Source organism: Hippichthys cyanospilos, chromosome 16 (genome assembly GCF_059441005.1).
Source record: "Hippichthys cyanospilos isolate Australia breed blue-spotted pipefish chromosome 16, RoL_Hcya_1.0, whole genome shotgun sequence".
Taxonomy (NCBI): domain Eukaryota; kingdom Metazoa; phylum Chordata; class Actinopteri; order Syngnathiformes; family Syngnathidae; genus Hippichthys; species Hippichthys cyanospilos.
In genome coordinates, this window is record NC_142384.1 from 11,464,936 (window position 1) to 11,708,728 (window position 243,793).

The following is a 243,793-nucleotide window of genomic DNA, read 5'->3' on the forward strand; positions in this document are numbered from 1 at the left end:
AGACATAGTGGAGGTGGACAAAGGACAGAGGAGAGTAGGGGTTGATACGAAGAACGAACATGACAAACATGAGAAGTATCAAGGTTTGAGAGAAGCTGGTTGCGTGGTCCCCGTGGTAATGGGGCGCACTTGGGGAAGTAACCCCCAAGCTGGGTGAGTGGCTCCAGCGAAACCCAGATAAACTTTCAGCCAACACATTTGACTTGTGGTTGGCACACCTGCCTCAAAGTCCTTGAATGAGCTCCTAAGTTTGAATCTTGCTCCAGGAAAATCTACTTTAAGATTTTTTTCTATCCCTGCACAGCTGCACACGGAAGGATATTAATTTTCATAGGAGGATTCTTGAGATTTAAGGACGTGGGTTCTTCATCCATTTAGCATCAAGAGGGACGGCGTAGGTGAACATATTACGGCTGCCATTGCGGGCTCTTATATTGTTGTTTTATTATCTCCCGCTTCCATTTGGACTTGGAAGATGATTAAAAGTCTTCCAGCTTTCAGAGCATAAACCCTTAACGGATAATACATCTGACATATGAAAGAATTGGCCCTGCGTGATTGCATTCGTGCTCATTTTTTTTTTTTTTTTTTTTTTCATTTTGAGAGGCTCCGGCTTTAAAGCAAAGTGGAATTAATTTGTTGCGTGCGCATGCGAGGCAGCTGAGCGTCACTTGACCGGCCCAACATGCATAGCGAATACAGAGCGGCGGGCCCGCTCAATATGCCGTCCTTCATCCTTCATTTCTCCCTGCTTTCCATTCACTAGTGGTATATATTTCACGGCTGCACTTTCGCCTTACCTTCCTTCGCTTTCTCATCATCCTGCTTTCTTATTTACAGCGAGGGCCAGCGGGAGAGGCCAGAAAAGGCCACCTTCTTACAAAATGCTTCGAGTTTAATATCCTCCGCTCGCGAGCCGCAAACCAGCATTCGGCACTTAATCGCTGGCTCCGTGTGTAAATAGCACGGGCCCAGTCTCATCTTTAATTTATTACCAAGCCCGCAGAACCCCTTGGTGTGGAACAGTATTGGTTGGGCTTGAAGGCCAGCAGATGCTTTCTTGTCACAAAATGCAACAAAGGGGACTTGCCGACATTAGGTCAAAAAAATATTATATCCCAGAGTTGCACATTAGGCATGGGCCGATATTAGATTCTGAGTTTTATATCCATGAGCAAAAACATCATGGTATCATATCATGGTATCATCATGATATTTAGAAATCTCTAATAAGTTTAATTAATACAAATGAATGAATGGATAATTATAAACATGAGCTTTCTCGTTGTTTGTTAATTGTTCCTAGCAAGTCGCAGTGCCACCTTATTATCCATGTGTGTCAAGAAGGTAAAAACAAAAATAAAATTGCGATTGCTAAGAAGTGGCTTGCTGAGTCAACTCTGCAAGCACTAGAGATAGCGTATCACTAGTCTTATGGCCGTATTGCACTGCATTTGCAAAAATGTCCACAGTGAGGTATACTAGACTTAAAAAAAAAAAAACTGAAGTAATATATATTTTCAAAATAACTACAAAAATCACCACCTGTAACCTTTAAAATTATACATAACGTAAGTTTGACTAACATGAGCATGAATGTGCTGAATGAATGTTTTTGATAAAAAATGACCACTTGCTTTTTTGAAGTTGCATTTTGAGAGCCGTCTATTACTGTAATTCTCCGGTGCAAGTCGAGTTATTTCTCCTAATTTTCAAACCCCATAATATTAATTCAAATGCTAAATAAGTACTATCATGTCATTTACAGGAATTAAAATGATTCTATATAGCTCTAATTTATTTATATGTCACCTGACATTGATATCCCCACAACGTACGTAGTCACATTTTCTGTCTCTCTGGAGACTAAAACTTTTAAAAGTGTCTGGATGTCGATAAACTCTGAGTGTATGTGGTTATTTTTGTCATGTTTATCATACGCTTTCAAAGACAATTGGCGACTGATGACCAGTGCTTCAAATCACAGTATGAATTTTCTTTTGGACACGCGCCATCACCACGAGTGTTTCACAAGTGTCTTTCACCAAGTCCTTCATTATAATCAACCACAGACTCCGCCACCGTCGCCACTTCCACTGTTGCTTGTTTTATCATGCGCCTCACGTCATCAGCCTGTAACGGATTCCCACTGGAGCAGTGAGGCGCAACTCCACGGCGACCGCCAGCGTTCAACCTACTTTCTCGCTTTACGGCACTTAGTGGATTATACGTACTGGTTAGTAATAAAACATGTTTTAAAAAAGATGGAATCAATAATATAACACCCAACTTGCTGTTTCAATATACACTGCTAACATGATCCAAAGTACAAAGCAAGAGAACCTTTCTTGGGAATTTTTTTTGGACTTCATACAAAATGTTGGGCACAATGATTTTCAGGTCACCAGTTGCTAGGCAGAACAAACAAACCCAAGACAGGGAAAGAAAAAAAAAAAAAAAACCGCCTCAAAACATAGGACCAAGTAACAAAACGTTCTAATCTAATGCAAACTAAAAATAACTCAAATAATTCTCACGTCACTGTAATATGCTTGTAATCTTGACAAATCCCTTACCTATTTTTTTAGTTTTTGGGTGCCTAATTTAGTTGGCTTGAACGAAAATACTATAGATGTTTATTAGAGTATTTACTTTGTTGCATTAATTTTCTTGCTGAATCACTTTGTTTGGCTTTCATTTTTACCTGGCGAAAGGTGAACAAGAGCCTTAAATGTTCAGGGAAACGGTTCACTAATTAGTGCTAGAGAGATATTTTTATTTACCCCCTATGGAGACATAACTGCACCTCCACGGCCTCCACCTTCTACCCCCTGGTGGGGCGGCTGCAACAGAGAGAAAAATAAAAAATAAATCAGAGAAAGTTGAAGACAATCCTCACGAGGTGCGAAATTGGAGAATAAACAAAAGACGGAAAGGGGAAAGAGAGGAATGCGGGAAAACACAGGAAGTAAAAACAAAACAAGCGCCGTGGTGTCACATTGAGCTTTTGATAGATTTTTTTTTTTGTTTGTTTCTCCTCACTGTGTATGTGTTGTGTGTACGTGTGTGTCTGCGTGTGACACGCTCAATAAAGAAGATGTGCAATCTGGCTGGGCTTAGGTGTGATGAGAATTCCCGATGACTTTTGAGGAAGGCTTCGGGAAAAGAAGGATGCATGGCGGCTAACTGCGATTTCATGGAGTCACTGGCTTAAGCGAGGGGACTGGCTGTCCTCACTGTGGCCTTTTGCCGCCTGTGTATGTGTGTGTGCGTGTTCTCCATTGATGAGAATGGGTCGGGCAAAGCTTGCTGAAGGGCGAGCCACCTCATACATCTCGTTCCAAATCCTGCACACGGTGGCGAAATGAGGGATTTGGTGGCCCACTCCCACCATGCCTTAAATGTAAGCCACCATCACACGCATTGAAATTTCTCTACGCTTGCTGGCGGGCTTGACCGTCAGTTTGACCCCGTGGAATCATCGAGAGACCTTGTGCGCCACCATCCACTCTTGCGCCACTGACCGGTTTGGACGGACTGGCATAGAAAAATATCAAATCAATGTATTTAATACAGTTTGCAACACCGTCGTCGTGCGCACCTTTCTCTCTCGTGAGCTTACTCTCGTCTACGATAGTGTGACTGAGTTGAACATTTTAAAGTTAAACATTAGAGTTTTGGAGGCACTAAAGTTCACCGAACGCCACAAAACTATTCAGTCGCATCTTACAGTGTGCGTGATTCTGCAACTGAGTTGTTAGGATTTGCTTACTGTCCGCAACTCGATGGGCTCCGATTCCAAAGTGTCAAATTGCAGGTGTATTATGAAAATATGCAGTAGCACAGATGACCAACAAAAATGCCAGTGAATAGCAGATGGATGGATGGATGGTGGGATGGATGGGTCCATGGATGGATTAAAATGAACTGTAGCAAGAAACAGAAGCATCAAAATTAGCAGCCAAGACTTGTCGTCCAAACAGCAGGAAGGCGGTTGCCAAAGATGAAAAGTGTGAAGTAGAGGAGTCTGATTAATCAGGGACGGCTAAAGCCTAATTCAACCCCCAATCAATTAGCTCAAGGCCCATTATCTCGTCAACACACCACCTGGAGAGCGCCGGAGCCACTCGCTAGGTGCGGACAGTTGCGGGATGCTCCACATACTCTATTGTGCACATTCAGATGGAAATATATGCCTATAAGGAAGGTTCATATTCAAATGTGTGTGTAGGTGGAAGGAATGAAGAGCCTTCGGGCTTCCCTTTACATTTACAAGCAGACTACGGATTAAAGCGGCGGTGCAACCCAATTACACCTCGCCAGACCCGCGCCGCCGTCAAAAGAGTAAGAAATAAGACAGCAGAATGAAGATGAAGGAGGCTTGAGGGAGCTCAGCCGCTGAGAAAAGGCTGCCGCCGACAGACGGAGAAAGGACGGCGAAGGAGAGATCGTCTCGGAGGTGCGAGGGTGCGCAGGGTGGCGGTGGGAGGGGTGAGGTGCTTGCACGGATGGATGCGACGTAAACGAAGGTGTTAAGAACAGAAAGCGAGCAGGGGGAAATTGGATTTATCAGAGGCGAGAGGAATGCAATGTCAGACACCTCCCGGGGGGGAAAAGGCAGAGACGCTTCGGTGACGACGTGCCGCGACTCCGAGGGGCGCTACTGCGCGGAAACCTTGGTGCGAGAGGGAAAGAAAGCACGCCAAGGTCGAGGCCGACAAGTCAAGAAAACACTTCGGTTTACTAATAGAGGGCAACCTACAGCATTGTTTGCCTCTAATTGCTCAGTGTTGCCAACACGCCGGCGACAATAACTCAGGCGAGTGTTTTCTCACTCGCGCAATGTTGACACAATCCCACCAAGACGAGTGGATTTCATTACATTTTCATGGCGGCTCCTTGAAAACGTCAAACTTTGATGTTTAGAGCATAGGCATAAATGCTTCACAGTTAGACATCGCACGTCTGTTTTGGATACTTGAATTTCTTGTGAATCAGTGAAACTGGTGTCAGGGACATTCGTTTTGCCCTCTAGAGGGCGCTACAGACAGAATTTATACAAAATGGCCAAGATCTTGTTCATTTTTCGCATAAATCAAGTGACTGTTTTGTCTTCTCTGAATAAATATGTCGGCACAACTTGATAGCAGGGCTGTAGTCATGGTCACTTTTATCGAGTCCAAGTCAAAAAGGGCCACGTGCAAGTCAAGTTTGAGCCAAAATGGTTCCGTCAAAGACAAGTGCGGGTCCACAAGTTTGAAGTCTCAGTCCAAGTCCAGATGAGATCAAGAGTTAATTGATTGGTAATATCAAATTTTATAACCCTGCTGTTGGCTTCAAAACAATTAAACTAGACGAATAGATGAAAATATTATTTCAATCCGAGATGTTTCCAGGTCAAATGATGAAGATTTAAAGTCACAGTTACAGTCCGTGTGGAGTCAAGTCCAACTCTGGACTCGCCTATAACAGTCTTGATTGATAGGCCATTTTCTTTCTAGATTTTGAGATGTTTGAGTCAAAAAACTACAAGCAAAAGTGCAGGTCCACGAGGTATGAGTCCAAGTCCAAGTTCAGATGAGCACACGATTTAACAGCAGTTCTTGAGGCTTGGTAATACCAAATTTTATAACTGGGCCATTTGCTGGAAGGAATAAAGATAATTCAGCTTGGACAAGTCAATAAAAAATATTTTGCTAGTCCAATGGCCGAGTACGAGACAATTCAGTCAAATGATGAGGAGTCAGAGTCAAGTCAGAGACAAATGTTAAACTTTGTAGAGTCCAGATTCTAGAATGACTCTGGAATTGCCTACAACAGCCCTGATTGATGTCAGGGCCAATTTTTAAACAAAAGCTTAAAAATTAAATGGTCAACTTCTTGTCCAATTTTTAGCATGAATCCCTGTGACATTTTAGTGTATTCTGTCAGAGTTCGCACGCCTACACAACCTCATATGGATATCAGGGCTGTTGTAAATTCCAGCTTGATCGAATCCAAGTCAAGTTTAAGTCACAAAAGTCCGAGTCAAAGTCAAGTCGGGATCCACGAGATTTATAAGTGCTTCAGGTACCGCAAACATTGAAAAAAACGGTTTTACAAAATCATGACTATTTCTGGCTAATCATCCAAACATTTTCTGTACAGGCACAGCAATGGACATCACGATACTTTTGATGGTTCAGTCCAACATGAAGTAAATATTCTATGAGGCCAACCGGGTCAAAGACTAAATAAATAAGGCATGCACTTTTGCTCGGTCTCAGCTAACCGCTACTCCAAAGTCCAGAGGGTGAATTTTAATCGGGCGAGGACGTGCATAGTGCTTAATGAGGCTTTCATTCACCGCGATGTTTAGAGCGGCTTGGGGCATTGTCAATGCAGATAAATTCTGCTTGGATCCAAACGTTGAAGGTCTTTCAAATAAGGGTAAAACATCGACAATTGTTCTTTTTTTTTTTTTTTGCAAGCAGGTTACGGTTCACACGGCCGTTCATTAGCCGAATGCGCTCGTAAGTTGTTAGGAATAAAAATCAGCCGATAAAAAGAACTTCAATCGGAAAAAAAAAAAATCACTTGTTCACATCATTGAGAACTGCTGTGGCAGGGAAAGATCAAGTTGTCACAATACCATGCTTCTGGGAGGAACTTCACCATAAAGAAGTTCCTTGCCTGTTTGCGTCACACTTGCTATAGTGCACTTTATTTTGAAGCAATTTTGAAGCATTTCCTGCTGGCTTCTTGGAACATTTCCTGTTTTACAAAAATAGAGAAGATTGGCAGCGAGCAGGCTAATCGCCAGTCCTTTTTGTTTCCTCCCTTTTTCAGAAGTGACCTTTTCACATCACCTGGAATCCAGCATCCTCATTCCCCTCCTCCTCACGTCTGTTAATGAGCAACGTCCCAACGCGAGTCCATCACAGAGACTCATTACAGGAAGGCCCGACAGGCTGCGTTTTAATAAACAGAGCAAGACGGCGAGCAACACGTAAACATGCTCAACCTTGAGAAGGCCAAATTATTTTGGCCTAAATAAATCAAGAGTTCACAGAGCGTAACCTCCAAGCTGGAAAAATAACGACGGATTAAAAAAACAGCATGGTCCAAAATTCGTTCGGTATTATCAGGACGTTTTCATTGTGTTTTATGCATAGACTTTTCCCTGTTTATTTCCCAAGTACTCCGACAAATTCTAAAAATAAAATATGAAACGAATTAAATAAACTTGTGTTCTAAAAGTAAGAGTATGCTTTAATTTCTGGTCAGATATGTAAATTGTGCTCTCTCATAGATTTCATTTTCTTCTCCAAGGATGACTTTTTGCTAAAGATCAAAAGTTTTTTTTCATGAATTATGACATCTTGTTAAATTACTATTACTGTTGTAATGTTGCAACAATACAATGATTTGAAGTTTCAATGCCTCATTTTTTTTTTTGACACAACTGAATGTTAATGACTATCTGATGACGCCATGTAGCTCCTCCCATTTAACTCCTGGACGTCCTCTCCTTCCCGCCCGTCATTTGCGTAAACATCCTCCTTACCCTTACATGGGTAGCCATCTTTGGACCCGTCCAATTTGTTTGAAATGGAGGTCTTCTAAAATGCTTTGCTGATCATCTTACTTGGGATATTATCCCAAGCTTTCTTTACCTAAGTGACAACTGTCATTAGATCAGAGCGTGGAACACAAAGGATTGAAGGAGACAAGCCGTCTTTTCCTTTTCATTATGCGTCAAAGTCCGCCGAAAAAAAATTATTCACACAGCCGCGTTGACAGTTAGGCAGCTTGGGGTTGAAAATGAAGAAAAAAAAAAAACTCGACTTGTACTCTGAGAAATACGGTATATATTTACGTGATTGCATAATAGATAACAGTGCGTGCACCCGGCCCATGCGCGCGGTGTCCTGTGGTCGCACGGTGCGCAATAAGTCGCGCTTCATTAAAGCTAAATTTCACCCGCACCGCGTTTACAAGCGCGGACTCGGGTTGAACCGCCGGGGAAATACAATTCCATTCCATTTGGAGGTTATCTTAATATACGAGCTTGTCTCTGCCACACTGCACGGCAGTTACGAGGCGGCCAAACACCCGCAGCATGGCAATATCACTCGGGCGCCTTTGCAGCACACAAAGCAATTAGCAGACTGACTGTGTGTGCATGTGCATGCGTATGTGAGTCTTTTCCCTCCACTAATATCAGCATCCAATGTTATTAGCACACAGTTCACTGTGGATTACTGTTTGTTTGTTTGTGCCTCGCTCTCCTAATCGCCTTGACAATCCTCAAGCAAAGGGATGAAGGGCCACAAAATGGCGTCATCCAGCAGCTTCCGTATCGCCTCGAAATCAGTCGGGATTTTTTCAAAACCTACGACTCACTCGCTTGTGACGAATGGAGTCCGATCGGGACCGATCTCTCCGCGTAGGCTCGCTATCTGTCGCCGCCTCTTTGACGCCCGATCGCTCTTCACGCCGCTATCCATCCGCCCCCGGGGCCCGAGCACCCTTCACCTGTCAAAGACGAGAGGATGACTGGGGTGAGCGTGACGGATGTGTGGGCCACGTATCAGTAATAGTCTCTCACTCCGAGGATGACAAATAGACTTGAAATTGCAACATTTAGTAAGTCTTGAGAGCTGGGATAATCGCTACAATGTGTGGAAAGGGACATTGGAACGCAAGTAAAAGAATCAACAAAGTACGTACAACTGTCTTGTCCGTACATACTTTAAGGAGCATTATTTGTTCAGTGAATAAGGCAACTTAGTTTGCCTGTGTAATGTTATCGTCACTCCTGCGTTTACTTAACCCTTAACCAAAACATTTTAATCATCTTGCCCAATTGAAATGCTACTAATCCATTCTATTGACATTGTGCTTTTACTGTTGTGTGCCTTGGCCACAAGGGAGGCAGTATATTACAGACATGAAACGCATAGATTTGAATATTTCTATTTTTGTATGTCTACATGTGTTGCTACATTGTTTGTGTTAAAATACCCCATCTTTAAAAAAGAACCCTACTGTGGCCTTTCCTGTAAAGTATCATGCTTTTAATATGCTCATATTGTCTTTGAGCATTGAACTGTCAGTCTACAACTGTTGCTGCACCATTTGTATTCAAATAACCCGCTTTGAGACTGAACCTTCCCATGACATTTTAAAAATCCAAAGTATTATAAGACAAAGTATTTAAAGTAACGTGCTTTCAGACAATTTTTTGGTTGTATTTCTTGCAGTACGACCAATCAGGGTCATAAAGTCTCCTGGTTAATTGACCACACGCTTGACCACACTTGATTCAAAGAATTTGACCTTGTACACCACTACACATTCTATTAGCAGTGAAGCAGGAGTCTTTGGCCTTTATCAACAGAAAAATGCTAACCCTATCCAAAAAGAGTGTGACATAGCCTTCAACCTTTTTGAATCTCATCAGTTCATTCTTCTTAATTATGTTTTAACAACAAAGAGACAAAGCCTACTCATTTGTGTCCACTGTAGTGGACATTAGTTTTGTTTTTTTTTGTCAATGTTTTTCGACTTATTTGAGCTACACTAGTGTGCTCGGTAGAGATATTCAGCCCTTTCCAATGATGCCTCATGTGTTTGGGCAGGATGGCTATAAATGATGTTTTGCTGAGATGAAAATGGACACAACATTGGACACAAACGAATTGGCTGGGTCTAAGGAAGATTAAAAAAAAAAAAAAAAACTTGTATTTGACGTAATTCTTTATAATGCAGACAAATACCGATGAAAATCATTTTTGGTGCAAGAAAAAAAAGGTTAAAGTCTATAAATAATGGGATAAATGAAGATGAGCATTATTTTGCAACTGACTAAAAAAAAAAAAAAAAAAAATCAAAACTGAGATTTTGACACCCCCCCCCCCCCCCCCCCCCCCAAAAAAAAAGCCCTTCTTTCTCCTTCTCTTCCTTCTCCATGAGACAGGGGGCTCGTCACGCCGCCAGCCCAGTGCCTCAAGTGAATGATGGGGGAGGTGAGGGAAGGAGGAGGGAAGCAGCGACAGGCTTGTACAGCATGCAAAACAAGGCCAGTGCGCGCATACACACACACACACGCGTGCGCGCACAAATGTCTACACAAAGACTCACGCGTCGTCAAATTCACATTCTGTCTAGTGTGTGAGGAAGGTCAGACAGAGAGACAATTTGACTAAAGTTAACAAAGCATTGGACCAGTTACAATGCTGCATCATCCATAATATACTGTACAATGTGGTCTTATATAATATTGAATAGGAATCACAGAATAACTGATATTTCAATATTTTTCACCTAATATTTATCATCATGCACTCATGGAGTGATAACCATTATTTTGGGAAATGTTATCCATCGCACATCAAAATCAACTAAGGGTATTAAACACAGTCGTATTAAATGTATTTTCTTAAAATTTTACAAATAAGGGCAGTTTATAATTAATAAATTGGGAATCATACCATGATATTTCATAGTGGTGCATATATTTTTTCAGGCTTACTATAGAGCGCAGTGGTGGAGTGAGGGCCTTCCTTGAACATGATCAAAAGTACTGAACTGCATTTAAAACTTCATAAAAATGTATTTAATAGCACGTGCCTTGATTGCTCGGTTTACACTTGTTTGCGGGTTAGCATTATCACTTTAATTTGTCCGATCGGATTTGAGCTTCTGTGTTGCCGGTGTGAAACTTCCAAGGCTCTTGGACTTATGGCTTATGGCTTGGCTTATTTATGTTATTTTTTTTATTTTATTTTGGAGTTTCAACCAAACGTCAGCACCTCTGCGTTCCCTACAATATCCAAACAATACTGACAGTACTGCACATTGATGTGGAGATACATCCCATACAATTTAAACCTAACGCACAAAGAGACATCTTTGGAAAGGTCCATCTGCGCTCTCCACCAAGGCTTGCTCATTGCGACCAGCTGGCCGAGCCGCTATTGACTTGACATGCACGATAACACTAAACAAAACGCGCAGCAACAAATCGGATGGCGTGTGATTCATCACTGTCACACGGTCGTGTGACATCATTGACAAAAGTATTGAGCATTCTGCTGGCAATATAGCAAGAAAAAAACTGCAGTTGCTTTTGCGAACTTCTTTTTGGAAGACATTTAAAATGAGCGCAATTGTAATTCACTTACTTGCTGCGGTTATTGCAGTGGAACTGATTGTCATTCTGTACTGCAAGATTCGGTATCGACCCCATACAAAGTAAACGCAAGGGCTGGTGTCATCAATACTAATATTTTATATGCTATGAATTTTGTGCATTTTATTACCATTTCTTTTAATTATTAGCTTGTCTTTTTTTTTAACCTTTGCATTATTCTTTTTCAAATGATCTAAAGATCAAAGCATTTCACATGACGGAGAAAGCATCCAAACAAGACATTAGGGAGCTGAAATTTCACACAGACAACATGAAATTTCAACATTAGTTGTCCCACTACCCCTGTACTATCCCCTGGATAAAATACTGCTATATTGATGTGGAAGAAATTGACCGAAAAATACTGCACAAGGGTTAAATAAACATAATTCATCATTAACAAAGAAAAATATTGAAAAATTGTCTTACAAAAACTGTAAAATTTCTCTCATATGATCACACAAGAGTCATTTTTCTCCAAATCACCCCGAAGCCTATCAATATGCATAACAAATGAATCTAGCTTTTGAAAGAGAGCTTTCTAAGCTTTGGGAAAAAAAGCAAAAAGAACTGACTCCACATAAATAACCGCCTCTTAGACTATTTGATGAAAGCGCATATCAATACCAATACGAAATCAATATTTGCATGGATCCGCCAGTAACTACTCCGCCGCTTTTGCATAGTGCATTATTTGAGTAACTTGCTGATGCGTCAGCCTTGCAGCGGTGGTCTTTTCAGCATCCGCCAAGCGACCCCCGAGGCGCCATCCTGACGCCCTCGGGTGCTGGACTGCGCGCGGGCAAGCTGGCCTTTAGTGACATTTGTCGTGTTTATCCAGTGTAAGCAAACAACAGTGCTTGTGTATGTGCGTGCCTTTTGACCTCCATTCAGCGGGAGGAATGAGGAAAAGCAGGCTTCTTGGAAAGAGCCTCCTTCAAGGCCAAACATGGCTTCGTATGAAGAGGTCTGGAATTTTTCCGAACATGCAACGAACCCCAGCCTCGCTGTGGTTGCTATTCACAAAATTCCCTATTCTTTTTTTTTTTCTTCTTCTCCTCACACATAATCTTAATCCTCTAAGAAAACTACTGCAGATTTACTGAAGCTTTTCTCCATTGGCAGAGAACAGGAGGAAGTGTAATGAAACCCTCTCAAAATCCAAACTCAAAACACACCTGGATCATTCCAGAATTGGAGGACAATTTTTGCACGTTATATTCTCGGCATATACATTTTTTTCATGGCGCGTAGCTGACATATAATATTCAGCCAATTGAGTTCTGTAGTGATAACTATGACCTATGGATGGCAGTGTTGTCATACACATAGCACATATATTACCTACATACAATTCAAAGTAAGGAATGGAAATGAATCTTTCATATGATAGCACCCATGTTTACATAAAAATAGCACAGTATTCTGTCGGCCTTGAAGGATGAGTGAAAATACAAAATATGTATACTGGCACTCTAGTGGTTCTGTTAACGCTTGGCACTGAAAGCGTTCATCCTTGTGCAGTATTTCGATCATTTTTTTTGGTCATTTTCTTCCACATCATTCGCCAAACATTTTCGCCAAGGGATGCCACAGTCCTGGTAGTGTGATAACTTAAATGGACTTGCCATGTTGACTTGCCTGTTGTCACCATCTGGGTGAAATTTCAGCTCCCTAGTCTCTTCTTTCAATGCTTTCTCTGAAGTAAAAATCAAAAGGATTGGACAAAATACCGCAACAAGGTTAAACTAGTTTGGGCTTATCAATTAGGGTGTAATTATTTGGCGGGGGGGGGGGGGGGCAATTTCCTGCTATTTGCGACAGTGCTCATTCCCTCTCCCCCACTTACAGTATTCGTCCTCCAACAATGATTGTCTTTGTTGATCTCGTCGATCGTCTGGATGACGCGTTCGCCGGGGCCGCCGATTCCCCCGTGGCCAATTTCGCCGCCGCAAATTAAACTGTCATAACGGCCATAACGACAATTAATGAGCGGGATCAGGCGCTGGAATCTGCATGGGCGAGCACCTTCGGGCTCTCAAGCAGAGAACGGGAGCGTGTGATTTTGATGATCAATCCAGCCTTTTTCTAACGCAGCGTGACTGCGGTGAGCGCAGCCGCCGCACGGCAACAAAGACGCGTACGTTAGGTTCAAAGACATTACGTTTTCTTTGATGTTTACAAAACGATTGCGCAGTCGGGAGACTGAAATCGTATTCTTTGTTGACAAAAAAATGTAGTTAGGTTCATGGGAAATGTAAAATTGGGTTAGAGTTATAACTTGTGCATATTTGTTTGAGCAAAGACTCACTCCACACAACACTGCATTTATCTTTGATTAGATTCTTTTAGTGTCTTTGATTTCAACAAAAAAAAGTACTTTAGGTTTGTGAAAGATTCAATTTGTATTACATGTTTGGTCAATGATATCTTGGGAAAAAGTTTGGTCAATAAAAATTGTCAGCTTATGAAACACATGCACTGCAAAAAAGTCATTTTTTTAAGAAAGTAAAGGCTTACAATAAGACATTTTTTTCATCTAAAAAGGAAAATATCTCGCGTGGCAAAAAGTTCTTATGTAGCATTTTCTTATAAAGATTTCTTTGCTCAAAACCTTTATATTTTTTCTCATAAGATAAAAAAGAATGATCGTCAGCTTAAGAACATTAAATTATTATTGTTTTAATAAAATCATGAGAATGATTTTTGGGTTTGTTTAAAACTACAGTTTTGCCATTTATTTAGTTTTTTTTTTTTTTACTTCCAATTATGACTAATTTAGTAAAATGGACCTCGTAAGCGTGAATTTTCAGGAAAACTGAGTTTTCACGTTGACATTATACAGTTTGTATGTATCCACTAACTCAAAGGCTGTGGGCTCCATTGTTTATTTTTCCGGCACTTTTGCAGTGTGTTGAAATGAAGATTTCATTTAATTTCCCCCCCAAAATCCTTAGTTTTCTTGAAAACACAACCTTGTCTTTGATGTTGGCAAAAGCGTGGCCATTGATTTTAGCCTGCCCCTAAAAGATGAAAACGGTCCTTTTCCTTCTAGTTAAGCCGTACGACACCAGCGCCGACAGTAACAAGTTGCACGTTAACCGGAATGGTGATTAACGCGAGGTGTACTGTACTGCTAAATGGTCCGATAGAACACGGCGAAGAAGCGCTCTGATCTAGGGATTTAATTAAATTTCCTCAGGAGACAAAAATGGCTCCCACTGAAAATTAATGACTTCCTTTTATGGCACAGCGTGCGTGTGTGGGAGAAGAAGTTTGCCCAAGTGAGTCCTTGTGAAGACGAATGATATCAGTGCGTGTCATAACTCACCACTGGATGAAGTCCACTTTGTGCGAGTGACAACTTTTGGTAGGAAGTGGCATCTGCGTAAGTTCCGAGTCTCATGACTTTTTAAGCCACTCCAAAGCCGCTGCGGAAAAGAAAAAGAATTAACTTACTGAAGTTGAAGCAAGTCACGTGATATCATTTCTTGATATCTACATTATAAGCACCGTTGTCTCTGTTTGTTATTTATTGCTATTTTTTCCTATTTATTGCTCAATTATGGAATGTTGTCTGCTGCTCAGGGAAGTAAAAATAATAAGAATTTCATTCTATGGCACAATATGACAATAAATCTCTTGATTTAAGTTATAGCAAAGCTCAACACTGCCATATTCACCTGTAAATGCGACCGACTTTACAGTGTGCGCCGGTGAAAATTTCATTTACTCGCACAGCAGGAGAACATGTTTTAATTAGTGTTCCGTGTCGGTGTGACAACATTCATTGATTTATCGATTTGATGCACACCTTGAAAAAAAAAGTACCGAGGATAGAAAATGTAACAACTTGACGTCACAGGCCCAAGGCGTGCTAAGAAAGCAAATTATAAAATAAACACACCAGATAACGCATGGACGTCAACGTGATATCAGAAGTAGACTTTTATTTTGGGTGACCTTTGCGGCCGTGGAGCGGCTATCTTGATGGTCCTCGCGGCTCAGATTTCATTGCCATCACATCACAGAGCTAACAACATTAACACGCTGCCATTAAAATTCATATTTAATCGCTGGTTAACCCTTTACTGGGCACAGCGGCCACTTTCGACCCACAGTCTAAACAGGCAAAATGGCCGAAAGCCTTCAGAACAGTCATTGCTTAAATTCTAACGTAGTCCTAAATTTCTCTAAAATCCTGAAAATTCTTGCCTGTTTAGGACTTAAAAATAGAAAAACTTTTGCCTACTAAAGGCCGTTTTTGCCTGTTTAGACCATTCATCCATCCATTTTTTGGCAACTTTGAAAAGTTAGTTGCCTAAAGACATTCCAATATAGTTAAGAGCTGAGGTTTAGATATTTAATTCTGACGCCAATGTAAATGAATATCGCCTCCAAATTTCAGATATTGACATTCCTGCCTACGAATATATGCCATTAGTATCAGCCCTGGAAAAAAAAACAACATAATTGGTCTATTTCAATGAGTAATTGACAATGTAAGAAACAGCGAGAATTTTACATAATTATCATGGATGTGCCAAACCATTTGTAATTACGTGAAAATTTAACAAGCTGTGAAATGTATTAAAATAAGCTGCAATACCCAAGCAGACTTTATGTGAAATAAACATTTTTTGCTCAATCTCATTAAATGGCGCACATGAATGCTCGCCAGCTCCGGCCAGCGGGTTGTCGGCCATTTTGTCCAGGTTGGGGGGCGTCGCCGGTGTCACGGACATCTGCCTAGATGTCAATCGCCCGAACAAAACTCACACCCGCAAACCTGAACCTCAAAGTCAGGACTGACAGACACTTAAAGAGCAACAACTTCAATTTCAGACAGTCCCTGAAGGTTGCACCTGCTCACCATTGACAAAGGGTCATGCCAGTACAGTACTGTGAAACGTTTATGCACGGCCGTCAACTTGTTCAGGGACGCGCCAAGGGGCGGGCTGGCCAACACTCGCGACACGTCGCCCGGCCACAACGACATTCTATTACATTTATTTGATTTTTTCCAGATGAGTGGCATGAGAACGAATCCCGCCGAGTCGGCTTTATCTGCACTAACCTGCAAGTCTCCCCGGCGAGCGCCTGGCGGGCACAACAAAAGCGCTAAAGCAATTATGACGGCGCTTTATCGTCTCCACGGTGACCGGCGGCGGGTCGGCCGCGGTGCACGGGCGGCTTAGCGCGCGTAAACACGCCGACATAATGGCGGCCGAGTCTGAGGAGTTGTTGCGTCCTTTTGCAGATAACACAGTGGCTTTGCGTTTGTCGCTGTGGACGCCAAACAATGCAAAACAAATATGGAGATTATTTGGGAAGATAAGTGGGAGTTTAGTTCAGTTTTCTTGTATCAACTATGAGGTTGTGAAGTCTGCCAGCAGCCAAACATTTTTTTTTTCCATTTTTACAGCAGATGGAAGATGACGAGGGGCGGTAAATACTCAGACCACAAAATCTTAAAAGCCTCATTGAGTAGTACAACAAAGGGGAAAGTATATGTTAGCATCTAAATAGTCTTTTATGTTTACAAGAAAATGGATGCATGGATGGATGGACTACATTTTCTTTGATGTTAAACTATGGTTTTTGGAGACCAAAAAGCCTGTGATCTTTACTAAAACGTACGCTGTTTGAAGTCCTAATTTGTCCTCGATGTTTATTAAAACATGTTGTTTGAAGACTATGTTTTCTTTACTGTTTTCAGAATGGTTATGTTTGTTTTTTTTAATAAAACAGCAAGATTACTTTTGTCAAAATTAGATGTTTGAAAATGTGCATTCATTTACTACATGTACGAATCTACAATTCAGATAATACTTAAATGATGGAAAGCTCAGAATATGAGGGTGTTTGCTAGGTATATTGAAATTTCTCTGCATGTGAAAACTGTTTATCATACAAGCCTAAAATTTAAACAATGTCTCTAAGCAATTACTTGATTATTAAAGTAGTTGTCTGTTAACTCATTCAGTGCCACGGATGAGAATTCTCATCTTTTAAAATAAAAACGACAATGATAAATCATAAAATTCTGGTCAAATAAGTTGTTTGTTTTTTTTATGGAGAAGAGTTGACACTTGCTTACTTAATATAAGCCAATTGAGCACTGTACTGATAACTGTGACCTATGGATGGCAGTGTTTCCACACTTACAACACAGCTGTTAGTTATATGCAAGCGTCACTGAAGAATGGAAGTCAATCTTTCATTGGCAGCACCAATATTTACGTAGACATAGCACACAATAGTCTGTTGGCCTTGAAAGTTGAGTGAAAATGCTAAATTTACTGGCCTGGACTCTCCTTTTCCAATCCCGCTTGCCACGGAAAAAGTAAATTTGATGATTTTAGTTGGTGATTAACTGATTCTTTTTGACAGCTCTTAGATGAACTTGGATGAATTAAAAACAGGTGAATTTTGCCGCTTAAACCATACTCCACAAATTCAATATAAATATGAGCACAAGCGATAACGGTTAAAACATATAGCTGGAATTAAAATTTGGAAATAGACTTCCCCTTTAATGATAATTAACCTTAGCTTCCTCAGCGACTTTAAAATTGTCTTCAATGTTCACAAAATCACGTATAGTCTTAAATTCAGTGAGGAGTCTAAATTAATTTGCCTCCTCTAAAATAGAGCCTTGAAAAAAAATGCCTCCCTTTCCCTGTAGTCGCATAAAAAGTAGGTCCTCGGGCCACAAACGCATACTACGTCCTTTTGTTTGGTCACGTTACACAACCGCAAAGCTTTTACATTTTATGTCGGCTGTTGCCTTCAGGAAGCGCCTGAAATCTTTAATGAAGGAGGTGGCGTCACACCACTACGAAACGGCATGGCAATAGTGTCTCATAAATGGCAACAATAAAGCCGGTTGTAGCTACAGAGCGGGCCTCGATTAGACAGCGGCTTTATGAGCTCATTATTTCAACCGATCGCTGCCGAAGACCGATCAGCCGTCTATCTGCTTCCTCGCCGTCATATTGGGACACGGCTGGCCGGGCTCCTTGTCTGTCTTTCTGACGAAGACGCCCACTTAAACAGCAATTAAGATGCATTTCCCGGGCCCGCCGTGTTATAATTTCCCCATTTGAGCCGCGCGGGCATCAATATTCCGCTGACGTGACGGCTATATCTCCCATCAGATTGAGGTGCGTGCCTGTGTGTTTGAAAGGAAAGAGGCCCTAAGTGTCAAACGCACACACACGCAGTTACATGCAAAATAGGATTTTCTACAGTCCCTGAAGGCAACAACTGACTTGGATGGATAGATGAATGAATGACACTACCTAAAGAGAAAGGAAATAAGGACCGATTGCTCATTTTTTAGGAAACCTATGATTTCACTGTCTCGAAAGCAGCGGTTCTCAAAGTGGGGTCTGCGGACCCCCCGGGGGTCCTTGGCCTGACTGCAGGGGTCCGTCAAATAATTTGGAACTGATTGAGTTTATCTTTTAACAGTTACAGACTTGTGCCTCGTTTGACTTAGTCTTTGTTTATGGGCGCCGTCTCTGGCCGTTGTCGATGTGCATTGATTGAGTGCATTGATAGAGCGCCCTCTGTCTGCCTAGATAGAAGCCATTGTAACATCTAGGAAAAAATATACATTTGTTCAATTTACTTTAAATTAAAATATTAAAATATGCCTGACAGCAAAGCTAATGCTGTTATTGACTGAATAATTAGCAGCAATCTTTTCAGCGGAAATTGACCTGGTTTGTGGTAAGGAGGCATGCAATTTGCAATTTTTATTTTGTAAATATTTCAGTAGAGCTGTAAAGTCACAAATGTGCTTTTGCAATGGGGGAAATTGGAAAATTTGCTTTCTAAAAGGGGTCCATGACTAGTCTAAAAACCCTTTCTTGAAAGGCATCACCTGACTTGACAGGAATGATGTAATATTGCTGCTTACTGTAGTTCCAAAAAGGAGGAGAAAAAGAATGAACAGAAAGAGAGCACGTTCAACATTGGGATTATTTAGCGTGGTCAAAGCTATGTGAACTTTCAATTTACTGTCTCTTTAGTCCCTCGCCGTTGCTTCCCAGGATTGTTTATCTGTCCGTGGGGAAAGTTCTGGGTAAGAGAAGGAAGTAGGGAGGATGGACGAGAGTATTTGAGGCTTGTTATTTCGGCGGCTAACAGGACAATGAATTCAGCCGGTTTATTGAATGCGTGCATTTATAGCACGAACGCCCGCACACACACTGAGGAAGCTATTCCACCTCACAGTACAGCTTTGTGTGTGCATGCCATACTTATCATAATTCTCATAATTCTTGTGGATTGTTGTATCAATGCCCATCTTAAATACTTATTAGTATTAATACATTTAATGTTATTGTTATACCGCCACATTAGTACATCCAGCACATCACTTATTATTATTATTATTATTATTATTATTATTATCCATTTTCTATACCACTTATCATCACAAGTGCCGTAAATGTGTTTGCACCGATACCAGCGGACTATTTTTGAGTGATAAAGTACACAAAAAACTATTTGCCAGCCATAAAGGAGAAGGCCAAGCCCAGATTTGAACTAATGACCTTTGAACTGTATGGCAGATATGCAACACAGTTGGCCATCATTGCCGTGTTTGTGATCAAGCTTTTCCTATTATTTTTGTGTACTTCAAATATTTTTTTTAATTATTATTATCATTAATATTATATTATTATCAATAAAAGCCATAGTAGTATCAGTAGTAGTAACCGTAGTAGTCGCACATTCAGTTTGAATGAAGATGAGGATGATGGTGATGGTGACGACCAGTTTGAATTATTGTATATACGATAAATAATACTATTCCAAATTGCATGCCCTAAGGTCACATATGAGTAAGCACTTATCAATTAGAGTAAATGAATGATTATTTGATCTCTAATTCCCAGTTTTCCTAACTAGTGTCTTGTTAAAGTCTGTAATGTTATGATAAGCAATATCAGCAGATCTATGTGGTGCAGCTCTACCCTGGTGAGCTCATACTGCAGCAACCAAGAGGAGTGGTGGGGGTGAGTGGAAACGGGGGGGCTCAAAAAAGAGGAGCATCAGACAGAATAGCAACATGAAAAAGCCTTGGCAGAGGTAATAATGTCACACGGTGGGAAACCTGGTAAAAAAAAAAATTCAATACAAATCGTAAAGTTTTTTTCTGTTAGTGTTATAGAGGGTGTGCCCTAAAATGAAAAAAATATCAATTCTTATAAGAATTGGGATTCTTATTTACTAAAATTCAGAATCAACTCTCTCAATATCGCTACTGTAACTAAAAATAAATCAATCTGCTCTTTGTCAGGACAGCAGGTTCTAAAAAGTCAAGCTCGCAACCTTTCGCTCCACTGCTAACAAATGAAGTTTGACCGTCACAGACCTGGTGATTGTATAAGCCCTACAAGTGGCTTTTCCCAAGGCTATCGCGGGTCCCAATCGCTCTGAAGACGTGATAAATATTTCTGCCGCCTTTTGCAAAACAGATCAACAAGAACAGGAAGTCGTGTCATTTTATTCTGCCTCCTCACACCGCGACTCTCCTCCCTCAAATGGACTTTTCTCTCTTGCACACACATGAATTAAATGCGCTTACTAGGAACAAATATTAATAAAGCAAATGGTCCGTAATCAACAGAACACAAAACTTCAGCATATCCACAAAATAAAATAGCGCAAAACAAAACAAAGTTTGGAAACTCCAAATACACAAAAACATATTACTCAAAAACATGCAAATAAAAATACTGTCTAAATAACAATGTATATTACAATTAAAACTAATAATGCTCCTGATATGCTCGCAGTTACGCACGTTTCATGCTTTGCCCATACTCTCAATTAAACTGTTCACTTGAAAACGTTTATTTCATAACATGTTTGTGATAAACGTACTGAGAAATATTCAGCATTTTCATTCGTGCAACAGTTGTTTACATATTTTGGTACAGCAATTTCCTGTGAAATGACAAAATATCTTGTTCTACCATTTAAAAAAAACAAAAAAACATGCACTTTTTGTTTAATCTTATCTTGCACTATGGGATTTTTAAAATGTATAGCTTTCTTCAAAAAGTAGCGCAGTTGTCCAAGTGGCATTTTTGTTGCCAACAAATCAAAATTAATAAATGGAAAAGCTGAAATATTTTTTAACTGAATCAAAATATCGAGAGAGCCAAAATGCATTGTTACATCCCAAAATGTTGAGATGACATTGATCAAAACTAGAGATGAGAATTGAGAATTTTTTTGAGAATTTTTTAAGCTAGCAATAGTTTTCCTTTCTTCCAGCTAAATTCTTTGCCACGACATGCAGCGACAAAGGGAAGCAAAGCACATCGTCATCTGTGAAACTTTCACCGGGCCAAACTCTTGCTGGTTTGTTGTTTTCCACGTGCGTCACTCCCGTTAGCGTGTTAGCACGTTAGCGATATGCCACATGGCGAGTGGGAAGAGGACATCAGCGGGGCGCTTCCGCCACTTTCTAGACTCTCCATCCTTATTGTCACTTATCATTCTCTGCATGATATACAAAACATGCATTGTGTATTATGATTCTGCATAAAACACCAACACACTATGGCAACAGACACTCAATAAAGCAAAAAAAGTGTGTGCGTATGTGCGAGTGTATGTGTGTGTCATCTTCCCCACTGTCTTCACCACCTGCTCCAGACAATATCAACTCGACTCATTTTTCTCACCGCAGGACACACACACACACACACACACACACATGCACACGCACGCACACACACGCACACGCACACAAACACCTTGCTTGGCTAACTAAGTGGAGTGCAGTTGAATTGTTCTTTACAAAGTAACAATGCACTGCCATTGATGTTTCGACTGTGTGGCTTATTTGGATCAATGGAGCTTATTTGCAAGGCATCAGCTACTAGTCGCTGATGAAGCAAAGAATGCAAAGATGATATAATGGTGCATTGAGACAATCTGACTCATTTGGATGGATGGATGGATGGATGGATGGATGGATGGATGGAGTAACAATGATGGAACGATGAATGGATGCATGGTGTCGTCATGGTGGGTCATAGTGAGTAATTTGAAGGAAGATAGAGGACGCAAAAGATGCAGGGAAACGGAGAAATACGTAGGCTAAAAAAGTGGTTTATTAAAGAATTAATGGAGGAACAACCAGTGAACAAAAATGGACAAAGTCGCAACAAAATAACTACAAACTAAAATCAATTTACGGGAAATAGCAGGGCGACAGAAACGGGTTGACTGGGAACAATGCGGAACACGGACAAATGACTAAAACAAAACTGGGGTTTAAATACACAGACTAATTATGGAAACACGCAAAAGCTGAATGGGAACAAGAGGAAGGGGAAAGCGATTGGCTGACACAGGGGGCGGGAACACGCAGACAACAGGTGGATAATATACTAATGAGACTGACATGAGGAAAACATAACATGAACCCAAACTAAGTGAACAGAAACCCCACAAAAACCGAAAACTCATACCCAACAAAAAACAAATAACCCAAACAGACATGACTGTCATATGGATGGATGGATGGATGGATGGATGGATGGATGGATGGATGGATGGATGGATGGATGGATGGATGGATGGATGGATGGATGGATGCAATGATGGATGGATGGATGCAATGATGGATGGATGGATGGATGGATGCAATGATGGAAGAATGTGAATGGAAGAATGAATGGATGGATGATATCAAGGATGAAAAGATGGTCTCACAGGAAGCTGTGAATGGTGTTAGGATGAAGACAAGCAAATGTAATGTCCCATACTGAACGTGTATCTAGGCTTCGACCCTAACACTCTAAAACGACAACCAAAAAGACCTAAAAGACAAAGAAAAACTTAAAGCATCAGACTCAACAGCGCATCCATCCATCCGGCACACAAAAAGAGTGAAGGGGAAGCACAATGGAGAGAAGTGCGAGGCAAGCAGGAAATTGAATGTCAAGGACTCTTGTTTGCTCCTGACGGAGGAGCTGGGAGTGTTTGCCTGAAGGCGACCCGCAGACAAAAGGGAGGATGATAAAAACTGGAAAAGGGGGAAGATGAATGGATAATAAATACAGACGATGCGACAGAGAATACCAGACACATTCTCATGTCACATTTTGACTTTTGTCAAGCCAGCAGCATTCACAGTCATCCCTCCTTCTACATTAGTGTGTGTGTGTGTGTGTGAGAGGTATCTACATCTGGCTCTATTAGTCACACTCCAGAAGAATGCAAGGTTGACGGATGGACATAGACAGAGCTCCTCACAAACACACACAATCTACAATTCAGGATTTAAAACACATTAATACTAAATTAGAAGGTGCTTGTAAACTATTGAAAGGTTCTGTACTTCCAGTCACATTTTAAGCTTATATCATCTCATTTCATTGCATCATTTTATCCCCAAGTCGTTCCATATTCATATCACATCCTGATTACCGAATTTTTTTTCCATACTCATCTTTTGCCTTCTCATGCACTCGTGTTCCTGAAAGAAAAGTGCTAATGATGTATGTTTTTCCTCCAACAAATGGCAATTAGCTGAAGTTTGATGATAATCACGATGATGCTGATGATGACGAGCACATCCAACCTGAGGTAAATCACAAGCATAATGAAGAATTATGGGCTCTCTATCACGGCAATCACGCTTTTGTTGTGCTAATTAAATTCAGCGGGATGAGTGCAGACCGGAGCCTGCCGGTTACTGGGCGGGATAAAAAGATGGATCGACGGTAAAGCTCTCTCGCAAGTCCCTCCAGGCACTTGCAGATTGGCTTTTTTTTTTTGCATGATTTATTGTATTGCATCAATCTTTTTTCCATCTGTTTGTGCGTTTGTTTATGGATGCCGTTGTGTTTAGCCACGCGTGGGTTTACTTGTGGAAGCGGAAAGGAAAAACAAGTTCAAGTAAACTAATTAGGGAGATCTCATACTTACAAAACACACTCAAATAATAATAAACGTCCGTTTGGAAATTGAGGTTTTCCCGGAGCAACATTAGCAATACCTAACCGTGAATAATATTGCCATGCGGCTGCAAGGTACAGCTTGGCGAATCCATACTAGTGCCCAGTGAACATAAAAATTAAACATTTCGGATTTATGCCATAGCCATACGGCTGTAAAATCCAACTTGTCATATTCAAACTAGAGTCATTCAACAGAAAAGTCAAGCTTGATACATGTGCCATGTGTCTGGAAAATAAAGCTTCTGACATTTATTAGCATGCCACGTAGGCAGAAAGTCTAACTTTGCACATTACAGTACTCGTTTTTCGCCGTTGATGGGGACCGGAACAACTCCTGTCGTCATTGGCCGATGGTCACACCTGGAGCCAATCACGTGTCTTGCAGGACACAAACATGCTTTCGGGAGGGAGATGAGCGCTCCTGCAAGACACGTGATTGGCTCCCGGCACCACCATTGACCAATGAGGGCAGAAGTTGTCATCTACTCCAACCCCAACTCTTACTCTTAGGAAGACCAAGGAAGCAGTGCCGGTCTCAATCATAAAACGCACACGCTGTTGGATAGAGCCAAGGGAGAGGAGAAAAGACCTTCACTGGACCGTTGGAAATCTCTTACAGAGATTTCTTTTGTAATTAATTGGAATTTCATATGGAAACTCTCATTTTTATCATGTTTGGTCATCTATAGCTTTGACTTTAATTCGACTTCCAGGTGCCGCGAATATAACTGCGGCTCTCCGTGAGACTACAGCCAAATGGATGTTGAGATATAGCAGTACAGTTACTGTATAAGGTCTAATAATTTAAGATTTACAGTAAGTAAATGTGTACTGCAGTAGCTGGATGTCCGAGGAGTGTCCGTGGCAAGTGCATTTATAGTTAGTAGATTTATGTTATATAAAGCGTGTACCATTTATAACACAAAGTTTAACTCGCTGCAAAGGTGAGAAAATGTAGCAAAAGTGTAGCTATGTGCCACTAGTATAAATCCGTTAAGTTATACTTTGCAGCCACGTGGAAAAAGTAAGAACGTAAAAAGTTAACAGATTGCTAGAAAAAAGTTCTTGATTTTGTTGGTACCCAAAGTTCGTCATTGCAAGATCGCTATGCATTTTCAGTTCCGTTAAACGGTGTCACACTGTCAGTCATCACTTTTATTTTGACTTCTCGCCTTTTGCTGCTACAGAGCGAGGAGGCTGCTGGGGGATTTCCCGTAATGCACCTGACCCCCCCTCCACCACTCGCCATCTGCTCACGTTCATCCTCCATCCATCTTAGTTACTTACTCTGCATCTTCTGTGCTAGGAGCAGGTGCTCCTGCTAGACTCACTTCTATTATTCACTTGCTTTTCTATTAACGCTTTCGCATTTGGTTATACTCGCTTATCATCAAACACTCTTTACTCAAAGCAGATGGCCCCGCAGCTCGAGTTTTCGGCGTTCTTTTTGATCCCAAATTCTCGCTGTCCTGAAGCTTTGAGATGCTAGCTGGGTGAGGGAAGGAGAAGCGGCATGACAATGGAATTAATCCGACAAGTTAGATTTTGCAGACGCGTGGCATTGGCAGGAAGTGAGTTGGACTTTGCAGATGCATGGGACCAGTATAATTCTGACAAGTTGGGAGTTTGCAACTGCATAGCACTATTATTTAAAAAAAATGGACTATTTAGCAAAGTAAGTGACAATTTAAATCTTGCAGATGCATAAATCTGCATGAATCTGACAAGTTGCAGTTAGCACCAGCATGTATAAAACGAGTTTGAATTTGCAATTGCAGGACACTAGTTTGGCTCAGCCAAGCTGGATTTTGCTGCCACATAGCATAAAAACAAATAAATAAATAACCACATCATAAGTACAAATCTGATGAATTGGAAATTACGGCCAGGACTGCATCAACATTCAGATTTTAGAGCCACACAGAACTAGTATGAACCTGCCATGATGTATTTAATGATGACTGATTAGAAGCTGAGCGTAATTAAAGTCAAATCTCATTTCTTCCCGTCACAGATAAACAAACTCTGAGTCCCAAAGGCTGAGAAAAGAGATATTAAAATAGTCGCAGCACACGCACTCCTTGGAGGACAATAAATAATCATTAAGAAAAGATTAATTCATTACCGACACACTGCGCTTTCCTTTGTGTTGCACCTAATAAAGAGTTAAACATAGCCAATTATTTTATTTTTTATGATGATTATTATTATTATTATTATTATGCATTCAATACTGACAACAATGAATTTTGTTGGTCTTATCCACGGTCAAGTTTGATGATGATTTGGCGTCTTGCAAGCTATTTAAGCTTTTAATGTGCATTTGCTTGTTTTGCTGCTGTCACAAAATCACAGCTTCTGTTTTTAGACATTCAGAGAGGATTACTAATGAAAACCAAGGCCGCACTTAAACTTTTTTTTGGAACTTTCTCCAGTGTGAAGTGTTTCTCTACGATAGAGTAAATTAAGTTAAGTCAGGAATTATCTTTTCTGTGTTTGCCTTCCAGCATGCAGCTAACCTCTACTGTGAGGTGACAGTTTTGCTATCTCTGCAGGAACACCCGTAGGGATGCAGTTGCATCTTGGGAAATCTCAGCCAGTTTGAGTCCCTGCGCTTTGCCTGCTGGGCAGAGAGACGTAGAAGAGGTCGCGTAGTCGCATAGGACTCCGGGGAACAGAAGTACAGAGAAGCTCATCTGTCAGTTATCACTGGAAATTACTGGCGGAAATTAAATGAGTGGTACGAAAAGTAAGAATTTGATTTAGGAAACTAGCGAATTTTTAGCCGCGTGGCACGTGGAACAAATTGGCTGATTTGGCTCCAAATGGAACTGCATGGCACAAGGATGAAACAAGTAGGAAGGCGCTTATAGCCACATGGCACAAATATAAAGTTGACGTGATGGCTGTTGCACACGCAAATATGACAAGGCTGAATTTAAAGTACAGCGGGACTTCAAGTTGGACTTTGTAGCCACATGGTGCTAGTAAGAATCTGACATGTTAAAAGCCGCGCAGCACTGACATGAATCAAGTACGACATGGCACCTTTCAGAAATTCGGAAGGGTTGACTGACCAAGTGCCCAACTCTGTTAATTGGATAAATTGGACTTTACAGCGATAATGCACTAGCATAAATTCTATAGTATGACTCCAACAAATGCCACTGAAGTCGCATGGCGCTAGTAAGAATCAACAGCTGCATGATACTGATATAAAGTCAACAAACTGGACTTGGCAGTAACTTGGCAGTATAAATATGACTGGATGAAATTTGTAGCTGAATGACACCAGAAGGAATCTGCCCAATTGGCACAAATATGAATCCAACAAGATGGACTCTACAGCCACATGGCGCTAGACTCATTCCTACAAGTTGGACTTTTTAAGCAGCATGGAAATAGTATGTATCTGACTAATAGTATTACAACTACATAGTACTCCTAAGAATCTACCGGTGGACACGGTACTGTTTAAAAAAATAATAATAAATCAACAACATGGATTTTGCAGCCACATGGTATTAGTACGTACCCAAAAAGTTGGACTTTGTAGTCACATGGCGCGAGTACAAATCTGATAAGGTGGGCTTAGTTCGATGGATTTTCTTATCGGTGAAGCCTGTGGTATTCGTTCTAAATCTATAAATAGAGTCCTTTGCTTGCGTTTTGAGAAGCTTCCAAGTGAATCTGATGTTTCTCCCTGGATAGCAGATTACGAGCACATTGGCATTGATTCGATTCTACCACACCCTCCCTTGCAAATATCCTAAAAGAAGACTTTATCTTCAACAGATTTACACATAAAACACCCGAGTGGTGAAAAACTGTTTCGGGCTATCGTTAAAGATTCGTACTGTCTTTTTGATTGGTTAATCTCCCCAACATCGACGCGGTTCATCATACTGCACGGCTAGTGCTTTTCTTCATGGCGCTCACCAAACACTCACTCTCCGCGCACCCTCGCCACCTCCCGGGGAGACGCCAGCGTTCATCTGTTTCCTCCATCCTCTCGCTGGTAAGCACTTTGGAAGCTGACAGCGGCCATCCTTCACCAGGCTTCACCATATGCTGCATGGCTGTCACCCAGGAGCCGTGCGCACCAGCTCCAGATGCTCTCCCATGCACGCTAGATGCACCGGCACAATAACACAATCGTGCAGACATTTACATAGCACCAGTAATAGTCTGAAGAGCTGGACTTTGCAGCCGCATAGCACTAAAGGTGGCTGGAATAGGCAAAAACGGTATTTATGCAAAAGTAGTGCTTTGGAAATAAGACTCACGGGCTAGTAAAAAAGTAGTAGTAGGTGCTGAGAGCAGCCTTATTTATAGTACTAGTAGAATCTCTTGCTTACATGCGTGGTTTCCATGTTCTCCCCATGCCCAGGTATATTGGAAAGACTGAATTGTTCTTAGGTGTGATTTTCAGTGGAAATTTGACCAATTTAGGGTGTACCCCACCTACTGCACAAAGTGGAGTATGTATTTACGTGGATGGTATGAAGCAAACAAGTTTGGCTTTACAGCCACATGGCACTAGTTTATATTTAACAAGACGTTAAAGACACATAGCACAATTAGGAGTAAGCCAGTTAGGCAGGTTTCGATTAGGAACCCAGAAGAAGGACATTTGTACGGTTTTGGCCGGCAACACCGGCCCTTTTCAGATGCAAGGCACTACTCTGAATGTGACAAGCCTGACTTAGCAGCTCCCTGGAACTAGCATTGATCTCACAAGTTGAACTTTGCAACCACATGGCAGTTGCGTGAATCCGATTAAGTGATACTATGTAGTCACGCAGTCATAAGTCTGTATCTGGGGACAAAAACGGAGTCCTCGTGTAGTATGCGAGTGAAGAGGAGGCAGTAACAGAGAGAAGGGGGGACTTGAGGGGCACTGAGACAGGCAGACAGCTGAGCGAGCAGCCAGTTGAAGTCAGAAGTGGGCGGCAGCGGGAGATGAAAGCGATTTGGGTTTGAATGGGAGATGAAGGGAGGCAGAAGAGAGGAAGTGGAGGAGATGACAGAGGATGGAGGAGGACGGAGGGAGGGGGGAGGGTGGGAGATGGGGGGGCTCTCAGATGCAGGACGGGACCATCTGGACAAGATCGGCGCCAGGTCTCCCACAGTAAACACTAGGCCTCCGACAGACTTTTCCGAGCGGAGCGTCAGCAAACTGGATGCACGATGCGCTTGTGGTGGTCACACTCGTTTTGTGTAACCTTGGTGTCATATGGGCTCAGTTGGCGTCATCTGCGGTGAATTAAGTAGACTTGTCATGTATTAAAATTGATGAAAACTTAACTACAGTGACAATGACATTTGCCGTGTGCGTGCTCCGCATGCTGGATTTTTCAGGGAGTAGATAAACTATGCAGATGACCAGCACGGCTTTGCCGAGAAAAGAAATCGGTTCCAGGCATGCGGCTGCAAAACGAAACCTTTTGTAACCTGAAATTCCAATTTGTTACAATTATACCAGTGCTATATTTACACTTGTGCAAAGTCCATCTTGTCACATGTTGAGTCCACTGTTGTGTCAATTTTGTCCTAACAAGACAAAGTTCAGTGCATCCCTCCCAGACATATGAGACATCATCGATAAGTCCTCTAATGTAGAGGTCCACAAAAGCCGGTCCATGGACCAACTGGTAACGGGCTGCATGGGCCGTACCTGAAATAATGAACTATTTCCATTTTATATATCATCAGAGTCTGAAAGCTTGTCTGAATAAAATAACCAACTATTTAATACCAGTGCCATGCGACTACAAAGTCAAAGCTGCCCGATTCACATTAGTGCCATGCTGCAGGAAAGCTCAGTTTTCAAATGGCAGCGGCAGTAACGCCCAACTCAGACTAAGACAAAAAACAACCTTTCACCCAAAGTGATTCGAGTGCCATGTCGGATTCATATTAGTGCCATGCCCTAATCTATTTTTAAATATGTACAAAAACCATCCAAGTGTTCTCATCAACACAATAGATATTTACAGGCGAGGGGGTGGACCCCCAGGAGTCACTGCCATGTCTCTCACCACCCATTTCCGCCAGCTCATCCTCAAATCCACGTCCCGATGAGACACGCCTCCGCAAAACACACACACGCACAGGCGCACACACACATATGTTTATGCATACACACACAGAGGTTAGAAGCAGTTGGAAGGAAAAAAAATGGAGAATTTCAAGTCACGTTCCTCCCGCCGGCTTCATTAGGATTGTTTTAAACAGCTTTTCAAACATTTATGGCCGCCCGCGTGGTGAACCAGGCATTAACATGGCTGCCGGCCCTTCACCTCGGTAACGAGACAAAGAGGCCGTCTGACCTCTGCCGCCCCCTGTGTTACCGCCGGCAAACAGCAGGGGAATGTCCAACGAAGAGGATTAGAAGGAAAACGCAAGTGAGCGGAATAACAATCGGGCGCTCGGTGAGACCTTACAGTAGGATGATGATGATTATGACGATGATGGACGTCTTGAGGACAGACGGAAAGGATGGAACATGAGGGCACACCTTTACAGGCATTACCAAGACATGTTATCGGACAAAACGCTGCCATCGATTGATACGTACGCATGTATGCATTTGTAGACACAACACGTGAAGTAATGTAATAGCAAAAGTGTGCACACCCCCATAACTGAAATGTAACTGTGTTCCCAATCACATTTTGATTTCATGTTGAACTTGCAAACAGCACTAATTAAAGTGCTCTTGTTGAAGGTCAACCTTTTGATGTTTTAGTAGGCTCTCCCTGCCATATTTTCACTATTAGGCAGCAGAATGAAGGTTTTGAGGTAACTGAAATCATCGTACCATAACACACTTTACCAGGTTTGCTTTGGAGATTTAAATACAGTACTGTGTATAAACACATACACAGGGAAAACATGCATAAGTCAAACAGGAAGCCCCCCCCTTCACACACACACACAAATTTGGGCCTAAAAAATGAAAAAGCACATTTGAGTAAGCATGGTTTGTTAAAATGTGATCAGTAGAAGCAAAAGTAACAATATAGAGCCAGCCTATATGGAGCACTTAAGCACTGCTAGCTAGCAGTGAATTCATGCTATAATGGAGCCAAAACAACCCGTAAACACCGGCAACACGTGTCATATGTCAATGTCAGTGTATTTAGCCACTTTTTAGCGCCCTGAATTGCCGATGGAATGTGATTCCAGAAAATTGATTTGTTGTTAGTATCAGGAGTCGAGAGCAACACTTGCAGCAGAGAGACTAGTCAAGTAGTTACACCACAACATCAGGACAAACTACTTCAAAATACACGTAAATGTCACACTCCTTTTTCTGCACTGTGGTACTCAAGGGCTTCCTTCAGCCCTACCTAGAATAATCAGTACTGCAAGGCAGAAAGTCTAACCACTACACCATTATGCTGGTTCATTGAAATCAATCACTATTGATGACAACTCTAATTGGCAGAGGACGCTTTACCCCAAAAAGTTTGCTGTGAGTCACGGCTGTGGAAACAGGAAGTGGAGCCCGCAGGGAGCTTTTACCACTTCACAGGAAAGAAATAAAACACAAGTGCTCTCTCACTTCCTCTCTCCCTCTGTTTGTCTCTCATTCTCAGAGAGGAAGAAGTGAGGAATTGGCGGGATAAAAGCAAGCCCAATTATCAGGCCTTCATGGAGTGCCAATTATTCCTTACAGCACAACAACATGCTATGCAAGTGTCAAAAACGTAATCTATTATACAGTACTAGCTACTGTCTACCACACCGCTTTTGACCTTGTTGAAATATTAGACTTTAACTCTTCCAGTGCCATGGACGAGAAATCTCATCTATTAAAATAGTATTAACAATAAATAATACAATTCTCAAATACATGTTTTTTTATGGAGGGTAGCTGACACCTTCCCTAATATAAGCCAACCGAGCACTGCACTGATAAATGTGACCATTGAATAGCAGTGTTTCCACACATACAACATAGGTATTACCTACAAGAAATGGAAGTCAATCTTTCATATGATGTCACCAATATTTACAAAAAAAGTTAATGGTGTGACATCAAAATTTGCGGACAAACTTATTGGGTTTGGCTTCTTGAGACTTTATTTTTTGACGCATGGCATCTAGCACATGTCATGATGCAAATTCAAATTGGCTTCTATGTTTCTTTTTTTTTTTTTTTTTAAATCTAAAGGGTAGCTGAGTTTGAATTATGTATTTTACGGTGAGTCATTACAAAACGTGGGTAGCAAGTGGAGAAAATTGTTGGAAAAGTACATATTTGAAGGACCTTTCAAATGACTTGAAAATGGCCATATGAAACCAAAATGACAGACTTCCTGTACCTTTTATCATTCCACTGAAAAAATAAGCGAACATTTTTTTTCCAGCCATTTAAAAAAAAGCTAAATATTCAAAATTCCTGCTGGTTCCACACACACATACACGACGAGGGAATTTGTAGGCGCATCTCAGTGTGAGCAGCGTCAAAATCTCCCGCAAGGCTGCAAGCTCACAGGCGGCCAAAGAGGAGGATTGACGGCGGAGTGCAGTACAAATGTCCTTATTCCGGGAGGTCCTCCGTGTAATCCCCTTGCTGGCAGGCTGACAAGCAAAAGCAGTGCGCACACACACACACACACACACACACGCACACACACACACCTACACACGCGAATGTGCGCTTTGTTCATTGTTAGCGGTTCATTTACATGGCAGGGAACGGCAAAAAGGAAAAAAAAAGAAAAAGGAAAAACCAAGAAAGGAATCCAGGCAAAGTCAAGCAGGTTTGAAAAGTCATAACTCGACGCTGCCCCCTGTGGTCTGGGGGATACAATGTTATCACAAGCTAAACCGCATCTACTCTTTCAGGCATGTTAGCAGAGGAACACAACTTATTTTTTTGCTGGTCTGCTGGGCAAAATTGTGTGCCGTATTCAGAAATATTTAAATCCCCCAAAACTTTCTTTATAATAATATATTCTATGTTCCTCCAATATTCTAAACATGGCATTTTGGGTGTTTGTGGATTATGAATTATGCAGCAAAATCTAACCATCAGGGGGCGGCCATTTTGCCACTTGATGTGGTCTGGAAACAACATAATATTTGTTGAACGGTTTTCAGAGTTCGGTCGTGTGACCTTCGCAAGTTGAGCTTGACTGGTCATTACTAGAGCTCTGAGCTACCGTGTTAATCACAATTCTGTGTTTAGACTAGTTAGGCGGCACAATACATATTATAGTGAACCAAATGTTGGGCTTGACTTTTGTGACTTTTCTCAAAATGATTAATGATGAAATGTTGCAGCTTTGTTTTAATTTTAAAAGAGTCAGTACTTACATATTAGGACAACCAAAACAATTTTATCAACTTAAATATGATAATATGACCTCATTTTGTAAAACTACTTCTAATCTTTTGATGGACAAGAAAAATGGAAATTACAGCACAAATTTTGATCTCTAAAAATATGAAATTGCTATCCCATCTTATGTACTTTTTTTAGATGCAAAACAGGCAGCTTTTTCATCCTTAAATAATATAGAGGTCAGAAAGGGAAAAAGGAAAAAAATGATTTGAGTTCGGGATCCCTGCAGCCAAAAAGTTTGAAAACCCCTGCTCGAAAACCACTTTGAAAAGGCACTTGAAAGGCAGCGATGGAGACATAAGCTGCGCCAATGTGAAGTTGACTGTGACTCGACGGGGCAAGAGAAGGCTTGCCAAAATGAGGAGCCTTCGCCAGGCTAACCGGAGACTCAGGTAGAACTTTGACAGCAAGGAAGAGGACGCGTCATTTACTCAGCGCTCTTCTGTCACACTGACGTGTGTGCGTGTGTGTGCGTGCGTGCATGTGTATGCTCTATGCACTGAATGTGCCTGCGTATATATGTGCATGCATGTATGTATATGTGTATGCATGTGTGCAGTTATGTATACAGGCGCGTTAGTGCATGCATGTAGTGTATATGTTTGTGGGTATGAGTGTATATTTAGCGTACCTACAATACAAAAACCTCTTGAATCTTGAATGTACGTTGGGCATCTACGAGTTTGTATACAGTAAGTGTGTATGTACCGTGCTGTATGCACGCATGTGTGTACATGAGTATGCAGGTATCCGGTTTTGAATACAAGCGTGTGTTTGTGCATGCATGTAGTGTATGTTTGTAAGTATGAGAGTGTATTTAGATTACCAACAAGATGTATAATGGACATCTGTGAGTGTTTACAGTAAGTGTTTATGCACTGTATGCACACGTGTGTGCATGTGTTCAAACTGATGTATGATGTTCATGTGTTTATGTGTTGTATTGTATATGTATGTATGTGTATTTGCGCATGTGTACATAGGTCTACCCATGTGTTTGTTTCTGTGTCTGTAGGTTTTAAAATGTGTCAAATTTTTGTATGGACGTGTTAAAGTGTGTATGTGTATTTTGCCAGTATGTGCATATGTGTATGTATATTAATTGCATATGCATATAGTGTGCAATGTGTGAATTTGTGCATATGTGAATGTGTGTGTGTGTAAATATGTATGAATGAATGTGTATTTGTTTGTGTCTGTGCAGGGATTTGTGTGTATGAGTTCATGTGAACATTTATGCGCATGACAGGACGTGTACATGTGTATATGTGAGCGTGTGTGTGTCTGATGCATACCTTAATATGTATGCTTGAACAGGTATGCAAATATTAGTGATGTGCACATGTATGAGTGTTTACGTGTGATCTCCAGCATGGCATGAGGAAGCGACGCTGTTGGCAGAGAGTCAAGCACTGGATCGGAAATGTCAGCGCTCACTCTGGCAGTGAGTCGGGCCAAGATAGCAGGAGTGCAACCACGCCGTCAGAATACCAACAAGAGCCTGACGTGAGAGAGTTGTGGGATGTGGGGGGTCTTTTTGGGGGGAGGGGGAGCATTACGTGCAAAAAAACAAAAAAAACAAAAAAAAAAAAACAATGGGATCTACTTAAAAGTACCAAGCGTTTTTCTGTTGTTAATGTTGCAACTGATGCGTTCAATGTGGCATGGCATGTTTTTCATAGTCTCGCCCAGTCCAGTATCATGGCTAAGTGACGATAGTGAGGGATTCAGAAAATACTTTGATCATGTGAGCACAGTTTCACGAAACTCATCCCCTGAATGGCGCTTATCCTTATATCTGTAAATGCTGTATTTTGACTTCAATGAATATGCTTCAAGTAAGCCATTTTATTCCATGCATTATACACACACACACACACACACACACACTATAGAAAACAACGGATAGATGGACGTATGAATAGATGGACGAATATACTGACTCCAGTATTTACAGCTACAACCGTGTAGTCATGTAGCATCGACGCAAGTACAGAATCAATCCAGAGTGGAGATTTGCAGGTCTATAAGTTACACTTTGATGCTCCCGAGGCAGACGAATGAGCTTTCTCACCCTTCCAACGAAGCAGTGAAGGTGGCGAGCGAAAGTGAGAAAAACGAGGCCCGCGCTGCCAATTTTTAGGGAGGGGATTGGGTTAGTAGTCAAGGGGGGTCGTTTTTACAGACAGCGGGAGCGCCGCCAGTGCGTCGAAAGCCAGCCGAGCATCCATATTCCAGTCGGAGGCGCACAGTTGCCAGAGGGTCGTCACAAGACGAGCTTCTGGCTTCCTGTCACACATCTGGCTGTCATCCCTCTCATACTTTGAAGCAAACTCGCGGCTCTCATCCACACCCCCCTCTTCCAACACCAGTACCCCCAAAAAAGCGATTGATGCGACGGTCCAATTAGCAATGTGTGCTAGCTCGGCGTCGCTCTCTCGCCTTCTCTCAGACCTAATAAGTATTGAAGATGAAACTCTATGTCAGCACAAAAATGGCTATTGACAGTCTTTCCGCTAGCGTCAATAGCATCTGATTATGTCAAGACCGGACTGTAGTGTTAATTAGCCTAATCACTTCTTCTTGTTAAGAGCCCTCTGGACCACGCCTCAAATATGATTTTTCCACGTTGCCCCTGAAGTGGCTTGTGGAAGAAGGGTGTGCTATACGAAAAATCGTGTGTCGGGCGATGACTTTCCATCACTTGTGTGCGACTCGTCACACCTGAGAAGGAGGGGAAGCAGCGCATTAAAGCGGGAAGAGAAATGATATGGCGCTGCTCAGAGTATGCAAGGACGTTTCTATGTGTACGTGTAATTGGGCGGGTGTGGGGTACGGAGTTCCTTGAACCTCTGCTGGAATCTATCTCCATTAGCATGGAGCTAGCGTCACAAGATTCAAACTGCAGTGAGTTGATACACACATATACAGAAACACAGTTCATTAGCTTGCCACTACAAAGCTGCCATTGCTATACAACCATTACTGCATTATTTCACTTCTTCAATGTGCTCTGTATTTCCACGATTGTGTGGATTTGTATGGGAGTGAAGTATGTCATGTTTACAGCATGGAGAAGTTCAGTAAGGTGTAGTACTAAGCAGGGAAGGATAGTGTAATGGAATGCCGTGTACGGAGATTATTTGACGACTGATCAGTTTTCAATTACAAAATGATCGTTTCAAGAGCTACTTTGATTTAAAATTGCTCAAATTCTAGGGATTTCAACAAGTCTACACCAAATAGTGAATGGAAATTAATGTGAATGTAAAGAAGTAAATGTAGTTATCCACATAAGAATAGTTATCTTTTCCTAGAATTTTTCCACCTACTTTCATCAAAACAAACACAAACGCCCCCCTGTTACTTCCAATGACATAATTCAAGTTGGCAAGCAAAGATTTTTTCCAAATCAGATCAACCGATTGATCGACAAAGTAATCAACAGATTAACCATCAATGAAATAATCTAGTAGCAGTTCATAGATTTGTAAGTCGAGGTGACAACGAATGACAACGAAATTGGAGGTACAATTGATCAACCATCGATAAATCAATGGATTAATCGATCAATTAATCAATTAAGATATTAGATAATGAGTTTTTCCTGTTATTTTTTTTTAGCTAAAATAGTCCAAATCCTCAGAATTTCATCTTGTGAAATATTTTCAGATGTCTGTCGTTTTATTTGCTGACAGTCCCTGCACACTCATATTCAGCTCCAGCTGCGCATAGAGATCAATGTGGTCTATTCAGCTAAGAGTACGGTTTAAATATTTTACAAATGTTTTTGTCATTGTAGCTAGTGGTCTGTGTTGCCGTTGAGGGATAGAGCCATCACTGGTGTTCAAACAACATTTTGACAGCGAGGTATTGATCACGAAAATTAATTGACCACTGTCTTTCCAACTTGTGTTAGCAAATTGAGGGTACAGATTACTAAACTGTGGGAACGGATCAGTAAACTGAGGGAACGGATCAGTAAACTGACTTCAATCAAAAAAGTGCAGTCCATAAGGGCACATTTCTTTCAATTACAGCCTTCATCCACATTTTATAGCAAAGCGCTTTTCGGTGGAAGCATAAATTCAGACTTCCATATGTCATCGCTGGATCTTACTCCTCATCCTCCTCCTCTTAATCTCTCGAGACCAAAAACGACTGACAGCGTGAACCGAAACGTCTGCCACGGTGAGCGTGACGGGCATACGTACTGGTAGCACAGCCAGCCAGCGTTTCTTAATTAAGACACTTTGTTTTTATTTGTCCTCCTCTTTCCTTTCCCACAGTCCTAAATGAAATTGGATTCTAAATGATCCATAACCAATAGAGCAATCTTTACTAAAAGCGGCTAAGACTCGCCGCCAGTCGAGTACGGGGCCCGACGTCCCACCGCCGCCAGCCCCAAGGGGATTGTGGGAAGATTGGAGCGACGCGGCGCGGGCCATTTATGGCTGAGAGCCCCTCGAGACGTGAGCGGCGAGAAGATGAAGGAAATGAGATCCTCTTCATTTCACTCGGAGAGCCCGGGCTCTCCCTCGCTCGTTTAGCGGAGGCGAAGCGCGCGCAAATGGCCGAGCGGGGAAGTCAAACATCGCCAATGTCTGTTTATTGCGCGCCCGCCCCCTCCTCCGCATTACACTATCAACGCCGACGGCATAGTTCATCACCGGAGCCGGTGAGATGAGACGGACCGTCGTGGTATCAGGTTGGTTAGCGTGAGGAAATTATTTCTTCCTGTCCGCAAACTGCACCGGCTCGCACCTCCCTAAATATAAAAGTATTTATTAAACGCCACTTTCTCCTCCTCTTAGAGAAAAGTCTGACTTAATTGCATTAATGATGCTTAGAAAATTATGCACAGTTTGAAGATAAAACATTGCCGGTAATGTTTACAGAAAGTAACTATGAAATTGTCTTTTCAATTGCGTTGGGGTCATCAAAGACACTAAATTGCCATGAATGTCAGATTAAATTGTCTTGATGTGTCTGCTCGATGCATATGTTTGGGTCATCAAACATTGTCATTGATATTAGAAATGATATGAAATCAATCAGATTCAAAGTGAGTGTTCGGGTCCTCAAAGATGATAAATTGCTGATGACAAATCACAAGGGGCTTCTCCTACTGCCATCTTTATAATTGCATTGCAATGCTGGGGTCATTAAAGACAGTTAGTTGGCTTTGATATTAAAACATTTTTTATATGTTTACAATTGAACATGTTAGGATCCTCAAAGACAATTTCCATTTAGCCTTGACAAATAATAGAAAAAGTGTCTTGAAGATTACTATTGTATATAATGCAGTCTTCAAAGACCGCAGTTAAATTCGTTTGTTTTAGTATATAATTGTGTATGTTGGGGTAATCAAAGACACAAATCTGCCGAATGATAACAAATCACAAAATATTAGATTAAAAAAAGTGTCTGTTTGACGCATATGATTGGATCCTCAAAGTTTTCAATTTGTCATTGATGGTAGAGCTCACGTTTGATTTGTAAGATTCAAGTTGCATGTTAGGGTCATCAAAGACCGTAAATTGCTAATGTTGACCAATCACAAGGATTAATTCTATCAGATATATGGTAGGGTCAATGAAGACAAGTCATCCTTGATAACAAAATCTCAAAATGTCAAATTTGTTTATAATTGAGTATGATAGCGTCATCAAAAACACAAAATTTTCATTAGTGCATCTTTGTCAGACTAAAAATTGTCTCGATGGTTATGATTGCATTTTTTGCAATCAAAGACCACATTGTCTTATGGCGTATGTAATTGTGTATGTTAGGTTCATCAAAGACACCAAATTGTCATTGACGTTACAAATCATATGGGTCTGTCAAATTATATTTACAACAGGTTTGGGTCGTCAAAGAACCAAGGTTGACTTTAATGTTTAAAAATTACGTACCTGAGGTTTGTCAAAGACCAAATTGCAAAAACACACTAACATTTTTGTGTAGTCTGCTCGCCGCCTGAAATTTGTCTTTGATGTTGACTACATTTTCTCCTTAAGCGTTGCTGTTGAGTTTGTTAGGAGAAAATTATTTCCTGCTTTCCGACGCCAACCGCCCCCCCACCCTTTTTAAATACATTTATTAAACACCTCCTCCTCCTCCGAAAAAAAAGCCTGATAGCCGGCGAGAAGTCACATCTGCTCTTCGCTAATTCAATTCCACACAAGTTTGCTTTCCTCCCGCTCGCTACATAACCTAATTAAAAGCAAAGCGCAAGAATTTGGGGAGAGGTGCCCTCATTTCACATTCATCAAGCGGACGGAGAGCGCCTGGAAAAAAAAAAAAACGGTTGAGATAGTTTTTTTTTAATTAAAACGAAAATTCCACACACAAGCATTACATGAATTGATATATTTACAGCCAGCGAGCCCATATGGCAATCAACAGCTCACATTATTAGACACACTCGCAGGGGTATTAGGCACGCGCCTCGCCTCCAATATTTACAAAGTTCAGGACTCAGGTGGGATGGCACTTTTTCCATTTTGAAACTTTGACAAATACTACGCAGCTCTGTTTCAGGTACAATCGAGCAGCAGGAATAATATTTAAACAGACAAATAGGAACATGCATAGATTAGAAACTAGAGTCGTAAAGTACGGGAAAATGTGAAAATCTTGAAGAAGTTGTTGTATTTCTGCAATTAAACTTAAAAGTTGAATGGCAATAAAATGCCAAAATAAAACAACCTTTACCTGGGATCATCTGCACCCCTGATGCATGATGTCGATTAGCATGCGTTCTACTTGCAATTTTGAAATTTATTATTGGACAGTACTGTTAGCTAACCCTTAGCTAGCTAGCTTAATATCAACAACAGTACGATACTGCGCAGAGGAAAATCACTGCGAAGTCTTAGTTGTTCAAAAGGTAGGCGGGGAAAAGGGAGGCTAAGACATTAAAAGCGCTTAAATGCAAACAACTATTTGAGAAGCACTGGACGAAGCTAATTTTGATATGTCGATTAGCATGCGTTCGACTTGCAATTTTGAAATGTATTAATGGACAGTACTGTTAGCTAACCCTTAGCTAGCTAGCTAAATATCAACAACAGTACGATACTGCGCAGAAGAAAATCACTGCGAAGTCTTAGTTGTTCAAAAGGTAGGCGGGGGAAACGGAGGCTAAGACATTAAAAGCGCTTAAATGCAAACTTCGATATAATGCAAGTACAACCAAAATCCTCCTAACTCAAGCACTGAATCAGACTAAAAATCACCATGATTTCTCAACAATGACATATGGACGTAGAGATCGCCTAAAAGAAAAAAAGTCAAAATGATAGCGTTCGTTCTGGGCTAGTATCTTGTAACAGGCCATTCAAAATCAATAAGTCCCACACCACAATGATCAGTGAAAGCAGCCAAGAAAAGAACCAGCAACGTGTCAAAATCAATAGGTTGTCTTCCTCATGACCAGCAGAGGTGTGATTGTTTTAGTAAACAAGCAGCTATCTTGTGATGACCTATGATGATAGACTTCACAGGCAGGTGAGAAAAACCAAAGGAGAGATCTGTCTTTCTATATTTATAGTCGACATTTATTATATATATACTGTATATATTTTTTTTTCCTTTTTATATTTACCTAAGTGCTGTTTACTTCAAACCGGCCTTTCATCTTAATAAAGGTGCACAACAAACGCACAAACAAAGAAAAAAAAAAAAAAAGAACGCAACAACAGAGGGAACAATTTCACGGGGCAGAGCGTGAGATGAAAAACATAGTGAACGACATCAGCTTTTTACACGCCGTCACTCTTTACAGTCACGACGTGAAGGCTATAAACAAACGACCTTGAACACTGACAAAACTGTTCCAGTTCATCAAAACAAAAATGTAGGCCTGTGCTAACACAATACAGTACTGCAAAAATAAACACATCCAACCTTGGGGTCTCCAAAGGACTTGCAGGCATGTTAACAAATTTTAATGACCTTAAAAAAACAAAATGGTGAGCCATACTGAAGGGATTATGACCCTTTAAGGCCACTGTATGCTTGTTGGTTGCGGCATTTTGCTTTTATCAATAAAAATCTAAAAAATGTCTTTCTTTCAAACTTTCAAATTACTTTTAGGGGGGGAACCAATTGAGACCTTTCAAGGCTACCATAACTCATGTTTTATTTGTAGAACACATCCATAGATTCTTGGGAATGGACAGGTCTTGCTCTACCCCAGTGGTTCTCAAATGAAGGTAGGTGAGATTTTAATAGAGTTTTCCACAGGTATCTTCAAATGTAATTTAATGCCGTGACAAGGAACAGTACCGTACGTTTTTACTTTCAAAATAAGAACAAATTAACTGGAACATGAAGCGAGTTATTTCTAAATTATGTTTTAGTGACACCTTTTACAACAATTTGTATGCCTTTATTTTGTCAAGTCTTCTCTGATAAAAGACAGAAATAAAACAGTTGATGTGACATGATCTTTTTTCTGGAATTGCTGAATAAAATACTGCTAGAGGTACCACTACAAAAGCAGTTCCAACGTTTAATAATCTCACACGTGAAAGGTATAACAATTTATTGTAGTTTTTTTTTTTTTAATCCAAAAATGCATTGCACTGGTTTGATGGTATTTAGCTGAAAAAAATAATACAATCAATCAATACAAATGAATAAATAAACATAAATAAACAAATTAATCAGATTAATTTTCTGCACGAGTCTTGTACAAGGTAAGCAATTATTTTCGAATCCATCCTAACATTAACATTAGCTTTATTAGATAGAGAATAGGAACCAGAAAAGCCATTATGTTTTTAGGGTTGTGTGGAGAAATGATTTTCTTGTAGTTTTTTTTGTAGATATGTTGAAAAACATATTCGCTAATCAAAACAAGCTGTTTTTAATAATAATAATGTCAAACTGCCAATCCCAACGCGGCCCAGGAAATGACGCGCTATAATCTAAGGTCATTGTACTTTTTCATGCAGCTGAAACCACGGGTGCATCAAATTGTTATTCTGTGAACAATTATCTTTTGTATGTCATGTCAGCTATTTGTCCATTCACACGCGCGCGCGTGCACGCACGCACACGCGGGCGCACGCAACAGTCAGCGATGTTTCTCTAAGCCTACATCCTTGAAATACTTTCATAGCAACAATTGCAAACCCCCTTGTTATTTTTGCCTCATTTGGTATCCTTGACAACGCCGGCGGCTTCCTGGAAGCGAAAATCTGGTTGGAACAAACACAGACACACATTACCTACACGCGTTCACGCACACACTCAGGCATTTCAAAGCTGCCTAAATCTCTCATGTTCTGCAGCCTTTCAGTCATCACAAGGTCTCGGGTTGCGACTTCCTTCCTTCTCAAACTGCACATTCCGCACTTCCACTTGGCTGCCTAATTAGTGGCCTGAGAGAGCGAACGAAAACTTCCCGGACCGGAAAAAAAAAAGTGAAATGATACAGAGCGCGGCCAAAGAGCGAGTGAGACCTCTGTCTTTATTAGAAGATCTGGGGAAAGGAGCGCGAGGCGCGCCGCTTCACTGGTGGCATTTGCGCCCGGTCCGACAATCAAATACGAATCAGAGCAGCAGCGCTGATTTGCAATTAAAATGATCTGAGCCTTTCCCTCTCTCTTAATTAGAGCCTGCAGCAATGACACGTCGTCAGCGTACGGGGAGAAAGAGTTTAGGAAAGGGCGGGCACTTTCAAAACAATCCTGGATGGCGATTGGGCATCACGCTGGAGGACGTGGCATATCTGTGTGTCTTAAGCGATAAATACGCGGAATTGTGATGATTTTCACCACTTTTGGGAGTCGATTGGATGAAACGACCGATCGAATAGTCATGACGCTTGTCTTGCGTTTCTTGGCTCTTACAAGATGGCCCTCAAAACACAAGTTCAAGTTTAGTGGGTTTCGTTGTGCAAACGTGTGGTTCAACAATAATAGGACAAGTGATACGGTATCACTGGTGCTTGCAGAGTCCGCTGTTTGTAACACGCAAACAAACAAGCAACAATATCATCTCCAGAGTCACCTTCGACCACGACAGAATAACAAGCAGAGATGACGTCAACTGGAGTCGCACTTTTGAGCTAGACGGCAAACGCGGATGTGAATCAAACAAATCTGTCACGCTTTCCCTCCGGCTCTTCTGTGATCAGTGTAAAATGTGGCCAGTTTGTGAGGGTTCCATTAAAAGCAGACAAGAGCGTTGCACGGGAGGCACTTGAGAATTAGTAAGCCTGACCCCCATTGTGGAATAAAAAAAAGCATCATCCTTCCACGTATGAGCTGCTTGGCATGATGACAATGAATAACAAACAACGAGTCACAAGTGCAGCGTCAAAAAAAAAAAGTGGCAAAAATGATAACACTGATGAGAGAGGGAGCCTAGTTAATTCCGATTGGGGCCCCAACCAACCCTAGAATTACCTCTGCATACATTGTATTTGCTTGAAGTTTAAAAAACACGGCACTCAGACGTTAACACATACCACGCACCTTTACAGCTGATAAGCATCATTTAATGGACCAATCATGTCGGTACGTATTCCAACCTGACCCGCCAGTTGCAGTCAATTTGCCGCAACAGTGGTGACAAGCACCCTGTCATTAGCTCTGCAAGGTTCACGTCGGTGTTATGCAATGTCTCACAAAAAAAAAACGAAATAAATAAAAGGTACGTGTCAGGAAGAGGAACACCTCCCTCCCCCAACCGCCTCACACCTGGCTGATCCACTTAATTGATGCCACTTCACATCAATCGGGACGGACGCCAGGGGAGAGAGAAGAACGCTCTGGGAATTAGCTCGGGTTGATTACGGCCGTGCGCGCCTTATAGGAAGTGACCCCAAAGTGGATGATGTCATCGACTGCAGTCACTTTCCATTCTGGAGGAGACGCTTTGATATTTACCAGCACAAAGTGAAAGCGCCAGGGCTTAGAGATGGCCTTCCCCTGAGAATTTAGTAGTCTCCCTTTTTGGACAAAATACCAGAAATGTATGCTCTACAAGTGGACTTTCTACACGCAACAATGCAGACCTAATATATATATATATTTCACGAACAAATGTTTGTCAATATGATCCCTATTCACAAAGATCCGAATCACATACGAACACTCAAATCAAGTCCATTGAGGGAGTTTAACGAGGCCTCGGTTTGAAGGTAATACCTCCTCTTTGTCACGAGTCAGCTGGCATTTTAACATTGCGCCGCTCCCGTTCTGCTATACGCTTACTTGCAGCGGCAAACAGATGCAACAGCTGCTGGGCCATATGCGACAAGCCTTTTAGATCCTTACTCCTTAATTATGCCCTCCCGCGGGCACAATATTGACATTTCAGCTCTTTTGAGCGCGCGCGCCCAAGAACGTCGCTTGTTGCCGGGAGACTCGTAACGGCGACGACGGGTTACATCGCAGCGCATTAAGTGTGTTTACAGACGAGGAGCTAACTCATAAGTTGCGCCGGCCATGTCTGTTTTTATTATTTTGGGTTTTATTAGTGCAGTTACAATCCCTTCGAGACTCAACGCGTAACTTTAATCGCCGCACTTTATGATATATGGATTCACATGATCACAAACGGAGGAGGCCAGGTGGGATACATTTACCTAAAATGGCTCCTTTAAACAGCAAAATGGGTGACTTTATATTCATCATCAAGATTTTTTTTTTTTTTTCAAAATAATTCAGTGAGGCTAGGCATTATGGCCAAACTTTTTTTTTTTTTTTTGGTCGTTCAGAACGATTACAAATTTAATCAAGTTAATAAATTGTGCACGGATAATATGGTAGTTTTTTTTGTTTTGTTTTTTAATAGGGACGCTGATTTTTGGCAAAGAGAAAAAAGACTGCTTACTGATCAGCTGATTTTGAAAATATATAAAATATTAGTTTCCTCACCTTGCATTTTAATGACTGCCAATTACATGCAAATTCCACGATTCGTGTTTGTGCAAATTCTGTGATCCTTTACAAAAGTCAATGGTAATTATATTGTAAAAAGATTAAAAAAAATAAAGTGATAAAGACTGAATCTTGTAAAATATGTTTGTGTTTGTAGTTGATTGGTGTCATATTTATGCTTAATTATTGTTGCACCGTGTATTTTATTTTATTTTTTTTTTAACAAACTGAATTTGGGTTATGTATAAAGGGGTGACATCCAGGTCAATTCTTTGCACAACTTTCTTGCATTGCTCACCTAATCCTCGCTTATATAATATATATAATTCTGAATGACTGGTCCACAAAATGGCCTCAACAACAAATTTCATGATACGAATTTAAGGATATATGATTATGCTACAGAAACATATCACCCTATTGGCCGATTATTTTTGGCCAATATAATGGGCCAATTGAATTGGCCGGTCGATTAATTGGTCGGACCGTTGCGATAAAGCCAACAATTCCAACTTTCGACACGGGTCCCGGAGACGTTTTTGTGCGCTGTCATGACATGTTGAGCTATTTGCGAACATGCCAACGGTGTTGCGGACTCATCAATTCAACAGGTACATCTCATATTATGACCCCTTGGAATGAAAATGGCTGTCTTCCCGTTTAATTGCAAAGACCCCCAAAACAGTGAAATTCGAACGAAAACTGGTGAATCGGCAAATATAACGAGGGCCTGAAAAAAGGCCACTCGCCCGTCGCAAAGAAATGTTGCGAGTAAATGATGAAGCGCTTCACACTGCGCGCCCTTTACAGGGTTAAGGAGTGATTACCACGGCCAATTAGACAAAAGGTGGGCACACACCAAGGCGAGCCGCCTGCAAATGGCAGGAGAGGTGGCGGCGAGGAGCCTCGGGTTTGATAATGCCACCGAGCGAGGAAGATGAGCGGGTGAGTTATGGGTAGAAGGCAAGTCGGGGGTCACTTCAGCCTCCGATGCTCCCAGATTCACTGCGGCGACGCTTAATGTCACCGCGCCGTGTGTGAGAGTGTGTGTGTGCGCGTGTGGGTGGAGGTGTTTATAGTACAGTTTTATCAGCCTGGCATTTTCTGCTCTGAGACGTAAGCAGAAGAAGAAGCCATCTGATGACCTCACAGAGACTGACGAACATGTATGACCTTAACAGGAAGTAGAAAACTTTGCAGGATAACAGACAATGTTTTTAGCTCACAGTTGAAAAGAAGTGAAGATATTTCCTGTTCCAAATAGAGTCTCTTTCAGATAAATTCTTATCTTTTTTTTTCCTCCTCCTTGAAAGCAAACAATTTTTCTCATGGTAAAAAGTTTATCGTCAAACCTTCAAAAGTAAGTAACTTATTGATTTTTTTCCCCTATGAAAACATGCTATTTCTTTGACTTGAAATTGTATATATTTTAATGAGTTATGTTTTTTTACAAAACCAGGCTTATGTGAAAGAGAGTAATTTTGATTTATTGATGAAAAAACACTATTTTGACATGTCCATTTTGAGATTTCTAAGTGTATGATTATAAGTGATTAGTAAGTGATGCGCACCACTGTAATATGAACGTGCCAAAACTTTAAACGCGTTTTTCTCAAAACTAGAGATTTCAACTTGGAAAGCATCAAGTTTTGAGCACCTCCATATATTATACAGTATTCTTTTTTTTTCATGAAAAAAATAAAAACGCGAAGCACCAAGGTCGCAAAGGATGAAGCGCAAAGCAGCGAGGGATTAATGTACATCATTTGAAAATGAAATTAGTGTAGAATTTTAATAGATTAATAATTTTATGGGAGACGAGTGGTCTTCTGAAAATGCATCACGTTATTAAACGTTTTGGGTTGCCGGCCCCTTGTACTGAATATACACTTTTTTTTTCTTTTATTGAAAAAAGAAAACAACTCCAAAAGTAATTGAACTTTTTCATACTGAAAAAAATCCTAAAAATTCAAATATATTTCTTGATATTAGCTCCAGTTTTTATTCGCAACTCCTCTCAAAAATATTTTATCTTGAAATATGACTTTTCTTGAATATAAACTTTTATTGGAAATCAAAATAATACCAGAATATATTTTTTTTTCTTGATAAATATCCTTAAAATTGAGGAAATGTACTTTTTGTGAAAATATTAGCTCACGTAACAATTTTATTAAAAAAAAATACTAATGTCTCAAAAACCTATTCCTTTATCAGAAACGTGTTCATAAAAATAACTTATTTTCTCAAAATAGTTTCTTCAAAAACAACTGTAGTATATTTCTTCATATTTAAAAAATGTGGCAAAAACATGGGATCCTATTTTTTTCGTTGAAAAAAAAATAATCTCAGTCGGGTTTCATCCCTTTCGTCAGTGTTCCCATAATACTCCTTCATACATAACCCATAAGAATTAGAAATGAAGTGTTAATATTCTGCGTTTGGAAGCAATGTACACAATTAAAAGGAGCGTTCTCAAAAAGAACACTCCCTTGCAGAAGGCTATTAATCACCCTGGGAATATACTTCCACATTTTTTAATTGCGCATAATTAGCGAATCCGGGCGGACTTTCCTTTTGCGCAATGAATCATTAGTTACTTGAGCACCACAAACCGCGCTTGGTTTCTTATAGGCTGTTTTGCTGGTTTTTGCTCCACTTTGACACTTTTCGCAGCGAGATGCCTCATTTGCGACCTGGCGTGTATAATGTGTTGCCATGTACAGCCCGTGTTAGAAAATATGCAAAAGGAGAGCGGGAAAAGAAGCTTTTAGCAATTTAATGGGGACCGCTTAAAAACTCCCAGGTAGGTAAAGCTGCGCGTGCGCGCGCATGCAAAGTGGTAATTGGGAAGCGGAGTGACGTCGGGGCACAAGCGGGAGTCGCCTCTGTCGTACAGGAGTGCAAGCAGTGGAGAGAAGTGAACTTATTAGCGCGGCTGGGTTCTCCCGGCATATCTTTTTCTCTGTCCTCCCGCCGCTGAAAAGAGCAACGGGCTAGCGGGCGCCGTGTGCAGCGAGCGCTCCTTGTACTCCCAATAGGCGCTGTCAGTGTAAGAGCGTGAAAGGCCTTTGAGATTTTTTTTTTTTTTTTTTTAATTTGCGAGTGTCGCCCATCTGTGCTCTACCTGTTTGTAAAATTTCCTAGTCAGAGTCTTCCAGTTCAATTTCAGTCATTGCTCCTTAAGACTTTTCTATGTGTCTTGTCATGATAGAAATGTCCTCCAGATAGTATGTTGATCAGTAAAATTGTTGTTGAGGATTTTCTTTTTTGTTTTGGTAACTTGAAAAGCACGGAACGAATCAGTGCCGATGTGTTGTGTATTGGAAAGTCTAATTAGAATTTTCCCATTTGACTTAAATGCGTCATAGCGGTTTGTGCACACTATTGCCGGCTAATGAGTATGACAAACTATTAAGTAGGCACGAGCCAGTAATCATTTGACAGTTTACCGTGTTGTTAAAAAGTCAAACTTTCAACAACCGCTAAAACTAGCTATCACTAGTAATGAGCATTTTTTTTTGGAGGGGGGGATTGTAACGATGAGAGCCTTTAAACAGAGCAGAATATGATTCGCTGCAAGTAGAGTTGACTCAACAAGCCGCGTCTTTAACCCTTGTGGCATTGTTCTACAAATTATGGAAATTCCTTAGATTTCTTTTATGATATCATAAAAAAATCAATGGGGAAAAAAAAAACACCGGGGAGCTGAAAATTCCAGCAAAAGATTAAAACGTGTAAAATTTTAAAATGCAATGATTCCTATACTTCTATGTGATTGCAGCTGGACGTGCGAGATTTTGTGTACGAAACTAATCATTGTCCACGTTTTGGACCATATAAAACCATTATAATTTGCAATTTTTGAGATGCATTTTAACAGGATATATTACATGGATTTTCCTGCCCGTTTTGCAACATTCTATTGAGCAGCGGTCAAACTGTCAACACAGAAAATTCTTTGTTGACTTGTGTTTCACCTCAAGACAGTAGGTGGCGGTAGACACCAGTTAATGCCTATGTCTCAAAAGTGTCATCATCCTGTCACAGACTAGTTGTCTAGTTGTTCTTCAACCTGCTGCCAACTAAAGGTGTTGACTGACACACACATGCACATCCACTTTTGCGTGAGGAGAGGCGTCAAGGGGGAGCTAAAGACAAACTTTGTTGTCGCGACGACGTGCTAATTAGCGAGTGCCACGCTCCCATGCTCAACGTGTTTGAAATCCGTTGGATGGAGATAATTGAGCTGGAGATGTGTTCGGCGTCAATGTCACGCTGAAGGACGCGCATATTCTCACGCGCACAATCGCTCTCACACACACGTGCTGTTAGTAGATTGGAGATTAAGGTATGTTTGCTTGCTCTATTAGGATCAAGTTGGAACAACTGGGCATCGTCAAATAGCGTGTGTGCGCGTGTGTTTTAAAGCGTCAATAATTGCTTTGAGCCGGTGAGTAAATGCTGTGAGCTCTTCAAACTCGTCAGAATGTTTCGACTTTCTTTCTATTTGTGTGTGCGGAGTGTAAATTTCCAAATTGATTTCAGCGTGTGGCATGAAAATCGATTTGGCCGGCTGGGCTACATCGCGAGGCCTCTCTCCCGAGACTCAAAACAAGGTCGTTCAATTTGCATTTTAATTATAAAGTACGACGTTGCGCAGAGCGCGGCGTCAAAACAGATCCGCGCTCGCCTTTGTTGCCTCCAGCTCTCCTCGCTATGGACATGTGGCCTTTACCTAAAACTCAAGTCATGCATCCTGTTTATGTTATTAGTTTCGAGCTTGGTTTTCATCTACAGTCAGAAAAAATGAAAGTTAGATTAAATGAGTTACAAGTTTCCTTTTAAGCATCCCACGGAAATCTGGAAAAACCGAGCCATTGATTCCAGTTTCACGCAGACAAATAATTGGGTGAATTATCGCAGTGGTTCACCTTTCTTCTGTGATGTACCCCAGAAAGAGTAGTGCACCTGAAAACACGACTGTTGTTCATATAACAGGAACATACCTGCTTTTATACATTTATGACAGCTCTGCCTATTCATATAGCAGAAGAAAAAAAAAATACTTCACCCATAAAGGGGAAAAAAACGTTTTTGTTCTTTTATTACGATGCGTTCGGATGCGATGCTTGCACGGAAGTGACAGCTGAAAAGAAAGTGAAGCATACTGGCAGCTTACTGATCTGCTGTCAGTTTGGTCCTGATCCTGCCGCGGGTCACCCTCACATCTTCCTCTGTCACCTTTACTTTTCTTCTTCTCCTCGCGTCAAACATTATTTGTCTGTGTCTTTTTACGCTCCCCGTCTTTACAGCTGGATTAGTCTCTCGTCAAGCAAACGCACAACAAAAACAAAAGCAACTTTGATTCCTGTCATTTTGCATCTGCTCAACTGATTTTTACTCCTTGTCATGATGGATCTCACCAGTTCTTGTCAGGATATAGGTATTCACAAAGCCCTAATGCTCCGCCCCCTTTGAGCCTTGTCTTTGATTGGTCTGTTTCTGAGGTTCTTTCTCTCAGCTGCATGACTTCTAGTACTGTATGTGGATTTTTTTTTTTGACCAATCAGATTTCAACCTTTATGCAGTGTCAAATCAAAATCACGTGTTGTAGACAAGTGAATCTCAACCTTTTTTTTCTGAGATGTACCCCCTGTGAAATGTGTCTAGCCAAGTCCCCCTGGATGCATTTTCACTTTTTTTTCTCTTGTAAGAGTCCCAGATACTTAAGTATCAATTTGATAAAGTATTTAGAAATTATTGTCCATGTACTTAAGCACAGATTCAATACTTAAGTACATGGGATTTAATGTCCGGAATCTTACAAAACATGAAAAATACGTTCGTGGCATTGCTAAGCATTTTTGTGTTAAAAAAAAAAAAAAGACCTAAAACATGCCATCAATGTCTGATTTCTTCATTCAACCTTCGTTTGTATTGGTCCACAAAAAAAGTAATAAACATCAAGTGCCATCTTTTGGAAAGATATCGGTTATCAAAAAAAAAAATTAATAAATATTTGTTAAATATTTGTTAAAATAATCAACATAAAGTGTCAAACCTGTTTTCAAAAATATAAATATATATTTGTCCACAGAATATTCAATACTATTAACTTGACAAGTAACGAGAGGCGGCACGTGACAAGTTGGGAGAAACCATTCAAGTATGGAGGAGAATCTGGCTTTTTAAAACAATGCAACTGAATAACCTACTGATATCAAATTCGTTTCATGAACTATTATTTTCCTGAAACACTTATTTAATTCAATAATATTTTTTAAATTATTTTTGCATCGTGTGTGTTGTTTAATTCATTTACTTATTTGATTTTAATTTTATTTAATAACAGGTACTAAGTGCAACAGGGATGATAGCGCATCGTATCTAAGGTTTGGCTTGTTCTTCTCTTCCAACTTCGAGTTTTAATCAAGTGTCAGTATGTATCTGTATGAATTCAAAGCCCTTCACCAAGCTCACTCTCAACCCTTCATTAAAATGTGCACGGACTGAGCACGCCCAGAAGAAGCCTTACCTACATCAAAGTCCCTGGCACATCTGTTCCGCCGGCTGACTCCGCCATGGGGCCAGCTGGACTCTGCGTTCGATCTTTCCCGCGCGTCGGCCGCCGAGCCTTCTTGGCGAGTTGAGAGCGAGCGGGGGTGAACCACACGGCAAGTTTGCATCTGTTTGGCGAGGGAAAAGAACTGTTTTGGATGAGGAACGAGACCGCCGCCGCTTATCCGTACACCCGTCTTCTATATCGCTTAACCGGACCGGGGTCGCGGGGGTGCTGGATTCTGTCCAGCTGATTTGAGGCAATCATCTGCCAATAGCAGGACAAATATAGACAAACGAGCTTTCGCGCTCACGTTCACGCCTACGGACAATCTTCAGTTAACCTAACATGAATGTTTGTTGAATGTGGGATGGAGCCAGTTTTTTTCTTTAACTTGCAAGCAATAAATTCAGAAGTCAGCTCAAACTCAATTTTACCTCACAACAAGCAGAAGTTTGTCAGATAAAGCCACTTGTGTTGTTCGAACACCAAGGAATGAATGGTGGAACACAAATGATGCGTCAACACATGTAGACAGGTATTTTTTTCCATTCCATCAAACTCATTTTAGCTCAGGTTTAGCTCAGAGTTGGCCGAACTGGTCAAAATCATGGGACATAACTTAAAACAATGGGCGTTTATTATATTATAACAATCATAGGTCGAACTTTACGTAGGCTTTTTTTGCTTGGCCTGGTCCCGATTACCTACGCATAGTAGCAGTCAACTGCAAATATATTGAGGAAAATTTCATAATAAAAATGTACTTTTCAGACCCATATTTATCTCTCTCTCTCTATATATATATATATATATATATATATATATATATATTACCTACACTACATGAAATGAATGGAAAAATTATATCTATCTATTCCTTTTTTCTTATGTATTTATATTTACGTATTTTCCTCACATTGCAAATAATTTGGGGTTTCCTGTGAAAACTGGAACATGTGAACTCATTCAGTGCCTCAACAAGGTTGTGACTTTCATTTATATAAATTTCATTTATATATAATATATATACACACACACACACACACAGTATATAATTTTTTTTAGGTTCTCAGGAGGCAGCTTGCTGAATGTGTTTATGCAAAATCAGCACCGATCATGAATTTAATGCAGGTATTGACTAGGCCTCACTGACACCTACACACACACACACTGAGCGCAGGCTAGCTGACGAGCTTTTTCTGACATTTCTGGCATCTGATTGGCATTTCTCCACCATGTGCGTGTAAACATGCGTAAGTTTAGAAATGACATTTATTCACTCTCAGAGGGGAGCGCTGGTTGGGAATACAAAGTGTGTGTCTGTGTGTGGGTGTGTCCTTGTTTTTTGACACATGGTGGGGACCAAATCCCAGGTTTTACTGTCTTTGTGGGGACCTGTTGGACCTGTGGGGACCATTTTGGTGGACCCCACTGGTTCGGACCTGATTTTGAGGGTCGAGCTTTTTGAGTTAAGGTTTGAATTGTATTTTAGTTGAAGTTGTGTAAGGGTTAGGCATTTGGTTGTGATGGTTAAAGTTAGGTTAAGGGTTAAGAATTGCTTCATGTCAATTGCATGTCCCCACTATCACTGACAAATAAGTGCGTACATGTGTGTGTATGTGTTTGTGCATACACGAGTGAGAATGTGTGTACGTGTGTGTTTTCATCACACAAGCACACTGCATGGATCTCCATTTTGAGCGTTATGGCCTGCTTTTAAAATAAATGACTACTTTACGCCTTTTAATACGAGCATTTCGGAGACGCTGGGCCGAATGGAAAGCTTCGGGACCGTCTTGTTTTAGTGCGCTTTGCACATATTTGGGCGCAGCTCCGACGAGAAAGGGAATTGGGCTTAAATGATTTTGACGCTTCGATCGTCGCCGCGGGTCCGCTCGGGCAGAGAGTTTTACGGCGAGATCTCTGCGGGCCTTTAATGCAGCACATTAACCTCACATGCGCACTAACACTCACACACACACACGCGTGCAGACTTGCGAGGTAACACAGAAGCATTAAGGATTATTTCCAGGCTACGTTTTCTGTTCATGTAAAGTCCATCGTGTTTATATTCACTCTGCTAGACCAAAATTATGATTAGTGGATTAAACATCAAAGAGAAATTTGGGTCATCTTTCCTTTCAAAAAATTCATGACCTCAGTCATTAGTTTCATGATTAAAATTAACTCCATTGCAATTTAGGTAATGACCATTCGTCTGGAGTACATGGTCCGAAATTGGCCAAAATGCAATGAAAATGGCAGACTACCTGTGTCTTTTCAGGCATAGCTGTGTTTTTATTTTTTTAACGGATCTATCTCAAACACGTCTACCAAGTTTCATGTTGGTGAATTCAATTGGCACCAAAGGCTGAAATTTTCAAATATTCATAACCTTAGCCACAAAGCTCAGAATAGTTTAAAGTCAAAAACTCAAATCTATTGCAATTTGGTACCCTCTATTTAGTATATATGCACATATTTGGTAGCATTCAGTACTGTAAATTTCGGACTTTAAGACTATCAAAAATTAACTGTGCACCTTATGGTGAGTTATTTGTGGATGCTAAATGGAAGTTTGGTTTGTTTCCCTTGAGTTTCATGGTGCGCCCTATATATGGAAATTTTCACAAATACACACGTTCATTGAGACCGTGAGTTATAATCTGTTTTTTCCCCCCAAAAATTAAGTAGACGGACAAAACATGTTGAACAAGTGATTCTTTGAAATGCTCAAAATGACCCTAAATTGAGCACGTGAAACCATGTATCATGCTGAACACGCACACCAAATTTCATATTGCTTAGAGAGAAATTTTCGGGGCAGAGTTTTCAAAACCCGGTGTAGATTTCCATCCGTATGAACGAGCATTTGACTGCAGAACCTCCCTGCAACGGTAGTTTATCTGATCCACAAATCAATTTCAAGCGGGTGCGAGATTAAAAGGCCAGACGTGATTTCGGATTATTTGCATGCTGACGACAAACAACTGACATTTCCTTATAATCTCGCCTCCATCCCGGTAGACACGCAAACGTATTCGGTTCAAGCGAAAAAGGGGGCGACACGGGAGGAAGCAATCACATCAGCTCCTCCACACGGTGACATTTACTCTCTAATTTCTCCATCTTTTACGACTATCATTCACTGACACTCTATTGCTCTTTTTCCGCAGCTTCCCTCTTGTAAATCCTCCCTCGGCCTCCATCTTTGTCTCCTGCAGCCATTGTGCCTGGAGAGCCATCAATCTTCCCCGGTGAGTGCCAAGGCCAAGGTAGATTACTACTAGCTCCTCTCACTCCTGCGCACACTCTAAAGATGGGTAGACAGTAGATATACAGTAGGGTGCATATGCATATGCAGCAGTTATTTGGACGTATTAAAAATAGACAAAGTACATTTGACAGCTTTCTGCAGCTTTATCATTTTTGTGCCTTGATTTCTGACTTCATAGATGCTTGGCTCAACACATATCTGAAATCATCTGCTGAAATGAATTAGCAGGCCAATTGATGACAATTAAATAGAAGTAAACAGATGCTGTCAGCTGTTCTGATTGGATTTCTTTTTCATCCAGACGACCAAGAATATTTGATGTGATGACTGTTACATTGTGAAGAATATATGATACACATATATGATGAGAATGTTACATTGACTGTCTACATGTGTTGCTGCACTGTTTGTGTTCAAATTTTTGTTGCTGAGAAATTTAAATGACTATGTTAGCATTAGACTTAAGATAGCTGACTAAAAATTAAGCCATGTGGTGTTTTTTGTAATACATAACACACAATCCTTTGTTCTGCCTTTAGTTGGAATATTTTCGGTTTGTTTTCTTTTGGCAATTTTCTTGTTCCAACTCAAATTCCCTCTATAGTTTGGTAAATTCTGTATTAGCGCTGTTGAAATGGTAAATTTCAGCACTGTGAGGTTGAAAAATTATTCTATATTCAAATCAGTCACTCTAATTTGACAATCTTAATCGCAAACATGAAAGTTTGATTTTTCTTTCCATAATTGTTGTGTTTGTCTCCTTAAGACCTCCACCAACATTTGAACCATCGCTTTATCAAAAGATCAAAGGATTGGAGAGAATACCACACAAGGGTTAAAGCGGATTTCATCAAGATGAACCAACATCATATACTCCATACAAATCAAAACCTAATCTGATGACATCCTTATGACTAGAATATCTCTGTGTTTTTCAATATTGCGTTTACATTTCCTGGATGTGACCAGGAGTGAGACAAAGGTTTGATAACACTGCTTCTGAAAGCCTTGCCAAGAAAAAGAATATCAGCCTCATTGGAAATGGTAGAAAAGTGTTAGAAAGTTGAACCCAAACTTAAACTGCGTATGTATGCGTGCACTGAAGCGTTAACACTCACAAAAGGTTAAAAAGAAAAAAAAATTCAGGGCTGTGACCTTGCAGACCAAAGGGGATTTTAACGAGCCTCCTTGCAGCTCTTGGTGCTACAGCGACAGTCTTTTACACACTTGCACACATGCCAAGGCTAACGGCATTTGTGCCAAACAGGAAAATATTGGGAAAAAAAAGCAAAACTATTGTTTCCTTCTATTTTCACCAGTGCAAATAATGTGTGCAGCAGTGTGAATGTGTGTTCTCTGAGACATCGCATACCTTCTACATGTTGTCAATGCAATTAATGAAAGGAATCTTAACACATAAATCACTGGCTGTAATATTAAAATAATTGTTGGAAAAAAAAGGCATGTATGGTGTGTCATCTCAAATGACTTAGGACTGAAACTGAATTATTTGTATCGCAAATTAATTAGATTTCTTTCACAGGTTGTCGAAAGACATCATATTCCTCCGGCTATCGATACCTATAATGTAAATCCAAAATAAGTCCGGTATATTTCTACCAGAAGAAGCTAATGTAATAACTTCATGTAAATGTAAATTGTGTATTTCAGGCTTTTCATGCAATAGGAATTGGATGTGCCGTCTGCATTGTGGATGTCTTGGGCTTATTTACTTGTTTACAAGCAGCGATTGTCACAGTGGAACAAACATGAGTTTTGAAACGTGGGGACATTTGAGGACTTGGGTGAACGTTTGGGGACAAGCAAGGACACTTGAGCTTTCCGTGTTGCTACTCTGTGTAAAAGGTACAGACAAGAATAGGGACCTATGGGAACATTCGAAGATAAGCAGGGAGAATAGGTGACATTCGAGCACGTCATTCTTTCAATGATTTTTTACGTTTTGCCATTCAATGTGAATAGTATAGACACCAGGAGGACATATAAGGACATTTGGGTGTATTTGAGTGCAAAGACATTTTTCTGCGTCACACAAGTTTTTTGTACGGCTTTTTTACTTATAGCTCAGGAACAGGGGACCTTTGGACATTTAACATTAGGTGAGGACTTTGGGGGACATCAATACCAGCTTATAAGCGAGACAGAATAGTGCCTGTGTGAATTGTATTGGATTGTGTTGTTCCCATGTGAATCCATGATGGAATTCCAAAAAAACAGTCCCTTCTCCTAAATTCTGCAAAATAAGATTTTGTTATTAGTGTGCTTTCATGTGCTGAAGACATTCTGCAGACAAATGTTAAAAGACTTTTATATTTAGAGAGAGTGGACATTTGTGGACAATGGAGGTTTAGGCACATTAAAATCCATTTAAAAACATTGTCGATATTCTCGTTAGGTGTGACCTGAGAGGTTTTGAATTTGAAGACAAACGTGGACCATGGGGGACACTGCTGCCATTGGGGAAGGTTTGATGTTGAGGACATTTTGGATAATTGGAATACATGAAGACATGCATGACAGGCATTAGTGGACAATGGAAGCATTTAGGGACGAAGCCATTTGGGGATATCAAATGAGAGGTACCTGTGATACCTGTGACCTGTGGACTCTGCCCAAAGACAGCTGGGGTAGGCGCAGAAATGTGGGACAGAGGTTGTTAAGGACATTTGAGGTCACCTGGTATCATAAAGACACTGAAGGGCATTTAAGCATGCAAAACAATACGCGTGGACGCAAAGTGGCATCCCTCCAGCGGCCGTGTGTATGCGGTTCTTTCTAAAGGTCAAAGATTGTCCAGAGGAAACCAAAGCAGGGCGCACTCAAGGGAATCAATATGCGGTTGTTCACGGGCCCAACGCCAAAACCATTTCATGTTCCAACTTGGATGCTCGCTTTGTGACAAAACTTCAATTTCACAAGCGTATGAACTATCGATTTTGCAGGCGCACCTTCATTGTCCTCTGCCTGCTCCCCCCACCCCCCCTTCTCGCAGGAAAAGTTGTTTTCTGATTGGAATGTGGGGGAATGGAGCAGTCCTCGCTTGTGAATTTTAGATTTTGTCAAAGTCGAGCCAGAGCGCAAAAGACAAAGCTTCACATTTTGGCGCCCAGTCAGAGGAGCCGCCGTGATGCGCTTAACTAAGCCTCTTTCGAGTCGCATTGTCTGGACTTTAATTGTTGGTCAATCAGGATTACGCAAAACAATACGCAACAATACGGAGTCATTTTCCATGGGGCGAGGAAGAAACAAATCTGTTTTGTTGCAGACCTACAAAAAAAGTAGAAATCCACAAAGTTGTTGAAATTTTACTATGGCAAGAATGATACAGTCCAAGCCCAAAGTCTTTATGTTTGTTCATGACGTCTGAAGGTGGACCTTGTGGCGTGACGAAGAAAAAGGATTTGGATCGCTACAAAAGTGATCATTTGGATCAAATTGTCATCTTAAACGTAACATTTTTTTCATTGAACTACTGCTGCGATTAACAATTATTTTAGCTCTTAGTATACCAGGAACACACTTTTAGCCTAACATACCTGGACTCTTAAACGTAAATATATGTCTTTGGGAGTGAATTAGTTAATAAACTAACTGACCATTATTTCGCCTATTCAGTGAATCGAGAGAAATAACATGTCATATTCAGTTATTAGTTTGATGCATAACATGAGAAGAAAAAAGAAGAAAAAAGAAGAAAAAAGTCTGGTCTGCAAGGTATTATTTTGATTCAAACCAAAGTTTACAAGATTTGCTTGCATGGAGGATTACAGAAGTAGAAGAATATTTACTGGTGATACGAATTTGAACCCTTGATTTGGATACTGACCATTTCTTTCACATTACTCTCTTAGAATTTAAGCCAAGAGATGGCATACTTTTGGCAGTGTGCTAAATTAGTGGTTTTGCCTTGTTGAAATTTGACATTATGTCACCGTGTGGGTGAAATTTCAGCTCCCTGGTGACTTCTTTTATGCTTTCCCTTTGATGTGAAATTCCTTTGGTGTAACGATGAAAGGGTTGAACAAAATACCGCGCAGGAGTTGAATTAAACTAGATCTAAAAATAAAATGACTGATTACTTTGATAATCAATAAGTTGTCATTTAATCAAACAGCTCTACGTCAAACTCTGAAAATATGAGCAAAAAAATTCAAATGTTATAATTCATGACATCTTGTCTCTGACGACAGCTCAACCTTGGTGGAGTTCAGCCAAAAAAAAACTATTTCTGTATTTAAAGCTCCGGAATGTATTACTGAATTACATCATCGTTTTTTTCTGAACAGATGGGCAAAGAAACTAAAAATATGACAGTTCATGATAAATTTTCTCTTGTGCCTTCGTGGAGGTCTACTGCAATATAAGAAAAAAGACAGGTCTATTTTTTGTATACAAAGCGCTGGAATGAATACGTCCTTCATCCACCATAAACAGATGGGGAAAATAGCTAAAAATATGTCAGTGACATTATAAATATATATATATAAATAAATAACAATTTAGAACCGCCTTTTGTACTTGCTGTGGACTCAAAATGACATCACCTACGCTCAAGGCTTGGATAACGACCAATCATGACACCGGTTGGTTATGTCACGTTCATAAGATGAATTGTGATTGATTGATCTGAGCTTTCAGCACTGCGACATCATTTTCATTGGACAGCAATAAAAAACAATGTTTTGAAAGTGATTATTGTCTGAAAAACATTTAATTATGAAATTAACTTGTTCAATTCCAAAGAAGGACTTTTCCTTTGGTACGAGTCCAAACATTCAATCCCAGGTCCAAGCATTAGGCCAAAGGGGTTTCTAAAAACTATATTAAATAAACTTGAATTAAAAATAGTTGGTATTAAAGGAGTTAATTGTAGGCAAATTATGACCTTTTTATGCCCAAAACTTGCTAAATAAGTAGCCTATCCCTTTAAATGCCACAATGAAGTTTTTAGTACGTATTGTAAACCATCCACCAGAGCACACTGCCATTTTTTGCAAAATCTTAATTGCATGATTTCACTCATTTTAACATCTTTGATTTTGAAAATGACAAATGAAATCGATTTAATGCCGGGACATAGTAAAATCAGTCACTTTTTAAGAATCTGCCAAGAACATACATCTTCTTCTTAGTATTTAAAAACTGAACACTGGGTCATCTCATACTTTATGCTTTTACTTTATCAGCGATCCCAGAACGTATGAAGTTATTCCAAAAGCCATCACATTTCCATGATGAATGACGTTTCTCTCAAATGCCAAATCAGACCGTATCTCTCCACCGTGACGGCGAGTCCACTCGATAATCTCGCCATTAAGATGGCCAGCCGCTAACCCTCTGTTTAAATGGCAGATAATATCAGCACAATTGCGCGTGACTTTTGAGCTGACACCAAATTCATATTTGGCCAGGCAGTTGTGATCACTGGTCCAAAATGAGCGGGCTCCAAATGCGCCTCGGCTCCCCTTCCTGATTACTCGTGCTCTTAAAGGACTCGCTTACATCTGTGTCACTGCTCCTCCGCCTGCTCAAAAATTATTGGCTATCAGAACGCTGCAGAACTCTTAAGCCACACACACACACATTACGTTACAAAGAAAACACATTTCGGCATCCCGAAGTGAAAGAGCCATTAGCGCTGCCGCCTCTGGTCCTGTTTCATATCTCATTCTCTCACAATTGCCGCGCAAACTACTGTAGATCTTGTTGCCTTCCTTTATATGCTATACTACATATTCATCTACTGTAGATTTTAGGATCGCGTCATGTCAGTCACGAAGCCTCCACAAGAGTTTATAGGTGCAATTAAATAGCTAATTCTGATTTTCTAAGGGGACGATAAAGGCCTTGTCGATACGTAACCAAACCCAAATAATTCTCCTCTCTGTGTTTGTAAAAAAAAAATTCCCTTCACATAGCTTTATTAAAAAACAAAAAAACAAGCTGCTACACAAACCAGCATAGTGAGGTTTTATTCATTTACAAGTATGCCAAGCCACTAGGTGGCAGTCATTTTAGAAAAGATTTGTGATTTCTACAAGAATTTGGCAAATCTCCACTTTGGTCGGAGTTTTTGCGAACTTCGATTATAAAGAAAAAAGGAGCATATAGCACATATCGTAAGCGGGCCTGCTGGAGCCTAGCTCATATGTCTTTGGTCAGTGGGCGGGGGTACATCCCGAAAAGGTTCCAGCCAATCGCAAAGCATACAGAAACAAACGACAATTCACACTCACAAATACACCTTAGGCCTTGTCAATGCATAAACAGGACAATTTAAACCCGCATATCTCCCTCATGTAAAAAACCTCCGTTCACATAGCTTGCGCGCTGCTACGCGAACCTCACACAGGAAGGCCAAAGACACAATCAAATGCACGGATGTGAATATGCTAAGCGTTATACCAGGAAAAGATAAATTAGTTAAGCACAAAACATGGTCTGAAGATTAGTCAGGTTCATCACTTTTTTTGTTTACTTTGCTAAGTCGGCTGATTGGTCGGTAGAGTTAGGGGGATTAGTTTGTGGACTAGGTTTGCAAAAATTGGCAGATGAATGGAACCAAAGAATCGAGCCGGCTGGTATCCATTTGCCACTAATAGCAAAGGTCAACAGCCTAACCCACAATGACAATAATCTATTTTACTCCATCTACTCTATTTTACTCTATTCTATCCTGGCCAAAACTCTGTACTTAAACCGTTGAGGTTTAATACATATTACTTATTAGGTTATCCATATGACAAATATGTTTTGTAAAGTTATCTTGGTGTCCAGGTATTGACTGTTTGGGGCACTTTCACTGTATCGTTTACATGCGGCAGTGACCCAAAGGACCGGTCGACTGGAGTGGAGCTCACGAGCGGCGGGAAAAAGTCAGCGGGTTATTGCCACCAATTTGGAGCTCTGACTGGCGACAGCTTTACGACACCTGAGCGGCCTCCGCGACTCGCCGCCTGTCACATTCTATTAGCTCGCCCCGCTTCCATTGGTTCACCGCCGATTCCCCGGCGGCTTCGCCCGGCGCCTCCTCCCGTAAATAAAGCAAATGGCCGCGTCGCGTAGTAAATGAAGACTGGAGACTGCGTGGGCATGTGGGCGCTTGTGTGTAAAAACATCGCTCCGGATAATTTAACCTACAGGGGCGAGACCAACTCGCCCGGCTTGGCTCGTCCTTCATCAGCCGCCGACTTTAAGTTTGACTTATGCTGTGACGCCAGTGTAAACCCTTCAATGTAAATGCTTCAACATGCGCGAGCGCGCGCACACAAGTATGCCTACGTTACAAAAGAAAAGGTTGCGTCTTTCTGCAGCTGCCAAGAGGCGGCAGAAGAAAAGGCCATCAGTCTAATTACTGTTTTCAACATCTGTTCCTTTTTCTTAAGCTCAGGTGCTTTTCTCACATCCACACAGCCAGCATTCAAAAGGTTACAACAGGGTAGTTTCCTCATCAATTTTTCATTAATATCAATTTGAAAAATAAAAAAAAAGGATCCAGGGTTTCATTTTAGATTTATTGCTGGCTATTAATATAAAGCTCAGGAAAAGGTTACGTTTCGACGCAGTTGGTTCGTCAGTTGGTGGCAAGTGTACTGTTTAGGTAGATACGCTGATAAGCTAGGTAGCTAGGTTGAGTAGGTAGCGAGTCCGGAAGTAGGGATGAAACATGTCTGCAAATAATTTGAGTACATCAGTGAAAATGCCTCAGGTCATTCATAATTAGTGGAAATGTATTATTTGGTGGGGTGGTAGTTAGGTATTTATTAGAAAGATTGTTTGTCAGTTGGTTGTTAGGTTTTGCTAGAAAAGTCTGTTGATAAGTGAGCAGTAAGTTTTATTAGGTAGATTGGTTGGGCGGTTGTTGTTGGTGGCAAGGTGGGGTAGAGAGGTAGATTGTTAGGTTTTATTTTTTTTTCTCGTCATGGTGAGAACATGTAAGTTTGGACATACTGTAACGTTCACTGTACTTTCACAGGGCTGGTACTGAAATACAACCACTGCGCATGATGACTTTAATTACAAGAGAAGAATTTTGGGGGCTTTGGCAGAGGTCTTTGTTCTTTCGAGTGACATTGTACTTCTGTGTATTCTTTCTCAGGTAGTCATCTTGAGAGTGAGATTGTTTGCTTGACGGTCACTTCCACAAGGAGACGTGTGTGCAGCTGTTGGTGGCAATCACACCATTGTTCTCTGAAATTAACTCCATCAAGCTTTGTTTGCTGTATGTGTGTGTGTGTGTGTGTGTGTGTACATAAATGTCACGTGGTGATTTGCATTCTAGCTCCTGCTGCTTTCTTGTAAATTAAAGTCAATGGCCAAAAGAGCAAAGTGAACATTGCAGAGCAAAATAACTGGGCTAACTCCCATTTCCAAGATGGCTGTGCCAATGAAACCAGGTTTCACCTTCTGAAAAGAAAAAGTAAACACTGCAGACTTTTAGGTTGGGTGCCAGTCCCAGAGTCATTAAATGCAATGCTATCTTTAATTGATGCTTGGAATCACGAATTCTCAGTCAACGCCACCTTTAATATTTTAAGATATGTTCTATGGACCGCCTCTAATCAGAACACAACATTTTGATTAAAATTGTTGTTTGTATAATATGATTTTAGCAGCGCGATTCACCTATTATTAATATCAGTGGGAGCCATTATGCCACTTGCTGTCGACTGAAAATGGCATCACAGTGGCCCGGGAAACTTTTTCTGCGTAGGGTCATGTGATATTTGTAAGCTTAATTGTGATTGGTGGTCATCTGAGTCTGAGCAAGTGTGATGTCATTTTCACATGACAGGAAGTGGCAAGATGGCCGCCACTGAAAATGTCATAAAAAAGGTAGATTGTGTGTTTTTGTGTTAAAATGTTGAGAATCCCCCAAGCTACAGCACCACCTGCAGGCAGGAGGTGTAAATTACAGTAGTCCTTGAAACGAAAACCTGCCATCATCAAGTGCTGGAGAAGAAGAGGTGCGCCGTTTGAATGGGGTGCCAGCATCTTAATTGGGCTGCGAGCGGAAAGCAGGTTTGTTTGTTTATTTGCGTGGCAGATGTGTCGGCATCAAGTCGCTGCATGTGGGACGCTGCCTATGTCGGCTGTCTTGGCAAATTCCACCAGAGAAGAAGACTAATGTGATTTTCACCCCCCTCTCACTCCTCCGCCCCCCTTTTGAAGATGGAGATCATCCGACGCGAACAAAAACACTTGGGGGATGAAGCGAGGTTTGGCTGTGATGCTCGTCCAAAAGTTGCCCTGGTGGGATCTTTCATTTAAGGCGAACGGAACGGGGAGGAAAAAAGGCAGAGGAGGAAATCTGGCAGCTGAAGAAAGGAACAAACTTGTTGTGACACCTGGATTGTTTTCTTCCGCGCCGCCTTTCATCTCCACGCGCAACAATATTCACGAGATGGACATTTTTTTCCTCCCTATTACACACTCAGATAGTCTCATATTGTCTTGACTTGGCCGCGGCCGACAAGCGCTGGGACGTTTGGGAAGGCGATCCGCGCTTTGGCTCGCCACTCCAACGCAATTATCAAATAAGTAAGCATGTGTGGCTCTACCCGGAGAAAAAACACAGAAAGTTTAATTAAACCTGCAAAGTTCCACGCACGCACACACTCGCTTGCGTGTTGCTGAGCGTTAGATAACATTTCTGCTTCTAGTTCAAATGTGAATTTATATTTTTTTTGTTTATTTTAAGTTGTTGGCGTTTCATTTCATTTATAAACATTAATACTGGCAATATGGCGAATCACGAATTAGATATTTATGCAAATGTAATCAGATTAGGGGGTGGGTGCGCATCAGTACAGGACGGACAGTTTTGTCAATAACTTGCATGATTTCAAGATATGTGAACTTTTGCAATGATGGCGGCTGATACAAGTACCAGCTGCTCACTTGGGACAGTTTTACAATCATGAAATATAAATTACAAATGACCATGTTGTCTGCACTAAAAGGCAGAACGAATTATAAGGCACTCCTTCAATGAATGGCCTATTTTAAAAGCGTTCTCATATTTATGGCACACTACATTATAAGACGCATAGAATAGAAGCTACAGCAGTAGCTGGGAATGCGGTATGCATCCACTACATGGAGCTGTGTTAAAGGGATAACTCAGTAAAACTTTTCAATACGAAATTAAGAAAAAAGATGATTTGTGGAAAGTGGAAAAAAAATGGAAAAAAAATCGATTACATTAAAAGACTGTTTAGATAATTGCATCTATTATATGTAAAATAACATGTTTTCACTTATATAGTTAAATTTTTGTAGTTATATTTTAATATTATTGTTTTTATTTCTTGTAAGTTATAAGTTAAGTTTATTGTAAGCGTGCGAGAAAAAAAAAGCATTCTAAGTACATTCAGGTGTTTTTTTTTCTCTCTTACATTTACAATACGAGCAGTGCATCAGCTGTCACATAGTTTTTATTGTTAAGGCAAAAACATCGTCATCATGTTTGTGCTATCGTGAAGAGGCTAGCTTTGTATTGTTTTTAATGTCGATCGTGGCCTGCGCGTATCACCTGCAGCGGGCAGGTGACGCGGCGCTGGGTGCGGTGATGTTTTTAATTAGCCGCAGCCTTCGGAAAAGCTGATGAGGGACTATTGAATTTGCACTTCAATTAGAGTGCTTATCAAGTGTAGATTACACAAGGCTCACACTCAATTACTACACTGGCTGCACCACACGTGGGGGGAGGGGGGGGCGGATTTAGCTGGGGAAGGCGGTGGCTGTAGCCATTACAGCGGGCGTTTGTTTATGATCGGTTAGTGAGTATAATCACCAATGTCAACATTACGCACAGTCGGTCCCATTGAGTACCAGAATTTAGAAAGCATAGTGTATTGAAAAATTGCGCCCTGAGGTACAAGCGTATTTATTCTTTCTTCAGAAACCCCTGATTTTTATTTTGGAGATTAAGAAGAAAAGGAACACTTGATAATATTGTTAAAAAAAACAATCTAATATAATATTTTTTGCATCAATCCAATGGACAATGTGTCGCATTTGTTATTTTATTTGATATTTATTTAAATTTAGCTCATCTTGCTATTAGTTTAGTTTTATTTATTAGTGCTTTCCCTTGACATTTACGGAGGACGTACCAGTGCTCCAACAAGGACACGTGACAGCTTTCTGCTAATTCGCAGCGTCTGATGCGAGTGTTTTGAAGCCTCCTTCAGAACTTTTACAGAAGAAAAAGAAATAGAAGAAAAGACAACAATGTATAAATTCTCTGATGGATTACCGCAGCGATGGCTGAATGTCGAGAGTGGATTTGTCTGCGAGGCGCCGATAAAAAGACCGCTCACTTCCTTCATCGAGTCAAGGACTTCGGAGTTGACGCACCACCAAGATGGCGGAAAGTGAATGAATAGGACCGAAAGCATTGTCCATAATCAATTGACAAAAATTCTTCCTTTTACAAACAGTGCCCGGATGAGCACTGCATTTACAAGTGCTAGTGATCAGTAGTCTTGTGCAAAATAGCTTGCTGATCGTTTCAGTTGCAGAAAATGGAACACGTCACCAGGATTCAAGTTAGCATTAGGATATAGCTTTGTCATGATTAGTTCATGAAGAATCCCTCAATTGCCCAAAGAGTTGGGGTTCACTGTATTTCACTGTATTTAATTACTTAGTTTATCTTTATATGTAACCAATACAAAATGTATTTTATGAACACATGGGAAAGATCATTAAGAACTGTATTCATTTTATGCCATTTAAGAAATAATGCTATATTGGAATATGTAGGGGACCAAAAGGAGTTGTTTTACTTATTTATTTTATAAACTTATTTTTGAGCGATATATTTACAGTTGACCAACGCTTTTCACGGGGAACTGGGACCTAGAAAGCACATAGAAACATAAAATTGACACAAATTGTTTTTAAGTTGTATACCGTGATTTTATCAGTCCGGCCCACTTGAGAGATTAAGCACTGTGATGTAATTTTTAGTCGACAGCAAGTGGCTGTAAAGGACAAAATGGCCGCCCCTGGGATGGATAAAAACAAGTGTATATTTCCCCTTAATCATGTTCCACAAACGCATTATTAATTAGGATGCCATGGTTAGACCTACTATAGAACACATTATTGTAAGGACAATTTTTGACCTAATAATCTTTAACGGCCAGTGAGATAATAACACTTGTTACAATTAGGTTTCTTCCACTGATGGTATCTATTTAAATGGTGTTATTTTTTTGTTAACTTCAGTGATTTAGGCCCTCAATAACTAATTTGCACCATGTGTTTTTTGAAGGGATGACTAATCACTTTCGAGCCTTCACATGAACATCAGCTGTCGAGGTTTTAGTGACTTCCTGCCATAAACTCTTATTCACACATGTTGAGCTCTCTAGAAATGGTAGCTACCAAAGAACAAAATCCTCACAAAGGCAAAACACAAACAACGTCCTCCTTTTGACTGTGTGTGCTTAGATCATCTCCTCCTTGCTACATGCTTCTCTGCCTTCTATTACTCTCACTGTCTCACTGTATCCGTACCGTCAACAAAGAACATCCAGGCCTCCCACAGGACCCGAAGGCATCGCTCTCTTCCGACCGCGCTCACATAATCACTTCAGACCTGCCGGTTTAGTCCGACATCTCCCCCAGAGATCCCAGCAGCAAACCAAGAAGAAAAAACGTAGGAAATGGACTACTATCGTCACTTACACGTTGGAGAGGATCTGGGTAAGAGAAAGTTGTGTTTTGATGACATCACTGGACCCCCCCCACCAAATAAAACTAAGGTGTATTGTTGATCCCGCAACACATTCATTTGAAATATACTTTGCATATATCACTGATCGCTTGTCAAATTATGAGGATGGAGGCTATCACCGATTTTGATTAAAATGCCAAATATCATCAGATCAAGCTCAAGCCTATCAGATCAGTATATAGCGGTGCTCTCGGACATCAGCTAGTCCCCCAAAAATCACAAGACTAGCCAGCAGACCTGTTCTGCAATTAGCTGACAAGTGATAGGAAATGGTGATTTTCTAAGAATTTTGCTTACAAATACACATATTACAAATTGCATGTACATGTTTTCTACAGGTGTTTATTACTGTGAGAAATAACTAACATGGTCAATGTCTTCACGTAAAACTATATAACATTAACCTACCATAATGACATAATTTTGAACTTTTTTTTTTTTAAAGCTGTCAGCTTCTCAACAAAAACATTTTTGCATCAAATCCGCCCCTCTATTATTGGGTCACGGGCTGCAGATGTGCCCTTAGCAAGCCGGTAATTTGTTATGGGTAAAGTGGCATTGGCTTGCCAGGAGTGCACTTTGTTTTCCTGGGCTCTGGCGGCGGAGAGAAAAAAAAGAAAAGGAAAAAAAAATTAATATCTTAATTAACAAGGAAGCAGAACGCAAGCGGCGCTGGCTTTGGCCCGCTGTCAGAGGTTGAGCTCACTTTGACTGACTTGGGGAAGCCGACGCAGCCTCCAGCGCGACTCCGGCGGGGAACATTTGCATAGTAAAGGCTGGCGTCGGAGCTCAAGGGCTCTCACAGCCATCTAATTACGCTCAAAGTGTGTGAAATATACACAACAATGCACAATGGCGCACTAGCACACAATAGGGATCCACACAGGGCTTAACATTTATTGTTTTTCTCGGGGAAATATACCCTTAAACAAAGTTATTTTATTCACTTTTGACTGGTTTAACAGGGCAGGATTCATCACGGCCTTTGGATTTGACGTATACTGAAATAATAATATTCAGATGGAGAGATGGGTGAAATCTTGCCACTTTTACTTTGATTGACAACGTATTTTTTTAACTTCCGAATTTGACAGCACAGTTAACCGCAACACTGAATATAAAGGGAAAAATAATCACCAATAGAAAGAGCTTTCTAAATCAAAAATAATCAAGCTATGAGTGCTCTGGGTCGTAAAAGTAGCATAAACATGCTAGCCGCGTTAGCCGCGATTGATTTGAAATGAACTGTCCAGTGATAGTTGCTCATTACAACTCAATTACTGTTTATTGATTATTAGTACAATGTGGATTCTGTCGTTTCATGTTGACGAGGTTTCACTTTGCCATAAAGAAGCAGCCTAATCATGTTAGCCACGGTAGTTAGCTGCAGTGGCTAACTTACAGACTTTTTAAATCGCGATATATTGGCATTGCGGTTTTCGTCCATGTCTAATGACCGATTAGATTCGGCTAACCCGCAGCAGTCACGGATTGATCATTCACCATTTTGAGGTCTCATTTTATTAGCGATTGTTTTTTTCTATTTGGTATCCCGATTCACAACACTTGTCTGCGGGAAGTCAAATAAAGCGTTATTATTCATTATTTTTACTTTGCATGGACTAACACGACGAATCAGAATGCCAATCATCCCTTTAGTCGAACACACGTGTCCTTTAGAAGAAGCAAGGCAACCTTTCTGACAGCTGGCAAACAAAGTGGTCTACGTGTCAAACCGAAGCCGGGCAGCCAGCCAGCCAGCCAGCCAGACAGACAGACAGACTGATGCTGTCTGTCTTTCAAGGCTTGGTTGTGCTTGGCTGGTGAAATATGAGCACTCCAAGGAGAGACAAGGACACGCGGGGGCAACACGGCCGCAAGCCGACGCTCTTATTTGTCATTTTGCTTCATCTCCGCCTGGCCGCTGTAAACATCTTTCAATAAAACGAGCGGTCGCCGGCGCAGTTATCCGTCCTCCTGACGCGGGCGGGACGCGGCGACCCGGCACCACAGGTCCTAGCATTTCTCTTCCACCCGCCGCTCATTAGGGAAGGCAGGCTTTTAAAAAGCACACAAAAACAAACTCTGCAGCGGCCATTAAAGTGGCACATGGACTTTTTAATTAAGTCTCATAACGTGATGGAGGGCGGCAAAGTCGCTCCCGTCCCATTTATTGTGGTTTCAGAGGCTTTAACGGGCCCGTTCACACCATTAAAGCGCCGCAACAGAAACACCTGATGTCTCAACAGCATCATGCGTCATCGTCCGCTGGCTTTGTGTTCTTTTGTTCCATCGTGACAAAGAACCAGAATGCCTTGAACCAGAAGGCGCGGACTGGAATTCATTTTGTGGCGAATTAAAACAGAAATGAATACGAGACTCTATTGACCTAATGTAGGTCAGAAAGAGAACTATTTTCAAATGAACTGGAAAAAGCAAAGAACTCGAATCTCCTTTCTGTTGGTGCGCTTTTTGTTCCCGGTTGTGTAAAATTAGCTATTTTTGACAAAATGCTCCAAATGAGTCACATGACATGTGTAAACAACCGGAATGAATCTCATTTCAATTTGATTATGTTCACTTTGATTACTTATGTATTATTGATGCCACATTACATGTTCTGTCGTGACTTATTTACTGTAGGAGGGAAAACTCAAAAGTTTAAAGTAGACCTATGCAAATTTGCAATGGTTTGTTGAGGGAGATGTCCATGTCAGCCATTTGTTGGGTGACAAAACAAAAAAAAAGAAAGAAAAAAAGACTAGTTCACTACAGGAAATTAAATAAGCAATTTATTCCCACCAGGAACTATTTATAACAAATTTAGTTATTTCGTAGTTAATCAATCTGGTGACCAGAGGTTGCGTTATTGCTAATGCTAAATGTTAGCTTCAATTACAGAAGGTCAATGCACTTTCTTTTTTTTTTTTGCTTGGTCCTGGTGTTGTGCCAATGTAGTAAAATTTGTATCCACTGCACCAGCAACTTGAATTGACATGCAACGGTTCTGATCTCGGTGTTTCAAATGAAAAATAAAATATTTCCATGCAGCCCCTGCAATGTACTCGCGGACTAGTAGTTGCTGTTTGGTGCACTGAATGAGTATTTCTAATGATGTTTGAGATGTCCTACTATGGGAGGTCTATGAACACATCGCCTGAAAACTGCATGAGCGAGTACAGCTTTCGTTTTTGAATTGAAAAAAATACCCGCTCTTCACTCGCCTACATATTTTTTTGAAAAAGAAAAAAAAAAGTACATATTTTAATTTATAATTCATATTATAAAACCTCAAAAATCTTGGAATAAAGAGTTTCGGAGGATGTTTCTTGCTTTAACGAACCAAAGAAATCAAGGGGAAAAAAAGACGTGGTAGTCAGATTTTTTTATACCAAGCAGGAAGGAAAAAAATATATATATATGGAACCACAGTGAAAATGTCCATTCCCAAAACGAACACTTGCGTCAGATTAGATCTCCTTGTTAGTCTGCAATTAAACAGGAGTGATCACACCTTGGAGAGCTGTTGCACTATGTGGGCCAACATGAACCATGGCTCCAACACAATAGGTGTCAACTGGAGCAAAAGAGGATGCTCAAACTTCTTAAAAGAGGTCAATCATCACACAGTGTTGCAAAAGATATGTTGAAAATATGAACCAAGTAAAAACAACATGGGAAGTTAGTTCAAGTGGAGCATCCTGCTCCACCAAGGAAGACAAAGCATCAGGACAGAAAACTCAAAACTGAAAGCAGCAAGCGCACAGGAAAACAAATGAGGTATAAACGAGAGGAAACTGGAGTCAACATCTGTGACCGAACTGGAAATTACCGCCTAAGAGAAATTTACATAAAGGAAAGCTAAACGAATGCCATTAACACCTGAACAGGAAAAAACAAGGTTACAAAGGAACCGTGTGGACTGTTGATGACTGGGGGAAAGTCATATCGGATGACAAATCGCAAATCTGCATCGGCCGAGGTGACGATGCTAGAATTTTGGTTTGGTGCTGTTACAATGAGATCTATGAAGACAACCGCCTGAAGAAAACATCTGGCGCTGCATGTCAGGTAAAGATACTGGGAGGATGGCTGCACAGGTTTAAGTTGACATTTTGCACACTTTTCTGATCAATTGGAGCGTTTGGGAATGGTGAAATAATTTTTCAGGATGACAATGCATCTTGCCATAGAGAAAAAACTGTTGAGAGGATTTCTCAAAGAGAGACACGTAAGGTTAATATCATGGCTTGCAAATTGTCCATGACAAGTCTCCAACCTGCAAAACTGATCTGGCAAAAGCAATCCGAGAAAGTTGGAGCCAGATTGATGACTAGTACTGTTTGTGACTCATTCAGTCCGTGCCTGCCTGATTGCCAGCTGTTTGAAAAGCCAATGGTGGTGTTTTAAGTGTTTTTTTAATTTGTTTTTTATTTCAAGATTCCGTATTTTTCATCCTCTGATTGATTATGCATTTTTTTTCTTCTGCTTGATCATAAAAAAAAGGAAATGTCAATGACTACCACGTTTTTTGTTTGTTTGTTTTTTATCTTGAAAGTTGCTCTTTGTCATGTTGTGTGGTCTGTTTTTTTTTTCTTGATTTCTTTTGGTGTTTCAAAAGCCAGAAAGTTGAGCATTTTTAAGAGTCTTTACTTTTGTGTCATGGGTGTGATCTGCTTTTTTTCCACTGCAAAATTAAACAGCTGTAACATCCTCTGAGACCGCTGATTCCATCATCTCTGCCAGGGGGTTCTTTTTGATTATCAGATACAATCAAATATCAGAATCCTCATATCAGAGCTTGATTTCACACTAAATGTGCATGGCAGGTACTGTAATTTTCACAATCCTTCCACTCCTGGCAAAAGGCCTCTTGAAGCATCCTTGCGGTGGACTCTGGAGTCTCACATTTTGGGTCCCTTTGGCTCAGCCTGGCTCGCCTCTCATCACTTCTTAAACGCCTCCTTCCATCTCCATATTCCATTCTGCTTTCCATCTGTTTATTTATCTCGCATCCTCTCTTCCGCCTCTGAGGGGGGGGACTGTTGCCAGCCCCGCTAGCCCGCTCGTGGATTTGCATATGCAAATGAGAGCCAACGTGACCGCTAGATCTGCAATTAAGGCAAACAGCTGACAATCAACGCGAGCCCATCTTAGCGGAGTCTTTTTCTCATGCGGGTTTACTGTACGCGGCTGAAGCGGTGAGCGTAGTCCTGGACTGCAAGCCTCGTCTTTGATGAGCCAGGCACTGACTTACTTTTTATGCGGTAAAGAACTTATTAACAATTGATTAACATACTTTACAAAGAAGCGGGCCACCATTAATAAGCCACAAATATTACTGGCTGAAACCGACATTAACATTTTATATCAGGGAAGGGCAAAAAAATGGCCCGTGCACTATTTATATCATCAGGAATCTGATTCAATTTTGCAGAATTCATTTTGACGCTTTTTTCCCCTAAAATAGCTTACTGGTAATTCACAGTTTGGTTTCTTTATATTTAAACGTATGCGTCCCACTAAAACAATTGTTGATTACGACTGCTGTTAATTATTTTAAAGGTGAATCTTTGTGGTTTTTTGCTTCATCATAGTTACAAAACACATAATTTAATTGCCACCCTTTATTTATTTTCTCCAACTGACAGAAGAAAAATAAGTTATCCATGTTATATTATTATTTTTATATTTGGTTACATGTCATAAATAGCCTCAAATAATTATTTTCCAATGCAAAAGAAGAACTAAATAAATCACAACATATTTACTGTTGAGTTGCTGAAATATTAAAAATTTAAAGAATTTTAGGTGTCTAGGCAAGTATCAAAAATATTGAACAAGTCATTTCATTATTAATAAGCTTTCAATGTATAATTTTTGAAAATAGTAATGTCAGGACAGCATGAGATATTGGTAAATTAATGGTTCATATATTTCAATATTATGGATTCAATAACTGATTAGAAATCATTACAACCCAATTTTTAAGATAAGAATGATCTCTTCCATGCATTTTACATACATAATTTATGTTTTCTCTAAAGAATACTGTTAGTCAAAAAAAGACGGTGAATCGATAGGCCACATAATTCAGCAGTAAAAAGTTAATATTTTGTCTCCAATTAATTTGGTGAATAAACCATTTTTCATGCTCAAATACCTTTAAAATTAAAATTATCCACTTGCTGTCGACTAAAAAATGGCATCGCCTGTCATTTTGGCTGAAAACATTTTGAAAAAGGAACTTCACGTGAACATTTAACAATATCTTTAGTATTGCTTTTTCTTTAAAAAAAATAAAAATAAATAATAAATGTCAGCATTTCCAAGCATGAAAACATCTCACTGGATGTTTTTCAAACGGTCTGGACGACCCAAGCTGTGAGTTACTTTTTATGCATTAAAGAGCTTATTAACAATCAAAGCACTGGGAGCTCATCTACATACTCTACAAAGAAGCGGGCCTTCTTTAATAAGCTACTGAGGTCAGAAGCCACGACCGACATTGAGATTCTATACCATCAAACGTGGAGTTAACGACATGCATGCCTGGGTTTTTTTTTTTTTTTTTGTGCCAGAACCTCTCACTTTTACGTGTTCTGAGCCAACGCGTAATTAGCATTCCTTCTGAGTCACCTGTCAAGTCCACAAATCATTTGGAATTCAGTCCCGGATTCATCTCCAAATGTCTGTTTGGGGACCTTGGCTAGGGGAGGACCCAGGACCACCGCTGGAGGGATGCTTGGGGGTGGGGGAGGAGTGGGGGATGAGTGGGGGGGGGGGGGGGGGGGGGTTCTGTCACGGCGCACTGGTTGCCTTCCTTCATGTTTAATCCTAGTTTGTTTAAATGTTCTAAATCATTCGTGATGAGCTAAACTTTGGATAACCCCTTTTTGGACACTTGGGAACACGAAAAAAAAAAAACGAAGCAAAAAAATTACACAGCATTCAATCCTCAAACTGTTTCCTTAACGCTAGTTTTTCCCCTTACACTTTTTCAACATCAAACAACATCGTGTCTGAGTACTGAGCGGGGAACATTCTTGGATGTTATTCGCAACAACAACAAAAAATGCTAATCCAAACGTTTTGAAAGAGCGGTCGGCATTGCTTTTGCAGGTCATGCAGTGATGTTTGAGAAGTCGGTGTATGTCCTTGAGGTTGTGAACAGAAAAAAGAAAAAAGACTGACTTTGTGTGTCTAGGTTAACAAAACAAAAAAGAAAACAAACAAAAAAACATTTTGAGGCTTTTTGGAAACCGCTAAATAGAAATGGTAGATGACTTACCTTAGTGGTCAATATTGTTCCAGATATAGTATTTGCATCCAGGGATGAAGACTTTAGAGACCTGGTGCTCCTGGTCTTCAACTACAGCAGCAAAACCTGGACATGAACCTAGAAGGACAGACATGATTCAATTGGTATAAGTTGAAAAGAATTTGCCACTAGCTAGCGTCGTTTGTGCCATGTTTTCTTAACTAGTGCCACTGGATTGCAAAGAAAATTGGAAACAGATTTCTGTTCACATGGCACAAGTTCAACAGAATTCAATCCAGTCTTAAAGTGGGTCAAAATTGAGTGTAACTAGTGGCCCAACAAAAATGATTTTCTGTCTTTCACATTCTGATCCATGTGATGAAACTCTCCTTTCTTTTAAGGTTGACAAACTTGAATCTGGTTCTTAGGTGCATTTGTGTGTTTTTTCCACATTCTGATTCTTTTTAGAAAGAATCCCCCCCCCCCCCCCCACACACACACACATACTCATATCTTTGAAGTGAAACAGTTTCAATCAATATTGAGACCTGAATCAAAACCACTTCTGAAGCCAATTTGACCAAGTCACTTTAAAACTGCATATAGTCATTAAATGAAAAGACTGCTAGTGAGAAAAGCATTCACATTCTGATGCCCTAATATGAAACCTCAGCGCTGAAGCAAACCAGATTGAAGCCAGTTTCGGACCTGTTGACTGTCAGTCAGTCCTAAACTTCAACGACGTTAATCGTGAGCATGTGTTTGCCGGCTTAAAAATGACACTGCCTTCATCTCAATGAGCATTCTTCATCTCAGCACTCCCGCTGTTGCTGATGAGCCTCAATCTCCACGTGTCTCATTATATCAATCAGTGACACACACACGCTATGCAGCCTATTCCCACCTCATGCATAAACATGCGAACTGGGGAGCGCTTTTTCTGGCTACTATTTATTGTGCTGCATGTTTAACCACGTGAACAGTGAAAATAAAGTTGGACCGTAACAGTCTGAACAGATAACACAAGGCTCACTTGCTATTTAGGACCGGAAAATAGCATAGCATTTTTCAGGGCCTAAGTGGTGGACCTATGGGCGGGGCCTGATCGGCGCCGCGCTATGAACGCTCGGTGAATTGATCAACTGCGTGTATTATTTCAAATGAAGGCATCTTTGCTGGTTCTTGATGACTGTAATCATCTATGCGGGCCATTGCATAGCTTCATAAAAAGAACCGCCTAGCTTAACGCTGACATCTCCATTCTGGCAAAGATCAAAGACCTGAAAGACACAGGAATGTGTGTGCAGAGTTGTTTTTTTTGTTTTTTTTAATGTTCTTTGTCGGCAGATCGGGCCCTTTAGAACGCCTACAAAGACCTGTTCCCTGACAAAATCGATAATCCAATATGTTCCGTCAGCGGTAACAGATGATCCGAGGAGATAGGCGGCAGCGCTTCCATCAGGAAGGCCAAAGCGCCGTCCGATCTGGCGGGACTGCCAATAAGAAACGAGCAGATGGATGAAGGCAATAAGCAGCAATGTCTTTGGATCTAATAAGAGGTGAAAGGACAATTTTCTGACATTTGTCTCCTTCCGTTTGAGTAACATACAAAAGGTGAACATTTGTACTCATATTAAAATGACGTACTTATGTTGACCTTTTTTTTGTTTGTTTCCTCATTGCGTGCCACGCTCATTAATACGGAACAATGATAGAGAAAAATTTTCCAGCAGTGTAAAAGGGGCTTCTGATATTAACTCACAAGGAGAAACCGTTTCACAATGACAATTATGAGTTGCTCTTTGTAAATACCAAGTTCCTTTGCAGGCAGTGCGAAACGGGCTTCTGATCATACAGTACTTTGTTTTTTTACACAGAACATGGAAATCTGAAAAAGTTGGAAGGTGATAACCAGGGTTGACACAAGTGCCCAATTAAGTCGAGTACCTCTGTTAAAAAAAGAAAATGCTCCAGGGATTTTTTTTTTCTTGCCCTGGATACCCATTTATTAGGCATTGTCTACACGTAACCAGGGCTATTTAAACCCGCATGTTCTTCCCCACCTCTTTGTGTGTTTGGGAAAAAAAAAAAAAAAAAAAAAAGAGAAAACCTGCCCACATGGATTTGTTTATTGAGGATAAAAAATAAATAAAAAATGCTTCTACATGAATTCGCACAGTGCAGTTTCATTCATTTCCAAACGGGCCACTAGGCGGCAGTAGTGTCGCCAAAATTCTGTCCAATGAGAAAGAACCTATGTGTTCGATATAGAGATGACTGGTGATGAGGCAAATCTCCAGTTTATCCTTGCTACACGCAAACTCTGAGCCAGAGGGTTTAGCAAATCTCCGCTTTTTGAGACCATCGGTTTTGATGGGGAAAAAAAAAAAAAAAAAAAACACGCCCGGGCACGTTAGACAAACTTGCAGAGCGAAGACATTTACCAGCTGTTTGCAAGAACCCTGACTTGAGGATTTTACCTTGGTGTACATGTCAGAAAAAATAATGAATGTCAAGCCAATTGCAGCAATATTTGTAAACAACAGTAAAACATGTCAAAACGGTGAGAAGGCCAACTTCAGAATAATCTTAGTTACCACAATATATAGACACAAATTCCTTGATGCGCTTTTATTCTGAAATTTCTTCCAGCAGCGTCAACAACCTGACACTGACGTTCCATAGGGCACCCGTTGTGGTGTCTACCAGTCGACCTCCGTTTTAGCTTCGTCGAGGGGGGCAGAAATTTACCCAAACAACTTGCGTCATTTCCAATTTCGTCTTTTCTAGGCAACGACGGGGTTGGAACGATGTGTTTTGCACACTCCAGGTTGTTTTTTGCATCTTATTTACTGCAAGCCGCTTGAGTGCGGCCAGCGGCGCATGATCGCTCGTGCTCGCGGCCTAATCGCGCACCCTCTCTGGCCAAGCGGCTAATTGACTCGAAAATGGATCAGAATGGTTCAAAAAAAAAGTGAGCGGGACAATGGCGTCCGCTCTGATGAGGCCGCATGTTGCCAATTAGGGCCACTGGCACTCGTCTGAAGTGTGGGCGAGCGGGCGGGCGGGGTGGGAGCATTAGGCCAACCAGAGGGCTTTTTGTCCTCGCCGTGACATCATTACGAGCGTGTTCGCTCACATTAATGCCGCTTTGTGTCAGCGCCCTTTCCGTGATGAACAACACGCTTTGACTGGCCCTAATGAAAAGCTCTAATAACATGCAAATGAGCTCATGAGCAGGAACAACTACAACAAACTTTCCTCTGTGATGTTGTAATTGGACTGCTACCACAAGTTGACTTCATTCTACTTTTTAGATTTTTTTTTTAATGAAATATGAAAGCTTTTTATTGATAGATTTTTTTATAATTTTACACTGGTTTTCTAATTCTTATCTTACCACAGTTTTTTTTTTCTATAAAACAATGATTTAGTCTCCTAACATTAGGATTGCTTTGTCCTAAAATACTATCCTTAGAAATTAAAGTTGAGCTTTTGAAAATGAAGTATTGTTGTAATATTGGAATTTATTAAAATAAGTATTGCTGTAATATTGGAAATATTCTTAGAAATTAATGCACATTTTAGCTTGAGCTCTGAAAAATATGGCTTTTCTTCTTCGATTAATATTTACAAAAACTTGTAATTTTACTATTTTTCTTCTAAAAAAAAATTTCCCCCCACAACATAACAAAAATTCAGGTATTTCTCCAATATGACATCATGCTCATACTACCATTTCTTTTTTTAAATGGCACTCTTGATATTATGTTTTTAAAAAAAACATAACTTGACTGTCTTTATTCTGATATTGACTTTAGAAATAAAAAAATAGAACTGGCAATTTATCCTCTTGTAAACTATTCTCAAATCACTGCAATTTCTTTGAAATAACGACTATTTTTATACAACATTTACATTTTTTTTCTGAAACTGATCTCACTATCCATACATTATTCCTGGAAGAAAATCAAATGTTTCAGTATTTAATCTTGTTTTTTTCCTCTGATAAAATCTGACAACTGTGGAATTTTTACTCTATTAAAAAAAGAACATTTAGCCGTGTTTAAAACAATTAAAAATCTGCTTGTTTTTCTTATTTGTTGCAATATTATTTGTTGTTTTAAATATGACTATTCTATATAACATTTAACATGACATTTGACCGCTTTATTCCATGAATAGAAAGATTCAAAAATGAAAACTGCAAATAAACTTTCCCAGTTGGCCCATGTCACACGACAAACAATTACACTCTCGTGGAACAACACAACATCACGTAATGAGAGGAGCGGGCCATCGGAACGGAAATATTCCCCGCAAATTTGTTTTCCGCCTGCATATTAGCTGCGGGGCGGCATTTAGCCTGCTGGGCCTCATCTCGCCTCTGAGCGGACGTCGGCGTCCATCCGTCGGCTGTCATTAGACCTAATAGACGCGCCGCGCTCGGGCTCGACTCAGTTATGAGATGCATTAAGGCCGCAATGAGCCCGCGCGTTCTCCGCGACGTCTTCAAAGCGCGCGGCGAAGACTTGTTTTGCACGCAATCTATATTTAAATGTCTCTGATTGCGTGGCCTGCCTCTGCAATAAGGTGTAATGAAGCAGGCGCCTGGCTACATAAGGAAAATGAGACTGTGTGTGCTACATTACACAACGCTAAATTGCAAACATGGGATGGAAATTAGAAGCTCTGATTGTTTTGTTCACATCCTACATTAATCATAATCAATGCTAGGATGTATGAGTGGTAGTTGACATGTGACAGATGCGAGGATGCCGAATAAAGAGGAACTATTAAGAATTATTGAAATATAGAGTCGAGGTGTCAAAACAAGTGGCGTTTTTGGCATGTGCGACATATTGCACATAGGGAGTGTCCATAATCAATAGACAAAAATTCGTACTTTTACAAACGACGCCTAAATGAGCGCTGCGACTTACGAGCGAAAGTGACCCGATGCCACGCTTGTGTGAAAAACTTTGCTGATCGCATCAGTGACAGAAAGTAGAACACTACGTTCGTGTTAGCATTAGCATCTAGCTTCATAGTACTCCCATTCGGGGCAGGAAAAAATATTTTAATCGTCCCCAAAGTAATTCACAAGACCAAGACATTAAACTTTGGTTCTATTATAAATCATCATTTTTGTATTTCTTTTTATGTATGTGGGTACCACAGTTTTTTTAAATATGAAAAGTATTTATAATCTGCATATTCAAAACAAATATTAATACAGTACACGCATTTACTTGAATCTTAAATTATTAAACCTTAAACAGTAACTGTACTGTTTTCCCTTCCGGTTCCCATTTCTTTGGCTGTAGTCTAACGGAGAGCCGCGGTTATATTTACGACGCCGCAAAGTCTAATCAAAATGAAGCCTGTAACAATTCGATCTTACACTTGAAATTCCAATTTATTACAAAAGAAATCGAGGTAAGAGACTCACAACGCCCTGCAGTTACGGCATTCGTTTCTCCCTTCAAGCGTGTATGACTTTAAGGAAGCACAGCTCTCGGACACGCCTATAAGACATGTGATTGGCTCCTGCCTCGATCGTGGGAGTTGGGGGGGGAGTGGTCTTCAGGTGGCAGAAGTTTGGGGGAAAAAATTACACCGACAGACTGACAATTACAATTTCGTCTGGCTTGGAAAAATTGGCAAACGATGAAGGAAAAGGGGCGAGGCTTTGACAAATGTCACACCAGGAAAAAAAACATGTATGTTGCCCACCTCTGATAATTACTTAAGCGCTCAATTCATTTAATACCATCCAATTACATACATAGTCATGGAAACACTTGAAGAAACAAAGAAAGAAATATAAAGAAATACCTGGGATTGGATGTAAACATGTCTGTACAATTATCTATTGATGCCAACGTTTTTCTTGAATTATCTATTAGTTCACCTGATCTGACTCAAGATTTACTTCTAGTTGAAAAACTAACTACTTTTGTTCCCAAAATAGATTTGTTTTTTAATAGAAACACGAACATTCGGTTTACATTGATTACAGTGGCGCTATGTGGACAAAAGTGGTCATTTTTTGCCTAAAGGAAGGCTACATATTTCTCAGGACCAGCGCATAGCATCATGGAATTCTGATTTCTTGTTTGCCTGGATTTGGACTGAATTTGTTCCCAGTGGCTGTGAGGGAATAGCAATGACGTCATGAATTTAATTGCGTCTAAATGCGATAAGTCAGTATAAAAGAGCCAACTATCAAGCTGACGGCCACTTATTGCAGTGAAATTAGCGTGGTCATTTTGATACGAACATCAGAAGCTACTTACTCGTCCTCCAGGAGAAGAACCAGAGCAGCGTCAGTTTGAAGTTTCTCCTCATCTTTGAGCTCACGTCAGGATTATTCATAGCCTCCCTTTTTCTCATTTTTTTCATCTTCTCAGACAAAACTTTATGCATCTTGTTGTTTTTGCAGCTTCTTTCATGACAGAGGTGATCGGAGGCAGACGTTCAAATCGATGGAGCCGAGGAAAATCAGGTCAAAAAAGTTACAACCCTGCCACAGTTTGGCCTTGGTCACAGGTGCATCTACTCGAAGAGCCGATTAACGAGCTCCTTTGACAGCCGGTTCTGTAGAAGCAATTGTGGCTAAAGTCAAAGACTGGCTTGGATTTTACTTTCTGGATCTGGTTTTCATAAAAAGAGTTCTAAAAGGCTTGAAAGTTCCTTAGTGTTGCCTTATGCATTTTTTGGCTTTAAAATAAAATTATAAAACAAATGGGAAAGTCTTTGTTCATTTCGGATGAAAAGTTGTTTGTCCAAACGTGAAAACAATTGATTTATTGGTAAAAGTGGTTTGCATTGAAGATTTGACGCATCCCACAACGCACCTGCTGCGTGACTGATGATTAAATATAATAAATTAATAATAGTAATACTACTCCACAATTTCATGCTGTGAACTGCTTGTAAGCTTTTCATTGTTTCCCCGGTTGACTCCATCTTGGATCCCCTGCTGTGTCATTGTTTGTTTAGGAGGATGAAACGCTGCGTTTAGTGAATCTTTGTTGTTGTCTTTCTTGATAGACAAAGCTAACAGGAAACAAAGGAAGTGATCGACATATTGATGGCAGCAACAGCTGGTGGGCGGAAGAAAAGGCTCATGATGAGAGTCCAGATGTCTGGTGATCCTTAGAACCTCTGTGGTGATGCACATCTTTGATATCAAGGCCAGCTCAAATGGAAGAAACTTTTTTCCTGAAGTAACTGATCATGCAGCTTTTCCGGACCTTTTAAGCATTTGCAAGGGCTGACCAGTAGGTGGCAGTGTTTGGAATTGCATTCCTGCAATTTTCAGATTATTTCATTGTTTATTGTATTGTATGTCATATTATAAATCAACACAGATGGAATAAAACTGGTTTTTGTTGAGACTGACATAAAAATTGAGATTAAGACTTCTTTTTTTTTTTTTAATGGACTGAGCTGCACCAAGACTCTACGCCATGTCAGCCGGTTCCAGGCCGCTTCTTTTTTGATCCAAAAAGCTCCACTTTGTTTACAACAGCTTCACAACACTCTGCTGCCCCCTTGTGGAAGTTAGTCACGCAGGGAATGAAAAAGAGGATGCTCGTCTTCATCTGCGTTTTTAATTGAGGCGACGAAGGGTTGTGTGTCCAGGGACAGCGTCGTAACCCCGAAGCGTCCTGAGTCCACAGCCCTGTGACCTACACCAGCACTTCTTCGATCAATGCAATCCCGGCGAGATCATTAGGAATCCTTTAAGGAGTCGGACACCCACTCCAGTTTTCTCCACTGGACCTCCTATTAACCTCCCGCTCATTTAGCCGTAACGATCCAACAGGCGCTCGTTAAAAGTAGCTCCCAAAAAAAAAAAGCCAGTTAGGCTTGAAAATGCTGGCGCCGGTAAATGTTCCCTACACACCTCATTGAAGGCCTTCGCAGTTATATTTTCCGAGCCTGAATAAATTCCATCACCTGAGTCGGTCGCCATTGCTGCTTATTCGTTAAGCGCATCACTGAATTACGAGCTCCCAAGGGCGCCCTTACGCTTTTGTTCTGGGCGACAGTCAACTTTGCGGCGGCGATGTCTTCAAAAAGAAATCCTTTCGAGTGTGAAGCAGTGCTCCTCATTCAGCCACAGAAGAGGTCTCGCGGTGTCCTCTGATGAACCCCGAAGAGAACATTTCGCACCTCTAATGTTCATGAAAAAGGCGGCATTCGTCAAGCGTGACCTCTATTCAACAAGTATCAAAGGAATTCCAGAATATTTTTGGGCATAGTTTTTGTATACTTCTCCATTTTCTTCTGAATTTTTATAACAGACGATATTGCGAGTAAAAGTTTGTTCAACACAGTGTCGTTTAGAACTTTAAGAACTACCTGAGATAAAGGTATTCATTCAAGCTTTCTAATTAATTCAGGTTTTTCTCATTTACATTCTAATTTATTTCTAATTCAAATAGTAGGCCACACAGGGGTGTCCATACTTTCTCAGGAAACAGAACTTTGCTTTTGCTGTGGGAAGTGTAATTGCGCACCCACAGCACCAGGTGGCGCTTGCATTGTCAAAGTCTGGGAGTTATACATGTTTGAAATGGCTGTCAAAAAAAATCAGCAATGTTTTGTACCTTTTATATGTTGTATTGGTGCTCCTGTGTTAATGTTCCATATCAATTTACATTTACTAGTTGCTCTTGATTTAGAAAAAAAAAATGCATCAATCGGTTCAGTTGGTCAAATGTTACTACTTAAATAAGTATTGACATTTTAATCTAACACTTTGATTCACTTTAGGTTAGTTGTTATGTATTTCAGACTAACCTGTAACCTCTATGAACCCTATACGTGTGGAAAGTTGATTTGTATAGCTTTTTCTTTTAATGTTTAATCTTAAAAATTATAACATTTTAAGTGTATTTATACCATTTTTTCATAAATAATGATAGTCACCACAGTGAGCATGAGTGTGTGTCGGAATCTATTTTCCTAAATAAAGATGAAAAACAAATGATCCTTATAACACTTCTTGTATTTTGTTCATATAGTAACATTTTCGTAAACAAATAGTCATAGAATTCTCATCACTGTTGACTTCTAGGGCTTCTGGACCACTTGATGGCGCCATAGAGCAAATGAAATACCACAAAGCTCAGCAAAGCTTCATTGCTTCATGAAACTTCATTTGGCCATTACTTTTCAATTCATTCTCCTGTTTTCTGAGGTTGCCATGATGTCATTTGTTTTTCATATATTTTGTTTACTGCCTGGTGGCAAACTGATCGTTTAAAAAAGTACGCACCGAACCTCTACACATGTAGAGAACAAAGATGAAATATCCGTTCTTGCTATTGCGGTTAAATATAAAACAAGCAAAAAGAACCTTAGCGTTTGAATTGTTTTGTTTGGTTACTCAACCGAAGTGTCGCTAATCAGCTGTTGGCAGCCACGCGAGTGGCGAGAGGGTGGTAGTGGGTGTACGCGAGTGGTACGCGGGGGATGGGGAGGTGGTCTCTCCCCGCGGCGGCGCCCCGGGTCGAAAGCAGGTTTGAAGTTTAATGATGCCAGCTGCCAACTCCGCCAGGCTGCGAGCGCTAACGAGCTGGCACCGTTGGCAGACTGGGCCGCGGCGGCCGCACCTGGAAATGTAACGCGCTTTTTGTGAGAGGGTGGGGCTGAGAGGGGCACTGGTGTGTTGGGGGGATTTGGAGACCTCGCCACCAAGAGGCCCATGTCTTCTCTTTGAAGAGTTGCGAATTTCCATATTTCATTACACGCCGCTGACTGACAAGGCCCAGCCAGATGTTCTATTTTCAGCTATTTAAATTCTGACCTGCTTTCCAGCGGTGGAAGAAAACGAATGTTTGTTTTCTTTTCATACTGTGTTCGAGGTGCCAGAAATATGAAGCCTATCTCGGTTGACGTGGCAAACTGCAGATTACGACCTGGTTTGTTCCCCAGTCAATCACAGGTCACAGACAGGCCGTCAAAATGGCCACCTAAAATCAAAATGGACTATTGAGATGTTTTGTTATGGTTTTTTTCTACTTATGATTGAAACGCAGTTTTATGTTTTATAAGTTTTATGACTGGAAAATTGATGAAAATTTTAGAAGTTTCAGTTTAACAGATTAATTGGTTTGGAAAACAAAGGTCAGCCACACCCTAAATTGGACACTGATTGACTGTGTTTGAAATGATCTGGTAGGCTCCTGTCATTGGTGGGAGGGCAGAAGGTAGAGATCAAAATGGAAAAGCCTGTGAGAATTGTCAGTAAATTGAACTTAAAATATAAAAACTACACCCAACCACACCTTTGATTAAAGTAGAATGATCATTATTATTTTAATAACATTGTCAGAACTAATTCATTTATAGTTAGAGCACTGCTTCTCAAATAGTGAGGGCTGTGTGGGGCAATTGCAATCAAATATATATAAAATAAATAAATAAATAAATATGTAATTTTAGGCACTTTGATGCGCTTGGTTTTTTTCTGCTTTAGACTAAGCTATAACCCATAAAAAAGGCTGTAAAACAATAATTAACAGTTGTTGAAAGTTGTTTTATATTGTTTTTTTTTTTCTTTTGTTTTTGTTAAAATACAATTTTCATCGATAATAATGTTATTTATAGTTAGCGCGCCAAGCGGGGGCGAAAAGTTTGGACTCGTCCTTACGACTATCATAAAATCTATTAATTACCCAACCAGCTAAGGTGAAAATGTTACATGCGTGATAAACAATATTCTACTCCTGGTTTGGATCAAATGGCCGAGAAAAAAAAAAAACTTTCATCAAAAAAGTTGTCATGTCAAGACGAAGGTTAATCTGTTACTTTTTTGTTCTTCACCCGCTTCATCTCCCGGTGAAGATGTACCCTCTGCCACATAAAACACACAACACCAACCATCTGCGCTTTTGCCCGAGGACACCGTTCATGCAGCACTGATTGTCCCCGGGATCAAACCCGCGGCCTCGGCACGTCTCGTCCCCACACGCTACATAAAACACCACCGCGTCGCTCGGCTTCAGCGTCCCTGAGATGTCGGTGATTCATCCCGGGCGCTTTCTTTCTAAACAGTTGCTAAACGGCGCCGTGGAAGCGCCATCCCTCATGAGGAAAATATGATGACCGCCGTGACCTTTTACTGCGCGCCGTGTGCAAAATGGCACTTTGTCATCCTGCGCGACAAAGCGCGAGGATCAATAAGAGTTTGTGGGGATAACTTTGACAAACTCCTCTGGTCCCCTCGCGCTCTTTGAGTTTTTTTCTTTGTCTCGCCTGCAGAAGACACTCTGGCTAAAATGTTTTTTTGTAAATTGAACAGCTTTCCCTATTGTTGTTAAGCAGAAACGTTTTTAGTGAACCGCCCCTTTCAATGCAAAGGCAATTATATTCCTGGAAAACTGCCGCTGACCTGTGTGGTAAAGTATTAGGTGAGCTGAGGGGTTACCATGGCAACTCATTCAATCTCGTCAAAGAGAGGGAAATAAGTGACAAGCAACATAATTAAGAGGCACTTTATTTGCTCAGCACAAAAACACTAGGATTTTTTTTTAAACCGATTTCTGAACTGATTTTGAAAATCATGTCAATTTTCCAAGGTGAGTGCCAGAAACAAGTAGCACTCAAGCTTATTAGAGATTTCTAAAAGAGATACGTCCATATGGAAATAGAAGCGATAGGAAAAAAAGTCACCCCAAAACAGCGACTTTGAGACAAAATGGGACGACTTTGTCTTTTAGGACATCATTGCATTTTGAGCATTTTTGCTTGAGAAATGTCCACCAACTTTCATGTTATTAAATGTAATATTGCTGTTTTTTTTTTTTTAAGTATGAGTTTTTACTAGTTATTAAGCCAGTGAAAGGGAAAAAAAATATTGACATGATTCCCTTTTTTAATCGCAGAATTCTGAATTTAAAGTTAAAGAATAAAGTCAGGATTACAAGATATATATATATATATATATATATATATATATATATATTTTTTTTTTTTTTTTAAGGTTGACAGGATTCTAATGTTTTATCCCGGAATTTGGACTTTGAACCCTGATTTTAGTCAGAATAAAGTCTGGATTCTGAAGAATAAAGTAAAAAAAAAAAAAAAAAAAAAAAAGAGATTGACAATATCCTGAATGTATCTCATGATTTTGACTTTTAAGTGAAACCTGAGGGGAAAAAAATGAATTCTAAGACTAGACGAAATTGTGACCTCAAAGTCATAATTCTGGGATAAAAGTTTAGATTCCAGTCTGCCTTTGCTTTCCTTCACTGGTCCCAATAATCTTCCACAAAAAAAAAAAAAGTCCGCTAATGTCAGAATTCTCCTTTTTAAAGTCTGACTCTTGGAAGAAGTAAGAATTCTGAGTTAAGTGAGAATTGTGAAGAATAATGTCAATATTTTGAATTGAAGTGGGAATCCTGAGAATAAAGTGGGAGTCCTGAGATAAAAGTGAAAATCTGACAACTTTTTTTTTTCCTCCCCAGTGATCCTAATCCTGTTCCATAGTTTTGTTTTGTTTTTAAAGATTCCAGCCAGGTAATGGTCTTGACTTTTCTGCAGGTTTACTCAAGGTGGATGAGCCTTTTTGGTGACTCACCATTAAAAAGCACTTATGCAAGATAAAGGCTTCTACATCGCACACAGGCCATTCTCAAAAGCGCGCCAAGAAGGTGCTGGCGGATTTAGCGGAGCGCTTCTCTTCAAACACAAAAGGTCTTCTTGACATTTTGCACGCGCACGTTGGCTGTTCATCCTTGTCGCCTTTCTCGCACGCGGCGACGCCTCCGACACAGCGACATGTTGACATTTACAAACTTATCCGAGTGAAGAATAAAAGCTAGAGCATTCTTTCTTGCACTTAATTGTTACTGCTTAAAAAAAAAATTCACATGCAAACCATTGCTGGCGTGCTTGGTGACATAATTTTCCTCGAGTGCTCTCCCTGCGGATTTATGACCCCGTTCCACTGATAAGCTTCTGGATGGTTGCCAAATGAAGTGAGCGGGATAAAAGGTGAAATGAGGGGAAGGGATGATGAAATTCAGCAAACAAAAAACAAACATGGCGGAACATGCTGCAAAAGGCCAAAGCAAAAATAACCCCAATAAAAAGAAACAGATTCTTTTCTCTTGTCGGGAGGAGAAAAGACTCCTTTCATTTTATTGACACACCCAAAACTGAAGACAAGGGATGTTGCAAATTAAAGGGGACGCGATGAGGAAGCTTAAATATGAATCACTGCGGGGGTTTAGCCTGTGGCATCCCCATGCGTCCAACAGTGTGCTTGTGCGTTTGGTCCGGCAGACAAGAGACGCTTTAGAAGTCGGGCCCTTGCTTCTTCAGTTTGCTGTAGTCCATGTTGACTGTGAAAAACTGGAGAGCACAACGGAGAAGAAAGGTGGCTCAAAAGCTCTCATGCTCCCTGTCATGAATTGTCAAGGGCGGGGCTACAGTTGCTCTGCTCATGTTGGGGGCAGTAATGTTCACAAAAAAGCATTTCAATGCAGAAGTTAAAAATTATTGGATCCGTAGCAAATTTCATCCTTGGTCTGTGTCACGCAATTGCACATGCTCTTCTATGAAGCAGTTAACCATCATCAAAATGAAAGGTGCCTTGTAATATGATAAAACAACTTGACATTATGTTGCAAACATCACACTGATTTCTAAGTGGTAAAATTAGACAAAACAACTTCAAATAGTCTGCAATTAATCACTGAACAACCAATGAGAACAATTGTCCTGAATTGTATGATGCATTGTATGATGCATTATGTATATAATTTCAAACAAACCTTGTATTGGTCAGTTGGGGCCATCTTATTCCAGGGCTCAGGGTTGTTCTTGCGATCCCAGCTGCAAACAACACATTAAATAATATTAAAAAAATAATAATAAAATAACATAATAAAATAAATATTACAAGTCAACACAGCCTCCAACGTCTATTCTGTGCTGTGGCACAATTTTTCCATTTTCATTGTCAAATTGTCACAATTAGTATTAACTATTTGCATGGCACTTTTCCGAGGCGCTTTACTGTGCAATAAAATCTGTCAACGAGGTCTTTGAGGAGAAATACTGTCACCTACTGGCACTTTTTAGGCACAGCCGAAATTTAGTAAGCGTGTAATAATGAAATAATTTATACTAAATTTGAATAAAATCAATGTGTTCTATGCAATTGTACTGCACGAATCAAATGTTATTAGTTTTGCATTGTTACCGCTCATGCACAACACTTGTGGAGTTTGATCGATGAGGCTAACTGAGCTGAGGTCTCGAGAAGTTGGCTAACTTCATTTGCTATCTATTTTTCTTGGCAAGGCTTCTTTTGTTCCTCGAAAGTCTGAAAGGGCAACTGGAGTTATTATTAGAGATAGCAGATATAAGTTTTATTCCTTCTAATTTGCTGAGCATATTTACCAGACATCCGGGTTCCTGAGGCCCAGACGAGCCAGGTACAGCAAGGACATGGCTGTACCACCGCCGATGAAGAAAAAGAGTGGAATCAACTGCAAGGATCAAGAAAGCAGCATGAGAAAAAAAAAAAGTTTTGCACTGACAACACAACCATAGACACACCAATTTTACATTTTTTTCAATGATTTAATACTGAAAATCATATAAAAAATAACCTTATAAGATCAATTAAAACTAGTGTAAATGTAAATATTACGCCTATATATAATAATGCACCTTGCAGTTGCATTTCAGTCGTTTATTTCAAACACATACATTCAATTCCTAACGTCAAGAAAAGGCGTCTTTTAAAGATCAACGTGTTATTGTATTTGTTTATTTAATTTATAATGCATCAGAATCGCAGAATCAGTTTATAGTGCTCCATGCCTAGTGGTTAAGCAGCTGCTATTTACGACCTAGCACCTACTTGTCTGCCTTATCTGGTTGTACGCCGTCTGACCCAATATGACTCAAAAGCATCCCCAAAGAGACGTTTAACACTTCTAATGTATCACGAGTTTATGCATGTTATGGAATAATAGCAGGTAAAGTTGTGTTTATTTACGTTTGACAAAAAGTTTGTCGAAGAAGTTCAGCGCGTGTCAATAGCTAGCGTTGCTAAGCTAACAAGAAAAATCCACAGAATTCCCATGCAAACATTGCGACATCGCTGTTTTTCTCAAAGGAAAAAAAATAGTTTACTCACAGCCGGGTGGGTCCTAAGTTGCTTTCGGACGGTGGCCAACATCCTGACAGGTAGTTCGGTGTGTTTTCTCCCAATTTGTACACAAATAGAGGATTTATTAGTCTGGCCAAAACCAGCCTTGTTTAATCCGTCAATTTCAGTAAGAGAAACGCACAGCACCAAAATAGGAGGTCAATGAGATTGCCTGATGAAAACTAACAAAAAACGCGAGTTTATTAATTATTTGACTTTGAAAAGTTTAACATGATCTACAAAATAACAAAAACAAAAAGGTAGGCATCCCGAACGATTCAACGCGTAATTTCTAATTTCATTATTAAATTCATATTTAAGAGCTGGCAAAACTAAAACGTCCATAAGGTTGTCTGTTCTATTATTTTGTTTGTTTAAAGTAAGTTATTTATGATTTTTTTTTCACGTAAAGACGAACGCACAAACGTGTAGCCCAAACGTCTCTGGTGACGTTTTAATACCCTCTTGAACCGTAAAGTCTCTTTAATTCATCAGTACACTGAAGTAGTAGCAGCGTTATCCTAATGATGGGCGTGGCCACTAGAGTATCTGCTGTACTTGCAAAGTGGAATTAGGAGTCGCTGTTTGACACCACTGAAGAGGAACACGCCAGAAAATCCGCGAAATTTTCATTTTCAGGCATCATGATATGTGTTCCCTGTTAACACAATCTGAATGAAAGAGAAAGTTAGTAAAAAAAAAAAAAGGTGTCTCTTTCCCTTTAATGCAAGTGATTGGTAACTTCACTGCAAAAATAACATTCAACCAAAAACAAAAAAAAAGTGTAATAAATGACACGTTATTTGGCAATTTATCAGCCAAGAACACGTGAATCATTTTACAAATAATATGTGACTTTTTGGTAAATTCATGATTTTAAAGGCTGGAATTGTTTGTGCTTGATGAATGTGTTAAAACAGAAGACTTTGAGATAATTAGAAATGAGGTCACAGAAGTTGCAGCCTGTATGAGAAGTAAGGTTCCGCCTTGCAGATTGTGTCAAGTTGTCTCAGTGTGTCGTCTTCTTGGGTCCTTTGCCAAATTTAGCATCCAATCCAAGGCCTGAAAGGTCGACAGCACAGGCGTGATAAGGAGCCGAGTAAACATAAAAAAATATAGAGGTTCCTCCACTAAACTGCAAATTCTTTCTTACCAAGAAACACCAGGATGGTGCCCAACCACTGCATGTTACTCAATTGATTCCCAAAGAGAAGGACGGAGCCCAGGATAGTGAAGAACTTCCTTGTGGTGGTGACAATGGAGCAGGTCAGGGGGCCAAAGTAAACCACCGTCATGAAGATGAACGTCTGCCATCAAACAGGAAACCATGTCATGTTTTTTTAATTTGCCCTGCTTGCTTTTAATCAATATGTTACTATGGCACACCTGGCCTAATGCGCTGGTCAATCCAAAGAGCAGAATGTTGTACAAGATGCTCGGATACCGTTCAGTAAAGCTCAGGAACTCCCACACCTCACCGGTCCACAGCACAGCTGCACACAACATGCAAATTCTGTATTTAACTTTTATTTTGTCCAGCTTGAGAACATAAAGATGATAAAATGTGACTTGAAATGTCATTTTCAAATATGTTTGCATTTTTAAAAGGTGTAATTCTTAATATTATCAAGAAGAGCCTCAAAAATTGCTTGCAGATACAGAAAGATAAAGAGCTGGCTGAATAGACGCTGTGTCAATGGCGCCACCCAGTGGTGCAGAGAAAAACTGCATACAGTAAGATGGCTGAAAATGATCAAACTGATGTTGAAGGGGAATTTGAGGAAAAAAAACAATCAAGCGTTGGTTTAAGATGGTCACAGAAGGCAAAGCATGACTTGATCAAATAGTTTATATTATTTTGCTGTTCGTAATATTCCTAATGTGACTTACCCAGTCCCAGGAGCACGGTGGACCACAAGTTGATGTTGAGCATCATATGGTTGGCGCTGGTTTGGAAGCGGGACCTCATGTGGTCCTGGGCCACACCTGTCAAGCCATCCAGCGTCAGAGACACCAACTGTAGCAAACAGGATAATAACAAAAAATGTTAAAGCTTAAGGCTTGATTTGGTTTTATATTTGCCCACATAGTGGTAGACTTTTCATTTTCCATTTCATTTACTTCAAAAACAAAGTTATTTTTTTCATGATAGGTAGTCATTTTTTTTAAACTGGTGCAAATACTCACCAAGAGGATCTCCCCAAAGCCGAATGTGTGATCATCCGCTACCGCTTTGCTCTTATTGGGCTTGTAGAGAAAGAGCGCCACACCACTCACGATGAGAAGCACGCACAAGTACTTGGCCATGGGGTAGCGCTTCCTCAGGATGGTCACCCCCAAGATCATCACTGCCGTCATAAACAGCCACTATTTCAACAGGGAAAACTCTAGGCGGACATTAAGGTGCACAAGTGCACTGCAAACACGGCATGTACACTCATGCTTAGATGAGATAAATATGTTTACTTTGTGTGCAACATGTCAGCGCCACCGTTCAAAAGCACAACATTATAAACTGCAATGCATAAAATACTCAAATTTGCCAGCTAGTCACTTGTTGCTAGACAGAACTAATAGAGCACAATTATGATTTCTCCATAGGCCAATGGGGGAAGAAAATACAGGTAAGACATTTGCACTTGTTCCTAACTTGTTGCTCGCCGGCATGACTAATTTCTCACTCACCTGGGATTGGCTTGCAAGATTTTCCCAGCACCTAAAAAAACAGGGTATTGTTTTAGTGAACTATGCACAATTTATTAGCTTTGGTTCTCAAACATTAGAGGGATTTCTGACTGACCTGTGTGGGGTAGTTGACATACTGTAGGGCAGAGTTACTGGACACCATGGCTCCCACATAGGAGAGGGAACACAGGCCATACAACCAGCTCTTGGTGAAGTCCTGCTTAGGACCTTCAAAAAACTGAATCACTAGGGAGGAAAAGGAAAAATAAATTAAGAACACTCCCATTGGAAGGAATCATTTGGATTTAACAATTCATTTGAGCCTCAAGTATAAAGATAAAGTTGGAAACATTGGTAAGCAATCACTCCCATGTGGGATAACATTGTGAAGCGGAATGAAATTCAAACCATATTTTATTCATTATTTACTGTTACAAACTTTAAATGTAGAATGTGCAAAAATATTCACTCCCTTTGAGTTAGTATTTTGTAGAAACACCTTCTGCCAGGTTGGTTATGTCTCTACATGTTTTGCACATCCTTGATTCCTTAGACAGAAATATTTGCCCAGTCCTCCTTACAAAACAGCTCAAGTTCTTTAAACTTTCAACAGATTGTCTATCCGATTAGGTGAACCTCTGCCCCAGTCTCACAATTTTAGCAGACCCCCATAAATTCTTTTAGCCTGGATTGCCCAGTATTTGACTCCATCCATTTTCCCATCAACTCTCACGATCTTCTTAATCCCTGCTGAAGAAAAGCCGCCTCGGGCCACGATGCCACCACCACCACGTTTCACAGTGACGTAGGCGCACACAGGGTGATGCGTAGTGTTACCCTTATGTCAAGCACAATGTTTTGCATCCAGCCCAGAAAGGTCAATTTTGGTTCCATCTGACCAGAGGACCTTATTCCACATATATTCTGTGTCACCCATGTGGCTTTTGGCAAACTTCAAACGGGCCTTTTTAAGGCTTTTTTTTCCCCCCAGAAGTGGCTTTCATCTTGCCACGCTTCCATAAAGGAAAGATTTGTGCAGAATGCAACTAATAGCTGTCCGATGGCTAGATTGAAATGTGGTAAAATGTCTTAAAGTTATAAGGGGGCGAATACTTTTGCAATGTATTTCCGATCCATCATCTTACATCTCGCATCATAAGTGTTGGACCTCGGAGCTCAAAATACTTACATATCCTGGCAAACAGAGCATTGATGATGCACTGGATGAACACCAATGTCCTAGCAAATCGAAACTTCTCCTTTTGGTCTCCATGGCCATAATCACCTCTTGTGCTGCAACGAAAATATGAATACAATAGTTATATATTTCATATGGTGTGAGGCCGTGAAGCGTTCGGGTTCAACCAATTTATTGTTAGATAAACATCGTGCACTAGTAGTCGTCGTCATGTTTTAGTAACTAGATATTGCCCCACAACCCCCCCACCACCACTTGGGCAACAGCATTCCATCAGTGTCGTGGCCCACTTCCATTTGATGCTGTAATAATCACCATTTAATATATCACACAGACAGCAGACTGCAATTGGAAACCTTTAAGTAAATTTAGTAATACATTGTAATATTTGCATACAAATCTCAATCAAAATGTTTCGGATAAAAATGACTTCAAAATGATTCCGGAGGGATATCATTCATATTATTTGATTACATAACTGAGAGCCTGAGGAGAAATTAAGATTTGACAGTAGCGCAAATGTTAACTATCAACGAAGTAATCTAACCATCTGTTATCTGACCGGAAATAAAGTCCAAGTTACTCACATGGTTTCTTGTAGAATTCCATAATAGAAATAACAAACGAACACGCCAAGGAAACAGATGATGAAGCGCAACCGCATGTTGTCCCATAGCGATGGGCCCTTGGACGCGCCTTTGCCCGAAGCCATGCCGTCCGCCACCAGTCCGGGTATGGAAACCGACACCGCCGCGCTCCCGGTCCCCCCGACAACGACGTCCCGCTCCACTATAGCCGCGGTCGCGAGCCCGACTGGGTGCTCAGTTTGTTTTGTTTTCACTTTTGCGCGGCAGGTATCATTATTGTCATTTATTGTTTTTTATTTGCGCTATCTAAAATAGATCTAATCCGCTGCAGTGGAATGTTGTTGTGATGAGGTAATTACAGGTTTCATTAAATCGCGTCTGGGGTTTTGCTTTGGTGAAAGGACCTCTAAAACGGTGTCCGTAAATGTGCCTGAATTTGTCGGTTTTCTTTTGTGGTTTACTATGGTATCTCAGCTAATATTTCTTTTTGTGCATACGCAAAACCAATCAAGACGAGGTTTCTATAGGTGCTAGTTGTGTCTGAAACCTTACCACAAATGTGTATCAAGGCAATGCAAAAGTCAGGCAGTCTTTTTTAAAAGGTCTTTTTCATAGAAATGTCGCACGTATTTCAGACGTCACAATATGTGGACTTACGGCATTGGTCCAGACTCGATTGACACTTTCTTTGTGGCCAATCAGAAGCGGCTCCGCCAGAGACAGGCGGTACCTCGACATTTAAACCCCCCCCAAATCCACGTGTCGCATGAAAATAAATCGGATGAATAGGAACTTGTATTTTAAATATGCAAGAAGAAAGAAAGGGGAAAAGATACTTTCTTTTTTCATCAAAATCAGTCAGTTTAATCCACTTACTGAACAATTGTGCTCATGAAATCATAACCTAGCAGAATGTAATCAAGGCAATTTGAGGGCATTTTCTCTATGAAAAATGTGACAAAATATTTCCTTTTTTGCTAGGTTTTGTTTAATGATCACACTTATCTAAAACATCTTCACTCAAGAAGGGTTCAATGAATGCGTAAATGAAACTGGTAGGGGTTCCGTTTCTCCAACACTGTTAACAACCACTGGTAGCATGGGCATAGTTTGTTGAAAGGGAAACAAGTCGTACATAAATAGAATTTAACAATCTGCATTTGCAATGATTCGATTCGAAAGAAACCCTTTGTTGGCAATTAAAGCTTCCCTATTTTAATGTTGTACACAGCATACACCTAGAAATGAGTTGGTTTCTCCTGCTGAATAGAAATTGCATCACCAGTGTTTGAAGAAGGCTACAAAAATATTCTTACATCTTCTCAATGACGAATTGGTAGAAAAGTAGCCAGTCCAAAATGAGAGGCTGGATGATAATACAGTAGCAAACTCACAAAACATTTTGGTATTCTTTCCAGTCGTCCATGATCAAGGCTACAGTGACGAGGCAATAAACCATCAGGTAAACTCAGAGAGGCGCAATCTAGCGAGGTGCTCATCACCCTCACTGCATGCCAAACTGCCTAGTGGGAGAAGCCTGGCCCGGGCAGCCGGTGACGGGCGAAACTGACAGGCCGCGGAAGAGCAGGTCCATGGAGGGCAGGAGGGGTTTGAGGAGGCTAACTGGGCAGAAGGCAGAGCCCCCGTGCGGGGTGAAATTCACCTTGTTCAGGTCGGGACAGGACGGCTGGAGGTGGACAGGCTCGTCCGGACCGGCAGACCTGCGGAGAAAGATATGTCACTTAGTAGACTAGTTTAGGATTTGAATGACAAAACGAGATTTTGTAAACTGCTCTTAAACAGTTTGACGTCCAACCATCATCATCTTCCGTTATTAGAAGACATTTTAACCCTCATGTTATGTTTGGCAGCAAGAAACAGCAAAAAAGTCCCGGGGTCACTTTGACCAGGGGCCTGTTTGATTTTGAAAATGTGGCAGAAATGCATCAAATCTAAATTCAATATTCTGTTTAACTAGTTAGTTAATGTCTCAGAAGCTATCATTTCTCTGAGTCAATATGACTCGAAGATGTGTGTGTGTGTGTGTGTGTGTGTTTTGTGCGTGCATTTGTGTAATCCTAACAACATGTGAGTCCTGTAAATTTCCTCAGGAATCGCAGTAATATTTGTGGCTCATTTTAACCCCTAACCCTAAGCCTGATTAAAACAAATGTCAGAAATTTTGAAATGTATAAAAATATATATTAAATGTTGTTCATATATATTAAATGTAATTCAAATGGTTCAGTTCGACCGACAACATAACAGGAGGGCTGATGTAAAACTCATTGATTTTTGCATTTTGCATAAAAATTACGCCACTAATGACAATGAGCACCCACATAAAACTTAACCACACAAAGGCTTAATGACATTTTGAACATAGAAATCACTATAACACAATTCAGCAATCTGTTGCTTCACGTTTCAAAAAACGTTCTCTTAATTTGAAAACAACATTAAAAAACATTGAGGTAGATTTGCCAATACCTCCAGAAAGCCGATTAAAATCTCACATACACCCTGAAGTGCCTTCATGTACCTCCAGGGTTACTCGTACCTCCATTTGAGAACCGTTGTTTTATTACACAAAAAAAAAGGGAAACTTACATAGTGTCCTGGCACACTTGAAGTGGCTCACAGCCTTCCGGCGGCTGTCGCTGGAAGGTGAAGCTTTGGTCAGGACATGGCAACTGCGGTGACGAGGAGGAAGACGAGCACGGTGGCAATGAAGGAGAATCCGCAGCGTATGAAGGGAAAAGTGTGGAAGGAGACGGACAAAAGACCTCACAGGTAGTTGACTCTGTTACATTGACAAAAACGCAGGTTATTACTTCTGAAACTATGAACATAAACCTTTGAGAGCAAGCGTCTGACCCGGTGGGCCCGAAGGGGAGAAGAGCGAAGGGTTCATCGGACAGGGAGAAGTGGAAGGAGAAAGCAAGGACGGATCCAAGGGACACGGCGACTGAGAAGGAGACAGCAGGGAAAGATCCAAGGGCCCCGGTGACGACTCGCTCTGGGAGCCACTGCTGCACCTTTGGACCGGATCGGGAGCCCTGTGTCCATCCGGGATGTCCAAAAGCTGCAACCCAAAGCCACACATTTATGATTTCTTGTTAGTGCAAGAATCCCCATTTTTATCACAACGGATCGGATCAAAACCTCATGTTGGTCCTCGTGCTTCTCTGACACAAAGACCTCCTCCAGCTCCAAGTTGAGGCCCTCGACGCTACGCCGTAGACGTGAGGCCAGTCGGCTAAGTGGCACAAGAGGCGGCGTCTGGAACAGTGACAAAAAATAGCAGCACTTAACAGTTTTATCAAATCAAGTTTCAACCTTTTTTTTTTCAGATCTATCCTATCATTCCACCCCCCACTGTTGACAAATTTTTCAGATACATGTCTATTACAATCTTCAAACAATAAAGAGCATCAAAAAAGGTCACTCTAAATCAGTTCCATAACAACACTACGTTTCAAAATCTTCTTTTGACATGATTAACAGATCTGAATCTAGACAATAGCACCAGTTGCTAAATCACTCACTAGTCTTCCAAAAGATTCAAGTCCAAGATGTGACCCCACAAATGTTGAGTCCTCCCACCATAAATGTTAAAAGATCCATCAAAATAATTGGCCTCCCCAAAAAAAGCATAACAATTGCCGATTGATGCCACAAGATGGCACAAGACAAATTTATTAGAGTAAATTTTACTAAAAAAAAAAATAAATAAATAAAAAACTACATTTGTTTTCACTAAACAATTTAAATTCCAGAGTAAAATTTAAGTTTGTGTACACTAAATTACACTAAATTAAAGTCTGAATTTTATTTTTGTTTAATTAATAAAAAAAATATAATAAAAATACATTGAAATAATAAATAAATAAATGAAATGCTCTAAAAACATATTTGGCCTGAGTGCAAAAACAAAAAAACGGAGGCTAAGAAAAAAAAATCTGACTATACTCGAGAACACTCAATCTAGCTTTCATTTCAAGGAAGACATCAGCAGTCATACCTGGGTGACTCCTGCAGCGTGGCCTGCTGTCAGCAGATGATGCTGCAGTTCGAACCCCGTTGTGGGGGGAGCGGCATGGCGAGATCGCTTCTGCAGCTGCTGCCTCAGCTTGGCCACCTGGGGGCAGTGTGAGGAATAAGAGGGGCATAATAAGAGCAACGATGTTGATGTTGAAGAAATTATGAAGACGCTTGCCTCCTTTAGGTGCTCAGCACTGCCCCACGATGCTGATCGCTTGTGACCACCCAAACTTCTCCTGGCCTGCGTCTCCTCCGCCCAACAAGTTGGCGTCTGAATCCATGATTGCAAGACAAGGAAAAATGTCAGAAAAACTAATATGCATTATATTTTACAGCACTTTTACTTCATTGCACAAGCATGAAGATGTTTTTCTGCATGGTTGCTCCAAGCCAGATCTGTACTTGTGTTTTCCCCGCATGCAAACATCCTCATCTTTTTTTTGCTTCCAATAAGTATGACAAACAAACCAAACAGGTGTGTGTGGTCCACCTGCCAGGATGCACCTGCACAGAAGAACACTAGAGGAACCACTCAACAGAACCACTTCCTCTCAAGATACAGTAGCGACAACATCAGCGGCACCTCTATGAATAGGCACACCCATGCAAGCATTGGCATTCAGCACCTCACACACACACACACACACACACACACACACACACACACACACACAAAGACACACACACACACACACTACCGTTTTCTTCACATGAACTCTAGATCTTCTCGCAGAGGCTCTGCTGTCCATCACTGACCGCCAAGTTCCAACTCTCCTGGTTCAGATGAGACCCTATGGGACCCTAGCTGACTATCCCGTTCCAATCAGCGTCCCGCTCTCACTTTTGCGCCGTCACATCACACAAAAGAGAAAAGGGCTGCCGCGGTCCTCGCTGTAGCGTCCGGCGGCTAAATACGTCTGAATGAGTCATGCTGTGACTTGGCTGGATAAAGTTACAGCCGTCACCTCCACACCTCGCATCCTCTGCCAGTAGGGGATCATGGGAAATGCAGCTATAAAAAGACCACCAAAATGGCACTACCACATCATACGCAGTTACTGAGTGTTATGACAAGAGTACTTTTTATCAAAATGCACAGAATGGGATGTGGACCCGGCAAAAGGTAACATCAGAAATCCCTTTTACAGAGCTCATTAAAAACTCATTTATTTCATTTCTTTTTTTTTTAAATTCAGTACGAACACCACCAACATAAAGCATAACAGAATAAAAACACTTCAGTAAATGTTTCGCTTGTGGAGGGAGCGTCAGAAGCCTTCTTCCTACCCGATAAAAGCCGAAACGTTTACACCAAACATACGGCCCACGAAGTTCAACCCGGCCCGTGAGATGTTTTTTGGATTATGAAATCAGAGAAGAAGAGCTTTGTGATACCACATACATTACGGTAGCTGGCATGTTTTCAAGTGTTGGAAAAGGCGGAAGAGGGACATCATGATGAGGAGAGAGGCTGAATTTATCTTATGTGTTCTATAATATCTATTTTATGAGGAATGAAAAATGATAATATTTATTTCATGTAAATTAAGGGGGATAAATAAAAGGGAGGAAAAGGAAGTTACTTTACTTCATTCAGCTTTATCTTTATTTAATTATTTTTTACTTTGCAAAAATACATTTACAGTTGACCCCCACTTTTTGCGATGAATTTGTAGCAGTCCAGCAGGCATAGCAAAAATCAACATGTAATTGCCACTAATTGTTTTTAAATAGCCTGATTTTACCTGCCGGAGAATACATTTTTCCTTATGTGGCCCCTGAGCTACATCGATTGACCCCCCCTGGTTTACATCCTCTGAAGTAGTATTAAAATCCAAACTTTTTCCACGTAGCTTTTTAGCACAAGGCGCATTTCTCTCGACAAGCATCCGAGTCTCGCATAATGATAAAATAATCAAGTCTGAAGATGCAGCTTGCAAGGAAGGCGAGTGAAGGGTGAAATCGGGGCAACAATAAATTGTATGATGGGATGCCACGAGGCTTGGGGGTGGTTGGGCAGCAGACGCTGACTGGTGTGTGCGTGCCTGCTTGGAGGGGGATGGGGTGTGCGTATAATGAGGTCAGGAGGGGTCTGCCGCTCCTCACAATGGAGACTGAGGGGGTTCGCTCGCCTTTAAACTGTGTCAGGAGCCCAGAAACCTTGGAGGAGCTTGCTGAAGTTCCTCGGGTTTGGGCGACAAGAGGGGGGGGGGGGGGGGGGGGGGGGGGGGTGCTTTGTGCACCATTTTTTTTTCTGTGCACCATTTTGATGCATGCTTGAGTTTGAAACAAAAAAAGAGGATTTTCACATGGTTGGAATGAGTGTGTAAAACAATAACTGCAACCCAAACACCTCACAAAGTGAGTTAGTTATCATAACATCGTTAGTGTATATTTTCAAACAAAAAGGGAAAACTTCCTGTCTCTTTTCAGGCTCAAGACTTTTTTGTGTGTCAATTTGCTAAGACAAACTGCCTGACTTCGTAAAATTGCTTTCAGGAAAATTGCATGTCAGAAATTGCCAAAATGAGTATGAAATATCTACTTTAAATTAAATGGCATACTTTTTGTGTACTTTCAGGCCTGACTTCTTTTCGTGGGTCTACTATAGCTATATATATATATATATATATATATATATATATATATATATATATATATATATATATATATATATATATATATATATATATATATATATATATATATATATATATATATATATATATATATATATATATATATATATATATAAACCCGCATACCAAGTTTCACATTGCTAAGTAAAACTGGCAACAGCGGTTGATTTTTCAAAGGTTTTGTTTTACTGGAGGTCAGAGATGGCCGAAATTAGCATAAATTGCCCATTTTAAAAAGAAAACTGCAGACTCGCATGCTTTCGGGCCTGACCTTGATTTTTTGGGGGGCTCTTCTCATGATAAACATACCCACAGAATTGCAAATTGTTGAATTAAACTGTCTTCAGGGGCTGAACGTTTGAAATATTTTCAGACTTTTGGTAAATCAGAAAGAGCATAACAAAAACAAAATAATAACAGACTTCCTGTATGTTTCCTGGCCTAACCTCTTGAGACCTTTTGGTGGGTTTACCTACAATAAAAAAAATGTCACAGAAATGGCCAAAATGAGGATAAAATGTACACTTAAAAAAAGGGCAGACATCATGATTCTTGAGGCTTTTTGTGAGTCTATTAAAATCAGGCATGCCTATATTTTTCAAAATTGTTTCTCTTCACATGGCCTAGCAGAATTGGCAAACCTTGAACTGACCTTAAAATGGCTACCATATTTCTAGCCAAACAACAAATTAACTATATCCATACAGGTTTAAGACTTTTTGATGATTTTAGTCAGGATAGACATACCGACCAAATTTCAATTTGCTAGGTGAGACTGGCTCAAGGTGAATTTTAATGTTTCATGTTGAGTCAAAAATACTAATATAACATTTAATTTTTAATTGACTATATTCATTATATTTCTGCAAGGAGAAATTCTACGATTATTCTGCTGTATATACAGTATCTTTGTGCTGCACACCACACATAACTCGATCACGCATATGCAGGCATGCAAGGAGAGATATGAGAGTGATAGGGGCTAAGGAGTGCTGAATTTTCTTGAGCCGGGCAGAGGGGCTCGAACCTTACTCAGGATGGAGACTAGCATTTCTCCAACAAATAGTTGACATTTAATTTTTGTTGTTTGTTTTCCCTTTAGTTTGTCTTGACAAATATGAAAATTGGCATAAAATGGTCGCTTCAAGGCAAAACGATAGGTTTCCTGTGTCTCCTCTGAGGTGATTACTTGTGATTTTTTTTTTTTTTTGTGGCTCATGACAAACAGGTCGACAAAAAATGACTCTTAGTAGCGCTCACCTGCGTGGCCTTGTCGCTGACACGGGTCCCCGCCGGGCCCTCTTTGGGCTCTTTGGGCCACTGCCCTTGCAGGTAAGGCGCAAGAATGGCATCCAGGGAGAGGGTCCGCCGCATGGTGGGCTTGGGTGGACGGGCTGAGATTCGCTCTGCTTTTGTGGGGGGAGGTGGGAAACAAAAAAGCCATGAAAAGACTCGGGCAAAGCCTTATTTGCTAAATTGATCCCAGGCGTTGGGAGACACATGCACATTTGTGAAGCTAGACAACCCACAAGGAGGCACACACAAAACGGAGCAATTTTGACTGTCGTGATTGAATAAACCGAGGTCGACAATATTTTCAGTACATTACAGTACATACATGTGTAAACAAGTGTATTCTCAACCAGTAGTCATCCAACCACCAGGGGGCAACCATAATGTTAGGTATTGATCACGCGCCTAATCGTTAAACCATCTCAATATCCGAAAAATGTGAGAATTGCACAGTGAAACACAATACCAGTATGTCGTTCCATTGAAATGGATAGTATTGCAAAACAAACATTTTTTAGCGGAATAAAAACATGGGCTTTATATCACGATGTTCATATTTCGCATGGGAAGGACACCAAAGATGTTTTAAAGTCAAGATTCCGCTGTAATGATACCGATATCACGACAAGGTGATTTCGAGAAACTGGATAAAAAACAAGGGAATGGCAAAGGATGCTATCACGATAATTTCGGATAGTATCGTGATTCCGAAATTGTACGATACCAAATAGTGAGTCAGTCATAGTTTACGTGACATGTAATGTCATTTTAATGATATTAATTGTATTCCAATACAAAGAGTGTGTATATTTGATGAAACCCTTTTTGATATGAGGCTATCTATGAATCATCTTTCAATAATATAGATAGTATCACAATAAAGCTGTCCCAACATTTTAACATTAAAACACCATTTGCCGAAAAGGTGGCATTTAATACCACGTAAAAAGCCCAACATTAGAAATAAACAATATCAATATAACATCACCAACTGCTCTATGAACGTACCTGAACATGAATGATGATTTCGGTTTAATATCATAATTGCTACGTATCATTATTGAAACACTTTGTCATTAGTTACTTTCTTTGTTGACTCCCCTTCCCAATATTTTTTGATCATATAAGTAATTACAGTTAAACATAATCGTGCTTATTTATGACGAGATGAGGTCGCGTGCGCGCGCGTGTTTACCCGTCTTGATGAGCAGCTGGTAGGGCACCGTGGCCCGGAGGGGTAGCACCGACCCGTTGGAGTTGTTGCAGCCGCGAGGAGCTGCTCCACCTCGGCCCGACATCCCTTAGGTCCGGTTCGAAGGAACTCACACGCACGTACACACACGGACACGCGCACGCGCCTCCAATTCACGCGCACTGATGCTTCCCAAGTGCCATGGTGGCCTACTGTCAGATGTTTACTTTTTCTTCTTGTGGTGTGGCGTCTTCTGCTTGCGCTCAACATAAGTGACATGAAGTCAGAACACCATGCAAAAGTTTTGGGTCGTCTGGCATCTGGTTGGTCGGTGCAGGAAAAGCGAGCTCCTATTGGTCGTCATCCACACCCCCTAAAAAGTTAGAGGAGGGCCTACCCACTTTTTTCAACATTTTATGTGCGTGTGCAGACAAGTTGGATAATATAAAGATATAGCAATAAAATGGTGGCAGACTATCAAAAAGTATGACGGTCAAAGTTTGGGGATTTCCTCATTTAAAAAAAGCGAATTCCCCTCAATATACTGCATAAAAAATACTTTAAAGCATGGAAAAAATATTAAAATTGTTTCAGGAATAAGAAAATAAAACAATAAAATAAAAAATATATCTTGTGTGCAATTGACTGTTGAACAGTACAGGGGCTAATATTTGATAATTTTTAAAAATATTGCAATTATCTATTTTGCAAATAAGAGCTCAGTTACGTATATTATGTATGTTCTTAGCTGTGTTTTGTGTGAAAGGCTGTTTTTTCACTATGTTTGTACCTAATAAATTGGCTTGGCTTGGCTTGGGTGAGTATTTTTACTGATTGCCGTTAGATGGAGCTAAAGTCAAGTTGCTGGCTCCCAGTGAAACGATTAATGTCTATAAATCATGCACGCAACATCATGTAAAAGGCAGTTTATTGCAACAGAAAACAATAGTAATAATCAGAATCCCAGGCTTCAAGCGTACAAAGAAGGAAATAGGAGGTGTTGCATCACATCCAATGCTGCGTGTTTGTTTTGGTTTTACAGTATTAACTGTGGATCGTGTTTTTGTCATGTCCCATAAAACAACAAAACAGCTGCGGGAGAGAAAAAGAATATGGGAGGATAATAATGACCAGAATTTCTGCTGTACATTCACAGAGACATTGGCGGTTGGTCTGAGTGGGAGGGTGGGGCGGGCGGGTTGGGCGGGGGTCTCCTAGCTGGGGGAAAGCGCGGGGCTGGGCTCGGCGCTGATGTTGACCAGACACTCGCTGGACTTGAGGCTGGTCAGTGACTTGGAGCTCGGCAGCGATGCAAGAGAACCACAAAGGCCCAACATGGACGGCGTGTTGTCCTTTCCTGAAACAGCCCCCACAGTAGTACAATTGATAAAGTCATTTTAGAGACGCGTATCCAGATGAGCTTCTCTGAACTTTTAACTCTCGTTTTCTCCCCCACCCTTGCCTCCTAAAAGCATCTGCTTTTGGCCTTGATAGATGACTCCAGAAGAACACACTTAAATACTATTTGCTGCACACCAAACGCACAATGGTCTTCAAAAAGTTCCTCGTTCCAAAGGGTAGTCAAACCACCAGAAACCTATAATTTTGACTGCAGATTCCACCTCCAAAATTTTTTGGACCACTCTAAAGTACTACTCCACTGAGTAGTGTTTGTGTTTTTGTGTGGTGATTTAGCCTTGAGCAAAATTGAGACAATAGTTCTAGCAGTGTAAACAAACAATTGGCCCTCCAAAAATGCATTCCAATGGGCGTTAATTATATACGTATTTTCCATGCTTGCAGGATCTGTCCCTGTCCCCCGAAAATATTTTTTTTTCATTTTGTTGCAGCATGAGACATTTTTATTTTCAGTTTTAATTTCATGATCAATCCTTTGGAATTGGGGCTAAGTGGGCGATCCACGCCCACCACTGCCATCTAGTGGACTGGAGTGAACTGCATCATGCGATTTGCAGATCAGGTGGATGTCACAATCATGTTACCTGCCGAGGTCCAGGCGGCATCTCCGTTCTGCCTCTCGTCAGTCCTCTGAGAGTCCGAGTTGAGGCTTATCTCGGCGGAAAGTTGCTCCAAACTGTGGAAACTCCTCCTGTAGAAACCGCATTTTAGATGTGTCGGATTAACAAATTAACTGCGATCAATTAGATACAGTCATAGTTAAAACATACTTTTTTCAATCTAATTTTTAATCTGACTCTATACTTTCTGATTACCTGCGGAATAGTTTGACGTCGCCCTGACGGTTGGTGATAGCAGCCCACTGGTTGATGAGAGGGATGGAAAGGTTCTTTCCCAGGTGGGAAGAGTCACAGGGCATGAGGGAAGAGCTTAAAGAGAGACAGATGATAATTATCATTCATTATTGATCATATTGGGTAAACAAGCAATACCGTGATAACAATTGGCTTAGTCACTGACCTAATGCAAGTAGATTTAAACAACCAAAAGTGAAAATTAACAATTTAATCTGCATTATCTGCATCTGTTTGTACCTTCAAAATGATTTGGTGACTCACACGCCCACTGAGCATCAATGCAAGCAATCTTTAAAGCCTTAATGTGGCCCTCCCCCCAAAATACTCTATCTGCACCTTTATCTAAATCTGTTATAAAATACAATCTATACAATAAAAAAAAAGAAATATATTGCTTTGGAAAATAAACGACAGGGATTCTCACAGCTGAGCCTGCAGCTCCAGCACGACGGCCTCCAGCTCCTTTTTCTCCCGTTGAGTCTGCAAGGTCAACTCGTCCACTTTGGCCCTCAGACGCTTGTTGTCCGTCTCCACGTTCTTCAGCTGAGACTCGCGAAGACGGACCAGCTCCTCCAAGTAGCCCTGAAGATTAATTGAATTGAGGCTTCAACTTCTAAGAAAATTCTGTCAATAACAACATTCAGTATCTATTATTTCAGTATTCAGGCTCATATTGTTAACCAAAATGTATGTAGAGTGTTCCCTCACTACACTATGGTTCAGTTATTGCGGCATCACTCTACCATGGATTTTCATTTATGACCATAGACCAAAGATTTCATCACTATTTTTCTTGCAATTTGTCTCCCCTTTAAGTCAGACAAGTCAAAACTTTGCAAATGTTTTTATAAAAAAAAAACAACTTCTGCTACATGGATTTTCATTTATAACCATCTATTGCAGGTTTACCTCACTCTTTCTCTTGATATTGCCAAAAATATATGCATTTTTTTAATAAAAGAAATGAACAAAAACGGAATAAAAAAATTGAATCACAGTTTTCAGTTTCTGCTGAAATTTTTGAGAACGTAGCCCACACGATAATTTCAGGGAACGCTGTACATGAAGTTAACAACCCCTCACTGAAATGCAGTTCAGTATTCTCGTATTTGCATTCACATTTTTTTTGTGGAAGGTAATCATTAGCTATTGACTGAAAATAACCCTTATTCACAACTCAGCAGATTTTTGCGCATGAATATATTATCCGGTATTACCCTAACGCATCATATTGTTTTTTATTACCTTCTGGGCATATACGATCTTAAATCGCTGTTCCATCTTGCGACATTTGTTGCTCCAGCTCTCCTCATCAGTGACCAGAGGGATGTAAGGATGCTCGGGCACACTTTCTTCGCTGTTGCTGCTGTCAACGCTGCGCCGGTCCTCATCGTCGCTCAGGCAGTCGTAGCTGAGGAGGGCCAGTACGTGTCGGTGGCGTATGCTACTAATGCTAAGACTATAAAAAGCAAAAAGGCTTACCTCTGAGTGAACTTTAAGTAGGGAGTGTAGTCGATCACCGCCGGGGATTTGCCGTCCAACGTTTCTCCCTTCAGGCAGAAACTACACAAACAAAATGTAATTTTTTGTGTATTACTTCATTTTGTTTGTAAATGTGTTCTCTACCGAGGAAATGATTTGAAACTAAAACTCACCTGAAGTCAATAGCGCTCAGTCCAATGAGCATGCCGGTCAGCACCGTGGCCTCCTCCCTCAGCATGATGGCGCCATCGTCATAGAATCTCCTGTCAACACACACACACACAAAAAAAGTAGTCTTTGAACAAACAAAATGCTAGCATTTCCTAGAGCTAGCTGGGCCATATGGCCAAAAAATAAAATCTCCCTTTTTTTAATCGATTTTGAGGGAAGAAATCAACCAAATAGGATTTATTTAAAGGTTTGAGTGAAAACAAATGCCGCGAAGAATATTCGGACAAAATAATGAATACAGCTTGAAAATCAGTTTTAACATAACCTTAACATTCATAGCTTGTGTAAAACTTCCTTTAAGGGGTAGTCCATTTACTTAGCCATTGTAGCAATAACGTTATATTTTCTATAATCATTAAGAGTCCAGAAATTCAATCCCCTTTAAATGGCACAATTAAGCAGTTAGTAATCAAGCATTCTGCCAAATTTAGCAAAATATTGATTTCACACTTTAGCTAATTTTATGATCTTCCATTTTTTTTTAAATTAATTTAATTAATTCAATTCATTGCTCAGCCGTACTTGGAACTCGTGATTAAATTAAAAAATAATAATACTATAAAAAATGTTATTGTTTCTTTTGCAGTGAGCAGCTGTGGTTTTCCATTATTTTTGTTCCTAAAACACCGCTTTAGACTATCTGGTGATTCTGGTGTCCCTCATTGAAGTGAACTTGTTGCGTCGCTTCCCCATTTGGTCCGAATGCATGTAGAATGTCATAACTCAAAAGAAATAATAAATATTTGACCTAGACTTTGTTCTAGATCTGGTGAATCACTGTCTACCTAGTTTTTGTCTTAATGACTAATAAACTGTAACAATCAAACGCAAACGTAAGTCTTACCTGGTCGTTCTGGTGTCCCGCAAGGCAGTAGACACGTATTCGGATAAACGTTTCTCCATTAACGCCACTCGAATCCATGCCCGGCCCTGGAAGAAAGACAAAAAAAAGATGTCCGACACAGAATCACACGCACACATGCTGAGGGATCCTTGCCTTGGCTCGGGACGTGCTGATATTCTCTATGTTCTCGATGCTAGCGATGCAATTGTTCTGCACCTTAGTACAGGCCAGCCGGATGTACTCCCAGAAGCTGCGCTGTCCATCTGAGCTGAACCAACTACCTGAGCCTGATGAGGGGAAATGACAATGTGCACTTTATACGATAGTAAAATGTATGTACATATTATAGTTTCCCTATATTAACTTTAGCAGTATTTTGTCTAATCATTTGACCTTTACATCAAGGGCATTTCCAATTAAAGGGAAAGTAGGGAAGCTAGGGAGCTGAAATTTCACCCAGATGGTGATAACATGTAAAGTTCAACATGCCATGACCACTTAGTGATCACACTATGAGGATCACACACTATTATTGGCATTCTTTGATGTTGCTGGCAACAAAACGGATGAGTTATGCCAGCCTAAAACCATAATGTAAAATATTCTACCAGAATCTACAGAAAACAAAATTAGAAAAGCCATGGGAACATGCTTAGTGAAAAGGCAAACTGGCATTAACTTGTAACTAGCTCTTTAGGTTTAACCCTTGTGCAGTATTTTGACAATTTTTGGGTCATTTTCTTAAAACTCATTCTTGCAGTATTTTATCCAAGAGAAGGCGCACACTGGTAGTGTAATAAAGTGGTCGTGCCTTGTTGAACTTTGACTTGTTGTCACCATCTGGGTGAAATTTCAGCTCCCTTCAGCACTTCAATACAAGGTGGACAGAAGAGGACTACAGGAAAAGGAATTTTTTTTTTTCTCTCTGAGGGTGCTTTTTGTTACCTTTAAAGCGGTGGCTGAGGATATGTTCCAAAATGGCAGCAAAGTTGATGAACTCTTCAGCCGAGTCGTCAATGGGCTCCGCCGTGTACTTTTCCAGGAGAGTCTTTACCGAGAACCTAAAAATGAACAGAAGGTCTTCTTTAGTTTGGTACTGTACCCAGCGGACAAATGTACTACTGTATGTGAACATAGCGATGAGGCGGCGGTGGCTTTTTTGTTGGAGGGGGGGAACCACGCCATCTTATCCCTGAGGTCACCCCAATTGTCTTGTGTGCCACACAAAGCACCCCTTCAGCGTTATCATGACAAGAATACAATTACCCCCTGTCCTTGCAGCCTTTGTGCACACACTGAGCTTCCAGGTCCTTTTGTGCCCCGCGTGTCAAAAAAAAAAAAAAAAAAGATCAAATCCTTCCCTCCCCTTGATCGCAGCTATTTAGGGCTGCTGCAGATTTAGTTAACCTCCGGATCGAAAGGGTCCCGATAAAGGTCGACGGCCATGCCGCGCATACGCTAGGAGCTGCCGGCCACCCGCTTCCGGGGCGATGGGCAACACCAGCATCACCGAGGGCAAGACCGCCCTGGCCGTGGGAAGCACCTCCATCGCTAGGGGGAAGACCACCGTCGCCATGGGGAACTCCTCCATCTTCCGTGGAGTGACTACCACCTCCATGGGAGACTCTACAATCCAGAGGCAGAAGACCACCGTGGCACTTGGACGGGCCAGCTTCAGCCGAGGGACCACCACCACCTCTTTCCGCAAAGCGCTCATGCCCAAGCGCAGGAACACCTAGATGGAGCGGACCCTGGGAGCCAGCACTGAAAAGAAGAGGTCCAAAACACACTCTGAAAGCGAGTGGAAGACCAGCTATTCATCCAGCAGGACCTCCTTTAGCAAAGGCAAAATTTCCCTGCTGAGCACCAAGTACGCTATCTCCTGGGGCCAATTTTCCATCTCCTGGAGCAGGAGTACACTAACATTGGGGAAGAGCGGAGTAGCGGTAGGCAAGACCTCAGTCACGCGGGGTGAGACCACCAGCTCTATTACCACGGTGACCTTCACCCACGGGACCAAGAGTGCATCTGTGGTCAGGACCACCCTCAGCAGGGGCGACAAGACCCACAGCCATGTCTACTGGAATTACCATCCATGAATCCAGCACATAACAACAACAACAACAACAAACAAACAGTCTCTTTGAATCCAGTTTTTACTCACAACGAAAGAAAAAGACAGACGTGCCACTTTGGTCCATTTCTGTCAGGTCAGTCGTGGTGCTTGGTTTGAGGGTGTGGTGAGGTATGATGGTACAGCAGCAAGTTGAAAAAAAATGGGTGTAATCAATGAGATGTTTAAGCGTATGTGAGGGATGTGTGAAAAGCCAAGAGGGCACTTTAATCAACAACTCTTATGTACAGTTTTGTGTTAATTGCTGAGATCGAGTTTTGATCCGCAACGCTGTGTATAACGTGTGTTAACTGCTTCTTGCCTATGTGACACCTACAAAATCTGTAATGACTTGCAAATGGATAATAAAATCCATTTCGATGAACTGCGAGATGGACATTTCGAGGTGTCTGCGTTATTTCAAACATTTATACTTGGGACAATGGTGCAGAACAAAGTGATGTCACGTAGGATTTTACCCCCCCACCACTCTCAACAATGTCCCCGGTGTCGTGGAGTCCACGGGACAATTGCGCAACTGTCCTGAGTGGCAGCCCCAGCCCCTCACCCTCTCGATAGGCAGTCTCCAACCTACGGGCTGCCTCTGTCCATTCACAGCGACTCCCGGGTGGTATGCGGCCTTCCCGAGCCCACGTCCAGCAGCTCAACGAAGGCTTTATGCCGACCGAGGGTCTCTCGGTATTCTGGTGGGCTCGGGATCGTTGCTGGCGTTACTGCTGCGTTTGAGGGCTTGCAAAGCGGGCGTTTGAGCTGCGTGAGCTTGCCATGCTAAACGTGGAGTGAGACCCAACGGCTGAATCCAATTCTGGGTCCGGACGACGAACTCGGCCTCAATGGGCAACACCAGCTTCACCGAGGGCAAGACCGCCTTGACGTTGGGCAACACCAGTATCAAGAGGGGCAAGAGCAAGCTGGCCCTGGGCAACTCGTCCATTTCACGGGGCAAGAGCACCACCTCGCTGGGTTCCTCAACCATTACCAGCGGCAAGACCAAGATCTCCTTGGGCGGTGCCTCCTTCAGCCGGGGAACCACAACCACGTCTTTCCGGAAAGCCATATTCCCCAAACGCAAGACGCTCTAGACAAGGAGGGGAAACCTTGTTCCAAGCTAGGGGGACGGAAGCAAAACGCCATGAACAGCTGCAAAGGAAATTCTTCAACCGGGAACAAAATCTGGATTAAATTTTTTGAGGGGGCTTTGGCTGTGTTCTGGACCAAATTGAATATGTCAAACAGGTGAGTGGTGTCTTATTTCTAATGAGGGAAAGAGCTTACAGAGCTAACCATGGCCCCTGTCAGCATCAAGTTTGGAACCAAAAAAAGGTTGTTTAAACGTTATGTTTTTGCAAACTATATTGAGCCAAAAGACCTTACATCTTACTTTTAAAAAACCTTATGTCGCACAACCAAGCAGAAGCAGAGTGGGCAATCCAGGTCCAGAAAGTACAAACCCTGCCACAGTTTAGCTTTAGCCACAGATGTGCCTTCTCAACCGGCAATTAAATTATTTAGTTTACCCCCTGGTGGAGTAGAAGCACCTGTGGCCAAAGCCAAACTATAGCAGTTTTTGTACTTTCTGGACCTGGATTTCTCACCTCTGAACAAAAGTGTCACAAAATTCATTCATTCATTTCATTCCATGACAGGTCATCATGGCTCAGGGAGTATTATTTTATTATTTCTTTTTAGTTAGAACGTGTAAAACTACATCTACCCCTTGGTGGTCCTTGGACCCAGTTTGGGAAGGATCAAAATATTTAAATAAGGCCTACTATGTGTAAGTGAATGGGGGGGGGGAGGCCTAGGATTCTAAATAACCTTGTTGATCAGATTTCCCTTTTATCAGAGTCCAAATGAAACCTGCTGGTATGGACTAGCAACATGTTCTTGGTACCATTCGACACAGAAAAACAACAGCTTGTCCTTCTGAAAAGCTTCTTTTGTGTTCAGCCCCTCAACATACACAACCCACTCTCACTATGCTTGGAGCAGCGCCCGGCCCACTCACGGCTTGCTTTAAATGCCCTCTTGTTCTCTCCGCCGCGCCCTTCAAACTGTACATTAAAACCTCTGAGGTCAAACACAATTTGTGCTGGAAACTTTGTCGAAGAACTATTCTCCTTTATTTCAGCAGTAACTGGCCTTGTCTTTAGAGGTGCAACGGCAAAGTCGTGGTTTGGTACGTTTCTTGGATTCAATGTCATCATCAGCTTTTTCTCACAGGGGTTGCAGTGAGACAGGGTTATACCCTGGATACATCGCCAGGAGACCACAAGACACATACACATAGAGAAAGAAGCATTTACATTCACACTTAGCTAGAACAGCCAGTTCAACTGAGAACTTCATGGACATGACACAGACATTCAAACAACTTATTGTGCTGCAGAGAATAGATGTAATGACATTTGCAAACACTTCTTTTTTCACTAACTAGAAAGTGAGCTGAGCTATCTTCTTTGTAAAGTTGTAGAATTCAGTTGAAACAAGATAATCACAGTATACCTCTACTTCTGGTTGCAACTGTTGCTTAGTGAATACTAAGTATGGCATTAAAAGAGTGACAAATCATATAATAATTTGAAGGCAGTTAAATTCAAGGTCTTGCTGTACTCTAATTGTACTGTACTGTTTTGATACAAACCAAGACCAATCTTGTAATTCCTTTCAGACTCCCAAATACAAACTCCCCTGATCCACTCTTTCTCTCTCTCCATTTCTTCTCTATTTTTCAGTTGCATTTGCAACAGACGATGCTGAAGCAGGGCCCGCCGGTCATGTGGACGGTCTGAGGAGACGTCCAAGAAAATTAATGGCTGATGAATAATTCAAGAACTTTGGGTCAAAGCCAAAATCGAAAGTCTAACTCCGGTCGGGTGTGTCTTCCGTCCCCTTTCTCCCACGTTATAGAGTGTATTGGCAAGTGTTTGGCTGTTGGTGGACGTGCGGAAAGAACAAACAGGCAAGCCGGTCAGGAGGAATGTTGGAAAATGTGTTGGATAAAAAAGAATGAAAAACCTTTAGGGAACGCTAATGCGATAAATCATACAGATATCGGGCCAAAACAATTTCAGACATGCATATTCCTAAGTGGGAGCGATGAAGGAGGAGAAGTTTCTAGTGTATTAAATCAGACACTGGAGTGAGACAAAATCAGGTCACATCCATTTCAGAGACATTTTTTTTCAATAGATGACCTCTGAAAGTCAGAGCAGAGGATTTGGACATCACATGTGGTTTAGCGTCATATAGCATCGAAGCAGACGATTGCTCCATTTATATATTCCCCCCAAGTTAGCACCCAATCGTTCACCCTCAATACTCAGGCAAGCGCTGCAATTGTTAGAAAAACAACCAAGACCAAAATGTGAATCCCTTGCACCAATTATAGCAAACACCCAACTATTTGAGATGCACCATTAAAATCAGCTATTGGTATTTTTGTACTCCTTCTTCAACACAATAAGATGCCACTGGGTGCCCCCAAAGCATTCACTATTAGGAAAGTAGTACAGCATTTAGTATTTTTCAGGTTGTGAAGGTCTTATTTTGAGGTATAGTGTACTCAAGTCTTAAACTATTAATGTAGGTAATTTTCAACATTGCTTGGCGGTTTTTGCTATTTTGGGTGGATCTTTTTCTCCTCCAATACTCAGGAAGGCACACATCTCTGTAGAACATCTGTTAAACATTCAAAAAGAAACCCTGCTGTAAATTCCTGTTATTTTTCACAAATTGTCTTGTGATAGGGTTGTATATTTCGGAATTTTTCTACATTTTAATGTCTGATGGCCAAATTATTTTCCCCGCAGTCCCCTCTTTGGTCTCACTGCTGTCATTTGTTTCCTAGGTTCACAAAGTCCCTTGCCGCCGCCGCCAACATAAACAAAGCGTCCAAAACGTCTTGTTAAAAGTTGCATAAACAGCCCCCTGACCGGTTGCTAATAGCAACAGCAGCAGAGTCCACTGACAGTGTGCATCAATTCTTCTTTGAAAGGCTTTGCCGCTCTCAGTGCTTCCTATTTTTTTCCCCAAGATGTCATCACATCGCGGCCTCTGATGTCCCCCATAACAACTTCATGCTTTAGGTGTGGTCTGTTTTTGTCTTCAATTCTATGCAAATAGTCTAAATAGGCTGTGGTTTAACTCATTAAATCCCAAACGTTTTTCTAAGAGTCCAGGTACTCATGAGGGTCTTCTCCGCGCACTCCAGTCTCCTCCCACATTCCAAAAATATGCATGGTAGATGTATTGGACATTCCATATTGCCCTTTGATGTGACTGTGTGTGTGAATGGTCTTTTGTCTCTGTGTGCCCTAAGATTGGCTGCCGGAAGACAGCTGAGCAGGCGACCCTAGTGAGGAAAATTGGCTTAATGAAATGGATAGGAAGTAATTACATTGGTATTTAAAATACTTGAGAGTAATTAGTTACTGTATAACCTAATTCCTTTAGTACCAGCCTTTTTTTTTTTACTCCCAAAAAAGGACATCAAAATATGTCTTTTGGATTGAATGAGTTAACAATAAGGGAACATGGTGATGCTACACCAAAAATGTTCATTTCAATTGAGGACGTTCACAGAACAAATGATTTAAAATGATAGTAAGATTATGTTTAAGGGTTCAAGGTTCTAGGGATAGTGAGTAGTGGTCTGTTATGTACCGGTATTTCTTGCATAATCTCTGTAGCTAACAAACGGATACAAAAACATAACCTCGCCATGGGAGGTAAAGTTTAAGCAAAATTTCATGAAACTAGTGTTTAAAGCAAAACAAATAGAAAAGAAGAAGTTGACCCTCAGTGTTTCCTTAACATTGCCCCTTTTGTGTATAATACCACTATTCATTCCACTCTTAAACTGGCAGGCACCACAATATGGGAATCCCGGTGCATTACCTTAATCACTAATATCCGCTTAGCTAGTACGGCAGCGAGTAGGCCGCGTCCCCACTTTGACCAGCTGATGGGAAACCTCCGTCGCCCCTGTCAGCCACCACCCAACATGTGACAACTACTTGAATGTCCTCCATGTGCGAGGAGGAAGCGGGACTCATGACTGCCGTTCAATACAAAGTGGAAAGAGAAAAAGAGTGTCAGCAATATTGATGCAAATGTGCATGTACTTGCTTTGTTGTTATGTCTCATCCTTGTGAGCTGTTGTCATTATGGTTTTTGAGATTATAAAAAAAAGCACTCTAACAGAATAGAACAGTCCCACGTCTTTTTTGTGAGCTCGCTAATCTTCCAATAGAGGTCGATTTTCTTCTTTTTTTGCGCCCTGTGACTGTGTGCTTTGCTGTTTGTGATGTTAAAAAAAAAACAGGAAAGTTGGATTACTGGAATAAAAACTCATGATTATGTGTCTATTTTTGACTTTGTCTTTGTTGTTCTTGTGGAGGATATATTTATTTTTAACACTACTTGTTAGAATCGATTGTGAGAATAAGGTGGTTGAAACAGTCGATTTCCGCTCTTTGGAATGGCACAAGAAAAGAAAAAATACATAACTGATGCCTGTTGAAATTAATTGGATAGAAAAAAAATCTAATCAAATATTTTACTTAAATTTAATTCAAGGAGAAGTATTACATATTGTTTAGCAATATTTGAACTAGGATATACCAAATGTATTTATTGTTTTATTTAGATGGCTGGCATTAAACGTTTTTAAAAAAAATACATTACCAGTTACTCACTATTTGAATAGTTTCATTATTTTCATACTCAAATAACTATCTGGGTTATTTGTTTTGACATTCACTTCAAAGGCCCATACTATGATATTTTAAACATTTCACTGTAAAATGTATGCATATAAATCATATTTGGCACATTGATGATTTTATATTTCAATAAATAAAAGTTTTATGGCGCCGATATTTCTAACCAGGAAGTGAAATGTCTTGTTTACTGAAGCCGAGCTTCACGCCGCGTGGCTGCTTAGCTCCCCTTGTCAACGTCATTGAATGCCGGCCAGCCACAAATTATCCATCCAACTTTTCGCTCACGAGGATCGTGGGTTGCTGGAGACTACTCCAGCCGAGTGAATTAAGGACCCAAAACAGGCGTTTTGCTTACATTAAAATGCAAAGCAGTGTTAATAGGCTGCGCTCACTAAGAGCAAATCGGTCCCATGTGAAAAGGTCAATAAAAAGAGCTTGCTATCATCACCAGGCCTCTCAAAAGTCATGTTTTATCTGCTCGGGCGGGGCCGGTGCTCAAAGCGCAGAATAAGCAAGTGATGCTTAGAAATGCATCAATGAAGAGAAATAAGTCAACACTTTGGCGGTGTTTAGGGTGAGGAATTAATGTTATAACATGGTTAAAATCTCCATAAAGTTAAACTCCAATTATACTACCCCTTTAGTATGCAAACAGTTTTAAATGTTCCTTCTTTAGCCTAATAATCCCAACATTTTGCTTGTCCAACTCAAGTAAATTCAAATTATTTCTTACACGTCTACATTGTCCTGCCAGTCCTCCAGAGGATGCCTGACAACTGTGTGACGTCATGGCTGCAAAGCAGGTCTCTTAAAATACGCCGAGTGGTAGAGTTGCTCCGTTTGTGGCAGTCGTGTAACGTGAGGGAGGCATGGGCGACAAACCGCCATGACCTTTCATTGTCATGATGATCATGATGACAATATATAGGACATCTCAATGGGGATAGGGGAGGGAGGAGAGTTTTTATGCCCTTGTCCCATGAAAGCAGTTGACATCACTATGATGTAAGATCTTTAAATTTCTTTATATGTTCAAAGACTGCTAATCATGAATATATAGATATGATTCAGCAGTTAAAATTAAAGGAAGGGGGGGGGGCATTGAGTATTATTTGAGAGATTAAAGCAAATGTATGAACCTCATTAATAGCCATAATTTACAGGTAAATTGTGTCAAATTATTCAATATGACATGGTGACATGGGATATTTTATATAACAAAAATAAGAGCGACATAAAATATTTTGGTGCAGTAGGTGCCACTGGACACTTAGTACTTTTCAATTATTTTATAGCTACAACTAAATCTGGTCGTTATTGCGTAGTGCATGGGCATTATGGGGGGGAAAAGATGATCCTGGATGCATGTCGTGATATACCTGCAAACCGTGATGAGGTTCTTTCTTTCCACACCGACGCTCCGGGCGGACGCCTTCTTCGACGTCAGCCCCATTGCCATCGCTGTGTGCATACAGCCTGGCTCCATTGGTCCATTCAGCAGCGGCGGCGCCGGGAGTTGCCTGCACTCCCCACCGGCCCCCGCCTTCCTTTCGCCAGGCCCTGCGTCCGACGCACTACCGCTGTCCTGTGAGGAAAGTCGGCTGCAGATGCTGCGGAGTGCGGATGCTGCTGCTGCTGAGGCTGGAGGTCGAAACCATGAAAGGCAAAAGGTTTAAATATACCAGTTCCGGCTTTGTACTTCAAAATAAAACCCACATTACAATACTTTTTAACTTCTTCATAGCCAAATTAAAATCAGATACAATTCATATAGTTTCATTTACCCCGATGAATCGTGCTTTTACCACCGCTAGAATCCATGACGGTACTTCATAAGCGAACTTGCTATGGCTGTATGTTTGTGTTTTCTTTCACGTCACGCAAAAGACGCCTTTACGTCGGTTATGGACAACATGGTAACCCCAGCCGAAAATGTTGGATAAGTTAATCTTAGTGTAATTCGTTTTCTTTTGTTTACGCCTTAAAATCGTATGTTTATTGACGTGACAATACTTCCGGGTTTGCGGAGGGTATGAAACGAAATAAAAAAAAGCTCAATGTGTTAATTTCCGGTTTTACGCGATGACGTAATAGGTACCTTCTACATACTTTAATAATAAAAATGAAACGTAGCACCAACTAAAAATTGAGTTGAATAGAATTAGACGGATTTTTTAAAGTTATGCCAGTTGATTAATAACATTTTCACAGACGTAATTCCTTGACAATACCTCCAGGTCTGTAGAGGGTGCTGAATTGAAAGAGTTCTGCATTTGTTTACAAACTGAGTGGACAAGATGGCGGAGGCGGACAAGTCAAAAGAAGGCTCCTGCACATTCTTGTTCAAAAAATCCGCAAAGAAATTTTCTGGACGAAAAAGAAAGGCCAGCGAGAGCGATAAAGGTATTGGCTTTTATTTAAATAATATTTTACGCTTACGAATAAGTGTGATGTTAATGTGCATTATTTTCTCGTTACGTTCTCATGTTCAGATGGAAATAGTGATGAAGAACTCAGCTCCGTGGTCCGAAGGGATAAGAAAGAGAGACGAGTAAACCCGATGATTCAAAAGGTAACATGATATTTTAAAATATTACTTCCAAGTATTGGCAATCGTATGTTTGTGTTTTCCTATTTAATCTGCAGAGAATGCATTCACAAACTTCTTTGATTTAACAAATCAGCAAACACTAATCCCAGATTGTAGCTTTATATGTCCTTTGTGTCCAGTCCAAGAAAGTGGAGAAAGAGGCTGTGTCTTCCAGTGAAAGCGATGATGACAAGGAGGACAAGAAGATAACAATTTCCTACAAGTCCACACGCTCAGCTGTGAGTTAGCATAACAAAAAATGAACGTACTATCACGTGCAACGGCATCATCTCATTTATATGCACTGTGTACTTGCAAAAAGAAACCAGAGGGCCCAGAAGACATGGGCGCCACAGCAACATACCAATTGGACACAGAGCGTGACAAGGATGCTCAGGCCATCTTTGAGAGGAGCCAGAAAATCCAAGAGGTAAGCCACATGTCAAAATGTGCAGACATTGACTTGTGTCATTCAGTTGTTGAATCAAACATCAAATCCTGACAACATTCCTCATACTTGCTGCTGAATAAACCCTTGTTTTTGTCCTTTACAGGAGCAGACAGGAAAGGACGATGATAAGATTTACCGGGGCATCAATAATTACAAGAAATTCATCAAACCCAAAGATACAACCATGGGAAATGCGTCCTCTGGCATGGTTCGGTAAGTAACCATGAAAAACTCATTTTTCACCACAATTTGATTTCCATGACCCATCCTATTTGGGGAATAGAAAAAATAAAAATATTTGCTCAGCACTACCACTAATCAACTCCTGCTCATTTGTGGACGAACTAACAGGAAAGGCCCAATCCGAGCCCCAGAGCACCTGCGTGCCACGGTCAGGTGGGACTACCAGCCAGACATCTGCAAGGACTACAAGGAAACCGGATTCTGTGGCTTTGGAGGTCAATATAAGATAATAGAAACATCGATCAAGTAATTAGCTAAGCTAGTTACACCTTCCGGTTCTTATGTCAGACAGCTGCAAGTTTCTCCACGACCGATCCGACTACAAGCACGGCTGGCAGATCGAGAGAGAACTGGAGGAGGGTAGATACGGCGCCAATGGTGAGCTTGAGATAAACCGGTTTCAACAGCGCATTTCACGTTTATCAATATAAAGGATCACAATTTACGTTACACTTCTGATAAGGTTTTTTTTAAATTTAATTCTCATCCAACATTTTACTCTAGATGAGGAAAACTATGAGGTGAGCAGCGACGAAGAGGATTTGCCATTCAAATGTTTCATCTGCAGGGATTCCTATAAGAATCCCATCGTCACAAAGTAGGTAGCTTTTGATTTGAATCATTTTAGTGTTGTCTATTGCAAATTAACATTTAACGCCCGTTAGGTGCCGGCATTACTTCTGCGAGGCCTGCGCCCTTCAGCACTACCGCAAGTCCAAGCGCTGCTATGTATGCAACACTCAGACCAATGGCGTCTTCAACCCTGCCAAGGGTGAGCCCCTCATTGTTCCTGTTCCAACTATTTGGCCCTAAAATGGAATTTTATTTAACCCACAAGTAGCAGATTTTCCTTTTTAATCGATCAATTCTCCTCTTTGCTTCTATGAAAGGCTCTCTTCCACAATCTGGAAACAGATTTTGAACCATTCCATCAAAGATAATGTGAATAGTAAAAAAAAGACATTTGCATTTTGCAAATACCTACTTTTATCACTGATCAACAGTTTTGCACATTTGTTATTTTTACATTTTACCAACCAAACCACCACCTAAATCATAACGTTTTTTAAACTAAAAAGATGGATATTAAAATGCATTTTTCAAATCCAATTGACAAATGCACAGATTATTAAAAATATTCAAAAACAAATGCTTCCTCTTGGAAAAATGCCACTTTCCTCCAAACATACAGTGGATTCTTGAGATAAGAGTTTATACGCTCCAGGCTTATGCTTGTACATTGAAACACTTGTATCTCAAATCATCTTCAATCTGCCTTCCATTGTGCTATTTACTTGTAATATACAAATTGTATAAATGATGCTTAATAGAGTAAAAAAAGAAATCAATGGATAACCTACCAGATCCTCATATTTCATCTTTCTTTCAGACTTGCTGGCCAAGATAGAGAAACGCAAAGCCGCCACCGACCTGCCGCCATCCGACGAAGATGATGACTGACATCACTTATCCCCCGATTGTTTCTATGTACATTGTGAATAAATTTGTATTTTTAACAAGTGGCAACATCACTTTTATTGTAAAACTTGTAACATTCAAGCAGGAGCCAGTGAAGGAACATGCAATCGTGAGTGATGAGTGCGAGGTAGAGCATCTTCTTGTACAAAGCCTGAGGCGTCAAAAGGATGTGAAATGGCGAGCGGCTCGTCACCTCCAAGAAAAACAACGTCAATTTATTTACACTTGGACACAACTCGTCCCATTCCGACGGCGTCAGAAGTCCCAGTCGTCCACGTCCAGGTGGCTGAGGCCCGACTCTAGGCTGGCCAGTCTGGACGGCGAGGGCTGTGGTTGGGAGCTCTCGCTCCTGCCGATAGGCGACGCTGGCCTCAGGAGCTCAGGCAGCGCTTCGGACGGACGCCGCTTGATCTGAGAGATCCACATACACAATTACTGTTCATAAAGGGTGCGGCAAAACTAGGTATTTCAAAAACGTTTTTTGTAAATTGACATTTTAAGTAATTTTCCTGGAATCTTTCGCCACTTTATGCCCCCTTACAGCCTTCCTTAATTCATTAAAGCCAATGTTTCTGCCTTTCATTTCCTCTCCTAATTTTAGTCATTAAATATAAATCAAGTAAAATAACATTGTCACAATGTTCTAGGTATTTAACTGTCTAAAAACAACATTTAGATGAGTTTGGTCATGTGATGTTTGCAAGCTGAGCTGTAATTGGTTGTTACCTGAGCATTGAGCAACTGTGATGTTCAATCAAATGCAAGTGTCACTTAACGTGATCCACGAACATATTGAAAAGAAATTTAACCTTAACCTTTAAAGGGCCTGTATCATGGAAATTCAATACAATGATAATTTATCTTGATACTTTTTGTAATGTCACTATGGACAAAGATGATCATACTGCCTCTACATTGCCCCTGTACCACCCGTGCAAGAGTAAATACACGGCCGCCTTATTCGAGGAGACGTTCACGTCATTTACTTTCGTTTATTTCGGGCTTGGAGAAGAGCTTTTGCAACAAGTTGGCCAACTAAACAGCAACATGTCATTTATTAGCTATAGCTGTAGAAAATGTCCAACTGACAAAAATGTGTGGATGGGAGCACACAGCTGATGAATGGATGGATGTTTCATAGCCGGATGGCTATTGAACGACCAGCAGCCACACGGTAAAAGGCGCAATGTTTCATTCTCTGATTAGAAATGTCAGGATGACGCCCCCCACATATTTAAAAAAAAATTAAATAGGCAATGCGACAACGATTTGATTTTACATTTAAAGTTTAAAATATGATGATATGGGCCCTTTAACTACTCCTGCCGCTTGAACCTGCGCATCCACCTTTCTTCCATGACGTTCTACCTTCCTTCATTACACCATTGTTGGCTTATGAATCTATAGCGTTCCCAGTGGGCTACACAACAGGATAAATTCATGTCATACATACCTGCTTGAAGAAGGGGTGACCTATGAGAGTGGAGGCAGAGGGTCTAAATAAAACATTTAAAAAGAGAAAACAATTACTAAAGAGATTTTTTTATTCCGTTTCACAAATCCCATTGACTCTACCTCTTGTCAGGGTCTCTCTGAAGACACAACTCGACAAAGGCGTGAAAGTGCGGAGAGAAGGTGCGGTTGTACGGGTGCCCAGATGAGGAGGACGACGCTGGTTCGCCATTAGAATGGCGGACCCCGCCGACACTGCCGCCTCCTCCCGGCCCCTCACAGATGCCAGAATCTGCGCCGGAGCGTGAAGGCTTCATGGAGAGCTCCTCTGGCGGGATGGTGGTGGTGTCCAGCAAACATGGCACAGTTCCGTTTAGCTTCTCCAGCAGCATCTGTGCAATGTAAAAGTGAGTTGCAGTCATGTGTGAAATGTCCAAAATCAGGTGGCTGGCGTCTCTTCTTACTTGCGTAGCCGGCATGTCCTTGAATGGGACATGTCCATTCGCTAGCTCACATGCTGTGATGCCCAGGCTGTAAATGTCTGAACGAAAGTCGTAGCCTTGCAGGTTCTGGAAGGGAAAACATACAAAGAAATATACACAGAGAACAAGGTAGCTTTAATTGGCAGTTACCTGTTCCCTCAAAGTGTCATTTTTATTTGACCGCAAGTGACAAAATGAGTATCCTCATTCAGAACACCATGTCAGGATTTTTTTTAACTTAACTTCCCCTTAAATGAACATTAAACATCAATACTTGTTAGAAAGCAAACTATATGGCAACCTTCAAATAGAGTAATGTCGATATACCTGTTGCAGCACTTCAGGGCTAAGCCAAGGCAGCACCTTGACGCTGTTCTGCGGGAAGTCGTGCACCACCTTGGCCCGCAGGCCGTGTCGGATCAAGCTGAAGATGCTGCGAAGGCCAGACACGCGCACCTGCCCGTCAGCTGCAATCAGCACGTGGCTGGCCTTCACACTCCTGCAAACGACAAAAAAATGTAAGTGCATGGAACATATATTGCAGTTTATGTCTGGTGAAAAAAAGCTTTATTGCCTTACAGTATTGCCTTATAAATTGCACTCATGACTGTAGAATTTGGTGGTGCATAAATTATTATCACCAGTAAAAATTGCTGCCACTACAACTTTCCTTCATGTGATCAATACATTGTCTGTCCTTCTGATCAAGTACCTATGCACATATCCCATTTGGTGGATGTACTCCAGCGCTTTGAGGACACCTAGTAAGATATATGCGATGGCGAGCTCACTCATACCGTCAGGAAAATATGTACTGACAAGCTCTCTGGCCGAGCCTAGCAGGAAAAAAAAAAAAAAAAAATGTTAGTATATAGAACGTGATATGGAACGTAAACTGTAACTATTATCTACACAGGGTCAGCTCACCATACGCCATGAAGGGGGTGATGACCCACAGCTCATTCTCGGCAATGAAGACACTTTTATAGGGCAAAATGCTGGGGTGGTGAAATAACTTGGACACATGCAGCTCCGCCTGTGGGAGCAACATTAAAATGTTATAAACGCCAAGAGAAAAAGATATCACATTTTGGGGCGTGGGATTTTCAAATTGATGCGGACCTGCAGGTAGGCGACCATGTCGTTGGTACACGACTCCAGGTCAATGCGTCTTATGGCCACGTGCTCTCCGGTGGGTGTGTACTGGGCCCGGTTGACTGTCATCAGGTTGTCCAGGCCTTGACCTATTAAAAAGAAAATCGTTGATCACTCAAATACTCCCCAGTGATCAGCTCCACCGCGGACAGGCAAAATAAATGAAGAGATTGGCCTACCGATAACAGCAAGCAGCTGGTAGGCGCTGCTGTCGGGGAGGAAGCTGCCCATGGTGTCTTGAGCCCGTGGAAGGGACGTCACACTTTCCCTGCTGTCCTCATGGGCCTGGACAAAGATCAAAGAAAGGAAGTTGAATTATTTGACACGGACTAAGACTTTTATATGATAATTATATTATCATTCACATGTTTTAGTAATTCGAGGGGAAGAATGCTTAACAAATACATAACTTATTCTCATTTAATCAAAAATGTCTGTAAAGGGTTGGAGTATTTCTAAAATTCTTGGTCCATTTCACATTGGTCAACGTCTGCAGTAGGAGTGAGTGTGTTTTAAAATACAAGATCCACTGCTTCTAATAAGTCATATAACTGTACATTTCTTCAATGAAGTAAAGCTAAAAGGTGAACCCCTGTTTGATGCATGGGTAATGTTCCAGACCTATGACGAAAAAGTAGAGACTCTATATGACTTTCAAGACATTTCAACATATTAAAACAGACTTTTAAACACATTCTAAACATATTTGAATACACAGAAAAAATGCAGGGGTAAAATATATAAAGAATACATTGCTTTGTAAAGCCTGTTTACATGAATGTGCCTAAGATGCGGCGATAGATGTCATTGGGTCCTTACTGTCATTTACTATTATCCAAGTCTTAAACAATTGTTCATCTGCATTCTTACGTGAGGGAGGCATTACAGTAACTAAGAATATTACTTTAAAAAAAAATTATATATATATATATATATATATATATATATATATATATATATATATATAAATAAAAATATTGTGTTCTGCTGAAGCATCCAGATTTAATTCCATATAAGGACAGGTGTTTTAGAGAGTGCAGAGTACAACTGCATTGGCGTGTGCTCAGTGTGTGACTGACAGGTGAAAAAACACAATTATGTTGGTCTCCTCATTAGCAAGCTGTCAAATAATAGAATAACACATACTTATAAAATCATATTGTAAAGCATTAAAATATGAGAATGCGTCAGGCTCTGCTGCTCTGTCACTGTTTCCAAGTTGACACAAAGAACACATTTGAGTTAAAATGCTGGTGGGGAGACGGGAAGAATGAAAATCCAAAGCGACATTTGTCAAAGTGGCGGTAGCATCGGATGGGCGGGTGGGCGTCGCCATGCATTGTCGCAGCAGAGCACGCCATCCAACTTCCAACAGCCGCAAAACAGGAGCCAACACCCGGGACAAACATGCGGCCTATATAATCTCAAAACAAGCAGACATTTTGTGATGCTTTGAGGGACAGCTCTTGTATCGGATTTCATTGAAAGGGAAGTCTATCTTTTTCTTTAACAAATATTTTAAATATGATAAATATTTTATCATAAAATGAGCAATCAACCTGCATGACCCAGCTGTTCCATGAAGGGGATATAAAAAGTCAAGACATCACTGATCATATGCCATGTTTTCATGATACTAAAACAGATGAATTGTTTCAAAACGTATTCTTTCTATTTCTAATATTGTAACTCAACGGGAAAAGAAAACATTTTAAAGAGAGTGGTGAGGCTTGCATTCAGATTGAACATTATTCAACATTATGTAAACACAGATCAATATTGGAAACTAGGTTTGGATAAGTAAGTACCGATATCAAGTACCGGTACTCGCACTTTTACCAATACAAGATAGAAATGACAAAACTATCTAAAGTACTAGTGGTATCGGTACATGGTATCAGTGACAACTCAAGAGTAGCTCCATTCTGTTTCCAGACAGGCTGCTTGAGGAGGCAGTGCATCTCAGTGAGGGCACACTTTAATCTTGACTCATGACAAATACACTTAAATGATTCCATAAAACAGATTCAACGGGCACCCCTATAAGAATGTCTAGAGTCAATGCCAGATCAATCAGATTGCATGTGAGCAACTGGTGTGAGCGTTCTACTGTAAGTTGATTAAATTACAAGCATCTAGCCAAATGTGGAGACTAAGGGAGTGATTGCTCATGCATACTGAATAATTGTGAAGACACCTGTAGTTTGTGAACTTCTGCACACCTGTGTGCGCACACGCGCGCATGCATGCACGCGCAAAACAGGCACAGGTGGCGTGGATATTCGGTGACAGGACACTTACTTCCCCGTGAGAGAGTTCCTGAGATTGCTCTGGGGTAGAAAGACCATGTCAGTGACATGAAGACATCAACACACACAACCACCGTCTTGACTGGTTTAGGTCAACATGAACAGTTTAAATTAAACCATAAACTACACTAGTTAAAGGGACAATAGTAAAAGCTAAGAAACAACTCTACCGCACGTAATACAAAAACTTCAACTTATTACCAGAATTTCACTAAAACTGACAATTTAAGTGGACCTAAGAGTTAATGTTGCTTATATAATGTTTAAATGGGAAGTTTGAGTAGATTATTCTGAAAAACGCCCACTCTAATGTCATATAAGATTTCGGCAATCGAACTATCTTGTTAGACAGGTGAGCACAGATCAGCATCAAGAGCTGAAACCCCTAGTGAGGTAATCCTGCAGGTAAAATCACCATGAGTTACATGCCGTTAATACAAGTTTCATAGTGACAATACAGAAACATATTTTTAGCCTAATTGATCCAAATATAACCAAACATGTGGTCAACTTGTATCCCATCAATTGCATTCAACATTAGAGGCTAAATTACACAAAATCTGCAGGTTCAGTGTGACATCAATATTGCATCCCGATGCCCTCGTCTGACCATGCACGATGACCGTACCTGGCCAAAAAGTTACAAATATGTACAGTACCTCATAGTGAAAGTCAAACGTCCGAGGTACAAAACAGACCTTCCACAAAATATTTATGTAGAAAGACGTCTTTCTTGTTCCCTGGATCCTGATCAGTTATCATACAAAGATGACAGTATATTGTCTTCTGCTTTTAAGAGTTGGGCCTCACCTCCAAATAACTCCGAATCCCGCAGACTCTCCGCACTCAATTTTTCTGACACCCAACGCTGACAGAGATTATAATTCAAGGACAAACAGGGAGAAAAAAGCAAAGACGATTCAACCACAGGAATCACATCTGCAACGAATGATGATGATGATTCACAAGGACAGCTTGTATGTTGCTCAAATAAATTAATAGACTAAACCAGATTATTTTGTGTAAGATAAATAGTAATGGTAAATGGGTGGATTGGACTTACAAGAAAAGACATTGATCCCTTTGATTCATCGAATGTTGTGACCAAGTCCTGGCAATACCTGTGAAAGCACGTGTAATCGTGTTTATAAATGTATCGGATGTGAAGCTTTAACCGTTTAAATCGCAACACGGTAGATATAAACGAGTCATCATAGCTGCTCAGTTGTCATGGTGAAGTGCGCAGGCTACTTATGCTAATACCCATTGAACTGACGTTAGATAAACTCGCCGGCAACTGTTCACTGGTACAAAATTCCACACTATATGGCAAATCTAAAGTGCTAACTTACCGTTTAAACCGTACGATGTTTGTACTGACAAAACTTGGACTAAAATCTTACTTTAACATAATTAAAAGAGCTTGCCATCCTTAGAGCATCGGTAATAGCTAACTGGTGATGGTGTCGCGCATTTTATACGTCATTTCTCGGGACTCGGAGGGGGGATTGCAGGGCGCAGATCGATGATGTAAACTGTTCTTCCGTTGTAAGAAAACAATTTAACGGCGCTTTTAGGAACATCGCCCAACAGGTAAAGTAAAAATATTTTGGCATGTGTGCTCGGTAAAAAGTTTTATTTTTGGAAATGCAAATTTCGTGTTAGCGCCACTTGCATGGAGAAGCCTGACTACACTCATTAACGGCCTCAGTTCGTGGCCTGTAAAGCAAGCTAATGCTAATGCTAAGTTGTCGTAATACTCCGCTTCTTACAATTATTTTGTTTGAAAAAAAATGTCCGCGGTACTCTTACTTGTCTCGTTTGGATGGCGCATGTTTTTGTTTCGGGTGTTCAGTTTTACATATTAAGAGGAACCTTTTTCAAGAAAGCATTACATCTTAATTGTAATGCTTGATTGTGCACGTAAATGACGACGCTGAAGTCTCAGGAGAGCGCCCGTGAAGGCATCTTCAACGTCGTCGCAAACGTATAATCTTTTGATGGAGTTGTAATTACTTGAGGTGCAATCCGAAATATTTCTCCAGAACGCCCCTGTAGCAAAGAAGGCTGATGTATATGAATCATTCATTCGGGGTTACACGCTGGACATTTCATTAGGTCGCCCTAGGTCAGGGGTGTCTAAATCCGGTCCTCAAGGGCTGGTGTCCTGCATGTTTCAGCAGAATCCTGGTAACGATCCTGATCTTTTGAATCTGGTGTGTCGGGAAAAGAACCCTTGACAACATGCAGGACAGCGGCCCCCCACAGTTTCGACACCCTTGCCCTAGGTTGTCAAAATGGCGTCCTTTTAAAACATTTACAAATATAACAATGCTCAGGTTTGATTTACACGTTAACAGAAATGTATTAAAGTGTAATTTAACTGAAAAAAATCACGGGGATTCAAGGACATCTGTTGATGTTCATGTTAGTGCAAACTGAATAAATTAGGCAATTTAAGGGATTTTTTTCCCCCCTCTGCAGAGCCATGAATTGGAACAAAGGTGGTCCCGGTGTGAAGCGTGGCTTTGGCTTTGGGGGCTTTTCCCTCGCTGGCGGAAAGAAAGAGGAACCAACACTCACTAAGAAATCTCATGGGTCGTTCGGGAGCTCAAGTGGCAGTGGATACGGGAAGGGTCAACTTCCCTCTTTCTACAAAATCGGTACCAAAAGAGGCAATTTCGACGAGGAGAATTCGTGAGTTTTCACTCCAAAGTAGCAGAAGACACACATAAAAACTTGGATCCGAATAAAATTGCTAAGCTTTTTCCAACAAGGTACTTTGAGGACGATGAAGAGGAGTCCAGTAGCAACGCAGACCTCCCGTACATCCCGGCAGAGAACTCGCCCACGCGGCTGCAGATGAAGTCCGGCGGCGGTTCGGACAGTGATGATGATGATCCCCTTGACGCCTTTATGGCTGTAGTTGAGGTAAGCGTCAAGATCTATTCATTTTCATTCTGTGTGTGCTGGTTGGATAATCAATTTTATTCATCTGAATTAATGAATCATGAGTTGATGTTGGCATGACATAATGAACAATAATTTTCCAACAAATACAATGCAATTTGTAGTATTACTCAAGAATAAAGTCTTTGTCATTTCCTTTCTTTTCTGGGAGTTAAAAATCATCGACTGGGTTTTAGTGAAGACAAGATCTGCTTTTTATTCTAAAACCATATCGGCCAGCCCTATTTTGTCCTGTCTAACTGAGAAATATATTCTCTCCTAGAACCAAGCGGCAAAGGATATAAGGAAAATCGAGGAAAAGTCGGCCAAGTAAGACTATCTTGAGTTTTCTATGACATTTATGGTGTTTTAATTGCGTGCTTTAGCAAGAAGGAAAATGCCCACAACTCAAATAGAATGTTGTGTTGAGCAGCACAAAAAAGTGACATGCCAGCATTTCCTTTGGTTTTTTTCTGCCATCTATAGTATGGAAGAGCATTAGGGCCACACTGAAAATAATAGCATTCATTTAAGTTTTTAGAATTTATTCAAAAATTAACAAAAAGTTGTAAATTTTGAACTTATTATTTTTGACTGTGACCCCATGAAGAAATTTACGACCTAATTCTCGGATCATAACTTTCTTGTAACATTATAACTATTTATATAAAATACTGCCTTGTTTGGAGTATCAGTGACATTTAGCAACACTACAGTATAATAACTCAAAATATTTGACATAATGCTTGTAAAATTTGGATTGTGTTTTTACATCTCAATTCTCATTACAACACTACATTTTTCTGTCTATACAGTAAGTGATAACATTAGAGATTTTAGTTGTCAATCGATATAATCCGATAATATTTTTTGTCTGCTATCGAACGGATATCCAATATTAATATAGAATCAGGACACCCTTAGTTTCAACTGACTTGTCATAGTCGCAACTTAATTGTCATAAAATTAAAGAATAAACAGTTTAATCAATATACATTTTATTATAACATTACCATATGATACTCATAACCTTGTTTCTTTTTTGTCCATTTTTTCTTTTAAGCGTTACAACATTTTTCCATAAATGCAACATTAATTTTCATAATCCACTAATTTCCAGCGTGGCCCTAAGACTCCTTTTGTACAGTAGTTAGCATGCAGTCAGGTAAGCACAGCCAGCCACGAGCTCACACAGGTGTGTTGGGGGTCTGTTTTGGGTGTATGAACGAGCCGCAGGGAAGTTTTTTTTTCTCCACTTGTCATTTCAGGGGTATTCGTGATGACATTGAAGAAGAAGATGAACAAGTGAGTAGCGAGACCTTCACAATACTTGAACCATTTGATTGCATCTCTTTGTCGAGAAAACACCTCCCCTCCCCATTTGGTATACAGGCACCATATAGGTTGTTTTGAATATTCTTCATGTTTCTTCTTCTTTTTTGTTTGTTTTGTGCAGACAACAAAGCATGTTAAGTGTTGATTTAGCTCAGAAGAATCAGTGCAATATATTAACAGAGTTCCGTTCTAGACATGCGTTGTTGTGCTTTCTGCAGGAGGCCTACTTCCGCTACATGGCCGAGAACCCCACCGCTGGCCTGACACAGGAGGAGGAGGAGGAACTTGTGGACTACGACAGTGATGGCAACCCTATTGCCCCCGTCACCAAGAAAATCATTATGCCCCTGCCTCCTATTGACCACTCAGAGGTACGGCACACTAAAGTTTTATTTAAGATTGTACTGTGATACGTGGTAAGTATTAACCTAAATGTAATAATTACATAATTTTTATGAAAATAAAACTGCTGCCTCTCCATAGATTGATTACCCACCATTTGAGAAAAACTTCTACAATGAGCATGAGGAGCTGAGCAGCCTGACCGGAACTCAGGTGGTAGAACTACGGCAAAAGCTCAACTTGCGGGTAAGTCTGAATTCATGACTGGTCATAAACTGCAAATGTCGTTTCTAGAAGTGGTAATCCTGATTTTTAATGTCTTCAGGTATCTGGCGCCGCACCGCCTAAACCATGTACCAGCTTTGCCCACTTCAGCTTTGACGAGCAGCTGATGCATCAGATCCGCAAGTCCGAATATACTCAGCCTACTCCCATCCAGTGTCAGGTATAGACTCAAATGTACAGTGGACCCCCGCCATACAAAATGAATCCATTCTGGAGTTGGGAGCGAAAGGCGAAATCGTCATATGGCAGGCAATCGAAACCTATAGTTATTAGCTAATGCGTATAAAACCCCTGGTAAAAAAGATCAAAATTGTATATACATATTAAAGAAGAGTAACAAAATAGTATATTAAGTGCTACTTAAATATAATATATGTATATAATTAAATAACATCCTCAAGAAGAGTATTTAAGGAAAAATTAGATTTACCTTTGGAGTGACGTGACTTGAGCTAGTTATGGCCATATTCCCTAGCGAGGTTAGCCTAGCCTTCTTTGTATTTCTTGATTATCTCCCAGCTTAATTTCCATACTAATCATCTTCTTACTTCTCCCTTTAAAATCATTAGCAATCTTGGGACCCATGGCCAACCAATTAAACTTTGAATTAAGCACTAAAATGCACAATAAATATGATATTGTAAGCACTCACACAAGATCAAGTCTTTAGGATATTGGCATCTTCGTGACGCCGTGACGCCAACTAATAGCAGATCAGCATCTTAGTGACGCCGACCAAAACCAGACAAAATGCCGTGAAGAGGGAACAAAAAACGTTGAATTCCACTTCGTAATGTGAAAAAAAACATATCCTGTGGGTTCACTGTATGTCATGATGGAAAAATTTGTTGGATCCATCATTTTCTGGGTTTGTCTGTAGGGTGTACCAATTGCTCTGTCGGGACGTGACATGATCGGTATTGCAAAAACTGGCAGTGGCAAAACGGCGGCATTTATCTGGCCCATGTTGGTGCACATCATGGACCAGAAGGAGCTGGAGCCAGGGGATGGGCCCATCGGCGTCATCGTGTGCCCCACCAGAGAACTCTGTCAGCAGGTACGGCAGGGTTAGGGTTTTACATTCAGTTTGCAACTCTGAAATAAAGCTGCAAATTAGGATTTCAAGTTCAAGCTCATATCATTTGATTCAATTTGTCTGACCCTAACCTTATCAGGCATATGTTAGGATTTCAAGACAGGGTTAGCAAATCAAGCAAAGGTTAGGGTTTCAACCCAAGTTTTGTTCTGCAGATAAGGGGTTTAAACCAGGTTTAGGGTTTCAAGTAATAATTGGGTTTTTAACTTCCTTTTGTAGATCCACGCTGAATGCAAGCGCTTTGGCAAAGCTTACGCTCTGCGCTCAGTGGCAGTGTACGGAGGAGGCAGCATGTGGGAGCAGGCCAAAGCTCTACAGGAAGGTGCCGAGATTGTGGTGTGCACACCGGTAAAAGAATACAACCCTCGCTCAAACCGCTACACTAAACAAAGTGCAACAAATTGATATGATGTGTGTTTTTTCGTAGGGTCGTTTGATCGACCACGTTAAAAAGAAAGCCACGTCCCTGCAGAGAGTGACGTACCTTGTTTTTGATGAGGCAGACCGCATGTTTGATATGGGCTTTGGTGAGTTTGAATTATAATACAAATTGCATTAACTCATTCTCTGCCATTGCCCTCTATAGACATGGGTCCATTTCAAATGGGTTGTCAGTGAATTATTAAAAAAAAAAAAAAAAAAAAGGTAAACCCAAAAGCCATGTTTTTTTTTTGTTTGTTTTTTTTTATTCCCAGAGTATCAAGTTCGATCCATTGCCAGCCACGTGCGTCCAGAAAGACAGAGTAAGTGCTTTTTATTACTCACTCATGATTAATTTTTTCTGCAAGCGTAATGAATACAATTCCCGCCACAGCACTTCTGTTCAGCGCCACGTTCCGGAAAAAGATTGAGAGGCTGGCCAGGGACATCCTGATGGATCCTATCCGCGTGGTGCAGGGAGACATCGGAGAGGTGCCTCATCATCGCCATCTATTCATAATCAGAATATTTATCTTTATTAAATTGATTTATTATACTTATTGCAGCAGGGTTGGGGTTTGGATTCCTAATGTGTGATCAATGGATCAAAGGTTGTTTTTTTTTTTTCTCTTTCTCTTTTAGGCTAATGAGGACATTACGCAAGTGGTGGAAATATTGCCTAGTGGCGCAGACAAGTGGAACTGGCTGACGCGGCGCCTGGTGGAGTTCACATCCAGTGGTTCGGTGCTGATCTTCGTCACCAAGAAGGCCAATTCAGAGGAGCTGGCCACTAACCTGACGCAGGAGGGATATAGCCTGGGCTTGCTGCATGGTGACATGGACCAGAGTGAGAGGAACAAGGTCATCAGTGACTTCAAGAAGAAAAACCTGCCCGTCCTGGTGGCCACCGACGTTGCTGGTGAGTTGGTTACATTGAGAAAAGTAAAATGACGAAATTGTTGCTTTGGTGCAATCTTGCGGCAACAGGGTCAAGGAACTATTAGTTCACCTTACCGCCACCTAGTGGACTAAAGTGTATCGCTTTTGCCTTTGTTTTCTTTTTCCCTGTTCAGTTAGGCAGGCATCATTTGTTTTTGTTTTTTTTTTTTTTATATAATACTTGACCAAACACAGCCTTTCATTATTTCCCTTTCCAGCCCGCGGTCTGGACATCCCATCCATCCGCACGGTGGTCAACTACGATGTGGCGCGAGACATTGACACGCACACGCACCGCATTGGCAGGACCGGTAGAGCTGGCGAGAAGGGCGTGGCTTACACCTTACTGACCAGCAAGGACACCTCCTTTGCTGGGGACCTGGTGCGCAACTTAGAGGGCGCCAATCAGAGCGTCTCTAAAGATCTGATGGATTTGGCGCTACAGGTAAACCACAAGTAATGGCTTATTTCAAATATTTCTGGCCAAACATTTTGTTACCATGATGTATTTGAAATCAAACTCTGGGTAGGGTTTTTTTTTCTAAATGAAGAAAAAATAATCATTGGTGAGTAAATTTGTTTTACAAAAAAAGAACTCTAAACTTTATTTTTATGACTGCTTACATTGAAGCTAATGCATAGGACTACTTTTGGACCTAACTTAATGGTTTTACAGTGTGCTCCTTTTTTTATTTTAGAATCCGTGGTTTAGGAAGTCCAGATTCAAAGGTGGTCAAGGAAAGAAGCTGAACATTGGTGGAGGAGGACTCGGTTACAAAGAAAGACCGGGATTGGGCGCTGATCCTGTGAGTTTTTATGTATTGTTTTTCCAACTATAATTCACTCAGCAGTATGAGTCACACAATTTGAAAAATGCATCATGAAGAAACAAACACATATAGTCCACTCCATAGGGTTTAAGTTACATTTTTGGGGGGTTAGATTAGAGACGGGACTTTCTCCACAAGCCATCATCCCGTAATTGTTGGTGTGTTCGGCATTTGTTGATTTTGCAGGATCGTAGCAGCACTAGCAGTGTGGTGTCTTCCTTGTCCAGCATGGAGGGTTTCAACAAGCCCAGCAGTGGGGCCATGGGTGACCGCATATCTGCCATGAGACAAGCCTTCCAGGTGCAGTGAATCTTTTTCATTTATGCTGTCGAACATGTTTTTTTTTTTGTTTTTGTTTTTTTAAATCCTAATAGAGGCCTTTGAGTGTATGTTTAACTCATTCTGCCAGCCCAGTAAAAATGGGTCTTTGTCACATCTAATCTGAATTGCAGAACTGCTATGACAATGGCTAGCATTTTTATGATGGATAACCGGTTTTAAACTAAAGTCAAGGAAATATGGTGGCAATCATCAGGAATGATTGCATCTGTCCAGCAGGCCTTGAGTTTGACACATGTGCATGTGAGACTTCTCCTTCTGCACACACAATTTGTCATTGATTTGATCTTGCTAGGCGCAGTACAAGAGTCACTTTGTGGCTGCATCTGGCAACCCACCCAAGCTCAGCACCAAGTCAAATAGCTCATCTGGCTGGACCAGCGCCGGCAGCTTGAGTTCGGTTCCCACAGAGTCACCCACCGGCGCAGAGCGAGCCCAGGCCGTCGCCGCCTCCTTTGCCATGCCGAGGTTCGCCAGCGCGGGCACCCTAAGCACCGTGTCCGCCGCACAGAGCAGTGTCCCCACACCTTCACGTGAACGCGGCGAACGTGACCGAGAAAGGGACCGTGGCGGACACCACAGCGAGAGCCGTAACGGGGATGAACGTAGACGAGATAAGGAGGAAAGGAGGAGCGAGAGGGACAAAGGAGATGACAGCTTTGCCGTACCTGAGCCGCCCAAACGTAGAAAGAGCAGGTGGGACAACTAAGGGTGAAATTGTTGCAAAAAAAATGAATCCATTGTCAGGAACCCTTCATGACCGCTTTTTCAGCAGCATCAGCAATAGTATGGAACCCCTGACATGACATGGAAAAGGGGAAAATGTTTAACTGTGGCCACCATTCAGCTCTGAAAATAAATACACTGAACTGTTGTGAGCGTTATGACTATGTTTCCTTTTCTGCAAATAAATTCTCTAAATGATAATACTAGTTTCAAATTTCGGAGGTACTGTATGTTGTGAGTAGTGTATAGAAGTGAACAAATGAAAATGGTAAAAAAGAAAAAACAATTTGGGATAACTTTCATGGCCGTCATGGCAGGGAATAAACAAAATAGCAAGTGGCAGAAACTGAAAATGTTGCAGCGAGCTCATTTTTCGGAGCTGTACAAAATCAACAGTATGGTCCCATGTTTTATCTCTATTGTTCCCAGAATATTTTCCCCCATGCCATGCATTATTCAGGTTAGTTTCTGTTGGGTTCCCCCTGCTTACAAACTGGACTGTTGTGTTTTCTTCATTTTTGTAAGCTAACTTTTTTTCCTCTTTGTTGAGGAGAAAAACTGATATCAAATATGTTGTTCTTTTTCTTGTATTTGAGTCGTAGTGAAGAATGTGCCTTCCCTGGCATGAGTCTCTTCTGTATGCTTTTCATTTGTCTGTGTTCATTCACACAAGAATATAAAGTTTTGATTATTAAAAACATTTGAGAGCATTCCCCTACCTTTTTATGGCTATTCTTTGATTTGCGTAACCACAAATAATTTTGACTCCAGTGTACCCACTCCTTTGCGCTCACCCAGTGACCCATATGAGTTCAATTGTAATTAGATGGTTTAACATATTGTAGCTATTGCTTGTAAAAATTAATCTCTAATAATCCTGGTGAAGTAGAAGTTAGACAAATATGACTATTAAATTAACTATGAAATGAAAGAAAATTGTGGCGCTTTGGGATAGTTAAATGTGTTTAAAGGCCACATTTGTTACTCAAATCCCACATTTCCATTAGTCTTCATGCCTACAAAAATAGGTTTGATAGAACTGTTTCAGTCTGAAATATTTTTTTTTTTATAAGTTATGATAGTACAGTACACCAATACATGATTAAATATTGGTCATTTTTAGAAAAGATGGGAATATTATTGTAGTCAGTCTTGTGTTACCGCACCATACGTGTTTAAAGATCGATTATTCGAATCCCAAACCCTGCTACCTATCACAAGGCACAGCATTACGGTGTGTTTGCCAAAACCAGGAAAGTCGAATGTTTCGGATGAGTTTGACATCATCAATTTCAGCAGCCATAGAAAAAAAACGATCGAAATCAGTAAAGACTTTAATATAAAGTATATGTATAAAGGTGCACGAAGACATATTATGTATGATTATGAGAAATAAATATTACCATGCATTTTGAGTTATAAGGCAACTAAAGCCATATGACGTTTGAGTTGTCGGATTTCCATCAACGCCTCTTATGGGGAATTCAGCCAATCGCGTGCGACGTCCTGCTAGTGGAGAGAGGGTGAATAAAGGCTGGCTATTGAACGCCGAGAGAGGAAGACCGACTCACACTTTCAACCGGCATCGCCCTACACAAAAAGCCACCGGGTGCCGAATCGAGACCACACTTACCGGTGAGAGCCTCCACTGCAAGACGCCCAGATGGTGAGTGCTCGGCCCGGCCCGCACACGGCGCTCGCTCCCCTCCCTCGCCTCGCTGCCTTTATGCTCGGCAGAGGTGAGGCGATGATGTCCGAGTCGGGAGGGGGAGATGCTCGATGCTAACCGTTTATTTTGCAAAATTAAAAAAAATATCTTTCCTCAGACAGTTACAAACGTTAAAAGATGTACAAAACGATTAATTTTGATTCCATCATTGACGTTGGCTAATTTGGCGGCTAATTAAAAAAAAAAAAAACATCCTCAAAGGCGATTTTTAACCTCCTATAAATTGTGCATTTATTCTCAATATTCGTATAAATAAGACGAATCGTCTTCTCCCTGTCAACACTGTTTAGGAAATGACATTGTGTCGTCTCCAATGTATCCAGTGTTTGTTGTAATACCAGTTTCACACACAATGTAAGCAGATGTGTTGTAACAATCTGACCCGCTTGTCTTTACATTGCACAACGTAAACAAAACGGCGCAGTGCAATACACGACTTAACAACATCAACCACACTTGCACTGGCTCCAACAAGTGCTGAAGATTGATTGACACTTTGTCATTTAATTATACACTAATTATTGTGGTTGTGCGTATGAGTGTGGTTCAACTGGAACGCTTGTTTCCAGTAATTTGATCAGAAACATAAGTCCGCGCTGTTGTGAACTTCCTCTTGTGCTTGAAAATCAATGCACAATTTAAATTATTCAAATAAAAAAAATACACCATGCTCACCATGTATTCCAATTATCAACTGTATTGTACGCAGATGCTTCAAACGCGTTTTGCTAGTTAAACTTGGTTAGCTTTGACCAGCCAATCGGAGGACACGAAAATGTTGACCATTTTGAAATCTGACTGGCTACAGAAACAGTCCTATTGTTAATACCTTGTGGACCAGTGATTCTGAAGGACCTGGCCAAAGTCGATTGACATAGCAGCAGACGGGGGAATATGAATATATAAGAAACATTTTGGATTTTCTTCATAAAATCAAATATTTATTTAATCAGGTATAAAAAAGACTCCTTTAGATTTCAAGACACCAAAATGCTTTCATCAAATGCTTAAAACACAGATTAAATACAATTTCATGCGAGCAACAGAAAAACAAGTGGGATAACATTTTGAGTTCAGCTTATGAAAAATGCCAGTAAACACAAGTGTCACTTTGGTATTTGTGTTGAGTTGAAGTATTTCCAGCATTAGCAATGAAGTTGAAAATTGAACTGTCCAATGGGTGTGCCATGCTTGTGGCTTCATGCTCTAAAAGACCCGAGGCATTAATTGCGTTATTGAGCGAAGGTTGTTTATACTGTTATGTATGTTTTTTTAAATTTTTGCTTTGTTTCTGTTTTTAATACTTTTGCAGTCATTACACAAGCTTAAAAGTTTTCTTTATGGGGTGTCGTGTTTCGAATTTTGAGGGAAATCACTTTTTTCCAGTCGATGGCTAAAAAAAACATTGTGGACAAATTGAGGAGATAGGAGTTATATCACACATATGGTGACAGTGGCAGGTCACTTGTCTATGTATGGCGTTTTTTTTTTTTTCTTTCTTGGTTAGAGAGCGAATGGCATACATTGTGTCACTGTACACAGACAATTAAGGGAAAAGACACACGGATTTGTAAAGCGTGCTGTGGGTGCCATATGTTGCTATTTGATCTACTACATAGCTGCAGGCAAATGAGGGGAAGGACGTTGAATGACAAAAAGCTACATACGTGCTCTCACATCTGTCATGTGTGAACAAGTCAAGATGTGCTGTGATTCAGCAAGTTAAGATACAAATTATTATTCTTTATTTAAATTAATGTCAACCCCCATTTTTTTTTTTTTTTACAATATGTTCTATGTAGCCCCACTATTCTAAACATGCTCATTCTCATGCAACCAATCACACCTAGGGACAATTTAGTCAGTTCAGTTACCCTGCCATGCATGTTTTTGGAGTGTGGGAGGAAGCTGGAGAGGCCACACAGGCCCGGGGAGAACATGCAAACTCCACACAGGAAGGCCGGTGCCAGGCGGATTTGAACTCTGGGCCTGAACTGTTTGGCGGACATGCCAGCACTGTTTCACCATGCTGCCCATGTATTATAATAGATTGTATTATAATTTTTGCTTGGTGAAAAATAATTACAAATAAAGATCAAATACAGTAATACATTTCCACTGAATTATGAATGACATTTATACATTTTTCTTAACATTTTTTTAACTTGTTTAAACTGTCTGCGACCCTTCCGAGGATAAGCGGCTATAGAAAATGGATGGCTGGATGGATTTAAACGGTGCTTAGCAGCACGCTACTTTCCTCCTCCAAATCCCTCCTCTTTAAATTTGGTCTATGGAATAAATTTTCTCGTTGATAAAGTACATTTAAGCCAGCGTCGTTTGTTAAATTAAAGAATTAAAGAATTATTCTGTTTCAGTTGTGAAATATTCCTGCACGTGTTAAACACGAGCCGCTTTTCAGAGGCCAGATGGTAGCTTCAACAATCGCATCGCTGTTTTGTCCTCAATTGTCATAAAATGTTTTAATCAGGAGTACAGTAGGTTTGCATAACTATTATCTTCAGTGTAAAAATAGCCTCGCGCGTCAACAGAGCTGCACGCTTGGCTGAAGTTCTATCTGAACTTTGGCAGGCTCCCCAGACAGGAAGTTGCTTCTGCAAAAAAAATGCCGCATCACTCTTCTGGGGACATGCAGGATGTTGTGAAGTAGTAAAGGGGAAGAAGGAGAGAAGATGTGAATTTACTGCAAGACTGTTAAATGACCCGTCAGAGGAATGCAACTATACATTTAACATTTTTTGTGGCTGTGTTTTTAGCTTCATACCATTGGCGCTGTTGTTTCTACGTGTTGCCGCATAGCTGACTGGGCCTGTACATGTTGAGGCTGTGATGGAATTCCACAGTCAAACACAGGCTGCATGTCTTCTTCTGCAGTCACCTTTCCATTAATTGTACTGACATGCGCAGACAATACACCAATACCCTGGCAAATCAAATTTGTTACCTTTAAGCCCTTCACTGCCATTGAAGACTATAAGTTAGATATGAATAAGTTAACTCATTCACTGCCAGTTGAATACATGAAAAAGAAGTTTTAACTAAGCCAAATGAAATGAAATGAAAATGACATCACCTGTGCTCAAGGTACGGGGGTAACTGATAATCATGGCTGTTGGGCAATAATTGTCCTTTAATTATAGACAGCTTTTCAAAAAGTCTTACTTTTAATCAGTGAAATTTGACCGATGTCATGTTTAAAATGTAAAATGTTTTGTATTTGATTAACATGGCTTATATTCCCGACAGCTTTAGTTCTTTTATTTATTTGAACAGCCTTGAATATGCCCTTATAGGGTTAGGGTTATTTTGTAATTTGTTTTGGGATGGCATTAATAATAGTCATTTAAAGTAAAAAAAAAATCTAAGCTTAGCATTTATTATTGCAAAGTTCTTAAAAAAGTAATTAAAAGTCTTCCATTAGAAGTTGCATCATTAAGGTAAATTATATGACTATCCTGCAGGCAGAAAAATTAAAAATGGCCAATCAAGCCAAAACATGTTCATCTGAATGAAAAATCCTGAAGAGTGCTGTCATTCCACTCCAGTCCTGTACATGGCAGTAATGTGCATTCTACAGAGTGGCTGCCAGCCTGCTATGAAAGTGTTCCTTGTTCTATGGGACAAAAAGCTGCTTTATTTCTATTCACCCTCCCCTCAATGGCGTCCACCAGCGGCTGCTTTGTGGTCCCTAATTTATTGGCTGAGCCAGCACCGTAGCCGAGACTGTAGCCCAAGGAAGAGGCTTGTCGTAACCACTTCCTGCAATGTTTCTACGCCTTGCATGTGCATATAAGGAAACACAATCTAGCACGCTGACTCCTACCAAATAAGGCGCGTTGTCACTTGAAGGCAAATGTTTCTTTCTACAGGCTACATATTAGCATTCCAACTGCTAGTATGCTAACATCTTATCACTTAATTAATTAGAATTATCCCCTTGAATATACTGGAAAGGGTGTAGATTTTTTCTAAATCTGACTTGCTCATGTCAAGTATGTTTCCTTTCTATATGATATCAACTGATAGCAAGTTCAAATTTGATCACTTCTCAGTAGAATTATTACCTAAATATAGGGCAAAGAGGTAAAAGCTTATTTGGCACTTTATCTTCTCAGATTCCTGTCTTGCTAACATTTAGGATCTGGCACACCAGTCTTAGAAATGTACATATTTTTTATATTTGTGCTGTGGATTTTTCTCTTCTGCAAACCCAAATGCAGGCGCCTGTTCTTTTAACACAGCTCTTGGCTTTTCTGCATGGAATTCTGTGTGAATGTGCCTCTTGTTAAACCATCCTGTTAGCGACGACGTAGCATGTAGCATGCGTTTGTGCTATTTGCCACTACTTAACCTCGTCTGGCTTTTCTTTGGCTGAACCTTCCCCAAAGTGCAGTGACGTAACACCTAAGACCTCATTAGCTAGACTGCAGTTGTACTCTAGAGGTAAGGTGTCACTTGCCAAGTGAGTGAAATCTATACACCCTTTCACGCGGCCTGTCAAAGCCGACGTTTTTCCCTCGTGATTGTTATGTCTAAAAGGAGTGAGAACAGCGGAAACAAAGTCACTGTGCACGTTTCACCACTTTATAAATACATCGCATGTCCTTTAGGTCTAGTTGCATCAATGGTTTCCTGTGCGTATCACATGACTATCAGAGACGGGAGGGCAATGACGGGTTAGCCAAGTTATTAAAAGTAATAAGGACATCATGGGAAGATATTTGTGCTTGAACTGATGTGTGTCTTTTCGATTCCTTTGCAGGAAAACAGAAACACTGAGGAGAAACCAGTCCAGCGGTCCAAGGTAAACAAGTTTAGTGTGACCTTTTTTGTACTGAAACCCCCCAATTGAGTAAACTGAAAATGACTGTGGGGTGAGATTGGGTTCATTCTACTCAGTGTTCTACTAGTGCTCACAGCCAAGGCTGCGTGGACTAAATGAGGTTACGTAATAAAACCAATTTAATCAAACAAGTTAAGGCCGGCGGGTATTTACTCTTGTCCCACTTTGATTCTCCTTGGCCTCCGAGGACAAGCACAACCTGCTCCATGGTATCAAATAAACATGTCATCTTTAGACTTTGTGAAGCAGCATGTGACACATTACCCAAGGTTATTTTGGAGTGCTCTGTTCTTAGTATCTAAACAATTGTGTTTCTGGTTCATTTCTTGCAAGAGAAAGATCGTTCGGACCAGCGTTCGCTCCACTGCATAACATCCTCATGTGGTTCTGTGTCCTCAGTCGTTCAGCTTCAAGACACAAAGGGAGGTGTGCTCGTCCTGCGAGAAGACAGTCTACCCCATGGAGCGGCTTGTGGCTGACAACCAGGTCTTTCACTCCACGTGCTTCTGCTGCAAGCACTGCAACACCAAGCTCAGGTAGCTACATGCCAGAATGATATATTCATACCACCTTTTAATACTATTTTTTTTTTAACCCCGCAAAAAAACTGATTTTGGTTTTACCCCACCCACCTTTTTTAAAGAATGTACCCCCTGTGAAGTATTTCTTTTTCAGCTATGTACCCCTTGAACTAATTGTCTCTTATGACAGTGCATCCATATAAAACGTAACAAAATACAGGTATACCAAGTTTTGCAAAGGAATCAATATAACATAATTTAACAATGATTGATTCATGTTACATTTGATTTGTTCTTATTTTGAAAATAAAAAAAATGCCGCGTACATATACTGTAACACGTGTTGATGAAACATGAATACTTTTGCAAACCTTTTCATTTAAACAGTTCTGTGCCATCCATGGCTGCTTTTTTAAACATTCAAACTGCATTTGTTGTGGTATTGCTAGGCATTTATTTTAGCAACTATAAAAGACTGTAATGGCATCTACATTATTTCAGGCAATAAGACAATTAGTTCCAATTAACTTGTTCTTAATTTAAAAAGAATGGTTGTTATAGAACCCTGTTAAAATTTCACATTCTGACTGAAGTGCCTTCATGCACCTTCAAGATTACCCTGATTTTTAAACCGAATCTCAAAGATGTTTACAACATATTCACATTAGCTACCAACCTTTCATCCGACAAATTTGCTTGGTTTGATTTAATACTGCACACAGCACAGCATGTAAGTTTTTATTTTTACAGTCAACTGAGACTGGCATCAAACAGCTTGAAGTACGCAAACTTGTCCTTATTTTGTTTTGGGTTTTTTGGGCGGGGAGAATGTTTGCGATCTATTACAGGAAAGGTTGAATAGATCCCATCTGCTTCATCTCGATGCTTACTTCTAGGGACCCATCATTAGGGAAAAAGGATGGGATGCATCCTATACTAAGGGACTGGTTGTGATTGGTCTTTCTTCTACCCGCAGCCTGGGAAGCTTTGCCGCTCTGCAAGGTGAATTCTACTGCAAGCCTCACTTCAAGCAGCTGTTCAAGAGCAAAGGCAATTATGATGAGGGCTTTGGACGCAAGCAGCACAAAGAGCGCTGGGCTGCCAAGGAGACAGAAAACATAACCAAGACCGCGTGAAAACAGACAAAAAAAATGGTGACATCATCACCTTATAGACCCCTCCCCCCCAATTGGCCATAACTAAAACCTCAGTTTTGTTCTTCAGTTTTTATTCCCAGCAAGTTGATTGTGACCAAAAGTCGTCTTGGCTATTGCGAGGGACAAATGTTACCGTGCTGTAAATTGTTTTATTCCTTATTATTGTTATGAATGATTTGCACCCATTAAAATCACGTCAGCAGGCACACGCTTTTGTACACACTCAGGTTAACTATCCCAGGCTCTTTATTGGCAGTGTCACCCAAGGATTTTATACAAAAATATTTCAATAACAAACTACAGCAGTCCCGAGCGCCTGACAGGGATCAAACAGGGTACTGTAATGTTACCTCGTGCTTCATTCTCATTCTTTTTTGGAGTGTGGACTGTCTTACTTGCATGTGGTTGGTACGAGCGGTTCCCGACAGCCTTATTTTAACCACTGGATCGGCCTTTTTTTAAATGTCGGAATTATCTTTCAATTAATTTCCAAGCACTTGGATTGCTTGTTTGTGAATTTACCTGTACATAGCGCTGTTTTGTGTGTGTGTGATTTATGAATACCCCCCCCTCCCCCACTTGCTACCAGTTGCCCCGTCACCAAAAACATCCCAAGCATTTGTGACATGTCATTTAAATCATAATCATGTGAGAATCCTTTCTATTTACCTTTCTAGTGTTTGCCATTTACAAAAGAAAAATCACACAGCACACCACCGAACTCACAAAGTTTAAGGTGGTATTGTAAGAGCATTTAATGATAGATAAAACAAAGATGCTGCCCTAACCCGTTGGTACATGGACCTATTCCTTCATGAAGTGGTGCCCCATCCCTAGAAAGAGTAGTGCATGCTGCATGTGTGACAGCTAGTGCTGAGCGCCCCCTGCTGGTGACACGCTGGCTCGTCCGACGAAGAATAGTTTAAGATTTTTTTTAATGCCTTTTTAGTCAAAGTTGCCTCCATTTTCGGTCTTGATTCTGATTGACCGACAATTAAACAGGATTTTAATGTGTGTTTTTCTTAATTCATTTTAGGGAGTTGGCTGACACTTGAATGACTCGGTTGGTTTTATTACTGTGAATCGAGCATGCCGTGACCAGTAAAACAAATTGATAGTTGCATTTTTCAATAGAAGCCTTGAACCATGACTACATGTCCTGATCATGCCTTTTCCAAAAGCAGACTACTCCACATTTCCACTCAACCAGCAGGCCCACTCACACCTCCACAAAATAATGTATAATACTTCTAACTCTGCTGTTACATATGTATGTTTGTGATAACTTTTTAATCATTGAATGCTTTAAAATCAATTATTGTACTGTAAGTGGAAAATGTTGTCTTATTTTGTCTGTTGGTTGTCACTTGCCAAGGTACAACATCTGTGAACGTCAGTCTGGTCAGGTGATTAGTGACAACAGTTTTAAAAGTTTGTTTTTCCTTGTGAACTCATCTTTTGAAATATATGCCTCTTTTTGACAATGTGATTTTTTTTTATGTGACATACACTTGACCTGTGGTGTGAGGAGGCCTTACAAGCAACCCCCCCAAAACAGTTTTTATTCCATTTAAAACGCCCCTCATTCTATGCCTCTTTTTTGCATTTGTCATGTTTCTTTTTACATGCTTTTTGAGAAAAAAATAAATAAAAAATTCTGTTGATTTTATTCATTTGACACGTTTTAATAACTTCACAATAGGCTACAATGGAAGGTTTGTGCTTTTGAAATTGCAAATTTATTCAATATTTTGCGCTGATCGATCATTAAATGTGTACCAGTTATTTGGAATCATTTTTTTAATTGACATTCTTTTAAAACATGAGCAGAATACAGTACAGTACAGTACAGTACACATAAACGGATAAGATTTTACAACCGAAATCAATCGATTTTATTTACGAGTGTCAGTGAATGCATCAAAGTCTGGGCGTCACAGTTGCTCCGCCCAAGCAGCGTTGCATGCCTGTGAGTTAACACACACAGAAGTAAATGTGCGCGCTTCACGGCGCTTAACAACTGCGAATCTTTTCGGGACTAAAATATGTTTTTTGGAGAAATGTTGATACAGCTGGAGGGAAAAAGACGTAAACTTGGCGGACTCCTTTTGCCTGGATACTTTGGAAGGTGAAGAACGAGTTCCGGTGGTGAAATGTCTTTTTTTTTTTTTTTTTTTTTTGGTCAGGAAGTTAGTGGTAGTCGTTTGTAAATGATTTTGTGTTTGATTGTGGAAAGGTGTGATGGACAACTTGCTTCGGGCCAAAGTATGTCGCGTTATTGTCGTTATAATACAATAGTTTTCCGCAATTCAAGTTAGTCGCGAACAAGCCGGAGTTATTCCAGCAATCTGACGAGTTTTGGACATACGCGGCTTCCCTCCTTCAAAATTTTCTCGTTTTTTAACGCTTCAAAATGCATTCCATTAAAGTCAATAATTAAACAAAACACTTTATTTGGTGAGTGACAGATGATTATCCGGTACAATTTTTGCATGTTTTCCCAACATGTCAGCCACGGTAACGCCTCCAGACAAACACTTCCCTTCTAAGCCTCCCACGTGACCTCTAGTTTAGCTTGTTTTTTCCTACCTGGGAACTTTCAATTATAACCATCACTTAGCGTGTGACGTCTGTGGACAACAACATGGCGCCCTGCGCGCATGCGCCCTACCTGGTGGCACGTGCCCACTGAGTGAGGATGCGCGCGCACCACCACGACAACACCTGTCATCGCGGGTGGGGGGACGACACTGAACAACTCAGGTGAGGTGATGATTGTGACGTCCTGCATACCGATGACGCAACAACAAAATTGCCTCATCACCACTTGCATGCAACACGTTAATAATTTGACCAAAATGTTCACATTTTCAGCCAACACCGTTATATCAACAGTTAATAAAATACATAAACAAATGTAATGTTAGCGTTTTTGACATTCCTAAATGTCACGCAAATGTAAGAACTCTACTGTTGTGCACCAAGACTTTCCCCATCATACAGTGCCTTTGTAATACCTAGTTTTAGCATCTGCCATGCAAGTGTAAACACAAGGCAATGTCCACATTTTAAGATAATAAAATAACGTACATAGCCGTTACATGCGTATAAAAATGACTGGTATGCATTAAATCAATTGAAATGACATAAAGACTTAAAAACATTTTTTTTTAGCAATAATTGTCATTCAAGTACAGATAAATCAACCTCATTATAGTTAAAATGGCAGTAAATTTAAAGACTGGCTGATGTTAGCATTCTTAACTCATACAAATGTAAAAAGACGTGAACTGCTGTGTACCATCATAGTAATTTGAAAATGGCTTATCTCATTGTAAATAGGTTTTTAAGCATTCTTTGCATTTTATGTGTATCGTACATTTTTTTTTTTTACAGTGTTATAGCCTAACATTCTTAAACATTATGTGATTATGTGAATGGAAATGCATTGCAGTTGTAACTCATTGCTATAGTTGCGATCTGCGATTTTGGAACATTTTGGCATCGAGCAGTTTGACCATTTCAGATGCAGTGTACTACATTCACTGCAATAAGTTAACAAGTTAAATCGACTGGGAGAAAATGCCTCAGACTAAACAGCTCAAGGGAGGTGTCGAGGGATGCCCCGATTAATCCTGACAGTCCTGGAAACGTGATACAAGGAAAATAAAGCGGGCACAGCAGAGAACCGCTGCCTCTTCTGCATCCCAAATTCCCCGCATTCCATTTGGAAGCTAATGAGAATCAGGAGCGAAGGGAGCAGCAGCGGGCATCTCATAGCCTCTTTACTGTTCTCATAATTCCCAGCCTCCCCTGAAGTAACCATCTCTCAGGCCTGTAAACACCTTCCTTCCGAGTTGGTCGGCATGCATGCCAAGCAGCAGATGCTTGAAAGCAACGTGGCAAAGGGCCGGTGGCGGACGTGCCCGCCATTCCTGTGGCGGGATTATTACCCAGAGGACAGACTGCTTGTAGCCACGGGTGCTGCTGCCCTTTACTAGTTTTCACATAAAAAAAATAATGAACATGGAAATAATTGTTTCTGAGGTTAAACTGTCTGCACTATAAACCTTTGAACTGTACCAGCAATGTTTGCCGTCAAATTTGAAAATCTTCCACACCTTTAATGCCATGTGATGATAGTCGTCTTCAGACAATACATGAGGCGTGCCAGACTAATTCCTGGCAGTTTTGCAGCATGACATGGTAATTGCTGGAGAGTGCACGAGTTACAGTATATGAAGCCGGTCAGATTAGTTGTCAGCAGCTCATCAGACAATATTTAAAGTGATACAGACTAATTTCCGCAGGATTAGCAGAGATAGTAGGCTACACAATGCAGGCCGGACTAATTGCTGGCAACGCAGCATACAAGAGGCTACGTGAAATGGGCCACTGTAATTGCTGGCTGTTTTGCGGACAGTACATGAAGCGAGTCAGTCTAATTGTTGACGGTGCAGCAAATAGACAGTATGTGACGTGAGCCAAGCTAATTGCTGGCATTGCAGCAGAGACAGTATGAAGGGGTCAGACTAAACTCTACTAATTGAGATAGCAATTAGTCTGGCCTCCTTTTCTTTCATACTGGCTCTGCTGTACTTCCAATATCACTAGCATTTATAACTACCCATTTTATGCGCTGGCTGCTGCATTATCAGCAATTAGCCTCTGCAGCTTCATGTAATGTCTGCTGCACTACCAGAAAATAACCATATTATATGTATATATTTTTATTACTACTTTTTCTGTAGATTCATTTTCTCATAGTTTGTCACAATTTTATTTTCTACTTGTTCTTTGATTTGAAGTTGCCTTTTCAAGCATTAAAGGATTTTTTTTCTAGTCATGTTCATTTCCACAAAGTCTCAGGTTTGCCCAAAGGAAGCCTCAAGACTTATGAAATATATAATAAACAAGACAAGGCTTGAATTTTATTTGACTTTTTTTTTTTTTAACTTGACAAAAGCCTATGCTGTTCAATAATAAACTGTTCAATGTTCAGCGGTGTTAGGCTATGATAATACTTTTTAGTCATTGAGTTTTGGCAGTAGAATAAACGCTTTTAGGACATCAATGGGCAATCAATTGTGATTTTGTCCATTATTCCCCAGTCGTATTGTGCTAAGAAGGTATCTGTGTTATGTCAACCTATGTCATGTCACATTCCCACCAGTTGGCTTTTCTTGGCCAAGATGGCAGCACTGTCGCATCCTGACAATTGTTGCACGTCTGGCTGATAACCTTTTGTCTCCTCACATCCTCCTGGAGGAAAAACATCACAAAAAAGCCTCATTTTTAACTCTAATGTTATTATTTTGTATTTACTGCAGTTGGTCTGGCAGCACCGCTGAAGCTTTGAAGACCACGCCAACATCACCGCAATGAGTAAGTCCACCAAAATGCAGCCGATGTGAAACAGACCTTTTGGTTTCCTTAAAAAAAAAAAATCTGCGGCCCCCGTCAGAGCGTCTGTTCCAGACTCCGGCAGGCGAAGGATCATGTTTCTGTATCCTAAGAAGTGGGGTTTTGCTTATCCTGACTGTGATGTCGGTCCAAGCTACACAAGACCAAATGTTTGCTCTACTTGCGAGGCAAAAAACCTGTCCGGATATCAACCGTGGGAGAAGGCATGCAGAAAAGCAGCTTTTTCTCAATATTGATAGTGTGAAAGGTACCAGCATGGAATGGAAGGTTGAATTCACCAAGAGAATTTACAGCTTTGGAGATAGAAACAGAGCAGCCAATATATCTGCTTAAAATCAGAATAGAAGAAAATGACTACCTAAATCTTAACACCCAGCATTCACTACTAGAAAAGTACAAAATGTTGAACGAGACAATTTGGGGGGAATAGTATGCGTGAATGTTACTGAGAGTTTGACAACAACAGAGGACATTATTTTTGACGTGTGGCAAGAAAACTTTTGCGTCTTTAACATGGCAATGACAGCGAAAACGGTATCAGTATGGAATAATTTTGGAATTTCATACTCAACAGAAGAATGCAAGAAATAAATTCAGGGAAACGTGTGTAACAAATGTTTGTGGGATTTGTCTTTGTTCAGATGAACGACAGGCTCTCCACTCCATTATGAAGGACCTGGTGGCCCTGCAGATGACGCGGCGGCAACCTGTCCTACCGTACGACGGTGGGGGTGGTAAATTCAAGGCACCCGTTCAAGCTAATCGACAGGTGGAACATCTATCATTTTTATTCTTTCAAATGTTTTTTTTTTCTTTTGTTTGAACTTACAATTGTTTTCTCTCAGGAGGACGTCAGGATCAAGTTTGAGTTCTCAGGCGAGAAACGGTGAGTTTAGTGAGGCTTTTGTATACTTCACATCTCTGAAAAGTAATAAGTAGTAAAAAGAAGTCTGTCATAAAAAGTCCATTTTACATAATGTCCCTCTTTCATTTGTGGAAAATGGTGTTATTTGTCTCAGTTAAAAACATTCTCAGCCCAGTTTGGAGGAGGGGGGCGGCTGCGGTTAGCTTGCGGCTGCCAGTGCAACACAAGTATGCAAAGGTGCACTCGCAGGAATTCTCCAACCTTGTCGTCTCTGGTTTTAGGATCCTGGTGTTTGGCCGACCCGTGCAGTTTGACGACGTCCAGCACAAAGTCAAGTTGGTGTTCGGCCAGCAGTTGGACCTCAATTACAAGATCAACGAGGTATGACTCCACTGCCTCGTTTGCACGCGTGCCTTGTCTGACATGCCTGTTTCCTCCTGGAAGTTGTCCATCCCGCTGCGAGGCCAGGACGACCTGGACAAGGCTATAGACCTGCTGGACCGAAGTGCTAACATGAAGAGTATCCGGATCCTGCTTCTTGAACAGGAATGTGATTATGTGAGTCAACGGCACATTGGGGAGGCCTTTACAATGCACTGTTGCAGTACTATTGTTTCTTCACTGCACAACAGTTGTGAAAGCTCGCTTGCAATATTTAGTGTGCTAACAAATAATAGTTTTTAAAATGAGTTTCGGAGCCAAGGACCCCCTAGTCTGCTTTTTTTTTTTTTTTTTTTTTTGGATGGGGGGGCTTAAAACAGAGGGATGTGCCATCCATGACGGATTTGTTAAACTTTGGAACTACTTTTGAATTGGTATTGTTAATTTGTGTGTGTGTGTGTGTGTCAGAAGATCATGCAACATCATTTGCTTAATTTCTGGCTCATCTGCTGTACAATTGTGTCACTTATGACAAAGTGGATCCGTAAAAAAAACTTAACAAAATTACATGCATACGACGTTTTACTTTCATTTTTAAATGCTGATCTTGATTTTGAGGTAAATAGTGACATAAATATGATTACAAATATTATGTTTCTATTAAACTAACTGAAGCTAAGAATGCTATTGTTATCTGGCTTGCCAGTAATGGCTAACTGTGGTCTGCTGGAGTCCAGCAGAACCTTACAAACCAGACAATGCTTACTTCTTTAGCATGAGCAACTTTTTTACCTGAGTGAAGGGAATCTGAAGTCCAACAGTGACCCATTACTGCTTCCAAAGAATTCGAGGGGTATTGCAACCATTTTAAATGACCTGATCTCCACCTTACAGGGCTCTTCGCTCCAGCCGGTGCCTTGCAAGCAGGTTCGAATCAAAGACTCACTGTCCACAGGAGACGTCAGTGCTGCATACCCGTCATCAGAGCCTAGGGGGCGCCACCTGTCAACTGGTAAGCCACGGCGCTGCCCTTTTCAATAATATTAGTACTGTAACTGTAAAAAGCTGTCGATACCTATCGAATGGGTTTATATACGTAAAAGCATTTATTTGACAGTTTGCCAAGTACATTTAGTTAAAACCATTTTCCACTGTTTTCTGCTGGATAAACAGGTTCCCAGAATACAGGGCGCAGTTCGCCCCCTCCTGGCTATGTGCCGGAACACCAGCAGAGGATTGCCCGCCAAGGTTCTTACACTAGTGTCAACAGCGAGGGCGAGTTCATTCCTGAGACTAACGACCAATGTGTGAGTTACATAAATGTATTCTAATGTATTTATGAATTTTGTACAAGTTTTGATTACATCTAAAACTCTAAAATCTCTTTTTGATATGTCCCTTTTACCTTAATCATGAATTATTTCAACAGTTCAATTCCTGCTGTGTGATGAGTTTGAGTGTTGTCAGAATTTTATTTTCTTTCACATACAGGTTCTGGATCCTTGGAGTAGTGCCGAGAGCTCTGTGTCTGGAAGCTGTCAGTCTCTGGAAAGTAACACAGACAGGTTAGCATTCCATAACCCTATGGTAGATATACTGCTTATTAAAAGTTCATCACAAACATGAAATACAAAATAACAATAAATACAAATGAAAAAATGCCACCACTGTGTCTAATAAAGGTATAAAAAACTGCAAAATACAAGCAGTGTTTATCCTTAGTTGCTCAATGATCTCAGGTTTAGCACGACATGCTTACATCACAGCTAACAGCTGTCGAAACTCTGAAATCTTGTACAACTTTTAAAGTGATCCCTACATGTCAATTTCATCAGGGACAAAAACTTTAAGTCTAAGGAGTTGGTCTTCTTATTGTGTGTAATTATTGTGTTTGCAGCCCCTCCATAAGGAGGTCTCGCACGCATCGAGCCAAGAGTTATCCCGACAACAGACAAGAGATCTCAGGTGATTATCTGTTTTGAAAATTAAACATGGCCCTCGTGCACAAATATTTATCCACCCCGGGAGCTATTGAATAACTCTCTTTCCCTTTTGGTTTCAGACAGGGAAAACCTCATCTATGACCGCATAGTTGGCAAGGGGGGCACGTACCCACGCCGCTACCACATCTCGCTTCATCACAAGGACCTCAGCGAAGGTACCATCATGACCAACCCTCACGTTATGAGGCAGCACTTCATTCAAACTGCTTCATGTTTTTTTCCTGATGTTAGGGCGACGCACCTTCCCGCGCATCCGCCGCCCGCAAGGGAACCTCTTCACCCTTGTGCCTTCACGCCGCTCGCTCAACGGCAGTGAAGAAAGTATCGGCAGCTGGCAGCTGGTGGACACCCAGGGCAGGCTCCGACCACAGGAGCGCTCAGTTGCCCATAAATGTACGTGTGACATCATCATGTTGTGAAAACAAAATGGGGAACAGGCTTTTTGTTTTGTTTCCCAGCTCCCAGTGCTCCTGTCACGTGGCGACGGGGCAAGCTCCTGGGCCAGGGAGCCTTCGGGCGGGTGTACCTGTGCTACGACGTGGACACAGGACGGGAGCTGGCCACCAAGCAGGTCCAGTTCGATCCCGACAGTCTCGAGACGAGCAAGGTAAGAATTTGCCATGATTTGATCATTTGTCATCTCTTCATCATCCGGTTCGTTTCAATCTGTACTGTGGTCCCTTTAGGAGGTCAGTGCCTTGGAATGCGAGATCCAGCTGCTGAAGAACCTTCGCCACGAGCGCATCGTGCAGTACTACGGCTGCCTGAGGGACCGTTCTGAGAGGACCCTCTCTATCTTCATGGAGTACATGCCTGGGGTCAGTCCACCATCCCCTTTTGAATCACATAGCTAATGTTTCAACTTGGGATAAGTGGTGCAGAAAATGGAAATTGATAGCAAATGCTATGGTTTTTTTTTTGTTTTCATTTTTTTTGGCGGGGGGGTTGATTACATTTCTCATCTTTTTTCCTTCCTTACATCCCTTTAGCTCATATGGGGATTCAACTTTGGCCAAGTCCACAACTTCTGATTTTTAATTCGAGGAAAGTATTATCTCTAAAAACACAACGGTCTTTGATGCTTGTAGTTCCTGAAATAAAAAAAGTAACAAAGATAAAAAAAGGTAAAAAAAAAAAAAAAATCAATCTTCAGTTCCATGAAATTCGTTAACCAAAAATGTCCAATCGGATTAGTGACTGCAGTCAACGCCGTTCACCACGCACTCTAACTGTCACATTCCTTTCCTTGATAATTAAAACAACAACCCCCTACTCCCGACTCCACTCTAGTTAGTCAATACATTTCCAGGGCAGTCCATTCATGTAAGATGTGCTCTTGCTGCCCATCAGGGTTCTGTAAAAGACCAGCTGAAGGCTTATGGAGCACTGACTGAGACCGTGACCCGAAAGTACACCCGCCAGATCCTGGAGGGAATATCCTATCTTCACAGCAACATGATTGTGCACAGAGACATCAAAGGTAAGCAATTTACCTTCACGGTGGAACTAAGTCACACATGTGCCATAGGTTTCTTTCTAGTGACTAGAAAGTGGACTAGAATCTAGTCTTTCATGTTTCAAGCAAGACGTTACATCCATATGTGCATGTTACTGTTGTTTTGGTGCCATAATCTAGAAATCTCTGTGTCTTGGTGTTATGTTGAAAATATGTTGGTAAGCTGTTCTTATTTCTAAACATGCAGGCATGTTCAGTCTGTGTTGAAGGTATGATAAACAGTTTAAGAAAACAGTTTGGAAACAGATTTTATATAGAAACAAATATTTTCAAAAATGTACCATTTTTTTGTATGAATATCTGATATTACAACCTGCGTCTTATCGTTTGGTGTAGCCTATACATGACAAAACTAGATTTTCTAAAACATTTTTGTAGGTGGGGCTTTTAATTCGGTGCAGTTTATAGTCCAAAAACTTTATTACTTTATTCTGTGGCTATGCTAATCATATTTATGTATTGATTTTACTCAAAATTCCATGTATTTGTATGTCACGTTGATTGATCCATAATTTTTAGTCAAGTCACAAGATTCAAGACCTATCCTATGCTACACGATAGCAAAATCAGAATGGTAGTGAAAAACATTTTGTTCATAGGGGCCAACATTCTGCGGGACTCTGAGGGCAACGTCAAGCTGGGCGATTTTGGGGCCAGCAAGCGTCTGCAAACCATCTGTATGTCCGGAACGGGCCTACGCTCGGTCACTGGCACCCCCTACTGGATGAGCCCGGAAGTCATCAGCGGGGAAGGCCACGGCAGGAAAGCTGATATCTGGTAAGCAAAACCTCAGTCTACAGCAAAACATGCAATGTTTCCAAGTTGGTTAGTTTATTGTCTCAAATTAAGATTTCAAGCCAAGGTTTGGGTTTCAAAATAAGGTTTTAAGCCCTGCATCGAGGTTCAAGCCTGAGTTAAGATTATAAAATAGGATTTTCAAGCAAAATGACAAGAATGTGTCTATTTCCAGGAGTCTGGGCTGCACGGTGGTGGAGATGCTGACAGAGAAGCCCCCGTGGGCCGAGTATGAAGCCATGGCCGCCATCTTCAAGATCGCCACGCAGCCTACCAAGCCTCTGCTGCCGCTTCGCACCTCGGAGCAGGCGCAAGACTTTGTCCGACGCATCTTCGTGGAGGCTGAGCGGCGGCCCGGCGCCGAAGAGCTGCTCCGACACCCTTTCTCGCAAAGCTAATCTGGATTTGAGCATGTGGCTCACGCACAGGTGGGGTGTGGAAATCAAATGCTGTAGCTGATTCTTCTTTACTAAGCTGAATGTGAAGTCGATGTTCTTAGGAGACTTCATGAGTTGGTGCATAGTGGGGAGGTCACTGTTTTTTTTTTGAGTGGACCATGTTGCACTACAATGACGTGCAACCGGTTTGTGAATTTGAAAAGTCTTCTTTAAAATTCAATACTCTGGACAAAAGTATTCTCTCGAGATTACTTGACCTGTGTCCCAAAACCTCTGTCCTTATCGTTGTTGGCATGTACCGCGAGCTCTTTTGGAAATGTTGTTTAAGGAACGAAATATAGTACGTTGTTGAGTTGGTTTCAGAAAGTGTGTAATCAAGCATTATGTGCTATTGTTGGACGCATGATTAATTGGTTGGTTAATTGCATTTCAGAGTTTGTCTAGTCTTAGAAAAAGCTGTAGGTTGTTTGAGCCATGTAAGAGAATGTTGTTTCTGAGTGCATGGTGCAACATCGCCACTTGAAGCCGCTAAATCCTCTTTTACGGTGACCTAAATGAGGGGCTGATAATTATTGGGGTTATGTTTTACTTTAATGTTTAAAATACAAAGGCCTTAAAGAACAAAACTTATACAATCATTATTTAATTGGATGCACTTTTATCAAAATGAATGTTATCAATTAGATTTGTATTTACCAGGTGTTTTATTTTATTTTATTTTATTTTGTTTTGTTTTATTTAAGCCCCTGTGCTACTTTACTTGTTTGTTTGTTTTTTTAAATATATATTTTTCTACTCTGGTTGGTATTTTTTGAGCAAGGAAAAAAAAAAACCCTTTTTTTTTCTTTCTCTTTTCATGCAATGAACAAACTCTGGCTGGCCGGGTTCTGTTTGGGGGCACAAACAATAGTGTTGTTAAAAACAGACATTTTAAATGACATCTTTTGCTTTTCAAATATAGTTCAAGAGCATGTGGAAGTTTGTTGGTTGAGCCAAATGACGACTTTGTTCACCATGAATGGTGTTCATGTAGCAGCTGCAACATTAGGTACACCTGCTATATATATATATATATATATATATATATATATATATATATACAAAACCACCATGATAACATGAGAATCTCATTTTATTCTGGATTAGTATTTGTACAAGTTACAATTTTTTTAGGACGTTATTGAAAAAAAAATATATATACAATGTGCATTGTATTTTTTTAAATATAAATATATATCTCATTTTTTTATGATTGTGGTTACCGATAAGTTACGCAATTTTGACAGTTGTGCCAAAATATTTACAGGTGTACCTAATGTTTTGCTTTTGCTCACTGATTCAATATGAACTCTACGTACATGCTAAAGGTTAAAATGCTTGAGGGGCAAAACAGGGTGAACAAATGAGCATAAGCTAGTTTAGCTGTTTCTATATGATGTCCATGTATTTTATTTCTGTTATGTATGTCTTATCATGACGGGACTTGCAGTGCAACGTCAAATTGTATTTTACAGAAAGCAGAGTTTATATGACTTTAATGTCTTTATATACACAAAGTGCCTTTAAATAAACAGTTTTGTAAAATGCTAAATGTTTTCTGTTTAATTTTTTTTTGTCTTAATGTTTGAACTGCATCGTTTACCTGGACTCAAACTGGGTTATGGTTTCAAATTTTCTTTATTAATCTTATCTTGGGGTTTCAAAACAGATTTAGAGGGTTGACTGGCTCAGAATTTCAGAACAGTTTCAAGTCTGGATTATGCATTTAAATTAATGTTTGCGTTAAAAAAAATAATTAGCATCCCTAATATGAAGGAGTTACACTTGTTAACTTTTGACTTTTTTTCTGGCCGTTTCATCACCATGCTCCTAACTCTCCCTCCCTCAGCCCCACACTGCTCATCCCACCCCCGCCTCCTCCCCCTCTCCGACCCTCATAAAAGACCCGCTTGTGCTCTGGTTTCTCTTGGTGGTCCACCAATGGCGAGCAGAAAGACTTTTAAAGCATCCAGCGGGACCTCAGGGGTCCTCGTCGGATCACTGACCCAGCAAGGGACCTCCCGCACTACCCCTGGAGCCCCTGGCCATCGCCTGGACTTCTTCGCTAACTCTGCCCTGATGACCCGCTGCAAGGATGCACGCATCAACGAGAAGATGGAGATGACGGACCTGAACAGTCGCCTAGCTGGTTTCCTGGAAAAGGTTCGCGTTCTGGAGCGGCAGAACAAGCGGCTGGCGGCCCAACTGGAGCGGAGCGGCGCCGTGGGGACCGGCCGGGCGGCGGATATTTTGCGGGCACAGCTGAAGGAGCTTAGGAGGCAGACTGATGAGCTCAGCGCCGACAAGAACCGCCTGGAGGTGGACACAAGTAGCATGAAGGTGGATATGGACACTCTTAAAAACAGGTGTGGACACAACTGTCTTTTATTCTTACATCGCTAGTTTAAATTTAGAGAAAAAAAAACTGAACTATATTCTAAAATGACTCTGCACAAACACATTGAAAATTCCCATTTAACAAACCTGACTGGACTGTCCCACTGCCATTGTCGAGGACTGAGTGGAGAACAACAATACAGCCCCCCTCAGAGCCCCCAATACTAGAAAAGGGAGCATAAAGCCTGCAGGTGTCCCACAGTCATGCTGACATTGGCATTGGGAAGCTTGTTTGTGGGTCCTCTCGAGAAATGTCATTGACCTCACAATTCGGGGTCCCAGGAAACTATGAGAACGCCAACCATTATTTTCATGCATGTGTCTAATTGCATGTTCAGTTTGCACAATGGCCTGGTATTCATTCTGGATCAGATCTGGAGTAAAACAGCTTTTGAACGTGATTTCAACGTGATTGTGATTTTTGCATTTTGTAGGTGTCTCAACACTTTTGAGCATACGCTGTAGGTGTCCCAACACTATTAAACATCAATGATTGCATGTTAGCATAAACAATGCACTTAAACATACTGGCTCACGTGTTCAGTTTTTTAGGACCCTGCAGGTGTCCAAATACTTTTGAACACATTATGTACAATGATAAATATGCTGTACAAAACATACGTTTAGTTTTATCCCATTTAAATCAATTTTTTCAAATTGTATCTGCTCAGGTTGCAAGAAGAGATGGACCTGCGACGAGATGCAGAGAACAATCTCAACGCCTTCAGACAGGTCATTACATATTTTATATGATGTCTAGTTATTAATTGTGTACAATTATATATGCCGTGTGCTTGTTGGTGGTGACACAGGATGTGGATGAAGCGACCCTCAATTGCATTCAACTGGAGAGGAAGGCAGAGGCCTTGCAGGATGAGATGAACTTCCTGAAGAAGATCCACGAGCAGGTAGGAAAGGCAGTAATAAGAATAACAAGTTTATCACAGGGAATAAGTTCCATAAATGAATTATATAAACCGCCAAACAATTGCCACGCTATCACAGAACTTACAACAATATGGGAAAAACTGTTAGATCCTCGGGGAATGCGGTATTAATTGTGGACCTTTTTTGCCTTTTCTTATTTAACATGCTCCATCATTTCCATTAGAGATAAGTGCAGCGTGGCATATTGAGGCACAATATGGAACATACACTACACTATACCGTAGTCACACTCATTCAGATCTGCTTGTGTATTTTAAAAGCTCATAAAAATATGATGCCTTAAATTCTTCCATATATTAGGGAGACATCTGAAGCTTTCTTGCTTCCTAGGAGCTACGTGAGCTGCAGGAGCAGATCCTGGCTCGGCAGGTGCGCGTGAATGTGAATCGGTCCGAACCAGACCTGCCCATGGTGATGAAGGACCTCCAGGTCCAGTATGAGAACATGGCCACCGTTACCATGAAGGACAAAGAGAAGTGGTACCTCTCCAAGGTCAGATAACATATGCACAAACACATCATATATATACTCAAGGGATATTGACGGGCTGTTTGCTTGCAGTTTGGCGACCTGACGGACACAGCCATTCGGAACACTCAGGCCTTGCGCCAGGCCAAGCGGGAGGTCAGTAGGTACCGATTCCAAGTCCACACGGTCACCTGCGACCTGGAACTCCTCCACAACACTGTGAGTAGCTACGTGACAAGCTCTCAAACAAAAAAGGAAAAAAAATAGTGTATGTGTAAATAGTGCAATGCAACATTTGAGCAAATATTTTCATTGTATACTGTATACTCCATCTTCTTAAAAAGCGTTATATTTGAGCACCAATTTGCAGAAATTGTTATTTCTTATGATAAAAATGTTGAAAATATTTGTCCAAAAGTGCAAAGGTCATGCAGGAAAATGCTGTATTTAACAAAAAGTAAGATGGCCCAAACTTTCCAGAACAAATCCCTGGAACATCAACTTGAGGAGATGGACAACCGCTTTTCCGCCGCGTCGTCCGCCTACCGGGAAACGGCGAGCAGCCTGGAGGAGGAGCGCCACGAACTGAAGGAGCAGATGGGCAAGCATCTGCGGGAGTACCGGGATCTCTTCCAAGTCAAGCTAGCTCTGGAAATGGAGATCGCCACCTACAGGAAGTTGCTGGAAGGACAGGAGAACAGGTAGGGAGAAGCGCCCAACAAACTTTTGTTTTGTTTGTCCATTTGCATGAAATTTTATTCATCACTGACATATAAATTTGCTTTCAGGTTTTTCAGTCCAGTCCTCTCCAACATGCAGTTTAAAGGTAATAATCTGTTTTCTTTTTGAATTCATCGCACCAAAATTGACCTTGTTGTCAATGTTAACCTTAATGCTCAAACACAAGTTTGGTGTGCACTCAAAAAAAGTTTTATCTATTGGCAGTCATTTTGCTTGTGTTTGTGGTAGGAGTGTCTCATCTCACTCCCCGAAAGACATAGGTCCACGTGAAGAGGAGCGTCCTTGTGCCGACTTTGGCACACAACCGATAGGAAGGTTCGTCTTGACGACGAAGTTGCACCTCTCATATTATTCCACTAGAGGACAGTGTGGCATCATTACAGTAAAATGGAAAGAATAAGAATTTCATTTTTAAACAATTTGCATTTTGTTTTCTTTTCAGGTTGTCAAGGATTCATCCACTCTACGCTAAAAAAATTCTCTTCCATTTGATTGTCCCCCCCATTATGTCCTATTAACCCATGTTCTTCCATCTTCCATTGCCACCAACAGAAAGACACCCTCTTGCATTAGCATTTTTAGTTGCTTGATTTAAAAAAAAAATGTTGACAAAACAGACTCATACGCCATCTAATGAGATGTAAGGGAATGAATCAAGATATGCGTTCATTTACTTGCTTATTTAAATACATGAGAAAAATACACCTCTCTTTTTGAAACTCAAGAGACTTTATTATTTGTTCTGAATGAAGTGTCGAGTGTGTGTAAATGTGTAGGTGTGTGTGTGTGTGTGTGTTTGTGTGGTGACATAACAGAGCATATTGTGGTGGTTAGCAGTTACCTTTTTTTGAGTGTCACCAGAGAGAAAAAGAAGAACAGTGGTAGACGACCACTAATGAGAGGCCTGCTCCGTCTGTAGCTGTCGCCATGGTTACGCCGTTTTATTTGACACTTCATGTGAAGACCCCCCCAACTCAAGCAAACCCACTCTCATGTGGATACTGAGGAGGTGTTTGGTGGCAGGTATGAATAGAAGATTATTATTCCTGTTGTATTTCATTGTGACGAGATAGTAAAGATTGTATAAAGGAAATAAAGTAAATAAGGATGCATGAGAGTAGAGTAAAGAATAAAAATGGATGTAGAATGTCGAGAGGAAGGGAAGAATGTATGAAGGAAGGTTGATGACAGGAAGAAAATATCATATTTTCTTGGGTGAAACCGCTTCATCTTCAATGTGTAAAAGAAAGTTAACCATCATTGACATCACGCAAAGAATAGGACACACTGTACTTGCGTGTATGTTCAGAGCACAGTCGCATGTTATGTCCAGCTCTTATCATAGGAATGAAGGCTCTCGGGGCAGGGATGGTGCTGAAGGAATTCCATCCTGATAAATAGTCCCCAGGTTTATCCAAACAGTTTAGTTCCCATAGGTCCCTGCAAGAAAGCGGACAAGAGGTGAACCAGGGGGCGAGGGTTGTCGGGGTGGCGTGTTTTGTAGCGTGAGGTGATGACAGACTGGTTTGTTGTCGGCGACACAAGTCACAACATTCCGAGACCGACATGGACGAGCAGGCAGGACTTTTTTCTCAACTTTTTTTCAATGATGAAATATTTTTTCAGCCAAGTACCCCTAAACTAGTGCAAAGCATTTGGGGGTTAAAAAAAAAAAAAAGTAAAACATGTCACCCATGTCTGATTTGTTAAACTTTAGAACCAATTCATTTGTACCGGTCCACAAAAGAAAAAAAAAAAAATCAACATGACAGGTAACGAGAGGATGTCGAATAGGGAAAAAACACAGGGCTGGCAAAATCGGTCATTGCAGAGGACACAAGGCTGAAAATCTGGACTGTCCCATTTAAACATGGTGTCTGCTTACCCAAACCAGGACCAGGCTAAAACTTTTAGCCTTTTAGCATTTAAGCTAAACATCGCAAATGCAATCTTGAGGAGCCCGAAACGTTGATTTGTTGGGTAATTTACAAAATACAGTGCTAGTAGCAACTAGCAAGCTAATGTTTATAACCAATGCTAAAATAATCATTCTACACATGAAAGTTGAGGCCACCTGAAACACAATGAGCTTGTTTAATCACATTTGTTGCACAAAATATTGCTCTCCCTCTGCTGTCTGGTCTTTCATTGAGCGCCTGTTTCGTTTCAGAATACCACCGGGATAAGTGAGTGTTGCTGTGGGATCAAGATGGATTGAGGCGAAAGACCTGTCAATGTTTTCCTTTTGTTGTTCTCAATCTGACGCACGCATAGCAAGGACGCACAATGGCGGCTTATCGCGGCACAAGTGCGATGGTAGCGGCGCACGTGGAGGATGCTGCTATTTTCAGAGCTGTGATGTGGAGTGAAGCAGACTGATGAGGGTCTGCACTCTGTCACTGACAAGACCACTGTCAAAGCGCACCGCCAACACAACCCCACGTCAAGACTATCACAATAAAACAAACACAAAAGCAAGTGTCACACATACAAACTGGCATTGTAATATTTAATTAAGTGAATTCATCTCAGCTCTTGAAATCCCAATTTTGTTTTACAGCAGTAGAATGACAATAAAGGCATTCTATTCTCTTCAATTCCCCTTACTTAGCCTTTTTCTATACCGTACTGCTTTTCTACACTCTGGCCTAAAGCTTATCCCAGCTTTGGCCTGGTCGCTAGGCAACCGCTCTCCTTCTCAGTCCCACCTAACTCCAATTCATAGTCTTAAATTGACATTGATTTAAAGCTGATTTTTCTAAATACAAAAGCCACTGCATTAAATTTGTGTAATGGCGTCAGAATTCAATTAATTTCTTGTGTGTTTGTTTTCTGGATCCAGCCCTGCTTAGTCCATATTTTGGGTCTCACACTTGTGATAGAAATCTTTACTTTTAATTTGAAAGTCCGACGGTCGGCTATTTCCGTTCCTCTACGTCTTTGTTGGCTTGACGCCGATGGTTTGTGAGGACCCGCGGGGACGGTGGAAAGCAGCATAGAGTAAGTGGACCAATTTTAGGCCGACATGAGCTGCCGCTTCTTCTTCTGCGCACTTTTTATAGATACAAACTTGATGGAGAATGCTGTTAAGTAAAAGGCGACAACTTCCTGCATTTATTTTTGTACTTTTTTTTTCTTTTTTAATCGCGGCTGAACTGCCTGAAATCAACTGCACTTTTGAATACTTGTCTTCCTTTTTTGTTGTTTGTAACTCGGGCGTGTGACATCCAGCATCACTTGTCACCTTGGTAACCAGCCTTCATTATCATTATCATCAACCTCCTTGCATCAGCATCTTCAAATCCCTCAGCAGCTTTGCACGTGCGCGTCCTTCGAGTTGACTTTAAATTTGGCGCTTCCCGATGCCGATTTAGTTTTGCGGGGAGGTTGATGTGTTGTCATCATCATCATCATCGCTGTCAAGATGCCCGTGAGACGCGGTCACGTCGCCCTCCAGAACACTTACCTTGATACCATCATCAGGAAATTCGACGAGCAAAGTAAGTCTCAACATTCCTAAACCTCTACAACCATATTGTGTTAAATACTCGGATACTAAACGTAGTTGTGTTTATTTTTATACACTTTAAATCCCTTCAATTTATTTTAGATTGCATGGATGAGAAAAAAACCAAATTTTTCAGCGTCAGAACTCAGAAAAGTAATAGGACATCTGATTAATATGAGACACTTTTTTTTTCTTGCTATCTGAATCATATTGAGAAATGGCAGCGTTTCAAAAAGAAAAAAAAAAAAACACCTTTAGATGTCCTTAATCAAATATCTCTAAATATGTGTCAGAGCTGAAAAAGTAATAGCTCACCTGAGTGAAATACTGAGAGATGACATTGCTGAAATGGCTTCAACTTTTTGAGTCAAATGTTTCAAAAGCATTAAGTGTCAAACCTGTGAAAAGTAATAGTGTACCTTGTGGAAAAAGTCACACATTTTGTTCTTGATTGTATCTGTATCTGTTTTGAAATGTCACCTCCATTCAAGTTCTGAGTGAAAATGGTAGTGGAACGAATGAACTGAGGACAAAATTACAGCCTGTCATAGAAATATAGATAATCACATCAGTGCAATCTGATTGGTTTGGGCGATACCATCACATCACTTTTCTGTTGCCGATGGAGTCTTCATTCTCCATTCAGGCAAATCAGATATTTCAAAAGGAATTAAAAAAAAAAAGTAATATAATGTATGAATCTGTCAAAAATGACACTGCTATTAAAAACTGAGAGATTGCCGAGATTCTAAAGAAATGTCAAAAATGTACAAACACAATCAAAATTTCTGATGTAGATGTGCTAATGCTAATTAATCACATACATGAACATCGAAGTTTGGAGCCCACTCACTTTTAAGCCTTTTAACTGCAGACTTCAATGAACATGACCCCACTGCCTTTGATTGCCATTACACTGTGCCTACCCACAATCCCCTTGTGACTACTCTGCTACATCACATGTTCCTCTGCTCCACATATTGGCACTTTGGAAACCCTCATTGTCACTTAGCAGTTGCTAAGCAGCACACTCACCTGCTGGGGACAGTGTATTCTACATTGAAACTAGAAAAGGTGGAACACACACACACACACATATATATATATATATATATATATATATATATATATATATATATATATATATATATGTATATATATTAGTGTAGAAAAGGTGAAAGTGAGAAAGCATTTGGCCTACACGACACTGAACACTAAGATGACTCAGGAATAAGCTGCAGTATTGAAACAGTACACATAAACACGTACATAAGCGGTGCCATTTCCATACAAGTCTCTCAGTGAGTGAGTGTCCAGCTGCTCCACTGTGGCCTCTCAGGAGTTATTGTGATGCTAAGCAGCCTGTAAAGCTCCACTTCATTATTTCCACTCCACGTGATTGTTGACTGTATTAATAGCTAGCAGCATAAATGGGGAGATCCAGGTCCGGGAAGTGAATCCTTGTCATAGTTTGGCTTTAGCCACAGGTGCTTTTACACAATGGTGGTGGGCAAACTTGTATACCTGCAATGCACCTGTGTAAAAAGTTTTTTTTTTTTAATAACTGGACCAGGATTAGTTCATGTTCAAATAATTGCTAGCCTTGCTTTTATGACCCCCAGACTCGCACACCTTCACAAACTATTATTTTTTGGGGGGTAAAGATGAGTTGTTTTCTTCTATATAAAATATTAAATGTTCAACAATTACTGTATATAGATGATTCATGTCCCATTAGTAATTTACCCTTGCCCAATGAAAAACGAAAACATAAGTTTCACATAAAAATATTGAGGAAATCCATCACAGTCAAAATTGGATCGATTTAAACATATTCAATTGGTGTAACCTGATTTTTTTTTAAATGCTATTCTGAAGCATTGTTCAAGGCTAAATATGATTTTATTTCCTGCAGACTGAAAACACTGGACTTTAGAGTCAAGAGCTTTAAAACTCTTTTTAACTCAGGGGACACATGGAGCATGTGGCCTGGTCCTCACAAATAGCAACAGTCAACTGTAAATATATAGATGAAAAATCATTTGAGAAAATGATATAGATAAATAAAGTAAAACAACTTCCTTTTGGGTTGCTTACATATCACAATGGCACTTTTTCTTAAATTGCATGACATGTTTGGAAATCTTTTTTCTTACAACTGATCAAATATAAAAGAATAATTATAACTAGAACTTAGAATAAGATTAGCAAAGAATAAATAAACAAACAAAGAAATTCATCCCAAATATTCAGTGGAAGAAAAATACCCCCATAATACCCTCTTCTTTTCAAGGAGTACAGTGAAGTGCAAAGAAAATTAAACCGAATAAAATGGCACCGCTGCTATTGAAGCTCGGCACGGCTAATGCTAAATCTTGACATGTGGTCCCGCCAGATCGCAAATTCGTGATCGCCAATGCCCAGATGAAGAACTGTGGTATCATCTACTGCAATGAGGCCTTCTGCCAGATGTTTGGCTTCACGCGGGCCGAGATCATGCAGCAGCCATGCACTTGCCAGTTCTTGGTGGGGCCCGGCACCATGAAAACTGCCCTGGCGCAGCTAGCTCAGGCCCTGCTTGGCTCTGAGGAACGTAAGGTGGAGATCCTCTACTATGCCAAAGAAGGTATCAGAAAATGTATCAATCCACTCTGCATATAACTGCATTCTTTTTAATTCATTTACTGGCAGCCCAGTAGAAATGCATCTTTGACGGCCTTAGCCGTCAATGGCAGTGAATGAGTTCATGGGTTTATCTTTTCGGACATTTGCTTCCCCTGTCTGTGGATCTTGATAGGAGTTGGGACAGGGTACGTTTGATAACATTTCGCAATTAAATGACAGGCACCTGCAGGCCGTGCATGGTGGACATCGTTCCAGTTAAGAACGAAGAAGGCGTGGTCATCATGTTCATCTTGGACTTCCAGGAGCTCGTGGACCCGACGCTCAAGAAGTCTGGATTCCGCCAGCGAGTTAGTCAAGGCTGGCTCTACTGTGAGCAAAGAAAAGATACAAATGCTTTGACTCATGCATGGTCACGGAATGATATAGCTCATATCTCAAGGCGCCATGTCATATTTTTTTGGTCCTTGTTTTTTTTTCTATTACTTTATAGTTTATTTATTTTTATCACAGTTTCTTGATTTTGTCACCATTACCATGTTTTTTTTTCACTTTCTAGCTACTTTTGCTTATTTTTTTCACATTTCTTATTATTGTTTACGATTATTCATCATCATTATCATTTTTGCTTCATTATTCATCATTCTCAAGAAGATTCTTTATAGGTTTTTTTGTTTGTTCTTTTTGTTTGTTCGTTTTACCTTTTGAGACCCGGCCAATTCATGCATTTTGTCGTAGTCGCCATTTTGTCTCATCAGCGTTAATTGCATCCCAATGCCAAGATGTTCTCCATTGAGCACAGTAAGACTTTGTAGGGTATCTGAATCAAAGACACACACCGGGGGTCTTCAAATTGCGACTCCCGCCAATCACATTTTTGTGGCCCGAAGCCATATGAAATTAGGACATGGTCCCCAGTTTTTCCTAAAAAAAATCAAATGAAAAGGTTTGATGGTGGACATTGTTAGAAGTGTAAAAAAATAACTACATTATAAAGACAATGTGTTGTTGCTTGCTTGCTTGATTGATTTGAAGTATTTTTCTGTATGCGGCCCTCATAGTAAAAAAGTTTTAGTCAGCCTTTATGTAGACCAAATACAGTTGTCCACTACAGTGGACACAAATAAATAAGCCGGCTGTCTCAGGAGGTGTTTTCCTCAATTTTTGCCTTGTTTTTGTTGCTTTCTAACCGATTTCTCAAATGTTCGTTGCCCTGAACGTAATTGCAAAGTTTCTCTCGCAGGTCAAAATCGCAGACTGAAAATGCGGCTGCCAGTGTTGCGCTCCATGCGGCGGCAGTCGCTCGCCAAAGATCAGTTTGAGGGTGTCGTGGTGGATTTCTTGCAGGTAGGAGAATTTCCTATAATATTAAAATACTGTGAACATTCAGAGGCAGCAGTCTGCTCACGTGAAATTCCGTTTGAAATTGCCGTTAAACAGCTGCGGGGAACTGTTTAAAGGGGAAAAAGCCATCCGAGAGATAAATGAAAAACAAATGAACCGCTTGCTCGTGTTTGGACATTTCTGCTGTGTTCCTTGAGGGATGTCACTTCCTGACAGGATCCATGAGCGACCAATTCGGAAACACACTCTGTCACGTCAAACACACGCGCACCCACGCACCTACAGTCACACACACACTCACACACGCACACACACACATACACTTCTTTTTTACTTGATGCTCACTAGTATTACAATTTTTTTTGTTTTAAAATGATACGTTCACCTGTGCCCCTATCACAGGATTGTATTTGTATTGAGAATAATTTTAAAATGAAAAAAATGCCACAATCAGCTGAGCTTGCATATGTTAAAAATAGGACTTTTATGTTATAAGCGTTCAAAGAATGAACTCAGTTCTATTTACTTCCTCTGACAGCTGAACTGTGCTAACTTTGCACAAAAACAAAGATGAACTTTTGTGTAGATTTGTTTTAAAAAGTAGCTTGATGGCTCATTTTTGTCCTTTTATGTCAATGTATTAAATCGATACCTAAATAACCGGGACGTGTTATTCACTGCTCCACGAGCTGCCTACTTTATAAAACAAATCTACACAAACGTTCATCTTTCTATTTGTGCAAAGTTAGCATTTCAATTTATTAATTCAATACTTAAGTATCTAGGATTGATTGTCTGGACTCTTAAAAAACGTGAAAACACCTCCCTGGCAGTAAAACAATATCTAAAAATGATCCAAATTGTTTTATTTATTTTTTAAAATATTTTTCATGTATACAAAAAATGTACAACACCTTTTACATGTTTAGTTCGTTGTATGTTTTCAACCAAGTAGCCTAACATCTTTAAATGTTCTTTGTGTTGTTTGTTTGTTTGTTCTTTTCTTAAGCCCAACAGTGACGAAGTTCCCCTGAAGGATTTCCGCATCCCGTCTAAGGAGAGCTGCATACTGTCTGAGACGGAGGCCCTGATCGAACAAGACCTGGATCCTCCCTCGCCTGCCGCCCAGCCTTCCGCCAAGCGCCGCTCCCTGCTGATGGACCGTCTGGACCCGGGCCTGCCGTTACCCCGGGGGACCTTATCTCGAAGCAACTCACGAGAAAGTGTCCGCAGCCTGCGGCGCGCCTCGTCTCTGGACGACATTGAGGGGATGAAAGCGGAATGGAGCGCTCGCCCCAGAGAAACCCGAACTAATAGCAGTAAGTCTTGGAAAAGACTTTAAAAAAAGTGCCCGCACAGAGACAGTCAAAAGAAATAAAAAATCACAACAAACGAAGATAATGTTTATACTACAATACACAGATGCGATACAGTTGGAGACCAAACATGTTTTGTTTCGCGCAGATCTCAAACCGAGCGGTGCCAGCTCCACCTCGGACTCGGACCTGATGAGGTATCGGGCCATCGGGCGCATCCCGCAGGTGACGCTCAACTTCGGCTCGGACCGGGTCAGACCGCCCTCGCCCGGGGAGATCGAAATCATTGCGCCCAGCAAAGTCAAAGACAGAACGCAGAACGTCACTGAGAAGGTTACGCAGGTAACACAGGTGAGATATGAAGTCATTATTACCTCTGCCAGGGAGGTGACGATTGGACGTTTGCCTGATGGCATAAATAATATTTGAATGTCTTTGAAAAACTAAAAAAAAAAAAAAAAAAATCATTTTAAAAAAATGAGCTATGAACCTACCCAATGAGAGATTTTATTTGTCCCTATTAAGACTTCCATATTGCTTTCCAATCTTATCTTTGTGTGAACATTGCACCAAATTATAATCCCACATCTGTAATATCATATCGAATTTTAGTCCAGAACTGATCCAGGTTTTGCAGTGTAAACGCAAGATATGGAAGTCCACACAGTCACTCTAAGGCACAGTATTATTACTTATTTTAATATACTGTATATTTTTTTTAATATATATTTTTTTAAATGTTTTAAATGCTGATATTAATTAAGTACAATGGTACTTGCTTATTTAGGGTTATTAAGTACTAAAGTAATCCATTACCTTAGGCAATTAAGTACAGTACAGTAATCAATTACTTTGGGTAATTTAAGTGTGAGAAATTTAAGTGGTTGATTACCTAGGCACTAAAATAGTTGATTACTTTAGGTACCAAAGTAATTGATTTACTTCTGATTCGTGAGTATCTTTGAGCCAAACGTCTGAAAACAAAAATGAAAATAACAATAACACTGAAAAATGTAAATATAGATCATATCTTATTAGGATCATAATAATTGTTATTTGAGCTACGAACATCAAATCACATTTTATTCCATATCTGCTCCAGTTTGAGCCTTTAGCAACAATGTAAACACAAAAAGTAAAACTACACAGAAAATAGTCAGACGCTAAAAATCTGAGCCATATGCCATCAAATTACAGTTTTTTTAAAATGTAGGACATTATTATAGTCGGAAGTTATTATATTATCTTTCAGTTTGAAATGTGATTTTCTTTCTTTTGCAACTCACAACCTGTGGCTTATTAGCAGTTCACAGGAGGATATTTTGAGGCCCTCTACTTGACATTTAATGGTAGTGCAGCCGCCACATGTTTTGGACAGGTGATTGCTCTGGATATTTTATTTTAGATTTTTAATCACTTATAAGATACACAGTACAGGCTTGTGACAGCTTTTAATCATATTTTTGTTCTTATAACCTAAAGTGCAATATAAGACAAGATAACATTGATTATTTTCTCTTTGCAAAACCATATCAAACCGAGCTTTACTCCAGATCTGACCACATTGATTAACATCAGTGTAAACAAATCATAAACAACATCAAACAAATCCCATGGAAAACAGTCAGACACAGCTTTGTGATATTTCATCATTTTGATATTTTTTGGGTGTTTTTTTTGGAGCTACTTATGACAAGTTGGTCTCTTTGAATGAGGTTTGAGCTGTTTCTACCGTTTAAGGTCCTACATTCAGGAATTCGGCCGAGGACAAACGTTCAAACCTTGGCAGGGATCGTTTGAGTCTTCTCACTATATCATTTATCTTTTAGCTGGAGGTGAAAGTGACATTTATTTTTCTGCGTTCTGCTACTCCGCAATCGACTGTGAGAACTCAAACTTCCTTTTTCCTCTCTACGCGTGTGTAGATGCGTGCGCGTGTGCACTCGTGTGTGTCTGCGCGACAGGTTGGGGTCATGGAGTATCAACGCTCTCACGCAATCACAACTGTATATGCGCCCACACGCTAGTATGTCTAAAAATGGAGGGGCCGCCTCAGGCTTCTCGGCAGGGGCGCGAGATGATGTGCGGGGAGAAATAATCTCACCTGAGGTGTGACATGTGTCTTCACGCCGTGCGCGCTGTGTCGCCTCCACAGCGCTACCGTGTCAAAACCACCTCGACACAAGAAAGCTCTTGTAATATCAAGCCGTGTGCCCGTAAAATAGAAAGATATTTTTAGCGCGGACCTTGTTGGACATTCGGTGTCATAAAAGCATGTCTGGGCCTAGTTTATTTGTCAGTTTGGCTTGGTTGACTTTTGTTTACCGGTCATTTTGGATATGTTGCCCCCACTAGCTAAACTGACTCTGTCACCTTGCGGTGGGTCACATTTCCTTTTGACTTTGTGGCTTTCTTGTTTACATGCCGGTTTGGATTTTGTTGGTTTGGTTTTATTTGTTGTTTTAGACTTTGTTGGTCTGTTTATTTCCCGATTTGACTATGTGAGGCTCAGTATAACCATTGTGCGCACACTTTGCAAACTATATACATTGCATTTTTTCCCCTAATTTGTAAATGCTTTAAAAGCGTAATAATTCTTTTTTTATGAATTTTTTCTTTCGTCCACTCAAATTATTCAGTGGCATCAGTTCTATCAACACATATGTAGCGTAAATTTATCAACACCCACAAGTAGTTTGCGACGTGATGAATTACTAACACATAGCCTTTAACTGCTCTCTACCGCCACCTACTGCCTTGAGGTAAAACACAAGTCAACAAAGAATTTTGTTTGCTGACAAAGATTGACCGGCGCTCAAAGAAATGTTGCAAAAATTGCAGGAAAATCAATATAATAAATCCTATTAAAATGCATCTTAAAAATGGTAATTTTAATGTTTTATATGGTCCAAAATTTGGACTGGTTATTTTTGTCCACAAAATCTTGCACTTTCAGCTGCAATCACATAGAAATGTCAGAATTGTTGCATTTTGAAATTTTACATGCATTCAACATAATACAATTGATTCCTGCCTCAAAAAATGTGATATTTTTACCTGAAACTTATCAGCCAATTGAAGAGTGGGAATCCCGAAGTAGGCGAAACGGAAGTGAAGAGAATATTGAGTGATAATCAAGTTGTACTTATTCACTCTAATTTGAAGGCGTTTTTGATTGGATTGATCTGCAAAAATGATCATTCTTGGCTTTGCTTACCCCTATGTAGCGTGTGCTGTCCGCGTGCGCCCGTCAAGCAACGTTGCTTGGCCGGCTGACTGGTTGTCAATGAGTGACCTTGGCCTCTTGAGCTAATGGATGTGGAGGACAGCGTTTACACTACATGAATACACCTTGCAGGCCCACAGCACCGCCCCAAACGCAGCCCGCGTCACAGCCAGAATGGCGTTAAATTGCCTTCACGTTGGTTATTGTTGGGTTACGCCATAAAAATTCCCGGCTGCTTAATTGAGTTTCGATTGGCATCTTGCAAAAGCGAAATGAAGGTTGCCATTGATCCTCGCTGCCATCGATTGGTCCGCATAGCGTGATCGAGCAGGAAAGCCTAGATGTGTGCGTATGTGCGCGTGTGTGCGCGCATGTGTGTATGTGGCACCCCCTGGCTTCCACAGCGGCGATGTGAGAATTTTATTTGTAAGTGCCAATAATTTCCCTTCATTCAAATTCAAATTATAAATGGCAACACTGCTTATTATTATGACATTATTATCACATATTTTGGCACTGAATACATTTGATGGTGTTTTCTAATGACCGTGTAGACCAACACATTGCATTTGAAATAGTGTTCCTCTTGTGGCCCCAAATATTATGGTCGGTATATATGTTACATCATTTTGACCGTTGATCAAAAGAATTTGTGGAATGAGGACCTAATGAAGTGACTGTTAAATGTCATGATGTCATCAAATGTAACTCCCAGTTGTTTTGTCTTTCTTTCTTTCTTTCTTTCTTTCTTTCTTTCTTTCTTTCTTTCTTTCTTTTTTCTTTCTTTCTTTCTTTCTTTCTTTCTTTCTTTCTTTTTTTCTTTCTTTCTTTCTTTCTTTCTTTCTTTCTTTCTTTCTTTTTACAAGCAAATTAAGTTTTCTTTTTTCCCAAATTCAAATGTTCACGGTGGATTCTGTGTACTGTAAAAACAGTTATGATTAAAAATAATTATGTTTTGGGTAAAAAAAAACAAACAAAAAAGGACCAACCCAATACTGGTGACAATATGGCCCAGTTTTCTGGGTTGTTTTGCACAAAACAACCTAAAAAATTTGCAATTTTGTACCAGTCTACTTTAGAAATGAGGTTGTCTGTATAAAACAACCTCAAAAACGGCGTCAAATTAACCCAAATAATTTTTCTGTCCTTTTTTGACCCATATTTGGGATATTTTGGACCCAACTGTTTTTAGAACGTGTCCCTAGTTATTTCTACATACAAAGTCAGCTCAAAAATATGTTCTATTTGCCCACATTTGTTTAAACAGAATATTCTTATTTATATAATATTTGTGGAAAACGAATTAAGCAACAAAATCCTCTCATTTTGATCCGTCTCGGGGAATGGCAATTTTGCCACTTACAGTCGATTGAAAATGACATCACATTTGCTAAGGGCTCTGGAAATGATCAATCGGAGCTCAGGTCAGGCTTAGGTCATTTGAAATTGTCAGGGAAATCTCTCAAAGAAGACTAGGACAAGCCGAGCTGCTAAGCAGCAAAAAGAGTAACTCATTTGAAATTCATAAGCTGAACTGTGATGGTCATTACCATTATAAAGCCCCGAGCATGTGATAGTATTTTCAAAGTCCGCATGTTGGCAAATAAAGTCTTGTGTAACTGACAAATCTAAAACTGTGGACAAAAATGTCGAATTTGAGATTAATTCCAACAATACACTCCTTGGGGTCTCTAATTAAATCCAATTAAATTGTATGAAAATAAGAAAAGATCATTTCGTCTTACCCTTAACGCTTGCAATGTGCAGTTGAAGTGACTTGGGGTGTTCCTTTTGTATTACGTTGAATGCAACAAAATAAGTGTTTAGCAATTCAAGATTTTGAACTTGTTTTTGTGGCCAAATTCTTTTGAAATATCTGTAACATTCATGATAAAATAGCAATAAATTCTCTTGGCACAAGTCACATCAAATAAACAAATACAAATAAACTGTGTGACACAAACACATTGCTGACTACTACATATCATTTTGAAGGGAATTAAGTGTAGAATAAGAATATATGAACAATTCAATTCACATTATTTTTTTATTTACACGAGAGCCCATTCCCAAGTGATAAAAAGGGATGGATTTTGCTGCTTAACTCACAGTCTACAAATGCATTATTAATCAGAATAGTGTGTTTAGGCTAGTAGGAGCTCATTAAAAGTTTTATTAAAAAAAAAAATCTATTGATTTCCCTTTTAAAATGGAGTTTCAGTTTTATTGTTTAAATTCCCACATTTAACTTTGCTACCAACAGTTATTGTCACGTCCATTCTTGTGATGTCATAATGTCACATGGAGACCATTTTTAATGTCTGGGCTGGGCTTAATGTCGGGGTTAGAGAGGGACGGAGGGAAAGCGAGGGGGTAGGAATGTAGTCGAGGGAGCCATGCAGATGGACGGACAGAGCTTGCCGTCTCTTTTTCTGTCTGGTTAGCATGAAGTGTTCTTCAGCATGAGCTTCAAGCAGAAACTCCAGCCTGTGAGTACTTTTATTTTTCTTCTAAATGCACACACACCTCATATATTTACGGTGAAAGTGTTCTGCGGATGCTCCTCTTTTTTATGTAGAGTTAACAGGTGAGAAACAGGAAGTCAGGAAGCACGCGCTCATACTTATTTTTTATTCATTTTTTCACTGGTTTGTCTTGTTGACTTTGTTGATGTAGTGTTGCTTGCACAAACTGATATTTTTGTTGTTGGCTTTGCTTAGCCAAATGGATATTTTTGGCACTGTTGCCCCTAAGTTGAAGTTGTCACTTAGGTCTTGTTATTTTGGATTTGTTGTTTTGATAGACATTTCTTACTTCCCTTGCAATTGCTTCCTGGCCTAAATTGTCTTTTTTTATTATTATTATTATGTTTGTTTGCCCTAAAATTCCTTACCTTTTTTTGTTTACCCCAATTCCCATACTCCCCCCGACCCCCCTCCCAAAAAAAAAAAAAATATATATATATATATATATATATATATATATATATATATATATATATATATATATATATATATATATATATATATATATATATATATATATATATATATATATATATATATATATATATATATATATATTTATATATATATTTATAAAACTTATTGATTTTATATCATTTTGGCTTTGTCGCTCGACAATTTGCTTCAACCAGTTTGTCATCTATCAATGCTGTCATCTTCATTTCATGCTAACACAAGAGCCCATGCAGGCATGAACTGGTGCCACTTTAATTATAACAAGCTTGTAGGTTGCATGCGACAAGCTGACTTGGGTGCTCATTACAAAACAGAGCGAACGCATCAATAACTTGTTGGATGAATCAACCTTGCGTTTACACTCTCGTTAGCATGTCTCAGGTCACGGCGGCCCCTGTCAGCTCGCCGAGCATCTCTAGCTTGTCACTTTCCTGTTGGTGACCCCTCGCTGACCTATTTTGATTCGATCCCAAGTATAGTCAAGCTTTGAATGCGCTGTCCATTTTATAATGTGTGTGTCTTTTCTTTTTGAAGTTGGTTATTTTCAGCTAGGAGCTGGGCCAGTGGAAACAGAACATTAATACACTTCTTGTGGTTCCTGGGGGAGAATTCACTGGTTATGTGTGTCAGAGGCAGCAGTTGAACTTCATCATGGTTGCCATCATGCAAAGTACAATACAAATTAGCCCAGCCGAGGCATGAAAAGTATCAGATTCATGCAGCAACACTGCAAAGTGCTAAATGTGATGTACTTATTTAAATTGTTGTTTTGGTGGTTTTTGCCCATGTTGAGTCCTGGTTTTGGCTTTGTTGACACTGCAAATTTTCATTTTTGCCAAATCTGCCAGACAGCGACAGGGGAGCTGCCAGGATAATGTACAGTATGTGGATGAATCCAGTGCATGAGCAAAAGATTTTAGAAGTAGCTCACGAGGGCTGATAATAAAGTGTGACGTCTTTTCATAAAACCAGGCTCATGTTAGAGGCAACTTTTAGTTATTGATGAAAATAAGAATTTTAAGGATTTCTACATACACAACTTCCTGAAGGTCTCAACTTTTATTTCGCTACTTCTTGCCTCTTCTATTGCGCCTTCAGTGCACCGAATTTTTTTTTTTTCAAAGGACTGTCACCTCACAGGAGCGCATAATGAACTGCAGCACTCCCACGCTCAATGCTAACATGGAGTCTGAAGCAATCTAACTATGGAGGACCAACTGTGCCAAAATTCAATAAATATACCATTCAGTTATTAAATAAAAGTGCCATTAAATAATTAAACATGTAATTAATTAATGAATTTAAAGTGTCACTAATTATATAAATGTTTCATTGATTAAATAAAACATTTGACTAATTAATTAAACATTTAATTCAAGACATTTTTAATTACTTGATAAAATATCTAATATTTAATTCATGACATTTTAATTAATGTAACATTTCTGTAATTAATGACACACTGAATCGTGCATTTAGTTTATCGCTCGTCGAAGTTTGACGGGCGGGTCCTAACACCTGATTGTTTACCCTGCTCTGTCTTGACTTAAAGAGCAGGGTAGCCAATCGGGAGCTGAAACTTATTAAATGAATGTTACTGACCTGTTTGAGACAGATTTCTGTACATTTGAATGAATTTCAGGGTCCTTTAGGCTATAGCTACCCTGTGCATGAATCCAGCCGGTTCAGCTCATCACTCCACCGCCTGGCGATCAATCGATATCAGCACTTATTGTCTGTCCGGATCAAAATTGGGTCACATGCTCGGGACAGAAGCAGGTGAAAAGCGCTCCTGTTTTTAACAGGAGTCAATTTGACTCCGTTTAGCAGTGAGTGCATGCACACGTTGGAGGGAGGTTATAACTTGAAATGATGCAGGAGGAAAGAGGAGATAGAGGAAAGCAGAGTCTTTGGAGAAGCTTGTTCTTGTGCTGTTGTGGTGGACAGAAGGATGCCAGGGTGCAGATGGAGACTCTGGTTGTCATACCGGTCAGTACGATCCTAAATCTTCAAAGTGGCTTTGTTTTTGTGTTTGGTTTGCTTCTTTGAGTCGTTGGAATTACACAAGTTCTCCACTATAAAAGAGACCAATTGTGTGTAGTTTTTTTTAATTGAGGTATGACGGTAATATGATTAAATACGATAAGGTAGGGCAGTTCCTAGTATGTTTTTTAACATTTGTTAGTAATGAAAATACATTTTTGCAAATACTATTATCATCCAATTATGTAGTTTTTTGTGTATTTTTGGTAATTTGGGGATTTTTATTATAATTTTGCGCACAATTCAAAATTCAAGATCTAATTACATTCTAGTTACATTCTATACTTTATAATAATATTGATATTGAATAATGATAATCTTGATTTTATAGATATCGGTATAGATATATAGAGAGATGAATAATAGTTTTTGGTTTAATTTATTTTGATTTATTGATTTATTTTTTCATATTATTTTGTACATTTTTGGTAGTGTTGGTCATTTGGGAATTTCTCTTGTTTATTATATTTGTATGTTTTTAATTTTTATTCCCATTTTTTTTAATCCCTATTTAGTATGAAATACCAATACCAAATACCAAAACCATATTTGTAACCCAATTCATAATACTTTAAAAAAGCAATTTCTACGTACAGTGCACTCCATGCAACAAACATGCAACAGTAAATTAACTCAAATCAAATCAAGCAACTACAAAAATAAATGAATACAGATAATGTAAACTCAAAATAAAAACAAAACTACATACAATACAAGAGCAAATCAGAGTCACACAATGAGTCAAATGTCAAAGAAATTACATGGCTCTTTTGGAAAGCTTTATTGTATTTTTTTATCCAGTTGTACCTACTAAAGTGTCGAGTGGGCGTTTTTGGGCGTCAATGAGTGTCCCCCCTGCCGGTCAGGTGCTGTCGCTGGGCGCCGACGTGCTTCCCGAGTACAAGCTGCAGGCCCCGCGCATCCACCGCTGGACCATCCTGCACTACAGCCCCTTCAAGGCCATGTGGGACTGGCTCATCCTGCTGCTGGTCATCTACACGGCCATCTTCACGCCCTACTCGGCCGCCTTTCTCCTCAACGAGGTGGAGGAGGACCGGAGGCGGACGTGCGGCTACACCTGCAATCCTCTCAACGTGGTGGACCTCGTGGTGGACGTCATGTTCATCGTGGACATCCTCATCAACTTCCGGACCACCTACGTCAACCACAACGACGAAGTGGTCAGCCACCCGGGTCGCATCGCGCAGCACTACTTCAAGGGCTGGTTCCTTATTGACATCGTGGCCGCCATACCCTTTGACCTGCTTATCTTCCGATCCGGATCTGAGGAGGTATGGAATCAAATTTGAGTTTTTGTCTTTTTTTTTTTTTTACTTGACTTGAATAGTTTAACTCAATTAACCATCAGTTTGCCAGAAAATGCGGCTTCAAGCTATAGTTATACAATATCTACTGTAAATTCCAATCCATGTAGATGTTTACAGTCAATCTTTATAATAAAATAATATAAAAAATATATGCAGTATTAATGAACTAACAACATAAATGGATTGGTTCTTGATAATTGCGGTGTCATAACATTTTAGCCATCAGCTATTTGAACACAAATGGGGTATCAACACACGTAGACTGACATTATAGTAATATTTATTGGCATGCTGTATATACTTTACATTATTGCCACGCCATGAAGAGGTTTACTAAAATAAACAAACCAAACAAAAAAGCAGAGAAATACACAATATGTATTTAAAACAACAACAAAACTTCATCTTCTGCTGGATTGAATGCTAACACACAATTCAAAATGCCATAGATGCTGTTAAATCGTTTTAGTAAACAAATATGTGGACACAAATGGTTTATCAACACATGTCGAAGCACAATTTAACATTCGCTATCGGCCTATCTTCTTTGAAAAATTGGCTGCACCTTATTTCTATGGTTGTATTATTCCGCCCCCGGTGGTCTGTTTGTAATCATTGCACATTGCAAAAAAAAAAGATAAAATGCTTCAGTGCGTCTACTGCAAAGTAGATCAAAATAGCATTCTGTAACAGCAAAGTCCACGATCACCTCTACGAGTTATCAAACGCAAATTATTTAACAATAGCTTTACTGAACAAACAATAGAAAAATGAAAAACGTAATAATAAGCTTCAACAGCTATCACTTAAACTCAGCAAAACACAAGCAGACTTACTTACCTATACTCTCAATGACTGAGAGTACCATCATTGGCCAGGTCAAGGCCCGCCTTTTAAAGCCACACACATTCAAAGTCACAGACTTTGAAAGAAGATTTTGTATTTTCGTCGGCAGCCGCAGACGACCACGCTGATCGGGCTGCTGAAAACGGCGCGTCTCCTGCGGTTGGTGCGCGTGGCCCGCAAGCTGGACCGCTACTCGGAGTACGGCGCCGCCGTGCTCTTCCTGCTCATGTGCACCTTCGCCCTGATCGCTCACTGGCTGGCGTGCATCTGGTACGCCATCGGCAACGTGGAGCGCACCAGCTCGGCCCGCGTGGGCGTGATGAAGATCGGCTGGCTGGACAACCTGGCCGAGCAGATCGGCAAGCAGTACAACGACAGCGACGCCGCCTCGGGGCCGTCCATCAAGGACAAGTACGTGACGGCGCTCTACTTCACCTTCAGCAGCCTCACCAGCGTCGGCTTCGGAAACGTCTCGCCCAACACGAACCCGGAAAAGATCTTCTCCATCTGCGTCATGCTCATTGGATGTGAGTCCCTTTGGGTTTACTTGCTCAAACTTGCTTTTATTTTTGCTCTAATTAGAATATATATTATTTTTTACATTACGTTTTTTGCTGTATAGCAGATCAATTTTTTTGTTCTATTTTGTTTTATTTTTCCAGCTGTTATTTGTTTGTTTTTCATTTCTGAACGTTATTTATTTTGTCATTTATTTTTGCATTTTTATATTATTTTATTTATGTTTTTCAGTTATTTTATTATTTTCAATTTTAGTTTAGTTTTTTGTTATTTATTTTTTTCTTTAGCCTTTTCTTTTCTTTGTCATTTCTGATTTTGGTGTCTTGAATTTATCCCGTCTCATTTTTTTCACATTCACATTTTCTTATTTTCTTATTTTTTCATGTTTGGTTTAGCTTTTGCTAATTTATTAATTACATTTGACTTTATTTTTACATTTTTACATTTTCTGTATATTGGCTCTTGCTTTGATTTTTGGCTAAAGTTTTATTTTGATTTTTTTTCTCATTACAGCTTTGATGTACAGTGGACCCCCACTTTACAATCCATTGATTCACCTATTCATCGATTTTTTTTTTTTTTTATTCCAATAATTAAAAATAATTTTTCACATTAAAGACCGAAGTTTAGCGGATACTAAAATGAGACTACGACTGTCAAGGGTGAAATTTAAAATTTTGCTGTGTAAAATGTAATTTTGCTTTTCCCCTTGGCGCAGCTCTGATGTACGCCAGCATCTTTGGCAACGTTTCGGCCATCATCCAGCGGCTGTACTCGGGCACGGCGCGCTACCACACGCAGATGCTTCGTGTCAAAGAGTTCATCCGCTTCCATCAAATCCCTGGCGGATTACGACAGCGTCTGGAGGAGTACTTCCAGCACGCCTGGTCCTACACCAACGGCATCGACATGAACGCTGTGAGCATGCCAACACTCTCGTCAAACTTGACTTGAGTCTCTTTTTTCATTTTACATACTGATGGTAAAGTTCTGGCTGTAAAATCCCGCTTTTGAAAGGCGCATCTTTTGTTTCCCGCCAGGTGTTGAAGGGCTTCCCTGAGTGCCTGCAAGCGGACATCTGCCTGCACCTGAACCGCACGCTGATGCAGCAGTGCAAAGCGTTCCGGGGCGCCAACAAAGGCTGCCTGCGAGCCCTGGCCATCCGCTTTAAGACCACCCACGCCCCGCCCGGCGACACCCTGGTGCACAGCGGCGACATTCTCACCGCGCTTTATTTCATCTCCAGCGGCTCCATCGAGATCCTGCGCGACGACATGGTGGTGGCCATACTGGGTGAGGCCCACGTCTGCTTCCTTTTGCTTGGACTTTTGTCAGAGTTTTCAATGAGAAAGACTGCGGAAGAGAACACAAACTGAGTCAAGATGTCTTTTGGGAAAGGAAGACCAAACCAAACTGCAGACAACTTGACAACGTTTGTGACTCTGGAATTTGACTTCAGGCTGTTTACTTATCTCCACACCTGATCAGAGAACTTCCTTTGTAGGCCATGTGTTTTGTCCTATCCCTTGATCTTTACATCAAAGGATTTTAACATCAACAAAAGACACTAGGAAGCTGAAATTTCACCCAAATATTGACAGCTTGGTACAGCCGCTTAGTTTTCACACTATCAGAAGCGTACCATCCCTTGGCCAATACACGGTTAGAATGATGTGGTAGAAAATACCCAAATTTAAATTTCAAATGATTTTTTTCCTGTTTTTTAATCCCACAAGGGGAAAGTCATTCTTCCATTCATTTTCCAAACTGCTAAATCTCACTAAGATCAGTGAAAAAAATCCGCTCAGTTAATGGAAATTAAATTAAATTGATTGAAATCTATTTTTTATGCCTTTTCTTCAAAGCACCCACACACGCATGTACACACACACGCACACACACGCGCTGCTACCGTGTCGCCTCGCCAGGGGTGTTTGGGCACAGTTCCATTTAATTGTTCCATTCGGCAGCACCATTGATCACCGATAGCGCTCCAGCTTGGGTCTTTCCTTTTCCAGCAGAACATCAACCGCGGTGTTTTTGTTTTGTTTGGGCTCAAATTCCCTCGATTTGCGCAATTCCAGGAAAGAACGACATCTTCGGCGAGTCGGTCAGCATGTACGGCAGGCCCGGCAAGTCCAGCGCCGACGTTCGAGCTCTGACGTACTGCGACCTGCACAAGATCCAGAGGGACGACCTGATGGAGGTTCTGGACATGTACCCCGACTTTGCCGACACCTTCTGGCACAACCTGGAGGTCACCTTCAACCTGAGAGATGTGAGTGGCGCCAGATGAAGTTGTTGACTTACCAGGCGTGCGTTTCTCCATTTCTGAAGCTGCTCTGTATCAGGCAGATCGAGTCAACCTGCCAACCCCGAGTAAGGACTCGGAATGTAGCTACCGGCGCGACCGGCACCACAGAGGCTCCCCGCGACGCCGCAATCGACCCGGTGAGAGATGACCCCACCGTTATAAAATCGGAACGTCCTTTGACCCTTGTGCGCTACCTTGTCCGATCCTTTGATCTTAAATTCAAAGGCGTTACACATCAAAGGGGAACTTTGAAGGAAATGCTCGGGAGCTGAAATTTCACCCAGACGTGTCGAACTTCAATATGGCACAGTCACTTAGTTTTCACACTACCAGGAGCGTGCCATTCTTTGGCTAAAATCCTGCAAAAATGATGTAGAACAAACTCATTTTTATCATGGGCCACATTGTAGTTCTAGTTTTTGTCAGAGGGTGGGATGAACTGCGAATCAAATTTTTAGTGAGTTTGTCACACGCTTAGCTAGTTTTGAAATCAGTTGAAAAACAGTTCACAAGAGAGAGTGTGTCCCCCCCCCCAAATTTTAGAAGTTGAAGACATCTTGCAAGTTTGGTATTTTAGCCAGAAACTGGGAAGTCAAATCAACATTTCGCGGGCCACATAAAATGATGTGGCGGGCCGGATCTGGCCCCCGGGCCTTGAGTTTGACATCTGCGACGTAGAAGAAAATGACCCAAAACCGAATAACAAAACTATGACACACAGATGGCACGGACCGGGAGGACACATACCCAGAGCAGTCTTGCCTGATGGCCAACCATCACAAAGCAGCGACGCCGCGCTGGGACGAGCAGTGCAGCAGCGACACTTTTTCGTCCGAGTCCAGCGACGACGAGATGAAGCACATGAGGCGGAGCAGTAAGGGGGAGCTTTACCCGCCGCCGGCAGGGGACGCCAGAGACTACCCCCCGTCCGTCATCAACCTCCTGCCTCATGGCAGACCCGTCCCGGGGATGGCCAAGCCCGTAGACCTTGCCGGGTCGCCCTACTCAGGTGACGAGTCCGCCGCCTTCCATGTAGGCTAAAACGAGCTATGGTCAAGGACTACCCATACCAAATATCGCTATTCTTTTTTGAGCAATTTAGCTGTGTTGTGAACATTGCCCATGGATACAAGAGAGAATTATCAATTATTTCTTCAGTTATTATTTATTTTAATGTTATTTATAAGTTTAAGCAGCTGCAACAGCCCAAATTGTTTTTATTGTATTTTTTTTAATTTAGTGATGTATGATTTCTAGCTGATCAGTCGTAATGTTTTTGCTAAGTCCAAATAATTCCATCAATGTTTTCTAAAAAGATTTTGTCCTGACAATTTCTTTGACAGCAGCGGTTCCCGTCAGCATGTCAGGCCTTTATGGCTATTGGCCAGAGCGCCGGTCCAGCCAGTTCTCAGAGGCCCAGAGACGCTCGTCATCTGCGGCCAGGACCACGGGCTTCCAGCCTGTCCCCTGTTCTGAGGACCGGCCCAGCGAGCTTGGGTCCAGACTGGAAGTGCTGCAATCGCAGTTAAACCGGTGAGACTTGGTTTCTATTTTTTACCATGGTTGGTACATAATAATGTAACAAAAAAGTATTTTTGGAGTTATGTTACGACGGATGGGGATTGGAAAACGTAACATAATCGAATTACGAATGTTTTGCTTTTCCATTGAAAAAAGAAAATTTGGAAGGGGGCACCCGGATTTGAACCGGGGACCTCTTGATCTGCAGTCAAATGCTCTACCACTGAGCTATACCCCCGTTCCGTGTACGATGGCAGCATTTGTTTGTTTTTGTTAATTCCAGCTATCATGAAAGCTGATAAATGTTTGTGTTAGGGAAAAGACACAAAACAACAATAATAAGAACTGTTTTGGGACGAAAACGATGTAACGTTGTCTATTAACGTCATTGTTTACGTTGTGTGTTTGCGTGAAGATTACGGCGCGACGGCGACATCTAGTGGACGATTAGTCGAGCCCTCATACCTGGAAATTCATTCGAGGCATTTTTTTTTATCATTTCCCAAAATATACTTTTTACAAGCGTTGATAAATATTAGCTGTGTCATCCTCAGATAGGAACGGATTTGAAAAATGTTTTTTTTTTTTTTTTAGAAATGTGATCGCTACTTGTGTGAGTCACGTGACATACCGCTGACTGTAACCGTAGCTTCAAAGGTTAAAGTTTCTCAACATATCAATTCATCTCTTGAAAAAAAATATTTCAGTTGATTTTATGAAATTCATCAGGCTCAGGGAGAAATGTCCTCAACAAAAGCTTTTTTTGGTACTTTCGAAGCACAGCAAATTGTGGTACCTTGACTTACAAACACGGTTTTGGGCTAAGAAATAAATAATGAATAGTGCAGGTTTTTTAGCAAGGTTTTTCAGAGTTTTGGGAGCAGAAAACACACACACATATGCACACACACACACACACACACACACACACTAATTCACTTATTTAAATTCCATTGTTGACATTCTTGTTCACTTCATTCTGTTTTTATTCCAGGCTGGAAAGCCGAATGACAGCGGACATCACCGTCATCCTGCAGCTCCTTCAGCGTCAGATGGCGCCGGTACCGCCCGCCTACAGCGCCGTATCACCCAGCCCCCTGCCCCCGGCCGCCGCCACCCTGTACGGCACCACGCCGCCGCCCACCCTCCTCACCGTCCCTCCCATGATGGACAGTGCCGCGTCGCTGCTACAAGTTCGTACTTACGTGCACTAAATGATTTTGTTCAAATATTACGGACAAAAGTTGGGATTTGACAAAGTCTAGCTCGTCCAACATGTCTGTCTTCCCGGCCTAGAGTCCAGAATCTGCGTCCAAGTCCAAGGACTCGCTATCCAGCGGGATACACGTGACGGCTGCGTCGGATGACACCTTGCCCCTGACTCCGCCCCAGCCCGAGGCCCCGGCTGCGTTGGGCGCCGCCCAGCGCTTCCCGTCCCTCCCCGAGCACCTGGAGGTCTCTTCGCAAGCGCCGGAAATCCAGAGGCACGTCTCGGACCCGGTCCTGCCGGGAAACCCCGGATGCTAGAAGGTGAAGCGGTACCGCCCGGTTTGAACTCACTAGTTCCTTATAGCTATATGACTCAGGATATCAGAAACACACTGGAAAAAAATAAAGAAAAATCAATAGCATCATGTCTAAATATATTGTATTCATTACAATTGTGTGCTAACGTTACCATTTTGAGAGATAATGTTGTAATTTTTAACAAAAGTAGAAACCCACAGTTGTAAACTGTTAAAGAAAAGTTGTACAGTCAGAAGAATAAAATGAAAATTGTTCAAAATTTAGATGAAAAAAATTATGAAAAAAAAAACTGCATTATGAGTTTAATGTTAAAAGTTGGGGGATGGTCCAGTTCTCATTTTACAATGTGTTTAAAAAATGTTTACAGTTGAAAAAGTTCAACTATCAATAAAATTCATGACTAATGTTAACATTTTGAGGGGTATACATTGAATGGAGGAAGAAAAATCACTATGGCAAATAAGTTTAAAAAGTACAGTGAGCAAAAATCGTAATTACAAAGAGTAATGTTAAAAAGTGGTTGCATAGCGTGATCATTTTTTAATCGGGAAAATTTCATTTCTACATTAAATTGTTTTAAAACTGTAAGAAAAGGTTGCACGCAAACACAAAGCCGAAATTCTTGACAAAGTTTAAATAGTCCAAGATGATATTGGAAAATTATGATGGAAATTTTATCTTTCAAACTCAAAATGGCAAAAAAAATATGGATAAAAAATACTCAAAGAATTTCAAACCAAAATGGCAATATCACGTGTCTAAAAAAATAATCAAACCGTTACAGGATTACCAATATGGCAAGAAAGTTAGTAAATAAAACTAAACTTTGTTGAAAAATATGATAAATGTATTTGATATTAGTAATTGCAGAAATACTTCTTTCTAGCAAAGTTGACTGAGGAAAAAAGAAGCTTTTCTTATAAACATGACAACTTACTTACAAACATTACTTTTTTTTACTGTATTTATTTATTTATTTATTTATTTATTTATTTATTTATTGTCTTTTCAGTGCTTCCCTCACACACGTTGTTATGATCCAAACACCGGATTCTTTTCCACCTCATCGGACTGACTTCGGCCGTGTGCCTGTTTCCGAGACTCCACAGCGCCCCCTCCTGCTGCTGTGCCGCACTGCCCCTCCCTCCACTCATACACAACCAACACAGAGAAAAAACGTTGAAAAATGTTGACATGGAATTTCAAAAATAGAAAAAAAAAAGAAGAGGTGTAGTGTACATATGCTGGAAAGCCTTAAAGAAAAACTAAATTCACTTTTTACTTTTGCATTAACTGTTTTTGCACAATTTTACAAAGGAGTATTAGCACCACACTCAAAAGAAAATGGCTTAATTATTATACAAGAATACAAATTTCTATTTTTCTGACACCTGACCATTATAAAGATTTTTTTTTCCCATTCATTAAAATGAGACTTAACTTCTGTGGTATGGTGACATTTTCATTGAAATAAATACAGGACTTTTTTTCAGAACAATTGACTTTTATTAACGCGACTTGCATACATTCATTTCTTTGAAATGCAATATACAATTTAACTTTAGCTAAACCTCTCAAAGAAAAACTTTTTAAAAAAATCTATTTTTTGAGAACACTCCTGAATATTTTGTTTACAAACACAACTTTTTAGCTCTACAAATGTAAACTTTTCATGAAAATTTCAACTTCCAAAGACCCAAATTCTAGAAAAACAGCTTTTTTCTTACTAAAGAACGCCCCATTCCTCCATAATAAAAAAAAGAACTTTTTTAAACATTCAAATTGTTTTCTTGAGAAAAGATTTCTCCCAAAAAATTGTCATCTATTTTTTCCTGAGACAAAACTTTTTTATATAAATATAAATATGTTTTTACATTTTTATTCAACTTAAAAAGTCCATTTAAAATTTTTAAATAAAATCATAAAACATTTGTATAACATTTCCTCCAAAGAATGCTACTTTTTACTCCGAAACATAAATCCTCTTTTTTGAACAGTTTTCTTTTTAAGTGCAGCCCTAATACTCCTTTTAGACAAATGTAAAACCTTTACAAAATCTTTGTACAGGAGTGTCGTCCACATCAATTTCGTAAAGAGTGACTGAATTTACTGGCTTATGATTCGCAGTTCATATTTTCATTTAGTTTATATTAAAAGAAAATCCACAATTTTGCTTCAATTGGATCAGTAAGTAAGTATCATGGGATTACTTTTGTGCTGTTCTCACAGATTTATGAATATTATGAAGAGTGAAGAGGACAAACACTGTCCAAAAGGCACAAGATAGTGAATGTATGACTTTTGCAATAAATCAATTTATAATCTTACATTTTTCATCAAGCATAATTTCCATTTTTTTTTTTTAATAGAATTGTTGCTTGTATTAAGTAGCTAGACTTTTTGTTTGGCCAGAAAAACTATTTAAAACTACCGTACTTCTATTTCATGAAAAAGTTTATTCCTTTTGAGTGAAAAACGGTCTAAATCTTACACATTGTCCCTTTAAAAGAAGCAGTACTTCAGGTGTATAAGTGATGGGATTGTTCCATTGCATGTTTAGTAAGGGTTGGCATGTGTAGTTAGGTGGGGAGTTTTTTTTTTTCCACATAAAATGACCATGTAGTGTTTATTTTTGTAGTTAGGTGAATTTTTTTTGGACATAAAATGGCCATGCATAGTAAAGCATTTTTTTTCTCTACAAAAAAAAAACAAAACAAAACCCACGACCATCTATAGTAAGATGAAGAGTGAGGCGGTGTTATCGAGGCAAAAAATGTGTAATTAGGTGGAGGTTTTTTTATTCCCCACACAAAATGACCACTCATGGTAAAGTAAGGACAAAAGGAAGCTTTAGAACCTACAATGAATGAAATAAAAACAAAAACAAATAGTTGTAAAATGAACTCTTTATTGGATGGGCCACTTTGTCGCTTGCCTAGCTTTTGGTCAAAATCACAAGAGGACCTAGGACCAGAATGTCACAGTCGACACCTGAAAAGCGACAAAAATCGCGTAAATACAGCATGGAAATGCTCGAGTAGCTCCGTTTGTGGCTCACCATCAGGGTTGAGATGTTTTGGTGGAAAATGTCTGCAGGAGTTGTCACAGCAACGGCACACGTCAGGGCTCCCATCTACATTTTCCCACCTAATGGAGAAAAAGTCCAAAATAATGCAAAGACATTTTCTGTTTTGACAAATAGAGTAATAACATTCCATTTAAAGCGTTGTCACCTGGAATGCACATGAGTGCACGCTTTGTTGACAGGGTTGCTCCTCCGCCTTCCAGCGGTGGCTTTCAGCAGGCATGTTAGAAAAAGCTGGAAATTGAAAAAAAAACAGTGGGAATCGTCAAACCGCGGTCTATGGCCCCGAGGCCACTTCTCACCGTGTTCCTTTCATCCCTGTTAAATAGGAAAGTATCCAGCTGCAGCTGGAGAACATCCGGCCTGTTTCTGGAAAGGAAGCGGGATCTTGACCCGTGCTGTTTTGAGTCTCTAAGACACCTGGTGGACACAATCGGGACGTCAGCGGACCTGCTTGAGACACTAATGGACACGCTCTGTTGTACCCGTTGTTTCCGACCAGGAAGTATCTGGGCAGCGATGCCGCATCTGGGCTCAGAGTGGCTACGCAGCTGTCCATGAAGAGACGTCTTTCTTCTGGACCGGGATTGGTGTAGGACGCCTCCACGTTGAGAGAGTCTCCCAGGTTGAAGACATTGAGCAGTCTCTGACTTGTCCAGTCATCTGCAACACAGCAAAGAAACTTAAATACACGCAGACAACAACATACAAACTTTGAGATAAAATAAACTCAAAACGCTCATAAAAAACTTGCTGTAAAGTGGAAGGCGAGTACATTTGAATAAAACTATTGCCAAATTCAAATTAAAATGAGGATTCTGTTTATTTTTGTTATTTATTCTATTGTCCTTGTTACAGGGATACAAATTTTCACAAAATTATCAAATTAAAAAAAAAAAAACACAATTCTAACAGATAGATTAAAAAAAAAACAGATTGAGGAAAAAGCTCTCTTGCCATCTTAAAATTCTTGCAACAAAAAGAAGTAAAAATGTAAATTATGCTACATGGGGAGTCAGGTCAAATTTAAGTGAAACAATTGCCAAATTCAAAATAATATTAAAACAAGAAAAGAACAAATGTGAAGAAAAATTCTTACAAAAAAAATAATAAAACAAAAACCTGAAATTGAGAAAAGCCAGCGTCTTGCAATACTGAACTTTAAAAAAAAAAAAAAGCAGATTCTTGCAATGTCTGAAAAAGAAACAAATGAAAAAAAATGGGGGGAAAAAATGTCATTGTAATATTACAGGGCACATCAAGTCAGACGGATTTTGCCCCCCACTGTCAACTGAGATTGACATAGTTTCTCAGAGCCCAAATACTTCATCACGTCTCAGCTCACTATCATCACATGACCAAACTCAGAGCAGCTGAGCCGTGATTGGTTGTTCCCTCGCAGCTGCGATGTCTAGAAGCAAAATGGCCGCCTGCAAAGACGGCTAAAACAGGTAGACTTCCTTCTTTTTAGACTCGTGGGGCTGAGCTTTGTAGAAAGAATTTGACTGTCCTTTGATAGAATTTTTTTCCACACATACACACAAATTCTAATATATAACACACACGCACTCACCGGACATGAGTCTCAGGGAGAAGGCCGAAGTCTTTGACACGGAAATCTGCTGCGGAATCTGAGGCTGATTGCTGCAAACACACTACAAACTTAGGAAAATCATGGATAGAAAAATATGCCATTACAGTTTAGGTGGCGGTTACTGCCTGCGTTGTTACTTTTTGTAGTAACAGGACACAGGGACGACAATTTTGGTCTTTCTTGTGCTGCCATGATGACTCGCGGTAGGCAAGAAGGTCAGCTGGTTCGAGTAGATCAGAGAGTTGTCTGAAATCTGCAAACGGAAAATTATTAAAAAAAAAAAAAGTATATTTATTTTCTACACAGTGGCTATTTTATAGACTAACATTACCTGTGGACTAGTTTTGTAGCAGATTGGGTGCTGATTTTTATATGAGCTTAAAAGTGAAGAATTATATTGTCTTGCGGCTCGCCATTACAATGAAGAAGCTGAAGGGTTCGCTTTCAAGTTCAGTATGATACAAAAAACAGGAGAAGGATGTTTTCACACTACTGGCGCTACAGTACAAATAAACTGCAGGAAACACATGACAGTCCTATGAATAGCACCCCCAAGCCAAAAAAGATTACAAGCTCCGCATTTAGGTGAACCTGGCGAGCAACGTTTGACTTATTTACACATTTTCAGCAGTAAAAAGTTAATATTGTGTCTAGAACCAATTCTGATAACTTATTTTTCCATGTACAATTACTACCTTTACAAAACACATTTTTTACACTTGCTGGCAACTGACAATGACATCACAGTTGCTCAAAACTCAGGTAACAACCAATTACAGCTCATTTGGTTCCTGAGAGATCATGTGATCGCAAGCTGTGCTGTGATTGCATATACTTAAATAATAACCAATGTCATTATCAGTTGACAGCAGGTAGCAAACTTGATAAAAAAAAGTTGTGTTCTGTATGTGAAAAATATTGATAAATATGAACTACAGTTTTTTTGTATCAAAATATACATTTCACGTTTGTTTGACAAAAAATGACAGGAATATTCTTTAAAAAATGGCATCAAAACAAAAAAAGAATTAGCATCTAACATTATTAAATAATAAATAAAAATAAATAATAAAAAATAAACTACTTACTGATAGGCGAGTGCCACAGTGCTGAAGTCCAGCCTTGATGAGCAGTTCAGAGTCAGCGTCAAGGTAAGCCCGGCATCTGAGGTCTGAATACGCGTCCTCCCCCAGGAAGACGTCCCCAGGAGACACAATCTGTCCATACACGTCCGCCTTCACCTGGATGATCATCGAGGTCGGAGCGCACGTCACACGCACGGGAGGCAAAAGCGCGTTGGATTGAACTTGGCTTATGCCATCGGTATCGCCAAGCGCAACCGGGGACTTGTACTGTCTCCCGTCTTTGTCGATCATGGGTCCGTCCTTCAAAGCCCGAATGGCCAGGGAAGACGAAAGGAGCAATGAAAAGAAAAACGGCAGCATTGTGTTCTTTGCGGACATGTCAGGACTGACATGCTTCATTTTCCTGTCAGCTCAACTAGTGGGACCAATTAGCTTCACCTGGGGAAGATAGCTGCAAGCTGTTAACTACTGATTGTTGGACCCCACCTCTGTCCCGTCAGCTGGGATTGGCTGCTGAGGACAAGCAAGCTGAAAAATCAATGGATGGTTGACAATCGTCCTCCAATTAGGTCGAGAGCAGGGGCGGAGTTACGCGGTGTGGACAAAGCGCATTTTTGCTTTCTGGCCATCCTCATATATGGATGCAATATTCTTTGACCCTTTGATACTCTGCCACGTCATTTATATTAAGTGCATATGTAAAGAATGTGCAATTAATCCGAAGACAATGTCTAAAGAGACATGAATATTCAGTTGTATAATCACAACATCGAAAAAAAACACGGCAGAAGTCATTGTTTATATCATGCCAGCAGTCGCCATGGTTTCATTAAATGTACACAAATACCAATCTTTTTTTTCAACTAGCAATGTACAAAAACAGTACATAACTTGGATGCAAAGTCAACTAGAAAAATAAATACAAAGGTAAAAGCAGGATTTTTTTTTTCCTCATTTTGCCTTTTATTCAGATATATAAATGTGCCACTGATCACAGAATGCAAAAAGGCATCAGCTGTCACTTCACAGTTGGCTTTCAGCAAGTGAATCAGTGCACGAGATGAAACTATGCAATAGAAAACTCAAGAAAATGGCATTAGGGAAACTCTGCAAAATGCTATATTCAGGCTGAGTTTCCTGCTTGAGCTTGATGGACTTTGCTGAGGTTATGTTTACAATTGGGCTGTCTGGAGATTGTACTTTTATTTATGAAAAAAAATATGTATATATATATATATATATATATATATATATAAGTAAACACACACACACACGTTTTTGCATTTCTACCAAACAGACAAAAACGAATGTTTTACTTTTAAAATGTAGCCTGACTATTTGAAACTAATTTATTTATAAAACATCATTTAGTGCTGATTCCAATATTTTACTCAAGCGCTGTAGATGTCACAAGCTCTGCATAAATTGTTGAATGCAATTGTGAAGTTTCTAGCCACACCCCTGCAGTACTAATCGTTAATTCATGAGAAATTGCACAATTCAACCTACCTAGTTGACAGTCAGCCCAGCACTGGCTTGTGTATGGAAGTCGCTTAGTCATTCGAATCTTGAGACAGGTGTGTAACGAACCGCTGAATGCCATTTCATATTGCTACCGTTCTTATATCAGATTTTTTGAAAGCTGTGGGACGCTTCGTCCTAACGGGACTGAAAGGGTTCAAAATCTGTCGCCGACTCAAATGTAACTAAGAATTTAACACTATTGCATAACAAATTGTACTGTATATTTTAAGGTGTAGAGGCAGAATTTGAGTTCAAGTATAACGGCCCCACAGAGAGTGAAAAAAAACAATTTAAACAAAAATAAAGAAATGAATTCATTATAAATTGCTTTATTTCTTCGGGCCTTTGACAGAGTTGTCCGACTGCGCATCGGTTGCATTGAACTCGATGGAGACCCCGGGGAAAATCTCAGCAGGCTCAGTGGAGTTCCCGCGCCCATTTGGCGCCATGGGCGTCGGCTCAGGAACTTCACTTTCTTCATCTGCATCAGAAAAGAGCATCAGAACCAGAGCTCGCCTCACAAAGCATGTTTACCTTTCAGATCTATTTCACTTGAGGAGTCATAGTCTTCAGAGGTCAAGTCATCATCCAGTTCTTCCAAGAACAGACCGGGAAGGAGTCCCTTCTCTGGGTCTAAAGCAGATGAGCAACATGAGCGTCACATTAGGTCTCAGTTGGCCCAAAACTCACCCTTCTGGTTGTTGAGGCCGCTCATCCACTGGCTGCCGTACAGAGCGGGCCTGCTGATCTTTTTGAGCACCGGAGGACGCTCCTTTTCGGGAACACTCCAACTTTTCTGCTTGGGCAGAATCAACATGGGACCCACTTTGGCCTGCTGTTCCCACCCTGAAAGAAAAACACAAGTCAAGTCATGCGAAATTGCTGTTGGGATATTTTTACATACCACTTGTTGGAGTTCTGCTCCAATGAGGTTGTGGTTCTGCTGGCTTGCTGAAAGCGCGTGGTCCAAACTTGGCAGGCTTACTGGGAGCTTGCCCCGCTTTGTTTTGACTTTGACAATAACCGCACAGGTAGTCGTTGCCGTCAGCTGAGCGCCACCTAAAAAAGACAAAGGTGATTTTTTTTTTTGCTAGCATTAGCATCAGGCTAAATGTTGCACTAAAGGGACAGTGTGCAAGATTCAGTTTATCCTTTAAAAAGAAAGGCAATTTCAAAAACTTGCAAATGGATGCGTTCAATGACAAACAAGATGTTTCAAATATAATCATAGGTCTAGTTATTAAATTATATTACATGGAGGTGTGGCACTTCTCCGGAGGCGGCCATGTTTGGTATAGCTATGGATAATGGTAAATTCAACACAGCACCTCCTGCTGGCCGTAGTGAAAAACTGTCTAAATCATACACACTGTCCCTTTAAGTGTGCAAACTTTCCATAAGTTTGTTACTTTACGTTTGAGTACTAAATTGGTCAACTTACTACAAAAATTACCATATTAAATGAGCTTAAAATTCTTTCAGACATTACAATTCAATTAAATATGTAAAATGCATTAACACATTGTACATTAAATAAGCTATAACAGTTAAATTATTGTACATTAAAAAAAGTTAACAGTTAAATTGAAAAAATTAAATAAAAACAGCAACTGTAGCCGCAAAATTCAAACCAAGCACTTGCCTCCCGTTGACAAAAGTGCACGCCTTGCTTGGCGCTTCTGTATCGTGGACTGGCACCGCATTCAAGAGGCACGTGATGTAAAGCTGCACAAAACGGCCATTTTTAAGCATTAACTGCACAAACATTCCCTAAAAAGGCAAAGACTCACCTCTCCTTTGTCTTCATCCTGAAACCTGAAGGCATCGAGGATTAATTGCAGCTTGTCATCCTGTGTCCTTGTGAGGAAACGAGATCTTGAAGACTGTAGCTTCGAATCTAACAAGCACCTGTTCATGGAAAAAAAAAAAAAAGAAAAGCATTTTGGAACTAGAAGTTGCAAAAATCTAGCAGGTTGCAGTCATCTTGTTAGGTGACAGACAAAAAAAAAAAAAATGGAGGGAGGTCCCTGTTGCAAAGTTGGAGAGGAAAAAAAATTACAACACCTATTGGCTCAAGGTGACGTCATCGGACAACAGCGACCACAAATTGGGAGGGGGATTGAAAATATTAGTATTTCTCATAAATATTCCAAATATCTTCAAGCTACATAACATAATGAGCATGAAGGTACCTCATGAAATGTATACAATGTGTTAAAAAAAAAAGAAAAAAGTAATGCCATTAACTACAGCAAATAATTCAGAATACATAAATTCAGAATGCATATTCAACTTCTTGAATGCAGAACAAGGACTTTCTAAAATTATACACTGCATATATAAATGAAAGTGCGTGGTGTGCATTGATTGGTTAATTCAACACTGAAGCCATTTGTTGGCAAAAATTATGGAGATACTCTTTTGGTTATCTTCAGAAGTTACGCGAGTGTTTACTCAAATATATTTGATTATTCTTCTCCCCATATAAAACCGATACCTTAAAAATTGTTTTGCCTCTCAGCTTGTAAATTTCACATGATCAAAAGCCTTAAAAAGAGGTGAGCCATGATTGGTCCTTGCCTTGAATACTTGAGCTTTCATTTAACAGCAACGGACAAGCTTTTAGGTGCTAAAAGTTACAGCTGAAAATGGAAAACTTGAAGATTTCCTTTTATGGAGTTATGATACTGCATCATCTTTGAACCAGGAAGTGACCATTTGAGCAGCTAGAGTCCAGCCAATTATTTTAATTTAAGATGCAAGCTCAAAGTGACAGGGCAGATCTTCTTTAAGACTTGACCTACATTGAACTCTTTTAACCGCAAGCTTTAAGTGACAAAACAGATGTTTTTCAAAATTTGACTTCCAGTCATGCTCTTTTATAAGCTTCATAATGAATACAGCTCACCCATTTTCGATAAAGATGTATCTGGGCAAAGAGTTGACGTCCGGCCGAAGAGTGGCCACGCAGCTTTTCAGGAAAACACGCAGGCCCACGTGATGGCCCACTCGGACCGAGGCCTCCATGAAAATCGACTCCCCCAGGTAGTACACGTTGGCGCCCCTTTCATACTGCCAGTCGTCTGCAAAGAAATGCAAGGAAGCAGACAAAGACCAAAAAAAAACCATCCTAGAACAAGCGGCATACTTGTCATAACTCGGAGTTTAAAATCCAAAGATTCTACTGCAGCCTGTGTGGACATGAAGGGGATCCACGTGGGTGTGATAGAAGAACTGGACAAACTATAGCGTCTGAACACAAGCACAACATTAGAACCACTTCATGCAAATGTTTTGACACGGCCCAAAAATCCTCACCTTGCATAGTGACACTCAATGGGAATGACTGCCCCGTCCATTCTGACCAGGCCGTCAGGAGACTGGGCGGGTGTGTAGATGAGCAGGTTGGTGTAGACCAAGGAAGTGTCCATCATCTAGAAATGATTCAGACACGTGTCAAACATGGGGTTTTGACCATACATTTTTTTTTCCTTTTTTTTTAAACCAAGTACCAGATTGTAGTTTAAAACTGTATGCGATTTACATGAAAGGTCATCAGTGGAAAACATAGAAAGCGAGGAAACATTTGTGAAAATTTAACTATGGCCAGAATGCTTAAAATGATGGGGCAGTACTTTAAATGAATTGTTGGCTTGAGATTTCACCAATTTGGACACTTTTCCAGTCTAACATAAAGATGCCCCATAATTCAACGCGCAGGGTAATCTAGTGAAAACATGGACCGATACACTACCAAATAGTCACCATGACGCCAAACCATAGGCTAAATTTTCCCGAGTGATTACAGCAGCTAAAATAGCTTCACTGGTGCTAGATTTCAAAATCCAGGTCATAAACTAGACCAATTTAAATTCTCAAATTACACCTGGCCCTCTAGATTTTGTATAATCGGTACAGAAAAAAAAAAAAAAAAGACACCAAGTGAAAATTTCAAAATGAAAAGTATTTTTCCTACTTATTTATATGATAAAGTACAATTATTTTCTATGCATGTCACCACTCACCGAAGGGTTCTGACACTCCATAATAAATTTCTGGCTACACCCCTGCATACAGTCATGGCTTCATGAGATTATGTCGATTAGACCGGGCACAGATTTCAAAACCGGTTCAACTCATGACGGCAAAAAATACAGTTACACTGAATGCACCTTACCCAATATTTAGTGCCACAGTCCAACAAGCCCACATGTATAGCGTACTCATGCTCAGAGGACGGCACGGCGGCGCAGAGGCCGTCGTCCGGCCCCACGCCAAGGCGCACTTCATAATTGTGGATCGGCGCCCCCAAGCCAAACAGGTCGGCTCGGATCCGGATCTCCAAGGAGTCCGGGTGGCAGGTCACCCGGACCGTGTTGAGGGAATTTCGCTGGTCCGCCGGCACCCGGTGCTCAGGGTCCTTGTGGCGGTGATCCGGATGACTCGGGTTGAGGAAGGGAAGGCCGCGGCCAGCCAGCGAGCAGGTCACACCTGACAACAAGAGGACGAGGACTAAAGGTAGCATTGCTGAAGGCCGCTGCCTAGCACCGCGCCACAAAAACCCCTCTTGCACTAAAAGCCTTCCGGCATGCAGAGTAATCACCCCGAAACCTTTTTATTGGCTGCCAGTCAGGTGACCTCAGGATTGCACACCTGAGTCCTATATTCTCTAATGGCGCATACATGCATGCACATGCAGACTCTTCAGACCACTTCACTGCACTGGGACTTTAGAGGCCACATGTATTCTAAAACAATGTCTGAGAGCTTAGACTAATAAAATCATTAAATAGTTACATGAGAGAAATTGAATGAGGTATAACCAAGACAAATTTGGGACATCTTCATTTTTTAGAAAAAATCTGCAGTTTATCCTATCACTTAAGAGATTGTATTAGAACTGAAAAATGTGTATATTTTCAATACATAAGATTTATTATTGTCCAATGTTCGCCCCATGCCCTTGTTATCTTGTTTATTTTTTTCACTTTCAAATTCAGCACGTGGGCCAAATTGAACCCCTAGATCACTGGTTTCAAACTCAAAGCCCGGGGGCCAAATCCGGCCCGCCACATCATTTAATGTGGCCCGTGAAATGCTAATTACGACTTTGTTTCAGGCAAAATTCTCAATTTATCACCAACTTTTACACATTTTTTTGTGGAACAGTTTTAAGCAGCCTCTGATTTCAAAATATATAAACGTGTAACAATCATATTTCAAATTGATTTGACTTCACAGTTACAATGGCCCTCTATAACTAATATGTGGCCCACGATAAAAATGAATTTGACACCCCTGCCCCAGATGGCCCGTTTCGGCCCAAGGGCCATGCATTTCACACCTCTGGTGTAAAATAAAATAGATAGATAGATAGATAGATAGATAGATAGATAGATAGATAGATAGATAGATAGATAGATAGATAGATAGATAGATAGATAGATAGATAGATAGATAGATAGATAGATAGATAGGCAATGTCCTTTACATAGAAAAGGACGGTTTATTTTGTTTTTGGGGCGGGGGTGCTGGAAAACAAAATCTTTGCACTTGACCAACCCAAATCTCGTCGGAAAGCAAAACCCCGTCAAAATATTAAGCGCGCACAATCATAAGAAGAAACAGTTGCTTGCGGCTATGATGTTTCTTCCTGCTTTGCGGCGAAGAACAACAAAGTGAGCGCAGGAAACGGCAGGAGGCTCATTGTGAGCTTTAGTGTCAAATGTTGAAGACTAACATGAAGACGGGCATTGTGTTTCTCCTTGTCACTTTTCAGGTATCGAAAGGTAAGAATCACTCTTGTTTTTAAGTTTCAAAACTTTGCTCATTTCAGTGTTTTTCTGTGTGCGCAGTCAGTGCAGATGTGAGCTTCATGCAACTGACAGAGAAGCAGCCTCTGGAGCTCTCATGTCCAATTCAACAAGACCACGACGGCCCGAGTAGTCTCCACCTGTATCACCGAAGAGGCCCAGCTCAGACCACCCTTCTGTCCGTGACTCTCGGTGACGAGGGCGAGGTCAGGCTGGACCCCGACTACAAAAGACGTTTGCGGCTGGTCGGAGGGCGCAACTCCTCTCGGGTCAGAGTGATCCTGTCGAAAGTGGAGCAAGGCGACGCGGGGCTGTATGTGTGTGAAAACCGAGACAACGGCTCGCAGCGTGTCTTTCTCACTCAGGTCTTCTTGCTGGTCGACGCCTCAGGTAAGGAAGCAACTTCCGTGAGACTTTAAAACAGAGGTGTGAAAAAGCTTAACACTGCTTAAAAACAAAATTTATGTGATCAGCTCTGATTATGCTCAACAATATCGAAAAATATCACTCAAATATTTTGGATTTTATGGACATTTTTGTGATTTCGCTTTTTTTAATGTGCCTTGCTGGCAAAAATTGGCAATGGATTAGATGGTGGCGGTGAATTTATTTCACGAGGAGAAACACTGAACAAATCTTCAAAATGTTTATTGCCACTACCAGTGTACTGTCACGTAAAAAATAAACAAAACAAAGAGATATTGTGCATATTAAACTACCACACAACTTTGCCTAATGCTACCTTAATGCTATCACATCATGCAAAACACTAAATAGGCTAACATATAACATGTATGTCACAAAATACAAAATAATACTAATAATTTTATCATTAAGTTCAATGTCACCAAAAATGAGATGGGGAAAAAAGGATGAAAACTGTTTAAATGCTGTCAATATGTTAATATTTCATTAATATTTTCTTAGGATATTTTCAAATCTTCAAATTGCAGACAAAAATGACCCCTTTTGTTTCCAACTCAAAACAATAAAATGGCTGGTGATCAGTTTTTTTTTTGTTTTTTTTTTAATGAAATACCTCAATACCTACCAACGACATACATTTTGGCATCGTATCATTTTCTTCGATTGTACAAACTGTATGAAACTTTGTCTTTTTTTGCAATAGACAAAGAAATATTTCATGAAAAGGGAACTGAACAATATAAATAAAATCAGGCGCCGAAGGGAAACAAACCTGCGTGGCATCACAAAAATTGGTAGGTAGGACCCAGTAGTTTCTATTAGCATGGATAGTCCTGGTAAACATATTCTGCATAACAATACACTGCAGCTATACTATTCATACATTCTTTATCCTCTGCAAAGAAGTGACTTGTCTTTATGTAAACTAAGTCTGTATCATACTGCCCCCAGGTGGCCAAGGCAGTTTGCAAAAGACTGCACTATAAAAGGTGTTTTGAACTTCACATCACACTTGGAAAATAAACATACTAACAAACATAAAAAAGATGAGTTTTTTTAAAAATAAACGTGTGGCTTTTTTTGTTTGTTTTGATGCAGGTAGGCCATGCCAGTGCTTCTCCAGCTACCCCCCTCTGCTCATGACCATATTTTCAGCAACCGGTCTCATTTTAATCATGCTCTTGTGGCTTTCCATGGGAGAATGTGTAAGTAGGCTCAAAGAAAGCAAAAAAAAAATCCAAAACGGACGCTCGTTGTGTTATAGTGGAACAACCTGCGAAATGTGTTTTAGGTGAAGAAAAGGGGTCCCCCCGCCACCAGGCCAGCTGCTGTTCCCATTTATGAGGAAATGGACAGGAAGCAGCAAATCTCTGACGTCCCTGCGGACAAGCAGGAAGCCCTGGACGAGGTCACCTCTCCATTGTACGCAAACACACTCGTCAGACAAACGCAAGACAACTACTATGCATGCCCCAGACAAATCGCTCTCAGAACTTGAGTGGAAATCCTACAGTAATTCTGCGGTTTTTTGCCTCTCGGTTAACATATGGCCCACAATGTTTTTTCCTGCATCTAGTCAATCGAAAAAGAGAACATTTTTCTCTTTTTGTTCATTTAAATACATAATTTAGTCATTGATTAGGAAAAGTAATAACATCATTACATTGGTTCAATCATAAATTCATTTTTAACATGTTTTAAATGCAAAGAATTATTTTACCTTGTCAGGCTCCTCAGCTAACTTCTGTGCACTTCCTCTATGCCCCCAAAAATGCTGCAAGATGGTGGTTTGTAAGAAACTTGTGCACAAACTATTTTATGCTAATAAATCAGTAATACATAGAGAAGTCTATATATGATGTGAAACTACAATGAAATTTAAACATGATATTATGACAAGAATATGTATTGTATTCTATATTGGAATATGGTAAATAATATTATACATGATCTATTCCTAAAGACTGTTGATCAGAAAAAAATCGAGTTTTTCTTACTGTGTACAGTATTTTTGCATTTCCATTATTAGATTTCTTTCTGGTGGTTAAGTTTGTGTTTTCCCTTTGCTTCCAAAGTATGCTTTTGAAAGTATTGTTTTATTTTCATAAATGTAAAAAATAAAGACATTTGAAAAGCACGCTTTTTGTCCTCAACTGACTATAGAAACAGTTCCTAAATAAATAAACCAATATGTGAATTAGCGAATGCATAACCAGGAATATGCAAGGGAAATAATTCATATTTTTTTCATTGATATTTGATCTTGGACATCTAGTCATTTTAAAACTCAAATATGGGCCTTTTATGTTGCCAATCTTGGATTTCAAGTAGTCTTTTTAAAGAATACGGAAATATTTTTATTTTAACTGATTATTGCCATTGAGTTGCTTTGCATAACATTTCTCTCATCGGTTATCACTATAGCATGATTTAGTCAGGCCTAGAGTGAGTAATCTAAACCTCCCGGGAAATTGAGTCTCAATAATTTCATACCAAAAAAAGGACTAGCAATAATTTCACACACAAGCAGAAACACGACAGCCCGTTTTGGACCGGCTCAACCCAAAAATGGAAAATCCCACACAACAAAACAAAAGAGCACATGTTTTTCTTAAACAGCCGAGAAAAAATTGCTATTTTATTAATATCTGAAAGAAGCTCCATAGTTAATGAAAACATTTGTTTTTCGGTGCATGTCGTTTGAACAATCACATTCTATGAGGAGAAAGATATACACAGAGAAAAATCCAAATAAAACATTACAAGCCACTGACTTTGAAAATCATTAAATCTCAGTACAGACATTTTTTTTTTTCTGAGTACCCCCCCTTCCCCCAAAAGCAGCCCTAACTCCAAACACACTGATACCCCCCCCCCAAAAAGAAAAGCAAACCCCATAAAAACCTTGAGGATGACAGGCTGGAATCCCACAGTGCTAAAGAGTGAGACGCTCATTGGTTTTTAGGAATACACAGCATGGCGATGTAACGCTAGGTCGATTGGAATCAGGGGACAAACACATCGAAACCAACAATACAATGGACCCCCCCTCCCCCAAATAAAACCCCTGCAATAAATCAGCCACGCCAGTGCAGGCTATGAAATCGCCATCCTCCGCTCCGCCGACACTTGTGCATAGTTTCATGTTCCTTTACAACCAGCTCCTCGTTTTCACAAACATCCTCGCCGTGCCCAAAAATGTTCCACAAAAAAAAAAAAAAAAACCTTTTCATGAGCCACGCGCGCACACACACACACACAAAGATAAGAGAATAATGCACAACACTCCTGATTCAGTCAGGATGGGACCTCAAGAAAAACTAAACAGCATTTTGCATCTTATTCACGGTCATTTTTTTTTTTTTAAACAATCCACATTTTCTGTTTTGAAATGTAAAGCGATTTTAATATATAGATTTTATATATAATATAAAGCACTCCATATTCATTTAAAAGTCCATTATTTGGTTATTACGTAACTGCTACGGATTTAGAAACGACAAGTATTTGCTCCTCCTCCTCAAATCCATAACTTTCAGTGCTTGGATGATTCGTAATAATATTCGTCATCAAAATGTACATTAAAATGATGTGGAGTTGGTACTCTGGAACCCTGGCCTTCCTGAGACGAGATCCACTTTTTCATGTGTGCAAGATAGTGAGCAATTGTCTTTTTTTTTTTTTTCTTGATTCTTATTTTTTTTCATATAAAGTAAAAAATATATAGGATCAAAATAAAACATACAGGCTTTCAGTTAGTCCAACAGAAACACAGAACGAAACAACACTGTTCGATCCCAGAGTTCTTAAAGTAACACGAGAAATCTTCATTCTGTGTTGAAAAATGGAAGCATTTGTCCTCTTTTTGTTTTCTTTTTTTTTTTTAACTCCTTCCTCCTGACATTCCCATCGTTTTAATTCTTTTGGAACTCCATAAGGAAACAAAAGTGTTTCGTAAACTGTCAGTGGCCTGGTGGGTCATGAAATGAGTGAAAGAGAGCGCAAAAAAAAAAAAAAACAAACAAACAAATAAAGTAGGCACCTCAGACAGCAGAAGTCCTTCTACCCCCCAAACATCTATGGCCACAGGTCTGTCAAATACTTTTTTTTTTGTCCTTTTTGTTTTTATACATATTTCGTGATTTTTTTTGTCTTTTTTTTTTCTTTTAGGTTTGAATGAGGTGCATCAGGAATGTTCCAGGAAACTACCAAATTTTGCAAATCATTTGGCCCACGTCGTAGGGCAAAAAAAAAAAAAAAAAAAGAGATTTTGTGTGTCACACAAGTCCCGGAACTTTTCTGACACCTCGTCGTCAGAAAAATGGTGCAATACTCAAATGCGATCCATACTTTCCTTGGATTATTGTCCACAATGAAAGCCACTAAAGGTAGATCAACATGACATTAAAAACAAAACAACACACGCACACGTATTCTGTTTTTTTTCTTCTTTTTTTTTTTTTAGTCCTTGAGTAAACACGTACACGTGAACTGTCCCCCTTCGGTACTTGTGTCATGTCGTTCGATTTAGCTGGATGAGGACACTCAGTGCAACGCTATAGAGGCTATAATCACAACAATACTGAGTTTGACAAGAAAACAAATTAAAATGGCCGACACGCTCGCACTCGCGTACGGTACAAGCAGCCTTGTGCAAACATTCCCACCCGACGCACACACTCACGTGTTTGTTTAGCCTTTTCAAAGTCGATCCTTTCTTTTCAACATGTCTTGAATTGGAAACATACAAAAAAAAAACTAGAAAAAGTGTTCACATTACATTATTGGCGCTTCTTTTGATTCAAGTATTTGTTTTCATTATTTTTTGTATTTGTCTGATATGTTAATGATCTTGTCAATGTTAGGGAGGGTACATGGGCCACACACACACACACACACACACACACACGCACGCACGCACGCACACACACACACACACACACACACACACACACCACTCATACACAGATGCCCGAGATGTGTATGAACTAGCATGTGCATTATCAACCCAGGCATTTGTTTAGAGAAGGGGTAAGGAACCCTGTGGTTTTTTTTTTTTTTCAGCCATGTAATTCTATAAAGAAATAAAACCTCTTCAAAATTGCCAAAATGCTTCAGACAGACAATAACATACATTTTTTTTTCCTTTCTTCAATCTCATATAACTCCTTGTAGGACTTTCTAAGAATTGAAAGAGGTTGCCCGAGAAGCTTTGCTGTTTTTTGGAACACGGACCTCTTTGATCAATGATTGCGCAACTTTCTGCGTTCCAGTCACATTAGAGTACTGCAAATTTTCATTTTCAAAAAGAGGGGTGAGGGGGTGGCGGAATCAGAAGCGGGCGTTTGACCTCTGACACAATCGGGTGATTTGTTGTGGGGATGGGCCCCGCTGACCCAAACCCTGGTGGCCCGGTATGCCATTGCCACTCTGAGTCCAGTTCCTTGAATCCAGTCCAGTGTGGAGTAAACATGCACGCACACGCCTCAAAACAAAACAAAAAAACAAATGAACAACACAGGCATTAGTGATTGTTTTGTTGAATGACAAGTCTGAAAAAAGTGACTCTGGAAGAGAGAAAAACACACATAAAATGAAAAAAAAAAAAAAAAAATTAAGACTTGGTACCGAACTTGAGATGTGTTCCTGTTTGAAGCTGGCGCCACCCTCAGGTTGGAGGCCCAATTTACTTTGAGGTGACGGCTTGCAGAAAAACACATCTCAGATTTGGAGTGCACAGTTCTAAAAACATTTTTTTTTAGTTTCTTTTTTGTTTATGAAAAAAAAAAGATAAAGATCCTGTTTTTTTGGTTTTTAAAAGAGATGTACCCGATGTGACCCATAAACAGTTCGGACAAAACCGCTTCCTCCTGATGATTTAAAAAAAAAAAAAAAAAAGCAGCACGGCCTCCTCCTCCCACCATGCAGCGGAGAGGCGTGGTCACGCGACGGTGATATTTGGATGTCAGTTGGCACGAGACTGAAGAAGGTTCCCCGGCGCGAGAGTCGCTGTCCGGGTGGTCATTATTTTGACGGGAAGCTGCCTTGGTAGTAAAGGTGGCGAGTGGAGTGGTGACGTTTGGCAGACGGCGGGGTGGGCGAGGGGCACGGGGGGTCAAGTGAGGATGGCGATGGCTGCGAGTTCACACCTCCTTGTTCTTTGCATAGAAATGGAAGGCTGCGTCTCAGTGGAGGTGGCTCCAAGTGGAACTGAGTGCTCCCAGAGGTGAAACGTAAAGCACCAGTGTGTGTATGCTGAGGGAGCCCCCCCCCCCCCCCCCCTCCCACACCAACATCCTCGCTGGACGGACACAGGAAGCGGGCTCATGTGTTTGCGAGTCGTCCGTTTCGATGGGAGTGAGGGGCTGAACACTGCATAAAGCCACGATATCGTCAATCGGCAATGATTGGAAACAGTAACAGCAAACATCAACAATAACGTAATGCGATAAGGAAAAACAAAAGCCTCCATCTTTAAGTGGAAGTGGAGGTTGCTGAGGGCAGCAGTAGTTGTCGTAATAGTAGTAGTAGTAGAATAGTAGTAGTACACTGAATACAGGCGGGCTGCTCCGGGCCCCGGGGAAGAGGAGGGCGGGGGCGGGGTGGGGGGGGGGTTGAGGTCTGCTTGCAGAGCGCGGCGCCCTGCAAGCAGGCAGGCACTCAGCGGCCACGCCGGCAATGACGCGAGTAGAACGCGCCTCTCCAGGAAACAAGGCCTTAAAAAAAAAAAAGAAGAAAAAAGGGAGGGGGGCGAAGAAGTTGGGGGGCGGGGGATCTCGGGTTGCCATGCCGCCCCCTCCCACCATCTTTAACCTGTCAGTTGCATTCACTTTGCTACCATGTTCATTCTGGGCCCCCAAGGAGTGAATCAAGCAAAAACATTCACATCCTTGTCAATTTCCATGTCAGTGTCGCTTCTCCTTGAAGGGTGCGAGTGGGCGGGGCACAGTGGCTGTGGGATGCTCTTGTTAAGTGCTTATGACGGACCGGGCCTTTCACATGGACTTCATTTTGTTTGGGCAAAAATGAACAGAAGAAGAAAAAGTCAAGACAGGCGCCTTTCATTTTGGTTTGATGCCTTCTCTCTCCATACACACACGCACGCGCGCACACACCTGTCGCCTGCTGAGAAGTGCTTTTAGTGAATGTCCTTGAATATCAGACAGACAAGCTTGCTACTCTCCTGAGCTCACACATACACACATTCGCACCCAAAGTAGGTTGAGGGGATTTAGTGGCAGTTTGAGTCTGGGGTGCTGCAGGTCGTGGTTCTCCATGGACGGTAGTCTGTGGTGGCTTATATTGCACGTCGCTTGAAATGGTTGTTTTGTGACAAAGGGGTACTGGGGGGTGGGCGCACCTCTTTTCTTAATTTTGTCTTGAGGTGCGGTGAAAAAGTCAGAGACTAAACTGCCAATTGAAGTGCATCCAAGTGTTTTTTTTTTTTCTTCGTTACAACTCCGCAGTAATAGCAGTGGTTCATTTTGTGAGTCCGTCACATCGACCCAAAATAACCCCAACATCCGAACACGTTTCAATTCATTCACCGCCGGCCCAGTTAAAATGGACCTTTGACGTCTGTGGTCGTCAACGGCGATGAATGAGTTAATAAAAGCGTTTTTGAAACTTACTAGCAAAGGTTCAAGGAAAAAAAAAGAAAGCGCACTACAAAAATAAATGGCTTGAACAAGGCGAACCGAGTTGCATCATTCCCTTTGAGAGCGTTTTTGTTTTGTGTGTGTGTGTGTCTGGGGGGGGCTCTGTGCTGTTTGAAGCCGTGAGCCGTGGTTGCTTCCGTTAGGCCGCAGCAGCATGTACTCTCCGCTCCACTTTGACTGGCTCAGAGATAATGGGGTGTGCAAGGGTCCGATTGCTGCTTCGCCGAGTTACGCGACGAGTGAGGGAAGCAGGGCGGTATCGAGGTTAAGGCCAATATTAGTGCTGAGTCCAACCAGCGCTCTGATTGACATTTTTTTTTTTTTTAACTTTGGGAATGACGCCTTCTCACGGGTCTCTGAGGTGCAGTAATGATTGCCTCGGAAAAGGCAGAGAGGGATTAAGCAGAGTTCAAGATGGCAGCTTGTCAACGCGCCGGTACATGTCCACGTTTGACTCGGGGAGTTCACATGTGTAGAAAGAGTTTTTCTTTATATGAATCGGACATCTTCCTGTGTCTCCAAGTGTAAAAGCTCAACGAGCAGAACTGCAACTTAAAAACGACAAAAAAAAAAAGGAGCAAAGGAAGGCGATGAGGTGGGGCGGCCTCCTCCTTCACCTTCGATGCTTACTCCCACGCTGATTATCTCCATCTTTATTTTTGTTCCGTTGTCCTCACATGGACTCCCCGCTCAGCAGGTCTCCAGGCAGCAGCGTATTGATCGGGCTGGGACTCCCCATGACCCGGCCCTCCTCTCCACTAGGGGGCCCCCACAGGCTGGAATACTGCTGCACGCCGCCCCACAGCAGCTCCCCGCCCGCCTTTGTGCCGCCGGAGCCTCCGCCGCCGTTGTTGTTGTTGTTCCAGTGGGGCGCGTGGCCAATGGGGTGGGCGGCTCCGGACCCGCCCATCCTGGTCTGATTGGCGCCCGGAGTGGCCTGCCAGCTGGTCGTCCCGCCGAGCGACTGGCCCTGTGCAAAGAAGCGATTGACTTCCTCTTCTCCGGCAAACTCTGCCAGGATGGTGGTGTTCCCAAGCACGCACCTGGACGCACACAAACCAAAAGGCTGAAATCTCCTGAGGACCGATGGCCTCGGAGCCAACAAAAACATACATGTGCAGGGACTTCTGAGCCTTGGCAGCTTCGTCCTTGGAGCTGTAGCGCACCACAGCGTTGCCCTGTGTCAGGTTGAGGTGGAATGTGATGAGCGGGCCGTGCTGCATGCACAGTGTACGCAGAGTTGAACCGTCAATCTGCCGCAGAGAGGGTGAGGTCAACGGTGCGCCATAACCGCAAGCGTGCTTCAAGTGCTCACAAGCTCGGGCGGAATGAAGGACTCCTTTTTTTTTTTTTTTTTTTACCTGTGGAGTAAGGTTTCTCAGAACCAACCAGCTACTGGTCCTGGTGGAGCTGTCTGTACTCCACGTGGTGCCTGCTGCAGGAGGAGAGTGGAAGATTAGTTATCGGAACGGAATGGAGCCGTGGTACACTCGTATGCTTCCATCGCGCGTTCTGTCGCGTGAGATAATCAGAGTTAAATTCATGTAAAGTTCAGCCAATTCAAATAGATTTTTGACTTGAAAACTGGGCAAAATGTGTTTTGCAAATATCTGAGAAGAAAAATCCGTTTTTGCAGACACGTCAGACCACTCGAGGTCCTTTCCAACACAATATACTAAAACAAATAGGAATTCCATAAAATAAAAAAAGGTGGCTCAGTGGTTGAATGGTTAGCACCTCCGCCTCACAGTTAAGGGACCCGAATTATGTGGAGTTTGCATGTTCTCCCCGAGCCCGTGTGGGTTCTCTCCGGCTTCCTAAAAGATGCATGGCAGGTGTATTGGACACTCTAAATTTTCCTTAGATGTGATTGGGTGATTCTTGAGAGTAAGGATTTCAAGAGTGATAGATGATGTGAGTCCCATAGATGAGGAAAAAAAAAAATGTATGTAAGGGCAGAATTAGGGATAGGCGTGGGCAGAGATTGAAGAAGGTGCCAAATTTTGGAGCGACTGATAAATTCTGTTTGAGTGATGGTAAGATTGCTGGGAATATGGCCATTACATTTCGAATGAGATATATTCTTTAATTTCCGCAGAACCAGATGTGTCCTTACCCGTGGTGTAAGAGCTGCTCCAGCCTTGGGACAGACCCAGAGAGTTCCCCCCCCACGTGGAGGACGGCTTGGTGTTGGTGAGGCCGGGCGGAGGGCGGGAAGGGGCCGCGGAGCTGCTTCGGGGTCCCTGCGGAACTTTCCACATGTCGTGGGAAAGAGAGGCCTGACTGTGGGAGATGGGACCCGGGGACCAAGTGGACTTCATCTCTGACAGTTTGCCTGGATGGACAAAAAAAAAAAAAACATTTGGATGAGTGAACCCAAGGAAGGAGCATAAATCAATGTTCTGCATATCCTCAAAATATCCTCGAGGCTGCTCGATTTACAGTATTTACAGCACGTTTCCGTGGTTTGACGGTATTCAAAATGCTTATTCGTTTTCATGCAAATTCCAGTATTACTACGGCACCTTGATCAGTCAAAGAGAGCAGTTGGTTAAATGTCAGTTGAAAAAAAAATAATGTTATGCTGTCCTGCATTCCCATGCACGAGTAGGAGGGAGGGTCACCAACACCACGGGGGGGTTGTGCACTGCAGGAGGGGCAAGCTGTCAGAATGGAAGCTCTAACGAGTCCTGGTTTGTTCGGGTGAAATGACTCGACAGGCAGGCTGGGGGGGTGCTCTTCAGTGAATGTACGGGGAGGGGAAAGGATAGTTTGGATTCGCGGCGGTTGACCCGCCGCAACACAGGGTGAGCCGTGTACCTGTTTCGTCCGTATCCGGGGACGACAGACTGAACGAGCTAGTGTAGGCACTGACTGACCAATCAGAGGAGGGAGGCAGAGCCTCGTTCTGAGATGAGGTGGGAGAAGAGCCTGAGCCGATGGCAGCGCACAAACAAATACACACAAACAAAAAATAAAGCAGAGAGAAAATGGAATAAAAGAAAAAATGTAAAAAGAAATGGGATTAAGAACAGAGGAAAATGTAAACAAAGATTGCCGAAGCAGTTTAGAGCAGAAAAATGGGCAACAAATGAATAAGGAAGCAGCAGTGCTTGCAATATTGGAATCGAAATGTAATATTCAAAAAACGAAAAAAAAAAGAATACCATTAAAAGTAACAGAGTGTTTTGCTGGACTAAATATGTCACTCACCTGCACTTCTGTCTCGCAGCAGGTAGCGGTTGACATCTTGGATGTTAGTGTTGATTGTGGGACCACTCGGGACGCTACCCGGCGTCATGTTGGGGTCCGTCTCTGGGTCGATATTCTGGAGACCCTTCCAGGGCACGCCTGGGCAGAACTCTGTAAAGCGTCAGGACAAAATTTGCAAATGATTTATATTTCATAAGGATAAAAGCACTTCAGGAAGTACATGAGATTTTAATTGGCTTTCTTGCAGGTTTCAGCAAATCGAAATGAAGGTCTTTTCGTGTCATTTTTTAAGGTCACTTTTTTGTTACAAAGAGCAAATTAAGAAGAACATGCAGCAACTTGTTGCTGAAATGTTATACTGACTCTTTAGCAAAATTTTGGATGGCTTTATTTAGTTAAATTTCATATGCATGCACAATGTCATTAGTAATGCAATTTTCCAGCAGACGAGCCACCTGCATCACTGCTGTGATACAATCAACTTTCATGAGTTTTTGATCAACTTATGCAATACCAAAGACATATTTTCAACTTTTTTTTTAAGTCCTGACATTAAACTGCAGATCCTATACAATTATTTAGATATATTTCCAAGTGATTGAAGGGTCTAAAGCCTGCTGGAGAATTAAAAATTAATTCATTAGGTAATTAATTACACAGTAAGGTATTGGATGACTTGTTTACTAAATTGATGAATAAAAGAACAAACGTAATTGATCATCTTACGTAAAAGTACTGAAGCAATTGATCAGTTTCGGTAATAATGTGATCAATACTTTAGGTAAATAAGTTCTAAAGTAATTGATTACTTTAGATAAGGGATCTAAAGTCATTCATTATTTTAGCTACTCAAGTACAAAAGTGATGAATTAATTAGAGCCTTAAGTAATCAGTTACTTTACTACTTAAATACCTACAAAAGTACCTGAAGTAGTTTATTTTTTTAATGTATAAAGTAATTGATAAGTAAACTGAAAGAGATACAAATAAGTACTTGGGATTGAATGTATGGACTCATTGAATCATTTGAAACGCCCAGGAATACCACGAAAAATGTCGTTCCAATGATAAATAAATGGCACACCCTTGAAGGCATTTTTTCCACGCAAAAACGATTCGCGCTACTTCTAGCGCTAAATATTTGCAAACCACTGCGCTCGAATACCAGCCTTTTGTTTCCTAATTGAAATGCACATTTGTACCTGGCGGCCAGTTGATGTTTGTCCCGTTGGCCATCTTGTCGCTGCTGCCCTTGCCCTGCCCCCAGCTGTCTGGCGGCACCAGGGGACTGGTGGGAGACTCCGAGCTGGACATCAGGTTATAGGGGCTGTAAGAGTCATCCAGCTGAGGCTTGCCAGGGGGCCCCAGGTTGGTACCTAACATGTGGAAAAACAAAACATGCTGACTCATTCCTGGGTTCTTATCATTTTGCTTTAACCGGTCTACTTGCTCCTCACCATGTTTGCTCAGATTGGCCTCCAAGGGAGAGGAGCTCCCAGACAGGCTTTCCATAGAGTTGGGGTGAGTCCACTGTGATAGGCGTGACTGGGGCTGGGGCGGATCCTTCATAGACATGCCCACCTCCATGCAGTTTACATTCATGTTTGGATTCAGTCCGGCTGAGAAGAACGACACATTTCAATTGATGCCAGAAACGACTTGTGCGATTCGCACTGGGATCACTCACAGAGAGAAGAATAGGGGTTGTAGGTGTTTTGAGAAGACTGTGGCTCTTTGGTCTGCAGGTCAGGGAGGCCCGGAGCCTGGGGGTGGCCTGGAAAGGAATCGAGGGTGGATTTGGTCCCGCCGTGATGTAGGCCCGTGTGGGAGTGGGGGGGCTGCTGTTGCTGCTTCATGAGCAAAGCCTGGGCCAGCTGACGCTGGTGCTGTTGGATCTGCTGCTGCATGTTATTGATTGTACGTGCAACCTGCAACAATCGCAGTGGCATTGTTTTTTCTTTCTGTCCTCGCTTCACTAAACCATTTATTCACACGGTCGGCGTGCGAACGTTTATGGAACGGAGCCCAAAACTTACTTGCTGCTCTTGTTGTCGAATGGGTCCAGAAACGTTGCGCTGCGCCTGTAACATCTGCTGCTGAATTTGTAAACGCTGGTAAGCCTGTAAATCAGCCAGACGCTCAATTTTAATTTCATAGGTAAAGATAGTGAAAATGTAAGCTTTTCTAACTTCTCACAATTTTTGGCAGAAAAACGTTAATATTTTGTCTATAATTATTTGATCACCGAATTATGTTTACAAACAATACCCTCATGCTGTGCATTGTTTGAAAACACTGTCAATGGTAAAAAAAAAAAAAAAATGCACTAAAATCAGTGATGCTCTGGAATATTGACCTACAATATCAAATGCCGTAATAGATTAATCACTTATTTCACTTTGAAACTTTTGGGTGAAAATACTACATATTTTGTGCGCATGTCTTGAAAAAAAAAAATGTTTTGGGGACAGGAATAAAAGAAAAACTACATTTTTTTTTAAACAAACTCATACCTATAGTTATATTCAAAAGAAAAATAAATAATTTTTTGTATTATTTGCTTCAACATATTTATAAGAGGGACCATTTATTGTCCCTGAGGATTTAAATGATCACCAAATGTTTGACAAAGGTTACATGAAAAAAAAAAGGTGATCCAATTAAGTAATACAGTACAGTAAGTTTAATATTCCTTTTTTATTCACGGGTAAGACCCTCTTTAGGAACATATATATTGTTGGCATCAGGTAGAATTCTTATATCTCCAAAATCATCACTTTTCAGGAGAACCCAGAAACGTTAAATATGTTCAACCATTAGCAATGGATCATGGAAGAGAGCAACCCATTTTCAACGCTTTCAATTTGTCAAAGTGTGAAAAATAACTTCAGCAAATGTGGAGGGACCAATAGTATCCATTTAAAAAAATGTGAAATCCAGCAAAATGAGACTTTACAAGGTTTCGCCCCATTGCCAGCAATATAGAAAATCTGGGACGATTCAGTAAGAAACTCACCAGTTGCAGCTGATAGAGTTGATTCAGAAGGGTCATATGTTGAGGATTTATTGGCGAGGTTAAAAGTGCAGGATTCAGACCAATATTTTTTGCTGCAAACTGTAAGAGCTGTGCTTGAACCTGTGGATCAACGCCACAACATTAAACATCTAACAAAATCGAAATATTTAAGTGTGAACATACAGTGTTAGAGTGGGGGGCTCGTTTTGAACTGTTTGCGGGCATCTACCTGAGGGGAGAGAAACTGAGGCACTTGAGCGCGTAGACTAGGCTGAGAAGAGCCGAGAGGCGGCACTGGCGGCTGAGGAGGCGGCTGAGGCATGGCCCGGGCTTGTGCTGCTCCACCACCAAACATTCCACTCTGCATTTGCTGAACAAACAACACGTTTACACATTAACATTTCACATTTTCGCTTTCGACACCATGACTGCGACGGGGAGGCTCAATGGGATTTTAAAATGAGCAAAAGTTTCAGTACTGTATTTTCACTTTTTACCATTGCCCTTTTGGTACTTAAGTCTTCAAATGTAGCTATAAACATCAAAACATTGATTTTTACTAGGCTGGCAGTGAATGAGGAAAACAAAGAATTGTAAAGACACACTACTGTGAAATATCCTCGAGGAAAAATGTCAGCAGGTGGTATCAGTATTGGAATCAAGGCGTTTGGTGGCGGACTGACTCACTTTATCCATGAAGGGTGAACGGGGATCCGCGGAGGGTTCTTTGGAGAGAAGTGGAGGTCGAGGGCAGCTCATGGGTTTGTTGATAAGCCCGTTGTTATAGTCGTGGCCGGCCATCCCCATTCCCCGCTTGTCCAGTTCCGTTTTTTTCTCCAGTAGGGCACTCATGGCCTGGTCCAGGTTCATGTTGTTGCTCTTTAAAGCCTCCTCGGCCGGATCCCGCTGAAGAACAGATCATGTCATGGGAGAATTTCATTCGAAAGGTTATTCGTTTTAATAAACGGAATAATCCTTCGGTCTAAAAATGAAACACTGATGACTCACCGGGAAGCCCATGTCGGTCAACTGTTTGATAAGACGATTCATAATCCAGGTATCTTCTGGCTTCCCTGGAATTTTGACCTGGGATGATAAAAACATCACAGTAAAAATAGAATAAAAAAAACCCAGAAGTACACGTTTCTAAATAAGTCGCCATACCTTTTGTGGGATCTTTTTGGGTGCGTTTCCCCAAGAGTTAGTGGAGGAGTTGCTCTCTTGGGAGGCAGTGCTGTTCCACATGTCTCCATCCTCTGCATCCCACTGACCCCCTGAGAGGATCAATTCATCACCTCCGCCTCCCCATCCATCTTGCATAGGTTTGGGACCTGAGAATGACACACCAGCATGTTAAAAAGATATAAACACGTTAAAAGTGTTACAGTATTTGTCTGCCACTAGGGGTCAGGATAGGTTCATGAAAAAATACGCGTGCTGTTTTGCCAGACGCATACTGATGACCTTGACTCATCTTGAGAAAAAGCTCCAGCAAGAACAATAACATCACACAGTACAGTAATTCTTCATGTTATTAGAAAAAAAAAAAAAGTGACATTTGGTGAACAATTTACCCGCTTTGCAGGATGCGGCATTCATAGCTGCATTGCCCCTACTGTAGTTATCCGGGTTGCCATCGCCCCAGCCAGTGGGGCCCCCAGTTGGTTTTCCCCAGGCAGATGTACCGTTGTCCACATTGACAGATGAATGTGTAGTTTCGCCCCAAGAGCTTTCCGCTTTAGTGTGGGAGCTGGGAAGTTCTCCCCAGCCTGTGGACACAAAACAGGCAATCTTCCGTCAGCATCAAAGTACTTTTACTGATAACATTCTGCATTCTGAGACACTTTGTGGCGAGTTAAAACGTTTTATCTTTTATCACTTTAGCCATGCAGGGAGCAATGAACTGGTGTTTGGCTTAACAGGATAGTTGACAGGAGGGTAAAATGGCCATTTAAGAATTGGCACAGCCTGATCGGTCTTGGCATGCGAGCTGCGCTATCCCCTGTGTGTCTGTCGCAGTGCCAGGCAGAGTTTAGTGCAGGGAAAGAGCCTGACCTGGAGACTGCTTAATTTTCAGGTTGACACACTCAAGAAGCATATTGATTAAAACACTGGCAAAAACAGAATCCCCTTTGCCCTTGAAGTTTAAAACCTCCACAAGCTATGCACATAGCTAGCTCAGTGACTGCCAGAAGAAAAGTGCTTTTCCATTTAGCTATTACAGCAGCATGCAGAATCAAGTAGAAAACGGCAGGGGGCATCTGTCCCAGGCTGATCTCAGGACTTTCTCTCGTCAGCTCCTGGCAGATGGCGGCCCCACATAATCACACACTTCCTTTATCGCTCTCAATCTGTTTGTGGTGATTTTCATTTTTCAAAAGGAGCTTTGTAAACAACATTCTCGTACTTCCGCCGACTACCCTAAGGTCAGCCGGGCAGACGTGCAAGACACGCCTGATATTTTGTAATGTGAGGAGCCTCACAGACTGGACTGCGCAGCTTATCTCATTTGGATAGCTAATTAGATGTAAATCCAAAAAGGGCAAGCAAGGTCAAGATATTACCTTTAAATCCATCAACAGCTTGTAGCTTAACAGTGACCTGCCCTAACTAATTTGACCAGCGTTTGCGGTTGACACATCTACTTCAAAAGGTAAATTAAACGAGCATCTAGACAAAAGCACGCGGAAAGGAAGTCTCGTCACAATCAATTTTGCTTTTCATATCAGTAATGATGGGATTCGTGGAGAAAAGCAACCATGTTACTGATATTTCTCTGTGCAATTTTGTTTCTGCAAATGTTCTTGGTACCGTATATTTGGATATTAAAAAAAATGTACCGGTAGTTATTTTTCCTGCAAATTTTCCCTGTCTCTGGGCTGCAAGTATTATCTGGAATAATCGAGTCATGCACCCGCCCCCAAAAATGCTTTATAATGTCATTATTATTATATCAAATAATTTTAAAAGGTTGAAAGTGAGTTAGAGTGGATATGAATATTACTTATCATTTACACAGGTGAATTATTAGAAACAAACACTTGCCCATGCAAAAGTTGCATGGGGGGGGGGGGGGGGGGGGGGGGGGGCACTCCAGCATGCATCTGCAAGAAAGGTCAATTTAGAAAATGTTGGAAGCAAACCTGATTCCAGAAGAGCTTCGAGGCAGATAATTTAAGTCTAAGCATTTTTAAAGTTGACTTACTTGACTTTATTCCACTAGCCGTTGCTGCAACTAACAATTATTTTAATAATTGTCAAAACCAATTTTATTGATTGATCTTTTTTTCTTTAAAAAAAAAAAGGGTTTGAATCCCTTTTTGAAAAAAAAAATGCATTTTCTAATTGACACTGCAGATTTTTGGTCATGATTTGGTTGCTGGCTTGGTATTTGTCAGAAAATATTTATGTGCCGCAAATATAAATCATAACACTGTCTTACCTTGAGCTATCATCGGGCCCCTGCTGTGAGATGAGCCCGATTGGTGCTGCAAAACAGGATCCATGGGCCCGCTGGTGGGTCCTGGGTTTTGGGAATTCTGGGCATGATTTTGTATCGGTGCAGGTGGTCCTTGATAAGCGTGATTGTGAGAGTGGGAGTGACCGCTATTGGCGCCAATGAGGTTATTGCCTCCAGTGGTAGCTTTAGCTTGGGACATTCCTGGATTGTTTCTGTCCCACAGGTTGACAGATTTGTTATAGGTACCAGGATCACCCCAGGCGGAGGTCCCATCATCTATCTCAATCTTGCGTCGAATGGAGGGCGGAGACGGCTCTTCCCAACCGGTAGGTTCAGCGGAAGACTCCTGCTTCCCGCCGGTCCAGCTCTGCTTCACCGAGCCCGATGCGCTCCAAGAACTGATACCCCCTCCCATGCTACCACTCGGTCCATCCTGAGATTTGCCTACCCAGCCCTGGGGAGGGCCGGCGGGACGCGGGCTGACGGGATCACCCCAGCCCGGTTTGCCTCCAGTACCCGATGAAGGCATTCCCCAGCTTCGAGGAGTTTCCTTCCAGCCCCCCGTTTCTTCCTCCCAGGCCGAGTTGGGTGGATTCTTCTTTCTCTCGTCAAGATCTCCCCAATCGTTTGCAGAGTTGCTCACTCCGCTACCGCCCCAGCTGTGGGACGCTTTAGGGTGCTCTCCCCAGTTCTGAGTTGTCGGCTTGCTGTGAGAATCCTCCCACCCTGTTGACCTCTCTTCTCCCCAAGACTGGCCACTATTCTTGGCGATAGTGGAGGTGGGAACACCTTTTGGTAGATTTCCCCAGCCGCTCGGACCACTCGGGGGCTTAATGGTGTTGGGTTGATCTCCCCAGCCGGAGCTGGGCTGGTTACTAGCAGCTATGTTTCCTCCCCAACCTGAAGCTCCCTGAGAAGCAGGCACCTCGTTTTTGCTCCCAGCGTCAGTTCTTTGCGGGGTACCCATGTTAGTATTGGAAGGCCCCTGGCCATCACTCGGACCGGTCTGGGAGTCCCAGGATTCAGTGGCAATGTCATTCTTGGTTTTAGTATTGTCCATGTCCCACGATGTGTGCTGGCGGACAGGGGTTTGTCCCCATCCGGTATTGCACAACACCCTGGGGTCAAGATCCTGGGCAGGCAACAAAGGAGCGGGGGTATCTCTGGACAAACGGTGTTTGGACCTGGGATGCCCTTCCATGCTGTCACTGCTTCCTTCACTGGCAGCTGTTGTGCTCACAGCTCTGTTCCAAGAACTAGTCTGCGCATCTTGGGGAGGAGAGCTGGGGCCATCCCAGCCTCCCTGGGTATCTTCACTTTGTTTCTTACCCCAGTCTCCACTTGACTGCTCACCCCAGCCTCCAGGATTTGCTGACCCGCTCCCGCCCTGGCCCCAGCCAGAGTCCCAGCCAGACAACTCTTTAGACGAGGGTGCCTTTGATTCGCCATCAAGTCCCCATACGGAAGTATTATCTTCTCCATTGACCTGCTTGGCCCCCGATGACTGCTGACCCATTGCACCCAGGCCTCCAGATGAATTGCCCCAAGTAGGCAAGTGGCGGGTAGGACTCGGCTGTTCCTGCTTATTAACATGATTTGGTCCATCAGTTTTAAGGTTCTGAGGTTCTGAACTGAAAGACACATTCGTGGATGGGGTAGGGTGCGACTCCGATGCGTCAGAAGTCATTATGCTACCCCAGGCACTGCCAATACCCGAGGAGTTACTGTTAGTGTTGGCTCCAGTATAGGTGCTGGTCTGGGATGACGGGGGGCCAGTAGGATTACAGAAGTTTGGTGTAGATTGAGGGGGTGAAATGATGTTGGCTCCCCCTGAGCTGCCTGCCCCTGCCGCACCGGCGTCATGGCCCAACACGGGCCACGCAGCTGGGTTAGCATTAGGGTTCAAGTTCAAATTACAGTTGGTGTTGGAGGATGCCGAAGAGCCCCAGCCTCTGGTGCTGCCTCCCCCGGCTGGACTGTCATTTTTCCCTTCGCTGCCCACAGAGGTCTGAGACGGTCCGGACCCAGAGCCCCAGCGATTGGCTGCAACCTGGCTTGAGTGCATGTTGGTTCCAGTATGATTGGCAGGGCTGAGTCCAGTGCTGGCCTTACTGCTTGGGTGGCTGACAGGGAAGTGGCCTGTCTGGCTGTTGGCCCCTGTGGCCATACTCGCGTTACAACACCAACCGCTATTATTACTAGTACTACTACTACCGTTACTACTGGTACTACAAGTGCTACTGCTGCTGGTCAGTTGACCAGGATCAGTCTCCAAAGAGCATCTTCCTTGAGGAGCCTTGTTCTGGCTAAGAGTAATCGAAGGCCAAGCCTCTGTATCCTTCTGGTCAATTATCAGTTGATCACTGCAACTTGGATTTGTGGAAGTTGCAGCACTTGTGGCACTCCTGTCACCTGGCAGGTGTCCCCAAAGGGGATTATCATACTGAGCTCCCTGGCTGCTCTGTGGGGGCAGTTCTGCAGAGGAGAAGAAAAAAAGCAGAATATGAAAAAATGCATGAAAAAGGTGGCAAAGGAAGGGTTTTCAAGTTATACGTCATCACGCCCACATAGAACCTGAAATACCATGGCAACATAACAAGTCCACTTCTATTCTTAATCACAAGTGCTATGACTGAAAAACACTAACCATTATACAGGATCACTCGCAGTTGAACTCAAATCACAGTTTCCACATTTTTTGTGTCTATGAAGTGTCTATAATCTGTACGAAGGAAATAGACACGGCAATCGATCATATTAACAAACATCTTATTAATTGGCTGGGTTATTTTTTAGATTCCGGCTGCAAATGTGTTTCATGTAAACTCAAAATAACTCATTCATTGCCACTGATGGATATAGATATCAGAACGATTTTAATTGGCCTAGAAGTGAATAAGTTAACTATTTCACTACCAGACAGTTTATATAAATCTAAGATCGATTTTAACTGGGCTGGCAGTGAACGAGTTAAGTTGCGAAGACTTTTACCTCGGCCGCAAAGATAATAATGTGTAAAGCTATTTTTCATTTGACAATATATGTGCTGGTGCACAGAATAGAGTAGTATACTTTTTGAATTTTTCACCAGCAAGACAGTCACAGTCATGACCTCAGATTGGCATGATGCACGACTTGTCCGTGAGCTCCCATGCACGCAATCGCCTCCATCTGCCCGTACAACTAAAAGTAATACTCTGTATTATCATCTCCTGTAGCGCTTCCGAGGCAAAAATAAGTCCGGTGTCTGTGCATTGATCACACTGACGCCACATAATCGCTCATTTCGACTGAGGATGTTGTGACTGTTTACACGCCGGGTTACGCTTGCATGCAAAGGCTAGCTTTATGGTGATATGTAGGAAGCAATCGCATGGCACTCAGCATTAATACCAGCTTACTTGCTAAGGCTCGCAAACTAAAGTAGGGGGAGTGAAAGTGGCGTGAGAGTGAGGGGAAAAGAGGGCACTGTGTTTCGAACACACACACAGCGAGCGCACAGTCTTTCTGTAGCGTCACTCCGCCGAGAGGAGCAGGACCGCCATTTTCTCAGTCCTGAATTTGAGCCAAAAAGACTCAGAGCTAACGTCTCCGCCTGCGCCGTGTAAAAGCACGCATCGCCTCACACGCCGTGACATATGCAAAGCACAACTCCGGCGCCGGTGCCCACTGCCGCGGCAGGTTTAAAGCGCGTATGCACGAGCCACAAAAACAACCACGCAGAAAAAGCTCGGAGGAAGGGAAAGAGATGAAATACCTGTGGAGAGGTGCCTCCCGACCATCGTGCAAGGAACTAGGTTTTGTGCGACACGGGGACCATCCTTGTCTCAATATGTCTGCTTGCCTCACCAAGCCTCTGAGGCTCCTCTCTGAAACGCTGCCAAGAAGTTGCACAGCTCTTGCGCGGCATGAGACTACCCCCCCGTCCCCCCTCCCTCCCTACCTATTGCTTGCCTCCCTTCCTTCCTCACCCCACATGCTCCGTCCCTCCCACCAACATCGCTCTGGCTGGGTCTTGCCGCCTCTATCTATTGCCCCCCTCCCTCCCCGGCTTTATTTATATCACGCTCTATTCCTATCCCAACGACGAATACGCTCCCTCGCTGGAAATGTAAGCCCTCGGAGAAGGCAGGCTGGGGGAGGGGACGGCACAGCTGAAGTAATGTGGAGCAGTATTGTTGGTAGGTGGCGGATGGACCGCTAAGAGCGAGGCACTTATGCACTCAAATGGCAGGAGGGAAAACGAAACAAAGCGGGGCCCTTCTAAACGCAGCCTCGGATATTTTAACCTTTCACTAAATGGCGACACATATTTAGCCAAGACCACTTTGCGTGAAATTAGCACTGCCACGCACAATTGAAAACCTCTTTGATGGCTCGGAGTCAAGAGAAGGCAAAAAGCATACCACGCTGTGCCCCAAGCGGGGCATTACGTCACGATGTCTGTTTAGTCTTAATTAATGTAGACCGGCTACAACAAGTATCTCGTGCAACCTTTGGCTTAAAAGACTACAGAAACGACGATTATCGGCGAGGCCAAATATTGGTGCAGAAATTTGGCGTTTTGACAAATTGACATTTTTCAAAATAAAATGGATGATAAGAAGGGCGGCGCAATAAGGCAAAAAAATCAATTTTAGATTTTTTTTTCACAGTTATTCTCAACAATTACGATTTTAGTTGTAGTAAACCCAAACATTTTACATTTTTAATTTATTGAAAGAAAACAATAATGTATGATTTTAAAACTGTGTTTGTATAAACTTAACACATATATGAATAATTTGTGCCTAATGTTTAAATTCCACAATTAAGTAATTAATAATAACTATTGTAAAAATATCTTCTAAAACAACCCAACCAGTATTCTGCCACTTGTATAAAATATTGATTGAACTCATTTTAAAAAATGTTAAAATGACAAATCAATCCAATTAATTCATTTATTGCCCAGTCCTACAAATAAAAAATAAATATAAAACTGTCAACTTCAGGGAACTATTTGTTTAAATTTACAGATAACTGTCTGCTGAACCTGGGAACACTTAATCTTATCTTTTTATTTGAAAATAAAACAAAGATAAGTGAAATGTTACCGTTTCCGTTATTTTGAAAAGCATTTATTATTTCCCCGTTTTAAGTTTTCTCTAAACTTTTAAGACATTCCAGTAACCGCAGGAGAACTGTTGAGTTTTGTTGAATTTTAGAGCAAAAAAGTACATTGTTGAAAATGTATATAAAAAAAAAGTCAACACTACGAAAATCAGAAAAATTTTGAAATAAACTTGCATAAACATGCATGTCAACAAAGATGAGAGCATCTTAAAAAAAAAAAAAAAAATCCAACATTTTCCTACTAACTGAACATGAAATCGACTCGAAACATTAGTTATCATGACTAGTACGACTGAGTAATCCCAGGAAAATACATAAAGGTTTATCTCAATGAAAGACATGAAATAAGCCGTACTTAAATATGGTCCTGGAAAAGCATCAAGAGGTCAGAGCAGAGCAACACAACAGAGGATGACATACTTGTCAATTAATAGAAGGCATGGAGGAAACAGGAGACGAGGGGCTGAAAGCTTGGCAGAAGAAGAAAAAAAAAAAACAGCAGCAGCTCCCTGGATCAAGGCTGGCATTGTGCACTAGTGATACCAGTGCCCACACACCACAACACAATACGTCAATGTTTGGTGGAAAACAGTGCCGCTATGCTGGAGGTTCTGCCCGCTGAACCTCATGATTGTCAGGATGCAACACATGGGAGAGTCCGTGCTCTGAGTGACGTTCGGGGCAACACACTGCGTGTATTGTGAAACAGCTTTTTGCATGTATCAATATATAGCTCTAATAGTGCAGTAGTTCCCTAACTTGATAAATAATTGTAATAAATAACCGTAATTACAATATCGATCAATATAATCACGATTATCGTTAAGAGAGCTAGTCTGTGTTGCCTGGCTAAATCAGATCAATAGCAAAGCCCGAGATGGGCGAAAATGAAGCCTGGGAGATGCTTTTTGAATGACGGAGGGAGGAAGTGATCTAGCAGGGATGTGCAGGCCTCAGCTGGACTGATCCTGGCTTAATGAAGTCCCCCAGGGGCAAACAGACAGGATGGTTTGGAGCTGACCGCGCACGCTTGCCAACAAGAACTCTGACAAATACAAACACACCACTGCAAAAAAGCGATTTTGACCTTATTATTGCAACTATCACTTGTATTACTCTGCTAGCTTAATTCTGGTTGGATTACATATGAAAACGGTGGAGCAGCTAAAGTAATTCAACCAAAACGTTCTGAAAGAATCTCCCAAAGGTCAAACAAAACACAGTCCAAGTCGTGATTCACGACCAGGTACTTAAAGTATATATAACTTGCTTCGGCAAGTATGAGCAGAAGTATGTGTAAACTGCTACAGCGCCCAATGAGATATTAACTGTGCATTAAAAATGAAATTTCCGAGGTGACTCATCCAGCTTTTGTGGAGTAAAAAGAACTTACACTGATTTTGACCTTGATTAAAGAATATTAAGCACGTAGCTGAAAGACATCCACTGGTGTTATATCTACTTTGTAAGGTTTTTCACCTTTTTTCTATTAAGACCTAAAGATTATACGGGTGAAACGTACAGTAAGTGTGTTTCTTCTTTACATCACTACTATTAATAGCTCAATTACAAATGAATGGGGGAGGGAGAGCACAGACTTGCGTTTTTTAAAGTTCACATGCATGTTGTCATGTTTTCCCCTCCTCCCCTGAAAGGATAAACCAGGTCAAGGGCTTTCTCCAACATGCCAGTCTTAAAATAGCTCGCGCTCACACGCCTCCTCTTCATGAAAGAGCCTTGGGATATGGCGAGCGAGCCAAGTGAATGGCAACACGGCGAGCGAGACCGTCAGAAGAACGGCGAAGCTGACAGACATACATGTAGTGCGCACTAATCCTTCCTGCCTGGGGCCAGCTACATGCTACGTGCTGTGATGTTGTTTGTTAAGGCGGAGGTGCCAGAACACATGCGCAGCTCCGGAACAAATTGTGGCTGAGGAAACCGATAGAAAACACGAGGCGCCAGAGATGTGTCCTTAATGAAGAGTCGCTGTTTAATCACATCAAAAGACCTTGAAAAGGGAATCCCCAACGTTCTGGCGTCATCTGTGGAGCACATCAACTCAATCTAGCATACATGCTCGCTTCTTCACCAGCTATTTTTGTTGATGTCAGCCTCTATTGTGCACGGCGAAAGCAAAGCCTGGTATTTACTTTTAACAAGAGTGGTCAGAAATACGCAGTAAAAAAAATACCATGTATCGGTCGGCGCGCGGTCCATTCTGTCAAAACTGCAGCTGGCAAAAAGGGACACGTGGACATAGCAGGCAAGATAATCAGCCTTACTTTAAAAAAACAAACAAAAAAAAAAACCAGCATGTGACTTGCTAAAGTAAAAGGGGGTGAGCTAAGAAAAAGTGAATGGCCTTGACTGTATAAAAAATATAAAAGCAAGGACAATGCTTATAGCAAATCCCAAAATTCAAGTCACCTAAGCAATTAATTAATGTCAGGGAAAAACGTGGCTCCCAATTGTCTTTTTTTTTTTTATTTTGGCGAGATCTTCTTTTGGGAAAATCAGTGTAGGTATTTATATGTACAAATAGTAAAATTAAATTTTGATCAGGATCAAAATGTCTCTAATTATCAGCGTTGATATTTTTCATTTTGACGAATATTGGCAGTGGCCTTTAATTTTTTGTTTTCTTCATCAGGCCAATGAAAGATCATTTCGTAAGTTGGGTAAACCTGCGGGAATTGTATAATGATTTAAATGGAGCCTTTGAACTCCCGACACTTTTTGTTTTTGCTTGAACTTAAAAAAGTGAAGCGAGACATCAACATTTCAACTCGACTGAAATTTTGGATGACTTGGTTTACTGTAAAAAAACTTTGACGCTTTATTTATTTAAGCTTTCATTGAACATTCCGAGCGATAGGCCAGTAACCCAGTAACTGAATATCATTTTCAATTGACAGCAAAATGCCCACCTCTTAAGATAGAAAAACATAGGTGGATTTTGCTACTTAATTCATAATTCATAGTCCACGAGTGCCAGAACATATTGGTTGACTTCCCTTTTAAAGAAAAAGAGCTCTGTAGCTGCTTGATCATTTCGACACTGGCCCGGGAATCATTAAGAATGGCCGAAAAACAAAAACACATAGAAAAAAAAAAGATCTGATGATAGTAAGAAGAGAGCGTTCTTGTTGGACAACAAGTCACAATTTTTACGCAGCCAAGCTCTGCATGCGCATTCTGGCTTGGATTAGAGAAGGTAAACAGAACAATGTGAATGAAAGATGAGGAGGTATGTTCCAAGCCAGAACAGAGCACCACATTCTGCATTGATGTTGTTCTTTCCACCGAATAGTCATTTGACCAGTTAGCAGAATAAACACTCTCAGATGCTTTGTAGCAACGCATTTTACTCCACTTGAGAGTTTCTTCCCGCTCTTGTTGAAACAGGCCATAAGGATGCACTCAACGCTTAATCATTCCAGTGAATGCCGCACCGAAACAACGAGGGCTCCAAGATTGCCAGCGCGTTAACACATTATGGAACACAAACCATGAAGAACAGGGCTATAATCCAGCCTATATATGTTTCATCTCCAGATTTGTTTGCATGTCCTCGCGTAGTCAGCCACTCAACTGACACGGAGAGTGAAATGAGAAGCGGGGAGGCCTATCGAAGAGGGGAGGAGAGAAGCAGTAGCTTTTACCGTAAGCCATGAGTCACTCCAGCCCACAGCACTGGACCTCTGCCACGCTCGCTCCACCAATCTTTCTCTTCCTCGGGCTTTCTAGCGATGCCAAGCCAGGCCCACCGAGGTGTCCGGCCAACTAACTAGCCGCGTACGGCTTCTTCCCCCCAAAAACAGGAAATAGTCAGCAAAGCTCAGCAGAGTGTAGGAGGAGGACGAGGAGGAGGAGGGAAGCAAAAGATGTGGGATAACCGTCTCATTGCCATGGAGATGGAGCCGCATTCACATCATGCTTGCTTAAAGCGCTGACAGAAAACGCCGGAGAATCTGTTTCTTTGGGATATGCAGACACTCCGGAAGGAAAACACACAAACACATACTGTTATGCCAGCTGTGTTTACTCAGCGTTTTCTTCCTCTGGATTCCTTGATTCCCATTTGAAATTCCCAGCCAGACAGTGAAAATAAACAGCAGTCGGACGCACAGGTGGCTATACGTTGTTCCACAGTTACACTCGCTGCTCACAGGGCTCTTTTTTTTCCTTTGAATTGACAGAATTTTTTTTTTTTTTAGTGGTGTGGCCAGATTCGGTGCGGAGATGGCCAGAGAGTGATCAGGGGTGGCCGTGGACATACCTGGCCACCGCACAGCTCTGCCCCTGGCTATATACTGTACTAGCATGTACTGGACATAAAAATTGCTTTATGCATCTTGTCAGGTATCCTCACAGGGTGAGTAGCATGAGAATCGAAGCTATCGTTGATTTTTGGTATTCAGGTATCCCACTGAAAATTCAGTCAGGTATTCGGATACATCTATACTGTATATTTTTGAAATTTGACAGCTCTTGCCAAACATATGGAGGCACCTGAGCATTGCTAGCAGCTAATTTATGCTAGACTAGAGTCGTCGCAAAGTTTGGCAAAAGGTAAAGTACAATATGATGCCAGCGCAAGTTGTTTTTTAGCTCCCTTGAATAACGATTGAATGTAATTTCAGAATGCCTGTTGTATTGTTTATTTTGGGCTTAACGGTTTGTAACAGCGGGAGAAAAAGGAGTCAAATGGAGGAGACACGCTGGCAGGACCCAAACAACAAAATAAGAACACTGATAATAACGATTGCACTCCTGTGAAACAATTACTTCTATTTTATTTATTTTTTATTTGTATATTAGCGGCACTAAATAATGGATGGATGGATGGATTTATTCCATTCATGTTCCTATTCTTAATATGCACCAATCGGAGCAGCGCGACCAATTTCGTGGTATACGTAACTAAGATGACAACAAAGGCATTCTATTCTATTCTAACATCAAATAAAAGCATACTAAAGCATTTAAGTTTATATTTTATTTGGGATGGTAAGAATTATTTTGAAGTTGGCCACCTTACTGCTTCGGTGGCATGTTTTACTTACATGCATTAACAATTGTTGCTGCGATTGACTTTTCTTGTCTTATATTTAACTGAATTAGTCGATACAATAATAATTCTTGTACTAGCTATGGTATGGGCACCTGATTTCCTATCAATGTCAGGACGTGTGTATTCTTTAGCACACCGGTGTCAAACTCAAGGCCCGGGGGCCAGATCCGGCCCGCCGCGTCATTTTATGTGGCCCGCGAAAGCAAATCATGTAAGTTTCCACTACCCTTGCTAAACTCTGTTCCAAAACTTTAGCTTGTCGTGTATAGTGAAAAATAAAGTTGAGATTTTTCGGTTTGTTCCGTTACAGTAATGTAAACAATAAATGAACAAACTAGACTGCTTTACTTCTGATTTCAAAACAAGTAAGCCATCAATTTGCTGTGTACAGTAATAATACTATGAGACAATTTAAAATCGACTTGGTTTCCTCAACTTATTGGCCCAATGAAGGAAGTTCTCGCTACAAAACGACCCGCGAGAAAAATAAGTTTGACACCTCTGCTTTAGCACTTTTGCAGCGATAAGGTCGAGTCTAAACGCTCAATGACTTACAGCCCGCCTCGACGTTATGAACATGCAATAGAACTACCAAACGAGCATCTGCGCTGACCTGCAGGCGGGTTTGTTGAGGACGAATCGAGGCGGCTGGCAACTGGTGCTGCGGGTTCAGCGGCGGTGGGATGTCCCGTAGCGGTGAGCGCGAGGGTCCCAGAGGGGAGTGGCTGGCCCCTTTTTAGCAGCTGCTTGTGCTCTTGCTGGCGGAAGCGCGGCGGTACCTCTCTGGCTGGGTGTCGCTGTTGGAGCGGAGTCTGTGAGGTGGTCTGAGGCTGGCCTCCGCTGGGGGCGCGCTTGCCATCGCCACTGTTTGGGGGTACGGGCGGGGAGGCGCTGGGGTTGGCAGGGGGGAGAGGAGGGACGGGGTCGAGCTTGGCAGAGTCTGGCACTGTTGAAGAAAAAGCAGAATTGCAGGAGTTAACACGAGAAAGAATATGTAGGTGTTGGTAGCTGCCATTGACAAGGTACAGACCGATTATTGGCTGATATTTGGCATTTTGATGAATAGCAGCCTTCTTCTTTTTATTAAATGTTATTATTATTTAAATCTGATGGCCAATTATGCACCAATTTCAAACAGTTAGCTTCAGGAAACTTTCAATTTTCACTTAACTTTATAAGAGATTTTGCTGACCGTGGGAACACTACACCTTGTATTTTACGTCGTTTGAAATAAAAAGAAAGATAAGTGAAATTTTGTTGTTTTAACATTTTTTAGGACTTTATTTAAAGTTTAAAATTTTCCCAACAAAAAATTATATCAAGATGCAAGGAGGGGCACGATTGATTTTTTGGGGGAGAATCCAGAGGATTCTAATAATGTCACAGTCTTCCTGTCATATTCATTCAGGCTTAAAGCATCGCCAAGAATTTAGGAAACCGCCATTTTGCCTGGTCAGAGATTAGAAGAGATGATTCAAGATTCTTAAAATGAACTTTAAAGCCATTTCAAGTTTGAAGGCAGGTTTGTGATTTTAATGGACTGAGCATCACATTGGACTCTTAATGACTTAATTGTTAAGCGTAGTCCTTTTGAGTAGAAGCAAAAGGTCAAGAGGTCCCATCCGAGGTCAAATAGGATTATCTTGTCAAGGGTCACAGAGTGGGTGCTGGGTCAGATGCATTATGGGCATCGAGCACAGAGAATAATCGCCTCTCAGCGTGAAGCATTACATAATATGGACGCCGGTAAACTAGAATGTAAACAGGAAGTAATAAACAAGCTTGTAGCATCCACACGCTGCCCAAGGAGATTATGGGATGTAAACTGAGCCAATGGGATGCTTTTCTCCTTCTATTTCTTCACAGTAATAAACAACGGGAGTAAAATAACCACTTTGACACGAGTGAGGAAGAACGGTGCTCTGTCATTGGCTCAGCTTCGAAGTGTGCGCATTGAAGCAATGAGGACTCAAATGCACACTCACACACACACACACACACAATCCGAGAGGCCGGCCCAACACACACAAAAGTGAAGCGTTATGCAACACTGAGGCCCACACTGAGGGGAGGACAAAACGTTGTCGCTCAGCCTATAGCCAGCCGCTTGCTCATACAGTCAGACGGCCAGTTTAGCGTTTTGTCTAGTGCATGTATGTTTCTCTCGTGTAAGTTGGTGCCCCCCAGTGGGCTATAACCTGGGAATGAGCCCGTTTCCTGCAACCCTCTCTTTCATTCACTATTTAAGCCGTCTTCCATTATTTCGATGCTCTTTCACTATTATCGGAGTACTACAGAAGATTATTCCTCATAAAATCTCTGTTTAATAACAGTTATGGAAGCAATTTTTTTACATCGTCGGGACTCTCTGCGTGACGTCGATTCTTCTGGAAGCTTTGGGGGGGGGGGAGGGGAAAGTGGGGGCAGCTGCTCTCCCAGCCAATCAGAAAAGGGCGATAAAACGCGCGAGAAGGCGGACGGGGAGGGAGGGAGGGAGTAAGAAAAAGAGAGAGAAGATCCTCAGGAACGGAGGGAAAGAGGTACAGCAAGCAGTGAAGAGAATGATGTGTGTTCAAGACTCCGCCCCTTAGCGAACGCCACTGCAAGCTCCAGTCTCACTGCCGGAAACCAGCTTAGGTTGACAATCCGCTTACAATTAGAACACTACTTGCCTTCAGAACGCCACGTTGCTGAAGAATCTCGTGTTAAAGGGAATGTAAATATAGGTATGATTGCATAAAAAAAATGTAAATGCAGAATAAAGGGCCCCGAAGCACAGCCCCTTTACTTTAGTCATAAGAGATCAGTCACCTTCTCCGACAGCCTATTTGCAAAACACCGTCCTCAGCTGCGCGGGCGCACAGGAGAATTCCCGGTTCATCAAAAATGCACATCAAACCGCCGCCTGCAGGCTATGCGCGCCTCACACGGAGGAGGCTACCTCATTTCCCACTTTAAAAGGCATCGGAATATTTCAGATAGGGAAAGATGATAGCGTGCTTGGCGGGTTGTTTAAGACCTCAATGTTGAAGGGTGGGGGGGGTGTCTGGGGAGCTATCACAGCGACCAGGTGGGCGGAAGAACGGGAGAGGGTTCCGAGCAATTTTTAAGTGATCTCCTGGGTGGAAGCACAAAAACATGACCTTGAAGATAGGAAAAGACCAATCTGTGTGTTTTAGCGGATGGAGGCGCTAAAGCAGCATTGAATCAACAATGAGGTCTCTGTAATATGTACAGTAGGTCGCTTAGGACTGTTGTGATGCAGAGTTGCTGCTTGTACAGTCACTGATAAAAGCTTTTAGAGATGCAACTAAAGATATTAATTTATTAATTGACAGAGCAATTGGATTTTGAACATAGTTTTGACAGTTTCAATCACAAAGACGTATTTTTACTTTTGTTAAGATTCCAGACAGTCTCAGATACTTATTCATATTATTTTCTTTTTACCATACAAAAGGACGGTCTAAGAATTGTTGGTCGTGAATACGCTTTCCATTCTTTTATTCAAAAAACAGGGTGTTTGGGATATTTTTTTCTTATGATTTAATTTCTGGTCTGGTCTGTTAGAAAATTGGCAACATTATTGAGAGGTTTTTTTTTGAAGTAAAAAAACCAAGGGGATGTTCGATGTCACTTTTTTTTTCCAAGCCGATGCCAGTATGAGTACTGAATACTTGAGTAGCTCTCGATAACAAACACAGTATTAAGTTTGATACGTAAAAATTCGCCACAAAACAATGACAAATCAATTTAAAGGAAACAAATACACAGCACAGGCCAAATATTTGGACACTCCATTTTTTTTTTTTAAGGTAACGATGGCCACTCATTTTCCTAATATGACAGTTGTCAAATAAAGCTGTTAACTGTGTATTAACCTGACTTCTGTGCAACTGATGGTTCCAACCCCATTATTGAAGCGAAAACATTTTACACATTAACCCCGACCAGGCACGTGCGCAGTTAGAATATAAAACATGTTTTCAGTCCAAAACTCAATGTGTTCATTCACTTTTCAGAGAGAATCTACAATGTAAATAGTCATAAAAATATAGAAAACACATGTTTACAAACTCCGACGTTTGTATGACGAGCAGTCGTAGCATAATTTCGCCGCTTATGTCGAGTTGTCTGTCTTAGTCAGTATTGATGCTGGCTTAGTTTAAAATCAAGAGTACTTAGCGAATGGATTGATGATGTGCCCGACAGCACATTTCAGCACTCAAAACTTAGGTTAGTGAGTGATTAGGAGCTTTCCAAAGCTGAGCCTCTAATCTGCAAAAAGAAGGCCTGGAGAACATTTTGTGTTTATCCCTTTATATTACAGGTTGTCTGGCATGTAGATTCGGTTTGGGTTCAGTGGAGATATGAGGCTAATGTTACTCTTTTTCTACAATAGAATGGTTTGACAATTCTGTTGCAGATTGTACTGGCTTGGCAACTAAAAAAAAGTGAAAATTATAATAGTATAGTATACTAGACTTTTGTACAGTGCAAAGAGTGGTGTGATGAGACTATCAAAATGTCTTTGGGAACGTTGCTCTGCGCCCGTGGGCTTCAAAATTAGAGCACCGTGTTTCACAAGAGAGATGATTAAAAATGCTTAATTAGAAATGAATGAATATGACACTGTAGTTAAGAGCGAAGACCTTCCCTCCGTGCGCGACATTTTCTGCAGACAGAAACTATTTGAGAAAAAAAAAAAAATGCAGTTTAACAGCATTTTGTGGGGTATTCACCCCCCATCACGATCAATGACACCAAACACTCATGAATAAATTCAGAACAACCACAGTTGAACTTGAAAAATGAGTTTAGACAGTTTAGCAAATACAGACATGATATCCGGACATTTAATGTTATATTGTGGCCTAATTCGTAACAGCCATAAAAAACAAACAAAGGATTTCGATTGACGTTTAAAAAAAACATTGCTCTTGGAAGATGACGTGATATGTAAAAAGAGGTGGCGGTGCGATGACAAAAAGCAAGCCCTCACTGAACGCACAGCAATTTATGACTCGCCAACACAAAGCACTGGGTGTAATTAAAGCCAATGTGGAACGGAAAATTAATTTGTTGCGAAATTACCGCCGCAACACAACTTTGTAATAATGTTATCGTTTATTGCACTATAAATGCAAGCCGTGACGTGTATTCACTTCATACGCCGCCTCGCATAGAAACGCCAGGCACAATAACTCATTAACCCCAGCGCTTATTGGTGGCAGACGGCCTCTGCTATCATGGGGCATAATGTTGATTACGCTCATCTGTCCGCCACTCCCTTCCCATCCAGCCGTTGGCCCTTTAACCTTTTGAGGTTGACGGGTGGTCAGTAAAATGCAATAAAGGAATTGTAACTCCAAACTGATTGATCAACAATTGATCACATGTGGTAAACTAAGCTGGAAACCAAACTCATCAAGTGGCTTTGGGAGCATGCTAACTACTAACTAGCAGCTTGTAACCGCTGTTTTCTGTTTGAGGCTAAACTTTAAAGGAGGTTTAATTAGGAGATTGAAAAAAAAAAACATGCTTGAAAAGAGAAAACAAAATTCTCGCCGTATAATCTTAATAGAGTACCGTCACAGGTTGTTGTGTCATGCATTCATAGTTGTGGTTCCCAAATGGGGGTACGTGAGGCACTTCAGGAAATACGTGAGATTTCATTCAAATTTCTGCATGGATCTGGCTTTTAATACAGAGAGGGAAACAGTCTATTTTCCTTTCAAATGAAGAACAAATTCATTGGAATGGGAAGCAACTTATTCCTAAATTGTGTTGTACCGACTTCTTTGCAAAATTTTAAATTCCTTTATTTTGTTATGCTTTACACGGGTGTGGATTGTCATTCAGGATGCAATTTCCCGGCAGATGAGCCAGAATTAAAGCAAGCGGTTGCACAATCTATTTTCTCGAGTTCTGGATACTAATGCAAACAAGTTTATAAAATCGTACTTGTATGGCACAGCTCTCTGTTTTAAGCCTTTTTGTTTTTCTAATCAGAATTCTGTTCTCAGAGTACCAGGGGTGCATCAAACATCTTATTGTAAGGAACATTTTTGATTTGACTTTCCCCTTTAAAAGTCAGTTTCAAAAAGGCTAAAACAGTCATTGCTGGAAATGAGGCTTTTTCCTTAAGTCCTGCTGCAATATGACTGGCTAATAGCAAAGACCTAAACAAGCAGACTTTTGAAGGTAATAAAGAGAGCTAAAACATGTTGAGCAGAGGGAGGAGGGGCAGCAGTACACACGCATACCACACACAGGAGGCGAGAAAAACGTGAGCAGACAGAATTGTTATAAAAAATGTGTGACAGCAGCAAACAACCCAAATCTGGCCACATTTCTATTCTATTTATTCTTTATTTATGTATAATTGATTCTATTTATCATTCGGATTATGAATATGCACCAATCGGAGCAGAGCTCCCAATTTTGTCGTATACCTTTGTACAATGACAAAAAAAAGCTGTTGTTGTATTCTATTCAATGACAAAATGAGGGCAGCAAAAATTAAGGTCTAAAACGACTGTTGCGACCAAGACACCGATTCCATTCATTTCTGAAGCCCAATCAGGCATCAAATATGTTATGTTTGTAACTGTTTGTCACATTGGGACAAGCAGACTGCCTGGGTGTCACAGACACGGGCCAGTTGATCCCACAATGGGCCCCCTCAACCACCTAGGCAAACAGGAAACCAGAATGTGTTCTCTGTCTGTTTCTTTCCCTTTAGCATGCTCGCTTTTTGGCCGCTACTTCCAGCCCACTTCGCAAGACCAGAAACCACAACAATTCATTCCATCTTGCTCCTTATAGCCAAGCTCTTTCCCTCAGATCCTTCCTGCTTTGGTCCCAGGGTGGACCTCCTGGTTGAATCAGGCACCAGCGGGTGTTCTGTTACTATGGCGCTCAGGGTATTCCTGGAGATCTCCTGCGTATGGAGGGCTGTTTATTCAGACTCCGCAACATCCCTCGTCTCCTAATTAGCTCCCTGTATGCTGAGCACCAACATCACAGAAACACAGTCTCATTAAGATGGATTTTTTTTTTTTTTTTTTTTACTCTGTCCTTTTTTTGTCTGTCATTGTGGTTTTCCTTTGCTATGAAATGACCGCATCACATTAGTAAATGGATTTGAGCTCCAGATATTGATCTGGGCACTCCTTATTCAAACTTAATTGATCTCCGACAAAACCCGCTGTTTATCAAAACTTTTCAGCTGCAGCTTTGCGCTGGGATAACATCTCAAAAAGCAAACCACGTGCATGAACGTATGGCAGATTGTCGGCAACTAGGGGAAAGAATATAGGTCAGATTGAAACTGAAACAAAACGAAGCAGATGATCCAAACTACACTAACTTAGATCACACATCCATGTTGGCTTTCCCTGGTTTGGGGTGGTCTGTTCAATTTTATTCCAAATTTTACACACCCTTTGCCTCAGCATCATTGACTTTTGTTTTAATGCATTTTGCTCTCATTTGTATTCCTTGGAGTCTCATTGCCAACCTCAGGAGCAACTGAGGAATCCACCAGGGGGCCAGAGAAGCAGCTGCACTAGCGATAAATCATTCCAAGTCTTTTTTAGGTGTACGATACAAAAAAAAAAAAAAAAAAAAGGCAACTCACCTTTGGTTATCTGTTTGGTGTCCTGAAAAACAAAAAAAAAAAAAAAAGTTCAAAACAACATCAACTGCAGCGCAGGAGAACCTGCGGTCGGAACAGAATGTGCTCATAAAAAATAGCATAATTGCCTGAGAGTTTTCAGAAAACAAGGAAAAACAAAAATAAATCAATTACAATTTACTCTAAAAGGATTGAAGGAGGTTGTGGGGTCGGTTGTACGTAGATGGTGATGATGTCAGAAAGACAAGGACATGTCAAATGTACATTTTAAGTAAAAAAAAAAATACACTTTTGAGAAACCACACAATGCAGCATTATTGATTAAAAGCCATGGAGCAAAAAAAAAACGACGCCTTACCTTCTTCGGAGCAGCTTCTTTCTTTTTCTTCTCTTCTTGCTTTTTCTTTTTCTTATCTTCCATCAAATGCTTTTCAACTTGTATTTGTCACTTCTTCTCTCAGCTGGAAAAAAAAAAGTTTCATGGTAACTCATATGCTGAATGCTGGAAGTGTAGTTTTATTGGCGGATAGATGATCTTTCGTAGGCCGGATTATCTTCACATTTTTGAAATGTGTAATAATCAAATTCCAAATATATTTTTTCGCTTGCCATGTCTCTGACTATATCTGAATTGTGTCACACATCCGGCCTTGATGATGAAGTAAACACATCTGTCATTGGTGATTGGTAAAAAAAATGGCGATCAGAAATATAAGAAATATCCATTTAAGTGAGTTGTATGTATTTAGAAAATTAATCTCAAACTTGTAGAGGTTATATACAGTTACATACCGTTATAGAGCCTGGAATTTATTTATGGGTTAAATACGGACGCTTGATCTGGGAGATTATACTGTATATTTTAATTATAACGTATTCTTTTTCACTCAGACAAAACATGGTTTATACTCCTAAAGTAGTGAGCAGCCATTAGCAGCAAGAGGGCACGGTTACAAAGAACACCAGCCAATGAGCTCAGCGTTGTAGCGGAATTACAATCCCCTCCGTCAGAACAACAGGATTATAGCCGGGCGTCCCTCTTAAAACCAGACACTCACTGTGACGCCAAACGTAGGCGGAATGAAAACAGAAAGATGCAGATGCGCACGCACAAGGCAGCCTACGACAGCAGGTGGAGGATCGGCAGGAAATGGAGAGGCGGGTGGGGGGGGGGCAAATGCACAAGGTGAAACGTGCGTCTGTTGACACATATAATTTCTGTGGAGATGGAAAGGCTGCTGCTGTCTTTGATAGGGATGCTTCCGTTACACGTGTGGGGGAGATGGGGGGAGGGGTGCGAGACGGCAGGCACTGGGCACAGCGCCAGGAATGCCAATGCTGCAGACCAAACAAGAACGTGGCGAAGCTTTGGGAGAACGTTCGCCAGCGACTGCATGCAGCAGCTGCAAAAACAGCAGTGCAATTCTGCTCAGACAAAAACATATACATTGAAATCAGTTTGCCATTTTGGGGATTATTTTTAGGATATGAAAAAACTGGCTGGAGAGACGCTTTGTTGCTTCTGCAGTACTGCTGAACGATGTTGAAAAAACAGAGGACTGGAATGAGTAATTGATTTATCGAAAACTAATCAATTAGCAAAATAATGGATTATCATTTTTGGCATGTGATTATTCAGTTTGAGACTTCATTTAATTTGTCCAAAAGCCCAGAATTTCAACATATAAGCACACTTGTTATTAGGGCCCGACCTGATTTTTTTTTCTGCAGAAAATAATACGATTACCTAGTCAATTAATTTTCAAAATTATAATGACTAAAACGTTTCGTTTCCTCCCAATTCATTTCAATAGGTGTAAATAAAATGATAATTTCCACTATTTAACTGTGGGGGTTGTGTGAAAAGTTGTGGTATCCAGGTCCAAATTTTGAATACATACTGTATATATATATATATATATATATATATATATATATATATATATATATATATATATATATAGACTAATAGATTACTAAAATAATCGTTAGTTACTTAAAATTGCAAGTGGCTTACGATCACCTTGTTTAAACTTAACAGATGCAACATCTTGAAGGCACAGTGACGCAGAAGAAGAAAACCACAGCGGCCGCTAAAACCAAACCGCTAGGCAAGCAGGCCATCCATGCGTTCTCTGCAAAGAGGATTGGGCTAAAGTACTTGAAGCTATTCTCAGGTTGGACAATGTTAATGCTTTCTGACAACGAGAAAAAAAAAGGGAAAGCTGTGGCGCGCTACCAACTGAAGCCTCAAGACTTACTTGTACCGACCACTGAATGAGCCCCTGACAGTCAAAAATAATAATGTAACCACTTTAACAATTTATCATCATCACAGGTTTTCACACCTTTATAGTTCACTTTGGTTCAGCGGTGGGGCAAATTATCAATATCATAATAGAATTGTATTGATTTTGCTCATGGTACACTATTACATGCGCCAAATATCAAAATTATGGCTACAAGTAACCAATGTCCATATGTCCAGTTTTCACCTCTCCCGCCATCACTGGTTGGTCCCATGACCAAATTTGCAACTCTTGCCCAAAATCAGTAAGCAGCAGTCTCCTGGTTTTACACACTACCTTGTAGTTGCACCAGCATTGTGAGATTTATGGTTGACCTACAACTTCATTGGATTGCTTTGACCAGGAGCACCCAAATGTGCCAGTTCGATGACCTGACCAAAGTAAAGCGCGCTCGTGTGAAATAACTATTATTTAGCTGCCCGAGAGAGTGGACAAAGCAAGTTTTGCATTCTCGAATCGGCTTCAGAAATGTGAGCGTTACAGTAGCTAGCGAGTGGTCAAGTAGTTATGACTGCGGCTTAGGACTGAATGGGTTTAGGTTTGGCTACCCCAGATCATTGACAAAGAGAAAACAAACCAGCTAATTTGGTCTAAAATAATAGTACAACCAAAAGGGAAGTAGCTTTGATATTTACGTTTCAAGACAGCAATAGTCTGCCGCTGACAGCATGTAAGGTCATCCTGACCACCGAGGACTCAACGAACCATCTGACCGCTGACACCGAAACCCAGCAGGACTGGCAGCGTGCCCCTCGGCCTTGCGCTCGACGTCTGACCTAAGCTCTAGAGTCATCAGAGTATTTAGAGGTCTGTTTGTGTTATAGAGCCCCCCTCGGCGCCTCTCTGTGAATACACACTACTTCTTTCACGGGCTCAGGGGGGCTGACCGAGGCCCCGTGACCTGGCCTCCCCACGCCGCCCCGCTTTAAACTCTTCCTTTCCTTTTTGCTGCCTCCTCATCCTCTGCCAACCCCAAATTAGGAACTACAGCACGTTAGCAAAGCAAGGGGGTCGGTGGCTGACGTCAATCTGGCCTCTGCAAGCATCTGGGTGCTGCTGGGGAAGCTGTTGTGTAGTAACTGTTGTGAATGGCTTCTTTTCTAAAACACATTAGGGGAATGTCACCTAAAAGTACACACCCCAGACAGCAGGGCCTGAGCCAGGATTCGAACACAGGGACTCATGTCCGTGAGGCCGATAAACAAACTACTATTCAACACAATTTGAGGAAGATTGATCCATCAGCCGCATAAGCGGAGTTTTGACGCACAGATGTGCATTTTTATATTGGCCACACTCCTACTCACAATAATTACCGTAACTGTACGAGCTAGAGGGTGGGCGTCAGTTGATTGTTAGCGTGCCAGTGCTTGATGCAGCTAACAGCAGCTCATGTTAGCTCAGGTTGGTACGGCATTATTTTCAACAAAAGAAGCGAGCAGACTGAACCAACATCTGAGTCCATCCTTGTTCACACACAAGAATATTATTAAAATGGAGAGGATCATGTAAAAGTTATGATGTCTCTCGATAAAGGGTGCACCGGTTAGTGAACACAAAAAGGGATTCTATTTGTCTCCTGTAGTAATTGTGGTCTTTTGTCATATACGCACACCCATAAATTTGGTGGAATACGGATGGTGCGCAATTTCGGTTATTTATGGAAAAAAGAACTTGAGCCGCATCACGAGGGACAAAACAACTGCTTTGAGCGCATTCAACGCTGACTGCTGACAATATAGGAAATCTGAAACACACTTAACAAGCAACAAATATATACCTAATGGATATGAACACAAGAAAATATGAATAATTTACAACGTGTATATTTACATCGTTGCCAAATTGTTGGTGCATCCTATACACAGTAACATAGAAAATGTCCGAATTTGACTCTAAAATTAAGGGTGTGTCCTATACACAGATGTGCCATATATGTGGAGAATTATCTTAATAAGTGCGTACTAAACCCTAGGGCATCCTGGTCCTATATTGATATTGGTCTAAAATATGGAAGAAATAAACTGTATCTGATTATATCGTTCTACGTGCAAAATTTGCTAAATTAACACTCAGATACAAGTATCTCTTTTGACACTTCACGATAAAAAAAATGAATAAAAGCACATATCATTTCTTCTGATATTGTATCAGCTCAATAAAGGTATCAGACAGTACTCAAGGCATCCATTTTGGTACCTTATTGTGTGGGATCAGCATCAGGCCGTTACCAACCTTATTATAAGGTATCGGGTAATTGTGGAGGCTGTCCAAAACAGTCAACGACACTCAAGCTAATTATGAAGGCTAAAACAAGCGGCTGAAAAACAAAATAATAAGCTAGACATTAAGATCTCCTTGCCTCTAGTTGGCACTACGCTTTGATGGTTTGATACGTGAATCAACATTTGCAACAGAAAAGAAATTTGTCACAATTAGTTAAATGAAGATAAAATAAATAAATAAAAATAAAAATATAAAAAATAAATCTAGTGACTAGGAGACTCAAATAATGCCTTTGACAAAGTTTGACTTTTAAATTACAATAATGCAATTGTTTTGAAAGGTTTGCACGCTCGTTCTCTTGACTGTGAGGCCAAGCAGTAGTGTTGGCTGTTACCCAATTATTACAATTCATGGCGCAAGAAACAGAATCCAACCAAGGGGAGACCATGAAAACTTCAGTTGGCAGAGACGAGATTCGAACCCGCAACCTCGGCGTTGCGAGGCAGACTTTCTAATCACTCGTTCCGTATGCTTTTTATCTGTAGTTATTGCAATGATCATGAAAGTCGAAGCAGTGTCAACGCATGTAAACACACGATGTCCTTGACTCATTTGAAGTGTGCAACTTGGTACCGTTTAGCCAGCCGCTAACAACATCGTTGTTCGTACCCGGAGCAAAAAGAGCTCAAAAACAATTCCCGACGAATACGCATGTTAAAAGGGGCGCTCGTTTTGAGTTGTCAAAAGTGGGTTGCGCTGCAAACATTCTTCAATGATTCGCTGGCGAGCTGACGTATTCGCCTTGGGAATTCCGCATTCTGGAGCGAAAAGCGTCGCACGCAGAAAAGCACGAGTTGAAGGGGATGGAAAAGTCCTACCGTCGAAGCTTTCAGTCGTCCTTTCGCGTTCTCGTCGTCGTCGACGGCGGCAGCGGCGGTGAAGCCTGTGCAGCCATTTTGTAGTAAGTGACCGACCCGAGCAGATCTACACTTGGAGCTATGAGGGGGAGAAAAGGGGGCGGAGCTTGCCCTCGCACGTGACCTTCAATAACAAAACAAACTCTCAAGTCCCACTTGCCGAGGCTCCGCCTCCACCACCCAGGCGTTGTCATGACAACTGCAGCCCCCTTCATCGCTCTCTTCTCCGGGGGGATGCGCTTCTAGCCGGCGTGGACTTGTCGACCCCCCCTCTAAGTGCGCATGCGCATGAGACGTGCACAAGCAACATGAGCTCGTGAGATAAACACTGGCGCGTGTCACCTGCGCAGTATGAGACATGTACTAGTAGATTTCACCAACAGAGGGCACTATTTCTATGGAGTTTTTTCTTTTAGGGGGGGACCTGGGAACAGAAACCAAGGCTACGTGTCTGAATTCCAATTTAGTTTTGTGATAAAAGCCCTTTCAACATGAATGTCATTAGTTCATCTCCAATTATAAGAGGGTGCGCATATATGTACAACCACATTGTCTGTTGTTTTTTAATTGCCCTCATTTTTTTAATTGATTTGTAACTGACTAACAGTACTCCACATTTAATGGTGGAAATCGTTGGAAATTGGTTTTAAAAAATATCTTGAAAAAGATAAAATACAAAAGGTTTAAAATAATTATTTACACAAAAATATAAATGATATTTTTGTGGTTTGAACCCTTTCGTAGACACACGATCCGATCCTTACACAATACACTTATTACAGGGGGATATGCAATGATTTAATTGTGAAAATTAACACGAGAGACATTCTTTCACAGGTGAATGTAATGAATGCAGGAACTTTTCCCCTTCATGCCCCATTAATCACAAGACACCCGGGATTTATCTTTAGATTCCGTGATGAGGCTGATCATGAAGCACGCAGTGAACGCTATAGAAAACAGAGAACCCGCTTTACCTACCACACAACTACCAGTTTAAACACTGAAATAGCTAAATAGCATTTATGTTTTGGCGCTTATCCAGCGATTGAAGACAAATGGTGGACCAGATATAGACATAATATAAAAATACCCTCTAATATGAGACTGCAACAATCAATCGACAATGACGTGTCTTGGACCAGCCGTTTACACAAGTAAAGGCTTCCTCCTAAATTGATGTCTTACTCAAATAAATGTCCAGTCCTTTTTTCAGTTCAATGAGTACCGGACGTCCGTATCCGCTATTATAGGAAATGCCAGCGAGAGAAGGCTCCAGCTTATACCTCTAATTTCTTGCTTTTACCTTTTCCTTTGGGAATTTTTCTTTGATCCTGGCCTCCGAGGCGTCATGATTCATTACCAAACGGATTATAGAACTTAATAATACATCAACCATGCCCTGAGGCGGAATGAATGCATGACATAGAAAATGATACATATGAGACTGTGAATATTGACTTATATTTGCAAGCACAATACAACACACTGCATTTATAGCAGTGGATCACTTAGACTAAGCTAGTGAATAAAATAATAATTATAATAAATCTGGTCATCTATAATGCATTTATAGCAATGGAGAACTCTAAACTTGCTAAATCTTTAGATCGTGAAAACACAAAAATATGTCATTTTGATAGTAATCATTTCGATCAGTTGTCAATGTTTCCAACATTTTGACAATTGAACCAAATATAAAAACATTTAAATGTATGTGGTTATCGACTGCATTTATAGCAGTGGAGAACTTAGAGTAAGCTAGTAAATAAGATAGTAAGCTTCTATAGCTAGCGAGCTACTTAGAGGACCTAGTGCTCGAAACACATGGATAATTTTGATAATCATTTTCACTTTTCAACATTTGAAACATTTTGACCATCAAGCCAAACGGAAAACAATTAGATGTAAAGTATCTGTTAAACGGTACTGCATTTATAGCTACGGACAACTTAGAGTAACCTAGTAAATAAAATAGTAAGCTACTAGTATGCTAGCTAGCTACTTACAGAAGTTAGAGCTAGAACCACAAAATATAATCATTATAATAGCAGTCATTTCCATTTGTTGATGTTTCAAACACTTTGACCATTAAGTCAGTTATGAACATTTAATGAATTTGGTCATCTACATTCTACTTTTCATTTATAACAGTAGAGTACAGAGTGAGCCATTCAATAAGACCGTAAGGTACTAGTAAGGAGCTAGCTACTTAGCAAACTTAGATCTGGAAACATATAAAGAAATAATTTTGATAATCATTTCCACTTGTCAGTGTTTCAAACATTTTGACCAGTGAGCCAAACAGAAATATATATATATATATATAAAGTATGAACATGCATTTATAGCAGTGAAGCATCGAGTAAGCTAGTAAATAAGATAGGAAGCTAAACGTAAGCTCCCTCGCTAGCTACTTTAAGAACTAGAAGATCCAGAAACACGTAAATCATTGATAGCAATTAAAAACATTAAATGTATCTAATGTCAGTTCATTATGATATCAGCATGCTATCAGAAGACATTAAAGCATCTTCTAATTGAGACGGGGAAATGTATCTGGTTGAGCATCAAGTGAAGAGTGCTCACCAGAGGGGAAAAAAGAGAAACACGAATGTGATTAAAAAGCAGGACGATCCTCGTCATGTTCCGGCAATTATCGGGCCATCTGTACATACAGTTTGCGCCGCGGCCATACGGAAGATAGTGTCGCTGACATCTGGATAATCACCGCAATCTCAGGATGGTGGCTAAACACAATTATTCTGCCTACAAGATGATAGAGTGCGAGCAAGGAAGTGAGAGGAAAGGAGGGGAGACACTAATCAGGCGCCAAGGCCATGCATCTTTAGTGAGATGGTTATAAATAACCTGCTGCGTGAAAGCTTGCAGTTTTACGCTGACTGCATATGGAGGAGCCTCTTCAGCAGCTGGCAAAAAACTTCTCTTGCCATTTAGATACAATAGAAAAAGGTGACAAAACTTCCATTAGTGATCATTAGGTCTAATGTTACATTGTTATGTTGTAAATTAAAAAAAAAAAAAGTTATATTGACAACCAGTGATAAAATGGCCACCCTCTGAATGAATATATGTCAAGTTGTACAGGAGGGAACTTTACTTTGTTTTTAATGTCAGCCCATATCTTTTTAATAGAGATGTAATTTGCTGCGTCCGCCATTTGCTAACTGTCAAATTGTTATTCTCATGCCTCGCGATATTGACCTTGATTCCAGCTGCTGAAGCTGATTTCTGACCATGTGACAACAGAAATGCGCAGATAAGGCGATACCTGTCAAGTTTTGCACTTGTGGCATATTTGTAGAGGCGGAAACATTTTTTTATGAGATTCAGTGCACCCACAGGTCGACAGTTATGTGAATGGATAAAAAAAAAGTGGATTTTGCTGTTTTAGCGCAAATGCAATATTAACTAATTTGGTTCCAGTCTATTTGAGAATTCAAGCCCAACACAGAAAAATGGAAAAAAAAAATATGAATATAGATATGGTATCGGAATTCTGGATTCCCAAAAAATGTATACAAACATTTTGGGAGTGAATTAGTTAATTAGAATGCTATGGCTGGTGATTAGTGGGGGTGCACAAAACATATTATAGAGATAATTTTTGACTCAGTTTTTTTGGGGTTGTAAAACTGTGAAAATTCATGCTAGCCGTTAGCACGTTTCCATTATATATGTCAGTGATGGCTGTTATGCCTTCAGATATTATTGTAACATATTTTTGTCTTTTTTGTATGTTAAATACTATTAATGGCTCAATGATTTTTTTTCAAACATGTTAACTCATCAACCTTTTGGTGTGCTGCGCAGAACTGAACATTCATAACAATCATTTCCATTAGACTGCTGCTCATAAATAGCAATGAGGCTGCAGCATCTGTTACAATGCATCATCCACAGCAACACACACACACACGCACACACACATGGCGGTTAAGTGTCAAGTCCAAAACATGCCAAGCTGACCTCGCCGTCTCCCGCGTGGACGCTGAGCGACATTGACGAGCCACCGTGATCAATGTTTGGC

General features: G+C 40.9%; 15 protein-coding genes, 3 long non-coding RNA genes, 1 other non-coding gene and 1 pseudogene across 39 annotated transcripts in view; 9 read left to right on the top strand and 11 right to left on the bottom strand.

The window, feature by feature from the left end:
- Positions 1–14,585, bottom strand: part of LOC148410572 (uncharacterized) — a 153,593-nt gene extending 139,008 nt beyond the window's left edge. For all 3 annotated transcript variants that reach the window (XR_015868185.1, XR_015868186.1, XR_015868184.1), the window contains exons 1-2: positions 14,508–14,585; positions 8,386–8,517 (exon numbers count right to left, since the gene is read on the bottom strand). This is a non-coding gene — a long non-coding RNA (uncharacterized LOC148410572). The remainder of the gene's footprint in view (positions 1–8,385; positions 8,518–14,507) is intronic.
- A 72,221-nt stretch (positions 14,586–86,806) lies between these two features.
- coxfa4a (cytochrome c oxidase associated subunit FA4 a) lies at positions 86,807–91,056 on the bottom strand. The gene is made up of 4 exons (XM_088437533.1): positions 90,480–91,056; positions 89,735–89,823; positions 89,104–89,164; positions 86,807–88,681 (listed from the first exon to the last, which is right to left on the bottom strand). The coding sequence occupies exons 1-4, from the start codon at positions 90,519–90,521 to the stop codon at positions 88,625–88,627; spliced, it is 249 nt and encodes an 82-aa protein (XP_088293659.1). The 5' UTR covers positions 90,522–91,056; the 3' UTR covers positions 86,807–88,624.
- Positions 91,057–91,199: 143 nt separating this feature from the next.
- slc35b1 (solute carrier family 35 member B1) lies at positions 91,200–95,352 on the bottom strand. The gene is made up of 9 exons (XM_088437532.1): positions 94,962–95,352; positions 94,366–94,469; positions 93,292–93,422; positions 93,177–93,207; positions 92,679–92,839; positions 92,382–92,508; positions 91,878–91,984; positions 91,645–91,798; positions 91,200–91,553 (listed from the first exon to the last, which is right to left on the bottom strand). Exons 1-9 carry the CDS (start codon positions 95,084–95,086, stop codon positions 91,501–91,503), a joined length of 993 nt encoding a protein of 330 aa, XP_088293658.1. The 5' UTR covers positions 95,087–95,352; the 3' UTR covers positions 91,200–91,500.
- Positions 95,353–95,803: 451 nt separating this feature from the next.
- fam117aa (family with sequence similarity 117 member Aa) lies at positions 95,804–104,386 on the bottom strand. Of its 3 annotated transcripts, none has more exons than XM_088436080.1 (8): positions 104,133–104,386; positions 102,905–103,050; positions 99,181–99,276; positions 98,986–99,102; positions 98,127–98,243; positions 97,839–98,046; positions 97,572–97,764; positions 95,804–96,682 (listed from the first exon to the last, which is right to left on the bottom strand). In XM_088436080.1, the coding sequence occupies exons 1-8, from the start codon at positions 104,233–104,235 to the stop codon at positions 96,466–96,468; spliced, it is 1,197 nt and encodes a 398-aa protein (XP_088292206.1). In that variant the 5' UTR covers positions 104,236–104,386; the 3' UTR covers positions 95,804–96,465. The 3 variants fall into 3 exon arrangements, with proteins under 3 accessions (XP_088292206.1, XP_088292205.1, XP_088292208.1); XM_088436079.1 differs by having other exon boundaries at positions 102,905–103,053; XM_088436082.1 differs by lacking the exons at positions 102,905–103,050; positions 104,133–104,386 and adding an exon at positions 99,704–101,118.
- A 654-nt stretch (positions 104,387–105,040) lies between these two features.
- On the bottom strand, positions 105,041–118,808 carry rundc3aa (RUN domain containing 3Aa). Its single transcript, XM_088438009.1, has 12 exons — positions 118,607–118,808; positions 118,202–118,463; positions 109,908–110,023; positions 109,116–109,249; positions 108,963–109,048; positions 108,061–108,150; positions 107,888–107,968; positions 107,651–107,816; positions 106,830–106,987; positions 106,364–106,477; positions 106,133–106,239; positions 105,041–105,486 (listed from the first exon to the last, which is right to left on the bottom strand). Exons 1-12 carry the CDS (start codon positions 118,641–118,643, stop codon positions 105,344–105,346), a joined length of 1,494 nt encoding a protein of 497 aa, XP_088294135.1. The 5' UTR covers positions 118,644–118,808; the 3' UTR covers positions 105,041–105,343.
- zwi (zwilling) lies at positions 110,334–111,474 on the top strand. The gene has a single exon (XM_088438017.1). It carries the CDS (start codon positions 110,453–110,455, stop codon positions 110,699–110,701), a length of 249 nt encoding a protein of 82 aa, XP_088294143.1. The 5' UTR covers positions 110,334–110,452; the 3' UTR covers positions 110,702–111,474.
- Positions 110,735–116,465, top strand: LOC148410581 (uncharacterized). Of its 3 annotated transcripts, XR_015868265.1 has the most exons (3): positions 110,735–112,332; positions 113,832–114,058; positions 114,947–116,465. It is a non-coding gene; the product is annotated as an uncharacterized LOC148410581 (long non-coding RNA). The 3 variants fall into 3 exon arrangements; XR_015868263.1 differs by having other exon boundaries at positions 113,832–116,465; XR_015868264.1 differs by lacking the exon at positions 113,832–114,058.
- On the top strand, positions 118,239–121,629 carry rnf113a (ring finger protein 113A). Of its 2 annotated transcripts, XM_088438014.1 has the most exons (11): positions 118,239–118,492; positions 119,060–119,225; positions 119,315–119,394; positions 119,553–119,651; positions 119,735–119,842; positions 119,967–120,076; positions 120,215–120,321; positions 120,395–120,484; positions 120,611–120,704; positions 120,772–120,878; positions 121,497–121,629. In XM_088438014.1, exons 2-11 carry the CDS (start codon positions 119,120–119,122, stop codon positions 121,565–121,567), a joined length of 972 nt encoding a protein of 323 aa, XP_088294140.1. In that variant the 5' UTR covers positions 118,239–118,492; positions 119,060–119,119; the 3' UTR covers positions 121,568–121,629. The 2 variants fall into 2 exon arrangements, with proteins under 2 accessions (XP_088294140.1, XP_088294141.1); XM_088438015.1 differs by lacking the exon at positions 118,239–118,492 and having other exon boundaries at positions 119,052–119,225.
- strada (STE20 related adaptor alpha) lies at positions 121,084–128,467 on the bottom strand. 4 transcript variants are annotated; one of them, XM_088438012.1, is made up of 13 exons: positions 128,336–128,467; positions 128,047–128,104; positions 127,794–127,851; positions 126,976–127,004; positions 124,854–124,959; positions 124,642–124,763; positions 124,447–124,555; positions 124,232–124,355; positions 123,847–124,018; positions 123,502–123,606; positions 123,161–123,429; positions 123,039–123,058; positions 121,084–121,996 (listed from the first exon to the last, which is right to left on the bottom strand). In XM_088438012.1, exons 2-13 carry the CDS (start codon positions 128,056–128,058, stop codon positions 121,965–121,967), a joined length of 1,158 nt encoding a protein of 385 aa, XP_088294138.1. In that variant the 5' UTR covers positions 128,059–128,104; positions 128,336–128,467; the 3' UTR covers positions 121,084–121,964. The 4 variants fall into 4 exon arrangements, with proteins under 4 accessions (XP_088294138.1, XP_088294136.1, XP_088294137.1 ...); XM_088438010.1 differs by having other exon boundaries at positions 121,088–121,996; positions 123,039–123,081; XM_088438011.1 differs by lacking the exons at positions 126,976–127,004; positions 127,794–127,851 and having other exon boundaries at positions 121,089–121,996; positions 123,039–123,081.
- Positions 128,468–128,478: 11 nt separating this feature from the next.
- On the top strand, positions 128,479–136,954 carry ddx42 (DEAD (Asp-Glu-Ala-Asp) box helicase 42). Of its 2 annotated transcripts, XM_088438018.1 has the most exons (18): positions 128,479–128,576; positions 129,468–129,680; positions 129,761–129,914; positions 130,216–130,262; positions 131,201–131,237; positions 131,486–131,638; positions 131,751–131,855; positions 131,935–132,054; positions 132,775–132,951; positions 133,210–133,338; positions 133,418–133,517; positions 133,686–133,733; positions 133,805–133,902; positions 134,053–134,329; positions 134,568–134,794; positions 135,048–135,155; positions 135,366–135,479; positions 135,814–136,954. In XM_088438018.1, the coding sequence occupies exons 2-18, from the start codon at positions 129,472–129,474 to the stop codon at positions 136,225–136,227; spliced, it is 2,517 nt and encodes an 838-aa protein (XP_088294144.1). In that variant the 5' UTR covers positions 128,479–128,576; positions 129,468–129,471; the 3' UTR covers positions 136,228–136,954. The 2 variants fall into 2 exon arrangements, with proteins under 2 accessions (XP_088294144.1, XP_088294145.1); XM_088438019.1 differs by lacking the exons at positions 128,479–128,576; positions 129,468–129,680; positions 131,201–131,237 and having other exon boundaries at positions 129,839–129,914.
- Positions 136,955–137,737: 783 nt separating this feature from the next.
- Positions 137,738–146,300, top strand: limd2 (LIM domain containing 2). Its single transcript, XM_088436042.1, has 4 exons — positions 137,738–137,910; positions 142,757–142,798; positions 143,237–143,373; positions 144,335–146,300. Exons 1-4 carry the CDS (start codon positions 137,908–137,910, stop codon positions 144,492–144,494), a joined length of 342 nt encoding a protein of 113 aa, XP_088292168.1. The 5' UTR covers positions 137,738–137,907; the 3' UTR covers positions 144,495–146,300.
- Positions 146,301–146,499: 199 nt separating this feature from the next.
- Positions 146,500–157,488, top strand: map3k3 (mitogen-activated protein kinase kinase kinase 3). The gene is made up of 17 exons (XM_088437701.1): positions 146,500–147,278; positions 149,846–149,900; positions 150,581–150,708; positions 150,785–150,825; positions 151,086–151,185; positions 151,249–151,362; positions 152,080–152,197; positions 152,359–152,492; positions 152,677–152,750; positions 153,083–153,150; positions 153,248–153,343; positions 153,420–153,581; positions 153,647–153,795; positions 153,875–154,006; positions 154,539–154,668; positions 155,304–155,481; positions 155,675–157,488. Exons 2-17 carry the CDS (start codon positions 149,897–149,899, stop codon positions 155,895–155,897), a joined length of 1,851 nt encoding a protein of 616 aa, XP_088293827.1. The 5' UTR covers positions 146,500–147,278; positions 149,846–149,896; the 3' UTR covers positions 155,898–157,488.
- LOC148410587 (uncharacterized) lies at positions 152,634–158,496 on the bottom strand. The gene is made up of 3 exons (XR_015868239.1): positions 158,421–158,496; positions 158,067–158,249; positions 152,634–152,730 (listed from the first exon to the last, which is right to left on the bottom strand). It is a non-coding gene; the product is annotated as an uncharacterized LOC148410587 (long non-coding RNA).
- On the top strand, positions 157,859–162,966 carry gfap (glial fibrillary acidic protein). Of its 2 annotated transcripts, XM_088437702.1 has the most exons (11): positions 157,859–158,302; positions 159,005–159,065; positions 159,146–159,241; positions 159,612–159,773; positions 159,843–159,968; positions 160,230–160,450; positions 160,538–160,575; positions 160,719–160,805; positions 160,933–161,130; positions 161,243–161,513; positions 162,661–162,966. In XM_088437702.1, the coding sequence occupies exons 1-8, from the start codon at positions 157,878–157,880 to the stop codon at positions 160,748–160,750; spliced, it is 1,161 nt and encodes a 386-aa protein (XP_088293828.1). In that variant the 5' UTR covers positions 157,859–157,877; the 3' UTR covers positions 160,751–160,805; positions 160,933–161,130; positions 161,243–161,513; positions 162,661–162,966. The 2 variants fall into 2 exon arrangements, with proteins under 2 accessions (XP_088293828.1, XP_088293829.1); XM_088437703.1 differs by lacking the exons at positions 161,243–161,513; positions 162,661–162,966 and having other exon boundaries at positions 160,933–161,214.
- Positions 162,967–166,847: 3,881 nt separating this feature from the next.
- On the top strand, positions 166,848–187,912 carry kcnh6a (potassium voltage-gated channel, subfamily H (eag-related), member 6a). 4 transcript variants are annotated; one of them, XM_088436817.1, is made up of 15 exons: positions 166,848–166,992; positions 167,864–167,967; positions 168,974–169,283; positions 169,429–169,631; positions 178,397–178,822; positions 179,814–180,231; positions 180,942–181,141; positions 181,264–181,516; positions 182,308–182,501; positions 182,575–182,674; positions 183,259–183,546; positions 183,881–184,070; positions 185,053–185,251; positions 185,355–185,588; positions 186,598–187,912. In XM_088436817.1, exons 1-14 carry the CDS (start codon positions 166,860–166,862, stop codon positions 185,583–185,585), a joined length of 3,249 nt encoding a protein of 1,082 aa, XP_088292943.1. In that variant the 5' UTR covers positions 166,848–166,859; the 3' UTR covers positions 185,586–185,588; positions 186,598–187,912. The 4 variants fall into 4 exon arrangements, with proteins under 4 accessions (XP_088292943.1, XP_088292944.1, XP_088292946.1 ...); XM_088436818.1 differs by having other exon boundaries at positions 183,884–184,070; XM_088436820.1 differs by lacking the exons at positions 166,848–166,992; positions 167,864–167,967; positions 168,974–169,283; positions 169,429–169,631 and adding an exon at positions 174,891–174,995.
- Positions 184,225–184,296, bottom strand: trnac-gca (transfer RNA cysteine (anticodon GCA)). The gene has a single exon. It is a non-coding gene; the product is annotated as a tRNA-Cys (tRNA).
- A 608-nt stretch (positions 187,913–188,520) lies between the features above and the next one.
- Positions 188,521–191,727, bottom strand: LOC148410591 (zona pellucida sperm-binding protein 3-like; annotated as a pseudogene).
- Positions 191,728–193,202: 1,475 nt separating this feature from the next.
- On the bottom strand, positions 193,203–197,398 carry LOC148410592 (zona pellucida sperm-binding protein 3-like). The gene is made up of 10 exons (XM_088436871.1): positions 197,051–197,398; positions 196,192–196,307; positions 196,022–196,125; positions 195,782–195,956; positions 194,664–194,781; positions 194,516–194,598; positions 193,778–193,932; positions 193,564–193,719; positions 193,408–193,506; positions 193,203–193,354 (listed from the first exon to the last, which is right to left on the bottom strand). Exons 1-10 carry the CDS (start codon positions 197,396–197,398, stop codon positions 193,203–193,205), a joined length of 1,506 nt encoding a protein of 501 aa, XP_088292997.1.
- A 1,161-nt stretch (positions 197,399–198,559) lies between these two features.
- LOC148410593 (uncharacterized) lies at positions 198,560–201,249 on the top strand. 2 transcript variants are annotated; one of them, XM_088436495.1, is made up of 4 exons: positions 198,560–198,662; positions 198,729–199,076; positions 200,211–200,317; positions 200,404–201,249. In XM_088436495.1, exons 1-4 carry the CDS (start codon positions 198,599–198,601, stop codon positions 200,608–200,610), a joined length of 726 nt encoding a protein of 241 aa, XP_088292621.1. In that variant the 5' UTR covers positions 198,560–198,598; the 3' UTR covers positions 200,611–201,249. The 2 variants fall into 2 exon arrangements, with proteins under 2 accessions (XP_088292621.1, XP_088292622.1); XM_088436496.1 differs by having other exon boundaries at positions 198,615–198,652.
- A 468-nt stretch (positions 201,250–201,717) lies between these two features.
- On the bottom strand, positions 201,718–239,807 carry tnrc6c1 (trinucleotide repeat containing adaptor 6C1). 5 transcript variants are annotated; one of them, XM_088436490.1, is made up of 21 exons: positions 239,704–239,807; positions 234,649–234,751; positions 234,294–234,315; positions 227,265–227,597; positions 216,442–218,934; positions 214,574–214,768; positions 214,164–214,330; positions 214,008–214,085; positions 213,687–213,905; positions 213,229–213,369; positions 213,000–213,119; positions 212,020–212,103; positions 211,671–211,911; positions 211,441–211,602; positions 211,186–211,359; positions 209,984–210,133; positions 209,591–209,701; positions 208,887–209,105; positions 208,132–208,205; positions 207,884–208,023; positions 201,718–207,813 (listed from the first exon to the last, which is right to left on the bottom strand). In XM_088436490.1, the coding sequence occupies exons 2-21, from the start codon at positions 234,709–234,711 to the stop codon at positions 207,444–207,446; spliced, it is 5,556 nt and encodes a 1,851-aa protein (XP_088292616.1). In that variant the 5' UTR covers positions 234,712–234,751; positions 239,704–239,807; the 3' UTR covers positions 201,718–207,443. The 5 variants fall into 5 exon arrangements, with proteins under 5 accessions (XP_088292616.1, XP_088292619.1, XP_088292615.1 ...); XM_088436493.1 differs by lacking the exon at positions 209,591–209,701; XM_088436489.1 differs by having other exon boundaries at positions 211,186–211,602.
- Between the last annotated feature and the right edge of the window lie 3,986 nt (positions 239,808–243,793).

Coding starts and splice junctions, on each gene's coding strand:
- coxfa4a (XM_088437533.1), bottom strand. CDS start 90,521: ATGTTGGCCACCGTCCGAAAGCAACTTAGGACCCACCCGGCT. Junction 89,824..90,479: donor AACTTAGGACCCACCCGGCT/GTGAGTAAACTA, acceptor TGATCCTTGCAG/TTGATTCCACTCTTTTTCTT. Junction 88,682..89,103: donor CCCCAACTGACCAATACAAG/GTTTGTTTGAAA, acceptor TGTGCTCTCCAG/TTTTTCACAGTCAACATGGA.
- slc35b1 (XM_088437532.1), bottom strand. CDS start 95,086: ATGGCTTCGGGCAAAGGCGCGTCCAAGGGCCCATCGCTATGGGACAAC. Junction 92,840..93,176: donor ATCTTGCAAGCCAATCCCAG/GTGAGTGAGAAA, acceptor TTATGACGGCAG/TGATGATCTTGGGGGTGACC. Junction 91,554..91,644: donor CACCATCCTGGTGTTTCTTG/GTAAGAAAGAAT, acceptor TCGACCTTTCAG/GCCTTGGATTGGATGCTAAA.
- fam117aa (XM_088436079.1), bottom strand. CDS start 104,235: ATGTCGGGCCGAGGTGGAGCAGCTCCTCGCGGCTGCAACAACTCCAAC. Junction 99,277..102,904: donor TCAGCGACAAGGCCACGCAG/GTGAGCGCTACT, acceptor TCATGGATTCAG/ACGCCAACTTGTTGGGCGGA. Junction 98,244..98,985: donor ACGCTGCAGGAGTCACCCAG/GTATGACTGCTG, acceptor TCACTGTTCCAG/ACGCCGCCTCTTGTGCCACT.
- zwi (XM_088438017.1), top strand. CDS start 110,453: ATGGGCAACACCAGCATCACCGAGGGCAAGACCGCCCTGGCCGTGGGA.
- rundc3aa (XM_088438009.1), bottom strand. CDS start 118,643: ATGGATTCTAGCGGTGGTAAAAGCACGATTCATCGGG. Junction 108,151..108,962: donor CGGGACACCAGAACGACCAG/GTAAGACTTACG, acceptor GTGTGTTGACAG/GAGATTCTATGACGATGGCG. Junction 106,478..106,829: donor CTGGAGCTGCAGGCTCAGCT/GTGAGAATCCCT, acceptor TCTCTCTTTAAG/CTCTTCCCTCATGCCCTGTG.
- rnf113a (XM_088438014.1), top strand. CDS start 119,120: ATGGCGGAGGCGGACAAGTCAAAAGAAGGCTCCTGCACATTCTTGTTC. Junction 119,226..119,314: donor GGCCAGCGAGAGCGATAAAG/GTATTGGCTTTT, acceptor TCTCATGTTCAG/ATGGAAATAGTGATGAAGAA. Junction 120,485..120,610: donor GGGTAGATACGGCGCCAATG/GTGAGCTTGAGA, acceptor ATTTTACTCTAG/ATGAGGAAAACTATGAGGTG.
- strada (XM_088438010.1), bottom strand. Junction 127,005..127,793: donor GGATTCGGAGTTATTTGGAG/GTGAGGCCCAAC, acceptor TTTCTACCCCAG/AGCAATCTCAGGAACTCTCT. Junction 124,556..124,641: donor ACATGGTCGCCTACCTGCAG/GTCCGCATCAAT, acceptor TTGCTCCCACAG/GCGGAGCTGCATGTGTCCAA.
- ddx42 (XM_088438018.1), top strand. CDS start 129,472: ATGAATTGGAACAAAGGTGGTCCCGGTGTGAAGCGTGGCTTTGGCTTT. Junction 133,734..133,804: donor CGTGCGTCCAGAAAGACAGA/GTAAGTGCTTTT, acceptor TTCCCGCCACAG/CACTTCTGTTCAGCGCCACG. Junction 133,903..134,052: donor TGCAGGGAGACATCGGAGAG/GTGCCTCATCAT, acceptor TTTCTCTTTTAG/GCTAATGAGGACATTACGCA.
- limd2 (XM_088436042.1), top strand. Junction 142,799..143,236: donor AACCAGTCCAGCGGTCCAAG/GTAAACAAGTTT, acceptor CTGTGTCCTCAG/TCGTTCAGCTTCAAGACACA. Junction 143,374..144,334: donor CACTGCAACACCAAGCTCAG/GTAGCTACATGC, acceptor TTCTACCCGCAG/CCTGGGAAGCTTTGCCGCTC.
- map3k3 (XM_088437701.1), top strand. Junction 150,709..150,784: donor CCGTTCAAGCTAATCGACAG/GTGGAACATCTA, acceptor GTTTTCTCTCAG/GAGGACGTCAGGATCAAGTT. Junction 153,796..153,874: donor ACAGTCTCGAGACGAGCAAG/GTAAGAATTTGC, acceptor TGGTCCCTTTAG/GAGGTCAGTGCCTTGGAATG.
- gfap (XM_088437702.1), top strand. CDS start 157,878: ATGGCGAGCAGAAAGACTTTTAAAGCATCCAGCGGGACCTCAGGGGTC. Junction 159,774..159,842: donor AGAAGTGGTACCTCTCCAAG/GTCAGATAACAT, acceptor GTTTGCTTGCAG/TTTGGCGACCTGACGGACAC. Junction 159,969..160,229: donor TGGAACTCCTCCACAACACT/GTGAGTAGCTAC, acceptor CAAACTTTCCAG/AACAAATCCCTGGAACATCA.
- kcnh6a (XM_088436817.1), top strand. CDS start 166,860: ATGGTGGACATCGTTCCAGTTAAGAACGAAGAAGGCGTGGTCATCATG. Junction 180,232..180,941: donor CTGCGTCATGCTCATTGGAT/GTGAGTCCCTTT, acceptor CCCTTGGCGCAG/CTCTGATGTACGCCAGCATC. Junction 185,252..185,354: donor GTGCCGCGTCGCTGCTACAA/GTTCGTACTTAC, acceptor TTCCCGGCCTAG/AGTCCAGAATCTGCGTCCAA.
- LOC148410592 (XM_088436871.1), bottom strand. CDS start 197,398: ATGCTACCTTTAGTCCTCGTCCTCTTGTTGTCAGGTGTGACCTGCTCG. Junction 195,957..196,021: donor TAAACTCCGAGTTATGACAA/GTATGCCGCTTG, acceptor ATTTCTTTGCAG/ACGACTGGCAGTATGAAAGG. Junction 193,933..194,515: donor TGCACTTTTGTCAACGGGAG/GCAAGTGCTTGG, acceptor TGTCTTTTTTAG/GTGGCGCTCAGCTGACGGCA.
- LOC148410593 (XM_088436495.1), top strand. CDS start 198,599: ATGTTGAAGACTAACATGAAGACGGGCATTGTGTTTCTCCTTGTCACT. Junction 198,663..198,728: donor CACTTTTCAGGTATCGAAAG/GTAAGAATCACT, acceptor CTGTGTGCGCAG/TCAGTGCAGATGTGAGCTTC. Junction 199,077..200,210: donor CTTGCTGGTCGACGCCTCAG/GTAAGGAAGCAA, acceptor GTTTTGATGCAG/GTAGGCCATGCCAGTGCTTC.
- tnrc6c1 (XM_088436489.1), bottom strand. CDS start 234,711: ATGGAAGATAAGAAAAAGAAAAAGCAAGAAGAGAAGAAAAAGAAAGAA. Junction 218,935..227,264: donor CTCAACAAACCCGCCTGCAG/GTCAGCGCAGAT, acceptor TCTCCTCTGCAG/AACTGCCCCCACAGAGCAGC. Junction 212,104..212,999: donor AACTCTATCAGCTGCAACTG/GTGAGTTTCTTA, acceptor GCTGATTTACAG/GCTTACCAGCGTTTACAAAT.